This window comes from Lissotriton helveticus, chromosome 9, assembly GCF_964261635.1.
Source record: "Lissotriton helveticus chromosome 9, aLisHel1.1, whole genome shotgun sequence".
Lineage (NCBI taxonomy): Eukaryota > Metazoa > Chordata > Amphibia > Caudata > Salamandridae > Lissotriton > Lissotriton helveticus.
Genome location: NC_136070.1, coordinates 984,842,209 through 985,130,566, shown reverse-complemented (window position 1 = coordinate 985,130,566; position 288,358 = coordinate 984,842,209). Strand labels below are relative to the sequence as shown.

General features: G+C 45.4%; 1 long non-coding RNA gene across 1 annotated transcript; it reads right to left on the bottom strand.

The window, feature by feature from the left end:
- Positions 1 to 65,137: 65,137 nt before the first annotated feature.
- Positions 65,138 to 240,664, bottom strand: LOC144783105 (uncharacterized). Its single transcript, XR_013601404.1, has 3 exons — positions 240,612 to 240,664; positions 93,269 to 93,327; positions 65,138 to 65,274 (listed from the first exon to the last, which is right to left on the bottom strand). It is a non-coding gene; the product is annotated as an uncharacterized LOC144783105 (long non-coding RNA).
- Positions 240,665 to 288,358: the final 47,694 nt, after the last annotated feature.

Below are 288,358 nucleotides of genomic sequence, written 5' to 3'. Positions count from 1 at the left end.
CTTTTAGTTCTACGAAGGCGGATGAAAACAATTTTACAATGAAACCTTTCATGTCTGTCCCCTCGGCCCCCTCCGGAATTCCCAGGACACGTAGATTATTTTGCCTCGATCTGTTCTCCAACGACTCCAGTTTCCATTGAATGTCCGTAATATTTTTTGCCTGACTGTCAACTTTATCAACTGCTTCTGCGGCATCCGCTTCTGTGGATACCACTCTCTCTTCCAAATTGGTCACTCGTTCCCCCAAGTTCACACAGGCCTTAGTAAGTTTCCTCACCACCCCTTGCATCTTTCTAACCGCCGCCTGTGATCTCCGACTTTCTTGCCGTGTCTCCTCCCTATGGGCCAATATTTCCTGATGAATGATCTCCAAGAGTGACATTTGTGCTGAGTCTCCTTCTGGGCTATCTGCTGAGGCATTTAGTTGTATTACATCTTTTCTTTGATTAGAACCTTTAGCTTTCCCCACCATTTTTACTGCTGTGTTGGGAGGACTGTTTTCCTCGAGTTCCAAATCGCTTCCAGTCTCTATGTCACTGGTTTCCTGTCCCGAACTTTCTTCACCGTCCTCCGACCATTCCCCACCTTCAGATACTGAGAAAAATGCCTCACTCAATGCCTCTTTTTTGCTGCAGCTACTCCCCCCAGTATTATCCTCCAAAATTTTTTCTAAGCCAGGTTGACTTGAATCACCTTCCCCCAGCTGGGCTCCCGCTGTCAACTCCAATGGGTCTTCAACTACCCCCATTACTACTGTACTTGGTTGCTCAGCGGGTTCTTCCACTGCAGCCGTAACCAGAGACGCCACCTCATTACCAGCAACCGCAAGGGTATCGGGGGGAGCAGGGGTAATAGGAGTGGCAGGGACAGCCAGTATGTTGTCTTCCCTTTGTTCTTTTAAGTCTTTAGTCTTGGTAAGCTTTTGAAATATATCCGATATTGGAATAGTGCCCACACTATCCAGGTTTCCTTTGTTGGAGCCCTGCTGCACTGCTTTTTTAACTTGTGGGGAGCCCTGTTTCTTCCCCTTACTGCCATCAATATCCAATACATCTGCTTGTTCTGCCGCTGCCGCTGCCTTCCTCCTAGCGGCCGCCTTTGCAACGGCGCTCTGCTTAGGAGCCATTATTGCCCTCCGCCTCTCCTCTGACCCAAATGTCTCCTTACCGGTTGGGAAATCGCCGGTTTCGACAGCAGTCTCTGCCTCCGCCTCAATCTGTACAACTCCGATGTCCTCCAGAGTGCTCCTTGTCCGCCCCTTCTCGCCAGACGATAGATTGAACGCTGTCTTCCTTTGGTTTCCGCGGAGCTTCTTCCTCAGTCGAGTTCGCTGCCTCCAAGCCAAACTCCGTGAAGCTTCCAGGCTGATTACAAACTCCGCGAGCTCTGTGAGCTCCGCGGCCTCCGCTCGTGGTCCAATGACAGCGCCGCCTCTGATCCGCCGTGTCAGCTGTGCAAGCTCCCGGAGCAGCCGCTCCAGCGGCAGACTGCAGGTCAATTTCATCCAGCCGCGCTCACTCCGATAACTCTTCTTTTTCTCTGCCTCCTCTATAAAAACAGCATCGGAGACTCGAACTTTTGGTTGTCACATCCAAATTTCAACTTTGTGGGGAAAGTCAAGGGCCTCAATCCTCCATGGCGCTCCTCCTCACACGAGCTGCTTCTCGAACGTCTCACACGGTCGCCATCTTGCCTCCCAAATCTATATGTATTCCATATTCGCCGACCAGTCAGTCCCCAGCCAACAAGCGGTGGTGCTCTCTCCACGGTAAGGCCACCGTGCGATAAATTGTTCACCAAATGCCAAGGGCTTCGAGAGGCACACTGCAGGACTCTTCCCTCCGGGCTATTCGTGTCAGCACGCCTCTCCGCATTACATTTTCTCAGGTGCCCGACGCGTTTCGGGGGACCTCCCCCCCTCATCAGGGGCTGCTTCCAAATACACTCGTTGAGGCATCACGTGTTTTATGACATTTAGACAAACCCCCTGGTAGGCGTGTGTTAAGTACACCGTCATACCTTGATTTGTGGGATTTGAAGTCCTTTTGATGCAAAAGAAATACACTTTTCAGTAAAGTCGAGCGTTTTGGATCAATTGACACATTACTTTGACCTTTAGTAGGCTGTGTATGTGGTTCAGCACGCCGTGTTTTGACACAGAGTCCTGCGCTCATAGTACTCCCAAACAGTTCAGAAGTCCGAGCCTCATCCTGCCGACCAGACAGTCCCCAGCCAACAAGCGGTGGTGCTCTCTCCACGGCAAGGCCACCGTGCGATAAATTGTTCACCAAATGCCAAGGGCTTCGAGAGGCACACTGCAGGACTCTTCCCTCCTGGCTATTCGTGTCAGCACGCCTCTCCGCATTACATTTTCTCAGAAGCCCGACGCATTTCGGGGGGCCTCCCCCCTCATCAGGGGCTGCTTCCAAATACACTCGTTGAGGCATCACGTGTTTTATGACATTTAGACAAACCCCCTGGTAGGCGTGTGTTAAGTACACCGTCATACCTTGATTTGTGGGATTTGAAGTCCTTGTGATGCAAAAGATATACACTTTTCAGTAAAGTCGAGCGTTTTGGATCAATTGACGCATTACTTTGACCTTTAGTAGGCTGTGTATGTGGTTCAGCGTGCCGTGTTTTGACACAGAGTCCTGCGCTCATAGTACTCCCAAACAGTTCAGAAGTCCGAGCCACATCCTGCCGACCAGTCAGTCCCCAGCCAACAAGCGGTGGTGCTCTCTCCACGGTAAGGCCACCGTGCGATAAATTGTTCACCAAATGCCAAGGGCTTCGAGAGGCACACTGCAGGACTCTTCCCTCCGGGCTATTCGTGTCAGCACGCCTCTCCGCATTACATTTTCTCAGGTGCCCGACGCATTTCGGGGGGCCTCCCCCCTCATCAGGGGCTGCTTCCAAATACACTCGTTGAGGCATCACGTGTTTTATGACATTTAGACAAACCCCCTGGTAGGCGTGTGTTAAGTACACCGTCATACCTTGATTTGTGGGATTTGAAGTCCTTTTGATGCAAAAGAAATACACTTTTCAGTAAAGTCGAGCGTTTTGGATCAATTGACACATTACTTTGACCTTTAGTAGGCTGTGTATGTGGTTCAGCGCGCCGTGTTTTGACACAGAGTCCTGCGCTCATAGTACTCCCAAACAGTTCAGAAGTCCGAGCCTCATCCTGCCGACCAGTCAGTCCCCAGCCAACAAGCGGTGGTGCTCTCTCCACGGTAAGGCCACCGTGCGATTAATTGTTCACCAAATGCCAAGGGCTTCGAGAGGCACACTGCAGGACTCTTCCCTCCGGGCTATTCGTGTCAGCACGCCTCTCCGTAATTACATTTTCTCAGGTGCCCGACGCGTTTCGGGGGGCCTCCCCCCCTCATCAGGGGCTGCTTCCAAATACACTCGTTGAGGCATCACGTGTTTTATGACATTTAGACAAACCCCCTGGTAGGCGTGTGTTAAGTACACCGTCATACCTTGATTTGTGGGATTTGAAGTCCTTGTGATGCAAAAGATATACACTTTTCAGTAAAGTCGAGCGTTTTGGATCAATTGACGCATTACTTTGACCTTTAGTAGGCTGTGTATGTGGTTCAGCGCGCCGTGTTTTGACACAGAGTCCTGCGCTCATAGTACTCCCAAACAGTTCAGAAGTCCGAGCCTCATCCTGCCGACCAGTCAGTCCCCAGCCAACAAGCGGTGGTGCTCTCTCCACGGTAAGGCCACCGTGCGATTAATTGTTCACCAAATGTCAAGGGCTTTGAGAGGCACACTGCAGGACTCTTCCCTCTGGGCTATTCGTGTCAGCACGCCTCTCCGCATTACATTTTCTCAGGTGCCCGAAGCGTTTCGGGGGGCCTCCCCCCTCATCAGGGGCTGCTTCCAAATACACTCGTTGAGGCATCACGTGTTTTATGACATTTAGACAAACCCCCTGGTAGGCGTGTGTTAAGTACACCGTCATACCTTGATTTGTGGGATTTGAAGTCCTTGTGATGCAAAAGATATACACTTTTCAGTAAAGTCGAGCGTTTTGGATCAATTGACGCATTACTTTGACCTTTAGTAGGCTGTGTATGTGGTTCAGCACGCCGTGTTTTGACACAGAGTCCTGCGCTCATAGTACTCCCAAACAGTTCAGAAGTCCGAGCCTCATCCTGCCGACCAGAAAGTCCCCAGCCAACAAGCGGTGGTGCTCTCTCCACGGCAAGGCCACCGTGCGATAAATTGTTCACCAAATGCCAAGGGCTTCGAGAGGCACACTGCAGGACTCTTCCCTCCTGGCTATTCGTGTCAGCACGCCTCTCCGCATTACATTTTCTCAGGAGCCCGACGCATTTCGGGGGGCCTCCCCCCTCATCAGGGGCTGCTTCCAAATACACTCGTTGAGGCATCACGTGTTTTATGACATTTAGACAAACCCCCTGGTAGGCGTGTGTTAAGTACACCGTCATACCTTGATTTGTGGGATTTGAAGTCCTTGTGATGCAAAAGATATACACTTTTCAGTAAAGTCGAGCGTTTTGGATCAATTGACGCATTACTTTGACCTTTAGTAGGCTGTGTATGTGGTTCAGCGTGCCGTGTTTTGACACAGAGTCCTGCGCTCATAGTACTCCCAAACAGTTCAGAAGTCCGAGCCTCATCCTGCCGACCAGTCAGTCCCCAGCCAACAAGCGGTGGTGCTCTCTCCACGGTAAGGCCACCGTGCGATAAATTGTTCACCAAATGCCAAGGGCTTCGAGAGGCACACTGCAGGACTCTTCCCTCCGGGCTATTCGTGTCAGCACGCCTCTCCGCATTACATTTTCTCAGGTGCCCGACGCATTTCGGGGGGCCTCCCCCCCTCATCAGGGGCTGCTTCCAAATACACTCGTTGAGGCATCACGTGTTTTATGACATTTAGACAAACCCCCTGGTAGGCGTGTGTTAAGTACACCGTCATACCTTGATTTGTGGGATTTGAAGTCCTTTTGATGCAAAAGAAATACACTTTTCAGTAAAGTCGAGCGTTTTGGATCAATTGACACATTACTTTGACCTTTAGTAGGCTGTGTATGTGGTTCAGCGCGCCGTGTTTTGACACAGAGTCCTGCGCTCATAGTACTCCCAAACAGTTCAGAAGTCCGAGCCTCATCCTGCCGACCAGTCAGTCCCCAGCCAACAAGCGGTGGTGCTCTCTCCACGGTAAGGCCACCGTGCGATTAATTGTTCACCAAATGCCAAGGGCTTCGAGAGGCACACTGCAGGACTCTTCCCTCCGGGCTATTCGTGTCAGCACGCCTCTCCGCATTACATTTTCTCAGGTGCCCGACGCGTTTCGGGGGGCCTCCCCCCCTCATCAGGGGCTGCTTCCAAATACACTCGTTGAGGCATCACGTGTTTTATGACATTTAGACAAACCCCCTGGTAGGCGTGTGTTAAGTACACCGTCATACCTTGATTTGTGGGATTTGAAGTCCTTGTGATGCAAAAGATATACACTTTTCAGTAAAGTCGAGCGTTTTGGATCAATTGACGCATTACTTTGACCTTTAGTAGGCTGTGTATGTGGTTCAGCGCGCCGTGTTTTGACACAGAGTCCTGCGCTCATAGTACTCCCAAACAGTTCAGAAGTCCGAGCCTCATCCTGCCGACCAGAAAGTCCCCAGCCAACAAGCGGTGGTGCTCTCTCCACGGTAAGGCCACCGTGCGATAAATTGTTCACCAAATGTCAAGGGCTTCGAGAGGCACACTGCAGGACTCTTCCCTCCGGGCTATTCGTGTCAGCACGCCTCTCCGCATTACATTTTCTCAGGTGCCCAAAGCGTTTCGGGGGGACTCCCCCCTCATCAGGGGCTGCTTCCAAATACACTCGTTGAGGCATCACGTGTTTTATGACATTTAGACAAACCCCCTGGTAGGCGTGTGTTAAGTACACCGTCATACCTTGATTTGTGGGATTTGAAGTCCTTGTGATGCAAAAGATATACACTTTTCAGTAAAGTCGAGCGTTTTGGATCAATTGACGCATTACTTTGACCTTTAGTAGGCTGTGTATGTGGTTCAGCGTGCCGTGTTTTGACACAGAGTCCTGCGCTCATAGTACTCCCAAACAGTTCAGAAGTCCGAGCCTCATCCTGCCGACCAGTCAGTCCCCAGCCAACAAGCGGTGGTGCTCTCTCCACGGTAAGGCCACCGTGCGATAAATTGTTCACCAATTGCCAAGGGCTTCGAGAGGCACGCTGCAGGACTCTTCCCTCCGGGCTATTCGTGTCAGCACGCCTCTCCGCATTACATTTTCTCAGGTGCCCGACGCATTTCGGGGGGCCTCCCCCCCTCATCAGGGGCTGCTTCCAAATACACTCGTTGAGGCATCACGTGTTTTATGACATTTAGACAAACCCCCTGGTAGGCGTGTGTTAAGTACACCGTCATACCTTGATTTGTGGGATTTGAAGTCCTTTTGATGCAAAAGAAATACACTTTTCAGTAAAGTCGAGCGTTTTGGATCAATTGACACATTACTTTGACCTTTAGTAGGCTGTGTATGTCGTTCAGCGCGCCGTGTTTTGACACAGAGTCCTGCGCTCATAGTACTCCCAAACAGTTCAGAAGTCCGAGCCTCATCCTGCCGACCAGTCAGTCCCCATCCAACAAGCGGTGGTGCTCTCTCCACGGTAAGGCCACCGTGCGATTAATTGTTCACCAAATGCCAAGGGCTTCGAGAGGCACACTGCAGGACTCTTCCCTCCGGGCTATTCGTGTCAGCACGCCTCTCCGCATTACATTTTCTCAGGTGCCCGACGCGTTTCGGGGGCCTCCCCCCCTCATCAGGGGCTGCTTCCAAATACACTCGTTGAGGCATCACGTGTTTTATGACATTTAGACAAACCCCCTGGTAGGCGTGTGTTAAGTACACCGTCATACCTTGATTTGTGGGATTTGAAGTCCTTGTGATGCAAAAGATATACACTTTTCAGTAAAGTCGAGCGTTTTGGATCAATTGACGCATTACTTTGACCTTTAGTAGGCTGTGTATGTGGTTCAGCGCGCCGTGTTTTGATTTCTGGGATTTGAAGTCCTTGTGATGCAAGGACTTCAAATCCCACAAATCAAGGTATGACGGTGTACTTAACACACGCCTACCAAGGGGTTTGTCTAAATGTCATAAAACACGTGATGCCTCAACGAGTGTATTTGGAAGCAGCTCCTGATGAGGGGGGGAGGCCCCCCGAAACGCGTCGGGCACCTGAGAAAATGTAATGCGGCGAGGCGTGCTGACACGAATAGCCCGGAGGGAAGAGTCCTGCAGTGTGCCTCTCGAAGCCCTTGGCATTTGGTGAACAATTTATCGCACGGTGGCCATACCGTGGAGAGAGCACCACCGCTTGTTGACTGGGGACTGACTGGTCGGCAGGATGAGGCTCGGACTTCTGAACTGTTTGGGAGTACTATAAGCGCAGGACTCTGTGTCAAAACACGGCGCGCTGAACCACATACACAGTCTACTAAAGGTCAAAGTAATGCGTCAATTGATCCAAAACGCTCGACTTTACTGAAAAGTGTATATCTTTTGCATCACAAGGACTTCAAATCCCACAAATCAAGGTATGACGGTGTACTTAACACACGCCTACCAGGGGGTTTGTCTAAAAGTCATAAAACACGTGATGCCTCAACGAGTGTATTTGGAAGCAGCCCCTGATGAGGGGGGAGGCCCCCCGAAACGCGTCGGGCACCTGAGAAAATGTAATGCGGTGAGGCGTGCTGACACGAATAGCCCGGAGGGAAGAGTCCTGCAGTGTGCCTCTCGAAGCACTTGGCATTTGGTGAACAATTAATCGCACGGTGGCCTTACCGTGGAGAGAGCACCACCGCTTGTTGGCTGGGGACTGACTGGTCGGCAGGATGAGGCTCGGACTTCTGAACTGTTTGGGAGTACTATGAGCGCAGGACTCTGTGTCACAACACGGCGCGCTGAACCACATACACAGCCTACTAAAGGTCAAAGTAATGCGTCAATTGATCCAAAACGCTCGACTTTACTGAAAAGTGTATATCTTTTGCATCACAAGGACTTCAAATCCCACAAATCAAGGTATGACGGTGTACTTAACACACGCCTACCAGGGGGTTTGTCTAAATGTCCTAAAACACGTGATGCCTCAACGAGTGTATTTGGAAGCAGCCTCTGATGATGGGGGGAGGCCCCCCGAAACGCATCGGGCACCTGAGAAAATGTAATGCGGTGAGGCGTGCTGACACGAATAGCCCGGAGGGAAGAGTCCTGCAGTGTGCCTCTCGAAGCCCTTGGCATTTGGTGAGCAATTTATCACACGGTGGCCTTACCGTGGAGAGAGCACCACCGCTTGTTGGCTGGGGACTGACTGGTCGGCAGGATGAGGCTCGGACTTCTGAACTGTTTGGGAGTACTATAAGCGCAGGACTCTGTGTCAAAACACGGCGCGCTGAACCGCATACACAGCCTACTAAAGGTCAAAGTAATGCGTCAATTGATCCAAAACGCTCGACTTTACTGAAAAGTGTATATCTTTTGCATCACAAGGAATTCAAATCCCACAAATCAAGCTTTGACGGTGTACTTAACACACGCCTACCAGGGGGTTTGTCTAAATGTCATAAAACATGTGATGCCTCAACGAGTGTATTTGGAAGCAGCCCCTGATGAGGGGGGGAGGCCCCCTGAAACGCGTCGGGCACCTGAGAAAATGTAATGCGGAGAGGCGTGCTGACACGAATAGCCCGGAGGGAAGAGTCCTGCAGTGTGCCTCTCGAAGCCCTTGGCATTTGGTGAACAATTTATCGCACAGTGGCCTTACCGTGGAGAGAGCACCACCGCTTGTTAGGTGGGGACTGACTGGTCGGCAGGATGAGGCTCGGACTTCTGAACTGTTTGGGAGTACTATGAGCGCAGGACTCTGTGTCAAAACACGGCGCGCTGAACCACATACACAGCCTACTAAAGGTCAAAGTAATGCGTCAATTGATCCAAAACGCTCGACTTTACTGAAAAGTGTATATCTTTTGCATCACAAGGACTTCAAATCCCACAAATCAAGGTATGACGGTGTACTTAACACACGCCTACCAGGGGGTTTGTCTAAATGTCATAAAACACGTGATGCCTCAACGAGTGTATTTGGAAGCAGCCCCTGATGAGGGGGGAGGCCCCCCGAAACGCGTCGGGCACCTGAGAAAATGTAATGCAGAGAGGCGTGCTGACACGAATAGCCGGAGGGAAGAGTCCTGCAGTGTGCCTCTCGAAGCCCTTGGCATTTGGTGAACAATATATATATATATATATATATATATATATATAAAGCTCCAATTTCTCAGTTTGAATAAGAAATATCCGCACTCCAAGGCTCAATTAATTCAGATTGCTTTAATGGTACAACAGACAAGACTATATATAGATATATGTTCAGCAAACACATTATTTTGCGGGGGGAGCACCCTCCCGCTGGTGCTCGTGGTGGGGACAGGGGAAACTCTCGCTATCTTATCTATCGGCAAAAATAATCTTTACACAGCACTCTACTTGGCATGATTTTATTTCTTTTGTTCAGATCTCCTTCTCCTCCACCTACACGTTTTGAACCACCGAGGAAGGCGTATGCCGAAACGCGTCTGGTGCACTTGAAAGAGTCAAAATAAAAACTCAGACTCTCCCCCGTGAGTGCTGTGTCTTTTTGGAAGAGAGGAAGACGAGAAGCGTGATGATATATATATATATATTACCTACTGGCGGTCGCCAGTAGGTATATATAGTTAGGATTTTTTCTCTATGGGATTTTTGAAAATTCTATGTCAAATAACTTTGGCGTTTGTGGACGGAATTGGCTGAAATTTTCAGGAAAATGGCACATTTTGTTTCTGAGCAGCCCCTGAAAATTGGGGGGGGTTCGTCCAGGGGGGGTCGAGAAAAAAGGGGGTCCCAAAACGTGTTTTTAACATTGAGTTTTCCATAGGGCGGTTGGCCTCACTTTTAGCCCGAACGGCTGAATGGATTTGCACAAAACTTGGCAAAATTGTAGGGACTGGTAGCCCGATGTGCCTTTTGTAGGTCTCAATATATGTGCTACAGTGGATTTTGAGAAATTAACGTTTAAAAAAAGATATATATCTGTAACAGCGGACCGGGCAGCGCTCCAGTACGCGTACTTTTCGCGCAACGGAGCTTTGTGAAGCGAAGCTGATTGGTTCTCCGGCGTCTGTAAACATTCCAAACAGTCCGTAGCGGCCGCCATCTTGTCTCTCGGTAGGATCGAGAGACAAGAGGAGGCCAAAGCGAAGGGGCAAATGACCATAAGGGGGCATAGTAGATCCTCGCTGACCCCCTAGGTTTAATGTGGAGGTTTTAAAAGGGGCCCGCGGGGCAAAAAAAAAAATAATAATAATAATCGAACGGCTGAATGGATTTGCACGAAACTTGGTAAAATATTAGGGACTGGTAGCCCGATGTGCCTTTGCTAGGTCTCAATATATGTGCTCCAGTGGATTTTGAGAAATTAACGTTCAAAAAAAGATATATATCTGTAACAGCGCTCCGCTTCGCGTAACGGAGGTTTGCGAAGCTGATTAGTCATTCTGTCACTGGGCTATAGTTGGGCTACATCTGGCTGATATTTGGGCTACATTTGTTTTTTTTGTCTCTGGCGGCCATCTTTGGGCTACATTGGGCTTCATTGGGCTTCATTGGGCTACATTGGGCTACATTTGGGCTCCAACATATATATAGGCCAATGTAGCCCAATATATAGTTTTCAAAGTTAATTTTCATAAAAACCACTGGAGCATATATCTTGAGACATAGCAAAGGCACATCGGGCTACCAGTCCCTACAATTTTGCCAAGTTTTGTGGAAATCCATTCAGCCGTTCGAGCTAAAAGTGAGTCCAACCGCCCTATGGAAATGAAGGAAATGAATGGGTAATTTGTAATTAGCAAATAGCTCATCGCAAACTAGGAATGGTAAAGAATCGCTATTTATTCCTTAAAGTTCGCTATTTAGGAAATGCAAAAAACTTTGATGATACATATGGCGGTTCATCTCTAACAAGATAAGAAGCATAGGGATAGATTTATGATGACTGGCGCATCACCAGGGATGTGTTAGTCATTCTGTGCCGCTGTTCCGTCACCTATGGTGTGCTGCATTTACAATGCGGCGCATCATGGGGCAAAAACAGCACAGATGCGTGATGTATCTGTGCCGTAAAGGTGGCGCATTGCTGGAGTTGTATCGCAAGTGTGATGAAGCTCCAGCAAGGGTCGGGGGTGCCCCTGTCGCAGGGTTTCTGTTCTCACACAGAACTGTGGACAGAGGATTGGAACCTCGACGAATTAGGGTGCCCCAAAACTCACCTTAGTAATCAAAAACCCCTTAGCAAGCTAGGTACAGTGTCACATTGGATATAACAAACTCTCAATGTTTAGACAATCCAGAATATGAACTTATAGTACCTCAGGATACGTGGAACTCATGAACAGTCGGTCGTTATATATTTCTTAGAAACCAGAACATGGAGTTAAGAAGAACACATGTGTATTTGAAATGTTTATTTACTAATGCCGTCTTCTCAGGCGTAGTATCTTAGATAATACAAGTACACATATTATCAGTAGCAAAATTACCAGCATAGTTACTAGTACATAAAAAGCGAATGGTGACAGTATGTTAACATGCTGTAAATGAATAAGAGTTAGCAACACTTATAAGCAGCCACGGGCCGTGGAGGGAGTTACGGTGGGGCAGGGAGGCGGGGAGGGGGAGGGGCAGGGTGGAGAGGGCTCCACCGTGCCCCTCCCCCTCCCCGCCTCCCTGCCCCACCGTAACTCCCTCCACGGCCCGCGGCTGCTTATATCCCACCCTCCCTAATACACATATTATATTATTTGCTAAGAAGGTCTCTTTGGGTTGGTTTAGGGCGTGCCCATACTTTAGTGTCTTAGATTTGAAGGAATCACATCAGCATACACCAGCTCTCTCTTCATGTGAACCGCATCAACTGTTGTGTATGTGTGTTCGGCAAAGCAATATAAAACCCGCCTCATGCCCAGAATTGGCAGAAGCTGCACTTATGTTATGAGTATGAAGTCTTGGAGATCTGACCTCATAACAATTCTGTATCGTGTTGTTCTTGAAACTTCAGCACTCGCTGTACAGATATAGTTTAACAAGCAAAGCAGATAGTAGAGCAATAACATATTATTCTCATGTAAACCACGATGAACTACTAGGTTGAAAGCTAAAGCAACAACTAAGTGTCGTGTGCAGAAGTTGCAAAAAAGGAAAAATGGCGTTTAAACCGGTAATGAGCCCATGCTAACTTAACACGGTGTAAAGATATCCAGGACCTAGATGACACCTCCCCATGATCCGGAAACGAACTGAATAAGATAATAGAAGTGCCATCTCATGAGAGCAGATTGCAACTTTATATGTGGACGGTCCGCAAGGTAAAACATTAAAAACTAGGAAAATTTAATGCTAAAGAAAAATAAAACAGCCAAGTACTTTATCGAGTCTTAAGCCAATAGGCAAGCTAAATAATAAAAACTTGACAAATAAGTCAATGAATTGTCAATGAAATGCTAGTACTCAGCATATCAAACATGAAAAAGGTCTATGACATAACTGTGTATGCAAAATAAGCTGCAACAGCCTCCAATAGGAAGTCACCGTCTTCATCCGAAAAGAGTTCAGCCATCCAATTTAAAAGCGGAAAAGAACATACGTGCTCTCCCAGCACCGGATCCTCTATCACCATCAGAGGACAGCTCGGTGGGTTTTCAAGAAAGCTCTGTTCCAAGAAAGACTGTGTTGCCGCCAGTAAATTCCAGGGACCAATTAGTCCATGCATCAATGCCACAGCCATAATCCTTTCGCCAGGACAAACCAACTCATGAGTAATGATAGGAGTCATCAGCTGATTAAAGTCGACGTCAGGAGAAACCGGTCCGCAGAGACACAAATCAATGGCCCAATCGAAATCACAGGTCAGGCAGTGAAATACAGGCTGGACACAGGTGAAGTAGGAGAATCGAAAAGATAATCCATATGCCGTGCTTAATATCGCCAACGGCATTGTGCCATAATATTCAAGCATGCGATTGCGGAACAGCGTCAGCAGCTGCAGGGCAGGAGCTTGCACAGGAGGGACATCCATATTTAAAAATGTAAAAAAGCACAAGAGCGTCCGCTGGTAATGCAAGTAAAAATGGGAATCTACCAAGCACAGTGGAAAAAATAGAATGAAAGAAAGCAGGGATGACTCCAAAGATTTTCTCAAATGAAGTCACGAGACCACTGGTAACAACTTTAAAAAAGTGCGCCAGGGCCTTTGTGGAGGACGCGTTAAAGATAGTCCGAACCATCTTGCTGAAATGGAAAGGCGAATCAGTATTGAAAAGGGTCTGCACCTCTGTACGGGTGTTCGCTATGTGAAGTACGAAAGTTTCACGGGCCGAACTCAAGGCCACCTCTCTCTGAGACAAAAGAGCTCTTATTCTTGCCATGCCGTTGAAATCTGCTCCCAAGGTTGGTATTTGTGGCCAGATTGAAAACTCCCTATGTTCATGTGTGGGAGGAAATAGAACATTTCTGCAGCAAATAACCCGTTCACTTACTGTTACGATAAAAGGAATACTTTTAATTAACCCAGAACAATCTTCATTATTGAGCATCAAATAACTACCATTTTCCAACAACTTGAACGTGGGGATGATAGCAGGAACTGGCGTGCCTTGCAACACGCAAGCCATATTTGGTCGGTGTTTGTTGCATGAACCGTGTAACTGTATGTGCCTACACATTAGTGAATGATCTGGCGTCTCAGTGCATTCCTCTCCATTCAGATAAACTTCTTGATCATCTTTGAAACATCTGTATGTGTATGGAAGCGACCAGACCTCATGAAGAAAAGCACTACCTAAAGGTTCATAACGACCTATTGGTATATATTTCATACAATTTGAAAACTTATATAAAGCAAAAGGCAGCGTTATTAAACTGTGGATAAGGCACGTTGCCAAAAAACCCGCAATCCTCTGCTGATGATGTCACTGAGCATGTCATGAATGATGTAATATGTGACATCATCAGCAGTGGATTACGGGTAATAGTATCTCTAGTTTACTCCCCTATAGCTGTCTTTCTTTTAACATAACTGTCTGTTTCCTTCCCTTATACTTACTGTTTTTTTGGTTCGCTTCCGGTTCGCGTACCGGCGAGCGAACTGGGAAGCGAACTAAGAGAAATAGAGGTTGGCACAGTTCCAAATATTGTACCAATTTTTTAATAACGGGGAGGTAGTTCTGAAAAGAACTTTTTTTTATTGTTTTTGTTGTTTTATATTTTTTAAATTATTTTTCTGAATATTTTTTTACTTTTTTTGAATTTTTCTGAACAGTTTTATATTTTTTTTGGTTTTTTTTCGGAGGGGGCAACGAAAACGATTCATTGTAAAGGGCTCAACAGGAGCAACAAAAAAAGAAAAGAATTTATTATTTGGGGCGTTTCGTACAAACTTGCATATGATTGTCAATAGCTCTGTTGATCAGAGTGATGCTACTTTCTCTGTAGCAAATGAATTGACTGCAATGTACGCAGACTTGTTTTACTTCACCAAATCTCATTTGTATATTTGGCACCATCTCCCTGCCCTCTGGTCCCGTTACTTCCGGTACAACAGATCTTCTGGCCATAATAGGGAGATTATCTAGGTCGTTACGAAACTGTGCAGCACTGTAGTTGTTAGGATGCCACCTAGTCATATGGCGATGCATTGTGTAGTTTCCGAAGCTGTATTTTTTGTCGGTCCCTCTGGACAGTCTATCTTGACATATAAGGCAAGTTACGTATCTTGTATTTACTTTTTTCTGACCTTTGGGAATTTTAAAAAATTGCCAAATGAAGTTTTCTTTCCGGTGAGACGTCCTGGGCTCCTCAGGCAAAAAGTGTCTCTCTTCGTGCTCGTCGTCCTGTTCCTCTTCTTCTTCTTCTTCTTCTTGCTGAATTATAACTTCAGCAGGTGGTCCACTCTTCCTTGGATGTGGTGGAGGTGGTGGGGAAGCACCAGCTGAAGCTACTAAAGAAGCCATTGCTCACTGGTAACAAAGGGTCTTTCTCTCACAATGATGAAAGTCAGAGTGAGGAAAGAAGGAGGGATTTTCATCATTTGGGAAAAACAATAGTTCTCAACCAATGAAAAGTGTTCATTTTAGATTATATGACCTAGTCTTACATCATTAGGAAACCAAAAGTGAAATGAACCAATGAAAAGTGTTATTACCAAGTCACATGACCTGCTGTGTTTACGTTAAGCGCTTTGCAGGGCCTCCCGGTTTGCTTCCAGAAACCTGTGCTTTGCGACTCGGTAAGCGTACCAGTTCGCTAACGTAGCACGTCATATGACGTATCACGCGACAACGCGAAACGTCATGCGGACGGGAGGCGTCACGATGTTGTTTTCTAACGCGGCAGTTGCAGTAAAGAAACGTTTACCGGCTCGCGGTCTATTTCGCGGCATCAAGGTCAGCTAACGGGAAGCTTCCCGATTCGCGAAGCGGAAACGAAGAAAAAAAAATATTTTAAAAAAAAATTATTAATAAACATATAAAATATATTTTGGGATTTAAAGAAGAATACATTTTACAGCTACAGATATTAGCTGTTAAAAAACCAATGAAATTCACTGAAAAAAACATAGGTTATAGACCATATATAGTTAGGAATTAGCATTTACAAAACCTTGAAAATTCACTGAAAAAACCATAGGTTATAGACCATATATAGTTAGGAATTAGCATTTAGAAAACCTTATTTTACTCACACAAAACCATTGAAATTCCATATATAGTTAGTTGCACTAACTATATATCGCGCACCCGCAATCCACTGCTGATGATGTCACATATTACATCATTCATGACATGGTCAGTGACATCACTGATGACATCACTGATGACATCTCAAATGACATCACTGATGACATCTCAAATGACATCACTGATGACATCATGACACACCAATACCAGTTACTACATACGCACTCACTGATTCCTACGTCTATACACACATTCACTCATTCACCCATACAATCACTCATACATACAGTCACTCATTATTACAACACTATCATATGCACTCATACACCTATGCAGACAGTCACACACTGCCACTCATCCATGGAGTTACTCACACACCAAGTCAGTCCTGTAAAGAATCAATCACACTTCCATTTCTTCATCTATACAGTTAAACACAGAACACCATACTTCAGTGACATCACTGATGACATCACTAATGACATCTGAAATGACATCACTGATGACATCTCAAATGACATCACTGATGACATCATGACACACCAATACCAGTTACTACATACGCACTCACTGATTCGTACGTCTACACACACATTCACTCATTCACCCATACAATTACTCATACATACAGTCAGTTATTATTAGAACACTATCATATGCACTCATACACCTAGTCAGTCCTGTGAAGAATCAATCACACTTCGATTTCCTCATCTATAGTTAAACACAGAACACCATACTTTTCACACATATACTAACACATACTTACTCTCTTATACAATCACTGATACAAGTACACATTGATATGCACAGCGTCACACACCTCCCAGCCAGCCACACACACACTCAGTCTTCCATCCATCCAGTCATTCTTCAATATGTAAAACGTATTTAAACTTTACAAAAACACACAGACACTAGATGATGTCATCAGTGATGTCATCAGTGATGTCACTGACCATGTCATGAATGATGTAATATGTGACATCATCAGCAGTGGATTGCGGGTGCGCGATATATAGTTAGTGCAACTAACTATATATGGAATTTCAATGGTTTTGTGTGAGTAAAATAAGGTTTTCTAAATGCTAATTCCTAACTATATATGGTCTATAACCTATGGTTTTTTCAGTGAATTTTCAAGGTTTTGTAAATGCTAATTCCTAACTATATATGGTCTATAACCTATGGTTTTTTCAGTGAATATATATATATATATATATATATATATATATATATATATATATATATATATATATATATATATATATATATATATATATATATATATATATATATATATATTACCTACTGGCGGTCGCCAGTAGGTATATATAGTTAGGATTTTTTCTCTATGGGTATTTTTGAAAATTCTATGTCTAATAACTTTGGCGTTTGTGGACGGAATTGGCTGAAATTTTCAGGAAAATTGAATATTTTATTTCTGAGCAGCCCCTGAAAATTTGGGGGGGATTCGTCAAGGGGGGGCCGAGAAAAAAGGGGGGTCCTAAAACGCGTTTTTCCCATGTTAATTTCCATAGGGCGGTTGGCCTCACTTTTAGCCCGAACGGCTGAATGGATTTGCACGAAACTTGGCAAAATTGTAGGGACTGGTACCCCGATGTGCCTTTGCTAGGTCTCAATATATGTGCTCCAGTGGATTTTGAGAAATTAACGTTCAAAAAAAGATATATATCTGTAACAGCGCTCCGGGCAGCGCTCCGCTTCGCGTACTTTTCGCGTTACGGAGCTTTGCGAAGCGAAGCTGATTGGTTCTCCGGCGTCTGTAAACATTCCAAACAGTCCGTAGCGGCCGCCATCTTGTCTCTCGGTAGGATCGAGAGACAAGAGGAGGCCAAAGCGAAGGGGCAAATGACCATAAGGGGGCATAGTAGATCCTCCCTGACCCCCTAGGTTTGATGTGGAGGTTTTAAAAGGGCCCCGCGGGGCAACAAAAAAAAAAAAAAAAAAAATCGAACGGCTGAATGGATTTGCATGAAACTTGGCAAAATTGTAGGGACCGGTAGCCCGATGTGCCTTTGCTGGGTCTCAATATATGTGCTGCAGTGGATTTTGAGAAATTAACGTTCAAAAAAAGATATATATCTGTGACAGCGTCCCGGGTAGCGCTCCGTTTCGCGTACTTTTCGCGTTACGGAGCTTTGCGAAGCGAAGCTGATTGGCTCTCCGGTGTCTGTAAACATTCCAAACAGTACGGAGCGGCCGCCATCTTGTCTCTCGGTAGGATCGAGAGACAAGAGGAGGCCAAAGCGAAGGGGCAAATGACCATAAGGGGGCATAGTAGATCCTCCCTGACCCCCTAGGTTTGATGTGGAGGCTTTAAAAGGGCTCCGCGGGGCAAAAAAAAAAAAAAAATGTTTTTTTTTGGTGGGGTGCGCCCGGTTCGCGTAACGTGAAGCAGACTGGGGAGCGTACTACAAGGAAACAAGAATGATTGACTTTTAACTTATTGTATGTTTATAGACTTTTTTTTTTCTTTTTTTTCTGCTGAGTGACGTCTCGGCCTATGTCCACGGGATGCAGTCCCTACCATCTCGGCGTTTAAGCCCAGGGGGACCGGTAGTGTGGGAGAGATAACGTCTGTTAACGTTCGATTCGAAGGAAATCAGGAAGTGTTGATAAACATTGTCTGCGCCATCTTGCCATTTTTCAAATGCCACACTTTTGTCGTGCACAGCAGCCATTTTAGATGCCTTGACCAGACCCACTCTCTGCACGCTGTCGATCCTTAGCATGGCTCCCCACCCTCGCAAGCATCTCCCCCAGGCACTGGTCACCCCCGCTCTCTGTCTTATGCATGGGCAATAAACCTCCCCCCATCTGCGCTGCTCTTCCCTGAGAATCACACCCTGTGCCCGCCCGACACCTCCCTTTCGCCCTATTCACTACCGCACCCTCTGACACTCCTCTTCCTCTGTGTCCGATTGTCCAGGCCGGTCCCAGGCTATCAGGTAGCCCTGCAGATGTAGTTTATGGCCCCAGCTGTAAAGAATCACCCCTCTTCAAAGGAGTTACAGTAGATCAAGGCCCCCACCCGATGAGATCCGTCACACCACACGCGTTCCTACTATCTGAAAACCATCCTGTATTGTGATTGGGGAGGGGACCGAGCCTGAAGCGGAAGATTCCAGGGATTCCTCTTTGTACATCAAAGTTTTTACAATTATGTGTCACATTAAAAATATATAGCACTCCAACAAAGTAGTAGGATTATAAAACTTTAATAACTTATAAATATATACAACGCAACAAAAACAGTAAAAACATTTAAAAAATTTTAGGAAAAAAGAAGCAACAATGGTCAGTAGCTGTGTTTTGTGCGAATAGTTCCAAGGCAGCACAACGTGCTGAGTTCTGGATAGCACCCAGGTGATGTTGCCTGGGTGCCGCACTGGTTTTGGGTATCCTACAATGCTGCTCCGAATAATGGCGTGGGGTGTCCCGGGGGGTGGCTCGTCAGTAGCGGTCTGTTGTGCGAATAGTCCCAAGGCAGCAGAACGCGCTGAGATGTGGATGGCACCCAGGTGATGTCAAGTAAGTTGCAGCACTGGTTTTGGTATCCTACAATGCTGCTCCGAATAATGGCGTGGGGCGCCCCGGGGGGGGGGGGTGAGGCGGCGTGAACGGGCCTCCCCAGGTGGAGGCTCGTCTGCTGTAGTGGGGCGCCCCTTTACCGTTTCAGTTGCCATTCCGCCCGCTTTTGGTACACTGTGCCAAAATCCGCCATTCAGCTGAGTTGCGCCCACTCTTGCGGTGCAGCGATAGGCGGCTGCCACAGGACTCTCAAAATGGCGGCAGGCTCTTTCCTTTTTGGGCCTGGTCCACTGAAATGGCCCTGGGACACCTTGGAAATCGGTCGCTTGTCTGCTAGGTCTTGGACCCCATTCTCGAAAGCGTCCCCTCAGCCTTGAGCATTCTACAAAAGTCTTGGGGGCCCCCGACTCCTGCAGGCTTCCGGTGGGGAGCGGCTGCCATGATTGCTCGCGGAATGACCACGACGGAGCCACGAGATGGTGGTGCTTTCATGCTGACGCCAGCTTCAGTCTGAAACATCCAGAAACAAGGTGGGGCTTTCATCGTTTGGGAAAAAAAAAAAGTTTTCATCCAATGAAAAGTGTTATTTTTAGGTCATATGATCAAGCCTTCCATCATTAGGAAACCAAAAGTAAAATGAACCAATGAAAAGATTTATAAACAAGTCACATGACCTGTTATGCGGCATAGGGTATAAAAAGCGTAGAAAATCCGTTGGCACGTGAGGCGGCGTCAGTAGCGGACCGATGTGCGAATAGGCCGAAGGCAGCACAACGCGCCAAGATCCGGATGGCACCGAGGTGGTGTCCACCAAGTTGCCGCACTGGTGTGGCCATCCTACAATGCTGCGCCGAAAGTCGGCGTGGGGTGCCCCGTTGGCCTGTGAGGCGGCGTCAGTAGCGGACCGATGTGCGAATAGGCCGAAGGCAGCAGAACGCGCCAAGATCCGGATGGCACCGAGGTGGTGTCCAGCAAGTTGCCGCACTGGTGTGGCCATCCTACAATGCTGCGCCGAAAGTCGGCGTGGGGCGCCCCGTTGGCCTGTGAGTTCGCGTCAGTAGCGGACCGATGTGCGAATAGGCCGAAGGCAGCACAACGCGCCAAGATCCGGATGGCACCGAGGTGGGGTCCAGCAAGTTGCCGCACTGGTGTGGCCATCCTACAATGCTGCGCCGAAAGTCGGCGTGGGGTGCCCCGTTGGCCTGTGAGGCGGCGTCAGTAGCGGACCGATGTGCGAATAGGCCGAAGGCAGCAGAACGCGCCAAGATCCGGATGGCACCGAGGTGGTGTCCAGCAAGTTGCCGCACTGGTGTGGCCATCCTACAATGCTGCGCCGAAAGTCGGCGTGGGGCGCCCCGTTGGCCTGTGAGTTCGCGTCAGTAGCGGACCGATGTGCGAATAGGCCGAAGGCAGCACAACGCGCCAAGATCCGGATGGCACCGAGGTGGGGTCCAGCAAGTTGCCGCACTGGTGTGGCCATCCTACAATGCTGCGCCGAAAGTCGGTGTGGGGCGCCCCGTTGGCCTGTGAGGTGGCGTCAGTAGCGGACCGATGTGCGAATAGGGCCAAAGGCAGCGCAACGCGCCAAGATCTGGATGGCACCGAGGTGGGGTCCAGCAAGTTGCCGCACTGGTGTGGCCATCCTACAATGCTGCGCCGAAAGTCGGCGTGGGGCGCTCCGTTGGCCTGTGAGTTTGCGTCAGTCAGTGGGGGTTGTTTGAGGATCTGACTGCATTGGAAAGCAATGTGATGCTGTGCGTCGCCCCCAAGATGAAGGTTCCTCGGCTGCAGTGGGGCGCCCCTTGGTGTTTCACTCGCTATGCAGCTGAGTTGCGTGCGCACTTGCGGCGAATAGGCCGAAGGCAGCACAACAATATTTTCGGAATGGAAGACACCACAAGGCGCTGAGATTCGGTAGGCACCGAGGTGGTGTCTAGCAAGTTGCCGCACTGGTGTGGCCATCCTACAATGCTGCTCCGAATAACGGCGTGGGGTGCCCGAAGGGGGGGGGGAGGCGGCGTGAACGGGCCTCCCCAGGTGGAGGCTCGTCTGCTGTAGTGGGGCGCCCCTTTACCGTTTCAGTTGCCATTCAGCTGAGTTTCGGGCGCTCTTGATGCTACAGCGACAGGCGGCTGCAACAGGACTCTCAAAATGGAGGCCTGTTCTTTGGATTTGGGCCTGGTCCACTAAAATGGCCCTGGGACACCTTAGAACTCGGACGCTCGAATTTTTTTTCCTTTCCTCTACATGCAAAAAAGGTAAATGCCCGGTACGTTACCTGCCTCATCTGCCACGATGTACTCTCCAGAGGAACCGAAAAAAAATATAGTTATGGTAACTATACCATGCATCGTCATATGGAGAGGTGGCACCGATTAATTATAGTGCTGCACAAAAGAGAGATTTGGAGGAGAACCCCCGACCTGCCAGTACATTCACCAAAGAAGTGGCACTGACAGCATCAGAGGCAAGGGAAACGGTCCCAAATATTTAGAAGAACTTTGGAAAGATTAAAATGACATGTTTAGATTGTGGCAAATTAATTTCATGTGGACAGATGAGTGTTACTCTAATAAATACAGCATATGAACATCATCATAGTCGATGGTTGGTGGAGACATTTTGACTATATCCTGGACCTGCCCGTCCTCGCCCAAAATAGCTCCGGAATAAATGGGACTCGTAACTCCTTGTTGTGTACTGGTTGCAGAACCTTGATATCACGAGATACGTATGCAGTTTTGAAGCACATGGCGGGCGGGGACGAGAATTGATTGAATATTTCGACATCCCAAATTGATATTAAGTTCTGATGTGTTATTGATTACTGTACTATTGAAAGTTCGAATTAACGTCACCCATGGTACTTGCCCGCAAATGTATATCTAGATAATTTTATTGTAACTGGCCCTGTCGTATTTTAATTATAAAATGTACGTCCACCGATTCCGCAACTGTTAGACACCTTAGTTCTTGCAACCTAATTGCCCGCCCGTTACGTTCCTCTACAGTGTAAATGTCTACTCATCATATACGATTACAGTTTGCTCCGTGGCCGGCCCACGTGGTTATAGGCCCGTATTTGTATACTGACATTTTCACAATAAAGGTTTTTAAAAGAAAACATGGTAGTAGTATTTACATTGGTAACGTTTTTAATAATAGTTACTGTTTTAGAATCAGTAAAAGGCAAGTGAAATAAAGCAGTCCAATTACATGAAGGGTAAAAGGTATAATACGCAGGAACGCAGTAAAGATAAATGGTCAAGGGCTGTTGTGTTTTCTACTCCTGCAACATAAAGTGATCGATAAGAATCTGATATTCAGGCGTATCGGCGACTAAGACAGCAGGCCGAGCCTCTTTTGCTCAACGGCTCCGTCATGGGACGAAGAAACGCCCTTTTTCTCGAAAAAGGAATATATTTTACTTGCAGGACAGTTGTAAATTTTCCGGGAAAGTACATTAGCCTGGAACATTATAACATATGTTTAAGAAAAAATAATGTTCGAAAGTAATAAAAAGCGTAATTTTTAGGTCATATGACCAAGCCTTTCATCATTAGAATAAGAAAAGTAAAATGAACCAGTGAAAAGTTTTATTAACAAGTCACATGACCTGTTATGCTTACGTTACGCGCTGCGCGCCGCGCCCCGGATCGCTTCCGGGAAGCTGCGCTTCGCACACCGGAGCACTTCCGGATGCGCTAACGCGGCGCATCATATGACGCATTACGCGACAACGCAGGTCCAGAATATAGTCAAAATGTCTCCACCAACCAGCGGTCGGAACACAACCCCTTTCAGCAGGCTAAATAGTTCTGTTAAATGACAACAGAAGGGACAGGCAACAAGAACCATCAGTCAAAGAGGGGAGGGCAAGTTCTTCTCTACCGGGTCACGTTGGGGCGCTACCGGAACTGATCGAATTGGTAGTCTACAGTGTTTCTGGATGTTTCAGACTGAAGCTGGCGTCAGCATGAGAGCACCACCATCTCGTAGCTCCGTCGTGGCCATTCCACGAGCAATCATGGCAGCCGCTCCCCAGCAGAAGCCTGCGGGAGTCGGGGGCCCCCAAGACTTTTGTAGAATCTTCAAGGCTGAGGGGACGCTTTCGAGAATGGAGCCCAAGCTCTAGCAGACAAGCGTCCGAGTTCCAAGGTGTCGCAGGGCCATTTTAGTGGACCACGCCCAAATCTGAAGAGCCGGCCGCCATTTTGAGAGTCCTGTGGCAGCCGCCTATCGCTGCACCGCAAGAGCGGGAGCAACTCAAGTACATGGTGAGCGAGACGCTGTAGTCGAAAGAGCGGGCGGTAAACAGCTGAATAGCGGAAGAGGCACAGTGTAGCAAAAGCGGGCGGAATGGCAACTGAAACGGTAAAGGGGCGCCCCACTACAGCGTGTCTTTAGGTGAAACGGATTGTGGGACAAGGTCAAGAATGGAAGAGTCACCAAAAGGCAAAAAGTTCCGCTTGACCCCGGGAGCCGGCCACCTATGTCGGGGGCGATCTCAGGCCACACCAGGGCAACACGACTTGGGGAGGGGGCCGGAGCCAAGCGCCCCCTCCGAGTCCGCGCCATCACACCGTCCCTCGGGGGCCTCCGTCAAGCGGTTCAGGGTGGCACCGCATTACATTGTTTTCAAATGCAGTCACGTCCTCAAACAGCCCCCACTTACATTGAGAATAGTGAAGCTGTAGCAAGTGCAAATAGGCTTCAGACAGTGTTACAAGCACTCCTCAAAACTTTGAACTATCAGAGTGCATGAGTTTCATGCTCGATCGATTGAGCTAGCCGGATCGGGCAACAAAAAGTATAAAATAGTTATGTAAATAGTTATTTAATAAAATGTTTTACCCTGTTACTTTGCTGGTGTGTTGTATATATTTGTAATATTTGCATAGAGTTTATCGTTATTTTGGGCGGGGTGGGTGGCGGAGCCGAGCTGTCTTGCAGCCATCATGGTGTGGAGCTCAGTTCATCTCACTAGTTTCGTATTTCTCATGAGGGGTTGTTCCTAATGTTTCTATTTTAGCGAGGTCAAAAAGAGATCCCATTAGTGGCCTACTGATTTTGCTCGATTCCTTTTGTTTTTTTACACGATTTTTCACTATCTGCAAAGACTAAACAGAGTATTGCGACTCTATGCTTGTTTGTAAATAGAGAATGAACCAAAGAGAACCAATTCTAAAACAGTAAATGCTTGGATAACAATCAATCAAATGGAGAGAGAAGCAGGCACGACGGATTACAACGGGGGCAAAGGCCTGCGTTAACTACCCTTCACTATCTGCAAAGAGAGAGTACTCCTAATAGAAATGAGGGGGAGGGGGGGGCAGCATTCAAAGCAGATCAGTGTGCATAAAAACGAAAATGTTTTTACTTACCATGTACTTGACATTCCACAGCTTATGATATTTGCTATTAAAAAACCATTGAAATTCACTGAAAAAACCATAGGTTAGAGACCATATATAGTTAGGAATTAGCATTTAAAAAACCTTGAAAATTCACTGAAAAAAACATAGGTTATAGACCATATATAGTTAGGAATTAGCATTTAAAAAACCTTATTTTACTCACACAAAACCATTGAAATTCCATATATAGTTAGTTGCACTAACTATATATCGCGCACCCGCAATCCACTGCTGATGATGTCACATATTACATCATTCATGACATGGTCAGTGACATCACTGATGACATCACTGATGACATCTCAAATGACATCACTGATGACATCACTGATGACATCTCATTTGACATCATTCTTGTGCTAATACGATAAACCTCTTCAGACTCTAATATAACCTTAGATACACTCAGTGTATACAGACACTCACACACTGTCACTCATCCATGGAGTTACTCACACACCTAGTCAGTCATGCAAAGAAACAATCTCACCTCCATTCCCTCAACTATACAGATATACACATTACTTATTCAAACATATACTAACACATATTTACTCTCTTATACAATCCCTGATACAAGTTCACAATGATCCATACAGCCACTCACACATTCAGTGGCTCTCATGCACAGTTATTTATATATGCCAACTCTCACATGTACTGTGTTTTACATATGTACTTACTATGACATGTAGCATTGAGATATCCACTCACTCATCAATACACTCATGCACACAGTCAACCGCCCATGTAGCTGTTTCCACATGCACTCTTGAACTCATACACCTAGTGAATCAACTGCTCACACATCTATGCACAGAGTCACACACCTCCCAGCCACCCCCACACAAACTCAATCTCCCATACAAATACTTGGGCAACCAATCAATAACACATATAACCTCTCGTATAGCTAATGATCAACACATGCAGCAGTTTACATCACAACAGACATACTGATGCACATATTCAGACAGTTTAGTCACTAACCCATGCATTTAGTACGACACATTTATTCACTCACTCATACAGTCAGTCACGCACCTACTAAATCCTTCATCCAGACACTTATACATCCACTCATTCTTCAATAAATCAAACATATTTAAACTTTACAGAAACACACAGTCACTGGATGATGTCATCAGTGATGTCATCAGTGATGTCATTTGAGATGTCATCAGTGATGTCATCAGTGATGTCATTTGAGATGTCATCAGTGATGTCATCAGTGATGTCACTGACCATGTCATGAATGATGTAATATGTGACATCATCAGCAGTGGATTGCGGGTGCGCGATATATAGTTAGTGCAACTAACTATATATGGAATTTCAATGGTTTTGTGCGAGTAAAATAAGGTTTTTTAAATGCTAATTCCTAACTATATATGGTCTATAACCTATGGTTTTTTCAGTGAATATATATACACTTAGGATTCCCAGAGATAGGTATCCCTCTAATGTTTGCTTGCTAGGAACTTTGTCACCATGAAACTTTACAACTGTGCAGACCTACTCTTTTCTCTAAATCGGCTTATGCAAAGTTTGTGGTGATTAGTTAAAGAGGTATAAAGAAAAAAGTGAGTTTCCCAAAACACGTTTTCCCACCAATGCATTTTCTTTAAACTCTTTAGACAAACATAGTGACAAAATGGATCAACGGATTTACATGAAATTGATTATAGATTATGGTGTGGAAAGGATCCTCTTTTTTATTTGATCTGAATTGGTTCAGTAGTTAGGAAGTAAAAAGGGACGAATCCTTACTGATATATACTGGGCTGCGGTACACCACGGTACCTTTGAGGGATACCGCTGTACATGGTGATGGCGAAACACAATACTATTGGTTAATGAAAGCCCTTAAAAAATAAAAAGGCAGCCATATTATTTAGACAACACTTTATCTTTGTTCCGGGTTTTAATTTGAAATCTTAATTATTAGTGTTTTTGAAATATATAGGAAGAAATGAACCAGTTTACCAAACTCTGTAGACACGGGAATAATTTTTATCATTTATATATTTTTTTTAATTTCCGATGTACCACTGAAGCTTTATCGAAAGTATCAAGAAATGTTGCACCACTTTTGGAATGTCAATTCTTTTTTTTAGAAAGCGAAATAGAGTGGGACAACACTCTACACCACTCTCCTCTATGCTACTGCACTCTACGACACATCGCTCTGGCACTTCACTCTATACACCCTCACCCTACGCCACTCCACTCTATAATACTCCACTCCTTGCCACTACACTCTATGACATGCCATTCCATTCTACGACCCATCACTCCACTGCATGACACGCCACTCCACTCTATGACATGTGACTACTCTAAACACCACTCCACCCTATGCCCCTCCAGGTTAAGATGCTACAAAACTTCACTCTACTCTATCATATACCACTCTGTGCCACCAATTCCCGATACCCGCTACTACTACCCAGGCTATGACAGAACACTCCACTCTACCACATACGTCTCCATTCTACAACACTCTACTCCACCCTTATTCATGGTATGCCACTTTACTCCACTCTGCGATACATAACTCCACTGCACTCTACAATGCGTCACTCCACTCTATGACCCTCCACTCCACTTCACTCCACTCTATAACACTCCACTCAACTGTAATACACTACACGCCACTCTGATGTATGATACGCAACTCCACTGTACGACATGCCACTACACTCTATGCCACTCCCCTCTATGACCCTCCACTCTAAGACGCTCTACAACATGCCACTCCACTCTACAACACTCCACTGTACTCTGCTCTACAACACACCACGCCACAACATTCCATGCCATTTCACTCTATGTCACTGCACTCTACATCCCTCCACTATAAGAGACTCTATGACACACCACTCCATTCTACAAGATTCCACTCAATTCTACAACATGCCACTGTACTCTATGACATGCCACTCACTGTACAACACGCCACTCCACACTACTCTACAACACATTACTGCACTCTACACCACTCCACAAAACTCAACTCCACTCCACTCTATGGCATGTCACCCCACTCTATGACACGTCGCTCCACTGTATGGCACACCACTATAGCCTAGGACAAGCCACTCCACTCTACTCTATGACACATCACTTCACTGTACGCCACTCCATTCTATCCAACAACATGCCACTCCATTCTACAATATTCTACTTCACTGCATGGCACTCCAAGCCATGCCACTTTAAGCCACTCAACTCCACTCTATGACATGCCACTCCACTGTATGACACTAGGATCCACTCCACTCTACAACAGGCCACTGTATTCTTTGACAAGCCACTCTCCTCTAAGCACCTTCTCTCTAAGACACTCAGTGACACATCTCTATGACATGCCACTCTACTCTACGACACGCCACTTCACAACACTCTACTCTATGCCCCTTCACTCTTCTCCACACTACAACACTGCGCTCCACGATGTGCCATTCCATTCAATGACACGCTCCTGCACTCTGATACTCGACTCCTCTCTACAACACACCACTCCACTCTACACCCCTTCACTCTAAGACATTCTATAACACACCACTCTATAACATGCCACACCCCTCCATGACAGGCCGCTCCATTCTACACCAGTCCACTCCACAACACTCGTCTCCACTCTGTGCCCCTCCACTCTACACCTCTCTATGAAACACCACTCCACTCTATGACATGCTACTTCACTGTATCACATGTCACTCCCTCTACGACACTCCATATCACTCCACTCTATGATATGCCGCTCAACTCCACCCTACGACATGCCACTCCACTGTATGGCATGCCACTATACTCTATGATATGCCGCTACACACTACACCACTCTACTTGCCTCCTCTGTAAGACAATCAAGGACGTGCAACTTTATATCACACCACCCTACTCCACTCTCGACATGCCACTCCAATGTATGTCACTTTATTCTACCCTATAGCATGGCTCTCCATTCCATGGCACGCCACTCCACTCTTCGCCACTACACTCTACTGTATGATACTCTATGCCACTCCACTGTATGACACTCCACTCTACATCATGTCAGTACACTCAACACCACCCCACTCTACGCCCGTCCACTCTAAGACACGCCACTCTATTACAAGTCACTCCACTCTACAACACTCTAGCCACTCTACTTGACTCTATGGCATGGTACTCCACTCAATGCCACCCCACTCTACAACACTGCTTTCCACGGTACAACCATCCACACCACTCCACTCTATGACACGCCAGAGCACTCTACGATATGCCACTCCACTGTCCAACACACCACTCTACTCTACAGCATACCACTACACTCAACGCTACTCCATTCTTTGCCCGTCCACTCTAAGGCACTCTACAACATGCCCCTCTGTGACACACCACTCCACTCTTCACCACTCCACTCTACAACACTCTACTACATGTCAGTCTATGACATGTCACTGCTCTCTTCTCTACGACATGCTATTCCACACTACTACACTCTACAACACGGTACTCCACCCCATGCCCCTCCACTCTACGACACTCTATGATACTCCACTCCACTCTATGACACGCCACTCCACTCCACACTGTATGACACTCCATGCCACTCCAGTCTCTAACACACCACTTCACTTTATGGCACTCCACTCTATGACTTGCCACTCCTCTCTATGACACCCCACTACACTCAAAGCCACTCAACTCTATGCCCCTCCACTCTAAGACACTCTACAACACACCACTCCATGACACATCCCTCCCCTCTACAGGACTCCACTCCACTGTATTAAACTCCATGACCCTCCACTCTACAATGCCACTCAATTGTACGACATGCTAGTACACTCTAGTCGACTTCAATCTGTGCCACTCCACTCTGAGAGACTACAACACGCCACTCTATGACACGTCACTCCACTCATCTGTACGACGGTCCACTCCACTGAACTGTATGACATGACATTTCACTGTACTCCTCTCTACTCTTCAACACATCACTCCACTCAGTGACATGCCATTCCACAACATTGCACTCCACAACACTCAATGTCACCTATTCCACTCTATGAAAGTCTACTCCACTCCACGATATTCCACTGCACTCTACACCACTCCACTTGACATTCTTCCAATTTAAGACACTCTATGACATGCCGTTCCACTCTACGCCACTCCATGCACCTCCACTCTAAGACACTCTACGACACACCAGTCTATGACATACCACTCCACTCCACTCTATACCACTCCACAGCACTCTACTTCATGCCAAACCCCTCCGCTCTACAACACTTTACAACAGTCCACTCCACTCTACTATACCCCACTCCACGCCACTCCACTACTCTATACAATATGCCAATCCAGTCCACAAGACACCATTCCAGTCTACGCCCCTCTGCCCTAAGACACTATGTCACGCCACTCTACTCTATGACATGTCACTTCACTGTACGCAACTCCATTCTACTCTATGACACGCCACTCTATGAGACACCACTCTAAAAAGATTCTACTTCTCTGTATGACATTCCATGCCGCTCCACTCTATGACAAGCCACTACACTCTATGACAGGAAACTCCCCTCTACCACATTCACCCCCTGTGTATGACACTCCCCTCTATGACATGCAACTCCACGCTATGCGCCTCCACTCTAAGACATGCCACTTCCTGACATTTCACCCCACTCCTCTCTACTGTATGACACGCCATTTTATAGCACACCACTCTACGGCATGCCACTCCACTCAGTGCCTCTCCACTGTAAGACACTCTATGACATGCCACTCTACGACACGTCACTCTACTCTACAGCACTTCGCTTTTGCCCCTTCACGCCATTTTTCGACATGCCACTGCATGACTTTTCAGTCTGCTCTATGAAGCATTACTCCACTGTACCACATGCCTCTCAACGACACTACATCAGTCAACTGTACCACATGCTACTCCACTCTATCACATGCCACTACACTGTACCACACGCCACTATATGACCTGCCACTACACTCCCCTCCATTGTGAGAAACTCAACGACACACCTCTCTATTCCACTCTGAAACACACAACTCTACTGTACATTACTCCATTCTACTCTAGGACAAGCCACTCCATTCGATGACATGTCACTATTAAACACTCCACTCCACTTTATGACACTCCATGCCATTCGACTCTACGAAACGCCACTCCATTTTCTGGCAACCTACTCCACTCTGCACCCCTCCATTCTAAGATGCTCTATGACATACCACTCCAATCTATGCCAGTCCATTCTACAACACTTTACTCAACACTTTGCCCCTCCACTGTACGCCACTCTATGACACGACTCTCCATTCCACGACACTCTACTGCATGAAATGCCACTCTGCTGTCCAACACGTTCTCCACTATACGAAACTCCAATCCACTGTACAACCCTCCAAGCCACTCCACTCTGACAGACATGCAACTGTACTACAAGCTACTCCACTCAATGGCATGTCACTCACTCTACGCCACTCCACTCCACTCTACACCTCTCTACTCCAAGACCGACACACCACTGTATGACACACCACTATACTCTACTTTATGACGCACCACTCCCCAACACTCTACTCCACTCTACGCTCCTTCACTCTAGGCCACTCTACAACGTGCCATTCCACTCCACTATATGACATGCCTGTCCACTGTACAACATGAAATTAACTCTGCAACACGCCACTCCACTCTACGGCATGATACTACACTTTATGCCACTCCTTGCCCCTTCACAGTAAGACCCTCAACAACATGCTACTCTATAATACACCACGCCACTCCACTCTATCTATGCCATGCCACTCCACTGTACAGCACTCCACTCTACTGTACGATATGCCACTCCACTCTACAATATGCCATTCCACTCAACGACATGCCCCTCTGTCACAACACTGTAAAGCATGCGACTCTCTGACACATCAGTGATGGTTGGGTTCCTCACCGCTGTCCTCTTGCTCCTAAACTGCTTGGCGGCCCAGTGATACTTCTCGCCTGGACTCAACGCAGCCAGCCTCTCGAGCTTCACTCCGGAAAGGTGTTCCGAACCCTGCTGTTCGGGGCCTCTAGCCCTGCTCTGCTGCTCTGGCCGAGTCTCTCCTTGTAACTGAGCCATCCTGGGATGCAACGGTTCAAGCCTTTTGCTGCTGAGGCCGGATTTGCCATGTGGGTGCTCCTTCTGGTTTTAACTTGAATGTCTCCCCAGACGCTGCCTCCATCGGCCCACCTTTGATTCCCTTTCCTCCTCTCACTGCCTAGGGGAGATGCATATTGAGCACATTAGAAATACATTAGACTAGATATCGACTGCAGTGCAATTGCATTGTCCTTAAGCTCTCACACTCTGACTCAAAAAGCAGCAGAGAAAAATCAAAATCCCTTATGTAACCATCTCTTATGGCATATAACAATAGAATCCAGAGCAACTAAAGAAAGACTAACCCCACTACAGTAGAAATAGGACTGAGACTCTTGCATCTCTCAATGGCAACACTATAACTGACCTCATTTTCTACACTAAAGACCCTGCAAAATGGAGGAAAATCTTCCTCACACACCTTCAAATTGGTGAAACTACCAAAATTACCTATGGTACAAAACTCTCCACTTCCCCCTCCCAAAATGTCTGAGCTGCGACCTGCATACCAATCTTCAGAACGGGGAACATACTCATTCAAGCAGCAGACCATCACCTCTCCATCGTTGACTGACACTCAACTTGAACCAACTCCCCTCACATCACACACCCAGTTTGGGTGCCCAGAACATATCTGCTAACAAGACTCCTCCACCATACTAAACCCCTCCGCCGCTCCCTCCGCCATATCCCTTAATCAAGCCAACTCTAGTCTTAGCACCACTGCACCATCCACAACAAATGACCAAATCAAAGCATAAACCCATATCGCTCACAACGCGTACAAGAACACCATTACCAACTTAAGAATACCTAACACTGAGCCCTACTGAAACAAACCCCAAACTCCCATCACTGAACCCTCCCTGCTCACTCAACCTGTAGACATTTCTACCTGAAGTCACCTCTCTTCCCTCCGTCAGCGATCAGTTGCCTACCTTAGATTAAGAACCTGTCACCTGCCTACCTACTCACGGATTAACTAAACTCACCAACACCCATACCACTTTCATGAGGCGTTTAGAACAGAAACTTGATTCTCTAGCTAAAGACCTCTCTATAGTAAAAAATGACCTAGTCAACCAAATTTATTTAATACACAACTCCGCTCAAAAATTGTAAATTGGACCCCCCATTAAAGTTCTCCAACAATTAGAAATCACACACACCATGCAACCATCCTGCTGAGCTGCCTGTCCTACAGGCCCCACTGAACGCTCAACATCTTATCCTCTATAGAAGCGAAACTACTCTGCGAATCATACAATCCCAAATCCCCCAGAGCAGTCTCAAAGCCAGCATCCAAAATTCCAGTAATCATTGGCAGAAATAGAATCCCTCGACCTAGCTTAACCCCTCGACCTCCCACTCAATACACCACTAAACATACACTACACTCTGCAAAATATAACCCTTGTTCCCTGACCTGTATGCTCATAAACTATAAATCTGCTGCTAGACCTTCCACAGATATTGCTGAGACCTTACTAGCGGAAGAAATCAACATTGCTTTCCATACTGAAACCTTGCTTAATGATCAATCAACCTCAACGCTAGACCTGCTCTGTCCTACTGGATACTCCATCACCAGAAGAGACGAAAAAGGGCAAATAGGGGGTGGACTTGCAGTCATGTGCAAACAGGAAATACAACTTAATCCCCTTGAGACCATGAACTACACCACCTTCGAATACCTTGGATTAGAAATCAAAACTAAGGACAACACTCCGACCAAACTTCACACCATCTATCTCCCACTAGGTGACTGCACACACTACATTGAGGAACTTACTGACCCAATAACATAACTCTCTCTAACTGGCTCCAATAGCGTTCTCCTGGGCGATTTCAATCTACACTGGAAAGACGCAGACAACCCCACAATATCCAACCTGAATAACCTACTGGAAATAAACAAACATCAAGCAACTCTGTAATTAACTGACCCACAAAAAAGGCTTAACCCTGGATGCAATCACTACTAAAGATAAGCTTGTTTTCATTTACTCCATATTGCCGACTGATTGGTCGTACCACCGTCTAATTATTTTCAACCTACACCATACATCCATCCCAGCACCATCCTGCAAACGTTTACACTGGTCTAGGAACATTAAACATGTCCCACAATTGGAAATAGAATTCAGGATCAATGACAAATTGCAGTCCCAACCCCTCCCGCAAACCGTTGATGAACTTACTGCCTACTACAACTCATCGATAAACGATGCTCTTAACCAGGTTGCCAATCAATACCAAGACTGGGTTTGGGCTCAAAACAGTAAGGCCAAGCCTCAATTTAACAAAGAACTATTGCCAGTACTGATGCCTATTCATACTCATTTATTCTAGCAGGTCTGCACGTTTCAAACCCCCTCAGTGCGCATTTGAAACGCGCACCGTACCCCGAGGCCGGAGAAACTGAAGCGGCCCACGGAGGAACTGAGGACTTGTCCCTCAAGTTAGGAGGCGCTGCCCCGAGACTTTTTCAAAAGAAACAAACAGGGACGAGTAGAGATGACACGATCCCATGCTTCCTAAGAATAATCTGCTGGGCACATAAGATCGAAACGAGAGGAATTTCAAGAGAAACATCAATATGTCATTTCTGAGCTTGCTAGACCTGATGATCTAGACCACGTTTGAGCTTTTAGGTCCTGATGAGAACCCCGTGAACTGAGGGGGTTTGAAATGCGTAGACCTGCTTTTTAAGCCATAAGAATTGTGTACAAAGTCGAATTTGTTTGATATAGTGTATATATGTTGTAACTCTTTTTTCTTTGGCATTTTGTTGAACGTTTCTAAGAGAAATCAATCATTTTTTGTATAGGGTGAATGCTGGTGATGTGGCGAATGAGTGATAACAGAGCATGAGTATGTATGGAATGGTATGAAGTGGGAGGAATGTATGAACAGAATGTTTATGAGAATGTGTTTTAACTAGAAGGTTTTTGAGGTGCGACGTATAATGATTTGAAGAATTGTAGATTGTTTGTTATTTATATGCGAGAAACAAATTGAAATAAATAAAAGTATTTATTTCAGACAGAAGAAGTGGTCTGAGGCACATGGTGTTTGACTTTCAATATGTTGCGAAAATAGAAAATCCCTATGCACTCAGAGTATAGAATCTCAAACTAGCAGTCAAACATAACCATGCCACATTATATTTAAAACCACTGTGAAGTCACACCAAAATAGAAAGAACAAAATTATGTATTCATTAATACCAGAGTATATTATTTGCATTTTATTAAGTGCAATACATGTTAAAAATGAGTTGTTGGGCAGTAAAAACAAATTAAAATCAGGACATAAGCAGCATAAACATATTTAGAAAAACATAACAAAGTTCCAATGACAATAGTCATAAACAATTATAGGTCACAGTATTCATACAAGGTAGTTGATCACCAGACTTACAATGTTCATACAGAGAAGTTTGTCGACGCAGCGTTTCGGTATAGTAACAATTCTTACACCTTCTTCAGGACTGTTTCTAAACAATGGAGAACAAGAAATTACTCATATTGCCTAATCACATTGCCTAATCACATTCTTAACAAACAATACATAGAATTTGATTCAACAGTGGTTTTAAGCGGCTGGTTCTACACCTAGTTATTATTGGTGGTTATGACTGTATTTTCACAATAGTCATCTTAACTTACAGATTTTAGTATACATTCTATAGGTCGAGGATACATATCGTTTGTCACTGTATGTAGCCACAATGTGACTTGGAGTACATTAATAATCCTATTGGTTTAACAAAACAAGGAGACAGCGGAGAATAAACAAAATCATGTCGGGAGGTTTATGCACATTATCTCTGCTTTCCTAGGTAATTGGGCTATCATTTATAATGTTGATCATTATCTTCTGTCATTACTGTTTGGATATAGGTATGTTTATGTTACATACCTCAATGAATAAATGGATTGAAAATCTCCTTATCATGGATTCAGAAGGCAGGTTTGATGATATGCACTTCTTTCAATGTATGCTAGTGTCAGCTACTTACATCTGGGCATTCAGATCATGCTAAAATACAAAGTTATACCTCTATTATAATTCTCTGTGATCGAGGTACGTAATACTCGATAACTAGACAGTATAAAAACAGAGCTACCTTAATTTATAGTTATGATTACGATATTCTTCCAGGGGAGCCACCGTTTCTGGATTTGGTAGTTTCAGAATAAAATCTAAAAAATAATAGGGAAAAAGAAACTAGAAATCTAGCTTTTCTGATTTAAAAGGTCGCTAGTGCTATTGACTAAATAAACAGCATGCCCCAAAAATTACTTACCAATTTAAAGTAAAATAGAATCCTAGACCGTCATAGCCTTGATTGTGATGCTACCTATTTTCAACGGTGTTAAGTACTTCTTAATTGTACACTAGGACTGTGTTTGTTATTGGCCAATCTGTAATAAAAAGAAGGTGTATGTTTGCACTTTAAGTCGCCAATTATTAGCAACGAATATTAGTATATAGTCTGAATTGAACAGTTTGAGTAAGGTATTAAAAAAGTATTTGGCGGAGGTACTAAGGGTACTAATAATGTTATTAATGTCAGGGTAGTTAGTATTCAACTATGGCCGTATGCTATTTTATAATTAAGGATCACGGTTAGTATAGCTGTCATATGTCGTACATGCGACTGAGCGGAAGGATAACTATCCGGTAATGCTTACAATGACAAGGCAGTATTAGGGGGGTAGTTGGTTGCGTGTGAGGCGAAAACCCTATCTCGATGTCGAGAATATAATAATTAAATTATCGCGGAGGTAGCATTGCGGCTATGGTTTACTCCGTATGCCTATCCTCGTGCGACCAAATAGGTGCATAGTGAATGCTATTAACGTAGGCTTATATTATTCAGCGAGGCATTCAACAGAAAGCGAGATAATATAAAAATATAAGTTTTTTAATAGTTGATTTTTGTATGTTCATTTCCTATACAACCTTTCTCTTATTTTTCATTGTCATTATTGCCTAGGATTGTTACAAGCAACCAGTTTTTCCCTGTCCTAGGAATTTGCTTATTTCTTAATCAGGGGGCCCTTGTTTTTCCCGCATCCTACACAAAGCCCTCCATACTGCAACTCCCAAATATGTATAGAATCTAAACTATTGCCAGTAGGAAAAAGCCGGACTTTGGGAAGCTCCAACTCACTCCTTCTCATACCCCCAAAACTAAAAATAAAATCATTACAGACACGCTGCTTCTCCGGAAATGCCCCCAAAATCTGAAACTCACTCCCAAAGGACCTATGCTGCAACCCTTCCTTTCTCCTGCTTCAAACAAGACCTCAAATATTATTACTCAACAATTACTTCAGCTAGATCATGCAATTACTTACGCCACCCAAAGACCCAACTCTCTTGGGGAATTCCAGTCAAAATCTTTACCATGCTGACTCAGAGTCTATCCTCTCCCCCACCCCCAAATTACTTTTGATTTATATTACTGTGCTCTCACTGTGTCTACTCTAATCTTCTGTGCTCCTACATTTCTGTATATGACCTCATGTGATTCCTATTTACCTCTCGCCATGTACTTGTGTTAACTTATTCCCTAAACATGTAAAGCACTCTGTTACCTTTGGATCGAGCCAACACTATATAAAACAAAAAAATATGTATACTCTCTAACTTGTCAATCCACTCTGCGCCACTCCACACTACGATGCGCAACTCCACTCTATGAAAATCCTGTTCACGCTACGACACTCCATGCCACTTCACTCTACTACGTCTTTGCTATTTCTATACAAAACCAACTTAAACTACTCAACCTTAGAGATTCAAAAATTATAGTTCTAACTTAAATTTATAATTTTAGCCCCACGCACAACTTATTATAACCTACAGTCCTCTGCAAAGAGTGCTGTTACCTCACTGGCCAAGCTAAATTAACTATACCTCACCCTTCTACTATGTACACTTGTCTCATAACGTATGTAATTTCAGATGGCATGAGTCTTGTTATGAATGCTATCATTTAATGTGCTATAAGTGATGTGATAATGAATGGTATAAACAGTGCATAGGGAAGGGGTGAGTTGTAGTTAATTTATTCTGGCTAGCTACGTAACAGCACTCAGCACCAAGGACTGTGAGTTATAGTAAGTTATGGGTGGGGCCAAAAGCTCTAACCATAACTTTTGGATTGCTAAGGTTTGTGTAGTTTAAGTTAGTTTTAGATAGAAATAATAAAGCAAGTTTTCCTAACTATCCTCAACTTTTGTTTTTTCTTTATATATATATGTGTTACAAATAAATTTGTGTAATTACACCCCTGTGAGTGCTTCCTTCGTCCTGCGGATGATTGCCGCGTTGGGAGGCTGAGCGGTACTGGTTTTGCGAGTGCACCCTCGCAACGGGAGCACCCGCCTGGGAGTGCGACGCTTTGGTGCTTTTAGAGCTTCAATATATATATATATATATATATATATATATATATATATATATTACTGATCCCGGTCACCTTTGCACTCACGGGCAGGAGCTCTAGTCGTGGGGGTGTACCCTCGTTGTCACTAATAGCTCTGTAGTCCAAAAGTCAAGATTCCAAAGAAGAGGCACTCACGGGGGGGAGAGTTCTTAACTTTTATTTCCGAACTTGTGCTGTCGCCTTCCTTAGTATCACCAGGCGCACCAGAAATGGACATCACTTTTCATGTGTACATTCATTGACATAAACAAAGGACTCGTAAGTGTACCTGTTAATTATACATCAGCGCCAACTGAAAGTATTTCCTACTGAGGAGACTGTAGTAAATGAGGAAATTAGGAAACTTCATAACAAATAAGTCTCCCAAGATGGCCGCCAGAGATAAAAGAGCCCAAATGTAGCACAAATATCACCCAGATGTAGCCCAAGTATAGCCCAATGAAAGAATGTCCCAGAGTGTTCTTAAGAGCAACTAGAGCGCTAACAGTCTTGCTTACGACAAAAGTATGGAACACCTGAAGCCATCTTGATTGGAATAAAGTGGTAACACTTAAAAGATTTAGGGGCAAATTTACAAGCCCCTTACGTCAGATTTGCGCCACCGTTGCGTCACTTTTGTGGTGCAGCGGCGGCGCAAAGCCAGCCCCATGCTGCGGGCTATTTACAACATGACGCATCTGGGAGATGCGTCACGTTGTAAAACCCTACACCACATGTGGGCGTTCCTGCGCAGGGCGCGTTCCGGCGCAGGAATGCCTCCTAAAAGTTGCTGAGTGAAATCTACAAGATTTCACTCAGTCACTTTTAAGGCTAAGCTGTACCAAAACCGTGCGCCCGATTGAAGCAGGCGTAAGGATTGACGCAGCATGTTAGGGATAGGTGCACTCTGAGCCTTGCAGGAGCTGCGTTGCGTTTGCGACGCAACTCCAGCAATGCGCCGCCTTTCCCCCGTGGGATGAGACACGCATCTGCCCATCCGTGCGCCACGGTGCGCAGCATTGTAAATGCAGCACATCAGTGGTTGCGCACAGGTGGACAGATGCTTTGCAACTCTTCTGGTGCATCCCTGCTGATTAGCATAGATGCACCAGAAGGAGTAAATCTGCCCCTTAATTTGCAAAGGAACAAAATGAGGGGCCAATGTAGCACAAATATCACCGAGATGTAGCCCAAGTATATCCCAATGACAGAATGTCCCAGATTGTTCTAAAGAACAACTAGAGCGCTAACAGTCTTACTTATGACAAAAGTATGGAACACCTGAAGCCATCTTGATTGTAATAAAGTGGTAACACTTAAAACATTTAATTTGCAAAGGAACAAAATGAGGGGCTTAATTTTGCCATAGAAATTATGATTAGTGCTGCGGAAAGAAAAATTAGGGCACATTTTGACTTCTCAAATACTCTTCTATTTCATTAAAAAATTCTAACATGCAGACTGAAACATGCACTTTGAATACCAGCAGCAGACCTCCGTGGTGAGCAGTAGCTTTACTACAGTGATCTAATGAGCAACTAGAGTGTTAACATTCAGAATTCATCGCAAATGTGTGACATATCTGAATACCTTCTTGATGGAATCAAAGTAAAAAACTGAAAGCATTTCCTACTAAAGAGACTGCAGTAAATGAGGAAATTAGGAATCTTCATAACAAATAAATCTCCCAAGATGGCCACTAGAGACAAAAGAGCCCAAATGTAGCACAAATATCCCCCACATGTAGCCCAAGTATAGCCTAATGACAGAATGTCCCAAAGTGTTCTAAAGAGCAACTAGAGCGCTAACAGTTTTGCTTATGACAAAAGTATGGAACACCTGAAGCCATCTTGATTGGAATGAAGTGGTATCACTTAAAACATTTCATTTGCAAAGGAACAAAATGAGGGGCTTCATTTTGGCATAGAAATTATGATTAGTGCTGCAGAAAGAAACATTAGGGCACATTTTGAGTGACTTCTCAAACGCTCTATTTCATTAAAACAAAATTCTGACATGCAGACTGAAACATGCATTTTGAATATCATCAGCAGACTTTCCGGGTGAGCAGTAGCTTTACTACAGTGATCTAATGAGCAACTAAAGTGCTAACATTCTGAATTCATGGCAAATGTGTGACACATCTGAATGCCTTCTTGATGGAATCGAAGTAAAAAAACTTAAAGTTTTCCCTACTGAGGATTCCGTAGTAAATGAGGAAATTAGGAAACTTCATAACAAATAAGTCTCCCAAGATGGCCACCAGAGACAAAAGAGCCCAAATGTAGCACACATATCACCCAGTTTTAGCCCAAGTATAGCCCAATGACAGAATGTCCCAGAGTGTTCTAAAGAACAACTAGAGCGCTAACATTCTTACTTATGACAAAAGTATGGAACACCTGAAGCCATCTTGATTGGAATAAAGTGGTAACACTTAAAACATTTAATTTGCAAAGGGACAAACTGAGGGGGCTCATTTTGCCATAGAAATTATTATTAGTGCTGCAGAAAGAAAAATTAGGGCACATTTTGACTTCTCAAATCCTCTTCTATTTCATAAAGAAATTCTGACATGCAGACTGAAACATGCAATTGAATACCAGCAGCAGACTTCCCTGGTGAGCATTAGCTTTACTACAATGATCTAATGAGCAACTAGAGTGCTAACATTCTGAATTCATGGCAAATCTGTGACACATCTGAATGCCTTCTTGATCCAATCAAAGTAAACAAATCTGAAAGTATTTCCTATTGAGGATTCTATAGTAAATGAGGAAATTAGGAAATTTCATAACAAATAAGTCTCCCAAGACTTTGTCCGCCCGCCATTCCATCGTTTAGAGTGACCGCCGCCATAAGGGTGGGGGTCCCGTGCCTGCAATTAGGATGCGCCTGCCGCAGTGGCGGGCGCATCCAGCATTCCTGACATTGTGGTGGGCGGTGCACTCAGCACCGCCTGCCACAATGCCAGGAAGGCATGCTGTGCACTTCCATGCACTACATGGCAGGCACCGCGTGGTGCCTGACATGTTGTAGATGGAACTGCTGGGGGGTACCATAAGTACCCCCCATGTGCACCCCCCATCCCCCCCGGAGTTCCTGGGGGCCCGCAACGGGCACCCAAAGCAGACTCTGCATGCCTTTCCGTGGCGGCAAAAGGCATTGGAAAATGTCCATTCTAATATGGCTGGCGGTGTCTGATAGACACCGCCACCATATAGAACCCTTTTCCGCCCGGTCGCAAGGCGACCGGGGCGGGAAAGCGGCAGACGGTCTTTCTGTCCGCCGCGGACCCTCCAGCCATAATAATATGGCGGGGGGGTCATTCCGGCACGGATGGCGGGCGGATCACCCCTGCCAGGCCGGCAGTGGCTACCGCCGGCCTGGAGGGGGCGATCTGCCCGCCATCCTAATGGGGCCCTTAGTTTGATTAAAAAAATATTTTTTGCAATTTTCAGAAAAAATATAGTTATTTAATGAATTAAATATTTATAAATAAACAGTTAAAAAACTGTAGAAAATCAGTACAAAAAAATAGGTATAGCTACTATTACACTTAAAAATTAGCATTTTGAAAAACTTTTGAAATTCACTAAAAAAACATAGGTTTCAGGCACGTTAGAGTTAGAAATTAGCATTTAAAAAATCTTAGAAATTCATTGAAAAAAACATAGGTTTCAGGGGTGTTATGGTCACTCAGTACAGGACTATCATATGCACTCATACACCTATATAAACACTCACACAACACAACTTATCCATAGAGGTACTCACACACCTAGTCAGTCATGCAAATAATTAATCACACTACCATTTACTCACCTATACAGTTATACACACACCAGCTCAATCACTCATACAAATACTAGCACATTCTTACACTCTTATACAATCACTGATACAAGCACACACTCATCCATGCAGCCACTCTCAGAATCACACACTCTCATTTATAGCCATTTATACACTCCAACACACATATATACTGCCTTTCACATATGTAGTTACTCACACATGTACCACTGAGATATACATCCACTCACTAACACACCCATACACACACTCACCCACCCACACAGTCCATCACAGATGCACTCTTGAAACCATGCACCCAGTGAATCACCCACTCACACATCTATGCACAGAGTCACACACACCTCACCAACATAAACACTCTGGCACCCATACAGATACTCAGACAACCAATCAATAACACATATAGATACTCATGTAGCTATTCACAAACCCATGTAGCCAGTTACACACCAACAGACAGACGGATACAGACATTCACACAGTGTAGTTACTAACCCATGCATTCAGTAAGATACGTTTAATCACTCACTTATAGAGTCAGTCACACACCTACTAAATGATCCATTCAGACACTTATACACCCACTCATTCTTCAATACACCTTTCCCTATATATATTAAACATATTTAAACTTTACAGAAACACACAGTCACTGGATGATGTCATCAGTGATGTCATGAGTGATGTCATTTGAGATGTCATCAGTGATGTCACTGACCATGTCATGGGTGATGTAATATGTGACATCATCAGCAGTTCATTGCGGGGGCGCGAGTTATAGTTAGCAGAACTAACTATAACAGAGGATGCAAAATAATGCAAATAAATACTATCAATTGGGTCCTCTTGCTAAATATTTGCCCTTAATGGTCTGCCACAAACCCCAAGCGTCAGGTTGCTGCACATCCAGAGGTGGTAAATGTAGGATACCTCCCTCGCCTTGCCAGCATATATCAAAGTCATTGTACTTCATCTAATTCCTAACTACAACTTACCTGTAACCGTTGTTTTTTTCAGTGAATTTCCATGATTTTTTAAGTAGCAATGGTGTTTGCAGAATAGTGTGGAAAGAGGGCATGGCCTCGGAAGACCTCTTGGTAAATTGACTGTGTGGGACTTGCTGAAGATAACAGGAGGGATAATTGGCCCCCAAATACTCTCAATGACGAAGGGGACTTCATCCCCTAATACTCTACTAGGAGGCGTGTTTACAGAGTGGTGGACAAAGAGCGTCCTTGATGATTGCACAGGTAGTACCTGTATGATTCTATGAATGCCATTGCAAAGGACATACTGTGAATACTGGGTGTAAACACATATATAGACATATTTTACACAAGGTTTCAATGTAGCTATTTAGTAAGATACTAATTTAACCTTCCCCTTTGTATTCATTTGTCGAAATAACAAAATCAGAAATGCATTTTCCTTCTTCACAGCAACACAGGAGGTCGCAATGACATCAGTAGTCACCAATACAAATGACAAAGTGTAAAACAGATATATAGACATATTTTACACAAAGTCTGAGTCTAGCTCTTTAGTAACATATTGGTTTAACTTTATTTTAACAACACATTTATAAAAAAGAACAGTTTAAAAAAATAACGCAACATCTGAACTCACGAATAAAACATAACTACCAACCACCCATCAAACTACCCATTGTTACCCCAACTCATGGGGAATTAAAAACAGCTGCAAAACTAGTGCAATGCACAATCTGAAAACATCATATGACCGGGAAAGTAAGGAATATCATTGGTTAATATACTTTTCAGTAAAATGAATAGAAAGTATACACCTACTCCTCCTTCATGAATCTTCTTTTCCAGAACTTTATTGTGAGCAGGTGGTAGATTTTGGCTGGAAACTCTTTTTGGACTCATGTGAGATGGTGGTCATGTTATATCATTTAAAAACGTATCATAGAAAACATCTCCAACTGCCGATCAAGCAGAGGGAAGCTGGAGGACCATCTACACCAGTAGCAGCAGCAACAATTTCCGGCCAGAAAGTCTCTTCAGTTGTACAGACTACTACAACAGATATGGCTTCAGAGTTTTCAAGAATGGCCACATATTGCACAGGTTGTAGTAATGTTATAAGCGCTGGTGAGTAGTGTGTTACAGCTATTCGCAATACTGCCAAAAATCATACATGCTAATTTATTTTCCCCTTGTATATTTATTCACATTTCTCAGTACACATGTATCGAATTCCTCCAGCCCCAATTGATATTTTTGTTACCATAAAAAAGAACAAAACATTTTGTGAACTTTACAAAACCACAAAAAAGAATTCTGAAACAAAACAGTAAATCATGTCACTGGGGAATAAAGGAATATCATTGGACAATACACTTTTCAACTAAAAGAATAAGATGAACATGGCCATTTATCTATCTAGGACATTCCTTAAGAGGAGTTCATAGTGAGCAGCAAGAAGGCAACTCAAAGCTTCAATACTAGCCACAACAACACCAAAGCAGAGAGTGTATTTAAAAATCCAATTTCAACTTTAATATTTGGCTCCAGTGTTTTCCCCGATGGCATCATACTTCATGAATTGTGGAGTTGTAGTGAGTGCTGAAGCGCAGTCCATAACGGTCCTTCGCAATGCTGCATGGAATAATAATATTGATTTTTGTTTTCTTTTTGGCCCTTCATGGTTTTTCTATATTAGCAGGCATTTTATTATCTTACAAAATGGGCATCTTATATCTATGTGTTGTTCATTTTATTATCTTCTAATTTATTATAACACTACTTAAATATATCTTGCCATATAGACAAGTCAAACTTTCCCTCTGCAAATAAATGCACAACTACATTTTGCCGGTTATCAATATTTACTTTTTAAATATAGGTCAATACTCTATACAACATACAAAAACATACTCTGTTTTTTTAGGCAACACTGTGTTAAATTTTGTAATCTCTTCTTTGAAACTATCAACTGTAATATATGTGTCCTGTTCTGTAACTCCTCCTCTTATCAGCTCTTCATTTTCCCTAGAATCCTGCTCAGGACTAAAGAAATGAAACAGCACATTATCACAAACCTTTTCTACGTCTGCCACACTACCATGCAAAAGTGCTCAGTTCATTTCTCCTAAACACAAAGAAGGCGTTTTCACATAGTGCAGCCTCTTAACTAAAGTTCGCATTGTTGAGTGGTATAACTTATTTTGTGTTTTAAACTTCGCCTTGGAAAGATATGTAGGAATATCCTTAATGTATCAATGGATTGCTGTCTAATAGTACAAACACTACTACAATTCCATTTGTATATGGGACCCGACTACTCCTTCCTTGTACCTCATCTGCAATAACTTCTTCTACATTTCTAGGTACCATCCCCTCTTTTGCTATAGGACTACCATTCTTCATTTCATAACATCGTCCTCTTTCATCAATAGCATGACCTAATCTGTTATCTTGGAGATAGCTTTCTTCACTAAAGAAAGGCTCTGTACTACTAGTATGTATCCATTTTCCACTAAAAACTGTACAAAAGTCACTTCTAATCACTAATCTTATCTTCTGGTTTCGTCTCCTCGTGCACAACACTATGACCTCAGGAGTCTTCATTCTATTTAGAATCAAAATGAAAAGCTTCCTCTTCAAAGCAATGGCCTTATCAACTAATCTCTGAACTTGCTCTTTCTGTTTCACTGCATCTCTCCTTCTACACTTTTTTAATTTCTCACTAAATTTACAACCACTCTACTATGAAACATCCTGGCTCTCATTTCCATAAACTGCTTTGTCTCCTGGTTATGTTGTGTCCATGTCTGTTGCAATCTTTTCTCTTCTTCAAATGTACACTTTGTTCACTCTTGTTGTTTCTCATAGTCCTAATTGTATTTTCTTTATTTTGTAATCTTTGCAAATGTTCACATATATTTTTAAGAAATTACTTTGTCCTCTTACCAGTAGCTCTTTTTTCATTCATCACTTTTTCTGTATTTTGCCCCATTTGTAACTCATTTCTGAGGAGATTCTGTAGTTGCTTTTGCTGCTTTTTCGTCTGAGATTTTGTAGGAATTCTAACTGTGTGTAGTTATGTATATCTTGTTCTGTAAAATAAAAAAAGTATATTTAATTTTTACCCTGGCCAACATACAAACCACTTAACTGCTGACTTACACATAATATAAAAACAATTTTTATGGTATGTTGCAGTTTTAAATCTACAGATGAACCTAGCTACATTACTACATGCACTTACTTCAATTTAGCCAGCCCAAAGCAAAAAACAAAACTTTATTTATTAGTTACCGTTTAACATTTTAGCACCCTGTTCTACAACACAGCTGCACCATATCTCACTTCTAACTTATACATGGTGAAAGACCAGTTTATCACTTCTGTAGTCAATTTTAAAATGAACATCAAGCCAAGGGAGCTTAATTACAAGCTCCATGCATCAATGCGTCACTTTTTTTGACACATCATTGGCATGGTGTGATGCTCCATATCTACAAGGCTGACGGGTGCGGGTGAGTGCGAGGTGTTGCCTTGCTTAACTTGCGCTGCTCAGTGCTGGACGAATTTTATATAACATCACTTAACATTATCACAATAGTTTTAGACTACCGTTTTGGCACTCTGGTATTGCTCATCAACAGTGCGTTGCTTTGAGGAATTAACTGTTTTAAACTTCCCCTCTTTTACCTTACAACTCTGTACTGCACCGCACTTTAGTTTTCTTGCTTCCTGAGCTGGCGTGCTGAATACTGTCGCCGCTGACGCTCATTGGTTCCTCACTGTGTCTCCGGTCCGCCACGGCTTTGCCGATTGATGCGGAGGGACACAGCCCCTCCCCCCACTTTTTGGCGCTTCTGCTCTGCTTGAAATAGTTGTTGCTGAACAGGATGCTTAGCTGACAGGTGCGGGTGATTGTGAGGTCCTGCCTTGCTTAACTCACGCTGCTTAGTGCTGGACGAATTTTATATAACATCACTTAGCATTATCACAACTGTTTTTAGACTACCGTTTTGGCACTCTGGTATTGCTCATCAACAGTGCGGTGCTTTGAGGAATGAACTGTTTTTTAAATTCCCTGTTTTTACCTTTTTAACTCTGTATTGCACCGCACTTTAGTTCTCATGCTTTCTGAGCTGGCGTGTTGCCTACTGTCGCCGCCCACGCTCATTGGTTCCTTGCTGTTTCTCCGGTCCGCCACGGCTTTGCCGATTGATGCGGAGAGACACAGCCCCTCCCCCCACTTTTTGACGCTTCCGCTCTGCTTGAAATAGTTGTTGCAGAACAAGACGTGTAGCTGACAGGTGCGGGTGAGTGTGAGGTCCTGCCTTGCTTAACTCGCGCTGCTTACTGCTGGACAAATTTTATATAACATCACTTAGCATTATCACAATTGTTTTTAGACTACCGTTTTAGCACTCTGGTATTGCTCATCAACAGCGCGTTGCTTTGAGGAATTAACTGTTTTAAAATTACCCGATTTTTCCTTTTCAACTCTGTACCGCACCGCACTTTAGTTCTCTTGCTTTCTGAGATGGCGTGTTGACTACCATCACCGCCGACGCTCATTGGTTCCTCGCTGTGTCTCCGGCCCGCCACGACTTTGCCGATTGATGTAGAGAGACACAGTCACTCCGCCCAATTTTTTGTGCTTCCACTCTGCTTGAAATAGTTGTTGCAGAACCGGATGCGTAGCTGACGGGTGCGGGTGAGTGCGAGGTGCTGCCTTACTTAACTCGCGCTGCTCAGTGCTGGACGAATTTTATATAACATAACTTAGCATTATCACAATTGTTTTTAGACTACCATTTTAGCACTCTGGTATTGCTCATCAACAGCACGTTACTTTGAGGAATTAACTGTTTTAAAATTCCCTGTTTTTACCTTTTTAACCTTTTTGTACCACACCGCAATTTAGTTTTCTTGCTTTCTGAGCTAGCGTGTTGACTACCGTCGCCGCCGACGCTCATTGGTTCCTCGCTGTTTCTCCGGTTCGCCACGGCTTTGCCAATTGATGCGGAGAGACACAGCCCCTCCCCCCACTTTTTGGCGCTTCCGCTTCAGCTCTGCTTGAAATAGGTGATGCAGAACCAGACGCGCAGCGGACGCGCCACTGGCGTGCCAAAGCCGCATGTAAGGCAAGCCCGTCTGCGCCCGTCAGCGTACCGGAGACGGATAAGGCTAGTCACTATGCCCATTTTCCATTACCGTCTCCTGGACCCCTCTGCTACAATCGCTCTGCTCTGCTCTCCCTTCATCCTAAGTCGTGCCATCACGGCAGCAGAGCCGAGCTGCCAGAGCATCTCCCTTACTTCTGTAAACAAAGCTGTTTTGCCCTCAACCCGGACCCGATACTTCCTCGGCTTCTGGGACCCACATTTAATAACAGTGAGAATGGGAGCAAGATTAGAGCAGCTCTTATCAATACCCGTTCATTAGGCAGGCAACAGGAGGGCATATTTGACCTACTGGTAGATAGTCAGGTTGACATACTTTTTATCACCGAGACCTGGCTAAACGATTCCTCCAATCCCATCACTGAGTCGGCCATCCCCGATAACTATAAGATAAAAACGCACTGACTGCATAGGTGGAAGAGGTGGCGGTGTTAGGGTCATTTATAGAAACAAGTGGGAATTCCATTGTGAGGAGTCCCTGCAACTTGGAGAAGGGGAGGTCCTTGACTTTAGCATTACTATTTCCCCGCATGCCCCTCTGGGCGGGACCCTGGTTTATAGGCCCGCTGGGCCAGGTGGCCCTTTTTGAAAAACCTACCTGATGTCATTACTCTATGGGCCTTGCGGTTTACTCATTATTTATTTTTGGCGGACCTCAATATCCATCTAGGTAAAGAAGACACTGGGGAAGCTAGAGAATTTATAGATTCCCTTGCCTTGCTCAACTTACATTATGGATTAGGGCCCCTACGCACCTAGTGGGCCATATCCTTGACCCTATCTGTTCAAATTTCTCCATTTCGGTGGAGGCCCCTTTACCAGTGACATGGTCTGACCATTTCCTGTCTTACTTCTCTTGGACCTTGGGGGCCAATCCTCCTCCTAGTCGACTAGGACAGGGCCCGACCTTTGCAAAAATTTACCTTAGTTCTTTTAGGGAGGCTCTACTTAACGCTAGACCGGCCCCTTCCAATAATCTGATGGGTGAGTTTGACAACTTCACCAATTGGATTAAAACAGCTATTCACCTGGCCGCTCCATCGGCACCCATTAAACTAGTTAGGGACACTCCTTCTAAGCCATGGTTTTCGCCTGAGCTTAAGCTCCAGAAACGGCACTGTAAAAAATGTGAACGCCAATGGCGATTGGCCTACTGTCCGTAGCAAAGCTCAATTTGCGAAAAGCTCAGAATCTCTATTACTCCACCATCACCCAGGCCAAGAGCCTTTATTACACTGACCGCATTGAGTCAGCCAGGAATAACTCGAAATTGTCCAAAACTTTATGGCCTCTAGAGCACAATCCACCTCACTCCCTGTTTCTAAAACATGGAGGGAGGCGCTTGCTAGTTATTTTACTTTCTAAAATCCGGACCATCCAAGACTTTTTTGATCCCGGGAACTCACCGTCAGCTTGTCCTCCTTCTTTAAAGGTGTCTCATGCCGAGTTCTCTCCACTCTCCGCTTTTTCACCTATTGATCCATCAGAGTCTTTGTGGGTTCTTAAGGCCTTGAAATCCAGGTCCCCATCTAACCCCTGCGCCGCTAGACTACTAACTTCAGTTGCTGAATTAGTAAATCCGGAAGTCAACAGACTTATCAACTTGTCTCTACAGGAAGCCTATGTCCCCTCAGCCTGGAAGCAGGCTAAAATACTGCCCCTATTAAAAAAACCTTCACTGGATCCTCTTAACCCAGCCAACTCCCGGCCCATTTCTCTCCTCCCTATTATGGCCAAAACCTGCGAAAAGATAGTCAATAATCAACTCACTGACTATGTGGACTGGGCAGGCCTTCTTCATCCTGCCCAGTCCGGTTTCGGAACTTCATACAGTACAGAGTCGGCGTTAGTTGAAGTGTCTGAAGCCATTCGGGAATGCCTGGATGCAGGCGGCAGAGTGCCCCTCATCCTGCTCGACCTCACGGCGGTTTTTAATACGGTTCCCTATGCGCTGCTGCTTACCCGGCTTGCAGACTTTGGGATCGCTGGTCCCACCTTGAGCTGGCTGAAATCTTTGCTGGGGGGGCGCAGCAAACATGTATGGCTTCCCCCATTCTCCTCTTCTTCTCAGGCGGTCTCCACTGGAGTGCCCCAGGGGTCCTCCTTGAGCCCCCTGCTTTTTAATCTATATTTCACTCCCCTGATATATCTAGCAGAGGAGCTGGGAGCAAAAATTGTTGCGTACGCTGACGATACGCAGCTCCTATTTACATGAGAAAAATCTGAGAATTCTACATCCCAGGCTAGAAAATACCGGTCATCAGTTTTTAAATGGCTTTCCGCAGCACAACTGAAGTGCAATGAAAGTCTGAAAGTCTCCTATATGGAAAATTTCCCGACCAGTTCAGGGAAGCTCTCTGGCCTCCGGAATTCCCTATGCCAAGCTCTTCAGGACAACCTGCAAATAATCTAGATATATGGTTTGAGGAGGATCTCTCCTCCACCCAGATTAAGAAGCTGGCAGGTCACTGCTTTGGTATTCTTAAATCTCTCCGGAAGTTTCTCCCACTTCTCCCCAGAACAGCTAAGGAGACTGTCACTCGAGCGTTATTACTCTCGCGCACCGACTAAGCTAATGCCTTGTATGTCGGTCTGACAAGGTATCTCCTTAACAAATTGCAGGTTGTCCAGTATGCAGCTGTCAGACTCATATTCAACATTTCCACGAGATGCAGTGCCAAGCAGCAGATACGGTCACTCCACTGGCTGCCTGTGGTCGAACGTGTCAAGTTTAAAGCACTGTGCTTTACATGCCAGCGGCCCCATCTATTTACAGAAGTGCTTCAGCTTCTACTCTCCGGTCAGATCTCTCCGATCAGCATCCCAGAGGTTGGCCAGCATTCCCCGCTTCCGGCTCACTAGATCTGGAGGCAAGTCTCTTGCTGTTAAAGCTGCCTCTATGTGGAACCTGCTTCCCCTAGAGCTGCGCAGCATTCAGGACTTTGGCCTATTTAAGAAAAAGCTGAAGACATATCGGTTTGTATAAGCTCTCTCCTCTCCCCCCCGTCGAGCTCGCGCCGGGACACTCCAAGGTGTAGCCGCGCGCGTTACAAGACTCAATAACATAATATACAAGGCCACGTGAAGCCACTCTGCGTGGCTTTTCGTGGCCTTGTAAATATGGCCCCTTTTCACACAGCACTTTGCATGAAAGGAGCGGTACACAGTCTAAGGGGACGATTCCGATTCGGGAAAAACCACTCTGAATAGCCGTACGGAGCGTTTTTCCGGTACGAATCGTACCCTGCAGCCTCCCCCGTACGTACGATGAAGTACGATTCGTACCAGGAGCAGGACTCCGTACGAATCGTACAAAGACCGTACGACTCTAATCTCCGTACGATTCTCCCTCGGAACCCGCTGTACGCAACATCCATACAGTTCGAAGCAGGTTTTCCAGACCTAGCAAGTACGATTCGTGTCGGGTACGCACCGTACGATGCTTTTTTTACGGAAGCCCAAAACGTCCAGAGAAGCAGAGCACGCCTCGAAACAGTTACGGAACGCCCTCCCCGGTACGGTGCGTACATCCCATGTCTGCAGTGGTACGGTTTGTACCCCTGCGATCATGGGGTGTATGCACTGTACCCCACGATCATGGGGTGTACGCACCGTACCCCATGATGGCAGGGTGTCATAGGTTACAGTGCGTACAGCCCATGATCGCAGGGGTACGCACGTACCCCTGTGATCATGGGGTGTACGCACCGTACGGTGTGCATATGATTGTGCGGTTGTCCGTACGAATCGCCCTTAGCTGAGGTGGACCGTACGAATCGCGTCCTCATAACCCAGTCCGGAGCGTACTCGTCGGGTCGTACAGCATGTTTACGAATCGGACAGTTCACTGTGATGGTCCGTGTCGTACGGTTTCAGCCTTGCAATTCGTACGGTTCGTGACGATTCGGACGAATTGACGAGATACGGATCGTACTACGCGATTCGGACAGACGTGTACGATTCGTACGGAGAGGGCTCCGGATACGATTCGGACAGACGATTTTTTTCCCGAATCGAAATCGGCCCCTAAATATCGAGCTTATAATATCGCCCTACAGAAATATTGAGTTTGAAATATCGAAGGTAAAGAATATCGAGGTCAAGAATATCGTTGGGCAGAATATCGACTCTAAGGTAAGTAATATTGAATTGTTTTATATCAATGTAAGTAATATCGAAGTCAGTAATATCGATATCAAATATATCGATGTTACTAATTTTGATGTTACTAATATCGATATTTGTATTATTGTTATGTATTTTATTATGTATTTAATATGTATGTGTTATATGTTTTTTGTGAAGTATTTTACTTGTTTTAAATTATATGTGTACTATTTTTATATATTAATAATGTTATTTTTAAGTCAATTTTATGTTTTAGTATTGGAGCGGGTTGTGGGTTTATAGGGGAATAGGGTGGAAAGTAATTTGAATATATTAAATAAATTATAATTTTTTAGGAATTATAAATTCATTTTAATTAATGTTTGCGTTTAAGTTTTGTAGCGGGTAGTGGGTTTATAGGGGAATTGAGTGGGAAGTATTTTAATTGTAATTAAGTAATGATTTATTTTAATTTATTGGTATTGATAATTAATTCATTTTAAATTAATTATTAATTGGCAATTAATTATTTTAATTGTTAATTTATTTTTTAAATTGGTAATTAATGTTTGTAATTGGTAAATAATTTTTTTAATTGGTAATTAATGTTTGTAATTGGTAATTAATGTTTGTAAGTGGTAATTATTTTTTTTATTTGGTAATCAATGTTTGTATTGGTAATTAATGTTTGTAATTGTTAATTATTTTTTTATTTGGCTATTAGTTTTTTAGATGGTAATTATTTTTTTTAATTGGTAATTAATTTTTTTAATTGGAAATTATTTTTTATAATTGGTAATTAATGTTTTATAAAAAGTATTTTTTGGTATAAAAATAATTTTATTGTTTAAAGTTTTTCAATTGCTAATCAATTTTTAATAATAAATATGTTTTTTGTTATGAAAAATATTTAATTGTTCAATATTTATTATTTGGTAACTAATATTAATTCATTAATATTTATTGGTATTTATTGTTAATTTATTGTTAATTAATTATTCAATTGTAATTATGTTTTTAATAATTATTAATGGGTATTTGTAAATGATGTTGAGTTATTTCAAATTTAAATTATGAATTATTTTACACACAAACATTATTTATAAGTATGTTATATTTAATTTCAATGCTATCCAATGCTTACGCTACTGTTGCACTCTCTGGAGTGGGAATAGTAATTTTCCCCCTACGCTGTCCAACGTTTTCCCTACTGTTTCACTTTCTGGAGTTGGAATAGTAATTTTTACCCACCCGCTATCCATCGCTTTCCCTACTGTTGCACTCACTGGAGTGGAAATAGTAATTTTTACCCCTACGCTATCCAACGCTTTCCCTACTATTGCACTCTCTTGAGTGGGAATAGTAATTTTTACCTTCCCGCTATCCAACGCTTTCCCTACTGTTGCACTCTCTGGAGTGGGAATAGTAATTTTCACCCCTACGTTATTTATTGCTTTACCTACTGTTTCATTTTCTGGAGTGGGAATAGTAATTTTACGTTCTACGCTACCCAATGTTTTCATTACCGTAGTTTTTTTTAACTTTAAATAGTAGTTTTATTTATGTATCTATTTAATATTTTTTGTATTATTTTAGGTAATGTAGTATTTAATTAATTTTAAATATTTTGAAAGTATATTTAATTTTTTTAATGTATTAAAATAATTATTTACTTTTTATTTATGTAAATATTTTATGTGTGTAGATGTATTTGTACATTAAAGTATTTATAAATAATTTATAAGTAATTAAAATAATTATTAAAAGTTATTATTAAGTAAGTATATATTATATATTTTATATATATGTTTAATTAATGTTTTATTATTTCATATTTCATATTTATTAATTTTAAAGATTATTACATATTTTTAACTATGTTTATTTTATTTATTAGTATTATTTACTTTATTTTACACATTTATTTTAAACAGAAAAAACCCCGATATTTTTAATAACGATGTTTTTAACATTGACATTTTGGTTTTGATATTTTTGTAAAACTTACCTTGTTGTAGATAGGATGTCGATATACTTGCCTTCGATATTCCAGCATCGATGTTTCTGTAGGTCGATATTCTGTGAGTAGATATCCTGTCAGTGATTTGAAAGGAGCATACCATGGGTGTTGCTGTTGGTGTTCCTACGCAACACCCATGCATTTTGAATGTGTCAGAATTCTACGGCTCCCCAGGGGAGGTGTAGGGAGGCACAAAAAGGAGATGTATTTTTATTTCTCCTTGTTTTCTTCTCTTTTTATGCATGCTACATTCTGCAGCACACATAGAGAGAGAAAACACCTCTTGTGATTGTTTTTGTGCAGGAAGGTGTGCCTTCCTACACAAAAATTTTCATCCCCGCAAACCAGGCACCCTTGCACTATGGAGCACGGGTGCCTCTATTGGAGCATGACAGCCAGTTGTGGGCCAGCATAGGGTAGAGCACAGGGATCCATCATATTGTTGTAAATATGATGCATCCCTGTGCTTTGAAAGTAATGCAGCATGGCGCAGTCAAATGGCTTGCGGCTCTGCGCTGTATTACCCAAGTGTAGAAGTACATACAGTGTCTCAACACTGTAAATCCAAAAACACACCCTAAGAGATATTTGTGTACCTCTCATTATTTTTCTACTTTAATGTATCAGATTAAAAATGTGGGAAACGCCGCACATAAAAATCTGCACATTTATCTATATCCAACCATATAGTTTACTAATTCTTCTGAGTACTTGCAAAGAATGTGTGACAGGTTGCATATATGATTCCCCACATGGTTCTAAAAGACTACATATTTTTCAGTAAAACTTGTAAATACATGGGTTAGAGGTTGAATACATCAATACTCCCTGGATGATAGAATGAGTGCATAGGGGATGCCTAGGTGATTCCCTGAGGAAACAAGTAGTGCCTAGATGATTCCCTGACTATTTCATAACTCTATGGGTCATTCCATATATGCATACTTACTGCCTGCATGTTTGCATGAGTATGCCACTAGTATCTGGGTGTTTGGATGAGTGCATGAGTAGAGCCTGAATGATTAGACAAGTGTGTGACTAATGCTTTAATAATTCAATACATGCATAAATACTGGTGGGATGATTAAATGAGTGCAACTCTAGTGCCTGGATGATTGAAACAATGTATATATAGTATATAGGTGATTTATAGAGTGCATGGATAGTGCATACATGATTGTTTAAGTCCATGCATAGTACCTAGCTGATTGGATGCGTGCATGAATAGTGTTTCCGCGATTGGATGCTGCCCATTTGCTTTTGGTTGAGTGGACAGGATGTTTAGATAACAACATGGGTAGTGACTGAATAATTGACTAAGTGCATCCGTAGTACCTGGCTAATTAGACGAGAGAATGACTAGTGTCTGAGTGACTGCATGAGTCCATTGTTAAAGCTTGAGAGATTGGATGAAAGTAAGTGTACTGCTGGGGTGATTGTATTAGTGCAAGACTATTGCCTCATTAATTAAATGACTGCATTGGTACTGGATGGGTGATAGGTTTACTACAATGGTATTCTCTAAAGTAATTAGATGAGTGAAAGAGTAGCGCCTCAGTATTTTAATGACTACATGGGTTGTAAGTGAGTGTTTAGATGGCTGCGGTCCCAGAAAGGTGAGTTAATATCTCCTTAAATAGGCTCAGTCCCCCCGTGAATATGCCTTCCTTAAAATCCTTAAGTAGGTTGAGTGGCAGGTTAGCGAGTATGATCACCTTTCTAGGACCGCAATTACCAGCAATCTGTTGGGTATCAGACTGTGCCACGCCCACTTAGGGCGTTTCTTCATCAAATAAAGTGTTGAATGAAGTGAGAGGTGAGTCGTCTTTTCCCCCTGTGCCTGTCCATGAGGAAGGGGCGTGCCAGCCCTGAAACACGTCGGACCATGAATGAAATTGACGAGTGCCAGGAAAGTGAGTGACAGCAGGGCCAGCTTATAGGAGCTGGGGAGAGCGTTGTGTGCTCTCGAAGCTCGAGGGCTTTTGTTGATTTTATATATATATATATATATATATATATATATATATATATATATATATATATATATATATATATATATATATAAATCACCAACACTTATCCGTCAGGAAAGTACGTAACCAACACACCAGGAGTTGCTGTGCTCAGAAGTTTATTTTTTGGCAGCAAAACAAACAACGCGTTTCACCTCACGGCTTGCTCACGTTTGTTGTGAACTCCGATCCCTAGTCCTATTACATTCTCAATATGTAAACATAAACGTAGGACTTTGATATCCACACCCATAAGTGAAAAAATGTAAAGTTAACGGACATTTTGGAACAGGAATCGCCATCGGTATACATAATGTTCATTATATGTGTTTGTGACAGCATTTATACTTCTAATTCAAGTGAAATCGTATGGTCAGAAGAAATATTATACCTAATAATCACAAAAGTAACGAGTGGTCATTGTGGGAAGTATGTGTGCAGTATCGCCCAAGTGGGCATAAAACACGCTATTTACAGATCGGCTTGTCCCTTTATCAGTCATGACAGTTAGTGCACTAACTGGTTGTTTTTTCGAACCATAAAATTATTTAGTTCTTATGTTTAGGCATTGTTCATGTTTTCACAAAGATAGTCATTATGCATTCGATTCCCAGGGGGGCAACTAATAAACATATGTAAATTACATATATAGAAAAACAACCACATAGATTTTTCACATATCAAGCCCAAGTGGGCATAAGGCACCTGTCTCTGTCTGATTAGAGTATATAACCACTTGGTTTATCATATCTTCTCATATTGATGACCCACAGAACATTATTTACAATTGGCCTCATTCTCCTGATCACTTCCCATTCAATAGATTATGTTAAAGTCACAAATAAAGAAAGATTTCTTCCATGTCACACCCAATGGTCTCACTGGCGTCTCTGTATGTATTTGTCCCAAACGTCCATAATTGTAGAAAATAGATTCTGAAAATTAAAAACATATATACACAATTTTAAAAGAAAGACGATAAAGCTGTCCAGCTACTACTGTTTCCAAATATTCTAGCAAATTATCAAATCCATTACAGTTTTAACATTTCATTTCTCCAAATGAACAGAAAGCTCCTCATGGTTATTCAAACCTTGCGGAAATGTGGTTTCGAAGTCAATAATATATTTTGATTCCATTTTGCGAAGGCATGTGGTTCTATTGCGTACATCCCATGTCTGCAGTGGTACGGTTTGTACCCCTGCGATCATGGGGTGTATGCACTGTACCCCACGATCATGGGGTGTACGCACCGTACCCCATGATGGCAGGGTGTCATAGGTTACAGTGCGTACAGCCCATGATCGCAGGGGTACGCACGTACCCCTGTGATCATGGGGTGTACGCACCGTACGGTGTGCATATGATTGTGCGGTTGTCCGTACGAATCGCCCTTAGCTGAGGTGGACCGTACGAATCGCGTCCTCATAACCCAGTCCGGAGCGTACTCGTCGGGTCGTACGGCATGTTTACGAATCGGACAGTTCACTGTGATGGTCCGTGTCGTACGGTTTCAGCCTTGCAATTCGTACGGTTCGTGACGATTCGGACGAATTGACGAGATACGGATCGTACTACGCGATTCGGACAGACGTGTACGATTCGTACGGAGAGGGCTCCGGATACGATTCGGACAGACGATTTTTTTCCCGAATCGAAATCGGCCCCTAAATATCGAGCTTATAATATCGCCCTACAGAAATATTGAGTTTGAAATATCGAAGGTAAAGAATATCGAGGTCAAGAATATCGTTGGGCAGAATATCGACTCTAAGGTAAGTAATATTGAATTGTTTTATATCAATGTAAGTAATATCGAAGTCAGTAATATCGATATCAAATATATCGATGTTACTAATTTTGATGTTACTAATATCGATATTTGTATTATTGTTATGTATTTTATTATGTATTTAATATGTATGTGTTATATGTTTTTGTGAAGTATTTTACTTGTTTTAAATTATATGTGTACTATTTTTATATATTAATAATGTTATTTTTAAGTCAATTTTATGTTTTAGTATTGGAGCGGGTTGTGGGTTTATAGGGGAATAGGGTGGAAAGTAATTTGAATATATTAAATAAATTATAATTTTTTAGGAATTATAAATTCATTTTAATTAATGTTTGCGTTTAAGTTTTGTAGCGGGTAGTGGGTTTATAGGGGAATTGAGTGGGAAGTATTTTAATTGTAATTAAGTAATGATTTATTTTAATTTATTGGTATTGATAATTAATTCATTTTAAATTAATTATTAATTGGCAATTAATTATTTTAATTGTTAATTTATTTTTTAAATTGGTAAATAATGTTTGTAATTGGTAAATAATTTTTTTAATTGGTAATTAATGTTTGTAATTGGTAATTAATGTTTGTAAGTGGTAATTATTTTTTTTATTTGGTAATCAATGTTTGTATTGGTAATTAATGTTTGTAATTGTTAATTATTTTTTTATTTGGCTATTAGTTTTTTAGATGGTAATTATTTTTTTTAATTGGTAATTAATTTTTTTAATTGGAAATTATTTTTTATAATTGGTAATTAATGTTTTATAAAAAGTATTTTTTGGTATAAAAATAATTTTATTGTTTAAAGTTTTTCAATTGCTAATCAATTTTTAATAATAAATATGTTTTTGTTATGAAAAATATTTAATTGTTCAATATTTATTATTTGGTAACTAATATTAATTCATTAATATTTATTGGTATTTATTGTTAATTTATTGTTAATTAATTATTCAATTGTAATTATGTTTTTAATAATTATTAATGGGTATTTGTAAATGATGTTGAGTTATTTCAAATTTAAATTATGAATTTTTACATACAAACATTATTTATAAGTATGTTATATTTAATTTCAATGCTATCCAATGCTTACGCTACTGTTGCACTCTCTGGAGTGGGAATAGTAATTTTCCCCCTACGCTGTCCAACGTTTTCCCTACTGTTTCACTTTCTGGAGTTGGAATAGTAATTTTTACCCACCCGCTATCCATCGCTTTCCCTACTGTTGCACTCACTGGAGTGGAAATAGTAATTTTTACCCCTACGCTATCCAACGCTTTCCCTACTATTGCACTCTCTTGAGTGGGAATAGTAATTTTTACCTTCCCGCTATCCAACGCTTTCCCTACTGTTGCACTCTCTGGAGTGGGAATAGTAATTTTCACCCCTACGTTATTTATTGCTTTACCTACTGTTTCATTTTCTGGAGTGGGAATAGTAATTTTACGTTCTACGCTACCCAATGTTTTCATTACCGTAGTTTTTTTTTAACTTTAAATAGTAGTTTTATTTATGTATCTATTTAATATTTTTTGTATTATTTTAGGTAATGTAGTATTTAATTAATTTTAAATATTTTGAAAGTATATTTAATTTTTTTAATGTATTAAAATAATTATTTACTTTTTATTTATGTAAATATTTTATGTGTGTAGATGTATTTGTACATTAAAGTATTTATAAATAATTTATAAGTAATTAAAATAATTATTAAAAGTTATTATTAAGTAAGTATATATTATATATTTTATATATATGTTTAATTAATGTTTTATTATTTCATATTTCATATTTATTAATTTTAAAGATTATTACATATTTTTAACTATGTTTATTTTATTTATTAGTATTATTTACTTTATTTTACACATTTATTTTAAACAGAAAAAACCCCGATATTTTTAATAACGATGTTTTTAACATTGACATTTTGGTTTTGATATTTTTGTAAAACTTACCTTGTTGTAGATAGGATGTCGATATACTTGCCTTCGATATTCCAGCATCGATGTTTCTGTAGGTCGATATTCTGTGAGTAGATATCCTGTCAGTGATTTGAAAGGAGCATACCATGGGTGTTGCTGTTGGTGTTCCTACGCAACACCCATGCATTTTGAATGTGTCAGAATTCTACGGCTCCCCAGGGGAGGTGTAGGGAGGCACAAAAAGGAGATGTATTTTTATTTCTCCTTGTTTTCTTCTCTTTTTATGCATGCTACATTCTGCAGCACACATAGAGAGAGAAAACACCTCTTGTGATTGTTTTTGTGCAGGAAGGTGTGCCTTCCTACACAAAAATTTTCATCCCCGCAAACCAGGCACCCTTGCACTATGGAGCACGGGTGCCTCTATTGGAGCATGACAGCCAGTTGTGGGCCAGCATAGGGTAGAGCACAGGGATCCATCATATTGTTGTAAATATGATGCATCCCTGTGCTTTGAAAGTAATGCAGCATGGCGCAGTCAAATGGCTTGCGGCTCTGCGCTGTATTACCCAAGTGTAGAAGTACATACAGTGTCTCAACACTGTAAATCCAAAAACACACCCTAAGAGATATTTGTGTACCTCTCATTATTTTTCTACTTTAATGTATCAGATTAAAAATGTGGGAAACGCCGCACATAAAAATCTGCACATTTATCTATATCCAACCATATAGTTTACTAATTCTTCTGAGTACTTGCAAAGAATGTGTGACAGGTTGCATATATGATTCCCCACATGGTTCTAAAAGACTACATATTTTTCAGTAAAACTTGTAAATACATGGGTTAGAGGTTGAATACATCAATACTCCCTGGATGATAGAATGAGTGCATAGGGGATGCCTAGGTGATTCCCTGAGGAAACAAGTAGTGCCTAGATGATTCCCTGACTATTTCATAACTCTATGGGTCATTCCATATATGCATACTTACTGCCTGCATGTTTGCATGAGTATGCCACTAGTATCTGGGTGTTTGGATGAGTGCATGAGTAGAGCCTGAATGATTAGACAAGTGTGTGACTAATGCTTTAATAATTCAATACATGCATAAATACTGGTGGGATGATTAAATGAGTGCAACTCTAGTGCCTGGATGATTGAAACAATGTATATATAGTATATAGGTGATTTATAGAGTGCATGGATAGTGCATACATGATTGTTTAAGTCCATGCATAGTACCTAGCTGATTGGATGCGTGCATGAATAGTGTTTCCGCGATTGGATGCTGCCCATTTGCTTTTGGTTGAGTGGACAGGATGTTTAGATAACAACATGGGTAGTGACTGAATAATTGACTAAGTGCATCCGTAGTACCTGGCTAATTAGACGAGAGAATGACTAGTGTCTGAGTGACTGCATGAGTCCATTGTTAAAGCTTGAGAGATTGGATGAAAGTAAGTGTACTGCTGGGGTGATTGTATTAGTGCAAGACTATTGCCTCATTAATTAAATGACTGCATTGGTACTGGATGGGTGATAGGTTTACTACAATGGTATTCTCTAAAGTAATTAGATGAGTGAAAGAGTAGCGCCTCAGTATTTTAATGACTACATGGGTTGTAAGTGAGTGTTTAGATGGCTGCGGTCCCAGAAAGGTGAGTTAATATCTCCTTAAATAGGCTCAGTCCCCCCGTGAATATGCCTTCCTTAAAATCCTTAAGTAGGTTGAGTGGCAGGTTAGCGAGTATGATCACCTTTCTAGGACCGCAATTACCAGCAATCTGTTGGGTATCAGACTGTGCCACGCCCACTTAGGGCGTTTCTTCATCAAATAAAGTGTTGAATGAAGTGAGAGGTGAGTCGTCTTTTCCCCCTGTGCCTGTCCATGAGGAAGGGGCGTGCCAGCCCTGAAACACGTCGGACCATGAATGAAATTGACGAGTGCCAGGAAAGTGAGTGACAGCAGGGCCAGCTTATAGGAGCTGGGGAGAGCGTTGTGTGCTCTCGAAGCTCGAGGGCTTTTGTTGATTTTATATATATATATATATATATATATATATATATATATATATATATATATTGCGAACACCGGAATCCCTCAATCCTCGGGATACACCAAACGAGAGCACACAGAGCCAGTATCTCGTGGTTAAGCCAAATTTATTCGGATTTCTCTGCAGAAAACAATAAGCTCACAAACGCGTTTCGGCGTTTCCGCCTTCGTCAGTGTGAGCGCGCGTTTGGTAGTTCGCCATTCTTAAACACCACCACAGTGATCATCTATCACGTGTCAATTGATCAACAACACAAAGGAAGGCACACCAGGTTCGCCGGAATTATCACGGCGGCCATCTTATAATGGTAACGCAAAGCAATGTATGCAGCCAAATTATAGAATCATATGACAATCAAATTATTCATATGTTAAATTCCACTTATTTACAAATCAATTCAAAAAATAATTTCAATTCATTCATTCTCTTTGAATACATTTCGACTCATGATATGCATTGTACTATATGTCTCACATAAGTGAATTAAATGCACCTTAGGTGCCTTCTCAACTTATATATAACCATACATCGGTATATTCAGGAAAGGTTCACACACGAGGTTTCTCCATGCGTAACCTGCACCATTGTCCTGCCCTGAATGGGCTACAAATCATAAGAAATTCATTCAAAACAATACATTTCACAGTGTAATGGGGAGAAGTAAACATTCCTCAGTTAACGTGTATCACATCCAGGATCCAAAATTTCAAGAAAACAACACCTAGAGTAGGGTGGGGTGATTAGATGTGTGTCCACATCTCCTCCTCATTATTCATCCCACCCGGGGCCTTGGTCTGAAGCTGAATAATGAATCTTGATTCCAAGGTTCTCAATTTCTTCACCCAATTGCCCCCTCTCTCTGTTCTGACCAGCTGATCCAGTATAAAATATGTCAGTAAATTGCTGTTGCTATTGTGTTTCTGCTCGAAGTGGCGAGCTACAGGATAATTGGGGTCTTTTGTTGTGATGGCCCTCATATGCTCCAAGACCCTCAATTTCGTAGCTTTTATGGTGCTGCCTATGTATTTCAGTCCACAAGGACAGGTCAAGCAGTACACTGTGTAGTCAGAGTTACAGTTAAGTAATTTGGTGATCTTACTCTTAGTTTTCTTGCCTGGTATGTGATATTCCTTCACTTTCTGAGAATTCTTACAGGCCTTACACTTCATACAGGGATAGAAGCCAGAAACAGCACTTTTTTTCTTTCTCTTTTTCTCATAATGGCTATTCACCAAGAAATCTTTAAAGGAATTTCCCTTCCTATAGGTGACAAGGGGATAGTCAGATACCAATTTACCAATTACAGGGTCTGCTTTCAGGATCCTCCAGTTCTTCCTTAGTATGTTAAAAATTTCTGGGGATTTGTCTGAAAAATCCGTGATTAATCGGATCCTAGAGTCTAGAGGTTTGACCGTATCCCTTAGTAGGTCGCTCCTCTCAATTTGGTCGCTTTTCATTTCGGCTCTATCTAAGATCCCTTGCCCATAGCCTCTCTGTTTGAATCTCTCTCGTGTCTGTTCCTTTGCTACTCCGAACTCCTGTGTGGTGGAGCAGTTGCGTTTCAAACGCAAGAACTCCCCCAGGGGAATGTTGTTAATGACACTGCGCGGATGATAGCTCTGTGAGTGTAATATAGAATTACCCGCAGTGGGTTTTCTATATACCGCAGTTTGTATGGATTTGTTCTCCACATAGACCCGAAGGTCCAGGTAGAAAACCTCACTCTTGCTAATATTGCTGGTGAATTGTAAATTCAAACTGTTCTTATTTAAATCAGCAATATATCTCTCAGCTTCCGACTGTGGACCACGCCACACCAAAAAGAGATCATCGATGTAGCGGGTCCACAGAACGATGTTATTCATCCACTTTTCATTTTGCCAGGAAAGTGAGTGACAGCAGGGCCAGCTTATAGGAGCTGGGGAGAGCGTTGTGTGCTCTCGAAGCTCGAGGGCTTTTGTTGATTTTATATATATATATATATATATATATATATATATATATATATATATATATATATATATATATATATATATATATATATATATATATATAAATCACCAACACTTATCCGTCAGGAAAGTACGTAACCAACACACCAGGAGTTGCTGTGCTCAGAAGTTTATTTTTTGGCAGCAAAACAAACAACGCGTTTCACCTCACGGCTTGCTCACGTTTGTTGTGAACTCCGATCCCTAGTCCTATTACATTCTCAATATGTAAACATAAACGTAGGACTTTGATATCCACACCCATAAGTGAAAAAATGTAAAGTTAACGGACATTTTGGAACAGGAATCGCCATCGGTATACATAATGTTCATTATATGTGTTTGTGACAGCATTTATACTTCTAATTCAAGTGAAATCGTATGGTCAGAAGAAATATTATACCTAATAATCACAAAAGTAACGAGTGGTCATTGTGGGAAGTATGTGTGCAGTATCGCCCAAGTGGGCATAAAACACGCTATTTACAGATCGGCTTGTCCCTTTATCAGTCATGACAGTTAGTGCACTAACTGGTTGTTTTTTCGAACCATAAAATTATTTAGTTCTTATGTTTAGGCATTGTTCATGTTTTCACAAAGATAGTCATTATGCATTCGATTCCCAGGGGGGCAACTAATAAACATATGTAAATTACATATATAGAAAAACAACCACATAGATTTTTCACATATCAAGCCCAAGTGGGCATAAGGCACCTGTCTCTGTCTGATTAGAGTATATAACCACTTGGTTTATCATATCTTCTCATATTGATGACCCACAGAACATTATTTACAATTGGCCTCATTCTCCTGATCACTTCCCATTCAATAGATTATGTTAAAGTCACAAATAAAGAAAGATTTCTTCCATGTCACACCCAATGGTCTCACTGGCGTCTCTGTATGTATTTGTCCCAAACGTCCATAATTGTAGAAAATAGATTCTGAAAATTAAAAACATATATACACAATTTTAAAAGAAAGACGATAAAGCTGTCCAGCTACTACTGTTTCCAAATATTCTAGCAAATTATCAAATCCATTACAGTTTTAACATTTCATTTCTCCAAATGAACAGAAAGCTCCTCATGGTTATTCAAACCTTGCGGAAATGTGGTTTCGAAGTCAATAATATATTTTGATTCCATTTTGCGAAGGCATGTGGTTCTATTACCCCCACGTATTCCTAAATCAACTTTATCAAGTACCACCATTCTCAACAGGCTCTCATCCTGAAAATGATATTTAAAGAAGTGTCTGGCCACAGGATATTGGATGTTATGGTTCCTAATGGCCCTAAGGTGTTGCAATACCCTTTCCTTTGCTTTCAAAGTGGTACTCCCTATATACCATTTATCGCATGGACAAATAAGTAGATAAACACAGTACATAGTGTTGCATGTTACTGTTTTCTGTATGGAGAATACTCTTCCTGTTCCTGGTACCGTCACTTCTTTACAGTTGGTACTGTTTTTACAAGCCTTGCATGATCTACAGCATCTGAAGCCTGGAATATCTTTGGGGATCGTGTTACTGGTCACACAATTGGGACTAAGTTCATCTCTCAAGGATTTACTCTTCCTGAACGTAACCTGTGGATTATCGTTCAGGTGGGGTTTCAGGTGTTGATCGGTTAGTAGCACATGCCAATGTTTGTTCAAAATTGTTTTCACTGCCATTGCATATTATATATATAACTCACCAACCCAGTTCCCAGTAAATAAACAGGACCCAAGATGCTCGGGTTCACACCTTCAGTTTATTGTGACTTGCAGTGACGCCTTTCGACCGTCTCCGCCGTCTTTCTTATATACATACATATTCAGTTCCAAAATCTTCCAAGGAAGAGACAGCACTAGCAGAAGAGGGAAATAACTACATTTAATTCCACAAGTAACACGTATGGACGCATTTTGGCTTGCGCCTTTGTCAACGCACAGCTTTGCCTATGCGCTTCCGTGTTTTATAAACACAAATCATTGGTTAAGTTTCCTGTGTCATCATTAATTCATCAACAATGAAAAAGGACAATGTGTCCAGGTTAATCAAAACATACATTTGTGAGCGCCATCTTTTAACATGTTTTCTGTATACCTAATATGTGTATATATCCAATATTGCACTTGATAAAAACCTTCAATTGCCTAATTCATTGCTTATACATAAGTTTTTCAACGTACTCTTCATCACATATTGTGCGTTTTATAATACATTTGTGAATATATATATTCCATGAAAATCATGTTTCTGTGCACAAATTGTCATTGCTTATCTGATGTTCCACAGTCGCCAGTAGGTAGTTATAGTTAGGACCATGTTTCCAGAGGAAAAGCATTTTCCGACTTGCCTATACCTTTAGCACCCTTTGACATATCTTCCCGAAATTTTACAAAAAAAGTGTGCTGGTGATTCTAGTTGTGTCTTGAAAGTTTTGGGGTGATCCGTCAATCGGAAACAGAGAAAAAGGGGGTGTCAAAAAAAGTGTCTTTCACTTATATAATTCCCATAGGAGTTTTGAACAGAACTACACTCCAAACTGCTGAACAAAGTTACACCAAATATGGCAGACAGCAAGCTTTTGATATGCAGATTGTGCTTTTTGTTATTAGGTGTAAATCTGTTACACAGTTTTCAAGAAATTGAAAGAAATTCAAATTTGTATATTTACGATCATGGCTAATTCACGAATAATGACGACTTTGTGCAGGGAAATGCAGGGCTCTGATTGGCTGCTAATACTTCAAACAGGAAGTGTTGACAGCCTTCAGGGGGCTCAGCTGAAGCCGAGTCCCATAAAAAAGAAAAGAAAGGGGGCAGTGTAGAAATACCCTGATCTCCAGGCATTGGTCTTGTCCCAGAGGGACCCCGACAGGGCAAAAGCATCTTTTTTTTTTCAACTTTGCGAATTTGCTGCACATTTTTTAAAACAAGCACAGGCTCCATGCTTGATTTGTAAAGGGCCCCCTGGTGGGTCCGGTCCCGTGGGCAATTTTTAAAAAAAGAAGAGGGGGCACACAGGGCCCCCATCCTGAGGCTCAGGGACCACCACTTCCCTGTGGATTTACTTTTAAAAAGTTGTACGTGGGGCTATGCGGACTCCTTCGGTCACCAGGGACCACACCTCTCCCAGTACTTCCTTGGTTTTGTAAAAAGGAGGGGGCTGTTCTCGACATGGGGACCACCACCTCCCCAGGGTGGCCCATACAAATCAAAAGGAGAAGAGCTGTGCAGCCCCCCCATACCAAGCCCGGGGAACCGCCACCCTAGGGACGGCTCCTGCTAAGTCCCGGGGTGCCCACTCCTGGGACATGGGTGTTTCCTTTTGCTAGGTGGGAGCTTTGACAGCTCACATTAAGCAAAAGCAAACACTTCAGTTTCAGTGGGCAGGAGCTGTCAAAGTGCTCCCACCCACTGGAAGGGGATGTGTCATCTCTTTCCCTTCCTGCAGACATGTGGGCAGAGAAAGAGATAAAATTATTGCTCCTGCATGAAAGGAGCTGCCTTTCCAGCAGCTCCTTCTGTGCAGCAGCAATGCTGGCTCCTACAGGAGGGGGACAGCTCGTGCCTTGGGGCCTTGAGGCTCCCCCCGTGATCCACGGGGAAAAGAGGCAAAATAAGGTGGGAAACGAGCAGAAATAGGCAAGATAAAGGTCAGTAATGAGCAGAAAGAGTCAAAATGAAGGTCAGCAATGAGAAGCTAGAGGCAAAATAAAAGTAGTAGTGAGCAGAATGAGGTAGAATAATGGTCAGAAACATGCAGCAAGAGGCAACATATAGGTGAAAAATGAGCAAAAAGAGGCAAAGTAAAGGTGAGAAATTAGCAGAAAGAGGCAGAATAAAAGTCAGAAGGGAGCAGAAAGAGCCAGAACAAAGGTCAGAAACGAGCAGAAAGAGGCCGAATGAAGATCAGAAACGAGCAGATAGAGGCAAAATAAAGGTCAGCAACGAGCCGAGAGCGGCAAAATAAAGGTCAACAAAAAGCAGAAATAGGGAAAATAAAGGTGAGAAATGAGCAGAGAGAGGCAGAATAGGGGTCCGAAACGAGCAGCAAGAGGCAGAATAAAGGCCAGAAATGAGCAGAAAGACGCAAAATAAAGGTCAAGAACAAGCAGAAAGAGGCAAAATAATGAGCAGAAAGGCAAAATAGAGGTCAGAAACGAGCAGCAAGATTCAAAATAGAGGTCAATAATGAGCAGCAAGAGGCAGAATAAAGGTCGGAAGCGAGCAGAAGGAGGTAAAATAACAGGCAGAAAGCGGCAAAATAGACAGAAGGAGCAAGCGAGCAGAGAAAGGCAGAAAAACTAGCATAAGAGGCACAAAACCAAAGGCAGCAGAGGATAGTGGACTGGAGGCAAGCTGGACAGGAGGATCATCACAGGGGGAGTTGGCAAGAAGTCCTGCTCCTTTGTGCGACCCCACTGTTTTTGAAGCATGCACCCACTGATAGACCCACTAATTTACTCACAAACCCACTCAAGCACCTACTCACAGACCCACACATACCACTCACAGACCCACTCACAGGCTCACACACACTCACAGACCCATTAAGAGACTCACACACCCACTCATGTACCCACTCACAGATCCACTCAGAGACTCATGCACCCACTCACAGATCCACTCAGAGACTCACGCACACACTGACTGACCCACTCAGACACTCACTAACTCACTCACAGGCCCACTCAGAGACTCACATAAGCACTCACAGACCCACTTTGACACTCATGCACCCACTCAATCACACATTCAGAGACTCATCTATCCACTGACAGACCTTGAAAGACACTCATGCACCCACTCACAGACCTAGTCAGAGACTCATGCACCCACTCACAGACCCATCAGACACTCATGCACCAACTTACAGGCACACTCATGCATCCAGTCAAAGACCCACTCAGACACTCATCCACCCACTTACAGACCCATGCAGACACTCATGCACCCACTCAAAGAGCCACTCAGAGACTCATACTCACTCACAGACCCATTCAGAGACTCACACACACTCACGCACCTACTCACTCATAGATTCACAGGCCTACCAGCAGATCCACTCAGACACTCACTCAGCCTCTCATGCATCTATTCACAGACCCACTCAGAGACTCTCAAACACCCTCACAGACCCATTCAGGCACTTATCCACCCACTCACAGACCCACACAGACACTAATTTTCCCATTAACAAACCTACTCAGAGACTCATGCATCCACTCACAGAACCACTCAGAGACACAGGCACCTGCTGACTGACCCACTCAGACACTCACTTGCCCACTCAGAGACTCACACAACCACTCAAAGACCCACTCAGACACTCATGCACCCAATCTCTTGGCCATTCAGAGACTCATCCATCCACTCACAGACCTTCACAGACCTAGTAAGAGACTCATGCACCACCTCACAGACCTATTCAGACACTCATACACCCACTTACAGGCACACTCACACATCCAGCTAAAGACCCACTCAAGCACTCTTGTCCCACTCAAAGACCCACTCAGACAATCATGAACCCACTCAGAGATTCACTCAAACACTCATGCACCCACTCACAGACCCACTCAAACACTCACTTCCCCACTCATAAATCCACACAGGCACTCATCCACCTACTTACACAGCCATGTACACAGCCATACAGTCACTCACACGCCAACTCACAGACCTATACAGCCACTTACACACCCACAAACCCACTCAGAAACCCATACAGCCACTCATAAACTCAGCTACCTATACAGCCACTCGCACACCCACTCTCAAAGGTTAGAGCTAGGAAATTGCATTTAAATAACCATTGAAATTCACTGAAAAGAAGCAAAGGTTATAGAGATGCCATAGTTAGGAACTAGAATTTTGAAAAATGTAGAAATTCAGTGAAACAACCAAAGGATACAGGGACTTTGTAATTAAGTTCAGATTTCACTCCCAAAAAAAACAGGGAAATTAAGCAGTTATAGTTACCTGAGCTACCTATAACATACGCCCTTCAGTGCACTGCTTATGACCTCACATATTACATCACTCATTACATTGTCAGTTACATCACTGATGACATCATTGATGACATATTAAATTACACCACTGATGACATCATCCACAGAACCACTCACACCCCATACAAACTCTGATACACCCACTCACATACGAACACAATCACTCACACACCCATTTACAGACTCATATAACTATGGGCACACTAATTCACTCACACAATCACTAATGTACCCATATAGCCACTCACAAACCCATACAGTCACTCACACACCCACACAACCACTCACATACCTATACAAACACTCACATACCCATTCACACAGTCACTCACACAACTACTCACTCACTCATAAAGCCACTCACACAGCCACTCACCCACCCATAAAGCTACTAACAGAGCTTCTCACCCATACAGCCACTTTCACACCAATTCACTCATCCACAAAACCACTTACATACACATTCACACAGCAATACACTCATGTGCCCACGTTACTAATCTGTGCAGCCACTCACCCAAATACCTACTGTGCAAAACAGCCACTCACACACCCACACACTTACCCATATACCTGGTCAAACAGCCACTCAACCGTACATCCACTTACACACATGGTCACTCACTCATAGAGCCAATCACACATCCACTCAGTCGCCCATTCAGCCACTCATGAGCACACTCATCCACCCATAGAGCTACTCACACAGCTACCAGTCACAGATACAGTCTCTCACGCACACACTTACCCACCAATACAGTCACTCACACAGTCACTCACCTACCCATACAGCTACTCACACACTCACTTATTCACTAATACAGCCACAGACACACCCACTCACACACCCATATAGCTACCCACTACATTGATACAGACAGTCACAGTACCACTCAGATGACGTATATTAGAAACAGTATCACTCATTAGTAGTACAAAAGGAATAGTAATTTAACAAATACAGTAGCTTAGCATAAGTAAAAAGTAAAAAGAATTTACAAAACCCTTACACTCACTGGAAGATGTTGTCAGCGATGGCATTTCAGATGTCATCAATTATGTCTTGAGGAATGTAAAATGTGAAATCATAAGCAGTGCATTGTGGGGGTATAAGTTATAGTTAGGTCAGATAGATATGTATAAGAGGCCCTATGGAATAAAAGTGCCTGAAAATTCAACGTTCCTCATGTGCGTGCTCTCTTCCACGTGGAGCAGGGTTTGTTTGGATAAATATATATATATATATTATATATATATGTATCCCCTTCCCCGCGGGGCTAATTCCCCCGCTGTGCTGGGGGAAAGGGTGGCGCGCACAGCGCCGCGGTGCTCGTGACGAGCTCAGCTCGTCACGCAGTACAGTGGCGCTGTGCTCATGAAAAGCTGAGCTCATCGTGACCACGCCGTTTTCATTGAACGCTCAGCACAGCGGGGGAATTATCCCCGCGTGTGAGCGCCATGCTTGTCATGACGAGCTCAGCTCATCATGAGCACAGCGGCACCATGACTCATGACGAGATGAGCTCGTCATGAGCACGGAAGAGGTTAAATATATATATATATATATATATATATATATACACACACACACACACACACTTATGTATGTATACATATGTATACATAAGTATATAGGGAGAGGAGTGGGGGAGAACAAAGTTGAGAGAGACAGAAGCATAGAAGATAAGGGTATTAGGAGAGAAGAGAGAAATAGTGTATACAAATAGGTAGTTTAATAAAATAATACCATGACACAAACAAATCAGTGTTGTATTTCATTCAGTGTGACCCTCTTTGTATTGGTGGTTCTGTCCTTCTTGCTGGATAAGCCACTTCTGTAGACATTTCTATTTAGTGCTCACTGCCACCTATATTTTCCATTCTTTGTCCATTATTTATAAATGAAGCACACAAATGCACTGAGAATGAAAAGAATGTCATGGCAATGCAGTGTGTGCTTGCTCATCAGACATACTGGATAACATAAATAAATATAACCTTATACATTATAGTGAAAAAAATACAAACCCAAAATGTGTGCACTTTTTTTACTGCAGATGCGTCGCCATTTTTAGCACTTTCACCTTCTAAAATCTCTTGTTGATTTCAAGGTAATGCAGTGGATTGTAAGGTGACTTTTTTCAAATCTGAAGTTTCTAGCCTAGAGAAAAGTATGGACGGCTTTTCTTTCTTAGGCTTTTAAGCAGTTGATGCTGTTGCCAATGATGGAGGCTTTTTGTTTTTTTTCCTGAGACTTGTCAAATGGCTTGTCATAAAGACAAGTCATCTAATGGACGTGGTTTTACGTTCATTGCTACTTGGGCGATCATGCTCCGGAAGAAAGCATTAGCCTGTTTTTGGGCATCCTTTTGAGTTACAGCTGCCGCCAGCCTAATGGTTCTAACACATCTACTGAAAGGTGCAAAATTACAGTAAAATTGAATATACACAGGACACACTGACATTAAGCCACATTGTCTTCAAGGAAATAACACAGGAGACCAATGCCACTAACCATAGTGCTCCACGCTCCGCTCCCCAGCAAGAATGACGATTCCTAAGATACAAAAGTATCTTCACTCTTCCTATTGTAATGTAATGTTCAGGTAAACAACTGCGGAAAGCCCCAGCCACAGTTTCAGAGTAGCATTAAGCAAGCAACCGACATAGCTGAAACCATAGTAATGGATGGAGTGAACATTACATTCCTAACTGAAACCTGGCTAAATGACCATTCCACTCCGATACTTGATCTGCTTGTACCACCTGGCTATTCTATCATTCAACAGGACAGACCAGGACACTCAGGCGGCGGAATAGCAATAATTCTCAAAACTGTCATACAGCTCAGCTCCTTTGAAACCACAAATTGGTCAACATTTGAATACCTAGGAGTCAAACTCATAACCAAAGGTGCAACTCCTATCAAACGTCATACCATGGATCATCCCCCTACGAATCGCTCAACCTACATTGAATAACGACCTGAAAACACATTTATCTCCAACCAACACCAGATGTGTTATTAGGAGATTTCAATCTTCACTGGAATGACAGAAACAACAACAAGGTTTGCAACTTAATTAACTTACTCGAAATCAACGACTACACAACACTCTCCAATGGGAGTCAACGAACGAGGATTTAAAAATCCCTTGGATGACGAACTGTGTACATGGAACTGGCATTGAGAAATGCAAAAAGCCGAAACGTGTCTGCCAGGCACTGTTGAACTGCGCCGTGAAAATCTTTTGCAAGGCCAAGGTGGTGAAATAAAGCTTACCTCAAGTGTACTCCAGCTGTGTCAGAGCCCATTTTTACTTCGGAGTGGGAGTTTGAGTTTATGTATGTCCAGGTGGTCAGCGCCTGTAAACTGACACGCCTCTCGGTCTGGTGCAACAGGGACAAGGCTGACAACAGTGGTAGAATGTATGAAACGACATACCGCGGCACCCCCGGCAGTGATGTTCTCATGGTTGCAAAGGAGAGAGAGAGAACACAGATTCACTGCTGAACTGGCCATTGATAGTGTAAGTTTAACCCACCATAGAGCCTGCCGCAATGGTAGGAATGCAGTCTGACAGCTGATGTGAATCTGGGCATTATTATGTGCATGAGAAATTATTACGTAGCCAATGCTTGCATATTTGGCCTGCACAATACCATTTTGTGGCTGTACATGAGGAGCACTGTGATGTGTTTCCAGGGATAAACGTAAGTGCGCGAGTATGATGTAAGAAGAGGACAGTATTGACAGCGGACTGAGACTGAGTATTCACTGGAATCTGTAGTCCTCTCTTCATGACTATGTGGCACCCTCTAATGGGAGTCCACGAACGAGGATTTAAGATCCCTTGGATGACTTACAGTGTACATGTAACTGGCATTGAGAAAGGCAAATGGCCGAAAAGCGTCTGCCAGGCGCTTTTGAACTGCACCGTGAACTAGAGATGTGTCATTGTCCGTTTTTACTTCAGAGCATGAGTTTGAATATATATCTGTAAATAACTAACCCACATCAGAGATGCTACTCTAGATGAGATAATCACAAGAGGGGAACTCACCACTCTTCAATTCATCGCACCCATCGACTGTTCAGATCACCTTCTCATACACTTCAGACTAGAGGCCAACCACACATGATACCAAAACTCACCCAATAAACAAACACACAGGTCAAAGAACATCCAACAAATTCCCTGATCAACAATGGATTCTAAAACTGATGCACAACTTCACTCACATCCTCATCTACACATGGTAGATGACCTCACCGACCACTATAACTCAACTGCGACAAACCTGCTTGACCAAGTTCCTTCACTCAAACTGAAGAGATCCAGAAAGACCCTGTCTAGATCCTGGTTCAATCTAGATCTAAACACAGATAGGAGGCAACTAAGAATGACTGAAAGACTAATGAGATAGAACACGTCACCAATACACCTTGCTCGCCTCAGATCTAAGTGCCTCACCTACAAGAAACACATCTTTAGGGAAAAATCAGCTTTCTTTCGCACTCAGTTGGACCGGTTGAAGAACAGACTGAGAAATCTATACAACATAATTAAACAACAAACTACCCCCACCGCCCAACAGAAAGTTATAGCTAGGGCTGGGCGTAGTTTGTGAAGTAGTGCTTTGCGAAGCTACGCGAAGTGCACTTCGCACTACACGAGCTGCGCGTAGCACTACGCGAACTGCGTAGTTGCATGTTCGCACTGTGCAAGATGCCGTTTTCAATGATTGCACATTGCGGACAAGCATCCGGCACTGTGCAATCATTGAAAACAGCATCTTGCACAGTGCGAGCTGTAGTTTTCTGCCGCTCGAGGAGATTTTTTACTCGAGCGGCAGCTTTCTCAACGCGGACAGGTAGTTTCTCATCACGAGCGGTCACAAGCATACGCGACCATTCGCAATGAGAAACCAGACCCCCCCGCGTTGAGAATCTCGCAGGGAGGTTTATTTTCCACGCTCGCGATCAGCAACTTGATGTTGCTGATCGCGAACGAGAAAAAAGTCTCGTCAGGATGTCATTTTGCTTGCTCGCGGTCATCAACTTGACGTTGAGGACCGCAAGCAAGCAAAATATGACCGCTGCGCTACGCTAAGCGTGTTCGCACTGTGCTATGTGCATTTCGCGTAGAGCGAAGTTGCGCAAACTTCGCAAACTATGCTGGCGTAGCATAGTGCTTTGCCCAGGCCTAGTTATAGCCACTAATGAACGCTATGAAGAAATAGCAAATTTCTTCTCAGAGATAATACTGAAAATGTAACAATCTCTTACCCATGTCACAAGTTTGACTACTCAGCTCCCCTGCTCTTATGACATACCCTTCTCCATGGTAAGTCTATATACAGGCCCAACCTCGTACCTGAAAAACACACAAATATCTATTATCAAGGAGGAGCTTCACTCACTAAAGAATAGTACCAGTTGATCAAAGTTCAAATTATTGAGAGAAGATGAAGTCCACAAGGTAATTGCAAACTTGAAACCCACATCCCATACCACAGATCCCCTCCAATCCCCCTTAGTACAGAACTTGAATCACATCATCTCACCGTTCGGGACCAAAATCATCAATGCTTCCCTCTTTCCTAGCAAAAGCAAACAAAAATTGCGTCCTGATTCAACTCAACACATTGAGAAATCAACCTACATGACCCCTTCCAATCAGGATTCAGAAAAGGGTGTAGCATGGAAACTGTTATGCTCAATATAGCAGATGACATTCTCTGAACTTTAGATGAAGACAACTCTTGCCTCCTAATCCTACTCGACCTATCAGCGGTGTTTGATACAACCACCAAATTTTACTTGACACCCTCAAAAATCTCACAGGTATCAATGGCACGGTCCTAAGATGGTTTCCATCCTATCTACAACATAACTTGCAACAAATAAAAATTGGCAGTTGTCTCTCTCAACCCACTCCAGTTCCACAAGGAATTTCTCAAAGTTCAATCCTCTACCCAGCCCTTTTCAACCACTTCATGGAACTCCTCACCATTATCCTGAAACAAGCAAGGGTGAAGTATCACCTTTATGTGGACGACACTCAAATTTACTACAAAATATCATCCCACAGCGACATCCGCTATCTGAATACCATACTAAATAAGATACAAAACTGCCTAAACATTGATCATCTAAAACTAAATCTAAATAAACCCAAGCTTTTACTCTTTTCTCCAATTGGCAAGTCATCACCAATCCATAAATGGCTAAAGAGCATGGATGCTCTGAACTCTTTTTTCGCACTCTCCATCTCTGTTAAGACTGTAGGAATCGCCCTAGACCTAAATATGTCAATGAAAAAACACATCAATAATTCAGCCAAAGAGGCGGAGCCAAGTCGGCATCGAAGATGGCCGCCCAGTCCCCCGGCTCCGTGTTTCATCTCCTCCTCAAGACGCCTTCTGCCTGCTGTCCTGAATGACAATGGACGCGAGCGGGCGCAGGAGCAGCTCCGGTTCTTGGTGGCGCGTCCCCGAGGTCTGTACTACCTCCACAAAGGGAGAAGCGGAAGGTGGCGTTTGCGGCCTGTGGCAGCGTGAAGACCGGGGACTCGCCTGAAGGCTGATCCGGCCGCCAGTCGAACAACAACGGCCGCCGGTTGCAGTGGGGGCCGGTCGGCTCCGGATTGAATCGGGTCGGCCGATTTTCGGGTCGCTCGCCCATTTGATGGGGGACATGCCTACGAGACCGACCCTTCCTGGTTTCCCTGGGTCGTTTGTCCCCCCCCCTTCTTATTTTTGGAACTTTGCTCGCCTGCCGCCGGGGACCGTGGCTGGACCTGTCCCGCTAATTGCGGGAGAATCCTGAACTTGAGCCCAGTCGCATTTCATGGCGCGGACTCCCCCGGCGGCGGTGTTTTTGGTCGAGTCTCCGCTGTTTTAGTGCCCTGATCGTTAACCCAGGACGCCTGATGCCCTGCTGCGCATGCCTTGGCCCCGATCTCAGATGGTGCTTCCTCGTAACGTAGTGGAGGGGGCAGAGTGCCACATCCGTGATACTGCTTCCCGGCCTGATTCCTGTCCTATGGAGAAAGGGCGCTTGACAACACAGGGGACATGGAGCAGACCTACATCTTGGCGATTTCCCTGCTGCCACAGCTAATCTCCGTTATATTTTGTCGCAGGATGCCCGTTCACTGGGTGGTATGCTGGAGGGTGTTATCTTTGTTGCGGGACTACTGAGCCCGGATGGTGCGTGGCTTACCTAGGCGCGATAAGATGGCGCCGGTACTGATATCCTGTAACCTGGAACACGGGCTCTCGAGCTATCTCCAGTGGGTGACGTTTGTGATCTGTGTCTATCCGTGGGCCCCTGCCTGGAACCGAACTAGGGACTTTGTTTCCACGCCATGCTGTTGATATCTTTGGTTCTGCTCCACCCTCGCTTTACACTGTGACGCTCTTTTCCCTGATCTGACTTTTTGATTGCGACGTGGCAGTCATGTTGCTGTGTCAGGTTTGGTCCACCACGCTGGCAGGGAGCGGGCGCGGATGTGGTCTGCTCGCAGTGTGGCACTACAGACTTGCTGCTGTTTCGATTTCCTCCGCTATCTTTAATCCTTATGATTGCTGATTTGGGGTGTGACAATTTGGTGGGCCATTGTGGTATGCGCAGGACGGGTCAAAGACAAATGCTGTTTCTTCCGTTTCGATATTTCCTGCCTGCGGGTTTAAGGGGGATGTGTGACGTATTGCTTTATTTCTGTTGCGATGCTGGGCTGCTCCTGTGCCTCGTGCATTGTTCTATTCTGTTGCTTTACTGCGGGGGTGTTTTATGTCCTGTCTACATCCGTTCCTTGCTGAGGGAGAGGCCGGGGGACTGCTAGAGGGCTCCCCTCCATTTTCCATTTCCTTCTTTTCTTCCCTCGCTTGGGTTCCTTCTTTAGTCTAGGTGGGTGGTAGTTTCTTTTCTCTATCTTCTTAATTTCGGGTTTCATGACAGGGGCGACAGGCACTCTGCTGAGGGGGAGGCCGTAGCTGGAGGCAGGGGTGCAGGGTGGGGGGTATTCTCCGTTTTTCTTTCTCTTTTTCAGTTTCTAGGGCCTCTATTTCTTCTTGTTCTACTTGCCTTCTTCTCTTCTTTCTTTCCCTTTTTCTCTATGGGATTCCGAATGGTGTGTGGTTTACCGGATACTCTTATGTCTTCAACCAGTATGGGGGATGTTATAATAACTTCTTTTTGGATCCAGCGGGCGGGTGCTGCGCGGGGGGGGGCGTGCTGTAATGTTTGTTGTTTATCCTGTTTTAATGCGCGTTCTTGCATGCGCCCCGCTTGAAGTGGTCCCGAATGTGCATATCCTGATTTGTGACATCCCCTACCCCTGGTGTTACTACATTGTATGTCATCGGATCCTGTTCTATTTTTGATTCTTTTCAAAGAAAAAATGAAACCTCTCTTATCCTAGTGCCGTTATGGTGCGACAATATCCTGGTTGTTAATCCGGACTTTTCGAGGCGGGATGTATGTGGTTGGAATTATTGATTTGCTCTGCCCGTCTTTGTGATGATAGCCGGCTGTGTTCTTGCTGGCTGGTGATTGTATCTGCCTTATGTTACAATAAAGGTTTTAAAAAAAAAAAAAATAATAATAATTCAGCCAAAGGGGCGCTGTACACCCTAAAACATCTCAAGAAACTCACACCGTTTATCCCACTGGAAGACCTAAAGAGCCTAGAATAATCACTTGGCCTCTCGAAACTTAATTATGGTGATGCTATAATCACTGGAACCCCAAAAAGCCAACTAGCCACTTAGAACAATCAATCAATCAATCAATCAGAGTACTTGTAAAGCGCGCTACTTACCTGTGAGGGTCTCAAGGCACTGAGAAGAGGGGGGTGCCGCTACTGCTCGAAGAGCCAGGTCTTGAGGAGTCTTCTGAAGGCGAGTAGGTCTTGGGTCTGCAGTAGGTGGGTTGGGAGGGTGTTCCAGGTCTTGGCGGCGAGGTAGGAGAAGGATCTGCCACCGGAGGTTGTTCGTTGGATGCATGGGACAGCGGCGAGGGTGAGGCTGGTGGAGGGGAGCTGGCGGGTGGGGGTGTGGAAGCTGAGTCAGCTGCTCAGGTAGGCTGGTCCGGCGTTGTGAAGTGCTTTGTGTGCGTGGGTGAGGGGCTTGAAGGTGATCCACTTATCGACGGGGAGCCAGTGTAGGTCTCTCAGGTGGGGGTGATGTGGCTGTGGCGGGTGACTTTGACGATCAGTCGGGGGGGAGGCATTTTGGATGCGTGGTAGCCGTCGTAGGTCTTTGGCTGGGATTCCTGCGTTGCAGTAGTCCAGTCTGCTGCTGACGAGGGCCTGTGTCACCGTTCTTCTTGTTTCGGTCGGGATCCACTTGTAGATCCTGCTGAGCATGCGGAGGGTGTTGTAGCAGGAGGAGGAGACGGCGTTGACCTGTTTAGATATGGAGAGGGAGGAGTCGAGGATGAATCCTAGGTTGCGTGCATGGTCGGTGGGTGTCGGTGCTGTTCCCAGTGTGGTCGGCCACCAGGAGTCGTCCCAGGCTGAGGGGGTGGATCCGAGGATGAGGACCTCCGTCTTGTCCGAGTTCAGTTTCAGACAGCTGCTCCTCATCCAGTCGGCGACGGCCTTCATTCCCTTGTGGAGGTTGGTTTTGGCGGTGTGTGGGTCCTTCGTGAGGGAGAGGATGAGCTGGGTGTCATCGGCGTAGGAGATGATGTTGAGGGCGTGATGGCGGGCCACTTGTGCGAGGGGGGCCATGTAGACGTTGAACAGCGTCGGGCTGAGGGATGAGCCCTGGGGGATGCCGCAGATGACTTCGGTGGCTTTGGATCAGAAGGGCGGGAGGCGGACGCTCTGGGTTCTGCCGTAGAGGAAGGAAGTGGTCCATTCAAGGGCCTTTTCTTGGATTCTGGCTTCTAGGAGGCGTGTCTTTAGAGTCCGATGGCAGACCGTGTCGAAGGCGGCTGACAGGTCCAGGAGGATGAGGGCTGATGTTTCGCCGTTGTCTAGTTGGCGCCTGATGTCGTCTGTGGTGGCGATGACGGCTGTCTCGGTGCTGTGGTTTCATCTGAACCCGGACTGGGACAGGTCCAAGATGTTGTTGTCTTCCAGTGTCAGGATCACACTCCACAGGATCCGCACGCAGCAACAATGCTCCACCTCCGGACCCTCCGAACACCCTGAAGTATAAACACAGGGTGTTCAGACGATACGGCGAGGGAAAAACCCCAAAAGGGGAAAAACCCAAAAGAATAAAGAGGAGAAGGAAAGGGCAGCAGGGATAAATAAACTGGAAGACAAAAACACAAAGGTTAATACATTCCTTAAGTACTACACTCATTAATGTCTCACTAAAATGTAACCGTAGATTCACCTGAAAAGAAATGCGCCCATACACCTAACTGCTGATCCTCTCCTTCCTTTCACCCTAGAGAACACAAATAAACACATAAGGTATGAACATGAAGCGTGGCCCACCATCTGGCTACAATATGTTAACCCTATCTAGTAACATACCCTATGGCCTAGACAGCAACCTCTAAAGAAAACAGGTTCATGGCAGATGAATGGAAGCACCAACAGAAGAAAAACAGCGTTGTTAGAAAGGTAGAGAGGCTCCCCTTTTAAGTAGATCCATACTCCTATGCTTCCACAAAGGTGAATAAAGTTCCTTTAAACAAAACGTTATTCCTTGTAATATAAACCAAGTACGGTATGATGTAGTTCCTTCACTACCATCATCCGCTTTGGTATTTGCAAAATCCAATATAAACCAATGGTACTCCAAATGTCACTTTTCGTGACGGTAGTGTGGAGGTCCTTCAATTCCCCCCCTACACTCCGCCACTGCCAAACAGATAGGGAAATAAGAATGGCAGAACGTCAGCTGATAGCGGTATCAGCGCGAGACCAAACAAGCCTCTGGCCCCCAACACAGAAAGTAATCCTCGCGGCCGCGAAGCAAACACAAACACGGAGAACTCCGGTAATAATTCAAATGAACGCGCTAGCCAGCGCGTTTAACACAAATACCAGGACGAAAGAGCTTTTCTCCTCCAAACTTGACTCTCAGCTGGGGAATTACTGTAAACGGACCGGAACGAACAGAGGAGCAGCCACGCCTCCGCACACAGAATCACGAGCACTGGGTTCCTGGCTCTACCCCGTGATATCCTGCTCGCCGGGGATTCTGGGTACTGTAGTTCCAGGCCCAGTAAAGCTGGGTCATGTAGTCTATTGCAGGCGCGGTGACCTGCTACCTGACAGTATGCCCTCCTCCCAAGCGCCTCCTAGGCCCAGGCTTCGCAGGAAACCGAGAATGGAATGACCGGATCGCCCTGGGTGCATTAATATTACTCACAGGTTCCCACGAGTCTTCCTCTGGCCCATATCCTTTCCATGAAACCAGATACCACAACTCCCCCCTGCGGACCTTGGAGTCACGGATAGACCGTACCTCATACTCCTGACTCCCATCACCAGCGACGGCAGGAGGAGCAGAGCGACGCGAAGTTAGAGCTTTCTTCAACAGTTGGACATGAAATAGTGGATGGTTTCTCAATGCCGCAGGCAGCTTCAATTTATATGCGACTGGATTGATGCGTCGCACCACTGGGTAGGGCCCTATGAATCTCGGATGAAATATGCTGTTCAGCCTGAAACGTATGTACCTGGTCGACAGCCACACCTTATCCCCTGCTTTGAACTGAGGACCAGGTGCTCGATGTCTGTCCTCCCATCTTTTGTACACTTCCTTGGCCTTAAGCAAGTGTTTTTGCACACCTCTATGCACCTTCCTTAGAATCCGTACATGTTCTTTAACAGAGGGCTGATTACTCAGGTCGTCAGGGATAGTGATCGGCAATGTGCTAGCATCGTAACCAAAGTTGGCTTTGAAAGGAGACATGCCTATGGAACTGTGCCAGGCATTGTTGTATGCCAACTCTGCCATCCACAAGAGATCCACCCAGGATTCGTGTGCTTCCTTGGAGTAGCAGCGCAGATACTTTTTTAGGGTCTGGTTCAGCCGTTCAGTCTGTCCATCAGTCTGAGGATGGAAGCTGGTAGATAGCGCCGACTCAATTCCTAACGCCTTGCACCACATGCACCAAAAACGGGCGATAAATTGAGGCCCCCTATCCGACACGATAACTCTTGGAACGCCATGCAAACGTATAACGTGAGAGGCTAATAACTGAGCTGTCTGGCTAGCAGTGGGAAGGTTCACACATGGTATAAAGTGTCCCATCTTTGTCAGGTTATCTACCACCACCAGCACTGCGGTTTTTCCCTGGTCAGATGACAGACCCGTAATGAAATCTAAACTGATGTTCTGCCATGGCCGATCAGGTGTGGGCATAGGCATCAACAGACCTTTCCTTTTGGTATTTTCCCCTTTTGCTCTTGCGCAGGTATCGCACTTCGCTACCCACTGGTTTACATCCTTAGCCAAGGACTCCCACCAGAAATGTCTCCTAAGCAAACACACAGTCTTGGTCACCCCAGGATGTCCGGCTGCCGGAGCTTCATGACACCACCGGAAGGCTTTCCTTCGAATTTCTTCAGTCGGCAGGAACAAACACTCCCCCTGGAAAGGCAAGCCCTGTCTCATCTTCCGACCTGATTTGGCCGCTGCCCACTGGGCCCAAGAACCCAATGATCTGGAGCCCTTAATGTCATCCAGGAATTGCTCGGCCCTGACCACACACACCACCTTAGTCGAAGGGATAATGGATTGCTCATCTTCCTTCGGTTTCGTGGGACTCTCCTGTCTGGAAAGGGCATCCGCCTTCCTATTTTCCGAGCCAGGGCGGAAAGTAACCACAAAGTTATACTCAGAGAAAAACAACATCCACCTCATTTGTCTTTGTGTCAAATGCCTAGCGGAGGACATATATTGAAGGTTCCTATGATCGGTGTATACCGTCACCGCATGACAAGCCCCCCACAGGTAAGGCCTCCACTCTTGAAAAGCCTTCTTGATGGCCAGGAGTTCCTTTTCTGCGATAGAATAGTTGACCTCCGCCGAGCTCAACTTCTGTGACAGATAGGCGACGGGATAAAGCTGACCCGTGTGTGCGTCCCTCTGGGACAGAACAGCCCCTATGGCCTCATCTGAAGCATCCGCCTCAACTATGAATGGAGGTTCCATCACTGGATGGGCTAACACGGGTGCTGTTATAAACGCCTTTTTTAGTTCTTGAAACGCTTCCTCTGCCTCCCCTGTCCACACAAACGGCTTCCCCTTTCTTAGCAACCTGGTGATGGGAACAGCTGTCAGGGAAAAATGTGAGATAAACCGACGGTAGTAATTGGCGAACCCCAAGAAGCTTTGCACCTCCTTTACACTCCTTGGGGCTGGCAAATCCCTCACCGCCCGGACCTTTCTCTCGGACATCTGTAAGCGATTGGGACTAAGGTTTACTCCCAAGAATTCCACCTCTGGTACCCCAAACTCGCATTTACTCAGTTTTACAAATAAACTGTATTCTCTCAGTTTCTCCAGTACCATGCAAACATGACGTCGATGACAAGAGACGTCTTGGGAGTATATTAAGATGTCATCGATGTACATCACAACAAACTGATCCACGTATTCCTTCATAACATCATTAATAAAAAACTGAAAAGCTGCTGGAGCGTTACAAAGCCCGAAAGGCATCACCAGGTACTCGTATAGACCAAATCGCGTCTTGAATGCCGTCTTCCACTCATCCCCTTCTCTTACTCTGACCAGGTGATACGCCCCACGGAGGTCCAAACGAGTGTAGATGTTAGCCTCCCTCACCTGATCAAGCAATACTGAGATGAGGGGAAGAGGGTAACGATTACGGATGGTGTTCTTGTTCAAGACGCGATAGTCTACACAAGCCCTCAAGTCACCATTAGCCTTAGCTATGAAAAAGAGAGGAGAAGCAGCTGGAGAGCAGGAGGGACGGATGAATCCCAACTTGGAGTAATGCTCTATGTATTCTTTTAAATGTGTGGTTTCGGGCACTGACAATGCATATACTCTACAGGACGGAAGAGTAGCCCCCTCCACCAAATCAATGCGGCAATCGTACTCCCTGTGAGGGGGTAATGTTTCTGCCTTTGCCTCGCTGAACACATCACTATAGGCCAAATACTCGACAGGTAATGTGACGTTCTTCTCCACGCAGTAGCTGCCAAAAAAGGGGTGGCTAACACCGTGACATTGGCAGATACACATGGGGTCAAATGATCTTTACAATGCTCTGGAGAAAACCTAACCGTTTTCGACTGCCAATCCACCGCAGGGTTGTGTTTACGTAGCCAAGGCATACCCAGAATGACTTCGTAGTGCGGGGCAGCAATGATGTTCAACGACAAAACCTCAGAATGCACACAGCCTTGTACCACCTTTTCCCGTAAAGCAGCGGTCTCTGCTTTAGAGGAGGCTAACTCCTGCTGCACCAAGACTAAGGCATGTAACACATCCTCCATAGACGCCATTGTTGCTGCACATGGATCGGGCAGAGTGAAAATCTTGGGCTCGTGATTCTGTCAGGATCACACTCCACAGGATCCGCACGCAGCAACAATGCTCCACCTCCGGACCCTCCGAACACCCTGAAGTATAAACACAGGGTGTTCAGACGATACGGTGAGGGAAAAAACCCCAAAAGGGGAAAAACCCAAAAGAATAAAGAGGAGAAGGAAAGGGCAGCAGGGATAAAGAAATTGGAAGACAAAAACACAAAGGTTAATACATTCCTTAAGTACTACACTCATTAATGTCTCACTAAAATGTAACCGTAGATTCACCTGAAAAGAAATGCGCCCATACACCTAACTGCTGATCCTCTCCTTCCTTTCACCCTAGAGAACACAAATAAACACATAAGGTATGAACATGAAGTGTGGCCCACCATCTGCCTACAATATGTTAACCCTATCTAGTAACATACCCTATGGCCTAGACAGCAACCTCTAAAGAAAACAGGTTCATGGCAGATGAATGGAAGCACCAACAGAAGAAAAACAGCGTTGTTGGAAAGGTAGAGAGGCTCCCCTTTTAAGTAGATCCATACTCCTATGCTTCCACAAAGGTGAATAAAGTTCCTTTAAACAAAACGTTATTCCTTGTAATATAAACCAAATACGGTATGATGTAGTTCCTTCACTACCATCATCCGCTTTGGTATTTGCAAAATCCAATATAAACCAATGGTACTCCAAATGTCACTTTTCGTGACGGTAGTGTGGAGGTCCTTCAATTCCCCCCCTACACTCCGCCACTGCCAAACAGATAGGGAAATAAGAATGGCAGAACGTCAGCTGATAGCGGTATCAGCGCGAGACCAAACAAGCCTCTGGCCCCCAACACAGAAAGTAATCCTCGCAGCCGCGAGGCAAACACAAACACGGAGAACTCCGGTAATAATTCAAATGAACGCACTAGCCAGCGCGTTTAACACAAATACCAGGACGAAAGAGCTTTTCTCCTCCAAACTTGACTCTCAGCTGGGGAATCACTGGAAACGGACTGGAACGAACAGAGGAGCAGCCGCGCCTCCGCACACAGAATCACGAGCACTGGGTTCCTGGCTCTACCCCGTGATATCCTGCTCGCCGGGGATTCTGGGTACTGTAGTTCCAGGCCCAGTAAAGCTGGGTGATGTAGTCTATTGCAGGCGCGGTGACCTGCTACCTGACATCCAGATGGCGGGCCAGTTGCATGTTGACGATTTTCTCGATGACCTTCTCCGGGAACGGGAGCAGGGAGATGAGCCGGAAGTTCTTGAGGTCCTTGGGGTCCGCCTTGGGCTTCTTGAGGAGGGCGTTGATTTCGGCGTGCTTCCAGCTTTCCGGGAATGTCGTTGTTTCGAAGGAGATGTTGATGACCTTCCGTAGTTGGGGTGCGATGGCTGTGTCTGCTTTGTTGAATACGTGGTGTGGGCACGGGTCTGACGGAGATCCTGAGTGGATGGAGTTCATGACCTTGCGTATCTCGTCGTCATTGACGTTGGACCAGGAGGTCAGGCGGTTGGCGCTGGTGGTGTTCACAGGGGAGGTGGAGTCTGGCATAGTCGGGCGGTCGTGGTGTTGAAGCTGTCATGGATGTCAGCGATCTTGCAGTGGAAGAAGATGGCTAGTGAGTCGCATAGTTCTTGTGAGGGCGGGATGTCGTTGGCATTGGCGCTGGGGTTGGAGAGTTCCTTTACGATGCTGAAGAGCTCTTTGCTGTCGTGTGCGTTGGTATCCAGGCGGTCTTTGAAGGAGGATCTCTTGGCTAATCTGATGAGGTGGTGATGTCTGCGGGTGGCGTCCTTGTGGGCTGCGTGGTTGTCTGGTGTGCGTTCATGGAGCCATATCTTCTCCAGTTTACGGCATGCGCGTTTGGAGGTCTGGAGCTCGTCAGTGAACCAGGTGGCTCTCTTGCTGGCGTGGCTGTTGGAGGGTTTCTTGGGTGGGCGAGGGTGTTGGCGCAGTCGTCGATCCACTGTCTGAGGTTGCGGGCTGCGGTGTCTGGGTTGGTGGGGTCGGTGGGTGGGTTCTGGGTGAGGGTGGTGATCAGCTGGTCTTCGGTGACTTTGCTCCAGCAGCGGTGAGGTAGCTGTTGGGTGCAGTGGTGCGTGGTTGGTTTCTTGAAGGTGAAATGGAGCAGCGGTGGTCGTTCCAGTGGAGTTCAGTGGTGTGGTTGAAGGCGACGTGGGTGCCTGTGGAGAAGACTTGCCACCAGCTGTGGCTCTACCCTAGGACTGCACTATTATTAGACTCTGAATTTGGCCCCTGCGGGCGCCTGTGTCCTTTCACAAAATTGTGGTCTTTGAAATCCTGACGGAGGCTGGGATGGCACAGTGAAACCTGGTAACCGTCTATTATCACCTTTTGAATGTGTGATTGTCAGAAACAAGAAATATTCTGCATCAATTTGTGATGCATAGATCTGCATCACAAGTCATATGGGGGAAACAACCGTTACAACACATGCATTACAACGTATGCTTTTACCCTGCATGCCATTACATTGGAAATTGCTTGCTGTAGGGGTATAAGATTTTGGATTTAACACCTTCCCTACTGTTGCACAGACTGGAGTTGGAATAGTAAATTATACTATTCCAAACTCCAGCGCACCCCCGACTGCAAATCGGGGTAAAAAATTGGGTTGTAAAGACATGCAGGATAAAAGCATGCTTTGTAACGTCATACAACTGTCATATGGATATAATTACACTGTTCCGAATATTTCCTCCCTACAAGATCTGTGGGATCTGAAAGGTGTGCGTTGTTATCCAGGCGGTCTTTGAAGGAGGATCTCTTGGCTAATCTGATGAGGTGGTGATGTCTGCGGGTGGCGTCCTTGTGGGCTGCGTGGTTGTCCGGTGTGCGTTCATGGAGCCATATCTTCTCCAGTTTACGGCATGCGCGTTTGGAGGTCTGGAGCTCGTCGGTGAACCAGGTGGCTCTCTTGCTGGCGTGGCTGTTGGAGGGTTTCTTGGGTGGGCGAGGGTGTTGGCGCAGTCGTCGATCCACTGTCTGAGGTTGCGGGCTGCGGTGTCTGGGTTGGTGGGGTCGGTGGGTGGGTTCTGGGTGAGGGTGGTGATCAGCTGGTCTTCGGTGACTTTGCTCCAGCAGCGGTGAGGTAGCTGTTGGGTGCAGTGGTGCGTGGTTGGTTTCTTGAAGGTGAAATGGATGCAGCGGTGATCGTTCCAGTGGAGTTCAGTGGTGTGGTCGAAGGCGACGTGGGTGCCTGTGGAGAAGACGGGGTCCAGCGTGTGGCCAGAGGCATGGGTGGGTATGGTGACGAGCTGTCTGAGGCCGAGGTTGGCGCGGTTGTTGATCAGGGTGGCAGAGTTGGCGTCGTTGTTGTTCTCGAGGTGGAAGTTCGGGTCCCTGAGGAGGATATAGTCCATGGAGCCGAGTGCGTGGGTGCTGGCGAGGTCGGCGATAGAATCGCTGAACTGAGCTCGGGGTCCGGGGGGTCTGTAGATGAGTGTTCCTCTGAGGGTGGTGTTGGGGTCGGTGTGGATCCGGAAGTGCAGGTATTCGGCGGTGTTGAGGGTGTCGTATGCGTGGGTGGCGACCTTGAGGGTAGACTTGTGGACGATGGCTATACCTCCTCCGATTCCGTTGGCACGATCCCTGCGGGCGATCTTGTAGCCGTCCGGGATGGCTATGGTGATGTTGGGCGCCACGGAGTCATTCCACCAGGTCTCGGTCAGGAAGGCCACATCTGGGGCAGAGGTGTCAAGCAGATCCCAGAGCTCGATGGTGTGTTTGCGTGCAGAGCAGGTGTTGAGGAGTATGCAGCTGTCAAAAACCTTGATATGAGCAAAAGTTTGCAAAAAAGACCGGTTGGGTAAGAGTTGCACAAATTAGAAGATGTAGCCTAACGGCTAGAGCAGTTGACCTCAAAGCTGGGAAACCGGGTTTGGTCTCGGCAGGGAACCCCCCCCCGTGTATCCTGTTATTCTGGGCAAATCACTTAGGGGGATATTTACAATAAAATGTCAGAGTGTGGTGTTATGCTAAAATTGGTTGCGCCGCGCTTCGACGTTTTTTAAAGGCAGCGATGCACCGTATTTGCAAAAATACGGCACGCCCCTGCTTATCCCCTAGCACTGGCGCTTAAAAAGCTGCCTAGCGCCAGCACAGGCACCCTTGCGCCCTGTTCCAAGGGTGTCTGTGCTGCAGGAGCGATCGTTTATGTGCAGGAATAGACACCTTCCTGCACATAAACAATCTTTAATGGCGGGTTTGCTGTTTCTATGTGGCAGCACCCATAGAAAGAGCAAAATACGAGGAGAAATTAATAATTTCTCCGCGTATCACCATCCTAACACCAGGTTTTACTTGGCCTTAGTTTTTGGCACTGACCTATCCTTGTAAATATCAGGCAGCGTCAAAAAGTAATGGGTGTTGCGGCGGAACGCCCACTGCAATACCCATTACACGCCAGTTTTCACACTAAGTGAAGTGTGGAAAGGGGCCTTATTTACAAAGCGGCAATAAGCCAGTGGCTTAACACCGCTTTGGAAATAAGGAGAAGGGGATATCGCTGCTTGAACGCCACTAGAAGTGACAATCTGATTGCAATATCCCCTTGTAAATATGCCCCTTAATCTTGCAGTGTCTAACATAGTTAATGTGTCCGTCTGCAACTCAACTGGTGCTCATGTAAAGTGGTCGGATACTTTCGGGTCGAGTTCGCACCATATCACACTCCTCCAAAAAATAGCAAATAAATTAAAAGTCATGCAAAGCTCCAGGTTTGTTAGTCAAAATGTCGAGTTCAATTAGCCTTTTGTCCTTACTACACTAAGGCCAACGTAGCGTTACATTTTGATTTATGTGTTAACTCCTGTTACAATGTTCAAAAGTAGGGAGCGCACAGCTTGGTTAGCACAAAGTTATTAAGAACGTGATGTTCTTCAATGTTATTGAAGGATCGGGTGCTCCCAACAGGTAACGTGTCCGTCCTTAACACGTCAATTTAACAATAAATCATGTGTCACCATGTACCATAGTGACATCCCTGAATGTCGGGCACTCCTTGGGTTCTCATGGAAGTGAGACTCCAAAATTAGTTCAAAAGAAGAATTTTAATCATTCATCTTGAATTCATCAATAAAATTTTCATTCAGTAAATACATCCAAAGAAAGTTATCCCAATGCTCCAATGCATTTCGGGCAAAAACGAGCCCTTCATCGGGGAGCCTCTGCAATTAAACCAGACATAGCAATCAGAATCATGATAGAACAAATGAAAACGGATAGAGTACAGTGGAATGGGTGAGGGTAAAAGAACAGAAAATTACCGTGAATTATATCAACGTGCCGGTGATAGCGTGTTTAACTCCTGTTACCACACATAAAGGAATTATGGGGGATATTCACAACATTCGGCGTAAACTAACACTAACCTCAGTTAGTGCTAGTTTTTTTATCGCTGTGTACATCGGAAATTTAACGCCGTGTTAGCGTGTTCACAACACTCCGCTTACTGGAGATAATTTCCCCTACCGGGTCAAATGTCCGGCAATGAGGTTAGCGTCACAGCGATAAAAGTCATCAAGCTAACGTGAAAAAAGTGTTCATGGGCCAATTATCGACCAGGAACGGCACGCTAATCAGCATCAGCGCACCTTTATTCACGTTCGGCGCGCAAAACCAGTATAAAACACCGGCTATGCAGCCCAAAGACACAAAAAAAAAATGGAAACATATAAGAAGAACCATGGAGGAGCTTGGACCCAGCACAGAGGCCAACAACAACCCCACAAACACCCAGGAGGACCAGCCAGAGACCCAGGGGAAGGCCAAGGAGAAGAGGAAGACGCGGTTCAGTCAGCAGGAAAACCAGGTTCTGATTGTGAAGGTGACAGACACCAACAAGAACTTTTTGTCAGCTCCACAGTGACATTGGCAACCAAAAACGCTATATGGCAGTCCATCGTGGCCAAGGTAAATGCTGTCGGAGAGGTGAGGAGGACAGTGGACGACTGCAGAAGCACTGGCATGATGCCAACCGCAAGACCAAGCAGAAACTTACAGCCAACCGGAAAGCAGCAATGCAGACTGGAGGTGGGAGTCCAGTGCCATAGGAGGAGCTGGATCCGTTGCATGAACAGGTGTCCCAATTCCCAAGTCATCAGTGAGGAGACGGCGGTTGGAGTTCTGGGACAGGATACTGCTCAACACAGCCAGACACAAAAGCAACAGGGTGAGTACCAACCAGGGACTGTGGGGATGGGTGGAGATGGGCCCAATGGCACTCATGCACATGATCATTCACACACAAAGTACATCCACATGTCAAGTATCAGAGAGATTGGGCCCTGTGCAGACGATTTGAAAACGTGTGATGTTGAGGCAAGAGGGCCATGTAGACATCCTGCCACATCTCCAGTAAATGTGTCCCCCTGCATGTCCATGAGATTTAGTCCTGTGGAAACATTGACGGCTCGCAGCGTGAGCGATGTGTGCACGGCATTTGTGCTGGTTGGGGGCAGGATGGGGGGTAGTGGAGTTGGAGATATGACGTGCTGGAGTTAGGTAAGTACAAAATAAATCCAACCAATTACCTTTGCATGGCTAACTCGGCGTAGCAGCAAGTGCAAGTTAAATAGTAGGATTCATTAATTACTTACCTAACTCAAGCACGTCGTGTCTCCAACTCCATTACCCCCAATCCTGCCCCTCACCTGCCCTGCACCAGCATCCCGCACCACCGCCCTGCAGAACTCCCAGTGCGAGCCATCACTGTGTGTACACCAAGTGAGAAACCATCTAGTGAGTCTGCATACCAGAAACACATGCGGGGTCATATTCACAAGGAAGTGGTGGAGAGAGGCATTAGCCATCTTGGCTTAATGCCTCTCTCCGCCACCTAGGAAAAGCAAGGCTACCCCATATCCACGTAATGGTGCAGCCTTGCTTTTCCACCTGCATTGGCGCTAAGTCTCACAACTTAGCGCCAACGAAGGCACCCTTGCAAAAGAGTGTACAGGAAGGTGCCCCATCCTGCATATAAACAAACCTAAAATGTCATTTACTAACTTCCATGTGTGCTGCTTCAAGCAGCACACATGCAAGTTACAAAACGTCATTTAAAAAATAAGGTCTGTTTATGTATAGGAAGCTGTCCCATCCTGTACATACACAAACCATGGCATTTAGCTTTTCCATGTGTGTTGCACAAGGCAGCACACATGGACAATGCAAAAGCAAGGAGAAATTAAGCAGTTCTCCTCTGACTGCCAACTTGAGACAATGGTTTTCTTGGTCTTAAGGATTGTGTTGTCTCCTATTTAGGCTGCCCTTGTGAATAGGGGGCAGCATAAATATCAATGCGTGTTGCGGGGGAACGCCCACCACAACACCCACTGCACGCCCCTTTCAAGTGGCTTAACGCTGCCTTGTGAATAAGGTGAGGCCCCTATCGCCACAACAACGTCACAGAAAATGACATTGTGGTGGTGATAGGGGCCTGTGAATATGCTGCGCAATGTCACAACAAACTGATCATGCAGCCATATGCCTCAAACGTGCATATCCCACAAGGCACCCAAACAGCAGACTTCACTCAAAAGGTGATGTAATACAAAGAGCAGGGTGGCTATCCCTACAACACCACAGGGCGGGGACAATGCATATCAGGAATGCATCAACCAAATATGTACTGCATGACTTGTCTGTGTGCCAGACTCACAGAACTACAATGTGCCTGTACAGAAGTAAGACAACCAAAGCAGGACAACAAGCAAGGATAGCGAAGTAGCAACGAATGAAGACAAGTAGCCAAATGGCACACACCCCCCTTAGGTAGAATTGCACACCTCCACTTCCAAGTGTACCCATATGCCATAAAGAAAACACCATTCCACATCAGTCCTGGTGTCAGTTGCCCATTACACCATTATCTGCATGTAAACCTAGCTGTTTGTTGAGTCAACTGTTGGCATGGTGGTGGTGACAAGGTCCGAGCAACACACTGCCACTTCTGTGAGGCTGGTATGCAGCATACCTATGAAATCACAGTGCAGACCTGTGTCTGAGCTCACACGGCCTGGAAACCACTGCCTCCTTGTGCATGATCGGGCACACTTGCACAGTTATCTCAGTCAAGGATGTACATGCATTCCATGTCTGCAGATACTCATTGACAACACCACTTACATGTTTCCTCTCCTATCAGTGCGCTCTGTAATCCACATGCATGTTCTGCGGTGATGGAACCCTTAGCCCTAATTTGCATGTCTATCACTGACTGGGGATCTGCAAAGTCACAACTGGGAGACAAATGCATTGCTCCACCTTCAATTAAAGAATTGTACACACTTCTGACTTCCACAATACATCATCACACTGTAGTCCTAGTACATGTGATACACACACATACTGCGCACTCCAAATTGATCATTCGACTCTGACATCTATCACACGGCACCGTGGCAATATATGATGTCCAAATTCACCAGTGGCATGTGGGTCCTGGAATCTGTCAATGTCCTCTGTGTGATGATAGGTCGTCCAGCTGTGAGACAACAAAAGGAATTTGTGTTGGTATCATACGTTGAATCACAGGTGTCATATTCATCATACAAATCATCACCATTACTGTAAATGCTACGTAACTGTAGGTTTGCATTACATGTGGGCAACATGATTTGGTCTACTTTGCCTGCCATTCACACAAGACATGTGAATGCTGAGTCTGGCAAAACAAGACAATGATGCTAGCAATCCTGAACACGATAGTTGTGTGATACATTCACAGGGCCAGATTTCGACACACAACATGATGTAATACATGCTCTGTGTACACATTCATCGCTGCAGATTGCACACAGCAGTTTCACAGATGTTGGTGGTGTATGACAATCTGGAGATGTCCTATTTCCTTTGAGCATTTGTTCCTATCTCATACATTGTCACACAGAAACGAAGTACAAGGGCAGCGTAGCTAACGCACCACAATTTATGAGGACAGCATTTCTCCACTCTCCACCATCAAGGGCAGAATTTCTTTTATCAGCCATGGGAAGCCCACCAAAGCCCCCGCAGACATCCTGCCCTCCCTGCCCACACCCACCATCTCCCTGCACACACCTAACCCCACTGCCAAAAATAAAGAATCCCTAGTTAATATCCCCAACAACTACAAATAAATTGAACTACCCCAAGACAAACACCCAACAAGATTGAGGACCGGAGACAAAACACGTAAATACAAGGACACCACCCTTCACAGAGACACAATCGACAGGACACAGCAACACCCTCAAACTCTCAAATCTGCAGCACACACCACCAAACACCTCCAACACTCTCCACAATCACCAGCAATGTGCTCAAAAGAGAAACTGAAAGTGCACAGCACTCCTCCAGGAAACAGGAAGCATGGTGACATCATTTCCTGTGTATATGTGGCCTGTTTTTTCAGTTAGTGATGATAATCTGCATGCAAAAAGGCTTTGGGGTGACATTTCGTATATATCAATATGTTTAGCTATATATTTCCCATCTCTAGTATGAAGAATTCATTGCATTTTTTGAATAGCGTGAAGTTTTGCACGCTAAGTGCAACTTCTTACACAGATGAACCTTATTTAATGAAATGTCATTATTATTTCACCAATTTAATTTTGATTGTACCCCAAATGACACCCTAAATTTCATAATTAACCCCAAATGACACCCTAAATTTCATAATTTACCCAAATGACACCGTTAATTTCATAATTAACCCCAAATCACACCCTAAATTTCATAATTTACCCCACATGACACCCTGATATTCATAGTTGACCTCTATTGACATCCTATATGTGATTAGAATCCCCATATGACACACTGAACAGTAGATTTTCAAAACACATTTGACACCCTAACATGTCTAGTTTAGAACTAATGTCACACTAAACAGCATCTCTGTTCAGAGGTGAAAGATCCACCATCATTTTCTAATTGAGATATTGTGACCACTTAATGTTACACTTACACGTGTCAGTGATGTACTCATGCAGATGAAAAATATGCACACAGGGTATGTGTGTAGTGTTTTTTTATATATACTGGGCTTGGGGTCATTTGAAACAGATGTATGATTGGTAAGGGCAGTCATTATGTGACGTGCTCATGAGAAGAAATTGTCTATGATTCTGCTCCTTTCTGCTGCAGAAGCTGTGGAGTGTGCTCCACCTGCCTCGTCTTCCTCGTCATCCGGAGCATCGCCGGGTGCATCTGGCACTTGGATCCATGGGGCATCGGTGTGTACACATATATTGTGCAATACACAACATGGTCATCTTGCACAATGCTTCTGGGCTGTACAACAGTCTTCCACCTGTGATGTCAAGGCACCGAAAACGTGACTTTAGCACGCCAAATGGTTGCTCCACAATGCCCTTGGTGCATACATGGGCAGAATTATACTGCCTCTGGGCCTGGGTGTTGGTGGCTCGCAGGGGTGTCATCATCCATGGGGTGAGTTCATATCCTTGATCACCTGGAACATGTAATGGAGAGATGTGTCCATCAGTAGTTATGCATGCTGTGTGGGCACTGTTAATAGTTGTGTGGTGTGTGATTAGTGCTACTTTGTGATTAATGTTTGCCATGTGTAGCTTCTGGCCAATTGAGCAGCATCAATGCAAATTACATTGCCTCACAGATGCTCGTACCTCCCCCCAATCATATTCACTTGTGTGTGCTGCGCGGATGCATTACTAGCACTACAACAGTGCACCAATGTCAGGCCTGTCTGCACATGTCCGTAAGCCTGACACCTACATAAGTAGGGTCCCTGGCTCTCATAATGTCGAACTCTGCCACCCATCCGAACTACTTGCAGTCAACGCCAGGAAAACATTTAGGTGCCAATGGGCCACACCAGACATGGCTCACGCTCTGTTCAGCTGCTGCCGCTAGACATTCCCCACCGCCCAACGCCTGCAGTTTCCGGTCCACATAGGGCGGGAACACTTAGCATTTACCATCAACGTCATCACACACCACGTCATCTACTCCATGGGCTACCTACTCAGCCATGATCAGAGGCTCCACCTCACATTAGTATTAGTATTATATGCTCTTATATAGCGCATGGCTACCCGAGGGCATCCCAGTACTGCGGACGTGCGGTAAGAGATAGGTGAGGTTTTATGGGAAGAGCCACGTTTTAAGTTGCTTGCGGAATGAGAGGTGATTGACTTCTTGGTAGATGGAGATAGGCAGGGAATTCCAAAGTTTGGAGGCGTTGTCGGAGAAGAGACGTCCTCCGCTGCAGGATCTCTTAATTCTGGGAACCTCAGCCAGGTGCAGATCTTTGGAGCGGAGGCTTCTAGCTGTTTTATGGGGTTTGATAAGGTTATTGAGGATGGGGGGACCTTTTCCCTGCAGGGTTTTATGGGTGATGCATAGAGCTTTGAAATGAATTCGCTCTTGGATTGGAAGCCAGTGGAGTGCTTCCAGGGCCGGTTTGGCTGAGGAGTGGATGTTAGTACCTGTGAGTAGTCTCGCTCCAGCGTTATGCACCACCTGGAGTTTCTGGATCGCTGAAGGAGCACAAGTACTCCAAATCCATTACCCTCTGGCAGATGCTTGCTAACATCAAACTGAGCCAACTCTTCTCGACACTGATCCACAAGGCAGGGCACACCTTTAACCCTATCTTCACATGTGGAAACTACGTCCACTTCAATAACACCACTCAACGCCCATGGTGTGACCAGCACAGCGTACAGTTCCTCATCATAAAACTCCATGACACACAAACCCACAGCAGGCGATATACAGACTTACAGGAGCTGAGTGAACGAGGATCTGGTACATTCCACCATCAACAGCAACACCCACACCACTTCTGGTAACGGCAACAGTGTAGGCTAGATTTTTCAACCATGTATCTCCAACTGCACATACACACTTACCCCAATTTGCAACTCCAACATACAGCTTGCTATGAATGCCACATCGTTCACATACAACATCAAAGATGACAGATGCATCTGCAGATGACTGGAGTAGAACTTGAGCTACATGAAAGGAAACATTGGACATCACCACCTACAAGGGCACCTAGCTCATACTCCAGACTGGAGTTCCAGGGAGGATTGCAGCAAGTTCTAACATGGATGTCCAACAGCTGGGGATTGCTCTACAAATAGGGGACATCGGTCCTCATCCTCCTGACCACACCATCAGCAAGTGGCAACACCTGGTGGGCCACCGCCTTTGCCAGCCCAGCACACAACAACTCTAGATACCTAGGCATCGTACTCGACTCCTCCCTCTCCATGTACAAACAGGTCTACGCAGTGGCCAGCAGCGGCTTCGACAGGCTCTGCATCCTACACGCTGCCTTCACAGGGTTCCCGCACCCCGTCAGGTAGGACAGTCAACAACATTGTCATTGCCATCAGGCTGGACAACGGAAATGCACTATATGCCCAATTGGACATGTATGTGCTCTGTACAATCAAAACTGTCCAGCACACCACTGCCACACTCGGTCTTGTGCACATTCTTTTTTCGTAGGTCAAGTGCCTACATTGCACATACTTGGTTGCCACCTCTCACCACATTTGCTAATGTGTGCCAGAGAAGCTATGCCTTTGGTGATGGTTTGTCTACATGGCTGACCCCAGTTACCACAGTTACTTGTGTTGTCGTGTCTGGTAGGTTGGCATGTAGAATGGCATTTTGTATGTAAGTTTGTAATGTGTGCATTCTCACAGTTGTGTGTTCCATGAATGTGGAGTTGAGGTGTGTGTTGTGTTCATTTAGTACTTACTAACGAGCAGTGCATTTCCATATGTGCCATCCTCAAAGCGCTGATTGATGATGGACTGGCGGAAAATGTAGGAATCATGCACACTGCCTGGGAACTTGGCCCCGACATTGGTGAACAGGCCCCGGTGAACCACTAATGCCTGCACATTGATGGACTGTGTGTGCCTTTTGTTGTGGTATATGTGCGCAGTGTCGGCAGGAGGCACAAGTAGGACATGTGTGCAGTCAATTGTCCCCAACACATGTGGGACCCAGCTATGGCATCGAACCCTTGCTTGGTCTCCAGCTGTTCCTGTGCAGTATTGGGGAAGTGAAGGTGCTGGGGTAACAAGCTGATGATGCCATCCAAAACTGTTGTGAGGAACTTTGATAGGGCTGGCTGTGAGACTCCTCCGACTCTGGCAGTTGTTGGTTAGAAGGTACCAGAGACCAACAGATGCAGCACAGCCAGCAGCTTTGTTTGCGGAGGGATGTTGGTTATCCACTGTGTTGGTGCCGTCAGCCTGTGGGCTATCTATGTCAGGAGGAGGAGGATGGCTGTCCTTTTGAGTCTGTAGTGAGCAAAGACATCCTCTGGCATTAGGTCTGTGAGGCTGATGCGTTGGCGATGGACCCGCTGTCTTATTCTGTGCAGCCTCGGCGGTGGTCCTGGGGGAGGTGGCAGTGGCGGTGGTTGTTGTTGCCTTTTTAATGTTCCAAGCTGCATAATTAGTACCTCCATGGCATCAGTGGGTGTTCAGATGAGGCTCTGGGCTAGTCTCCCTATATACAGCTATTTTTCACAATTTTTAAGGCCTCCTTTTTTCTGGTCTTAGGTTCCTGCAGCTAACGGCCCTTAGCGTGCGTTTTTGCACAGGAATGCCTACATAGCATATCATTAGTGATAAGTATCGCTAACATGATAGGCGATGTTGTAAGCGGTTGCTAAAGGCAGAAAGCTGTAGCTAATGGCTGTTAGCAACAGCTTGTAAATAGGGCGATAAAAATATCGCCACTTTAGCGGCAGAAAAGTGCCACTAACGCAGCGATATCACCTTGAGAATATGCCCCTATGAGTCTTGCAATAAATATCACAATCCACAGATACATTTCAGCAGGTCAGACTTCGGGGTAAAAAATGCCATGTAAATAATGCTCGAAACAGACCGAAAAACCGAAGCTACTCAAATTTTACTTTATTGATACTGCTTAAGATAGGGAGCTTTACCAAAAACAAGTGTAACACATTGCCTTTTGAATTACGAAAGGGATAGTGTCTGCAAACCGAAATATCCTCCAGCAAAACCTGAGCCTTGATTATAGTCAAGGGGATGAAGCATGTTACCTGATATCGACATTGAGGAGCATCTCTGACTGAAAATAGAAAGAAAGGGAACAAGAAGGAACACTGTTCTTGACTAATTTGTGAGTATATTCTTGCATTCTCAGTGCGGCAGAAAATGTGCTAATGCAAACATCCAACTCACTTAGAGCCGTCAGTTGTCCACATTTTAGGGAAGTAGGCGTAAGTATGGAATTTTACGACTGGCGTATATTTCAAACCGAACTCCTGGGTATTTTTTTAGGAAATATGAATACCATAAAAGTGGGCAATCTTTTGAAATCATTGGAGGGAAACTAAAGATTTCCACCATTGAATGTTTGTGGATAATCCCACAGAATTGTGGGAGAGATACTTCAGTTGATTTCATTATGTAATTACATCAGATATATTTAATGTTGAAAAATACCATATTGTGGAGAAGCTGAGATGATACAAGTTATGATTTCCTACCAACTTACCTTTCTGTTCACAACTCACTCCCCAGGACTTTTCCCCTTACTGCTCTGTTTCCAACCTTGGTGGCACCAGGGACGTTACTGCCCAGTCCTGAGCCAACTACCATTCTCTGACAGTGGTTATTTCCCATTGCTTCTGTACCTCAATGTCCCTTTAACTTCACTTAAATGCTGCATCCATACTTTGGTACTGCTCCTAACCGTGGTCTCCCACTATTAGCATCTCTACAAGCAAGATTGGATCGGAACCAGAAATAGGCCTCAGCACCACTAAAAACATGTGATCCACATTCACGAAATATTGCTTAGTTAGTATCAGGTGGCTCAATTTTGGAGAAAAAAATTAGAATTGTAAAAAAATGAATTTATTTCTTTTGTTTTCATTTTGTTAAACCACTTGACTAGCAAAACCTGAAAGTTATTCAGCGGTGGCTCTTCCTCTAGGCAAAACCCTAATGTGCACTTAAGCTCTCTCCAACCCAGCTGCGTTGCTAGGTTGAAGAGACCAGCAGGCACAGGCTCCCTTTCTCCCTTGGAGCGCAAATCGGATGTATGACATTACAACGCATGCTTTTACCACGCATGCTTTTACATCGCAGTTTTTACAACGCATACCATTGCAACGCATAGCAGTTAGGGGTGCTGGATAGTGATCAGTTTAATTTACTATTCCAACTCCAGTCCCCGTGGATAGTAGGGAAGGTGTTGTATAGTAAATTAAATCTATTCCCTATCCTAGAGCGCCCCCCAGCGCAATGCGTTGTAATGGTTTGCGTTGTAAAAGTTGCGATGTAAAGGCACTGCGTGGTAAAAGTTGCGTTGTAAAAGATGTTTCCCGCGCAAATCATCAGTGCTCAGGCCAATCCTGATGCAGCTTTCATGCAGTGTCAGGATTGGCTCAGGGAATTCTGGGAGCCTATGCCTGCACAGTGACGGATCCAGAGAGGAGCATCAGAGCATTGCATAGGTAAGTTATTTTCTTATTATTTTTGTTGTTGGTCGTCCCGTTCTCCCCCCCCTCTCCTTCCGCCCACCACAAAACCAAGAAACCAGCTACTACTGGAGTAATGTGCTGGATACCCTTATCCCTGCAACCTGTGAGGTTGTTTCAGCCCATGCTGCACTCACAACCACTCCTGCCATCTCCCAGTGGGACTACTCAAGAAGCAGAGACCTCACTGTTATGAGGAGAGAGGCCTGTCCACAACAAGAGCAGTTCAGACAAACTCCATGCTGTGCCTACCCAGGAGGAATCATTTCTGTTCTGTACACAACGAGCCCTCCACAACTGTAGGGGCAGGTTTGGTGGTAATGCTTGCACTTGCGCGTGCGATGAGTGTTGGGTTGGTGTCGGCGCTGGTACATGTTGTAGGGGTGGAGGCTGCACTGCTGCATTTTGTGGAAGCGCAGCATTGTCTGCATTACCAGAAGGGCCTCCTCTCACGTTTTCCTCTGGTAGGTCAGACATTGTAGATACCGATGGTCCCTTTTAGCTTTAGTGTGATGCTTTGCCAATGCTTGTCGGATTGTTCTAATTATTTATTTATTTATTTTTTTTTCACCTAAAATCTGGTTTTGCCAATGCTTGTTGGCACTAAAATGTCCCTGTAGTGTCTCTCTGTTGTGTTATCTTGTCAAGATATAGCTGCCAACTTTGACTGTCTGTGTTTCTTCTTTTTTTTTTTCTTGCGTTGGTTTTACCAATGCTTTATTGTTATTATTTGTTTGTTTAATTTTTCTCTGTTGTGTGCCTTGGGCAGCTGGGCCTTCTTCGCGCTTAAAATCGGCTTCGCCGATGCCTTCCCCTACTTGTTGTTGAAAACGCTGCTCTGCGCTCGTGTTCCTGTCAGTTTCTGTCAGGCTCAGCGTGTGAGGCCTAATCGGGCGCCGGACCCCGCTCCTGCGCATGCGCGTGTTCTGCGCGGCTCCTGAAGCGTTTCTGGGCCTCGACCTCACTTTCTTCCTCCGCCCGGTGCCTGACGCAGCCCTCGCTCACGCTGCTTACCGGGGTGTCTTCTTCCTTTCGTGGGCTGAGGAGCGCCACACAGCCTCGGGTGAGGAACAGCTTCAATGCCCTCAGGGACAACTTCACGGGCCACGCGTCACTCCGGATCCGGACTCGCCACAGCTAGACGTCGCCTGCAGGTAGGGATATGTAGGATCCCGCCCTCGTCGACCAAAATGTAGGGGCAGGTTGTCACTGAGGGGCAATATAAATGAGGGACACTGACACAAGTACTGGGACGGTTGGACAGGAAGTCCCGAGCGACTTCCTCCCGTTTATTTATAGCCTTCCGGCCAAGCCTGGCCTGAAGGTGTTACAAACTGTGCAAGTGGTTCCGGGTCTCAGCCGAGACCCTCGGACCACTAGAACGCTACAACAACGTTTACTGATGCGATAAGTGCCATAAACTGTCTTGACTTTGTGCTGCTCCACCTTCCTCCCCGGTCCACATCTGGCTTCGGCCCTCGTCCTTTCGAATATCACACATATGCTTACACATACACACACATTAACACACACTTTCTCGCATAAGCATGCTCTCATCCGCAAGAACACTCACAACATACATTTAAAAGCGTTTTTTTACTTATCTCCACTGCCAAGGAGGGTCATATTCCAGTTAATTGTACTCCTATTTTTATTACACTAATATTGAATAATGTAATTTTCACTTTTAGTGTAATAAAAATATTGACTAAAACCAGAGAAAATAGTGCCCACACTGGCATCCATAAGGACGAGCTGTCTCAGTGTTCCGAACACTGATTTTGCCACCTCTAAGGCAAGAGGTCACAAAGGCAGTGTCAGGGGTCGCAAGGGGCTAGACAGGGGTTACAGCTGAGACCCCTAAAAGAAGTCCATGGCTGTAAAGCATTGGAGAATATTTCATTTGTTCACTGAAAACGGAGACTTTGTAATTCTATACAGCATCTCGTGGGTTTCTTACAGATTTAGAAGATCCACGGAAAACAACCTGAAATATTTAGAAACTTTTTTTTTTTTTCGAAAATAGGTTAATAATGTTTCCTCTAAAGAAAGTGTTCTGTTTCATGCTGTAGTCTTGAGAGATTGAGTAACATAATTTAACTCCTTTTTTGGGCAGTTTTTCAGAATTGTTAATAGTAGGATTATATATATTTTTGCTTTAGCTTTCCTTTGACAATAATAGGGGCCAAATAAGAAGACATAAATCAACTGTTGCACTTTTTTGTTAATATCATGACATCTAGGTAGTTTTCTTCCACAAGGTTAAAGACACACATAATAATTCTTCAAATTCAGCTTCTAAAATATCATCCTTTTTTAGCTTTTGAAAGGAGCAAAAGGTTGTCTTTTTTGTAAAAGATATGGTAGTTTTTAGGTCACGTCTGGCGTTAGCAGCGCTCATTTGCTGCTCTCGGCATGTCGAGGGCCTTTTGGAATCGATACGGATTCCAAAACGTACTCGCGGAGACACAGAAAAGACAGTAGATGTGCATGCCAGGATTAGATGCTTTACTGGCGGCGTGACACTCTGGGGACTTTATTTTCGCCGCCAGTAAAGCATCCAGTCCCCGCTGTTATAAACATTGCGCATTGTGAGCACGGGCCGCCTGGGTCGCGCTTGTTTATTTTTCTTGCGGGCTTGCTTGGCTCGCGGTTGGGGGGAGGGAGATGTTTAACAATAGCGTGTCACTAGGAAAAATGAGCGGAAACAATAACTCCGGCGTTGCTGCCGCTCTGAGGTTGTAATCTGCGATGCTCTGTTTCCTCCTGAAAGGGAAGCGGGTTGTTATAAACCGTTATGAGACACAATCCTCAGACGACTGAGAACGAGAACCTGGCCTCCCTTTCACTTTTCAAGACACTGAGAGGGAAGAGGGGGTCGTTATCCTATGCGGCAGTCGAGTCGGCCAGGTGTGCCCTCCAGCATTGCTTTCTTCCACAGGAGTTTCCTTTGGACAAAAGTATTTCGGCAGCAGGACTCAGTCCAGAGCTTCTTGTTCTTTCACTGGGCGTGTTTTCTTCCTATTCGATGTCTGCTTGCCAGGACCTGCCTGCTGCCTGCTTGTCTTTCTTTCTGCAGTTCGCTCGTATTCTTTTACCTCGTCGTTCCTCTCGTCGCCTGTTTTCTATTCGTGAGGCATCCCGTTCAGACGCATATTTTTGGTGCTGGCTGGCGGTATGTTATTGACCTTGCGATCACAGTTTACAAACGTAGTTCAATATTGCATTAAGTACTACAAATTTAAGAATATCAAATTTTAGGAAGGAAAGCAAGTTATTTTTTAAAGTGTTTTGAAAAATGTAGTCTATTTTATTAATTAGCTGAAGCACTCTCAAAGTTATTTATTCTCAAAATAATAACAATTTGATTTTTTGCGTTATTATTAAATATCAAGTAAATGTTTTTAACTCTATTATATTAGACGAGGGACAACTTGGAAGTCAAGCGCATTGTACGTTTGGAAGTTTCAGGGGTATTCGTGTGTTCCTAGGCAAAATAGGCACGTCCTGGATTTCGGACTGTCTAAAGGTCTTGATTCTGTAAAGTATTTTTCTACAGTTTCGCATCTTTGAGAGTTTTTTCACCATTTAAAACAATATTGGCGAAGTTTGTGTGTGTGGTTGTGTGAATGGGTGCGCTCAAGAAGAGTCATTGGTTAGATGAATGAATAGGTGAGTGACACATTGATTAATGAATGGGCAAATGTGGGCACCGGTGAATTTTAGGGCATTGATCAATAGTTGTGCATTGCTTAAGTGACAAAGAACGTATGTTGTGTGCGTGGACATGCTTGTGGTTGGGAGCAATGCGGGATGCATGAGGGACAGTGCATGGCGCAAGTGTTTGACATTGATGGTCCAGGGATTGGCGCAGCACACTGCTAGGAACAGGGTAGAGAACAAGTGTCTAACAAAGGATCCACAGAGGTAATGCCCCAATTACTTTTTTTGTTCTGGTGTGGTGCTTAAGCTCACTACGTATCTCTGGTGGCGAGGAAGATTTACGAGGAGGTAATGGGTGTTAAAACAAGATCTAATCACCGGATCAGTGGCACTTTGATTTGTGTATTATTTGTTGAAATGTGCTTTGAGTCCTATTTCTACGGTATTTGAAATGACCCACAGTCCACACCAGAAGTAGGCAAAATTTAGTTTGTTCCTCTACACAGAGACGATAACAGTGTCACCAGGAGGACCAACAATATTCCCACAACTGCCTTAACCTTCCAGTTCTCACATTCTGAAACACTTCTATGTCACTGAGCATTATACAGCATAACTACTTCCCATTGTGATAACAACAAAAAGAAAAGAAAATAAGAATAATTAGGAAAATACGAATAATAAAATAATGATAACATGGTGAATACCAGAACAGCATAATGATTACAAACGGCAGCTCATTAGAGATCATAATCGTTGAACCATGTAGGAATATTTCTGCAAAGCTCTATGTTGTCATTTTTGGTATACTTCATTTACTTCGTGAGTCCATACCAAGATTAGCAGAAGTCTTGAATTCTTATTGCCTAGGACATATTGTTTTGTGTAAAGGACAAGATGCTTTCATGTTTATTTTGTCATTAGGACAAATAGGCCCACCCCCTTGTAGCACAAACCCTCGACTGCCAGTTCATAATACCACGTTATTTATCTACTGTCTGCAGTTAGGGTACGATTTCTGTCCATATAGCCATGCTGTTTGAACTTGTTTTTATGGTTCAATAATGCAGACCCTTTATTTTTAGGGTGGTGAGCTCTAAGGAAGGGCTGCAAGCTTGCACTACTGTGATTCCAGTATAAAAATGTGTACCCATTGCAAAGTTCTAAACTGAAAAAAGGAGTCCCTTCATTGGCCAGATACTTAAATTATGTGCATACATCAATACATATCAGCAACAAGTGACAGAAAAGAGGATAATACTAAACAAAAGTCATTCAAAACATTGTATTTATTATTTCTCTTTTTTTTATAAATATAAATTCATATAAAAATCGTTATAAATCAGACAATTTTATAGAAGACACATCAATTAATTATACAAATTCATAAACAACACAATAGAATCATAAAAATCACCAACAATTCAATCAATAAACCCCATGGTGTCAGACATACAACCAACTTGCTCTCGTGCTACCAATCATACTACACTCAAACATCATACATGGATGAAAAAGGAACTGGTTAACAATTAGCCAGATCACACAGCTAAATTGTTCAAGGGCTCAGAGGAGAAATGGCAGCCCTTGCTACAAGGGCTGCCATTTCTCCTCTGAGCCCTTGAACAATTTAGCTGTGTGATCTGGCTAATTGTTAACCAGTTCCTTTTTCATCCATGTATGATGTTTGAGTGTAGTATGATTGGTAGCACGAGAGCAAGTTGGTTGTATGTCTGACACCATGGGGTTTATTGATTGAATTGTTGGTGATTTTTATGATTCTATTGTGTTGTTTATGAATTTGTATAATTAATTGATGTGTCTTCTATAAAATTGTCTGATTTATAACGATTTTTATATGAATTTATATTTATAAAAAAAAGAGAAATAATAAATACAATGTTTTGAATGACTTTTGTTTAGTATTATCCTCTTTTCTGTCACTTGTTGCTGATATGTATTGATGTATGCACATAATTTAAGTATCTGGCCAATGAAGGGACTCCTTTTTTCAGTTTAGTTGTTTCTTTCCCCTCCGTCCCTTGGCCATATTTGCTCCTTGAGGGGGTCCCATTATACATGTTCCCATTGCAAAGTTCAACATTATGAGGATTCCTATAATGTTCCTAGAATGCTCTCTGATTAGATGCAAATACTTGCAGAAACCTGAAAGCAAAATAAAATAAAATGTAGACAAAACTGCAGCTAACAAAACGTTTTACTAACCTACTGTGTAATTCTTGAATTTTAGGTACTGTTTATTTGAGGCGTCATTTAGTAAAACATTTCTGATACATGCTGGGATTTCCCAAAAATATAAAAAATGGAAACCCAGTTTCCGGAAGATTATGTGAAAAATGAAAATAAACAAGCATTGGCAACGCCAATAGTCTGGCATTAATTGTCAGATTTTTTAATTTGTCAGTGTGTGTTTTGTTTTGACATCGTTTTCATTTATTGTTGTGTAAGCTACTATCACCAATATAATAAAAATATTGGCTACAAGCACACATTTTTTTGGGGTCTCTAAGTGCAGACGATGCTATAGTAGTCCTTGGCACTGAAGGAAAATACTATGCTGATTACGATGCGGCCCGTAACGGCTCCAACCTGCCGTCGGAGCCTTTATGGCCCCATCCTAATGGGCCGCAAGGTTTACTTTCCGACCGCCTTATTATGATAGAGTCGGTTGGAAAGTAAACCAGTCAGTCATTCTGGCTGGCTTCCGAAGGGCTTAGCTAGCCCGTCGGTCAGTCGAAAGCTGGCCAGTAATCTCAAGGGCGGGCTTATCCTCACTTTAGATTACGATGCACAGTTTCCAACATGGTTTCTATGCCGGCCTGTCCGACATGGAAACCATGTCGGAAAGCGTGTCTGGGGGATGGCCTCTGTTTGGAGGCCGATCCCTGCACCTTGTGGCAGCCACCTTGAGGTGCCTGTCACGTGGTGCAGGGTTGAACTGCACCTACCCTTTTCTCAATGGGAGCATGTGTTACGGCCAGTTTACGGCCGTAACACAAGCTCCCATTGAGAAAAGGGAGCAAGTGACCGAACAGTGTTCGGTTGCATTGTTATATTCCGTTCAGGACCGCTGACTGGGTGTCGGTTGGTCCCAGGACTGAGTCGGTGTCAGGCGGGACATCAAAATTAGCCCCTTAGTGTGCCAATGTGGCCCTTGTAAAAGAGCAACATGCACTTTTTACACACTTTATTTGAAGCCGGACAGCTCTTATCCACAGATGATTACATCAAAACCCACATCGGAAGAACCCTTCACTGGTACTTCCCATGCCTTATCACTCTTGTTTAGTAGCACCCCCTTCATCTGCACTGCTCTCTTCTCGCACAAGTCCTACCCCCTTCCCTGATAAGAGGCATTTAATATCATGTGATGTGTCTTCTAGTCGCTTGACAATCTGAATAGGTTTCCTGTGTTTAATCGTTAGACAGCAATTACTGTTCTTGTGCTGTCTTGCTTGCAAATGCATGCACAATTTGCTGTCTTGATTACATTGTGAAAAGACCTGTGTTTGTATGTTGCAGCTAACCCCATCAGTGTCACCATAACATCGTTCACACCTTCAGTAGGTAGATGTTCTCCGCCTAAAATTAAAAGATTTTCACCAACGTAATTTCTTTTTCTCCAGATACTTGTCCAGTTTTCTTATTGTCGTATCATACTCATCCAATATTTCTGCCTCCTCTTTATTGTCCATCATCAGAGGAGGTGGTAAATATTTTAGTATCTCCTTGCCTTCCACACCCAGACAACGATTGAGAAGGGCCAGTTTTCCTTTCAGCTCATACAGCTTCTATATAAGCTTTAAAGCTTTCTTTCCACCTTTCCTGTTCTTTGCATTGGTTGATCTGGTGTTGGAGCGTAACCCCAATAATCTTCTGAGCCTAAATATTTAATCACCCCAATATTCTACCAAAATATTTTGTCTCCAAAGTCCCCAGTTGATTTAGCGGTTAGAGATAGTACCCATCAGGCAGTGCACTTTAGTAGAGTTAAACAGAATAGAAAATGTGGAAACAGATACAAATTAGTTCTTGATAAAAAAAAAAAAAAATCGAAATAAAATTCTTCTTTATTTTCTTTCTTTTTTGTTTCAAAATATTTGTATTGGTTTCAGTGGTAGGCACCAGCATATTTTACAGATCAAGAGGTATAAGAAACTCAAATGACATATTCATCTTATGTACTAGGACTCGACCTGGGATAACTACACACTTTATGTACCTCATCTGGATGCAGGAGAAGTTGTCCAACAAGATACGGATTTTAATTCCCAGCGTGGGTCTAGTTCTCTAGTAGGCACTTGTGACTCCCACCTGAAACCATTTTTCCCTTATAACTCAAACAAGCATTAAAAATGCAATAGTTCTCGCCTTTCATTAAGTTAAAGCCATTTGCTTTGCTATACAATACCATTAGCAAAGCAAATGGCTTTAACTTATTCAAAGGCGAGACCTATTGCATTTTCAAGGCTTGTTCACTTTCCTCCCTCCACCATGAGTACACCCCACCCTCTCTGGTCATCCTGCAGTTTAGCGGGTGGCCTTCTTTCTTTACATGACTCCACAGGGTGGAAGATCAATCTGTATGTAACTCCATAAATCTTTTCATTTTCCCTACAGCTCTCGACTACTATGCTTAGTATGCATACCACAACATCGCTCTCTGAGGAAAAACACTCATCTCCAGGCCGCTACTTAGGTGGCCAGCTCAAATTCAGATTATTCTAAGAACTGGTAAGTGAACCAGTTACCAATGTAACATAACTTATTTTGACTTTGTCTAACCTGCCTGTCTACAGTGTTCTCCAAAATGTTCTGCTAAGATAACCTTCCAAATCCTTGAATAGTAGAGAGCATAAATTGTTAACCATCTGGTTCAACTTTTGGGAGTATCACATGGCTCAGAGAGGATCACCATGCATGTCGTCACTTCAAATAGCCAATGCTGCAGTACCAAGTGCACAATAAAAATAAGTTGTTATTTAACTCTGTGAAGATAGACACCCAAGACTTCAGGTCTTCTTTTACACTAGCGCAAGTTCCAAAAAAAGAAAGCTTCCTAAACAGATATGGTGTGAATCTACGAAGAAGCCTTCTCCAAGAGTAGGTCTATGGGTGCAAAGTTATTTTTATGCTACTACAGTCGGCATGTGTTTAAAGAGGGTTCCTTGGCCATGTCACTCCATATCATTCTCCAATCTTAAGCCGTCTGGAATCACCTACTCGAATGCACAACCTCTCTTGTCTCAGGTGACTTTCTTGTAGATCCACATTTTTGTACAACACTCCATTGCTTTCTAGCTCAGTGTGAGCTGTACAAATCCCATACCATATACATGTCACAATTCATAATTCCTTTACAAAAACACTTTTCCCATCCAGTTGCAGCATCAGCACTTTTACCACTAAAATTAATCCATCCAGGCAAACAACAGCATTGTCAATGTATTTAAAAAAAGTCAATAGTAAAGAAAGCTTGGCATATCAACATAACAACGCTTTAAAAATATCACAACAAGTATGAGTAGAAAACTGAAGATGGGGCTCTCTGAAAACCACTAACTTAAAATAATTCTGGCTACAACTTCATGAATTCTACCTATGCACATACTACTAGTCCTGACGAAAATCCCAAATAACATTACTTTAGAAGGGGTACTAATGCGACCGCAGGTATGTAGGAAGTAATTATGGTAAAAAAAAAAGCGTAACAACCATAATATCAAGAAATAACTGTCAGCCGTCTAACTGCAGTACAAAGACTGGTGAAGATAATTTCGGTTAGCAGTCATCAAAAGGAATCACTGACAGAACCCTCTCCCATAACAAGTTAGGAAGTTTATATGTCTAAAGAGTGTAAGAAAACCAAAAGATTTTTATTGCATTTTTTAAATAAACCGCAAATGTCTCACAAAGGTGGCGGGCTACTGTTTTTTTATACTTTCTGTGTTTCATCTAAATGATGGATGAAAAATTGCTGTAGATATGTTGGTGTTCAGAAAAGCTGAAATGACCTACATTTGTAAATATTGTTACACAAACAGAATAAATAGACATAACGTATATTATAAATGGTTATATGTGACAACAAGCTGAAATGACCTACATTTGTAAATATTGTTACACAAACAGAATAAATAGACATAACGAATATTATAAATGGTTATATGTGACAACTTCTCTGGAAAAAAATAAGAGTCGAATGAATAATGTGCAGAAATTATTCCTTAAAGGCAAAAAAACAGTATCTAATAATGGAATAAAAAAAACGCATAATTTATGACCTCCTGGGGATACTGACATCAGTCAAAACTTAACGTGGCCCAATCCCCCGGGATTAGGAGAGGCAATAACCTGCCCTTATAAAACTCAAAATTATAGCTAGCCGACAAATGAAAGGGTAAAATAAAAAAATAGACCACTGCTATGAGGAAATGGGGTGTATTACATGATGTGGTTATATGACTTCACTGCTTAATACACATACCAACCCCTTTAGGACCTTTAGGTACCCTGACCCTGGGTAGATGTGGTTCTCAGCAGAAAGGCTAACAAAAAGGAACACGTGTAAAGCATTTAAACAGAACCAAAACAATTGAAGAAATTGACAAGACACTAAAGAAATCCAACGCCAATTCATAAAAATAGACTGTATTTCAATACATTTTTAGACACCACAATGAAAAAGATCTACTGGAGGGTTCCCGAGATATAGAATTTACAAGGTATAGTAAATCAAAGCATTTCACTTAACCGTGAAAAAGCATTGGCAAATTCAACAAGATTGATATTTCAAAACCTTTTCAATAAAACGTTTGGGCTAGTTGTGATGCGGTAATTTGAAGTCACTTTAGGTGACCAACTCCAGTAGGGAGCCAGTGATGGTGACTAGCAAGATCATCAGAAACAGTGAACTCAGCAGGTGAAGCAGTCTACAGTCAGTTCCAGGCACTTTTATCCTTTGCAGTCCTTTCCTATGAAAGGGGTCCTGAGGCAAGGGATGTAGGATACTGTAGATGCTCACAGGATGCTGTGGATATGATGCGGTCAATCTCCACAGTCCATGAATGGCGGTGAGGTGATTCTGGCCGATGTCCTTCGAGGTCCTCGTGGTGCTGGGAGAAGTCCAGTTATCGGTCTTCTGTATCGCGTTCACAGGCTAATCGTACTGGGTCGATAACTTGTCCTCTGAGGGGCCCACCTGCACTCAAATGACACTCCCCGGCTCAGCAAACTCAAGTACAACTGTTTACATCCGAACTTGGTCCCTGCTGATGCACGGTGGCAGCGGGTTGGAGACTTTGGGACACAAACCTTCCCAAACAGGCTTCTTCAGCTGTTGTGTCCCTTTGCAGCAAAGAGGAGGCCAGACAGCTAGCCCTTGAAATCTCTTGGCTTTGGATGGGCTCGGGAGACGACTTCTTCTTGAGCAGGACACAGCAGGCACTCCCCACTCTTTTGCTAGCCTGTAGGTGCAGTTCATGACAGTGCAGCCTCTTTTTGTCCATTCTACAGTGCACCAGGCCAGTCCTTCCTCGGTCCATCTTCCAGTCAAGTCAGGATCTTAAGATCAGAAAATGCCCTCAGGACAGGACGCGGTTGGTAGCCAATGGGCAACAAGGTTTCCTCCCACCTGATGACCACTGCCTGCGAAGTGTGGCATGTGGGCATCCCAGGATGCACCATTCTGCCTACTACCAATATGGCTGGGCCCCTCCCCTGGCGTGTGGAGCTCCTTAGCCCAACTCAGGCTTGGCAACCAAGGTCGCTACACTCCCCAGGAAAACCAATTTGGAACTTGTTTCCCCTCCCTGTCTCTAATACCAGCTTGCTTGCCTGAACAATGGAGCAGCCCCTCTCTCAAGTTTTACTCATTTGCCCTTAAAGGGTTGCTTCTTCTTTGAAGCTCACCATGTGGGCAAAAACCTTTGTTGCTTCCTGTAGGAGGGAGGTGATACCTCCTTCTAGAGCAGGCCCCAATTGTTTCCTTTCCTGGGAGTCATTAGCACATCTCCCAAGGAGAGGAGAACGCTGTCTCTGCGACTGGATCACAAGTGAGACCAGTTTGGTCACGGGAACTAAAGGAAACAAAGTGGCAACCTTGCTAAAGTTGCACACTGCAACTGGTTACATTGAATTCAACCTGAGAATCAAGTCGGCGTTAATGTAACAAGTTGTTTGATACCTTGGATTACCATCTTTGTTTGCACCGTTTCAGAGTTAGCACAGCTGAGGGTTCAGCATGTAACTCTGTACTCGCCAATGGCCAACCAAGCTTTTCCATAGTAGAAACAACAGTTTCACAATAATACTGTCAGAACATGTTGAATACGGTGCTGGCCGCTCAATTTCGCCGAGGTGGGAATGGGATAGGGCTGAACATTGATAGATGCCACCACGTCATTTCCTTCTATGCGGACGACCTTTTGATTTCTCTAAATGAACCTGTGACCGGCTTGCCACCTTGAGACTCCTGGCACGATTTGCTTCCCTGTCAGGAATTAATAGGTCGAAGACTTACCTCTGCCAAGACTCCTGACCCTGCCGTATGACCTTAACTGGGCCCAAACCACGTTCATGCATCTAGGTATTCACATTTATCATTCCCTGGATGGTATACAAGAGGGCAATCTAGACAGAGCGCTTAGGTCGCGCATATCCTGCGTAAGATTTTGGAGCTCCTGTAGGCTACCAGTCATGGCACGTATTTCATTAACTAAAACGGTCATACTGCCTCGCCTGCTATATTATTTTGTAAATCTCCCATTGGTGCTACCAAGGAGATGATTTGCCCCACTGGACTCATTGGTGAGGGACCTGATATGGGATGATGGATGCAGAAGGGTATCCCTGGCAACGCTACAATGTTCAGTATGGAAAGGAGGTCTGGAGTACCCAATTTTGAGTTTTATAATGTGGCCTAATTGCAGTGGCTAGCGCAATGGTTGGAAGGAGTCAACACGGAGGGGACAATCCTGGTGAGTGCCCCATCCATTTATTAGCAAAAGTATTGGCCCATACAATGGTGCCCCCTTACAGGACAATATTGTACAGCATTGTAATGCTGGTAAAGAAGCATGTCCAAGCTAGCAGAGTTTCCTAAATATACACCACTGCTGTCACTGGCGGGACTGCCTCATGGAACCATATGACTGATATTCTCGACTGAACAATTAACTGCTTGGACAGAAGTGGGCTTAGAGACAGTAGGTGACTGCAACCAGGAGAAAACATTGATCCATTTTGCAGACCTAGTGGACAAACTCGGGCTCTCTGTAGGCCAATTCACAACGTACAAGGCCCTGATATGTACTTTTGGAACACTGTGGGGGGAAGGTAAGGTGGATCCGGAGACACCCTTTATTACATGCGCTGCTCTTCCTGGGCACAGCTAGCCATCAGATGAAATGGTTCTACATGGCATTATTGGAGGCAACCCTGACGCCACTGCATAAATTCAAAGGCCGCTGGGAGCAAATACTAAATATAGAACCTACAGATAGGGAATGGGGGGAAGTATTGGTGCCACCCAAATCAGTGTCTCGCAACACAAGGCTGAAATACATCCAGTTCAACTACATACACATGACCTTCATGACTACACACAGGCTGTGAATAATACATGGGCGAGGGGTACACAACTGCCCGAGGTGCAACCAACAGGATGCAGATTTTATTCCCATGGTGTGGGGCTGTGAGATACTGCGTCGGATCTGGAATGAAGAAATGACAAGGGCAGGAGCCCTCCTCTAAAGAAAGTTGGACAGTTCCATTGAGGTGTGTCTGCTGGCCCTTTTTCCTCACCCACTGAAACGGAAGGTAGGGAACAAGGTTATAGACCTGGCTCTGGCATTAGCTAGTAGACGAGTGGCAATGGTCTGAAAAGCCACAATCAGACAACAGATAGCTACCTGTAGTGATGATGTTATGAGCTGAGAGAAGGCAGAGGGGCAGCATTGTCCAGAGAAGAAGCAAGGGGCTTACGGAGGCGACCCATAGCAGATCAGTGGAAGGAACTTGTGCGGGCCTGGGAAATTCCAATGGTGGTGAACAGAGGGGATGATGGGAATGTGTAGATAAGGGTACCTAGAAAATTGCCCACAAAGACATAGAGAACAGACAAAACAGCTCCCAAGGCAAAATATCGGGGGGGGGGGGGTTGCACTAAGCGACCATATCCCCACATAGTTGATATTATCAGCTAGAGAAGCTTTCCCCACTTCGACGAAGCTCTGACCACACTTTTGGCCCACTATACATTACTTATAGGAGACACCTACCTGCGGAGATAAGTTTCACACAATCTATAGTGTATTATTATTTTTATGTTTGTTCAGTTTATTGGTAATGTCTGTTCACTAACCCTGCGACACATATGTAAACTTGAAGGAGACACTAGCCGAAACGGTAACACCCAAGGATAAGTTAGCTCAGCCAATTGAGTATGAACCAATTCAACAGAACTGTTTAATGGTACGGGCACAGGCACTGAGGTCTGGTTAGCAGGCCTCCGTGTACACTCAGAGTCGCAAAAACCAGCAGCACTAGCCCAAAAAAGAGTAATTTCCTTACAATCGCAAAAAACGTGTTTTGCAAAAAAGGTATTACTGCATTTCGAAGAAGGTCACAGCTCGTTGTAACAGTTGTATGTGATTTCACAGAAAAACCGATTTCATGGAACACAATTACTGGGAAACCCTTTCACTGAAACTGTTTCATGGAAATTTGAAGGGAAAATAGTTTTTACCATTTTATAGAAAAAATTCAAACAATGTCTTTTTGTTCGAAAACGACTTTGGTGCGCATATTTTTTTAACTTGTAAATGCAATGGTTCAGGTCTTACTTTCAGAAACATTTTTGTTGAAGGTATTTATTTCAGTGCCATACTTCAGGGCACATTACTTCAGATTTATGGCTTTTACATTGTCAATTATTTTGAATGCTTGTAATTTGCTGACTCCTCCCAACCACTAAATACATCCATCTAAGCATGGGTGGATTTTGCGAATCTGGCGTACGCGAACTTGCGTATTTACGGATTCGCAATCCGCAAAATCCGCAAACTCTCGCAAATTTGCAGATTTTTGTGTTTTTTTGTGTTCGCAAGGGTTTCTGCCAGTTCGCGAGGTTTGTTTACCAGTTCGCAATTGCTAACTTACTTTTCGGCTCGCAACGGCCGCGACTATGTTGTTTCTACGTCTGGTTCATCATCACAGGTTCACAGCACCCTCTGTTTCACCACTGCCACCCTCTGGTACACCCATGCCACCCTCTGGTACATCCTCACTGCCACCCTCTGGTTGGTTTATCACTGTAGTTTATGGGGTGAAAAAAAGCAAGCACACCTGCCCTGCTTCAACTGCCATGAATTAATTTGGGGTTGATTAATGTGTCACTGATTTTTAAACTTCCAGTCTGGCTGGCACCTGCTTCCTTCCTTATCTGTAATTTGCTTTCTGTTGCAGTGCAATTTTTTTTCACAGGACCTTTATGGCCTACTTGTAGCTATTCTATGAGCCTGCTGTGAGGGTCAGAGCAGGGTCATAGAATAGTTGCAAATAGGCAAATGAACTCTGGAGGGGCCCCTCAGGAAGCACTAGAGTGAATGGTTACTAATGTTAAGATTGAACTTTTGCACCTGCCGATTGCTTTCAGTTTAGCAAAAATCGTTTTTCTGCAATTTCGCGCGATTTGCGGGGCGCGAATCCGAGCGAGATCGATTTTGGAAGCCGCGAATTCGTGCGAATACACGATTTGTTTTTTGCTGCGTGTTTGTTCGCGTGATTTTTTGCATGTTCGCAAGCTGCTTGTAGCGCAACGTTTGCGAAGTTACCCTAGCGGTCGTACATGGGCGCGGCCATCTTGTTTGCGTGACGTAATTCCGCTTCCGGGCGCTATGTGTAATCTTGCAAAGTGTGCAGCTCGCTCGTACATGTTCGCGTGTGATCGCGAGGAAAATCTCGTGCGAACTTACCCACGCGGTCGTGAACGGGCGCGGCCATCTTGTTTCTCATTCATTGCTATGGTTCTGGGCATGCTCTCTGTATCCTTGCTTAATCTCTGCCATCCTTTGCTTGTTTGAAGTTTTTTTTTTTTCTATTTTACTTATTATCTATCCCTCTATTTTATTTTTCTAGCTCTATATTTTTGTGTTTTCTGCTACTTTTTGTTAATTTTAAACTACTTTTTTAAATGCTTTTCTTTTCTTCTTCCCTGTTCTATTTCTTCTTTCTGATTTTGCTTCCTTTCTGCCCAGACCATGGCAAAGGGAGCCGGGAAGAAGCCCGCAAAGGGGAAGGGTCCGGCACACCGTGCCCGGCTTCCGTGCGGGCGTTTGAGGGGGAGACAGTTGTAGCTCGGGAGATTTTTAGTGCGGAGGAGGTGGCCGGACTAGTCTTTCACGTCCAGCGCCGCCTCCCCAAGACCATCATGGGAGGCGGCAGGATCGCTACCGGCTACGGGATCCGGGAGCGCCGGAAGCGGTGGGAGAAGGTGTGCCGGGCCATGTTTAAACACTCTGGGGTCCGGCGCACCTATAACCAGGCCACCCACCGCTGGACGGATCTCATGGACCGGGAACGTGACTTGCTGGACGTGCTCGGCGTAGAGATCCCCGGGCTTGGTGAGTAGTAGTAGCTATTTCTATCTATTTCATCACTACTCTGTTTTATCCCGCTCTGTGTGTTATTATATTGCAAATTTTTGTTTTTTACCAAGAGCAATAATGCTGCCGATTACATTGTAGGTAAATTATATTTCAAAATCTTCTATGCATTTCAGGTGCACTGCTCTCCTTCTCAGTAGCCTTGCTACTATGCTTATTTGTTTTCTATTTTGTGTTCATTTCATTGGCCTGAGAAATTATGTATGAGTGTAGTGTAAAGAACTGCGTAATGCTAGACACTAAGGGTCAGATTTTCAATTACCGGCGCATCCCTGCAAAGTAGCAGGGATGCGCCAGTAATTGTGCGCCATGCCACCACCACCCATGTTGCGCCGTATGTACAATGTGGCGCACCATGGGCCCAAAACGTCACAGAAGCCTTACGCATCTGTGCCGTAAAGGCGGCGCATTGCTGGAGTTGCGTGCCAACGATGGCGCAGCTCCAGCAATGCTCTGGGGTGCCCTATCTCCCCAATGCTGCATCAAGCCGTACGTCGGCTTCAAGCAGGCGCAGGCTTTGAGTCACGCATCATTGTCCTAAAAGTGACTGATTGACATCTTGTAGATTTCCCTCAGCCACTTTTAGGATTTGTTCCTGCGCAGGAACGCCCTCCCTTGCGCCGGAACGCCCCCTGATGGCGCAGGGCTTTACAACGTGATGCATCTCCCATATGCGTCACTTTGTCAATATACGCCGCACCATGGCGCCTCTTTTGTTCTGCCGCTGCGTCACAAAAGTCACGCAACAATGGAGCAAAAGAGCCGCAAGGGGCTTCGAAATCAGCCCCTACAGACTCAAGTCCAGTCCTTCCTTTAGACACATGGCTATAAGAAGAAATAGTGGTGGTGGTCGGTGGATTGATAGTTTGAGTATTCACTAATCTGCAAGCACGATGGACTTTGTCTGTCACTTTGCGTGCTGCGGACTGCTGCCTGCCAGGCCTAGGCAAACCTTTTTAATAGTTTGTTTACTGAGTTACATAGGAACTTTCCAAGTCAACGGTCCGCAAATCAAGCAATTCTAATAACGTAGTAGACCACATGAGATCGGTCAATATATCCCGTGGAATAGTTGTCCATTTGCTATTTCGCCAAAATATTTTGTTATTGTTCTTTTGAAATGTTTGATTTGGTTGACAAATATCATCCATGTTTTCTGGTCTTTCTTTCTTTCATGTTGTACATCAGCTCCCCCCAGGGGCAAGAGGACACAGGAGGAGGAGGAGGGTGCTGTTCAGGATGCAGGCCAGGATCGGGCAGGCGAGGGCTCCTTTGCTGGCCCCAGTAAGTTTTAATTTTAATATAGAGTACCTATTTTTTCCTAGCGTTCCTCATTCGATTTTTTCTAAATCGTCTTTGATCTTCTTGTAGACTGGATCTAAATTCTTATCCTGCCTCGACTATGACTCCCTGTGGTATTACTAGATTATTCTTATTAGTCTGTCTGTGTAGCTAACTAAGATTGCACATTTGGCAATTCCATTGGACTCCCATTCTAGTCAGCAATAGCTCTATGCACTGAGTGCAGTCCTCTGGGATTGTCCATAATGTCTTTTCAAGTATTCTAAATGTTTATGCTTTGACAATTGCCAACAATAAAAAGGTGAATGACCACCAAGAAAGAATAAGATACTACTTTACTTTGGGTTTGGATAGTAGGACAATCCATTCTACTACTGTTGCAGGGACACATCTGCACAAACAGAACTATGGACACTAAATAATGCATTGCTTAGCTTATCAATTATAATAGGTGCTGTTAGACTTTCCACATACCTCAGTGATAACAGACTTTGTAGTTGAACCCCCAATCTCCTTACTGACTAGATAGTGTGGCAGAGTCATTTAGCTCCCAAAGTCACCGATGATTGATCCCCAATGATGATTAGATTATCCAACGCAAAACAAGAGTACGAAGTCAGAGTCAAGAAGTGTCAGAGGCACGGACTCATGCTTGCAAAAATTCCAAAAACCTTTAGCTCATCCACTCTAGTCTGGAGGACCAAAAACCACAGAGTCTATTTAAGTTTAAAAGCTTTATTAAAAGTAAACACATTTATTAAAATCAACTTTGTCATAAAACTAAACCTTTAACTGAAAATGGAAAAGTGCTTAGTGCTGACGATTAATTGGACACATTTCTTGTGGTCGAGCCGAGCTCTCACCTGGTTTGAACTTGATCCTGCTCGTGTTCTTAGAAGTCAAGCTTCTGTCTGTTAGGAGAAAAAGTGGTGCGTGTTAAAAATAAAAAGCAAGCATTCATCAGTTGTGCCAAAAAGTGCAGCAAGACAACAGCCTTCCCTGGAAAAAGGGACATTTTTACTTTAGAGTAGACAGTCACAAATTATTACATTGTATTCTGTTTTTTTCACATTTTTTTATTCCTCCTAGACCAAATATTATATAGCAGTGAGTGGTGTATTCTAACATTCTTAAATGTACTTTGTAGGTGGAACATCTGGTGGCGGGGCCAGTGCGGAGGTGGTGGTATTGGACGAGGGGACCAACTCTGGGGAGGAGGCGGTGCAAGTGCCGGACGTGCCTGTGAGGGTTCACACGGTGGTGGCGGGCAGAGGTAAGCTATATATTCCTTACTTATTGAGACTGAAGACTGCATAGTGTGCTTTCTGCACAGGTGTATTATAAATCAACCAGGTAGTAGCCTCCTCTAAATGTACTTCGACTTAGGTGTGAAGTTTTTGGCGAGAAGAATCCCAATAAGATCTGAGATGAACTTGATGGATGGGATGAACGAAAAGCGAAAGAAGGGTGTAAGTAAGTGTGGAAGGACGAGAAATTTAATGATGACTGTCAAAGAAGAAAGAATATGGTATGGTGCATGGCTGGGTGAATGATGAAGCAAGGATGGGTGGAATGAGAACAGCCTGGGTGGAGGAAACAGAAACTGTATGTGTGCATATACTTTGAATGGATGGATGCCTGGATCATGGTATCATCTGACTCTTAGATAGCATATGTGTATCTAGAGAGAGTAGACGGTCACTGGATGAACTAAGTGTTACTTTGAAGAGCATGTAACACCGCACCCGCACGTCCGTTCCAGTGTAGGAAAGGCAAGGAAAAGAAGTTGTAATTTTGTCCAAATACTACCATGAATAGTAGCAGTATATTGTATTGCAACTGCAAGCACAGCATATATCCGGTTATTAGTGTGGACACTCCCTACCTCTCTTAATAACTTTAGTTTAGTAGTAGTACGTCATTCATGTGTGGGTGTATCACTGTTCACTCAATAATAAGCAAAGCACCTAAAGTCATCCCATATGTCATCAAATACATCCCATGTGAAGTGATAGATAATCAGATTATTTAGCTTCTTCATTTTCCTTTTCTAGTACTCATTTGCACTGTAGGGTGAAAGCTAAATTAATTAAGCAGTAGCCCTTTTAACAGAGTATTCTCAGTGCCACCCGTAATAGAAAAGTAAGAGCTTCACCACCTGCATGTACTGGACCGGTACAGTAACGCAAGTCTGTCTCACTCATCATGGTGTGCGTCTGTTTTAATCTGGTGCAAGTTCACTGCGCTGGCATTATGCCGGCTTGCATAAGATAACGTACCAATTTTCCTAAACAAGAGAGAAGAAGAATAAGACTGGTGTACTGTCATAGTCGACTGTAATGGAAGTCCATAGTGCTCGTAGAATTTGTTCCTTAAACTCCCACTAATGTTAGAGCAAGGATGAAGAAGTGGGAGGTTAGATCGATACTGTCCTCAATAGTTATGTACTGTGCTTTCAATTTACTACTTGTACTGTGACACAACTTTCTGCTCAATCATTTTGTGTTAATCTTAAGGAGCATTGGTTACAGACTATGTCTTTCTTTCTTCATATAGTTGCTCCTTCCAAATCAAACAGACCATCAAGGAGGGAGCTGGCTCAAATGGCCCGGCAACGGAGGCTGGATGCCACTGTCGCCGAATATCGGCGGCTGGTGGCCCTGGAGGAGGAGGACACGCAGTCTACCGGTACAACAACAACATCCACTGGGACAGCTGCATCCTCCTCCGTGCCCCCACGGGCTGCCAGCCATCGCAGTGCTCCAGCGGTACGGAGCCGGGCTACCAAAGCCAACCGCCACCGCCGAGCAGCAAAGACATCAGCTGCCCCCCACAGGAGTTGCAAGGCACGCCAGCGCCGCTTATCCCTCAGAGTGTCCTACCTGGAGCAGGAGGTCTTAACCTATAAGAACTTGGTGGAGGGCCTCCGCTTCGACCATGCCACCCTCCGCAAGGAGTATGATGCCCTGGCCGCTACAGTGAACAGCATCCTGCCGTAGTGTCCCTTGCCCCTTTTTTAGAGACTTTTGGGGGGTGGGATTTGGGAGTTGGGTTCTTTTTGGGACTTTTGAAAGACAATCGTTGGGGTTAGGGAGGGTCTTGAGGGAGATTATTTTGTTAGGGCTACAAAAATATACTTTTTGAAACGTTATCTGACCATACCTGTTTTTTACTGCTTTTGAGTCTGGTGGGTGGGGGTTTAACAGTAAGTTTGTTTTCCTGAAGAGTCCTAGGACTTTAGTAGTACTACCGTCAATCTCTTGTCTAGTCCTAATACTCCATTATACTACCTCCCACCAAACGCTTATCTTACCTGTAATTTGTGTTTGAAAGTAGGGCTAGGCCCAGGGCTGGCTCCACGGGAAATGGCGATTAAGGTTGGCAATCCTGGGCGGAGGAAATGTCCTCATTGCGGTGGTACTAGTGGTGTGACACAGTGGCAGTTGCATGCCTATGGAAAAAAAGAAAATGAAACCTGGTTTGTCCTTACTGTAGCATTACACCGGTATGATAGAGAATATAGCAGGTGACAGTACACTAGAACAGTGCCACACAGAGCCTAACAAATGGTAAAGTATTGAAAGTATAACTAGTACTTGCGTTGAATTTCTTTGACAGTGGCTACTACTACAAGAAATAGTACTGAAGCTGAGTAAGTCTAGAATATATCCTCGGATTCCTTCACCAGCCTGTTGCTATGACCTTATCCTCCCCAGCAAGTGTGTGGAATTATTGATGTCATTTAGTCACACAACAAGCAAAACCACACTGCCCGGGGGAAGAGGGTTAGGGTTTGGAAAATAGATGGGAATGGGGGTTTCTTTTTGGGTAGGTTTTGTTGAGAGAAAAAAAAAAACACAGCATGGACAAACAATAGTTGAAGATAAAGAAATCTTTGGGTACAAAGCTAACCATAAATATTTTAAGTGACATAAAGGAAGTGCATGCCCTACTGCATGCATTGTTACTGAAAAGTAAGTAGTACTAGAATGCGACAGTACAGGGCTGCAGCATTTTCACTTGCCTATCTCTGCACTCAGAGAAACACTTCTTACATTAAATTAGGTTTAAAAATTAGCGGAAGTAAAACCTATAGAATGGCTGTAGGGATCAATTTAGAAGCAGAGAGAGATCCAAGAAATGCAGTCACACTCATCGAAGAAAACAATGGATGCTGTATCTGTATGTTGTTGTAGTTGTCCTGTTGAATTTGGTAAGTAAGTTGCATGCAGCAAACAATTCCTCTTATTAGCGGCACTCCTCCATTCCAGCTGACGCTTCATCCCTCAATGTTGGTGACCAGAAGACACCCTGACACTGCCTGCCTGGTGGATGCTGAATTGCGGCTCGCTAATGTGAAGCCTGACTGCATCCTTTTTTTCCCCTTGCACAGACTGAAACCCGGCCTGTAATTATTGAACGAAAAACAGGAAGTGCTATTACAACACCACTGATAAATAAATATAAGGTATGTACGCTGTGTAGTGCAAAAAGTCACACTTTGATTTTCCTAATAGACAGTACAATATTTTTGAAAGTGCGTACTCTGTCTGAGTCACCTTTTGAAGGATAAATAAGTATGGGCAAATTAATTTAGCGGATCTTTCCCCTCAAGCTAGGTGTACTGTAAACTGTGTTTTAGAACAAAATTAGACCTTCCCAGCAGTGCTCCCACCCAGACCCTTACTAAAGCCAGTCGCAAAAATGTAGAAGGCCCCCAATCAGATCTCAAAAAACGAGGCCTAGCAGAAAACTGGTGACAAAACGTACTTTGAAAGTAAAAGTAGGCCCAAATACCCCCTTACCCACCGTGGATTGTATTCAAACCACTTGCAAGCAAGCAAAAGTATCCATAGCCAGCATCGCTCCAAGACTCGAAACCCCCCCCACCCAAACACATGCAATAGAAATACTGCTAACCCTAACGAGCCCTAAGTTAAGAATAGTGGCAAAGGCTTTCTTTAACTATGCCAAATCCCCCCTTTCCCACCATACTACTGCTTTTGAGTCTGGTGGGTGGTGCTTTAACAGTAAGTTTGTTTTCCTGAAACTTAAGTCTGTGTCATTTTCTTCCTTTAAGTCTACATGGCGAAATGTTTTCAGCACTAAGTGCCTCTCACAGAGTAAGTGATCCCCCCTTTCCCACCATGGATTTTCTTCAAATCACTTGCAACAAAAATTACACATTCCCACGAGTGCTCTAAAACCCCAGAACTCAGTTGCAAAAATCAAGAACACCCCGAAACACATGCAATCCTGCTGCTAGGGCTAACCCTAACAAATAAGTTACAAAAAGTGCCAAAACCTTTTTCCTCATGGATGTTGTTTAAACCAGTTTTATCCGGTATTAGACCTTCCCAGCAATGGCCCCAGAGCCGTCAACCCAGGCGAAAACAAGTAGAAGACCCCCAAACAGCCAAAAAGCAAAAGTACAAAAATGTGGACTTAGTCACATTTCTGAAAATTTCCAAAATCACTCAGCGCGCGCTCTGCAGCTAGGCCCTAACTCCCCTCTGCCTCCATGGATTTACTTCAAACCTCTTGCTATCTAAACTATCCATACCCAGTAGTGCTCCCAGACCCCGAAACCCACCCACAAACACCAGGAAGCCCCCCAAACAGGCCCCCGAAAACGCTACATTGAGCGAAAAGTCCGAAAAGCCAAAACCTTTTTCCTCATGGATGTTGTTTAAACCAGTTTTATCCGGTATTAGACCTTCCCAGCAATGGCTCCAGAGCCGTCAACCCAGGTGAAAACAAGTAGAAGGCCCCCAAACAGCCAAAAAGCAAAAGTACCAAAATGTTGACTTAGTCACATTTCTGAAAATTTCCAAAATCACTCAGCGCGCGCTCTGCAGCTAGGCCCCAACTCCCCTCTGCCTCCATGGATTTCCTTCAAACCTCTTGCTATCTAAACTATCCATACCCAGTAGTGGTCCCAGACCCCGAAACCCACCCACAAACACCAGGAAGGCCCCCAAACAGGCCCCCGAAAACGCTACATTGAGCGAAATGTCAGAAAATGCAAAACCTTTTTCATCATGGATGTTGTTAAAACCAGTTTTATCCGGTATTAGACCTTCCCAGCAATGGCCCCAGAGCCGTCAACCCAGGCGAAAACAAGTAGAAGGCCCCCAAACAGCCAAAAAGCAAAAGTACCAAAATATGGACTTAGTCACATTTCTGAAAATTTCCAAAATCACTCAGCGCGCGCTCTGCAGCTAGGCCCTAACTCCCCTCTGCCTCCATGGATTTACTTCAAACCTCTTGCTATCTAAACTATCCATACCCAGTAGTGCTCCCAGACCCCGAAACCCACCCACAAACACCAGGAAGGCCCCCAAACAGGCCCCCGAAAACGCTACATTGAGCGAAATGTCAGAAAATGCAAAACCTTTTTCATCATGGATGTTGTTAAAACCAGTTTTATCCGGTATTAGACCTTCCCAGCAATGGCCCCAGAGCCGTCAACCCAGGCGAAAACAAGTAGAAGGCCCCCAAACAGCCAAAAAGCAAAAGTACCAAAATGTGGACAGTCACATTTCTGAAAATTTCCAAAATCACTCAGCGCGCGCTCTGCAGCTAGGCCCTAACTCCCCTCTGCCTCCATGGATTTCCTTCAAACCTCTTGCTATCTAAACTATCCATACCCAGTAGTGGTCCCAGACCCCGAAACCCACCCACAAACACCAGAAAGGCCCCCAAACAGGCCCCCGAAAACGCTACATTGAGCGAAATGTCAGAAAATGCAAAACCTTTTTCATCATGGATGTTGTTAAAACCAGTTTTATCCGGTATTAGACCTTCCCAGCAATGGCCCCAGAGCCGTCAACCCAGGCGAAAACAAGTAGAAGGCCCCCAAACAGCCAAAAAGCAAAAGTACCAAAATGTGGTAAAAGTTTTAATTATATTAACTTGTGCAAAACAAAGAAAGACAGAAACACAGGAATAAAAGTGAATAAGTACGAAAAAGAAAATTTCTGAATTTATTGGCTCATTTTCAGGCCTCGGTGTCAGGGAAGAAGAGTTCGTCCTCATACTCTGCGAATTCAGGCAGGAGTAGGTCAGTGTCACCTAACACAGAAGAAATTCCCTCATCTAAGTTGCTGTCCTCCTCGCCTTCTTCAGTCGTGCGATCTGGTACTTTGAAATCTGGTGGTATGAGGTGCTCATTCATCTTGATCATTGCCAATATCTCCACATTTTTGGGCGAGAGGCGGGTCCGTTTGCAAGTTACAATGCCACCAACAGCCCTGAAAACCCGTTCAGAAGACACACTTGCGAGTGGGCAAGACAAGTAATGTATAGCCAGGCGGGTGATCTCTGGCCACAATTCTTTTTTTCCATGCCAATACGCCAATGGGTCAGCATTAACATAGACCTCTGTTGAGTCATTCAGATAGTCCTGCACCATCGACTGAAGGTTCTCCGCGGTTCCTCCACTTTGCTGAATTTTTGCTCTGACCTTTTGAGAACCATAACCAATCTCAGCTAGCCAATCCTCTTCTTCACCCGATATTTCTGTTGTGTCTGGTGCAGATGATGCGGTTACCGGTGTGTTTAACGGCTGAGAGGTCACTTCTGCCACAGCCACAGGTGCAGAAGTGGAGTCTTTTGACTGGGGATGGCCTGCTGATGCTGATGTACTGCCTTTTCCTTCAATTTCCTTCCGTTCTCTTTCAAACCTGATGGCTGACCAGGCTATCCAACGTTTGTACTTTTTAACATCTTCATCACCAAAAGGAAATAATGCACAGCCTGCCAGCGCCTTTTTGTAGCGTGGATGCAGAATAGTAGCACAAATGTAATGCTGTTCTGAGTGGATCTTTTGAAGACGTTCATCGCCAAGTAGAAGCTCTAATAATTTCTTCTCCAAAACAAAAGCTTCTTGCTTTTCTTCGTTGTTTTGAAACTTTGAAGACACCGCCTTCAGTTTGTGCTCCAGCATGCGCAACAATGGGATAGCTTTTCCCACGCGTGAAGACCTCAAAAGGACGAAGCATGTCTGTCAGGCTTTTAACTAGCTCCCATTGCGCCGCATTTAACCTCAGGTCCTCCTTCACAGCTGTACCCATTGTTAAGAAATACTGATCGAGTACCGTAAACTGCTCATACAGACGCTCAAGCATGTAGAAGGTTGAGTTCCAACGTGTTTGCACCTCCTGGGTGAGTGCTTTCACTGGCATTCAACGTTCATGTAGCAGGCTCCTCAGATGCTTCCGGGCCTTAAAAGAATGGCTGAAATGGTTGCACATTTTTCGGCAGGTGACCACTAACTGGCATGCTGGACTCTCTTTTTCCAAGAATTTTTTCACAACCAGGTTTATACAGTGCGCCAAACACGGCACTCTGAAATAGTCACCCAGTTCCATGGCCTTAACTACATTGGTGCCATTATCCGTGGAAACATAACCAATCCCGCGTTTTTTTGGAGACAGCCAGTGAATGACCTTTGTGTTGAACTCATTCAAAATGTTTTCTGCTGTATGACGTAGCTCCAAGCCAAACATGGCTAGTGTTGAATGTTTCCGAGCAGCTTTAAAAACTTGGTCCAGGTCAGCACCTGCGTTTAGCTTTGCTTTAACCCCTGAAAAAGAGACCCAGTGTGCAGTGAGGCACATGTAATCAGTGCCTGCGCCACTGGTCCACATGTCTGTTGTCAGATGTATAGTGTGAACAGCACTCTTCTGCAAAGCTGCCCCAATCACCTCCAGCACATCTTCATGTAGTGCTGGAACCGCAACTCGGGCAAAATAGTACCGGCTAGGAACCTTCCATTTAGGGCAGAGCACTGCCACTAATTCGAGAAAACCAACCCCTTCTACAAAAGAAAAAGGGAGAAGATCCAGCGCTAGCATTTTAGCCAGCTTAGTGTTATACAGACGCACCATTGGGTGGTTGCGGTCATATGGCGCGTCTGAAAATAACATTGTTCTAATGTTGCCCTGGACCATTTTACGGGATGATGATGATGACTTCTTCGACCCAGTTACGCTCGCTGATGAACTTTTTCGCATTGGTGTCTCACTCTGTCCCACACTCTTAGTGTGGCTCCCAGGGGAACTGGGTGTAAGTGAAGTGTGTGACACTTCTTCCTCCTCGTCATCATCAGATGGAACATCAACGTTTTCTCGACTTGCAATTCGGGCTTTCTTGATCTCCTCTAGGTGCGCCAACCATTGGACAGTGTGCTTTCTGTCAAGATGACCTCTCTGACCTCCAGTCCCATAGTTGCTACCCAGCTTACCACGACTAACTGCAAGCTTACAAATGCTACAAATGGCTATGTTTTCCCTTCTTGGTGAAACAGTAAAGAAGTCCAAAACTGCGGACTTGTAATGTCTGTGGGGCCCGGAGGAGGCGATAATGGTGGTGGTCGTGCTGCTAATGCCAGATGAAGTGGAGGATGTGTATTGCTGAACTTTACTACGTTGTGCACTTTCACCACCACTAATTGAGGTCGAGGTGGATGGAGGTCCCTTCTGGCGAGTAAGAAATATGGAAGCGGTAGGTTGTGGTGTACTAGTTAACATCAATGATTGTGGTGTTCCCATTGCCTCATCGTCAACTTCATCATCACGCTCAGCAGCTTGTCGGGCTAGGGTCAAAATGTCTGTTTGCTGCATGCCCGCTGGGGCTTCAGTGACGTTAGTGCTGATGACTGCGTCGTCGTCGTGAGAGTCTTCAGCAGCAGGAGTATACGCCACTTCTTGTTGAGCGTCATCACACTCCATAACTTTGAGAGTTTCGACGACCTTCCTTTTACGCTTAGCTACCTTTGTCAGATCATGGTGTGCCTCCTCAACCTCACTCGCAGACGGCAGTGGTGCTGGTTCCCAAGTAAGATCCATATCATCAGAAGGAGGTGGGCTTGAAGAAGATGTAGACACCAACACCCTTGATCTTTTCCTTGCTCGGGATGTGGAAGACAATGAATGATCATCAGGAGGAGTGGCTTCCCCGAATGATACCTCGGCTTGATTGTCGATTTCCAGATGTGCCCCTACTTCTGGAGGAACAACTATTGTGGCCACTTGTTGTGCCCCTCCATGCACCTCTGCTTGCTCCTCTCCTTGTGCCGCCTCTCCTTCCACATGTACTTGGGCTTGTACTTGCACATGTGATTGTTGTTGCGGCTGTGGTTGTTCAACACTCGTCAGATGAGCTACAACAACCTGTGTTGATTGAGGGACATTGCTGCTGCTTTCTTGCGATGAGCCAACATCACTGGTCGATGGTGATTGAACAACTATACTGGCTGCCTCTGCAGCACTCAAGGGCTTGGACCTAAGTTGGCGTGGTGGTGGTGGCACTGAGCCCAATGGAGCGGAGGTGCTGCTCCCAGCTTGGTCCCCAGCAGATCCCGCTGCTGCTGCAGGCGTACTTTTTTTTATCCCAAAAAATGTGGCGGTCGTCATCACACCAGTCTCCTTGGTAAGTGGCGCCACTTCGTTCTTCTGCTCCTTACTGGCAACTTTCTTGCTAGAGGAGCTACGGGCAACTTTTTTTGGGGCCATCTTCTTCAGATGTCACTCTGAACAGCAGGCCGCAGTTGCACAAGTTGCAGAGTTGTCTGTGGCCACACGTGACGTTGTGCTGCACACACCGCAGCAGGACTTCTTCCTGGCACTGGTGGTTCTCTTGTGCACCTACAAGCAATGGAAGACAGAGGAACATCAGTTATACACCCCAAAAAGTCAAAAAACACTCAAAAATCAGCACAATCCCAGCCCATCCATAGCCTCAATGGTGTTCAAATTCAAGAAGACACCCCACAGAAAGACTGGGCCCATGCAACACTCACCACCCCTGGGCAAAGGGCCCCACCAGCAGCCCCCAAAAAACGACAAAAACCACAAAATTCAGCACAATCCCAGCCCATCCATGGCCTCAATGGTGTTTAAATTCAAGAAAACACCCCACAGAAAGACTAGGCCCGTGCAACACTCACCACCCCTGGGCAAAGGGCCCCACCAGCAGCCCTAAAAAAACGACAAAAACCACAAAATTCAGCACAATCCCAGCCCATCCATGGCCTCAATGGTGTTTAAATTCAAGAAGACACCCCACAGAAAGACTAGGCCCATGCACCACTCACTACCCCTGGGCAAAAGGCCCCACCAGCAGCCCCCAAAAAACGACAAAAATGACAAAATTCAGCCCAATCCCAGCCCATCCATGGCCTCAATGGTGTTTAAATTCAAGAAGACACCCCACAGAAAGACTAGGCCCATGCACCACTCACTACCCCTGGGCATAATGGATGAAAAGTAGGCAAAATAAGTGCAGGCCTCAGACACTGCCTCTCTTCAAAATGGCCCCTTGCACCCCAAGCACATGTTGCCTGTACCAGCACTCAAGATGGCCACCACCACCAACCACATGGCCAGTCCACATCAACAGTACACCCCAAAAAAAAACGAAAAACACACAAAAATCACCACAATCCAATGTCATCCAGGATGTTTACATTAAAGAGAGTGAGACCCCACAGGCAGACTCAGTCCATGCACCACCACCCCTGGGCAAAGGGCCCCACCAGCAGCCCCAAAAAAACGACAAAAACCACAAAATTCAGCACAATCCCAGCCCATCCATGGCCTCAATGGTGTTTAAATTCAAGTAGACACCCCACAGAAAGACTAGGCCCATGCAACACTCACTACCCCTGGGCATAATGGATGAAAAGTAGGCAAAATAAGTGCAGGCCTCAGACACTGCCTCTCTTCAAAATGGCCCCTTGCACCCCAAGCACATGTTGCCTGTACCAGCACTCAAGATGGCCACCACCACCAACCACATGGCCAGTCCACATCAACAGTACACCCCAAAAAAAAACGAAAAACACACAAAAATCACCACAATCCAATGCCATCCAGGATGTTTACATTAAAGAGAGTGAGACCCCACAGGCAGACTCAGTCCATGCACCACCACCCCTGGGCAAAGGGCCCCACCAGCAGCCCCAAAAAAATGACAAAAACCACAAAATTCAGCACAATCCCAGCCCATCCATGGCCTCAATGGTGTTTAAATTCAAGAAAACACCCCACAGAAAGACTAGGCCCGTGCAACACTCACCACCCCTGGGCAAAGGGCCCCACCAGCAGCCCTAAAAAAACGACAAAAACCACAAAATTCAGCACAATCCCAGCCCATCCATGGCCTCAATGGTGTTTAAATTCAAGAAGACACCCCACAGAAAGACTAGGCCCATGCACCACTCACTACCCCTGGGCAAAAGGCCCCACCAGCAGCCCCCAAAAAACGACAAAAACTACAAAATTCAGCCCAATCCCAGCCCATCCATGGCCTCAATGGTGTTTAAATTCAAGAAGACACCCCACAGAAAGACTAGGCCCATGCACCACTCACTACCCCTGGGCATAATGGATGAAAAGTAGGCAAAATAAGTGCAGGCCTCAGACACTGCCTCTCTTCAAAATGGCCCCTTGCACCCCAAGCACATGTTGCCTGTACCAGCACTCAAGATGGCCACCACCACCAACCACATGGCCAGTCCACATCAACAGTACACCCCAAAAAAAAACGAAAAACACACAAAAATCACCACCATCCAATGTCATCCAGGATGTTTACATTAAAGAGAGTGAGACCCCACAGGCAGACTCAGTCCATGCACCACCACCCCTGGGCAAAGGGCCCCACCAGCAGTCCCAAAAAAACGACAAAAACCACAAAATTCAGCACAATCCCAGCCCATCCATGGCCTCAATGGTGTTTAAATATAAGTAGACACCCCACAGAAAGATTAGGCCCATGCAACACTCACTACCCCTGGGCATAATGGATGAAAAGTAGGCAAAATAAGTGCAGGCCTCAGACACTGCCTCTCTTCAAAATGGCCCCTTGCACCCCAAGCACATGTTGCCTGTACCAGCACTCAAGATGGCCACCACCACCAACCACATGGCCAGTCCACATCAACAGTACACCCCAAAAAAAACGAAAAACACACAAAAATCACCACAATCCAATGCCATCCAGGATGTTTACATTAAAGAGAGTGAGACCCCACAGGCAGACTCAGTCCATGCACCACCACCCCTGGGCAAAGGGCCCCACCAGCAGCCCCCAAAAAATGACAAAAACCACAAAATTCAGCACATTCCCAGCCCATCCATGGCCTCAATGGTGTTTAAATTCAAGAAGAGACCCCACAGAAAGACTAGGCCCATGCACCACTCACTACCCCTGGGCAAAAGGCCCCACCAGCAGCCCCAAAAAAACGACAAAAACTACAAAATTCAGCACAATCCCAGCCCATCCATGGCCTCAATGGTGTTTAAATTCAAGAAGACACCCCACAGAAAGACTAGGCCCATGCACCACTCACTACCCCTGGGCATAATGGATGAAAAGTAGGCAAAATAAGTGCAGGCCTCAGACACTGCCTCTCTTCAAAATGGCCCCTTGCACCCCAAGCACATGTTGCCTGTACCAGCACTCAAGATGGCCACCACCACCAACCACATGGCCAGTCCACATCAACAGTACACCCCCAAAAAAAACGAAAAACACACAAAAATCACCACATTCCAATGCCATCCAAGATGTTTACATTAAAGAGAGTGAGACCCCACAGGCAGACTCAGTCCATGCACCACCACCCCTGGGCAAAGGGCCCCACCAGCAGCCCCCAAAAAACGACAAAAAACACAAAATTCAGCACAATCCCAGCCCATCCATGGCCTCAATGGTGTTTAAATTCAAGAAGACACCCCACAGAAAGACTAGGCCCATGCAACACTCACCACCCCTGGGCAAAGGGCCCCACCAGCAGCCCCCAAAAAATGACAAAAACCACAAAATTCAGCACATTCCCAGCCCATCCATGGCCTCAATGGTGTTTAAATTCAAGAAGACACCCCACAGAAAGACTAGGCCCATGCACCACTCACTACCCCTGGGCATAATGGATGAAAAGTAGGCAAAATAAGTGCAGGCCTCAGACACTGCCTCTCTTCAAAATGGCCCCTTGCACCCCAAGCACATGTTGCCTGTACCAGCACTCATAATGGCCACCACCACCAACCACATGGCCAGTCCACATCAACAGTACACCCCAAAAAAAAACGAAAAACACAAAAAAATCACCACAATCCAATGCCATCCAGGATGTTTACATTAAAAAGACCCCACAGGCAGACTCAGTCCATGCACCACTCACTACCCCTGGGCAAAAGGCCCCGACAGCAGCCCCAAAAAATCGACAAAAAACACAAAATTAAGCACAATCCCAGCCCATCCATGGCCTCAATGATGTTTAAATTCAACAAAACAGTTGTATCATGCACCCATAACCAACCCTGGTCCTACTGGATACTGTGGCTAACCACAATATATTTTATTTAATGCTCTGAAAAAGTTCCAAAATTGTAGTTGCAGCAACTGTAATGCCCCAAACAAACTTACTTGTGAAAGTTGATTTCTAATCCAAAAGTGATCCAAAGAAAGTCAAAAAGGCCTCAAATCCAAATATCCAGCAGCACCCACAAAAAGTAATCCTTCCAGGTCAAGGTCCAAATGAAAGTGACCAGCACATGAAGAAAGCACTGGGAGGAGCCTGCTGGACAGGAACAGGAAGTTGGAGACTGTGGGGCACTTCCTTCCTCCCCCCCCCCCCAAAATGGACTCCTTGCAAAAAAAAGGTGCAGGCAAATGTCAACCTGAGGAGTGATTCTGATAAAAATCATCATTTTCTGAAGGTTTATGCTGTTTGCTGGTGGATTTCTTGTGCAGAATTGCAAAATCTCTATTTTGCGAGTGCGAGATTGTTCCTGCCCGCCGCACCTACGTGTTCGCAATTGCGAACTCTCGCGATGCAAGGTAAGGTGGCAAGCCGCGATTACGTATTCGCGGGCGCCAACTCCCACGGGATCCCGCAGCAAGATCTAAAATGGCGCAGCACTCGCAAAATATCGAGAAAAACAACTCGGCAAACGCTGAATGACGGAAAGTGAACGCCTTGCGCCACGCCGCGCGCCACAATATTGTATCACCAAGCAAAAAAATCCGCCGCGTGCGAATTGACGGATTTTCGACAAATTCGGTAGAGTTCGCGGATTGCGAATTTACCGAAAATCCGCAAATTCCGCGAGCGGAACGGATTTTACGCCCATGCTTACATCCATCCAAAACCCTCTCACACCATCCATCTCTGGCCTCTAAAAACCACTCACCACACCTAAACTCCACCCATCCCTGACCCTAAAAGCCCTTTCTATCCTAAATTCCACCCATCCCTGATCACTAAACTCTGCTGATTCCTGAACCCTAAAATCCTTTTCTACCCCATAACGTCACACATTCATGAACTCTAAAACCTCTTTTCTATGCCTAAGCCCCACTCATCCCTGGCCCCTTAAAATCCCCACAGTTTCTAAATTCTACACCTTTCTGAACTCTAAAACTCTTTCTGGCCATAAACACCATCCATTCCTGACCTCTTAATCCCCTCATAACATCTAATCTCCACTTCATCGTCAACCCTAAAAAAACCTCTACACCCTACACTCAACCCACCCCTGATCTCTAGATCTCTAGAAAACCCTCCCCACCCCTAAACAACACTCATCCGTGAACTCTAAAAACCCCTAACCACCCCAACTCCAACTTTTCCTGACCCCTCAAAAGCCCTCTCCTTCCCTAAACTCGACCCATCCTTAAACCCTTAAACCCTAAAAAACTCTAAAAAAGAAATCATTGAACTCCAATAATCCCTGACACCTACAAATTCCTCATCACACCTAAACATCACCCTTCTATGAACCCAAAAATCCCTCACCACCCCTAAACTCTGCAAGTGTTGATATGTTTTATTTTTCCTTATAATTATACTTTCACTGTGGTTTCTCTGTTTTTTGTTTTTCTATGAATTCACATATATCACATTGTAACAGTTTGACCATTTTTTTCAGTGTTAAATCCATGTGGGAACTGGTTACTTGGAACAATGACCCAAGAAAGATTGCATTTTATGTCTAATTCAGTCTCTCTAGAGTTATTTTCTCACTTACAATCTTTTCAATCTAGGTAACAAGTGATTTTTTGCCATGATAATGTGACAAGTGATTTACTATGGGAGACTGTATTTCCATTTCAGATTTCAGATACAATTTTCTTGTGCGTTTCAGCGGTGGGAGGATTACAGTGGGGTATTGTTGTCCACAGGGCCTCGTAAGAACATCAACATAGTCTTAGGACCATCTAGATAATGGGGAATTCTACTTCAGCTCAATTGTGAAATTATTTGACCCTTCTACGGCCTCTTTACAAGCAAAATAAATCTTGCAAGCAGTCAAGCAATTATCAGTAAATCCACAGATCAGACCATACACTTCATTTGAAGAGAAATAGTTTATGACTGTTTTGCCTTGCACACTCATGCTGTGTCCGAAACAACATTATTGCTTTCTTAAAGGATAATTTTACTCTTTCCAACTGATATTAGAAGCTGCCATTCCGTCGGAAAGGCAGTTTATTTGTAAACATCAGTTACAGAACATATATCCTTGGTAAGCCCTTTTTAGGTTTCGCCTCGTCGACAGCTGCTGCGCAGCTTTTCGGCACAGGTGAAAACCTAATGAGAATAATAGTGGCTTGGGAATCCGCCCCTCTGTTCCATTGGCTAGCTCCATAAATGGAGGCTAGCCATTGGAACAGAGATCTGTCCGTCATGGCCGGACCAGATTCGTGGGCGTTCCCGCGATTCTTCCCTCCGCAACGTCATGCGGCCGTGGGCGGGGTTTATCTACAAACGCCGCCATTCGCACCACCAACGACATGGCACTAGAGTGCTCTAGTCTGCTGTGATTTCATCATAATATTTGTGGGAGGTGGTCGAGAAGTTTGTGCTCCGAGGCAAGTCGCTGCTTAGACCGAATGACCTGTGAATAAAACCGACCCTCTGCTACAAGCAGCCATAGGCGACTGCTGCTGCGGACGCTGTTTCAGCTGCTCCAGCGCCTCCTCCCGGGGCCCACCCACTTCCGCAGAACTGGCATTTCCAGCTCTTGCTCTGTTGCTTAGCCGAGGCCAGCTACAGAATCGACACAACCCCGAGCCCCCGCGGACCTGACAGCGCTCCTTCCTCAGCTGCAGACATGGTGAAAGTGTCCTTCAACTTGGCTCTCGGCCAGAAAGACCCGCCAAAGGAGGAGAATAGCGAGGTGCTCATCATTCCCGAGCCCAAGGTGAGCCCCGGGAGGCAGGGGAGCTGCAGGGCGACGGAGGCAGCTGGCGGGAGGGGCAGCCTGCACTGTCACCGGATTACAAATGTGGGGGCAGGGAGGGTGTTTGAGGCCCTCAGCTATTTTTGGTTAATCCCAGAACAAGGACACATCTACAAAATGACTGTTTTCGTTTTACCATGGCAGAGACCTGCAACGCGCTTTTCCGTCTAATTAAATCTCTGTGCGTCTTCGCAGAAATGTACCTGGCCTCATATTCCTGAGAATGGTGTGTGTTCGAGCAGAGGATAGTGTTTACATCCGGCAATAGGGCCAGGGGCCACGGGAATACCAAACCCTGTGCTTAAAATGGCTGATGCGCAGGCTCGCTTTCACTTCCGGTTTCAGTAAAAGCCAGGAGGTACTGGGGACTAGCTTCAGAGTCCAGACTGCCGACTCGCTACATCCCGTTTGCCACGGCAGCGTTACTCAGAAATAAACAAACTGTCCACGTGCTAGTATCCTCACTGGCAAAAACGTAAACTATTAAATCACGGGTGTCCCAGACTATTCTATTTGCTTCAGTTTTCAGTCTAATGGCCGAGTATTACTTCGTTGACTCAATGTCCAGTAATGAAATTAATCTGTAAGGTCAGCGACGTCCAGGATGGGCTCGAGCGAGGCAGGCAGGCAGGCAGGCAGCTGTCTCCCAACACTCCAGCCGTCATAACCCCTTTCCTCCACTACACGACATGCCCCCCGACCTCCCCTGTCTCTGACAACGCAACCGAAAATAGTACATTTTGCTGCTGCAAAACCCAGATCGCAGGCCGCTCCGCCAATGCACCTCACTTCACTGCGTATTACTATAGTTATACCAATATTTCTCACACGGAGCGTGGCTCTCTCGTGCAATGTCCACTGGTGTTTTCTACTACTTATATAATGTGTAACGTAACTGGTGCTCATGTAAAGTGCTCCATAACCTTCGGGTCGAGTTCGCGCTATATAAAAACTCTTTTTTTTTTTTAGAGTGGTCATTCTAACACTGCTTTGTCAATGCACGTCACATAAATAATGCCTCATTTCACTATAAGCATCACGTAGGGCATAAAAAGGTCTCCTGAGGTGCTTCACTTCAGTAACATCCTTTATACGTATAATCAGTTCCCTCAGAGCTTTCCCAAAGCACCTCAGTTTATAACCTAAAAATTCTACTGTATAGAAAACACTCAGCTCCGCAACTGCGCCTCACTGCAATGCCTTCTGCTGTTAATATACTGTGCCCACACACTGGTCATAGAAAGTACTTTGTGTTAGTGCGTACACTCTACTTCTATGCTCTGCACGGTCTGGGATTTCCCTTCTGGCTCCGGATAATCTATACTGCACTCTTCATAAGGATTGTGTCTTTTGTTGTTTATTGGTTGATGATATGTGCATGATTTATTTGTGTGTAACGGGTTCACATCTTCGTCCGATTACTATGACGCTATGACACTGCTGTTGATCTCTGGGTTGCTCCACCTGTAGCATTTGGCTGGGGATGGCAGCAGCAGGGAGTTGCTCCAGCAGCAGCAGTCCTTTAGACTGGAGGTAGTAACGACTGGTGGCGGTTGATGCAACAGGTTGCTCTAGGATCCTCTGACGTGTTTTGAGCCACTGCCATTGGTTAATTAGTGCCAGTGTTTGCCAATGATCGGCACCGTTGCTTGTTTCTAAACACCGACAATTATTTAGAACAGTAAACCACAAGGCGACGCTGTCTCTCTATTTTTTAGCAAACCAATGCTATGTACTATAAAAACATAAATAGAAATAGCACTTTGGGGCCTTTCCTAAAGCTCGGCGCGACCTGGAATTGCGCAAAATGTCAGCTTCTGTAAGTAATGCTGCCACAGTAATACAGACACTGGCATTTGGAGGAGCTGTGGTTAATGCCAGCTGCAGTGGCAGACCTCTGGCCCTAGGACTTTTATTTGTACAAATGAAACTGGGGTCTCTGCAATATTTGTGATGCAAATTCAAGGCTTCAAAGTATGATGTTCACAATAACCAACACCCTCACATAAGAACATGCTTAAAGCGATCCCTACAAATGAAGTGATTGTAAGATAACTGATTTAGAATATGCTTTTTGGGCATAATTCCAGCCAGAGTAACACAGTGTGTGGTGAAAGAGTGGTAATTGCACTGCTTTTAGCAAAATTGAAACATCACCATTTTCCCATTTTATGCAAACTGCAAGGACTTCCCGTCCATGCTGGCCCTGGAGGGTGCATCCCAACGGGGGGGGGGGCTGTGTGTGTCTGTGGCTCTGTGTATGTGTGTGTGTGTGGCTCTGTGTGTGTGGCTCTGCGTGTGGCTCTGCAGGTATGTATATGTGTGGGACTCTGTGGGTCTGTGTGTTTGTGTGTGGCATTTGCGAGAGATTAAGCTATTGGCATTGAAAATGACAGTGCCATTTATTTATCTGTTTTGAAAACCAACACATAAATAAAAATTTTGTCATTTACAATGGCAATAGCTCTAACTTTTTCAAAGGCGAACCCGTTGCATTGTAAATGCTTGTTTCTTTTGTTAAAATTAGTGTGTTCAGGCAGGTTACTCGCGCTATTTTGTATATGCTAAAAATTATATTTTTGACGACGTTTCTTGAACGTTTATATGAAATAGTGTATAGAAATCAACAAACTGATACACCATAGTTACTTTTAGTGATCTTTGCTGATGAAGTCTGATTATTTGAGAATAATTTTGCTCGATCAAGTCTGCTCATTAAGTTTGAGCTAATGTTGATTTAATAAGATATGACTAATAGTGTGGTCTTTTCACAACAGAGGACAGTTTTCGAAATGCAACGTAAAAGCACGCAGAAGTGGCACAACACATTTAAAGTTCTAAAACTGCATCGTAAAAGCATGCAGAGGGTTTACAAACTGGAGTAATGAGAAGTCATTTATGTCATGAGAGAGAAACTTACTAAATGTACTAAGAAAACTAGGGGCACATGCATCCAGCTATTTACCGGTCGCAAAGGGGATGCATCAACCCCAAAAGGCATTTGCAAAATAGGTAATCGCATTTTTTGGTATGCGACGTTTACAATGCAACCGTTACAACGCCGTTCCATTACGACGCGGTCATAACAACTATAGTTGTTACAACGAATTGCGCTGGGGGGGGCGCTCAAGGATAGTAAATCATTTAATTACTATCCCAACACCTTCCCTACTATCCACGGGGACTGGTGTTGGAATAGTAAATGAAAAATGTTTAATTTGCGCCCCCCCCAACGCAAGTCGTTGTAACGACTTGCGTTGTTACAACCGCGTTGTAATGGAACGCGTTGTAAAAGTGTGCGTCGTAATGACGTACATCCGCATTTTTTGCGATTACCTATTTTGCGAATGCTGTTAGGGAATCACAATTTGCAATTCCCTAAATAAAATGCAAGAAGCATTCTCAGAATGCAAATTTGCATTAAGGAATCACAAATTACCATCAACTTCAAGTTGATGGTAATTTGCAATTCCTTAGAAAAATGCACAAAATTGAATTTTTCTAAGTGCCATGTGGCACATATACATGCCCTTAGGGCATGTGTATGCACCACATGAGCAAAAATACAATTTTGGGGGGTGCATAAGGGTGGCCTTTTGGTCCCCTTGCACCCTTGAATTGCATTCGCAATTTGTGATTACCTATTTGGTAATCGCAAATTGCAAATGCTTTCCCATTCATTCCTATGGGCCTCGAGGCCCATAGGAATGAATAGGAAAGCATTCCCAAATAGTGAATCGCAGAATGTGTAGGAATCACTATTTTTTCTGCCAAACCTACATACATAAGGAATTGTGATTCCTTAATAATCGCTATTAAGAACTTTCAATTCCTTTGCTTGATGCATGTGCTCCATAGTATAAAAGTAAATTGCAAGTAGTAATATAGAAATATGATTATGAAAATGCTATAAAGTAAAATGATTCTTGCTTATGTTTTTTTCTGAACATGAAAATCTAAATAGAAAAACAGTGATTGCTTATACTTTTTGAAAATCGTAATCAGACTATGCTTATAAGTTAAATTGAAATGATGCTTTTTTTATATAGTTTATTATGCATTCTCTATTTTATCGTACGTTTTTTATAATAATGTTTTATTCATTAGAAAATGATGATTTTGTGGTTTTCCATGTAGACCTCAAAGCCTGTTAGTTTGTTATTTCTTTTCTAACATAGGCTTCAGAAAAATGTGTTGTGTCCTTCATTATTTCTAAAATGCTGATCTATTTGCTTCTGTTATGAATGATTATCACTAGAGTTTCCTTCCTACAGTTATAGTATTCTTTCTATGAATAATTGTATCGACTTTGTGCAAGCAAATATGGAAGCGAGCTCACAGATGTGAAAAGATTCAATGTGCTTCCTATTTCCGAGATGATTCAATTATGTACAAATGAACAAAAGAATTACGTTTGAGTACCGGATGAATTTGGACTAGAGAATGATCATACCATAATCACACCATGAATCCTAACCAATGGAATCATATAAAACTGTGAAGAAGATACATTTGGGGGCTGGAATTGTGAACATTTTGAGGTATAACTACTCTGTGGGTAAAAGGTTCTGTGCTTCTTCTTCTAATCCTGCTTCTCTTGTAGTGGCTGGCTATTTTTCCTTGCAATTCTTGGGCGTGACATGCTGTCAGTCTGAACTCTGACCTTCCCTGAACTGAACTTTCCTGAATTTCCCTTGCACTTCATCGGCTGGTGATGTTGCACAAGCTATACCTTTTCGGCTGAAGGGTTGGCTATTCAGACTATTGCACGCTGTGCATTAGCTCATTGATCTTAGGTTTGTATGAAACCTTGAATTGCATACTGAAATTACAATGTGTTTTCCTTTTCTCTCTCTCTTTCCTCACACCAGTTATTGATTTATGAAGTATTTTTGCTCCGAACTGTGATTTATTGTGATATTACCTCTTCTACATTTGAATTAATGAAAGAACTGATAAATACAATGTGTTTTGTGTCTTGACCATTCATTTTGAAGTTTAGATAAAAGTATCTTGATAAATGTTCTTAGTTTGTCTTTATTGACAAGAACAAGAAATATTTGCCATAATATGATTGTTGACTATTGGCGTTAGTCAGGCATTTTCTTCATTATAGGGCCTCAGGAAGAAAATAGCATCCGTCTCTAATTATCTGAGTCCCAATCAGCTCTTACAAAGATCTATCGGAGTACCTCATGATTTGTTAGTGGTTGTAGAGTTTCTATGGGCCGAAAGTCTTGCTTTAGTAAATGATTATATAGTTTGGTTCAGGGTATATTGAATATTTGGAATGATTATAACATTTATACTGCTTCCGATGGATCATTGGAATCTGTGTTTATTCGCACCTTGGGTATGCCAACTCTATGTACATTGGTCTTCCTGTCAAAATGGCAGAAACGCAACATATGCCGAATGTTGCCATGGGACTGACCAACAAAGTAAGGAAATTCTGTTGCATCTCAGCAGGAGGCAAGTCACTGAATAGGCTACTTCTGATAGAGATAATTGATTTCAAAAGACAATGTATTGTCTATAAGGCAGAGTATAAGACTGAGCCAGTCTTTCTGACAGATAATTTGGTGTCCCAGGTGCCTCCTGAAGCTACGAAGGTCTGGAAAGCAATGCCTTCTCAATCCCCCTGTGCTTTATGTTTCAGTCCCGTGCTCTCCATGCCACTGAAACAAGCTATCCTGGCTGATGAGGGCTGAAAACCCGAAAACGGTCCTAGGATGCTTTTTTCCAGTCCAGGGAGGACCTGGCTTGGCAGTTCGGGCTGGACTGTTCCCATTGGGCACAGGGTCAAGACTGATTTGCATATGGCTAGGTTCAAACTGAAATGGCATGGTGAGCAAAAAAACGATGGAGTTGGGCCCAGATCTCTGTATTGGGGAGAATGTATGACATTGTTCTGCATTCTGTCCATCAACTGTTGTTTTTGCATTTGTCACCCCGAGAGGAACGGGTATGCTCAGACGCGAGTCCCCTACTCTCCATGCCACTGGAATCAAGCTATCCTGGCTGATAAGGGCTGGAAGCCCGAACCCGATCCTAGGATGCTTGTTTCCAGTCCAGGGAGGATCTGGCTTGGCAGTTCGGGCTGGACTGTTCCCATGGGGCACAGGGTCAACACTGATTTGCATATGGCTGGGTTCAAACTGGAATGGCGAGCAAGAAAACGATGGATTTGGGCACAGATCTCTGTACTGGGGTGAATGTAGGACATTGTTCTGCATTCTGTCCATCAACTGTTTTTTTTGCTCATGTTTCAGTAGAGAGAGACTTTCTGGTTTTAGGATCCTGTACTTTGGAACCCTTCCTCCGTTGTGGCTCACTCTTAATAAGAATAACCTGACATTTAGAAGAGGAAGGTGAATCTTATCTGTTCTGTTAGTATTGTCCAGTAGTTGACTCTCGGGACCCACTGCTAGGATGCCTTCTGAAGAAGTTCTCTACAAATAAATAAAAAGGAATCACTACACTCGCACAGTACAATAATTGAAGATACACCACAGACCATTATACTCCAGGTTATGGGTCTTATTTAGAGTTTGGTGGATAGCCTGGCATCCGTATTACAGTTTCCATAGGTTATATTGTATTAGCAATATCTGCCACGTTGTGACAGAGTACACTGTCCACCAAACTTTTCAAAAAGGCCCTATACCTCCTGACATACATCATACACGGGTGAAATATGTAATTAGATGGCTATTAATGTACCCAACAGCACTTGTTTCTACCATCTGCTTACTACAGCTGTACAACTGCCAGGCAAAACTTACAACATTACAGAGGATATATTAACCTGAAACCATTTACATTCAATCTACTGAACACACATCTCGACAAACCAAATTAGACTAACTTATGAATGTGGTGCTGCTTAGAAAACATCATCGGACTACAGGAACAAACTGCAGTTCATGTGTAGGCCTAAGTAATTGGTGGTGTTTCTAGAACAAAGAAGAGAAGAGTGAAGTAATATCAAAATGGACATAAGCGCAATAGCCTTGGGCAAAGAGAGTGGCTGAAGGAGATGTTAAGGCTTGACAATTGGTTGGCCATTATACACATAGGGATTAACTCAGGTAACAGCAAAATGGGACAAATTCAACATGCTTAGCATGTGCACCGTAAAGTGCACTTCACTGCAATGATAATCACGCGAATATGACTCTTCAAATAAGTAGGTAATCAGGAGCAAGTGATCTCATGAAGACCCTAGAGGCCCACAAGAAAATGACTTTCTCAAGCATCCAGTCAAAATGGCAATCCTGCTGGGGTGGAATATCTGCTGCATGGTAAACAGCATGCATTCCAGACCGGAGTGTCCGACTACATGTGAAACTGGTATCCTAACATTTACTTTGGCCCTAGCATCACATTAATAGGGCTAGGCTGTCCAGAGGTCCCTTGTAATGCACAGTTAAGAACCTGTACTGTGACCTAGATTGGTGCAAAAAGCATAACTTCATAGTGGGCATTGAACTATTGCTTCTGCACCACATAGAACAGTCTATTGATACCTCTTGTGTAAAGTTCTGCTGTATGAGAAACTCGAAAACGTGCGCTGAAATCCCATGCATATGTTGAGCACCTGTATGTGCGGTGAGTGTGAAGCACATGTATGGTAGTAGGGCTTTCTGTGTTGTGTGAGTCTGAGTACTCTGTGAAGTGGGATCCATGTTGGCTACCCGTGGTTTAGCAAGGCACAAGATGGAGGATGCAGCCAGTTTCCCCAGACAGTGGAAGAATTCTGCCTGCATTCCCGGGGCGGAAGGCTTGAGATACAGACAGTGAAGTGAAGGAGAATGAAGTCAGAGCATCCCATAGGAATTCTATGACTGCCTTGTTAGTGAAGGGCTGCTGATTAGTTCCTTCTGAACATTGTCATTTGGTAGTTGGTTGCAGGTCAGGCGTGGGTCAACAGTTTCTGCTGTTCAAGGTGAGGAACTTTCGAGACAGGGTCTGTCCTGTTGCCTGTCTCTGATCATGGCGTCAGGAAAGCTGAGGATAACTAGGTCCAGAGTCTCTGTCACTGCCAGTTCTACAAGGTTTGCTGGCTGCTAGGGGACCTACCCACGAGGAACTCTGGTAGGCACAAGTGAGTGCTCTTCACTTGTGGGACCTCAGAAGAAAGCCCAGAAGCATGTCAGCAAAGGAGTGGTTGGGTGGCGTTATGTGACTGGGTGGAAGGGCTGCTATATAGTGAGCCTAAGAATCCCGAGTCAGAAGTTAGAAAAAGTTAGCGGTTCCCCTACTGCATAGGAATTTCCTGTAGTCATTAGCCCACAAGGCACCCTTAGCAGGACACTTGGGCATAAAAATACCCAGGATAGGTTGAACTCTTTGTTCTGCGGACCATGGATGCATAAAGAGAGAGAGAGAGATTCTTTGGAACCTGTCCTACATGCTAATTGAGTGACAAGTCAGAAAGTACGAACAAGACACTATTATTGCCACTTACGGTAGTAGGTGGTCCCTTAGAATGGGAAAGCGTTGACATAGTTGTTCTGTTTGACCCCCTGGCAACAAATATATCAGGGTAGAAGTGGATCATGCAACCAGGTATCCAGAGGTAGCATTCCCAAGGGGCCTGACTGTGAAGGTTAGTTAGGGCACTCCTAGGCATCATTTCAGAGGTTGGGTTCCTAAGATAGTGAGATCCAACCAGGTAACAAGTTTGATACTCACTTATATGAGAGAGATGTGGGAGTAAGCTTGTGTGATGTACCATTTTCCCACAGCATGTCACCCTCAAAGCAACTGGTTGGTGGAAAGGTTCAAAAAGACCCCTAAAAACATGATCATAACTCTGCCAGAGAACTTCAGGAGAAAGTAGGATCTTTTCCTGACAGGGCTTTTATTCTCCTACAGAGCTGTTCCACAGATATGAGTGTGGTTTATTTCAAACTTCTGTTTGAGCGTACGGTGTCTCGCCCACATCAGAAAACGGTGGACAGGAACTTTAGAATCACCACAGAAGGATTGGAGGACTATGCGACTGGCCGCAGGAAGGTGATTGTGCAATACATGAGTTAGGCAAAGAAAGCCTTCAGACAAGCCAACAGCTGAGGAAGGCATGGCATGACCAGAAAGCAACACTGGCTGAGTACCAAAAATGTCAGGAGGTGTTGATGCTGAAGCTCATTTGTCCAACAGCTTTGAAATGTAAGTGGTGTGGGACATAAGGGATGTGGACCATAGAGCGTAGTACAGAAGTTGTCTGAGGTAAGTAAACGGCTTTGTGGACACATGCTGTAAGAGTCCCAAATATGGTGTTCTCTGGTGACAGGACTAAGCCATACCTCCCCCAGATTTTACAGTAAGCATCATGACAATGACAGAGGAGGTGGAGGAACATTGTAAATCACTTCCTGACCTACTGCCCAGTGAACTGAAGATGGTTTTGTGGATGGGGTACAACTTGCCTCTCAATTGATGTCTGAGAATCAAAGAGACTGTAAAGAGGTGCTGGGACTATTTTCCCACCTGTTTTTGCAAACGCCAGGATTGGGCATCTATGTATGGGCATGACACAGATACAGGTGTTAACTTACTATTGAAGAGCAAGCTTTATGGCATGTCTGACGGGATCCAGGAGCCCAACAAGGCAAAGGTTGCTAGGTTGTTGGACTTTGGTGTAATAAATCATTCCCATTGTCTTTGGGTGCCCAAGCAAGGATCCATGAACTTGCACTTTTGTGTTGACTACAAGGCCCTCAAATGAGGTGACCAAGACAGATACACACCTAATTCCCAGAGCTGATGGGCTATTAGACCAGTTTTGTGCTGCTGATTTCTGGTCTATTTTTATCTGTGCACTTCACATTGTCATAAGCCTTTCAAGGACCAGCAATGTGTAATACTCCTGTGTTGAATGCTCCTAGCTAAGGTCAGCCCTTCACTGTATCAACTGATACATCGGAAAAGGGAGTTCTGCAAACCAGGGTCAGCTTGATGACAAGAGAAGCGAGTGGCCACTGGCCTTTATCAACTGCATACTGCTTACTAGCGAACGGAACTGGGCGACCATAGAAAGAATGCTTTGCAATAGTGCTAGCCGTGAATAGGTCACAGCATTTCTTGTTTGGTTCAAGGCTTGTGGTCCAGAGAGATCACAACTCACTCAAACAGTTAAAGGCAATGAAGGATGAGAATTCCAAGTTGTTGAACGGGTCTATGTCGCTACAAGACCTGGATTTCATTTAAGGAGCACAAAGCTGGAAAGAATCATGGGAGGGCTAATGGGCTTCCTCGGCTGTTTTGCCAATTTTACAACCAAACTTCTCAAATGGTGGAGTAAGGTTGCAGGTAGTCTGATGTGAGAGGCATAATTTTGGACGAGAATGCTTCCTGCATGGCAAATGGGTATGTTTTCATGCCCTGCGTGCCCGGCTGTATGTGAAACTGGTATCCTGAATTTTTGTTTGGACCTAGCATTGCCCTAATCTAGTGTGTGCACAAAGGCATAAGCCTGTCATTGGTAATGCGAGGTTCAGAACCTGTTGGGTAACTTAAAAAGGTGCACAAAGCGTGCCTTCATAATGGGCATAGGAGTATTGGCCATACCCTAGGTAAGTCACCTAACACAGCAGTGGCTGTGTACCACATTATTGTGAATCTTTGGTGTAACCAAACAATATTCTGTGTCAAGGAAAGTTACTGAACCCTCTTTTGTAAAGTTTTGTTACTAAATAAACCCCAGTTCCTTGTACTGATATTCAGTGTCCATGTAGAATGAATGTACGTCTAGTGAGTTTGTGTTACATTTATGGTAGTCGGTTTCTCTGTTTGGTGAGAGTATGAGGACTGAGAGCAGTGAGATCCCTTTTGGAGGGCCCTTGTTTAGCGTGGAACAAGATATAGGATGGGGACACCTTACCCTGACAGAGGATGTTCATTGACTGAATTCCTCATGTTGGAGGTGGAGACGCATACACTGGATGGAGCCGGGACTACCCTTAGAAATTAAATGAGGCCTTTGTTAGCAAAGGGATACTAATTAGTTCTTTTTGAGCATTGCCATATGGGTGATTAAAGTGGTGAATGGGGGAGTGCGGTTTCTGTTATAAAAAGTGTGGAATCTTCCAGGCATGGCCTGGACTTTTGTCTATCCTTGATTACTGTTTCAGGAAGGCTGATGACAACCAGAAGCAAAGATATTACACTTCACTATGCCCTTGTTTTGGATAATCCTGCTTGGAACTAGCTCCACTACAACCTGCTGTGAGCACCGCTACTTTGCACAATGGCTGTGTCCGAGGAACAGCTTGAAATTTACATTTACAAGACAACCAACCTGTCTGGAAAACGTGTTTACAAGTGGAATCCAAACCACCTCACTTTGTTCCAGTCCCAAGTTCTTCTTGTTCACAGAGGGGAGAGCTCAACAGAGCACTCAAAGAACAGTTGTGCAACCACTGCTGGAATCTAGCTAACTGTGAGTCTTCCAGAGGTGAGTGGACTTCCCCTGGAGTCAGTGCTTTCTGCTGGAGGAAATTAGTGTTTGCCTGAAGGGCCTAGAAGCCTGCCTGTCTGCTGAGAAGGGGAAGGCAAATAAAATAAAAAATAAAATGTGCCTGGCCCTGCAAGAAAAGAGATTGGAGAAGAATCTCTTTGTTTTCCTGGTGTGAGAAGCACCCAGATAAAGCTGAATATCACAGGAGTGACCCAAGCCATTAGTGCCTGTCTCCCGGTCTTTCTGAGCACTTCCTGTGTGACATTGAATTGAGTTGCACAAGTCACCAGCGAGAGTATGTGAGTGAAAGAGAATGAAAAGGTCCAGGAATCCCTAGACTGGATATGAATCCCAGAGAGAGTATGTGACGTCATCTGCACTCGTGCCGAATTGATACCTGTAGCTTGTTGGGGACTGTAGTCAAGGGATACCAACCATAGTGGGAGGAGAGAATACTTGGCAAGGGGCTGGGTTTCAACATCTCAATGATAAATGCAACTCAGATGACAGCTCTGTATTGCATTCTAATTGAATTGAAAGACAAGAACTTTCTTTAACATAAAAGATAAAGACTGTGCTAGACAATACCTTATTGTGTTTGTTGGTTGACTGTTGAGTTCTGAGCTCTTGTCCCCCCACCGCCTCTCTGAGAAGCATGTGACTGCTCACCCTCTCTACCATGCCAGTCAAGTGTGGAAAGAGTTGTACTTGGCCCAGTTTGCATATATATAGGTGAATAGACCCCAGATCGCCTGTGACAAATGATCTCAATCCCGACCCTAACTGCTTGTGGCTCCTCAAATGTTGTCTGACAAGGCTGGAGTAGCAATGGAGTGATCTTGATGTACAGTGTCTTGGAAAGGGGAAGTGGGAGTTGATTGATCTCAACCATAATGCTACCCTCTGCATTATGCTCCTCCAAAGATATCCGCTCCTAAACAGGGCGATTGGAGTGGGCAGCAGCAGGTTAGCGTTGTGGGTATCCAAGAGGCCCACAACAGAAAATGAACACACTTGTGTGCGCGTCAGAAAGCAGGGCTCTGTTCAAGATGGTGTTTAGAGCAGGAATCGAGTGAACTTGTTGTATGGAGAAGGGGAATTGTACGCTATATCATGGAAGCAGAGGGAGCAGTCGACAATCCGCTCTCAAACAGCATCTGCGATTGAGTCAACTTCGGCACGTATATTTGCTACATGGCTTGGTTTGTGTTTTAGGTATTGGGAAAAAATATGTCCTGGTATTTTCTCACAAAGCAGGATGTCCCTTAGCAAGTTTATTACATCTTTGACAAACATTGTATTAAGTTAACTAGGTAAGCACACCTGCTGCTAAAAAACACACAAGTTCTACATTTGAGTTATCCATACAAGTAAGCCTGCAACCCAACCAATCTGCAGCAATATTCCCTGGCACTTACTTCCACCTACTCACAGAAATCCAGCTGACATTGCAGAGCTCCTCATCCAATGTGAGGTTAAGATACTTTTTAATCACTGAGCTCACATTAACATCATCCCCCTATAGCAGATGAAATAATCATAAATAGATATATTTGATGGCTTTACACGTCATAAAATCATATTACAAAGTAATTAACAATACGAAACAACTGATAACTACTAAAAGTTCTAAAAGAATACGAAAATGTATTGTAGTACAAAGGAACAAATTATTTATCTTTGGTAATGCAAGCAACTGCTCCTGCGCATAGCATGACCTTAAATATGTAAGGATCCACCTGGACAGGGTTTGCATCTGAACCGCCTTCCCTTTCATAGCACTGGCAAAGCCCACGAAAGCCCATCGTCAGCCCGGTACTCCTATTGTATGCTAAAAATAAAATCTGTGATATGTTTTTGGATCTAGCCGGTGAAGCCTCACCTCCTTTTTAGAGGAATGTGGCAGAGAGAAAAAGGTGGGAAGGGTGATACAATGACATTTTTGGAAGGGAATACAATTTTCAGATGAATTACGCCTGAGGTCTTTTCGAAGAATAAGGAGGATCAAGGGATAGATGCTGAGGCTCAGTCCAAGTCATTTTGCTCTGTCAGAGATTAGTGGTCTCTGGTTCTCCACTTCTCCCAGGTAACTGCCCCAACCCAGAGAGGATGCATTTATCACTACTGTGAGCTCTGGTTGGGGATAGGGAGAGCGGCTTGCCTCACGATAGGTTGGTGTCCTCTTACCCCCACCGAAGGTCCTGGGCTGTTTTCTGCAGGATACAGAAGTTGCCCAACAGATTGCCTTTGATTTTGAACCAATTGAAAATAAAAGTTCTGATGCATTGCCCACATGTGCAAACGAGCACGAGGTACCAGGATGATGCATGAGGCCAGGAGCGCAAGACGCCTCTGAACCCAGGATTGATCCCAACACACTATGATAATATTTTTATTGCCCCAGACTATTTAAGGGGGTGGAAATCCCTAAACACTACCCTGTCACGAATGGCCCAAATGAAGGGAATCCTCTGTCCCAGTGTAAGATGGGACTTCAGTTCTCTGATCGAAAACCCCAGTGATGAAAACAGGGGGCAGTTGCCCTATGTGGTTTGCAACTGATTGTGATTGGCTTGCCTTCAGCAGCCAGTGGTTGATGTACTGGAATACATGAATCCTTGACCAGCGAAGATGGGCTGCAAACACAACCATGACTTTGTAAACACCCTAGGTGAGGCCAAAGTGTATGATGGCAAATTGGAAATGTTCCAACCCCATCCCGAACCAAATGTAGTGCCTGTAGGACTGCAGGATGGACACAAGCAAGCATACCTTCTGCAACCAAGGGAATCGTCTAATCTCCCAAATCCAGGGCAGAAAACCTGGTCCATATTGAGCATCTTTAATTGGTCATTTGCTAGAAAGGTGTCCAGGGAATGAAAATCTAAAATTAGCCCGAGCCCTGCTTCTTGCTTTAGGTCCAAGAAATAGGTGTAACACCCCCCAGCATGCTCCACCTCCAGGACTTTCTGCCTGTCTCCTTTGGCCAAAATTGATGCCAACGGATGGAGGCATGATCAGTTGACGGTTGAATAAAAAGAGGTGGGATGCAAGGAGGGGTACATATGAACAGAAGGGAGAAACCTATCTGAGCAATTTGCATCACATCACCCACTGATCCAAAATTATAGCTCTCTAGCCACATGGAAAAAATAAATGCGACCCTGTCCCTGCTGGCTGAGTATGCTCATCGAAGGTGAAATCAGAGTGGCTTGGAAGCCATTGTGGAAGAAGAGGAGAAGTTGAACATTGTTGTCTTGGCTGGTGTCTGCAGCCCCAGCTACCAACACATCCTTTGAAGCAGCGTAAGTATGGGTTTGCTGCTGCACTGTTTGTGGTGACTTCTGCTGCTGATAAGCCTGGTATCACGAGTACCCTCTGGATTGTCTGTATTGTTTGTGAAACTGACAGGCAGGAGCAGGTAAGCTTAGAGAGCAGACCTTAACATACCTGTCTTTAAACCACTCTAAAGCTGAGTCAGCCTTTACACGCAACAGTCTGGAACTATCAAAAGACATGTCCATCGGGGCTGTCAGTATGTCGCTTGAGAAACCTGTGGCCCGTATCCAGGCATCAGGACTGATCATTAAACTGGTGTCCATGGTACGACCTACACCTTCTTTTGTGGGAAGGCCTGCCCACAGAACAAATTTTGCAGCATCTTGTAAGACCTGAATTATTTTGGCATGGGCGCTTTGAATTAGTCAGGGATGGCCAGCAAGCTCTCACTGGCCATGTGCCAAAGGCTATGTGTAAATCAGGCCAAGAAACAGAATTTAGAGACCGAAGATCCAAGCTGGCAGAATACTCTTTTATCAAATGTGTCCATGTGCTTTGACTCTCTTGCTGGTGGCGAAGAAGATAATGCTCATGTAAGCTCGGACCACTAAACTTTCAAGAGTTGAATGCTGAGTAAGAAAGGCCAGGTCTTGAGGAACTGGCCTGTGCCACTTAGCTATCAGGCAACTAAATGGGGGGCAAAACCACATCTATGTCAATGATGCCATCAAAGGTGTCAGTTAATGCCTCATTAATTGGTAATAAGTTCTCCGACAATCAGGCCCAGGTTGCAAAATTTCTGTAAATAAGTTGGCTTTTGTCTCAACATTTGGGAGTTGAAGATCCAGTATGTCTGCCGCTCTGTGGACAACCACAGAAAATGAGGCACTTTCCTAAGTCGGGGTCCTGGTGGCAATTCAAATTCAGTCTCAGACAAATTGTCAAGGATGAATATGCCTCATTTTCCGCATTGCTTTTTTCCCGCATGCCATTACAATGCGGTCATTACAACAACCGCGTTGTAACAACGCATGCCATTACTCCACAAGTCAGAACAACAACTTTCTCTAGGGGAGGGTGATGGATGTTGGAATAGTATAATTTACTGTTCCTACTCCAGTCTGCGCAACAGTAAGGACGGTGTTGGATTTTAAATCCAACACCTTCTGACCCCTAGAGCAAGTTGTTGTTCTGACTTGCGGAGTAATGGCATGCGTTGTAACAATGCGGTCATTGTAACAACTGCATTGTAATGGCATGCGGGGTTCCGGTTTCGGGGTAAACAATGTTTACCGTCAAGGGAAATGCCTCGTTTTAAAAGCATTTTGTAAACCCATCATCACTACAGTTAAGTGGGAGCAAGTGATCCACCTCCTCTTCATTGTCTTCGTCATATGAAACTTTTGAAGCCTTTGATTTGACTGAATCTGAGCAGAACAGGGCCTAAGCCTCCAATAATACCTGTGTCGAGGAAAACTAAGGGGATCATCTAAAGTTGGGAGCTGTGTTTGATTATCTTGGAGCAAGACATGGGCCTATTGTGGGCCGACGTCAGCTCTGAAAAAGAGGTACGAACTGGAAACAGAGCCAGCTCTGCTGGAGTCCGAATAGGGCCGATGTAATCAGAACTCGAATGGCCTGAAGCACTGGAGTAGGGGCTTGGGCAGGTGTTGACAAGGACTTAAAAGGGGGCTGATTAGGGTCAGTCTATGCCAGGGAAGGTCCCACAAGCAAACATATGATGGTGCCCCCTGCAGTTCCTTGGGGCCCAAAGGCATTCCAAAGGGAGGTGGTATTACCTTGAAAATTAGTAGCATGGGCTCTTTGAAGGTGCCACCCACCCGTTTATTCACTTCCACCCATTTTGTTTCTGCATCCTTATAAAGGTTGAAGACACAGAGGGCAGTGTCAAACAACAATAACTACAAGCAATATACTCAGTCTCAGGAGAGGAGATGGAAGTTTGGAATACATGTGCATGAGCCCTCACATCACCAGAGAAAACATTACCAAATGGAACTAACTTGCTCTTCTAAGGTTTACCCGCTCCAGCAGATCAATTACATTTACAAAGTATTTATCAAAGAATGACATTGCAGTAACATAAGTTACTGTATAATAAGCCCTGCCAAACTGGGACCACACCACATCTTCTCTATCTATAGTACTTCAAGGAAGAATGGAGAAAGAAACAAAACTTTCTTGCAACAGTATTTTTCAGTGAATGCAATTGTCAAATGTATTATGCTTGCTTCCTATGAAAACTATGAAGAGATTGTCACCCACCTGAAAACTCTGTTCTGTAGATTTAGCCGCTTAAATGAGGTTGATAAAAAAAAGGAAGGCAATGAAATCACTTGAGATTCTGAAACACTATTCAATAGACCCAATGGTTGCACCGTTACCGTGGCCTTCTTTTTGAAAATATATTGTATGCAGCTGAAGCTAAAAGGGCTTACATTTCACCTACCTTATTGATGCAGATTATGGGCGGCAGCATTACTGCCTTCGAAGTAAGAAAGGCTTGTATGACGTGTGCATGGACTAGAAGGAAGGACCCATTGAAAGCATCATCTTAAAAATCTGTTTTAAGCAGGGGTCCCCGATTCAGTGACTGGACTTACATAGAAGTAGCTGCAAGTTACCTGTCAACAATACCCATGTTAAAGCATTTTTCTGCCTGGCTTATTTCTGGGTGCTAGGGTTTCTCTGGCGTGTGTATATGGCCCAAATGTGGACACCCCTGAGTTTTTCGTCTCACTTTGGAGCCGGATTGTGGCCTCTGTGATTTGAGGAGGAGATTTCAATGTGGCACTGGATCCGTATTTTACCCTTGCGCAGCTCAAAATCTTAGGTACCTCCTCACAGGCCATTGCTTGGTTGACCTCTGGTGCACCATACATCCACTTGCCCTTGATGGCACTTGTGGGACTGCCTCCTGTGGCCTGTGGTCCCGCTTTGACTACCAGTTAGTCACCAGAAATATCTAAAGTTGCACCAAAAGTGTAGAGCATTTTTTGCATATGCTCTCCTAACCACGCACCAGTGGCCCACTCGCTGATGCAACTGAGCCTTCACATTGCGGTTGCCTCCAGATGTGCTGTAAGACCCTCTCTTTAGGGCCGAGCTACATGGCGCCAAGCTACGTGGCACAATAGTCGAATTCTTTACACACAACACGGTGACAGTGGACTCTCCTGGCCTCCTTTGGGAGGCGCTCAAAGCCTTCATTCAGAGTAAAAGTATATAGAAACAATTGGGGGTCCTCTGTGACCTGTGCACGTGATTGCATATGGTGGAGCAGGAGATTCTGGATCTGGAGCTTCTCTTCTTTGAGGTGTCAGACATGCATTATCTGGCACAGATATGGAACAACATGTCCAAATATGAGGATACTACGGATAGTGAAGCCAGACTCCTGCATAAGGAGGCTTCTGCTCCCCGGTTTGGTGAGGGAGATGGAGCGAGCCTGCTGAAAAAGGGTTGGAGCAGTTCCTATATAATGGAATTGCTTAATGCCCATAGAGATCCATGCTGTGCCTTGGCGTATGTTACCCAGTTAATGCTGTGATGTTACTTACACTGCCCTCTACGCCTTTGCCCATTATGTTTCACTGGACGGCTTAATGCCTACCTGGACGCGTCGCTAACCAATTGCTCTGGCTGGAGAGTGGACATAGACAATACCTATATGTGCCATTTCTGGAAGAAGATGTCATTATACCATACTCGGTATGACCGGAGATAAAGCTGGACATGTTGCCTGCCCATTCTATAAATAATATGCTGAACTTTTGGCCCGCACTTGTTAGCTATTACAAAAAGCCAGACCCTTGGGCCAAGTGCCGCCCTCAGTTTGTAGGCACGGATTATCATGATCCTGAAGCCTGGCTAACCACCCAACCTCTGGAACACTTACTGATCATTATCTATGAATAATATAGACAACAAAATCCTAGCAGTCATGATTGCAGCACAACGGTTGCCTCTACTTCCTACCATAGTCCGCCCTGACCAGTTGGGCTTCATTTTAGAGTGCTCCACTTCATCCAATCTCTGCACCCTCTTTTCCCTGCAGCATTTCATTGACCCCCAGCTGCCTGAGGTGGTGGTCTTCCAAGACACCACAAAAGCTTTCTACTCACTGGAGTGACCCTTGTTCTTTGCGCTGCTCCGGCGCCTAGGCTTCAGTCCCAAGATTCTTGAGTGGATCACCCAACTCTACCCCTTGCCAACAGCTTGGCTGCGGGGTAAAGGCGTCACTTCAGATCCAATAATGATTTGTAGGGGTAAGCGACGGGAGTGCCCGCTCTACCTGACTATGTGTGGTTGCCATGGAACCCCTTGCCGCACAACTGGAACAGTCTCACTCTATTCGTGGCCTCATTTACTTGGCACGAAGACTGGTGGTGTCAATGTATGCTGATGACATCACTGTCTATGCCAGGAACCCAGCACAGAATCTCATCCCTATTCTCCAAGAGTTTATACTCTTTGGGGTATTATCTGGAATCTTAGTTAATTGGACCGAGTCTGTAATTTTCCCCCTGACTGACGCAGTGCAATGGTTCCACATGGACCTTCCCCTGGAGTGTGCTGTTGAGACTGTTAGATACCTGGGGATCCAACTCAGCAGGGACATGACACTTCTACGGCAGGAGAACTACGGTGTGCTAAATTTGACAAGAGGCAGACTATTGCTACATGGCTGTCATTCACAGCATAGTACTTTTACAAGGTATAGTTCCTGCCCTCACATAATGTGCAGATACGCCCCGGCTGTACCTTGTTAGACATATTTTTATATTTCTATGTGGGGTGGGCGGAGCAGCCCAACTCACATTACCTCGGGAGCCTGAGACTTCACATAGTCTAGAGGATGTCATAAATCCCCCCACAAGAGATTGATAACTAGGGTATACAGGACCATGCAAGTAAAGGCCCCTGTGGTCTGCCCTGGGCCTATGAGCGGTGGGGGGGGGGGAGACAAAGGTGAGGACCTCACTGAGGAGAAATATAAACATTGCTGCAATGCTACATGCACTCTTTCCCCAAATTATTGCCTCCTGTGTGTTAAATATCTAAATCGGACCTACTTCAGCCCAGTTGGGAGGCACAGGATGGGCCTTAGTGGTGTGGTTTTGAAAATATTGATTTATTGCACCTGGCTTGGAATTGCCCTGTGGTGATGAGATTTTGGACTTCTGCATATGCCTGTCTGGGAGAAATCATTGATCACCTTGTGCCTCAGATCCACTTGGTTGCCCTTCTTAGCTACGTCAAAAGCATCATGGTTGGTGGGCACTGACTGATGGACATGTTGTTCTTATTTGCCAGGTGGAGGATAGCCATGCACTGAGGGTGCACTACCTGCCCAACACTTAAAGCCTGGCTGGCAGATGTAGCCTTTTGTCAGTAATGCCTTGAGTAATATTGGGAAACTAATGCCTGAAAAAATTAATTGTTTCAAGGACATATGGGCTCCCTTTGTGGCCTATGCCACACCATGAGCAACATGAACTGTTGCATGGCGGGAGGAACACAAACCTGCTCGGAAGTGCTTACCCCTGTCCCTAGCCAGTAGGCTGACGATCGCCAAAATGATGATCCTTCCCAAGTTCCTCTACCTATTTGCCAACATTTCCATGCCTCTCACCAGAGCCTTTTTCGTTTGCATACACACTCCCTTATGATTCAATTAGCATTGGCAGACAGGCAGGCAGCCAAGACTTTCCTAGGAAAACCTCACTCTCCCTCGTCAGCAGGGAGGACTAAGTGCCCCAACATAGAATTGTAAAATTATTGTGCTCCGGCCCAATACGTCTGTTATCCGGCGGCAGGTTAGCCCAGCACCATGTGACTCTGGGCAATAGCTCGCTTAATCTTCCCGACGGCCCCCAGCGCCTAGAGACCCTTACGGGTGATTGTGCGCTTTACAAATGTGGATTATTATTATTATTATTGGTTCCACCCAACCCTATAATTATCTCACATTGCATTGGTAGCGGAGAATATCCACCCATGTCATTTATCCACGGTAGTTTGTGCTACACTGACCGTACCCACCACTGCTGTTGATACAGTTGGATGCACGACATGGACGTAGAACTGAATGAGGTGCAAAGCGCAACTCACTTGTCTGTAATCAGCTGGCCTAACCCTTGCAAATAACCTTGCCCTTCACCGCCCTCCATTTGGGAGAGGCTGGCACAGCAGCAATTACAACACTTGGGATTGAGGACACAGGGAGATCTGAACTCTTTGGGTGTGTTCCTACCCTTACATGATGTGCAGACGAGCCCCGGCTTTACATAGTTAGACACAGTTCTATATTACACAGGCTGCGCAGCACCTGTAGAGCAGCCCACCCCACATTCACTCTGGCGCCCGAGATTCTACCTACTGTAGAGGATGGCCCAAGCACCTCTCCAATAGACTGATAACTAGGCTTTGCATGACCATGAAAGAGAAGGCTCCTGTGGTCAAGCCCTGGGTCTATGAGCAGTGGCAGGAGGACAAAGGTGAGGACCTCACTGAGGAGAAATGGAAATATTGCTGCAACGCCATGCACATGCTCTCTCCTAATTATAGCCTCCACCTCTTGCATGTTTAAATACCTGCATCGGACCTACTGCAGCTAAGTTCAGATGGATAATGTCTTTTTAAGGTCCTACTCATTCGGGGTTTAGTATTTGCACGAGTGGGCTCACAGTCCATTGTCACATCAAGGACACAGTTAAAGTTTCCAGTTAAGACTATCGCTACACCAAATAAGGGGCTGCTGATGCTATGACGGTAGGAAAAATGGCAGGGCAATCCATATTAGGGGCATATATATATATTAATGAGACATATTCCCATCCTCTCCAGTTTGCCCCGTCGAGGGCACCAGACTGGTCCCCGGCCCTCATTAGAGTCCAGCCAATGACTTGCTTCCACCGCAGAAAATAAAATAGGGTTTTTCAATCAGTCTCAACTTGTAACTTAGCCGGTAAAAGAAGGCTTTTATTTCATGTTGAGATACTGCAGATGGCACCTAACTGCAAGGAATGTCTTCCTCTGGTCCTTGACTCATTGAATGTAATCAGGATAAATTGATATGGGGAGGCCATCAAATAGTAATGGTCCCTTGGTCCGTGTGGCCTGCAGGATCGCGTCTCTGTCCCCATAATTAAAAAAACGGGCGATGATGGCTCTTGGCAGTGACCCATGTCAAGGCGGAGGGACCAACGCCCTATGTGCTCTTTCAACATTTAAAAACTTTGAGTCTGTTAGGGGCCAGGACCTTGACAAGCCAGTCCTCCAAAAATAGTTTGGTAAAGGGCCCCTCTGCCCTCTCAGGAAATCCCACAAACCGCAGGTTGTTCCTTCGGGCCCTTCCTTCAGAGTCCTCCACCCGATCATCATGTGTGACAACCCGCTTCTGGAGTTTAATGACTGTGTCTCTAAGGGGGCAGACCTCCGTCTGTAACGTGCCCATATTCTGCTCAGTGGTAGTCACCCTTTGAGACACCTTGCGCAAGTCACAGCGCAGCAGGTTACCATCAATGCCACTGAATCGATTCTATGTACCATATTGTCCTGGGTGGACTGGATCACCGCCAATACGTTCGCCAGGGAAGGGGCCTTCCCCGCACCCTGCAACATCTCCTCACCGCAACCCGTCATATTTGGTTCCCGTGTTCTGGGGCATCCAGTCTGTAACATAGGACTCCCTCTGCCCCCCACAAATGGCCCACTCAGAGTCATCCACTCGCAGGGTCTCGCCTGTAGGCCCCTCACTCCAGTGATATTACTATCCAGTAACGGGGGTTTTCACTGTATTTCATCCGTCCTGTATATTCAGGACATGTACTCATTTTATGAGGGCCGCAATGCCTGTTCTCGGAGCCGCTCCCCTTGAAGGCCCCTCAAAGCATCACGTCTGCCTTACCACCTGTGCCATTCCGGCAACGTCATCACAGGCTCGGCGGTCGGAATTCCCCAGGTGCTCCGGGACCCAGGCAGCCACCCCGGAGGGCTCGCCGGCCATCCCCCACCCACAGCTATGCCCGTCCTCACAGCAGGCCTCCAGCCGCAGCCCCTTGGCACCACAAGGCTTCCACTCAGCCTCTCTAGTTCAGCCCGCTCCCATGGAACCCACGTCCAAGGATGCCTCTGCCGCCCCCTCTTCAATAAAAAACTCTGCCTCCCGGCCTACCATACAGGCAGCATGGCACAACTCGGAGGCTGTCGTCCAAGAGCCAGAGTGGCTACCACACATCGTCAGGCTCGCCCAGGCTAGATTCCCCGCTCCGCAACTGCCCCCAGGGTATGGAAGGTGCTCATGACCCCCGAAGGTAATGTCATCTCCGAAGGCTGCACCATCGCCTCTTGCAGGTACGCAGGCCGCAACAACACCGCCAGCAACACTTTTTCAGCCAGCCGTGGGCCGCCGAGGTTCCCTGGATCAGAGGCCTGAAGATGCATACTTCACAGCTATGCTTACTGCCATTACCCGCTCACTCTCCACTGTGGCTCTAGTCTGGCATCGACCTTGTTAGATCTGGGGGTCTCTAGTTGGCAGTCGTTATCACCTTTGTCCAAAAGGGACCCTTACTTCTAAGTCAGGATAAGGGGATTACACTCCTTAATAACCCCTGCTCACCCCCTTGGTAGCTTGGCACGAGCAGACAGGCTTATCTCAGAGGCAGTGTGTTAAGCATTTGTGAATAAACACAGTAATACAGTGAAAATACTACAGATGGACACAACACAGGTTTTATAAAAATAAGTATTCTTTATATAGACTTAAACACAAGACCACAAACGACAAAAATCCACAATACTACACTTAAGATTACTTAAAAGATTATTAAAAGTCTCTTAGTTCAAGTTGTTGGTAAATGCGACAAAGTTCTCAACAAAGTACCTGGATGCTTAACGCAAAGTGAACAAAAGGCTCGCAAAAGGGGAGATGCGTCAGTTCCGTGACGCGGGGGAACGGTTGCGTCCTTCCTCAATGCTTGCGCAGAGTAGGGGACTCGTCGTGATCCTTATTGGTGCGGAGGTGATGCGTAGATTCTTGGCTTGCGGGCTCGTTGCAGTGCGCAAGATGGCGCCTTGATGCGATGATCCGGTTGCGATGCGAGAAGATGGCGCCCTTGATGCGGTGATGCAATGACGATGCGGTGACGCCCTGGCAGCCTTGCGACGACTCTGTACTTTGAAGCCGCAACAGGCTCTGTGACACGCTTCCCTGGTGATGCGATGGCGACTCTCTCGATGTTGTCACGCTTCTCCGGTGATGCGACAGCAGGCTGCTTCGATGAACACACGCTTCCAGGGAGATGCGGCGAAGGCTCGCTTCTCCGGCGTTGCGATGATTTCAGCTGCGACGGCGACACGCTTCTTCTCGATGCATCGCGCTTCCAGCTCCCAGCGGCACGCATGTGACTGGAGTCAGAATTCCCAGCAAGGAAATTTAGGAGGGAGCTGGAGGTGAAGTCTTTTGGCCCTGAGACTTCAGCAGGAGGCAAGCACAGTTCAAGCCCTTGGAGAATATTCTGTAAATGAAAGTCCTTACAAAGTCCTTCTCCTTTCCCTTGGCAATGAAGCAACCCCTGCAGGCCAACCCCTCAAACAGCACACTGGCAGAGGGGCAGTACAACTCCTACAGCTTCCTTGGTTCTTCTCCTTGGCAGAAAGGTTTCTTGTTCCAGAAGTGATCTAATTTCTTGGGATCAGGGTCCCAATATTTATACGCCAAAATCCTTTGTTCTCTGAAGGCAGAGAGGCCTCTGCCTACTTCAAACCACTTTGTTTACATGACTCTCTTCTTCATTTCACTGTGCAGGGCAGAGACATCAGACGCCCCACAGGAGGTGGAGCCAGCTCAGGGGAGGGAAGACACAGCTCTGGAGCACTCTGTTGACATGATTCATTCTATCCTTTCACAGTGCAGGGCAGATACATCAGAAACGCCACAGGATGTGGAGCCAGCATTGTAGAGGGCAGGCCCAGCCCTATTCAGGTCCCAGGTGCAACTCCTCCCTCCCATCTAGATTCAGATCTCTCTATTCACCCATGTGCTCCCTCAGCCTGTCTCCTGGAATGCCCCAGCCCTGTCACTCACAAACCCAGACAAAGAATACACAACCCAGCAGAGGCAGGCTCAAATGGTTAGGCAAGCAAATACCTGCTTTCTAAAAGTGGTATTTGCAAACCCAGAATATTAAAATAAACTGTACTAAAAGATGTACTAAATTCGAATTTCTACCATGTTCCCTGAGTCAATTACGATTATAAGCATGTAATAATCTAACTGCTCAGTCTGGCCTATGAGAACAGGTAGCCTTCAATAGTGAAAAACGAAAATGGCTGTAATTCACTACTAGAAAATGCTACACATATCAGAGCATGTCCTACCCTGTACTTACAATGCACCCTGCCCTTGGGCCTACCATAGGGGTCTCTAATATGAAGCCAAGGGAAGGTTTAGAGACTGGCAAGTGGGTGCACTTGGCCAAGTTGACATGGCAGTGCTCGACTGCACACAGGCCTTGCAATGGGAGGACTGAGACACACTTTAAAAGCTGCTTCTGTGGGTGGCACAACCAGTGCTGCAAGCCCACCAGCAGCATTTGATTTACAAGCCCTGGGCACACATGGTGCACTCTACTAGGGGCTGACAGATAAATCACATAACCCAATCATGGACTAACCAATCAGTACATTAATGTAACATAGGGAGCACTTGCACTGTGGCACTGATTAGCAGTGGCACCGTGCCCAAAACACAAATCCAGCAAAAACATATCAAACTGAGGAGGCAATCCGTCAAAATGGAAGGGAGACTCACACCAATGATGCCAGGTCTAACAGACCTCCTATTTCCAGGGATGTGCAAGATCACTCTCCCAAGAGACCATCACCTCTAAACCACCACACAGCAAAGAAGATGACTCTGTCAACCTGATAGGCCGGCGCCTCTCGGGCCCAGTACGCCCTCCCGGTGGTCATTCTCAGTGCTCAGACACTGTCAGGAAAGAGCCAGAAGTCCTTAACAAGAATTCGTGTGGGCAGAACAGGTAGAATAACGGAGGATGTTGCCAGATTTCACTGCCATCAACAGGAGCACCGGAAGAAACATCTATTCAGCCATTTTAGCAGGCCACCCCCCAGCATGTCCTGAATGATATAATAGGTGAGGTCATAAGCAGTGAGTGGTGGGGTTCAAGTAAACTTTAGCTGGTGAATTTTCTGTTTTTTTAAATATTATTACAAGGGCTGATATATATATAAATATATATATATATATATATATATATATATATATATATATATATATATATTTTAACACTTGTGGCACAATCTTAATGATTGCCTGTTGTAGACTGCCCCACCACTTTTATCTGTGGCCCCTTTTTGTGCCCCCATAAAAATAACTTCTAGGGTCCTCACTGCTACTGCGCTCAGGATGGTCACCCTGTCATGGATCTTCTGAGATCCTTCTATTTAATGAGAGATCTTGTGAATATTTCTTTTACTGGAATAGCTAAGGGCCAGAAAGGTATGAGTGGGCATTAGAGCTAAGCAAAAACAACAACAGAAAATAGTTGACCTTTTTACGGTATAGGGCCATTTTTTAATGTAATGGCTGCAGCGCTGGGAACGTGATAAATAGAGGCAGGGAAGACAACAGGACTAAGGACACCACTGAGTGGAAGAGGAGGCCGAAGGAGGATGGGATCACTGGGGGTACAAACGTGTGGGCAGCTGGAACCAGAAGGTAACATACTGGGGCACCGAATGGGCAATCATGTGCTTCTGCACGTTGGTGAGACATCAACACCATTAAAGCACTATTGGTTGATTTGAAGTTGTATGCTTCATTAAAAGGTGCTATAACAGAAATAGAACAGATTACTCAAGCCTTCGGGCAGCTACCGGGATATTCCCTAAACAGGGATAAAACGATGGTCATCTGTACCAATAATGTCTACTTTATCGATCCTAGAAGGGTAGAATCCGCTGTATATCTGGGAGTTCGAATATCTGCCAAAATAGACGAGATTGTTAAAATTAATTATGAACCGTTGCTTCAAAAAGTAAAGAAAGATCTTAAAAGGATCGACGGACTACATCTCTCAATCATTGGAAGAGGGAACTTCCTCAAAATGAATATTCTACCCCGGGTCTTATACCTGTTTCGTGCGATTCCTCTACTAGTGGACGATAAAATTTGAAAGGGCTTAGAATCCCATATGAGTAAATTTGTGTGGGGATACGGAAAGATAAGGAGATCTACCCGGAAGCTCTCACTAACCATTACCAGAGGCGGACTGGCAATTCCTGATTTGGGATTTTACTTATGGGCTGCTCTTCTTCAACAGATGATGTCACTATTTCATGTTAAACCGCTGGAAAATGAGATAGGGGCTAATTACATACCTTCAATATTTGAGTTGTCCATTGGAGACAGGGCTAATGGTTTGTTATTAAAGCAGGTCGAACCCTCATACTTTAAGAAAGTAAAGTTTAAGGTTATATCAAGCGCCTGGGTAACGTGGAGGAAGATTACGAGGTATATGAAAATTTCTAAATACAATAGATATATTTCATTATTGCATTCATCAATATTACCATCACAAATATATGACGTTATTTCTAGATGCTGGGAAACATTAGGAGTACTAACAATAGGAGATTTTTTACTTCCCACTTATGGCCATAGATTCCAACAACTTCAATCCAAATTTGCCATCCCAAATAATAGTGTATTTAAATTTATACAAATTAATACAATTTTAAATCTAAAAGTTGCTGATATCTCTCTGGATAATATCCCTTTAATCGATTGTATGTCTAGACCCACAACTAGGATTGGTACTATTTACGACATCTTAATTGAAAACCAACAAGATGATTTAGAACCTACTGAAGTGGGTTGGTCGAGGAAATTAAATAACCCTAATGTGGATATTGACATGTCTTTGATCCTATCGACACAGTTGTTTATGTCTTCTAATTTGAAAGCTCAACTCTATAAAACTATCTATGATTTATATTTTACTCCTGCCAAACTCTACTCTTGGGGAAAAGGTCTACTTCAGAGTGTCCAAGGTGTGGTAAAACTACGGCAAATTTATTACATATGCTCTACGAATGCGACAAACTACTAGTACTGAGAACAATGATTGCTGGGTTCTGGCAGGAAGTGTTCGGGCATCCAGTAGCCGAATCTCCCACCCTTTATATTTTGGGTTACGATAACACTCTGAGTCATACCAGGGCAGAAGAAGTATCTCTCTTCTTGGGTACAGCAGTGTATAGAATAATATTAACAGCCTGTTGGAAGGATGCCGATCCCTCTAACTTTCAGATTTGGCTCTCCCGGCTGTTAGGTATGTACAACCAAGAGAAGGCTATTTTTGCCTGTAGAGGAACAAAGTCGAGAGCACTTGGTATTGAGATCTGGAAACCAATTGATAATTGGAAAAATGACATTAGAGATTGTGTATAAATGAGTGCAATCAGGATAAATTTGTTATAGTTTTTTTTCTTCTCCTCATTCTGCTACGTCCTTAGCATTCCTGCTTTATTTAAGCTAATTTATCTGCTTATTTTGACTGTTTGTTATATTTACTGAATTCTTTTTTTTCTCATTGTTTTTTCTTTTTCTGTATCTGCAATCGTTGGAAATGGCCGCCTAGCTCGTTCGCTGCAGCACAGGAGAGCGGACTTTCAGCCCTAAGGGACAAAATACCAACCCTACGGTCATATGAGTAGAAGACTTTTCCTCCAGACCGGCTGAGGCATTCTCGGTGCGATTTTGGGCACCTAAAACCCAGAGGAAACACCTTTTCTGGGACCCGATATTACACGAACAGCAATGGACAGCGGAACAGCGCGCTAACGGGACACTCACCGCATGGCGTATGTCGGAAACCGCCAGACCCACAGCAGAAGCGCACACGGCAGGAAGGTGAGCCTCGATGTATGCGCACAGCAGCGGCTGACTGTCCGAAGCATTTTTAACCCCACAGAGTGAATGCTTCTAATCTTAAATCCTGGAGCCCGGCTGCTCGCCTGACCTAAAGATGGCCGCCCGATATCTGACTCGCGCCTAGCGCGCTAGCAAATCTAACGCTCCACTGACATTAAAAAGCGTTTTGCCTCACCAAAACAACGAGGCTGCCCTACACCTTCACAGTAAAGACCCACAGGAAAAGGGATATCTTCCCCCTCAGCGATTGTCCTGCAAATTGTGTGTGCCTACTACCACTAGCGCCTGACCTCAAAATGGTGACTGAGTGAACACATATTGTCGTTTTTTTTTTCTTTTTTGGCGCGAAATTAAGGAATATAGGAAAATGTGCAAGTCTGATGGAAAAATATCAATCCTAAATCCTAAATCTGTGATCTACTAAAATCAGCCACATACACCCGTATTGTCCTACCTTTACCTAACATTGCTATGTCTACAATGATACATGTGAAAGCAGTCATAATCAGAGCAAGCCTTGTGTAAAAACTCTAATAACGATTCTGTGCCAATCTGTGCCAATCTGGGATGTATTAGCCTACCATACATCGCAATAGGAAGCCAAAGTCCCAACGCAAGGGATTGGGCCCTCATCTGGAATTCACCGACAACACCAGCCAGCACCCCACTATCCCACAGACCAGCCTGCCCTTCTTGAAGTACGTACACGAAACTCCTCAACATGGCGGCCAGAGACGAGAAGAAGAACACAAAAAAGGTAAAACCGGCACCCTCACTGTCAGATTCTCCTATCAAAGCGAAGGCAGACGTTAATAGTACCCTAGAAGTGATCCTGATAAAACTGGCAGAAGTACACGATCTAGCAAAATCAACCAAATCCAATACTGACGCCATGCAGTTGGAACTCACTGCAATTAGAGCGGACATGAGCTCTGTTCACAAAAGCATAGATGAAGCAGAGCAAAGGATTAGCGACTTGGAAGACAAGACCAATAATGCCTCCGCATCCATGCGGCAACTCCAGGGATCAACAGACCAGCTCAGATGCCAGGTATCGGAGTTGGAGGACAGAAACAGGAGGGGAAACGTGCGCATTTTTGGAATCCCGGAAAATGCAGAGAAAGACGCGAATTCCTGTGTGGACTTTTTAGAAGCTTGGATTCCGAAAATAACAGGGATTTCCTTCCACCACGAATTTGAACTCGACAAAGCCCATAGGGTGCCAAGCTACATCCCTCACGGCTACAGAGGACCGCGTCCACTGATATGCAAACCATTGAGACACCAGCATACAGAAGCTATACTGCAGTTCGCGCGTCGAAACCACAAAATCACTTGGGAGGGCCACACTATAACTTTCACCCAGGACTTCTCGAAAGATACACTCGAAATCCGGAAGGGCTTCCTGGCCCTAAGAGAAAGACTAAGATCGAAAGGAATTCAATACTCCTTCGCTGGTCCGGCGAAATTCAAAATCACCATACAAGGCAAACCGAAATTCTTCACGAGCCCAAATGCATTGGCGCAATTCATCGGAGACTCCACATCACAAAGCATGGACTTGTCAAACAACCCCTCAAATAAGCGAAAGACGAACTCGCTAGAAAATGTGAACTCGGACTCTGGTCAAGGCTGATCCTATCGTAATATTCATATACCTCAATTTTGTTGTCTTAATGATCCAGCATCCATGTTCTACCCCTGGAGTTAGAAAGTCAAACTAATACTTAACTTTTGGTAAAGTCAACTCCTTGTAGCCACTTCCGTCTCAGTTTTAGTTAATGTTGTGATCTGATGTGTTTGTCGTCGTCAGGTAAGACCACTCAGTGTACGGATCCTTGACCAATCAAGGTCACCTGACGTATTCATTGATATCCCTATCACGGTACATAGCTCATAGCTCATAGCTCATTTTACGTGGTATGTTCTGTAAATCGTTAAAGGAACAAGTGATCTGCGACATGATCCCTATCATTACCTCAACAGACTTTTAGAGGTCTTTCAGGGAATATGTCATTGTCTGCAGAAACTCCTCTCATGTTATCTTATTTCTGAGCACGCACGTTTTTCACAAGCTAAGCCTATACAGTATATACAACTGAACAAGACATGATGTTGTATCCTTTTAACTTCTACTTCTAACCGATACGTTTATAAGATATACTGCCTTATGCAGTTTTAAGATCTCCCTAAGGATCACTGTATCACAACTTTCTGTGTACATGCTTATTATGTTCAGCTGAGCCTGACTGTTACTTAGCATAGCGCCTTAAGCGCATTAAAAGCTAGATGTTGTACCCTGTTATATCTACCATACTAAAACCTTCCTGCGTTGCAGATGGACGGCAATGCCGTCGCAGCTCCTAAGTTCTTTTGAGCGGGGAGGGGGGAGGGATGGGAAGGGTATATTGGAGGGAGGGAGGGGAGGGAGGGAAGGGGGGAAATGGGGGGAAGAAAAGTCTGGATTGTTTCAGCATGTGTTAAGTGTTTATGGTGGATGCTTTCTCTCACCTATTTATCTGTAGAGGTAACGCTATCTGATATTTCAATAGGACCCTTAAAAGGCACTCAGAGCGCTCTACCTTTCCACTCTATCGACCTATTTCTTATAACAAACCACAGTAGCACATCAAACACGAATTCAAGACACGGTAACCTTACAAAAGCCACTATAGTAGCAGATCAAGCGAGACAGAACCATGCCAACGTAACGACTCGATCACTCATACTCGACATCCACTTGATATCCTATGGCTTACTATTCGCGGCTCTACCACCTGATCAAGAGCGACAAACTAATAATCAATGACCCACAATTCCTCTATCACGGAGGGCCTTAACATTGTTTCCTTCAACGTTAAAGGCCTCAACCACCCGGTCAAGAGGAGAAAAGTCCTGGAATATCTGTCAAAATCCAAGGGCGACATCCTCCTCCTGCAGGAGACTAAATTATCGAAGGATGACGCTGAATTGATAAGTCAACATTGGATCTCGCACACTCTTTGTTCTCCGGCAATTAGCAAAAAGCGTGGAGTTCTCACCCTAATAGCTAAAAAATCAAACATCTCTGTAGTATCGCACACTCACGATGATGATGGCCGCTTCATCATGGCTCACCTACAGAGAAACGAAGATCATATCCACGTCATGAACATATACGGTCCCAATGCTGACGACCCAGAATTCTGGGACTCATTGGCCCCAACCCTAGAATGTGTACCACAGGGAGAATTACTGATAGTGGGAGGCGACTTTAATCTGCCCCTAGATCCTATAACGGACCGCCACTCTAACTGTTCCTACCACCCAACCCGCTCACATACTAGTCTACACCGCATATGCTCCAGATTCAATTTACACGACTCGTGGAGACTCCAACACCCTGACGGCCGCGATTACACCTTTTACTCGCCTCCTCACAATTAGGATAGATTATATCCTCATCAATAGCCCCTTCACACACCTCATAGAGGAAACCAATATTGCCCCCAAGTTGATTTCTGACCACTCAAGCGTTCAGACCAAGCTAGTGGGTTCCAGGTCCATTCTCCCACCTAAAAGATGGAGGTTCAATGACGAAATATTCTCTGAACCAGAAAACAAGCAAAAGATCGAGACTGCCATCCTAGACTACCTCACCCTAAATGACACCCATGATTCGGACATTGCAACTGTATGGGAGGCGCTAAAGGCCACCCTGAGGGGTGTAATTATAGGAATTCGAGCTCATGCTAACAAAAAATTAAACAAAGAATTAACCACTCTAGAAGTTAACATTAAAAACCTAGAAACCACTCATATAGCAGATCTCCAAAATTCTATGATTTTAAACGAACTCACTAAGCTAAAATATGAATACAACTCGATACTCAGTAAGAGAGCGGGGGTCTGGGTTAACAAGTTCAAGGCTCTAAGGACATGCGAAGGTAACAGAGCTGGAAAGGTCTTGGCGTCATACTTAAAACACAAAAAAAAAACAATTCAATATCGCCTCAGTTAAAGATAGTAATAATATCGTCCAAACAAAACAGGACCTAATTCTCCATACCTTTAAATCATTCTATCAAGACCTGTATAAAAATAATTTGGCCTTTGACTCGGAAGAGTGTAATAGGTACCTAAACTGATTAGGCCTCCCTAAACTGAACGACACTGACAAAGCCACACTGAATTCTCCACTCACCCTACAAGAGGTAACAACATCTATTAAAACCCTTAAATGCAACAAGGCACCGGGCCCTGACGGTTTCTCAGCCAGCTTCTACAAAGAACTCACAAACTCGCTGAGCCCGACTCTTTTAAAACTGTTTAAGTCCTTTAATGTAACGAAAAGTATAACAAAATCGATGAGTGAAGCTACCATCATAGTCATACCTAAAGAAGGCAAAGACCCACTGTTAACCAAAAATTACAGGCCAATTTCCCTAATCAACTTAGACTGCAAGATATATGCAAAGATCCTCGCCACACGACTTAACTCGCAACTACCAAAGCTAATTAGTACGTCACAAGTAGGCTTCATGAAACAGCGCATGTCTAACGATAATACTAGGTTACTCTGCCACGTCATTGAAAAGGCCAGACTACTCGCAGACCCCGCAGTAGCTATTACTCTTGACGCAGAGAAGGCGTTCGACAGAGTGTCCTGGCTTTTCCTTAAGAGCTGTATGTCAGTCTTTAATCTTGGGGACACATTCACTGACTTGGTAATGGCCCTATATCTCTCACCTACCGCACGCATTGCTATAAATGGTTCATTATCTGACCCTTTTTCCCTGGAGCAAGGGACGAGGCAGGGGTGCCCCCTTTCCCCTTCGCTCTTCCTGTTAGCAATGGAACCCCTAATAGCTAATATAAAAAACAACGAATCCATTAAAGGGGTGAAATTTGGAAATAAATGTGTCAAACTGGCCGCCTATGCGGACGATATCCTGATTGTGACAGAATCACCAGACACCTCCATCCCTGCACTAATGACCACCATTGACAGGTACTCCACATACTCGGGATACAAACTCAATCGGGATAAATCAGAGGTCAAGCCACTCAATATTTTAACAGCCAAAGAGGTACTGGGGAACTCAGGGCTCTGCTGGCAATCAGAATTTGTGAAGTACCTTGGTATTGAATTCGGTGACTCCCTTATGGAGACCCTCCAACGGAGTGAAAAGTTAACCTTAAACAAAATCTAAACCCACTTGGAGGGTTGGTTCCCTCGCTTCATTACTTGGTGGGGAAGAGTGGAGACCATCAAGATGATGATATCGCCACTAGTTAATTACCTCATATCTATGCTCCCCCTTACTCTTACGCCTGACTTCTACCACAAACTAGACATGACTATATCAAACTTCCTTTGGAAGGGGAAAAGAGCCAGAATCAGCATAAAAAAGCTCCGCTTAGACAAAACCACTGGCGGGGTCAACCTACCAGATTTCAAAAGATATGAAACCGCCTTTCTCGCCAAGCAGGGAGCCCACTGGCTCTCACCTTCACTTGACTATACTCCAGTATGGCTAGAAATCGAGAACGAGATTCTAGAGGGTATTTCCCCTAGCGTGGCTCTCTCATCTAACCTAAACAAGCTAACCCACTCCAAATCAATATTCCATAACACAAAATCTGCTCTTCTGAAGTTTGACAGAATCCTAGAAAACAGCATTCGGGGCTCACGTTGGGAATCCTTATGGGACAACCGTAACATTTTGTATAAAGGTAAACCCCTACACATAACATCATGGATCAAAAAAGGCATACTGTTTCCATATCAGCTTTTTGCGGGATCATACCCTATCCCATTCAGTGACCTACAAATCAAATACGACCTCGAACCAATTGAATTTTATAACTTCCTTAACGTAAAAACTGCACTGTCCAAAGCCAAACTCTCCCGAACAACACCCTCCCTTCCATCATACCTAGCCAGAGTGAACAGGCTGGGACACCAGGTTTCCGTCCTCTATAGACTCAGTCGCCCTCAACGTTCTAGCCTCACTACCCCAATTACACAATTCTGGAACAATCTTGCGTCCAAGCCAATTACAGAGGTAGATTGGACCAATACATGGGTATCCTGTATGAGACACAAAATCAGCCCCACACTTTCTCAGACAAAATACTGGCTCTTACACAAGGCCTTCTGGACACCGGCGCGATTATTTGCACACAACATCACCTCAGACGCCTTCTGCTGGAACTGCAAACGCGCGGAGGGTGACCTATCTCACATTATCCTAGAATGCGACTGTGTAACACATTTTTGGGAGAAGATATTCGAATTTATATCAAAACTATTCCACATTACACCAATTAAAGAGCTCCCTTATTTAGTTTTCCGATTCACCCAAGACCCTTCCCTTGAAGTAGACGATAAGGCCTTACTTGACCTTCTCACGGCGGCGATCAAGACAGTCCTTAGTAACTGGAAAGATACCAATAAGGCCAACTTCACAGGGTGGTTGAATTGGATAATCAGTCTACGCGGTGCAGATAATATCGCACTTCAGCAGACACCGTGGCGCCCCCCCTCGAGAAAACTGTGGTCAACCCTTGATAATTACTTTACGACACATAAGCCACCTTAATATGGTCCACCACTGTTTACGCCACATGCACTAGTACTTGCAGTCTTCCATTACTGTACTACTTTTCATGGTACCCTTTTCCTTGATGCTAGTGGTACACAATATCTGTTACTAAATGCTTGCTGAGTGTGCGATACATGTTCTGCTACCTCCGGCGAGATATTGGATATTGTACTCTTGAATTTGTCATCGACTATTGTTGTAACGTACTGTACAGCACTTTTAAACCGTGAACTTCTGAACATAACTGTACTACTGGATCTAATCACTGTTTGTTACTGCTGAAACAACCAAAAAAACTTATTGAACACAAAAAAAAGAAACAAAAAAAAGGTGCTTTTATCGACAACACTACATTAATCGATCAAACAGCCAAAGGCAAGTATATAACTTTACACAGAGAGAGCATTTTAATATTTACATATTATTATTTGAATGACCCTGAAATAGGTTTAAAGTTTTTGGTTGCTCTTAAAAGGTTTATTTGTCATAATATTCACGTATATAGTCATCACAATTTATAGATACATTTCTAGAACAGGGTTATACGTATTGGAAGTCAAATAGTAATGACAAAAGCGTTTGGGGAACTAAATTGTGGAACGTTCAGGAAACTGACACCTTGTTTACAGCATGTATGTACCCCAGGGAAATAATATTTTTAAATGAATGTATGCAGCAAACTACTTGCCAGAGTTCTGCTTCTCTTTTAAACTTGACTAATTAATTTGACACATTTTACAGGTTGGAAACTGAAAGAAAATATTACTGATAATGATTTGAATTACAGGGTCCAGAATGGCACTTACAATTTGACATTGTTTGGTTCACATGAGATAACCGGATTGCAATAGGTGCCAATGTGAGTATGTAGAGGTTTCCTCCTAAAACTTTAGTTCCACTAGCAAATAGACCAGATCAAAAGAATAATACATATTTTCCTGTGGCAGTGAGTACCTGCAGCTTAGGCAAACTTTGATTGAGGCGATTATCACAATTTAGTGTGAATGCTGTAAAAAAAATGCATATTAATGGTAAGTGAAGATATTGATTTTAGTCATTTTTTGGGGATTATATTCTGGGAAAAGTTAAACGTTCATGACTATGATAATCTATGCCGCTCTAAAATAAGAACACACATTTTTACCGCACACTGGACTTCCGGAAACTTCAACCTCCTCATGCTTGAACTGTTTTCAGACTGTCATCCTAAACAATCCTCTGGAACAATAACATGTGCTTCCTGTTGTTTGTTGGCAATGGCTTAGACTGATGAGAGAGCACCAGGCATTTTTTCAATGAAGTGCAAATGCTCATTGTGAGAGCTGCTTCCTTTGAGTCATCCCTTGTGCTGACACATTTCTTGCAACCTGTGCGTGTGGGACTGCCAATGCCACCTTCTCAGATATATCCAGTAGCACTTCGCAAATGTATTAAATTCAAATTCAATTCAAATTGTCTTTATTCGATCTTCCAAAGGCAGATCATAAAAGATACACACGACTACATAGTAAACACACATGTTGTGAAATAACGACCACATATTTAAAAATGTGCATTGTGCAAGTTTACGGGTAAAAGACATGTTAATTACAACCGACCACGTTTTTGCAAGAAATACTCATTATGTTAATTTGCACTGACTAAAGTGACAGTGCAAAAGTTCTGGTTCCAGGGGCATCATAGCTAATAAAACAAGGTGCTAAATGAATAAAAACTCGATACAAATGTATTTAAAAGTGGCAGGTACACCTTTGACTCTCCCCTTTGATGCCATTCTCGCTTCAGACTTGTGCATCTTCAATCCTTAGTCGCTTTCATCACCATCATCTACAATGGGCGAGGACCAGTATCACAGCAACTAATTTCAACGTCTTCAGATTTCCTGATGCAAGTATGGCTTGTTAAATATATTTCACCTATATATTCTCTTATCAGCGGAGCAGATTTGAAAGTTTGTATTGAAATGTTTGTTAGGAGCTGCGGCTGTTTTTCTGTACAGCTGTCCTAAGCAGAGGTGTGTGTAATTCGCATAATTACCTTGCATGTAATTACCCGAAATTTCCACAAAATTATGCAAAAGGCATATCTGTCATTTAGCTCTATATTTTAGTACAAAATGTCTCTCGCATCAATTTTTGATACGAGAACACATTTTTTGCTAAAAAAAATGTACAAAAAACAAAAGCACAACGAACACCGCATAACCTGTGTTAATCCTGTGAGTTTGCTGTACGTTTTTACTGTGAATAGTGCACTTACTGTAAACTTTTACCGCAAATGCGCATAAATACATGAAGTGGCATGATGGCATAATTTCAGAAATTTCCCATAACAAGCATAATGCAAAATTGCCGAAAATACGTTAATTACAACAACACAATTTAAATTTCTCCCAGGCCTAGTCTTAAACCAGCTTTTTTGCTTTATATTCCCTTTTTTTAATTTTTGGTCTTGTTCCATGCTGTATAGTTGAACAAGGCACAGGGTGGTTTATCGATATATACATATAGTCACTAGAATTGGAATCAATCCCGGGGTGACGCAGGCTTTGCATTTTTTGATTGTGTGACCCCACTGCATTTCATTTATTCATAGAGCTTAGTACATATTTCACATCTATAAACATATGCTTGATTTCGTATTACTGCACATGTCTATCATATTACGATCGATGTAATATTGGTTGACGGCACCAATTTCTCAGATATGTATTAACCCCTTCGCTGCTAGGCCTTTTCCCCTCCTGTGCTGAGGCTTTTTTTGGCGTTTTGGAGTAGTGCGCGCTTAGGCCCTTGTAACTTTTTGACCACATAAGGTATCCACGCCAAATTTGCGTCCTTTTCTTCCAACATCATGTGGATTCTAAAGGCGCCCAGGGTTTGTGGATTCCCTTGCAGGGGTCCCATAAATTAACCAAAATATAGTGATTTTTTTGTTTTTTTCAGAAAAATGGGAAAAACGGGCTGCAAATGAAAGCCTCTGGGTTTTTCCCTGAAAATGGTATCACAAAAGGGTTTGTGGGGCTGAAATCTCCATTTTCTCAGCTTTCAGGGAATGACAGACTTTTGTCAGAGAACCGAAATTTTTCACTCAGTTTTGCCATTTTTCTGGGACATAGCCTATTTTTGCTATTTTTAAAGCTTTCCAACTCCTTCCAGTTAATGGTAGAAATGAGTTTGAAAGCAATAATGGATCCTGGAAAGCTTTACATTTTCGAAAAGTAGACAAAATTCTGAATTCAGAAAGGGGTCATTTGTCTAAATCCATGAAGGTTTCGTTATAGAAACGAACAGTTAGATATTGGAATATTTGAAATTTTGTTGAAAAAACAGCCTTTTGTCTCAACGTTTTCACCTATAACTTTTTCTAATTTTGACAGCTCTTGGAAAGCAATATACCGTTACATTCGTTAGACCTTCCTGGTTGTGGGGATATATAGGACTTGTAGTTTCACCAAGAACCCGACGAACCCAGATCCAAAAACTGAGCAGCAACTTGCAATGGTATTTTTTCATTTACTGGGTATAGTGCACTTTGTCTTGGAAAATGTATACATGGAATAATCTGTATGAAAGACACCTATGTATTTCTGAATTGGGTACAAATTATAGACTTCAGAAACAGTATATAATTGCACATTTTCAAAGTTGGGAATACTCATACTAGCATGAGAATTATTGGTCATTTTTCATAAAGATTTTTTTTTTACACAATGTCTTTCATTCAAAGGGAGAAATGCATGGAAGCTCAATTGGTAATAACAGTTGATTTACAAATCTGAATTACCCCAAGTGTCCCGATAAAAACGGTACCTCACTTGTGTGGGTCGGCCTTGTGCCTGCGACAGGAAACGGCGCAAAATGCAACGTGGTCACACCTAAATTTAGCAGTTACAAATTGACCCTTTTTTGGCAAAGTGCCTACCTGTAGTTTTTGCACCCTAGTGTTGAAAGTTGGGCTGAAACCGTCAACATTATCGGCGCCCTCTTGCTCTCCTTAAACCTTAGTAGCGCGTAAAACAGCCGCCATTTTGGGCACCATGGCTTCCCTGCTCTCGCCGAGAGCCAGCGCGTCTCTCTCTCCCTCCTAGCTTCGCTGGCAACCCCCTGCTTGCACCTGCCTTGAGTCATAAACCCCTCGTCGGCGCTGCTCTGCCCCAGGCCCTCATCCTGTTCCCAGCGCGACACCTCCCTGCTTCCCTCTCGTGATCTCCGGCCCTTTGATGCAAACCCCTTTTCCCTGTGTGCCCGTTTGTCTTCCCCGTTCCCAGGCCGACACCAAGCTCTGCCGATACCAATCCCTTGCCCCTCCCCGTACAATAGAAAGCTTCCCTCCTCAAAGGACCCCCGAGATGATCAAAGCCCCCCCCCCCCCCACGAGATCCGATCGAACCCCACACACTCCGTGAATCGGCGGAATATCCAGCTGCGCGATGATCATCACCTGTTGTGAACGGGGCGGGGACTTCCACTGTAACCTTGCGTGGGAACGGGCTGGGAAAGGGGGGATTCTGAGGATGTCTTTCCGTACATCAAAGTATCAACGAGAATGTGTTACATGCAATAAACAGATAAACATGTGTATAAGAGGCCAGGCCTCAGGGATGCAGTTAGAGCACCTCAGAACGATACCTTCTGTCCGTTTCGTTGTGTTCTCCTCCGGAGAGAATAAAAACCTTGTTTCCTGCCTTCCTGTCTCCAGCGCCTGCCTCTTCAATAGTTTAACTTCTTTGTGGGTTCAAGAGGCGACACCGCCGGGCAATACTTAAGGATCTTATATTCTGGTTGGTAGTGCCCCCCAATTATATTTTTCTACAATTGGCGTCCCAAGCGTGGGGCCCATCAGCGACCCATGGATCCAGTGGGAGAGGTCCTGACGACAAAGTGAACGACTGCAACGATCGGGAACGCGTCTGTCCGATAGACCCTCGTCTGACAGCCGATCATCCGAACTTCACTGGTTCCGAACAGACCTCTCTCGAGTGATCTACGGTCCTGACTGGGAACCATCAGGAGTGCCGCGAGGATAACGAAGAAGAGAGGACGATCGGGCGCTGGATTCGGAAGACAGGAAACTGTCCATGCGGTCCGGGTAAGGTCGTGTCACCACGACAAGTTGCGAAAAAATTGCTTGATTGCTTGTTTGTTAAAAAAATACTAGTATTGCTCTTTTTATTTATTTGGAGATTCACTGTCTGCAAACGGAGAAACAACAGGCTCTCTCTTTGCAAGCAGTGGAGGATAGGTAGGGCGGCAGCCGTGCTTATTTTTCTCCCCCACGCAATAATCACTTGAAACTGAACTGTTGTTCCCAAAACTATTGTTTCCTGGAGATTCCCTGTCTGCAAACAGGGAAGAGACCACCCTTTTTGCAGATAGTGAAAAGGGTAGGTAACGCAGATCTTTGCGGACCTACTCATTCTCCCCATTGTTATTTATTGGTCTTTTTGTTATTTTGATCTATGAGGGATTCACTGTCTGCAAACGGAGAAACAACGGGCTCTCTCTTTGCAAGCAGTGGAGGATAGGTAGGGCAGCAGCCGTGCTTATTTTTTCTCCCTCACTCAATAATCACTTGAAACTGAACTGTTGTTCGCAAAACTATTGTTTCCTGGAGATTCCCTGTCTGCAAACAGGGAAGAGACCACCCTTTTTGCAGATAGTGAAAAGGGTAGGTAACGCAGATCTTTGCGGACCTACTCATTCTCCCCATTGTTATTTATTGGTCTTTTTGTTATTTTGATCTATGAGGGATTCACTGTCTGCAAACGGAGAAACAACGGGCTCTCTCTTTGCAAGCAGTGGAGGATAGGTAGGGCAGCAGCCGTGCTTATTTTTTCTCCCTCACTCAATAATCACTTGAAACTGAACTGTTGTTCGCAAAACTATTGTTTCCTGGAGATTCCCTGTCTGCAAACAGGGAAGAGACCACCCTTTTTGCAGATAGTGAAAAAGGTAGGTAACGCAGATCTTTGCGGACCTACTCATTCTCCCCATTGTTATTTATTGGTCTTTTGTTATCTTGATCCATGAGGTATTCACTGCCTGCAAACAACGTAGAATAGAAATATTCTGTCCAGTCTTTGCACCTAGTGATAAGATAGGCAGTGCTGACTTTTTAGTCCCTCGTTACGAGCCGTCATGTCTGTCTTCTCCCCACTGATTAGTAGCCTGTTTAGCCCGGACCGCCTATTAGAGATGGACCATCCAGCCCCACTGGAAGGCACCCCTAATAAGGACATGTTTATGAAGCATGGATTGACCGCTATAGCCTATAGTAAACTATGGCATAAATATACAAAAAAGGGTCAAGAAAGTCAATGGCCCCTGATAGGATCCTTCGATGATGATAAAATAAAAACGCTAGAAACTGCCCTGGGTAAAAACAAGACAACACCTACTATGCTTGACAGCTTCGGCATGTGGCGAAAAGAAACTGAACAACGTAAAAAGAAAACTGAGAGTAGGTTGGAAAAAGAGCTGCAAAAAGCAGCCCACCTAGCTGCTCAGAGACTAAAAAAGGAGATAAAAGAAAGAGAGAAAGCTAAACAGAAACTAGAAATGGAAACGCCAAGCCAGTGTCCGGTTAGAACCCCCTCCATGCTCTACCCTGATTTACCCTCGAAACGACAAGCCAATGAGGACCTGCTGTTAGGTCCTCCTATCATCTACATGCCCCCTCCATATGCCCCTTCTCAACCCTTGGCGCAGCACGCGCCACCCCCAGGTACAAACGAAGGTACCGCCACAGCGTCGGCCCCAATGGCCTCTGTGCCAGCCGAACCCCTTGTATTAAAACCCGCACCAACAACAACGTTAGACGACCATGAGACTCGAGGAGCTGGCCCTGCAAGAACAAACAGGCTAGACAAAGATGAGCGAGCGGGGATCGACAAAATAGCAAGGACACTGGTAGAAAGGAAGGATGATGAAGAGTACATCACAGATATGTTCAGCTCGTATATAGGGAGTCACAGACGACATTTTACCGTACGACTGTGTTATCATGTCTTGAATGCATACGAGGACCGATATCGAGACAAAGGTCCCGAGAGTCTAAGGACTCTGTACCGGAAGGTCGATATCGGGGATGAGGGCGAGTGTGATGTGTCGGACCTCCTTACACGTACGCTTGAGGTTTTCCGCCACCTCACTGAACGAAAACCGGGAGCTAAATCCGCAGCCCCCGTAGTGACCGAACCACCAACCGAGCAATCTAACACCATGATGCCGATACGTGAGGCTGCCCCTTACTGGGTTCCTCCTCGGGGTACAGGGACTCACGATGATGCAAACAACCAAGATGCGAAGGGAAGGGTAGTGTACAACTGGGTCTACCAGCCATGGGACCGGCAAGAGATACTGACATTCCGGAAATCTCTACCCGACCTACGTAAAAACCCCACTGCCTTCTATACTGAATTGGGTACAGCCCTGGGTTCAACGATCATGACCCTGGCTGACATCGACTTGTTCTTCGGGTTATGCCTACCAGCTGATGTGTGGAAGCAAATCCGGAAAGTCGACCACCTTGAGCTGTTTGGACATACCTGGTCACAACTCGATGACCTGGACAAACAACGGGGACCAGGACAAAAGCCGTTGAAATCCATTCTAGACCTCCCAGATAAAATCGTAGAGAAATTAAAAACCCTAATCCCAGAAAAGAAAGTGGACTGGTCGATAGTAACAGCCTGTCGCCAAAAACCCCAGGAGGATGTATCGGAATACTTCTCCCGGTTTGAAACGGTGTTCTCCGATTACAGCGGCCAGGACATGACCACTGCAACCGGACACCATCTGTTTGTCCAGAATTATGTTAAGGGCCTATCATCGGAAATCTCCCAGAAACTACAGGCCAGCGAGAGTAGTTGGGCAGCCTCCAAACCTACAGCGATTCTCCAAATGGCCCAATATTATGAGCATCATAAAAATGAAAACGATAGGGCGACAGAGAAAAAGAAGAAGGACTTAAAAGAGAGGGTGATGATTGCCAAACTGCAAGGGGTGACTATAGGACGAGACCAATACCGGGGAAACTACCAGACAAACGTCCCTAAGACTACATTCCCCCAGGACCGCACTCTGACTTCCTACAGTGGACGCACAGACCTTAGAGAAGACCAGTGCGCTTTCTGCAAAGGGACTGGCCATTGGAAATCCCAGTGCCCAGTTCTCCTGGAAATGATCAGAAACAGAGACCCCAGGGATGTAGCAAACGGACCGAGACCTAGGGGACAACAACGAGGGCCCCCAAATGACGCGACTAATGACAGATCAAGCAGACCAAATACGTTCGATCGACCCAGGCAAAACCAATATCAACAATCTGACTATGACGACACTCACACCTTCGCATAGGACAGCCAAGGGCGAGGGAGGGATCCAGTCGAGCTCTATGTTGACCAGCAGGGCCCTTATGTCACTGCTAAGGTCCTGGGTACCAAGTCTCCATTTCTGGTAGACACTGGCGCAACACGTAGTGCGTTATCTAAACGACTGATTCCAAGGGCACCCTTGTCTGGCTCACTCATAACATCGACAGGTTTCGATGGAACGCCCTCCACCAACCCTTTGTCTGCCCCGATTCTCTTTGACGTAGAAAACAACACCACCGACACCACGTTCTTGCTTTCCTCCAATAGCCCTGACGCCATTATGGGACTTGACTTACTGAAACACTTCCGAGCGACGATTAGGTGTTCTCAAGATGGAGTTCGAGTGTTTCTTTACGACAACCCCGTTCTGCTTAGACATTGTTCCCCCCGACACATGTTTTCCATCACCGACGTTGACGCGTCCCTGCTTGACACTCTACCTCCGTATCTGTGGGCCAAAGCGGATTCGGACGTAGGGCGTATGTTAATTGACCCAGTGCACATTACTGTCCGACCAGACGCAACACTCCCAAAACTCCCACAATATCGGATATCGCCAGAAGGCGAGAAGGCATTGGTAATGATTATCCAGTCACTGATAGACGCAGGAGTGGTAGAGGAAGTGGTTAGCAACGTTTGTAACAGCCCTATCTTGCCCATTATCAAGAAGCAGGGAGAGGGAGATGAGAAAGCATACCGTTTCATCATCGACCTCCGAGAGATCAACAAAGTGGTGGTACCCCAGTACCCTGTGGTCTCAGACATCACCACCATCCTGACCTTGATTCCATCCACTGCCACCACCTTTTCCGTCATCGACCTCAAGAACGCATTCTTCTCCATCCCCATCCACCCAGACAGCCGATATCTCTTCGGCTTTACCCTAAAAGCCCGCTCATATAGGTTTTGCCGAGCGCCTCAAGGCTACACGGAAAGCCCTAGCATCTACAGCCAGGCCCTCAAAAGACAACTAGACCAAGTCCAGTTACCCGACGGGGTGGTGTTGGTACAATATGTCGATGACATCCTTTTGGCAGCCGACACCACCCCTCTAGCGGTTACCGCCACCATTCAACTCTTGCACTTCCTTGCGGAAAATGGCCACAAGGTCTCCAAGAAGAAGTTGCAATTCTGCCTACCCCAGGTCACTTACCTAGGCCACCTTTTGTCCAAAGATGGAAGAAAACTCACCCCTGATCGAATCCAAACCATTCTAGATACCCCTGTCCCTAAAACCCAGAAGCAGGTTCGCTCCTTATTAGGCCTCACCTCCTTCTGCCGACAATGGTTACCAAACTTCAGCCTCGTTGTAAAACCACTGCTTTCTCTGCTAAACAAAGACGTCCCTTTCCCACTCCCTTGGACTCCTGAGTGTCAAACTTCCTTCACAGGACTACGAGATGCCCTTTGCTCAGCCCCTGTCCTGGGTACCCCTGATTACAGGAAGCCCTTCTCCCTTTACACTCACGAAAGGGAGGGGTGCGCTTTATCTGTCCTGACCCAGGCCATCGGCCCTAAGCAACGACCGTGCGCTTACTTCTCTGCCACTCTTGACCCTGTCGCCAGAGCCTTGCCTGCCTGCCTTCGAGCTGTAGCTGCTGCTGCAGTCTCTATCCGACAGAGTGAGGGGATTGTACTCACGAATTCCCTCACGGTACTGGTACCCCATGCAGTCGACACCCTCCTGAACCAAACCAAGACGCAACATCTGACGAGTGCACGACTGACTGGATACGAACTGACCTTGCTTGCCCCCCATATCACCCTGAAAAGATGCACCACACTGAACCCAGCAACTCTGTTACCCTTGCCAGAGAACGATCCCAATGTGCACCCCGTACATGACTGCGTGACTCTTACGGACGAACAGACCAGGAGTAGGGTCGATCTCAGAGACACAGCTTTCCCTGACCCCGACGGGGAGTTGTGGGTGGACGGTTCTTGCATCAAACTCCCCGATGGTACCACTTCCGCTGCCTATGCAGTCACCACGGCTCGAACTGTAGTAGAAACAGCCCGCATCACCCAGCGATCTGCCCAGGCAGCGGAACTGATTGCTTTGACACGAGCCTGCATCCTGGCAACAGGAACCACAGCGAACATTTACACCGACAGCCAGTATGCCTTCGGGGTGGTTCACCATTTTGGGCTCCTCTGGAGGGAGAGAGGATACTTGACCTCACACGGCACACCCATTTTGCACGGGGATTTAGTCTCCGCCTTAATCGAAGCTGTCCTCCTCCCCAACAAACTTGCCGTTATCAAATGCCAGGCACACAAGAAAGTGACAGACATTATCGGACAGGGAAATGCACTAGCCGACATCACCGCCCGAACGACAGCTGAAAATAGAACGACAACACATATGTACGTGACCAGGTCACAAGCAGAAAACTGGACTGACGCCAAGGACACAATTAGAGACATACAAACGACTAGCACACAACACGAATTAACTGAATGGACACGGGTGGGATTGAAAGACGATGAAGGCTGCTGGCGGACAAAAGACACCAACAGATGGTTGCTACCTGATTCGTACTTGATTCCCATATTAACCATGGCACACTCCCCTGCCCACATAGGATCAGCCCCCATGATCGAACTTGTCTCCAGGGTTTGGCACAATGACAAGATCCCAGATTCCGCCAAACGCCTGGTCCAACAATGCTTAATATGCCTGCAACACAACCCCGGGAAAGGAACTGTAGTACCCCGGGGGGGATTTGGGGTCCCAAACCACCCATTTGAAGTCCTGCAGATGGACTACATCCAGCTAGACAGATGCCAAGGCCTGAAATATGTACTCGTCGTGGTGTGCGCATTTAGCAAGTGGGTGGAAGCATATCCAACCCGTGACAACACCGCTATGGCCACTGCAAAGGTTCTGTTAAAGGAGTTTTTCCCCCGTTATGGCCTCTGTCGTGTTTTATGGAGTGATAATGGCCCCCACTTTGTAGCCCAAGTTATCCAGCTCATCTTAAATGGGCTGGGTATCAAACAGAAATTCCACGCAGTCTTCCACCCTCAATCTGCTGGGCTTGTCGAACGACACAATGCCACACTAAAGCTTAAACTGGCCAAAATAGTGGCTACGACGGGCTTGAAATGGCCAGACGCCCTCCCATTGGCATTGCTATCGATGCGCTCTACCCCCACCCGACATCACTTAACCCCTTATGAAGTTGTTTTCGGTCGACCCATGAGCGTCTGGTCTGCCCCGAAACCAACTTCCATTCATGACGTTCCGGATGTCCTAATGTCTGATTATCTGTACAAATTGACTGAAACTTTGTCTGTCCTTCATCAGCAGGTGCAGCAGGCCATCCCCGATGCTTCCAGGGGTCCGGGTCACGCCATCCAGCCGGGGGACTTCGTGCTGATCCGAAATTTTCAGCGATCAAAGAGTTTGGAACCCCGGTGGACGGGCCCCTGGCAAGTGCTGATCACCACTCGGACCGCACTTCGAGTGGGGGGGAAGAAACACTGGCTGCACGCTCACCACTGCAAAAAGGTCTCTCCAGCCCTGGCCACGACGGACACCGTCAACACCCAAGAAGAGCTCCTGAACCAGGACCGACCATCGTTGAACTGCTACCCTGATACTGAGACACTTGAACTTTCAAAACATCCTGACCCCACTGTGCCATCTCGAGAAGGGTATTTCCTGCGTCGAAAGGAGGGAGCTTCGGCTAAGTAGGCCACGGACTAGGTTAAAGGATCTCAGAACGGTGACCCAAACTACCAAGGGTTACCTGGAGAGAAGCTAAAACTAAGTCTGTGGTCCTGCCCACTACCGAGCACCTTGAAGACGAAGATGATGGAAGCGCCAGATAAGAAGATGATGGAAGCGCCAAATAAGAAGCCGACGGAGACAGCAGGAAATACCCACTACAGAAATCCGAGAATAGACAGACTCCATAGCTCAAAGACAATTGCACTCTTCATCGTAATCCTCCTCTGTTTTCTCCTCATGACTACGCTCTGGATTATGGAAGAACATGCACCTGCTCACGAAACATTCCTAACCACCGCTCAGCCTACCACCATGAAGGAACATTATCTAATTTCGCTCTCTCCTCAACTAAGAGAGAGGCGAAAGGAGTTTTGGAACAACTCTTTCGTGCAGCTACTTCACCAGCACAATCTTGCCACCAATACCACCAACTGCTGGATCTGTGGGTTGCTACCCCATGCCACTGGACATTCAATACCATTCATCCCTTCACCCTTCTCTGTCCACGGCTCCTGCCTTGCTTGGCTGATCCTCCTGCAAGAAAGCTATACGGGCAATGCCACCTCCAGCAGAACTGCAGCACATTCTTCTCACGGGGCCGGGCGAAACAAGACAAAGACACACTTCTGCCCGCTGACCCCCAGCGACTCGAACCAAATGGACATTCCGACTAAAGAACGAATCGAAATGCAGGTGTTCAACAATCCAACCAGACCCACCTTCTCCTATCTACGGAAACGAACGGCTGCCACTCTGACTGTGGCCCTGACGGTCATCAACGTCACAGGCCACATGTGTGTAGAAGGACTTGGGACACAGCTGGTGGGTCGCAGCGCTTGCCGCTTTACCAGAACTTTGGACTCCACGGATCCACCTTCCTTTGTGTCATCCCCAAACATGTACTTCATCTGCGGCACGAAGGCCTACACCTGGCTCCCCAAAGGCTGGGGGGGCACTTGCTACATCTCCTTCGTCCTTCCTCCGACTTATGTAGCCCCAGCGAATCACCACCGGCAAAAACGAGCCAAAGACATTGAACAAGCCGACTCAACAGGGGCGCAGTTCCTCGATGCTATGAAAGGACTCGTCCCCCTCTGGGGCCCGATGGCAAACAGCCGTGCCATCCGACATTTGACTCAGGCGGTCGAGACAACCATGAACATCACAGCGGGCATCTTTGCCAACAACACTGCCGAGCTCCAAGCGGTCCGTTTGGTGGCTCTGCAGAACCGCCTCGTTCTAGATGTGGTTCTAGCGGACCGTGGAGGAGCTTGCCGCATTATTGGGTCCAGCTGTTGTACATACATACCGGACAACTCACCCTCAGTGTACAAAGCCATCGAACATCTTCACAGACTCTCTTCGGAAGTTCACCAAGAGCAAGAAGAATGGTCGCTTGGTGGTTGGTTCTGGGACACCGTCAAAAGCTGGGGCTGGAGACTGCTCACCATTATCCTGATTCCCGTAGTTGTAATATGTGGCCTATGCTTAGGAATTCAATGTTTGCCACCTATGTGTTCTTTATGTGCGAGTTGTATTTTTCCCAAAACTGTGGACATTGGAAGCGAACATATGAGAGCATTGTATGATACCGAAGTTAGGAATTTGATGAAAATTGACATTGAGTAAAGCAAGGTGGCTAGATATGTTGAAAAGGGAGGACTGTTGAAAGTTGGGCTGAAACCGTCAACATTATCGGCGCCCTCTTGCTCTCCTTAAACCTTAGTAGCGCGTAAAACAGCCGCCATTTTGGGCACCATGGCTTCCCTGCTCTCGCCGAGAGCCAGCGCGTCTCTCTCTCCCTCCTAGCTTCGCTGGCAACCCCCTGCTTGCACCTGCCTTGAGTCATAAACCCCTCGTCGGCGCTGCTCTGCCCCAGGCCCTCATCCTGTTCCCAGCGCGACACCTCCCTGCTTCCCTCTCGTGATCTCCGGCCCTTTGATGCAAACCCCTTTTCCCTGTGTGCCCGTTTGTCTTCCCCGTTCCCAGGCCGACACCAAGCTCTGCCGATACCAATCCCTTGCCCCTCCCCGTACAATAGAAAGCTTCCCTCCTCAAAGGACCCCCGAGATGATCAAAGTCCCCCCCCCCACGAGATCCGATCGAACCCCACACACTCCGTGAATCGGCGGAATATCCAGCTGCGCGATGATCATCACCTGTTGTGAACGGGGCGGGGACTTCCACTGTAACCTTGCGTGGGAACGGGCTGGGAAAGGGGGGATTCTGAGGATGTCTTTCCGTACATCAAAGTATCAACGAGAATGTGTTACATGCAATAAACAGATAAACATGTGTATAAGAGGCCAGGCCTCAGGGATGCAGTTAGAGCACCTCAGAACGATACCTTCTGTCCGTTTCGTTGTGTTCTCCTCCGGAGAGAATAAAAACCTTGTTTCCTGCCTTCCTGTCTCCAGCGCCTGCCTCTTCAATAGTTTAACTTCTTTGTGGGTTCAAGAGGCGACACCGCCGGGCAATACTTAAGGATCTTATATTCTGGTTGGTAGTGCCCCCCAATTATATTTTTCTACACTAGCTCTGCCGGCACCTAGGGAAACCTAGCAAACCTATACATTTTTGAAAAGTAGACACCCAGGGGAATTCAGGATGGGGTGACTCGACTGCCTACCACCAGGTTTTTTTACCCAGAATCCCTTGCAAAGCTAAGATTTTGACAAAATAAACAAATTTTCCTCACATTTCTGTGGTGGAAAGTTCTGGAATCTGCGTGGATCAACAAATTTCCACCCACCCAGCGTTCCCCCAGGTCTCCCGATAAAAACAGTACCTCACTTGTGTGGGTCGGCCTTGTGCCTACGACAGGAAACGGCACAAAATGCAACGTGGTCGCACCTCAATTTCCCAGTGAAATTTTACGTTCTTTGGAAAAAGAGACTACCTTTTGTTTTTGAGCCGTAGCTCTGCCAGCACCTAGGGAAACCTAGGAAACCTATACATTTTTGAAAACTAGACACCCAGGGGAATTCAGGATGGGGTGACTCGTCTGCCTACCCCCAGGTTTTGTTACCCAGAATCCCTTGCAAATCTAAAAATTTGATCAAAAAAACACATTTTCCTCACATTTCTGTGGTATAAAGTTCTGGAATCTGCGTGGATCAACAAATTTCCACCCACCCAGCGTGCCCCCAGGTCTCCCGAAAAAAATGGTACCTCACTTGCGTGGGTAGGCATAGTGGCTGCGACATGAAACAGCGCAAAACGCAGAATGGTCGCACCTCAATTTCCCAGTGAAATTTAGCACGATTCGGACAAAAAGACTACCTTTTGTATTTGCGCCGTAGCTCTGCTAGCACCTAGGGAAACCTAGGAAACCTATAAATTTTTGAAAACTAGATACCCAGGGCAATTCAGGATGGGGTGACTCGTCTGCCTACCCCCAGGTTTTGTTACCCAGAATCCCTTGCAAACATAAAAATTTGACCAAAAAAACACATTTTCCTCACATTTCTGTGGTAGAAAGTTCTGGAATCTGCGTGGATCAACAAATTTCTACCCACCCAGCGTGCCCCCAGGTCTCTCGAAAAAAATGGTACCTCACTTGCGTGGGTAGGCATAGTGGCTGCGACATGAAACAGCGCAAAACGCAGCATGGTCGCACCTCAATTTCCCAGTGAAATTTAGCACGATTCGGACAAAAAGACTACCTTTTGTTTTTGCGCCGTAGCTCTGCCAGCACCTAGGGAAACCTAGCAAACCTATACATTTCTGAAAACTAGACACCCAGGGCAATTCAGGATGGGGTGACTCGTCTGCCTACCCCCAGGTTTTGTTACCCAGAATCCCTTGCAAACATAAAAATTTGACCAAAAAAACACATTTTCCTCACAATTCTGTGGTAGAAAGTTCTGGAATCTGCGTGGATCAACAAATTTACACCCACCCAGCGTGCCCCCAGGTCTCCCGAAAAAAATGGTACCTCACTTGCGTGGGTAGGCATAGTGGCTGCGACATGAAACAGCGAAAAACGCAGCATGGTCGCACCTCAATTTCCCAGTGAAATTTAGCACGATTCGGACAAAAAAAACTACCTTTTGTTTTTGCGCCGTAGCTCTGCCAGCACCTAGGGAAACCTAGCAAAACTATAAATTTTTGAAAACTAGACACCCAGGGCAATTCAGGATGGGGTGACTCGTCTGCCTACCCCCAGGTTTTGTCACCCAGAATCCCTTGCAAACATAAAAATTTGACCAAAAAAAACACATTTTCCTCACATTTCTGTGGTGGAAAGTTCTGGAATCTGCGTGGATCAACAAATTTCCACTCACCCAGCGTTCCCCCAGGTCTCCCGAAAAAAATGGTACCTCACTTGCGTGGGTAGGCATAGTGGCTGCGACATGAAACAGCGCAAAACGCAGCATGGTCGCACCTCAATTTCCCAGTGAAATTTAGCACGATTCGGACAAAAAGACTTTCTTTTGTTTTTGCGCCGTAGCTCTGCCAGCACCTAGGGAAACCTAGCAAACCTATACATTTTTGAAAACTAGACACCCAGGGCAATTCAGGATGGGGTGACTCGTCTGCCTACCCCCAGGTTTTGTTACCCAGAATCCCTTGCAAATCTAAAAATTTGATCAAAAAAACACATTTTCCTCACATTTCTGTGGTATAAAGTTCTGGAATCTGCGTGGATCAACAAATTTCCACCCACCCAGCGTGCCCCCAGGTCTCCCGAAAAAAATGGTACCTCACTTGCGTGGGTAGGCATAGTGGCTGCGACATGAAACAGCGCAAAACGCAGAATGGTCGCACCTCAATTTCCCAGTGAAATTTAGCACGATTCGGACAAAAAGACTACCTTTTGTTTTTGCGCCGTAGCTCTGCTAGCACCTAGGGAAACCTAGGAAACCTATACATTTCTGAAAACTAGATACGCAGGGCAATTCAGGATGGGGTGACTCGTCTGCCTACCCCCAGGTTTTGTTACCCAGAATCCCTTGCAAACATAAAAATTTGACCAAAAAAACACATTTTCCTCACATTTCTGTGGTAGAAAGTTCTGGAATCTGCGTGGATCAACAAATTTCTACCCACCCAGCGTGCCCCCAGGTCTCTCGAAAAAAATGGTACCTCACTTGCGTGGGTAGGCATAGTGGCTGCGACATGAAACAGCGCAAAACGCAGCATGGTCGCACCTCAATTTCCCAGTGAAATTTAGCACGATTCGGACAAAAAGACTACCTTTTGTTTTTGCGCCGTAGCTCTGCCAGCACCTAGGGAAACCTAGCAAACCTATACATTTTTGAAAACTAGACACCCAGGGCAATTCAGGATGGGGTGACTCGTCTGCCTACCCCCAGGTTTTGTTACCCAGAATCCCTTGCAAACATAAAAATTTGACCAAAAAAACAAATTTTCCTCACATTTCTGTGGTAGAAAGTTCTGGAATCTGCGTGGATCAACAAATTTCCACCCACCCAGCGTGCCCCCAGGTCTCCTGAAAAAAATGGTACCTCACTTGCGTGGGTAGGCATAGTGGCTGCGACATGAAACAGCGAAAAACGCAGCATGGTCGCACCTCAATTTCCCAGTGAAATTTAGCACGATTCGGACAAAAAAACTACCTTTTGTTTTTGCGCCGTAGCTCTGCCAGCACCTAGGGAAACCTAGCAAACCTATACATTTTTGAAAACTAGATACCCAGGGCAATTCAGGATGGGGTGACTCGTCTGCCTACCCCCAGGTTTTGTCACCCAGAATCCCTTGCAAACATAAAAATTTGACCAAAAAAACACATTTTCCTCACATTTCTGTGGTGGGAAGTTCTGGAATCTGCGTGGATCAACAAATTTCCACTCACCCAGCGTTCCCCCAGGTCTCCCGAAAACAATGGTACCTCACTTGCGTGGGTAGGCATAGTGGCTGCGACATGAAACAGCGCAAAACGCAGCATGGTCGCACCTCAATTTCCCAGTGAAATTTAGCACGATTCGGACAAAAAGACTTTCTTTTGTTTTTGCGCCGTAGCTCTGCCAGCACCTAGGGAAACCTAGCAAACCTATACATTTTTGAAAACTAGACACCCAGGGCAATTCAGGATGGGGTGACTCGTCTGCCTACCCCAGGTTTTGTCACCCAGAATCCCTTGCAAACATAAACATTTGACCAAAAAAACACATTTTCCTCACATTTCTGTGGTAGAAAGTTCTGGAATCTGCGTGGATCAACAAATTTCTACCCACCCAGCATGCCCCCAGGTCTCTCGAAAAAAATGGTACCTCACTTGCGTGGGTAGGCATAGTGGCTGCGACATGAAACAGCGCAAAACGCAGCATGGTCGCACCTCAATTTCCCAGTGAAATTTAGCACGATTCGGACAAAAAGACTACCTTTTGTTTTTGCGCCGTAGCTCTGCCAGCACCTAGGGAAACCTAGCAAACCTATATATTTTTGAAAACTAGACACCCAGGGCAATTCAGGATGGGGTGACTCGTCTGCCTACCCCCAGGTTTTGTTACCCAGAATCCCTTGCAAACATAAAAATTTGACCAAAAAAACACATTTTCCTCACATTTCTGTGGTAGAAAGTTCTGGAATCTGCGTGGATCAACAAATTTCCACCCACCCAGCGTGCCCCCAGGTCTCCCGAAAAAAATGGTACCTCACTTGCGTGGGTAGGCATAGTGGCTGCGACATGAAACAGCGCAAAACGCAGCATGGTCGCACCTCAATTTCCCAGTGAAATTTAGCACGATTCGGACAAAAAGACTACCTTTTGTTTTTGCGCCGTAGCTCTGCCAGCACCTAGGGAAACCTAGCAAACCTATACATTTTTGAAAACTAGACACCCAGGGCAATTCAGGATTGGGTGACTCGTCTGCCTACCCCCAGGTTTTGTCACCCAGAATCCCTTGCAAACATAAAAATTTGACCAAAAAAACACATTTTCCTCACATTTCTGTGGTGGAAAGTTCTGGAATCTGCGTGGATCAACAAATTTCCACTCACCCAGCGTGCCCCGAGGTCTCCCGAAAACAATGGTACCTCACTTGCGTGGGTAGGCATAGTGGCTGCGACATGAAACAGCGCAAAACGCAGCATGGTCGCACCTCAATTTCCCAGTGAAATTTAGCACGATTCGGACAAAAAGACTACCTTTTGTTTTTGCGCCGTAGCTCTGGCAGCACCTAGGGAAACCTAGCAAACCTATACATTTTTGAAAACTAGACACCCAGGGCAATTCAGGATGGGGTGACTCGTCTGCCTACCCCCAGGTTTTGTCACCCAGAATCCCTTGAAAACATAAAAATTTGACCAAAAAAACACATTTTCCTCACATTTCTGTGGTGGAAAGTTCTGGAATCTGCGTGGATCAACAAATTTCCACTCACCCAGCGTGCCCCCAGGTCTCCCGAAAACAATGGTACCTCACTTGCGTGGGTAGGCATAGTGGCTGCGACATGAAACAGCGCAAAACGCAGCATGGTCGCACCTCAATTTCCCAGTGAAATTTAGCACGATTCGGACAAAAAGACTACCTTTTGTTTTTGCGCCGTAGCTCTGCCAGCACCTAGGGAAACCTAGCAAACCTATACATTTTTGAAAACTAGACACCCAGGGCAATTCAGGATTGGGTGACTCGTCTGCCTACCCCCAGGTTTTGTCACCCAGAATCCCTTGCAAACATAAAAATTTGACCAAAAAACACATTTTCCTCACATTTCTGTGGTGGAAAGTTCTGGAATCTGCGTGGATCAACAAATTTCCACTCACCCAGCGTGCCCCGAGGTCTCCCAAAAACAATGGTACCTCACTTGCGTGGGTAGGCATAGTGGCTGCGACATGAAACAGCGCAAAACGCAGCATGGTCGCACCTCAATTTACCAGTGAAATTTAGCACGATTCGGACAAAAAGACTACCTTTTGTTTTTGCGCCGTAGCTCTGCCAGCACCTAGGGAAACCTAGCAAACCTATACATTTTTGAAAACTAGACACCCAGGGCAATTCAGGATGGGGTGATTCGTCTGCCTACCCCCAGGTTTTGTTACCCAGAATCCCTTGCAAACATATAAATTTGACCAAAAAAACACATTTTCCTCACATTTCTGTGGTGGAAAGTTCTGGAATCTGCGTGGATCAACAAATTTCCACCCACCCAGCGTGCCCCCAGGTCTCCCGAAAAAAATGGTACCTCACTTGCGTGGGTAGGCATAGTGGCTGCGACATGAAACAGCGCAAAACGCAGCATGGTCGCACCTCAATTTCCCACTGAAATTTAGCACGATTCGGACAAAAAGACTACCTTTTGTTTTTGCGCCGTAGCTCTGCCAGCACCTAGGGAAACCTAGCAAACCTATACATTTTTGAAAACTAGACACCCAGGGCAATTCAGGATGGGGTGACTCGTCTGCCTACCCCCAGGTTTTGTCACCCAGAATCCCTTGAAAACATAAAATTTTGACCAAAAAAACACATTTTCCTCACATTTCTGTGGTGGAAAGTTCTGGAATCTGCGTGGATCAACAAATTTCCACTCACCCAGCGTGCCCCCAGGTCTCCCAAAAAAAATGGTACCTCACTTGCGTGGATAGACATAGTGGCTGCAACAGGAAACGGTTCAAATCGTACGGTGGTGAATTTACATTACCTCATTGCAAAACTACCTTGATTTTGGGGGGGGCATCTGAGTTTGTGGCCCGGGGCTCGGTGGTATTCTTTGCAAAGTAGCAAACCCAAACAGTTCTGAAAACTAGACACCCGGGAGAGTCCAGGGAGGTATGGCATGTGTGGGTCCCCCAATGTTTTCCTACCCAGAACTCTTTGCAAACCTTAGAAATAGGTAAACACACATTTCTGAAAAGTAGACACCCGGGGGCTTCCAAGGAGGCATGGCTTGCGTGGACCCTCCAACGTTCCTTTACCCAGAATCCCTTGCAAACCTCAATTTTAGCAGAAAAAAATCAATTTTTTCACACGTTGTAGTCTGGGAAAGCGTGGCATCACTGGTCTCACACAAATTACCTCCCACCCAGCGTTCCCCCAGGTCTCCCAAAAAAACGGTACCTCACTTGCGTGGATAGCCATAGTGGCTGCAACAGGAAACGGTCCAAATCTAACAGTGGTGAATATAAAATACCCTGAAGCAATATAACTTTGATTTTGGGGGGGGGGGGCACCTGAGTTTTTGGCCCGGGGCTGGGGTGGTATTCTTTGGAAAGTAGCAAACCCAAACAGTTCTGAAAACTAGACACCCGGGAGAGTCCAGGGAGGTATGGCATGTGTGGGTCCCCCAATGTTTTCCTACCCAGAAATCTTTGCAAACCTTAAAAATAGGTAAAAATAGCACTTTTCCAAACATTTTGGCGTGGGATCGCCGTGCCGGCAAAAAAATCCTACTACCCTGCGTTCCCCTTGTTCTCCCGAGTAAAAGGATACCACACCTTAACAGAGTTACTCAAAAGTCAAACATTCAAGCACAGCTATCTATTCCTCAAAGACACACACATACAGGTTGGATTTGGCACGAGGGCGAGTGATGGTTCAGTACATAAAATTTTATTAACAAGATATTTCAAAAAAATTAAATGCTCTGTCAATAAATAAATGCATAAAAACTGAACCAGTGACTCGCAACTCGTGAGCTGTAAAGCCACGACAAGGCACCAACCGTTTTACAGGCCATTCACGCACCTTTCATACCTGATACAAAACAGACCATTGACACCATCCGAATGGAAAAGCAACACATAACAACAATCACAATAAGGGGCAAGGTACACCCTACTGCAGAAAGAGAAAAAAACAATTATTACTGCACACCCATCTAATCCGCAAGCACACACACATACTGGTTGGATTTGGCACGAGGGTGAGTGATGATTCAGTACATACAATTGGATACGCAAGTAATTTCATCAAAAATGAAATACACTGCGTATAATTGAAAGTATGATAAACTGAACCACTGACTCACAGCTCGTGAGCTGTAAAGCCACGTCAAGGCACCAACCTCTTTACAGGCCATTCATACACCTTTCGTACGCGTGACACATACAAAACATTCACACCGCCAGCCGCGGACCCATCACATTTCAACACTCACACCAGCAAACAGCGCCATTCAAGGGCCCATCACTTTCACACGCCCACATTTCTGACACTGCAACTACACAAAATGATGGACTGTGTGGAGTGTCACTCAACTAGCAGTGTGTGTATTGACCAACAGAAAGTAACTACTCACACACCGTCTGCCGAGCGCCAGTCCACCCACACCACCATCCAAGCACCAGACCATGCACACTGCCAGCCAAACACCACTCAGCGCACACCGACAGCCAACTACCACTCCACACACACCACCAGCCAAGCATCACTCCACGCACACCACCAGCCAAGCGCCACTCCACAAACACAACACCATCCAAGCACCACTCCACACACGCCGCCAGCCAAGCACCACTCCACACACACCGCCAGCCAAGCACCACTCCACTCACACCGCCAGCCAAGCACCTAACCATACACTCCGCCAGCCAAGCAAAAATCCACGCACCCCCCCAGCACAACTCCAATCCATGCACTATGCCAGCCAAGCACCAGACCACGCACACCACCAGCCAAGCGCCATCCACTCACACCACCAGCCAAGCACCTAACCATGCACTCCGCCAGCCAAGCAAAAATCCACTCACCGCCCCAGCACAACTCCAATCCATGCACTATGCCAGCCAAGCACCAGACCACGCACACCACCAGCCAAGCGCCATCCACTCACACCACAAGCCAAGCACCTAACCATGCACTCCGCCAGCCAAGCAAAAATCCACTCACCCCCCCCAGCACAACTCCAATCCATGCACTATGCCAGCCAAGCACCAGACCACGCACACCACCAGCCAAGCGCCAGTCCACGCACACCAACAATCCAAGCACAATCCTGCACACACCACCATCGAAATTAGAATTTTTTAAAGAAATACCACAAATCAAATGTAGAAACCTACAAATCTGCTAACACAAATTCAAAAACTAAATGCTTTGCACTAATGCAAACCTAAAAGCAAACTAAAAAATATTACAAAAAACAGACCAGACAGTACACTTACAAGCTCAATGAAACTCCCAAAACTTCTTTTGTGTGTGGTACGATTTAAAACAAGCTGGCACACACAATCCAGGATTTGAAGGACAGTCAGGACAGTGCATACGAGACTCCCTCCGCACTTCTCTTCGCCAACAGACTCTACATCTTTTAGTGGGATTGTCTTTTGCAGTTGTGGGAGGAATGTATTCTGGAAAGTGGCGATCTTTCAGTCTAGCCACTTCCTCCACCACTCCAAATCTTGGCACACTTGCCTGTTCCACTAGTACAAGGCTGCCTATTATAGTCTCCTGAAACTTAACAAAAGGCATCTTTGACTCAGGACAAGATTTCTGGAAAACAACAAAAGCATTAAAGGATGCCAAGTGGAAAAGATGGATAGCCAACTTCTTGTACCAAACGTAAGCCTTTCGAAGAGCAGCATAAGGTTCCAACCTCTGATCTACTCTGTCAACACCACCCATGTGCCTATTATAGTCTAAAATGCACACAGGTTTACGCACTTCAGCAGTCTCACCCCGAACTGGCAGAGCTTCAGTGCTTTCGTCATGGATAGTAGTCAGCATGTAAACATCTCTCCTGTCTGAAAACTTCACAGCTAGAAGCTTCCCACATCGCAATGCAGTAGACTGTCCCCGCACAAGCCTTTTGCAAACAAGTTCTATTGGGAAACCTTTCCGGTTACTGCGCATCGTGCCACATGCAACAGTGCCCACTTTGGCCAACTCCTTGAACAAACGCACACTAGTGTAGAAGTTATCTACATATAAATGGTGGCCTTTGTTAAATAATCGTCTACCTAGTTCCCACACAATTTTCTCAGTCACTCCAAAAGTGGACGGACAAGCAGAAGTGTTAATGCTGGAATCCTTACCGGTGTACACCCTGAAATTATAAACATATCCAGTCTCACTGTCACACAGCATATACAGTTTGATGCCATAGCGTGCCCTCTTACTAGGAATGTATTGCCTAAAAACCAAGCGGCCCTTGAACAATACCAAAGACTCGTCCACAGCTATTTCTCTTCCAGGTGCAAACATCTCAGGAAAACGATCAACAAAGTGATCAAGGACAGGCCGAATCTTAAAAAGACGGTCACAATCAGGGTGATCGCGTGGCAACGCTAAATCATTATCAACAAAATGCATCATGCGAAGAAGAAGCATATATCGATCACGAGTCATAACTGCTGGAAATATAGATGTTGCCATCAAGGGACTAGTGGACCAATAAGAAGACATTGATGGCTTCCTTAGCAAGCCCATCAAAAAAGTTAATCCCAAAAACTTCTTCATCTCTTCAACATATGTGGGAGACCAATGGGTAGCTCTAGAATGGGGCTTAAGGCTGGCACTGTGGTCCCTCAAATACTGCTCTGCATACAAATTAGTTTGCTCCACAATCTCCTGCAAAAACTCATCGTCAAAAAACAACTGAAAAAATTGAATTGGCAAAAAATTGTCAGTATTCACTCTACACCCTGGAACACCAGTGAAGTCTGGCAATTCCGGCTGCACCATGCCAGGGGCAACCCAGACGTCATCACTAACATGAGGAGAAGAAGCCACCCTAGCCTGCAGGCCAGATGCCTCTTGCTGCACTACATCAACGGGAACACTAGCATCCCCAGATGCCTCTTGCATCACTACACCAACAGGAATACTAGCATCCCCAGATACATTTTGCATCTCTTCACCAACAGGAGAACTCACATCCCCAGCTGCCTCTTGCATCTCAACATCAACAGAAGAACTCGCATCCCCAGATGCCACTTGCTGCTCAACAACAACAGAAAGACTAGCAGCACCAGATGCCTCATGCTGCTCTACAACAGGAAGACTAGCAGCACCAGATAACCTTTGGCGCACCACAGCAATGTGAAACCTTTTGGGCGCAGCCTTTACCACACTTGCCTGTTCCCGACGAGAAAAAAAAGGGAAACCTTGAGGACCTAGGCTGCCGCTCACATGGCTCTTGCCTCTCTACCGGCACATCAATGTCCCTCTCTACCACAGGCACTTCATCAGCACTAGAAGAAGAATCATCATCCGATGATACCATGCGAAGAGAAAACTCACTGCCTGAATCTTCTGCACCTACCTCATGCTCCGAATCGGAGTCAGTGTCTGGACCATGGTCAGAGGAAGACTCAAAAAGCAAACTAACAACCTGCTTAGCAGTAATCCTGCGAGCAGCCATTATCCTTACTTAAATCAAGAAGACTACACACACAAGTGAACAACAACCTACACTGTGCAAAGTAAGAAGTAAACAAGGTAGAGTCTTCACACAAAAATCAATACACTCAAAAACAATTCAAATCTAACCAAATATAAGAAGACTCACCAGCACCTACTCTGCTGAAACACAGCAAAAAGAAAGGAAATCCCACTGGAAAGAAAAAAAAAGTATAGATTAGACAAAGTACACATCAAGCAGCAATACAAAAAAAAGTTAACAATCAAGAAACACAAAGCCACAGAAACAGCAATAACTTCACTTTTCATAAAAACACATTTATCTAGGAAAAATAGTACAAAAAACATTTACTTACCAAGCACATGCAACTACACAAGCTGCAAAACCAGCATTAACCGAACCACAACCTACACCAATACAAACAGCAAAAGCCTGGATCAAAAACAAAGAAGAAAAAAAATAATTTAATACTACATTTCACAAACGACATAACAAATGAATAAACAATACACAAATTTACCCCCAAAATCACATCCACACAGATGGGCCATCAAAAAGGGCAAAACGGACAAAAGTACGGGTTGATTTGCCCACCGGGGGGGGAGGCCAGAAAATCTAAATTTAAAATCCGACCCACCTGAAAGCGTCCCTTGCCCAATGGGTCACTTCCTACAATCTAAAATAAAATCCCTGGTGCTAGTGGGGGCATTTCCACCGCACAATCGCAATGCTGTGCGCGACCGTGAGCCAGAAATGCCCTGCAAAGAGACATCAGAAGAGAGGAAATTCACTTACCTCTCCCCTGATGCCTCTTTGCAAACCCCCCCAAATATCTCAAAGCCAACCTAACACCTCCAGGCGCAGGAAGCAAATGGCTTCCCGACCGCCTGGGAATCCCTGAAGATGTTGGCGCGTGCTGTGCGTGCTGACGTCATCAGGGATTCTCATGGGGAGGGGGACAACAGAATTACTGTGGTTAACTGCGATGCTGGACAGAGGCACTTGCATCCTTGATTTTCACAAGCGCAATCCTAAAACAGTTCCTATGACCAGGAGCTTCTTTCTCCCCATCTGCTGCTCTCATCAGTCTCTGACCATTTATACACATAAGAGGCATGTGAACTCACACAGAAGATCCCCGTTTGGCAACGCCCACCAACTAGCGGAGTGCACCATCTTTGCTAAATTTACCCACTATGATGGACAGCTCACTCAAGGGACCTGTGCACACATTGGTGCGATGGCATAGTAACACACACGGACACTGGAGACAAAGCAAGCGCTCGAGTTGCAGCACAAATTCAGGAAAACAATCATCAGCCCAAAAACATTTCTGAGCTTCCCACTACGATGGACAGCTCACACAAGGGACCCCTGCGCACATCTGTGTGATTGCATAGTAAAGCACACTTGGACACTGCAGACAAAATTGGCGCTCGAGTTGCAGCACAAATTCAGGAAAACAATCATCAGCCCAAAAACATTTGTGAGCTTCCCACTACGATGGACAGCTCACTCAAGGGACCCCTGCGCACATCGGTGCAATGGCATAATAACACACACAAAGGTCACTAGTGACAAAGCAGGTGATCGAGTTGCAGCACAAAATCAGAAACACATTCATCAGCCCAAAAACAATTTTGACCTTTCCACTATGATGGACAGATTACACAAGGGACCCCTGCGCACATCTGTGCAATTGCATAGTAACGCACACATGGTCACTGGAGACAAAGATGGCGCTCGAGTTGCAGCACAAACTCAGGAAAACAATCATCAGCCCAAAAACATTTGTAAACTTCCCACTATGATGGACAGCTCACTCAAGGGACCCCTTCGCACATTGCAGCGATGGCATAGTAACACACACATGGTCACTGGAGGCAAAGCATGTGTTCGAATTGCAGCACAAACACAAATAAACATTCATGAGCCCAAAAACACTAGTGAGCTTTGCCTACGCAGGACAGGTGTGTTTTTTAGCCACTTCAGAAACACACATCAGTATAAGTAATGAAGGACAGAGGCACTTGCATCCTTCATTACAATGAGCACTATCATTTTACTTTATAAATGACCCCCATCAGCATTTTTGTACAAAAAACGGCCTTTCAACAACATTGCAGCCAAGAGAAGACTTCAGAGATAATGTTCCCCCAACAAGGGGAGCGACCCTTCCCCAAGGGGCCGCTCCCCGAACTACGAAATTGATCAATAAACAAAAAAAAAAATCCCTAACATTCCTGCTGCACGATCGCACGATCGTGCAGCAGGAAACCTCTAAAGTGCCATCGAGGGAAAGGAAAAGCCTTTCCTTTCCCTCGTTAGAAGTTTAAACGCAATCTCCCCCGCCCCAGCCACAAAACGAACCTGTTTCAAACACGACGCGCGGGAAGCAAATGGCTTCCCTGCGCGTCGGTAAACAAAAGGAACCTCCGGTGACGTCAGCGCGCCTCGCGCGCTGACGTCATTGATGACGCGGGCGGGGAGGGCGGGGGGAGGCAGGGGAAGGTCTTCCCCTGCCATCCCCGCAGAAACGAACACAATCGGGCAGACTCGGGGGGAGCGCTGGCGCTTCCCCAGAGGGTGGGGCTCATGACGAGCTGGGCTCGTCATCAGCGTGCGAGGAGGCTACGCCATGACGAGCCCAGCTCGTCATCAGCCCCGAAGGGGTTAATATGAAGTACGAGATGTACCAAATTGTAATGAATGTGCAACAGAGTTCCTAAGCTAATTCTTGCATTCTACATCATTAATCGTGAGGTCAAGCCTTTTTTTTTTATAATAACAAGAAAATGGTATTTAAGTCTGATGCAGACAAATCTTCAGCTCATTTCTCCACGGGAGTTTCAGCCCTCCTTGGCAGATTCATTCGAGTTGTGTATTACAAACATCTTAGCTGAACACCGCATGCTTTCAGAGCCAAGTTTTATCTGCATTGTTATCAGCACAGCACGCCACAATAGAAACAGACTGTGACCTTCCAGAAGAACAATAGCTGATTGAAAACAACTTTGTTAGCCAGCCAATGTATGTATGTCAGAGGCTACCTAAGAAACACAGGTGGCTACTTTGGTGCTAATAAGGTTTAGCTTGGGACTGAAAAGGACAAGGTCTTATCTTAGACCAGATTGCATCATTCAATGCTTTGTTTTAAACCTAAAATGCTTTCAATAACAAATGTTGCATTCAATTTAATACATTTTTTAATAGCCTGTTTTATTGCCACTAAGTTTCTTAATATAGCAACTTCTATTCATATAACCTACGTTTGATTAGAGCATTACTTTTCAACAAAGTCTTTCAAATTTGTAGTTTGGATTTCTTGTGTATTCCTGTATGGGGGAAATGGCTTAGAATTCACAAAACATATAATCCTTTAATTTGATAGGACTGATCATTACCATATAGGCACCATCCTTAAGTAATGAGTAGTAGGTTTGAGGGTTAGAGGATGCTTGATTTCCACAACCAGGGTACGAATTTGGCTAAGCCTGCGTTTTCCAGATTGTTTGGTTTGCAAAAACCGGGTCGTTTTTGCAGGTAAGCCTGCCACAATGCACCACTTTGCCAGTACTCATGTTTATCAAAAGGTATGGTGTGGAATACCTCCCTACATTAAGCCTCCTCCACCAGTCTCTGCGCTTCCGTCCTTGATTGTTGTGAAATGGGCTTTGTTTTAGGCACAGGCTCAAGAGCCAGCGCCAGTGTTAGCATCAATGGAAGTGCAGATTCAGATGTACCCCTAAGACTTGTGCCGAAACAGTGGTAGGTGTAAAAAACTCTATATTGGCTGGAGGTTGTGTCGGCACTGGAATTAGCATTGGGTCCTCCATAGACCCTACTACCGGAGCAAATGAGGTCCTCTAACTCTGGCTCCAAAGAAATGAATCCACTGGTGGAGGGTAACGGCACAGTGACCTATACAAGAAAAGAAGCTGGTACAGCACACCCATTACCAACCCAAGAACAATGTTGGACAAGCACTAAACACAGTCTGGAATACAATATATTCCTAAGCACATGTGGATAGGTAAATTTGACAAGGTATATGTAGAGCATTTAAATTAGTCCAGAAGCGTCAACAGTTGATAATTCCTTTTCTTTTTATTGATTTCTTAACCGCATGCGTGCGGGCGGAATTCCGCTCGTACGCTGAGTTTTGCGAAACCGCATGTTACGTGACGAGCTGGGCTCGTCATCAGCGTAGCAGGAGGCTACCTCACGACGAGCCCAGCTCGTCATCAGCGTGCAAGGGGTTAAAGATTCCCAGCACACGACTTAGCCGGCACATGTTTCGTCTGTACTCCGACTTTTGCAAGGCTGGAAAAAATAAATATGTAACGTACAATCAATGTGTTAAAAACACCTAATACAAAAGAATGAAAAACCTCACAACCTACGATTAGTCATAACCATTCCAAAATAGAAAAAGATAGCACCTTACATAACATTCAAAATTGTTTGTGATCCCATTGAAGAATATATTAAAATTCTACTGATCTTAATTGTAGGAAGAAGAGATTAAAAGGCCACCTGTGTTTGAGTCCTCAAAAAAATGAGGGAAGAGAAAAGAAGAAAAAAGTGCAACAAGGACCATAGTATTGTGTACATGGCTAAAGTCAATAAAAAATGATTCAGCGAAAATAGCATTAATTAAATACAAGCATGTATTGTTTCTCTTAGAAAATATTGATCAGCGTTATTCCTCTAAAATTATGCATTTGATTTGTTAGCCATAATGTGGATTAACACGATCACAACAAGCGCAGTTATTACTTTGAAGCCATTGTATCAAAGCTTTAAATTATAAGTGCCAGGATGTCTTGTAACAATTGTTAGACAGGTCTGACAGGAATTTACATATTTTTTGTCACTGGATTTTCTATTTAGATTAATTTGCAATGTATCCAATTGCATGTGACTGTCTCCAAGATATACAGTCTGACATGTTTTTTATCTTATATAACTAGACCATTAGGTACTTCATATGAACAATTTGGGCTTCGGAATACGCTATCGGACATACGATTTTGACAGCGCTACATTGGATTATTTTGCTTCATTATTCCTATATTGGTGGGTCTCTTTCTTGAGTATTTAAAAACAAGGACTTATTCATTCGGGTGTCTGGTGTTTGGGTATGTAAACCGAATCATTGTTAGATTTGGAAACTTTCTCTCTCTATAAGTCCATTGCTATAGTCCATGTTACTATCTTCTTTACCATCTTTGCATGTACACAATACTATGGTCCTAGTTGCACTTCTTTCTTGGTTTCTCTTCCCTCGTTTTTTTGAGGACTCAAACACGGGTGGTCTTTTGATCTCTTCTTCCTCCAATTAAGATCAGTAGAATTTTAATATATTCTTCATTGAGATCACAAACAATTTTGAATGTTATGTAAGGTGCTATCTTTTTCTATTTTGGAATGGTTAAGACTAATCGTAGGTTGTGAAGTTTTTAAATCTTTCGTAATAAGGGTTTTTAAACTATAATATATTTTTGTATGTATATAGCACATTGATTGTACGTTATATATTTATTTTTCCAGCCTTGAAAATGTCAGAGTACAGACGAAACACATGTCGCCTAAGTCGTGTGCTGAGAATCTTTAAGAAATCAATAAAAAGAAAAGGAATTATCAACTGTTGACACTTCTGGACGTATTTAAATGCTCTACATATAACTTGTTGAATTTAACTATCCACATGCGCTTAGGAATATATTGGTTTCTAGACTGTGTTTAGTATTTGTCCAACATTGTTCTTGGATTGGTATACATAGTAATGGGTGTGCTGTACCTGCTTCTTTTCTTATATATCGATATGTATGTTATTTCATAACATGCTGACAACACCTTTAGGTAGTAGGTGTACAAGGCTACTTTAGCACCCCACTGTTATTACAGCAACACAAACTATTCACGCTCAGTATTGTCAGTCACAGACACGTTGTCCTTATTGATGTGCAGTTCTTTCCCTCATAGGGAACACTACTACCGACCTGTTCTTCTGGCAAGGAGACCTATGCCTGTAGTGGGACCAAGGTCTTGGTGTGGAGTCCTCCCATCTAAGTTGGCTTCTTGTGCTTCTTCTTTGCTTTTGAAGGCTTGGAGGAGGAAGATTACCATAATCTAGAGCTGGGCCTGGGATGCGATTGATGCCGGGTCCAGTGTTAATCAACCATGCCATGAAGAGTTCGTCCCCTGCTCTGTTATTGCCCTAAGAAGAATTTATGCCATACTGCTCACTAAGCATAGGCGGATTTTGCGGATCCACGATCCGCGGATTTGCGGATCGTGGATCCGCAAAATGGCGGATTTTGCGGATTTGCGGATCCGCGGATTTGGGGCGGGGCTTCCATGCGAGTGCACATGCCTCTTGTGTGTTTAAAAGGTCTGGGACCGAACATAGCAGTAGATGAAGAGACAGAAGTTCCTGGTCACAGGAACAGCAAAGGGATTGCGCTCGTGAAAGTCAAGGATGCAAAGGCCTCTATCCAGCATCACAGCTGATTTTCGACGGTAGATTTGGGAAGGAGGCACACCTGCCCAGCCTCGATGACGAGCACGATTGTTTTTGGGCTGATGAATGAGTCACTGCATTTGAGCTTCAACTAGTTCCAGCGACCATGTGTGTGTTACTATGCAATCGCCCCGAAGGGCGCAGGGGTCCCTTGGGTGAGCTGTCCATCATAGTGGGTCAATGGCGGGAAGACGGTGCACACCGCGAGTGTGTGGACGGGGCTTCCATGCGAGTGCACATGCCTCTTGTGTGAATAAAAGGTCAGAGAAAGATAAAGAAGCTCCTGGTCACAGGAACAGCACGAGGATTGCGCTCGTGAAAGTCAAGGATGCAAAGGCCTCTATCCAGCATCACAGCTGATTTTCGACGGTAGATTTGGGAAGAAGGCCCACCTGCCCAGCCTCGATGACGAGCACGATTGTTTTGGGGCTGATGAATGAGTCACTGCATTTGAGCTTCAACTAGTTCCAGCGACCATGTGTGTGTTACTATGCAATCGCCCCGAAGGGCGCAGGGGTCCCTTGGGTGAGCTGTCCATCATAGTGGGTCAATGGCGGGAAGACGGTGCACACCGCGAGTGTGTGGGCGGGGCTTCCATGCGAGTGCACATGCCTCTTGTGTGTGTAAAAGCTCTGAGACCGATCAGAGCAGTAGATGAAGAGACAGACCCTCCTGGTCACAGGAACAGCAAAGGGATTGCGCTCGTGAAAGTCAAGGATGCAAAGGCCTCTATCTAGCATCACAGCTGATTTTCGACAGTAGATTTGGGAAAAGAAAGCACACCAGCCTGGCCTGTTGTAACTATTTTACGATGGTGCGGGCAAGCTGCCAGCGCCATCCTAAAATAGTTACTAAATTAGCTTCAACAGGAAGCTCTAATAGATAAAATCGAGCACCTGCTTTATTGTATCTATTAGAGCTTCCTGTTGAAGCTAACTTAGTAACTATTTTAGGATGGCGCTGGCAGCTTGCCGGCGCCATCGTAAAATAGTTACAACAGGCCAGGCTTCAACTTTTGCCCCCGGATCCACCGCTCGCGGATTTGCGAATTCTCTGTAAATTGGCGGGAGTTCGCGGATCGCGAATTTACCGAAAATTCGCAAAATCCGCGAGCGGTACGGATTTTGCGCCCATGCTTACTGCTCACACAACATGGAGCGGTGTTTGGGTCCCAGGCACCTCAGGCAGATTTTGTGAGGGTAGGGAGTGGACATTTGTCAATGGCAAGAGTGGCACGCATTGGACCCTGACAATTTAGCTGGAAACATACTGCCTACACTGCAAAAGAGTAGAATTTTTGACTGTATCAAACCATGTTCCACATATAGCAGTTTAAGATTTGCGACAAAGGGCATAGAGAAAAGGGAAAAGACGGAAAGGTGCTGAGTGGCACTTTGACTCCAGTGATGTTATAACCAAGCCAAAACCATCGACTGGCGCAGCAGGGTTATAGGAAAAGTTTGGATACAGGCTAGTGCTTTAGGGATATTCAAAAGTTGAGAAATCTGCAGATAGAAGTATCCTTCAGAAATTATCTTTAAGGATTGAGAAAGTCCTAAATCAACGCTGCTTCAGAAACGGTTAGAAAAGGAAATACCATCTATTATGGGAAAGCTGCATGGCACACTTCTTCCTACTATGGTGAAGTGAGGGGCTAGTTACAACCACCATTAAGGAGACAAAGGTGAAACCATCTTTTTGAAGTCAGGAAAGCATCTCATGCTCCTCTTCTCATATTGTTACCTCGTTTTTCTTTACTTAGATTCCCTAAACTTCTGACAATGGGGTTGGAACATATGATCCTCCTAGAGGGGGATGAAGATCAGGCAAGCATTTGCCAGCAACAGATTATTAACATATACAATCCATGAATCAAAAAAGTTAAAACTTCCCATCCTATTAATTTTTATTGCTGCCAAAAAGGCATTAGAGTGAAGTGGTGATTCGTTGTCCTGGTGTTAGAAAGAAAAGGGCAAGAGGAGGTGTATGAGTGCATAGAATATTGGTAAAGGGTCAATTTTTCTATAACATATTTTTGGAAATGGGCTGGGGCGGAGAGACAAGGCAACAATGTCCCCACTCTACACTGTTTGCACTAGTGATAAAGTCCCTAGAGTTAAGCATGAGAAGCATCACAGAGAAGGATGCCTCAAGGTTGAAGGGAAGGACCATAACAGTAGCTTATTATGGACTACATGCATTTGTCAACAGGACATCCCAGGTCAGCACTATCTTCAAAGCTACAACAATAGTCAAATTATATAAAGGTTTCCGGGTCTTAAATATCTCTCCCTTCAATTGATAGGAGATCATAGGACTATCGCAGTTAGCGACACAAAAGAAGAACTTAAGCTACTCAGGAGTATTGATCACGAGGGTGCTGATGGGGGTGGAAGACTGTGAATACCAACAAACAGGGATTTAAAAAAGGACAAGAAATTGGACACAACTCTTTACCACAGCTGGCTAGCCCCACAATCATTAAAATGATCATGTTACAAAGGGTGCTATGCTTTTTCAGGACCTTTGTAATTCAGGTGTCCAAAGCAGACATTCTTCATTTAAAGCAGAGTTTCATACTCCTAGAAACTTTCCAAGTTGCTCGCCAAAGCAGCTAAACAGACCATGATTAAAACAAGCTCCCGACCCACATTAAGGAAGGCAGGATATTTGCAACTACTGGGAGAAAGTAGTAGAGTTGGACTAAATAGTTACAGTAAGTAATATAAGCATTATCTCCTCATCCCATCCTTGTTGTGGTCCTTACTTCACAAGTATCTACCAAAGCAGGCACAAACAAAATCAGTCTCCAAACAATTTAGCCAGGTCACATGGATAAGTTGAGAAACAAAGGAGAAACAAATTACCCATAAGCCCCCCACCCAAAAAGCAGGATGCCACAAAAAAAGAACCCTTATAATGCAAAAGGAGAATGAGGAAAGATAAAGACAGTCGCCTGTCAGGAGCCCGCAGCCAGTGGCATGGGAAAAGAAAGTCAAGGGGTCGATGCCAGAAACAGAGCAGGGAGAAAAGGTCAGGCTCCCAACAACCCCGACGCTAAACATAAGAGGAGGGATGGCAGGAAGAGCCGCTGGGTGTCATATGAATCAAAGTGCCTGTCTTCTAAACACACAGAGAAGATTGCCGCCACCGATGACATCCGCATGTTACGCGCCCAGAGACACGCTGCGGCCCTCATCCTACTAGACCTCTCCGTGGCTTTCGACACCGTCTCACACCACATGCTTGCAGCCAGACTACATGACGCTGGGATACAAGGAACAGGTCTCAACTGGATCTGATCCTTCCTCTCCGGCAGGACCCAGAGGATCAGACTCCCTCCCTTCCTCTCCGAACCCACAGAGATCAACTGCGGCGTACCCCAAGGATCGTCACTCGGTCCCACGCTTTTCAACATCTACATGGCCCCCCTCGCCACCGTCCGTCGTCAGACAGCATGGGCTCAGCATAGTCTCAAATGCTGACGACACCCAGCTCATCCTCTCCCTCACGAAGAACCCTGAAGACACCAGATTCTGCTTCCAGGAAGGAATGAAAAACGTTGCGGCCTGGATGAAAGTGAGCTGCCTGAAGCTCAACTCGGAGAAGACTGAGGTCCTCATCCTAGGACCTTCCAACTCTGCATGGGACAGCACCTGGTTGCCCGCCATTCTCGGGAGTCCAACTACCCCTACAGACCATGCAAGGAACCTCAGCATCATCCTGGACTCCTCCCTCACCATGACCAGCCAGATCAACTCCGTAGCCTCGACCAGCTTCAACTGCCTTCGCATCCTCCGAAAGACCTTCAAATTGATACCCCCGAATGCAGAAAGGCCGTCACCCACGCACTCACAACTAGCAGACTGGACTACGGCAACGCCCTCTACACAGGAACCAACAGAACTCTGCTACACAAACTCCAAACCATCCAGAACGCCGCAGCCAGACTCATACTCGGGACACCATGACACGAGCATGTGACCCAACACCTACGTGACCTCCACTGGCTCCCCGTCGAGAAGAGAGTGACCTTCAAACTTCTTACCCATGCCTACCAATCCCTCCACAACATCGGATCCAAATACCTCAACGAGAGAGTCTCCTTCCACGTACCCAAAAGAAACCTCCGCTCCGCCGACTTCGCCCTAGCAGAGACCCCCACATCCGCAGAAACAGAGCTGGCGGATGAGCTTTCTCCTACATAGCAGCCAAGACCTGGAACGGACTCCCAGCAAAGATCAGACGCTCCCCAAACCTGCACACCTTCAGGAAGAACCACAAGACCTGGCTCTTCAACTGAAATGGAGCTGCCCCCCCCCCCCGCACCTTGAGACCCTCAAGGGTGAGTAGCACGCTTTATAAATCCCCCGATTGATTGATTGCGCAGGACTAAGGCAGCTTCAATTTCAACAGGTAAACAAAAAAAAAATAAAAGAGAGGGGCTGGTATTATCAACAAAGAGCAGCGCTCATGGCACTAAGTAAACAAGGTACATGGGGGAGGGACAGCTCATTACAATCCGCACACAAGACGAAAGGTGTCAAAGTTTTTTTTAAAAACATAAGTCGAGGCAGGGAGACAAAGAACCCAATTCCATAAACCCCAAATTTCTCAGCAATATAGATAAGCAGGCGAGATCAAGTCCGACAGACACAAAGGGCAGTCCGTCCCAAATTCAGATGCACCATGAACAAAAAAAAAAGGGGAAAGCCAGACAACCTTGCCGGTCAGAGACTGATTCAGAACACATATTCTAGGACCACCATGAGCACAAGCCCAACCTCCTGCACAACGACCATCATAAGGCCAGGCCAGAAATTAGAACTGGTGGGATACAAAGCTTCTGGAAGGGGACCACAAACTCCAGCAGCCACCATGCTAAGGAGGGGTGGAGGAGGCAAGACTCACATACACCAGGCACTATAAAGTGCAAGAGCAGGGCCCCTGCAGCCCCCGCGGTGCGGGGGACCCTCACCCTCCAGGGGGCCCAATCAGCAATGCACTTCTGCTCGGGAGCTCTACATTGAGTCTGGAGGGGACCCCTTCCCGTACCCTGCAGGGGGGCCCCCCTCAAGGTTCGTTACGCCACTGTGCAAGAGTTTTCCCCCTCTGCGTGGGCCACACCCAGGCAAAACTTGGGCCAAGGGCGGGCTCTTCTTCACCCGTAATCAGTCAGAAGAGGCTGGACTGGACCACCCTACAGGCCTGTGATATTCGGTGCAAGGAGCAAGCATCAACAACAAGGTAGTACTCTGTTTTTTTTTCCTTTTTCTGCCCCATTCCGTATTTAAGATTGGTGCAAGCTAACGAATCAGTTTATGCACTTTAGTGGGCAATATAATAAATTTGATTAATTGGCTTGGTTCTAAATAGTCACATTGTACCAACCTTGCATCAGTTGTACTATGTGCAAAAAGGAAGGCTCCCGATGGCCCGCTGGGACCAGTAATGCCAAAAAAGCTGAGACAAAGCATCATTAAAAAATTGTACCTTAAGAGAGATTGACAAACTAATCAAAGAAGTGGATACAATTTTAAATCCTGCTGTGAGTACTGACCCTCCTTTTACAAATAAGCCTATAGCTAAATTATTTGCTAGTAAAAACCATGCAAGACGCCAAACCCCCTGATAAGCCTGTCACTTAATTCAACCAGGTCTGTTATCTCTGAGCTCCCTCAACCAGGGGCAGAGCAAAAGCATACTAGCCTCTGGCTATGTACACAACAACCGTGACATGTAAAAACTGTTTTTGGTTTTTAGCAACTGCTGATTATGACACCCTAACAAGATCGGATACAAACGAGGCAATAGATTTGAGCACAAACTCTTCTCCCAATGCTCCCCACGCCTGAGACTCTCAAAGTGCAGATTTCAGAACTAAGAGAGCTAGTAAAGGTACTTACCTCCAATTTTACATATATTATTCCAGCTGTCCAAGATCAAGTAGCCAGTAAGAACTAGATACGGCTACTCCATGGTCAATGGTTTGCATAGCTGATGGCAACTACCGCCGCCCGATATCCAGGGAAGGGAGATACACTGAGACATCCTTACGGCATGGAGGAGTCCAACCAGGCCATGTTTAAGATGAGGGAGGAATTGAGTACCATAAATAGAAGGGATAAATCGAGAAATACTCCCACAGGATGGTCAAAGCAACAGGCAAATGTTGAATGGGAAAACGGTTTTTCTTTTCCTGTATCTCATTCCCTATGAATGAATGTACTAAAAGGGGACCTTGCAAACGATCGCATTTAGGTGGAATGCGCCTAGTTACCCATGACAAAGAGCGACAGATTACTCCAAAGGGGGTCATATACATGCAGAAAGTAGCCAAACTTCCCCAGGGCTCAAGGGAAGATGACATGTCTTTGAAAAACAAAGTAATTTTCTGAATTTGGAATACGTGGAAAAGTTAGTAATAACTTTCCAAGTATTGGTCCATGGTCTGATAGCTTTGGAGATATTGCCCGCATCTCCTACACCTTCGCAGATTAGTTTAAAGTACAAGCAGACCAAGGATTGCAAGTGCTTCCTGCTCGAGCCCATTGGAACAGCCAACATCTGGATTAGAGAGAGTGGACTGACTCTCTATACTAAACAAATCGTCATTGTTTTCTGGGGCCCTGAATTAAAGCACAGCTGGCTGGGATGTACTGTCATGAAACACTGCTAATTTAAAAATTCAAATCGCACGACGCCAGCTGGGTTACTTTTATTGTTACCTATGACTTATGTTTATCTCAAGAAACTGGGACTGAGGGCCAAGTGAATAGATCTGGTTTCCCTAATTTTTATGTTGAATCCATGTTTCAGGGCAGAGGGCGCCCATCTGGTGGCCTAGGGATTCGGGTAGAAACGTCATTGGACTGTACAATTAAGATGCCTAAAAAAACTCCCATGATATTTTGGGTCTAGAAATCAGCTCGCGTCAGAGCAGCAAATTATGTATTTATAGCATTTACAACAGAAACATTGGTCAGAAGGTGGGTTCAGAAACAACATCCCTGCTAGAGTCATGGGTAGAAAACATGCCTGGTAAGGGACGCACAATTGTCGCATGTGATTTCAATGTCACTTTTGAACCCCTTAACTTTTCTGTATCTTTCACCATCGAGGAAGAAGATTCCAAATGACGAATTCCACAATTGGAACTACCACCAGTGAAAAGATGGACGGCCCTCGCTGCCCAACTATTGGGTAAAACTGTAAACCTAGCTTTAAGAGCATGTAATGGTCGTTCCCTAACGGATTTAAATGGCAAGCCAACTTTTAAGAGATTAAACTAGCCAAGCCGGATATATTATATTCTGTTAGATATCCAACTTTGAGCATCCATGAAGGACATGGAAGTCCTTAAAAGGGCAGACTGTGACCATAACGCTCTTCACTTGACAATAAAAGGGTATTTGTCAACCAGTTGATCCACCCCCTAAGTACTCTGAGGAATTGTGTTTGTCAAAAAATAAGTGTGCATTGAAATGGTGTTATGTGCAAGCACAATCACACTTATTGTCTTAAATGTACAATAAAGTCACACATACTTTAGAACAAATGGTAACTGGGGAACATTTAGTTGAGGGCTCTACAGGAATCTTGAAGGACAGTGAGGACACTTTCGACTATATAAAAAGAATATTTTCGAGCAAATGCAAGTCCGTATCCAAACAGGGAAAGAAACACTCCTCGCTTAATAAACTAAGCAAAGGCAGCCTTCATAACTGCTATTAAGTCTAAAGAGCAAGAGGATCTAAAAACGGACAGGGAAAATTATTTGAGAATTGAATTTGAAGGTAGGGCTGACTGATAAAATGAGGTGTCGTGCGATCTGGCTGAAGCAGCCAAAGCTGGGGATAATAAACTATTTTAGCATATAGTTGTCCATGGAAATCACCATTCTAGATCTAAGGTTGACTTCCATATTTGACCTCAGGCCTGAGTCGATCACTTTGAAGCCCTTTATTCTGCCTCCGGCGATGGGTGCAATGAGGCTAGAGACACACTAACATACAGGAGTCGAAAGCCACAATAAGCTCCTTAGAGATTACATTAGAGGAATCCTATGATGCCATTAAGGGGTTTATCTGTCGGAAGGCTGGGGGCCAGATCGAATCCCAGAAGATCTTTATGTCTCAGAACCTCAAGTTGGGGCCCCAGGCTGTAACTGGCTTATTAAATCCCTTTTGAAGGGAGGCGATCTACCAGGTATTGGTGCGATGCAGAGATTGTACCAATATAAAAGTAGGATAGCCGTGAGGATCCTCACAATTATAGGTTTACTCATTTAATCGACAGCCTTCAAAAACTATTCTGCTGTAATATACTGGGCAAATTTGTAGAAGGGGCCAATGAAAACAGGATACTGACTAATCTACAAGCTGGGTTCAGTCCCAAGGTTAGTACCACAAATCAAAGTTTTTGATTATGTACAATACATTGGGAAACTGTACTGCTGGATAAGGGCCATTTATATGTGGCATTCATAGAACTTCAGTCTGCTTTTGATTTGGTCCCCCATAATAACCTTTGGGAAGTCCTGGGTGGCATGGGTCTTCCCGAAAATATATTATTTATATAAATAAGACTTCATGAGACCAACTATGCATGGGTAAGATGGCGCAATGGGGGCAAAGTGATTAATGGAATTAGGATTGGTAAGGGAGTTCAACAGGGATGTGTCTTTGCTCAGACTCTCTTCTCTTTATATATAAATGAGTGTAATAGATTATCTTGACTTCCCAGCCAACAATGCACCAAAAATAGGAGATAAAAATATCCTGGCACTATTGTTTGTCAATGATACGTTTTTAATTTCAAAAACTCCCTCTGGGCTTCAGGCATTGGCCTCAATGTACAACAGCATACTTGCCTCCGGGAGCATAGCAAAAAGCTGGCAAGGTTCAATTAATCATCCCATCTTTGAAGGTGGGATATCTTTTGCCCCAAGCAGCTATCGTTTGATAGCACTGCTAGATGTGGACCTCAAATATTTATCAACCCTGTTGCTAAAAGATGTATATGAGTGGGCTTTAGAGGGTGGAAGACTGCCCATGAACCAGACAGGGATCACAAAGAACCAAGGGACCCCCATCTGATCTAATGGCCAGGGCCTGATCATGAGAAGAGCAAGTGATACCCGTACACTGCTGTTCATGTGCTTTGTGGACTTCAAGGCGGCTTTCAATGGCATCCCCTGTGACAAACTGTGAGAAAAGCTACAGCACTGTGAGATCCCGCAAAAGCTTCTGAGGGCAATATGGCTATTTTATATAAAAATATGGGTTAGGATTAAGATCAGGGATGGAGTCATCTGTCAAGAGACGTGTGTACATCATTAGGTCTGATACAGGGGTGTTGCTAGCGCTTCTCCTGTTTAACCTGTTCATTTCTTATCTTTCACCCTTCACTGACAAACTGGCATCTCACATCTGGAGTCTTTGTGTCCAGCCCTTGTCTGACATCTATTAGAGGTAAAGCAAATGTGTTAAACGTTACCTTTTCTACTTTATCAAAAAAATCCCTGTAGTCATAATCTTAAAGCTCTCCTTAACGTGATAAAGTCAAAATTGGTCCCAACCTTAAAGTATGGAGGTGGGATAATGCTCAGTGAAGATGTAAACTTAGCTCACTAAACAAACCTATACATTAGTCTTTCAATTGCCGAGGTCAGCTGCACCAGTGCAAGTCAGACTTGAATACTCTCTGGTCACGCAATCTTTACCCAAACAAGGGGCCTTCCTAAGATGCTGTCATAAAATGAGGAATGCTCCTAATGACTCAATGGTGCATATGTCTGGACTGAAATTAACCTACAAAGAGGGAAAGGATGCTTCAGTAAGTATTTTCAGGACAGCATTGTTAACATCGGCCTCAGCAAACTATGGCAACTGGACACAAGTGAAAAAGTATTCAAGAAAGCACTTAAAAAAATGTATCCGGCTGAAAAGTTGGTTGAAGGACAAAGTGACACTTGCCCAACGAGCTCATGGGTGGATGATACTAAACTCCTATGAAGCCAAAGAAGAACAGCCCTATTTCGAAGCTGCATATTCTGTGTATTATGGTAATGAGATTTGGATTGCACCCTTCCAAGGAGTTTATTCCCAAAGTGGCAGGAGGAGGGTCGTTTGGAGGATAAGAGGTGTTGTTTATGTCACCTGACTAAGAGGACCTTCTTGCACACCCCTTGCTTGACCCAGCTTACTGGGGCATTGGCGGGCTCTGCTACACAAAGAATGTTTAGTCCTAGGTATAGGAACTTGTGCATACTTTGCCTCCGTCCTGGCTTACCGGGGTATCAGCGGGCTCTGGTACACAAAGAATGTTTAGCCCTAGGTATAAGAACTTGCAGGTCAGCAGCCGTGGAGTCCTTAAAACCCTGAAACATCAAGTTGAACATTAGGCTGGTGCAGTTTTGTTACATTTTTAAAGATCTGACCAGGGCAAAGGACCACTCCAAATAGGGTCCCAGCATGCCTTAATCTAGGAAGGGCACCAACAGCCTTGTGCAGTTGGATACAGTAGGCTCCAGAATGATGGGCTGCTGGGGGGACGAGAGAGCCTGATGAGGGAGAGGAACTCCACCCCCTATCCTGTCAGTGGGGGTCCAAAGATTCACTATGGTGCACTAATACCCTTTATGCTGGCTGTGTTTTATATCCATGGTCCTTAACAAGAACAGTATGGTCATCAGTATAAATATAGACTCCAATCAGTGCTATATTAAGAGTGTCCAGCCGGACATTCAATTTAATCATTCAAAAATTTCAAAACCAAAAGTATAAATACATCAATACAGTGGGGCACAATCCTGCATCCTACATAAACACATAACAAGTACACTTTAGGAAAGGAACATATCAGGCAAGAAAGGGTAGCTTGTGGAATATTGAACACAATTTCTAACAAGCTTGAGGAAACAGTAAATACACTTTATCAGGTTCGATTAATGTGCAAACTGTTTCCATTAGTCGACTGTGAAAATAACAAGTTCCAAAGCAGCAAATGGCGATGCACGTTATGTTGTTTGATCCAAGGCTATATGAGCGCAGAATAAGAGTATTGCAGGCTATGAGGACTGTCAGGGGGCAGGAGCAGAGTAAGGACAGGAAGATTTGGTCTGCTCTACACGTAAGGACTATATTGAGAGATCTATATGGAAAGTGAGTGCTAAGTCAGGGACATGGGCAAGGAGATAGTGAGGGGTAGGACAATAATGGAACCAACAGCTATGAGCTAGCAGCAGAGTGAAGGGATGCAGTGAAGTGAAGCTGTAAAGCAGAACTGCAGGAAGGACAAATGGACTGACTTATCAGTAGAGTAAACCTTCAGTAGAGTTAAGAAGTACAGCCAGTATGAGTCGGTAGGCGCTGAGTGACGCAGTAGGGCACGAGAGGGTAGGCTTAGAGTAGTGCTTGCAATGAGAGGTTAGGCCCAGGATGAGGTGTTAGGGCACAATGAGAGGCTAGGTAGTTTGATAGGGTATAAGGAGAGTGAGAGAAATAATGCTGAATAAAATAGACAAGTTTGGCCCCAATAAGGTGTGACCAGATAGGGGTAGAGTGTGATGGAAGGAGAGCAGGAGCAGCATGAAAAAGTCAAGGTGTGGTGAGAGTGAATGCAGGTTAAGACGTTGGGGCCAGAGTAGGGGTAAAATGACAGGCTGTGAGCATAGTGAAATAGAAGGGCCAGGAAATTAGTCTAAGCAGAGTGAAGAGGGGTGGAATAATGAGGTTGGAGGGTCAGACAGAGGAAGCAAAGAGGTACTGGGAGCAGATTGATATTATAGTAATAGAAAGCAGGGGTTGGGGCAGTGAAGGGCATTTATGAGATAAGGAAAGAACCAAGGGTCGGGGGAGAGGTATAATGAGTGGTATACATTGAGGGTAAAACAATAGGAGAAGAGTAAAGTTGTGACAGAGTGCCAGGATGTGGGACGGGTCAGGAAAAAGGTGAATTATTATGGCCAAAGTGGTGGGTAGAGGTAGGATGAGGGGGTAAAGTAGAGGAATATGGCAAGAATTAAACAGTCATATGGTAGGGTCCGAGTTAGAGCGCGGGGTCATAGTTAATGCGTATAATCACAGTGGACTCCAGGGGCAGTCATTGAGTGTAGGGCTCAGGAGTGGACCCTAGGAGCAGAGTCATTGAGTGTAGGGCTCAGAAGCGGACCCTAGGTGCAGAGTCATTGAGTGTAGGGCTCAGGGAAGATTAGTAGTAGAAGTGCTGCCTGATACATGCATTATTATGAAATAGCATGCACCTACCTCAGATGATAGTCATTTTAGGCATGCCAATACAATACCTCTGCTGCATTGTTGGGCAAGCTCATTGACTATGAGAAGGCAGCGTGAAAAGTCACCAGGTCTCTTGCCCATCATGGCAGTCATTGTGCCATTGTAAATGTGCATTACAGCTTGAGTACATGAATGCATGTATTGTGTGGGCCCATGCATACACATGTATGCATGTACTGTCTAGGTCCATTAAGAATATGGCAGCCTGCTGTCACAGATGCTTGTATTGCCTGGGGTAAGTTTCATGAGCTTAGGTGTGCAAAGCGGGTGGACAGAGGGCAGGAAACCTACCTCTGTAAATGCACTTTGCATGTACGCTTCTGAGTTTTGCTAGATGATCTTGGGGCTTGGTACTGTAAACTCTCATCAGGGCAATTAAGGGTTGTTCGGAGTGACTTTAAGAGGCATAGGGGTATGAGTTGTGTCTTCTGAGAGACAAATAAAGGGTGTGTCCAAGTGTCTGAGCAACTGAGAGCCTAAACGCAGGGTACTGGGTGCTTGTCAAAACAAGGTAAAGATGGAAAACTGTGGTCAGGAACACAGATCCCAGTAAAAAAAAAATATTGACAGTATTTATTCGGGGTACATACATACATATAAAAAACAAAGGTGGTGATGGACGGAGCGTTGACAATACAAACACTCACCCCCAGTCAACTGATCTGGGTTTAATCCATCACCGTTCTTTAGCTCACTCGGCCACCCCAGTTCAGACATGGCCATATGCAAATCAGTCTGACCCTGTGCCTCATGGGAACAGTCCAGCCCGAACTGCCAAGCCAATTCTCCCCTGGATCGGAATCAAGCTTCCCAGGAGCGGTTTCTGGCATTACAGCCGTCTTCAGCCAGGCTTGCTTGACTCCAGTGGCAAAGTGAGCAAGGGACTCACGTCTGAGCATACCCTGCCAACTTAGGGCGAACAAAGAAAAACCAAAGGTGGTGATGGACGGAGCGTTGACAATACAAACACTCACCCCCAATCAACTGATCTGGGTTTAATCCATCACCGTTCTTTAGCTCACTCCGCCACCCCAGTTCAGACATGGCCATATGCAAATCAGTCTGACCCTGCGCCTCATGGGAACAGTCCAGCCCGAACTGCTAAGCCATGTCTTCCCTGGACCGGAATCAAGCTTCCCAGGACCGGTTTCTGGCACTACAGCTGTCTTCAGCCGGGCTTGCTTGACTCCAGTGGCAAAGTGAGCAAGGGACTCACGTCTGAGCATACCCTGCCAACTTAGGGCGAACAAAGAAAAACCAAAGGTGGTGATGGACGGAGCGTTGACAATACAAACACTCACCCCCAGTCAACTGATCTGGGTTTAATCCATCACCGTTCTTTAGCTCACTCCGCCACCCCAGTTCAGACATGGCCATATGCAAATCAGTCTGACCCTGTGCCTCATGGGAACAGTCCAGCCCAAACTGCCAAGCCATGTCTTCCCTGGACCGGAATCAAGCTTCCCAGGATCGGTTTCTGGCATCACAGCCGTCTTCAGCCGGGCTTGCTTGACTCCAGTGGCAAAGTGAGCAAGGGACTCACGTCTGAGCATACCCTGCCAACTTAGGGCGAACAAAGAAAAACCAAAGGTGGTGATGGACGGAGCGTTGACAGTACAAACACTCACCACCAGGCTGGACTGTTCCCATGAGGCACAGGGTCAGACTGATTTGCATATGGCCATGTCTGAATTGGGGTGGCAGAGTGGGCTAAAGAATGGTGATGGATTAAACCCAGATCAGTTGACTGGGGGTGAGTGGTTGTATTGTCAACGCTCCGTCCATCATTTCCTTTGGTTTTGCTTTGTTCGCTATAAGTTGGCAGGGTATGCTCAGACGTGAGTCCCTTGCTCACTTTACCACTGGATTCAAGCAAGCCCGGCTGAAGACGGCTGCAATGCCAGAAACCGGTCCTGGGAAGCTTGTTTCCGGTCCAGGGAAGGCATGGCTTGGCAGTTCGGGCTGGACTGTTCCCATGAGGCACAGGGTCAGACTGATTTGCATATGGCCATGTCTGAACTGGGGTGGCAGAGTGGGCTAAAGAATGGTGATGGATTAAACCCAGATCAGTTGACTGGGGGTGGGTGCTTGTATTGTCAACGCTCCGTCCATCATTTAATTTGGTTTTAAATACATACATATATCACATTTCGAATGTCTAGTAATGTTTGAAAAGGGGTGATTTTTTTACCCTGCCCCCACTGACCCCTCCCCTCCCAGTGACCCCGCCCCGATCGCTCAGGCCCATATGTGCAGCCCTCGGCCACAAGCCAGACCGCAATTTTGGCCCCAGAGTAAAAGGTTGCGAGTACCTATGGTGTAGGCTAGGCCTGGGGTGGCTCATCCGTTAAGGCGTAGGAGCATCGCCCCACTAATCAAATTGCCCCAGAGATGAAAAATAAAATGATAATAACGTTGATTTATTATCATTTTATTTTTAAAATCCCATCCAGAGCAGAGCGTCAGGACAGGGAGCTGGGCTTTCTGCTGCTGCCAGTCAGGCAGTAGCAGTATGCAGTGATGGGGCAGGGCTCTTTTAAGTTTAAAGTGTGCATGTATCTTTGGCCAGCTGTCTTGTGACGGCCAGCCAGACATGCGCCTTTTAAATCTCTCTAACCCAGCTGTCTTAGACATCTGGGTTAGGGAAAGCATAGGGCTCCAGTGTCTTCAAGAGCACCAAAGGAGTCCACTCCCTCCAATCCTGGCACCGCTTTCATGCTGCTTAAGAACAGCACCACGATGGTTAGTGCAGGTTCCTGGGTCCTGCGTTGGAGCCTGCCTGCCTGGGGAAGACTGGAGACATCGCGCAAGTAAGGTAAGTGTAGTTATTTTTTTACTTTTTTTAAATGTACTTTTATTTTCCACCCGCTCACCACCCTCCGTACATGCCAGCTGCCACTGCTGTCTGCCAAAAAGTGTATGATACTAGGGCACATTTTAACCCTTTCACTGCAGCAGCTATTCCGCCGCAGTGCTAACGGGCGGGGGGGGCGCGGCGCTCCCGCGCTTGTGACGGAACCGCTCCGTCATGGCCCTCGGGTGAGCTGTGCTTGTGACGGAACGGTTCCGTCACGGTCCCGCCCGCTCTTTAGAACGTCAGCGCAGGCGCGGTATTCGCGCCGCGCAGGCGCGGAATTCGCGCCATGCAGGCGCGGCGAGCGGGGTGTGACGGAACCGTTCCATCACCAGCACAGCCCACCCGAGGGCCGTGACAGAATGGTTCCGTCACAAGCGTGGGAGGGGTTAAACTGATTTTTGTTCATTTGTATGATCTGACTTGACGGCACATGTGCTAATCACCAGGAGAGGGGCGTTGGCTCTGCCACATGTTGGGAGCCAGGAATACATGTTTTGATTGGGCAGCAGTTGTGTGCTTCCACAAAAACGTGCTTGCCCTCAACACACCTGTGATCATTTTGTTTATTTATTCAGCTGCCAGAGCTTGAACATTCTGGGGCATACCGGCCATGGTAATGCTATTAAAGTGTCTTAAATAACTAGATTATTTATTATGTTTTTCTCTGGCAGCAGCACAGTTGGGAAGAAGGAAGTCATTAACCTACATGGATTATTAGGTCTGGCTAATCAGTGCAACTGTCGCATTACCTTTATAACCTACACCACTATTATTCTAAAGTTCTGTGCTTCAACACAAATACATATCTATTTCCATGCTATCCACTTATAATGCTTCACGTTACCATACAAAATTCCTTTAAAGGAATACTTATTGGCATTGCCAATACTTGTTGATAGTTCACCGCAAACAAAATTTGCCTACAACAGGTTCTTTGTACACTTACAATTGTAATTTGGTAATCAACACTACAACTTAGCGTTCGTTGAGGGAAAGCGATGAGGCCTGGCTCAAAATATTTTGCAAGTAAATCATGCCACAATTGTGCTTCAAAAATATGAATATCTTCAAAATCCAAAAAAAGGGACATAACCTGTAAAAGCGTTTCAGTATACTGTACTAGATTATGTCACTGTCTTATATGCCATTTACTAGAAGTTAGGTCATAAACATAAACATAAACTTAAAAACATTCATGAACAGAGTTCCCATGCTACCCGGACAAGGAGGCCATTAGTGAACCAAGAGGCAAGTCCGTTTATCAATTGCCAAATGCCCTGTAGATATGTCCTACTTTGTTAATCTACATTATAGTTAGGCTGTGGGGTTTTAGGTTTAAACCTATAATAACTGATAAAACCCCACTGAAAGATAAATATCCCTCACCGGTGAAAACATATAAACACTGAAAAAACACCTGCACAACCACAAACTAAATGCCATTCAAAGAAAGGAAAAAAGATAGTGAAAGAGTATTTTTTTTCTTCCTGAAGGTGTCAATACAATGTAACTTTGTTATACAAGCTATAGCAGTAAGGAAGACTGGCTAACATTATTCTGCTTGAGTTTTTTTGTTTAGGGATGCCACTAAAATGTTGTTTCTTCTTCCTTTTACTTTTTTCAGTTTTGTGGCCTTTGGTATAAAGATGCAGGGTTTAGTTTAATGTTTCATGTTTTAGGTTTAGTTTAATTATTGTATAAACTATAGAGAATCAGAAAATATCAAACTCATATTTGATATTTTGGCTGCATTTTATTCTTTCACTGATAGGTCAAATGGCTGGTTTAAAAAAAATCTTTCCTAATATGTGTCATCACATTTACCCACAGAGAATGGGTAAAAACCCTTAATACATCAGACCATAGTTTCTAGTGGGTCAGTATTGATAGTCGGTGAATTGCCAACACCGTAGGCTTTAAACATTCAATGCAAGGTATAGTGACAAGTATATATATATATCACCAAGCATCTGGGATAGTGGTGAAAACATGACACCAGACTTTTGGAAAGCATTGAACTCCGTGTCACTTGTAATGCTCTGCAAAAAAGGTTCTTTCCAAGTTCAACAATGTTTGGAGTGATATTGTTTGTATTTGCAGTGATTCAGCTACGTATATAAAAAAGTTGTGTGATGACCTGTCAAAAATGATACCCGAGCTGAAGTTATTTCCTGTAGGAGATCCTTGCCACTTGTTAGATGGTATGCTGAAAGCATCTTTACCATCTTCAGAGTTAATGAGGGATGCTATTGACTTTTTAGTCCATTCTGGTGCACTGTTTTCTTATGCACAGAAACTAAAATGCAAATATTTATCATTTCGTGCTTTGTGGCATCAAAGAAAGAGTCATACCAACTGTGTCCCTTAGCTGATGGTTCTCAGCCCAAGGGGCTATGAATGCTGAGAGGGGCTTTTCACAGAAGAAAGAAGGAAAGAGCGAGCGCACATGACCCAAAGACTCACTGAATAAGTATTGTATGGTGTACTTCAATAAGATGAATTTGCAAAAATCTATTTGGAACTCATATACACTATAAGTACACTGTCTATATACCATGTTCTTTCAGTGCCGAAAGCAAGCAATAATAAAAGCTAAATGTTCCATAAACACCGGAAAAACACATTTTCTCTTGTTTTTAGTGGCGCGAAAATGTGTAACCACTGATAACAACTGTTTTTTAAGATATTGAAAACACTGCAAAAACCCCACCAGAATTTACCAAAAATAGAAACTGAAAACAGGAAAGCCTAATTATAGTCTAGTAAAGAAAACGCAAAAAAAAAATGATATATTATCCATCATAAACTGAATAATTTGATGGTGCCCGCAAATGTGATCATCTTGGGAAATGAGGCACACTGAAGCAAATTAAATGACTAGAATAACACAATTTGGATGAAAGGGGGGTAGCACAGATCACATAATCGCTCTTTTGTTTATTAACTGAAGACAGGTGCACATCGTAGCAATAAACCTAGGAAACCTTACTATACAATTAGTTACCTACGTTCACTTACCCCCACCCCTAACATTCCCACCCCTTACATCCTTTCCTTGCAACTGTGCAACTCCTACTCTGCATTTAACTGTTGCCCTTTTAACTATATACCTACCACCTGCGGAGTTCCTCAGGGCTCTTCATTGTCACCTTTGCTTTTCAATTTATATTTACGCCCCCTTCTGTACTCTCTCAGGAAAGCGAAAGTTACCATCTTCAACTATGCAGATGATTTGCAGCTCATCTTCCCTCTAAACACCAAGGACTCAGTGGAAGATTTTCAAAATACCATGTCTCATATCCTGAGTTGGATGAGCTGCAATCATTTGAAACTTAACCCAGGCAAGACTGAACTGGTCTTGCCTGGGCAGAGTGTACTTAGTTGGAACCCTAGCTTTTGGCCATCTAGCATGGGAGCCCCTCCGTCCAAGTCATCTTCAGTTAAGAGCTTGGGAATTTTTATCAGCGAGGATCTCTCCTTGAAAAGACAGGTAGGCGCAGTTGTGTCATCCTGCTTCTTTCAACTGAAGAAAATTAAGAAAATTGCCTGTTTTTTTTCTCCGGCTGCCCTTACTCAGATCGTCATTTCCCTGGTCCTGTCTAGATTAGACTTCTCCAACAGCCTTTACCTTGGGCTCCAAGCTGGAGAGTTAAAACGCCTCCAGCTGGCTCAAAACCAGGCAGCCAGACTTATTCTGAATCTATCTAAAAGGCAGTCTGTCAGATTAGGGTTGAAACAGCTTCACTGGCCGCCTGTTGAGCAGCGAGTAGCTTTCAAGACTGGGTGTATTTTATTTAAGTCCCTACATGACTCTGGCCCTCAGTTTATCAGAGCTCTATTTAACAGATATGACCCTTCCCGCAATCTCAGGTCTACTCACAAATCCTTTCTGATCGTCCCCTCTTTTACGAGGAAGCGTCTCGGAGGTTGCTGTTTTGACCATCTTGCAGCCACCTTCTGGAACTCTCTTCCTCTTCAACTAAAACTGAGCGACAACATCTTGAGTTTCAGACATTCCCTTAAAACCTGGCTTTTCTCCCAGGCATATTGCTGAGCGGCCTAATTTCTACTTCTAACTGGTGCGTTTTGTTCCTTCCTATAGCGCCATGAAGCCCCCGGGCGTACGAGCGCTTAATAAATTCATATTAACATTAACATTAACATTAACTCCCGTAACCTTTTACCTGCATCTATTACCATTTAACTATCTAAGTATCCTACATCTTAACTTGTGTTGCCTCCTTCTGGTGTAACTTCCCTGCAGTCCCCCCTCCCTGTCCTGATTCATCTCTGTTCACACTCCTTTTCTTACCCTTTAACCAAGTCAAAAGTAACTGCCACCACCCGGAACCAAGTGACAGTCATATTCAAAAGTTCCTGCTTGCGCACCTGTACTCAAGCAAACGATCTGGACTTCACCTTACCTGATCGAAACCTATATTCTAGGGTGGGAGGGAGGGGAAAAACATTATTGCTGCCACAAAGACCGGTCACCATGTCACCTTCCCAAATGGTGACAGGGTGCGCGAAATCGGCGGTTCTATATTTGGGCTACAGGCCCAAAGGGTTATAGCCCAAACGAGTCCATATAGGGCCCAGGCTGATCCATTGGCTCAATACCCAAGGGGGGCACACCTCCCTGCGGTCGGCTGTCCCCTCCAACGATGATGGATTCAACACTGATCTGTGACTGGAGGTGTCTGAAAAGTTTTAGCACTCCGTCCATCATCTCCTTGTATTTGCTTTGTTTGCCCTAAATTGGCAGGGTATGCCCAGACGTGGGTCCCTTGCTCACTTTGCCACTAGATTCAAGCTAGCCTGGCTGAGGAGGGGTGTTACACCAAAACCGGTCCCAGGATGCTCGTTTACGGACCTGGAAAGACCTGGCATGGCAGCTCAGGCTAGACTGTTCCCATGAGGCACAGGGTCAAGACTGATTTGCATATGGCTGGGTCTTAGCTGGACTGGCAAAGTGAGCTAAAGAACGATGATGGATTCAACCTAGATCTGTGACTGGGGGTGAGTGTATGAAAAGTTTCAGCACTACATCCATCATCTCCTTGTCTTTGCTTTGTTCGCCCTAAGTTGGCAAGGTATGCCCAGACGTGGGTCCTTGCTCACTTTGCCACTGGATTCAAGCTAGCCTGGCTGATGAGGGTGGTTACCCCGAAACAGGTCCCAGGATGCTTGTTTCTGGTCCAGGGAAGACCTGGCTTGACAGTTCAGGCTGGACTGTTCTCATGAGGTACAGGGTCAAGACTGATTTGCATATGGCTGAGTATGGACTGGGGTGGCGAAGTGAGCTAAAGAATAATGATGGATTCAGCCCAGATATGTGATTGGGGGTGTGTGGCTGAAAAGGTTCAGCGCTCTGTCCATCATCTTGTGTTTGTCATAAACCCCAGGGGGTACACCTCCCTGTGGTCAGCTGTCCCCTTAAAGCCCAATTGGGCCAAAGGGGAGCAGCACAGACCACATACTTGCTCCTTTGTGAGGAAAAGGTCCCTTTTTAGAAGAATGGTGCACAACACAACAATAAACCTAGGCCAATGCCTAACAAAACTAAACCTCGCTATACAATTAGTCCCCTACATTCACTCCCACCCCCAACGTTCCCGTCCCCTTACATCCTTTCCTTGTAAGCCATGAAACCACTTGGTGTAAGCGCGCTTTACAAATAATTTTAACATAACAACATAACTACTCTGTATTTAACTGTTGACCTTTTAACTCCCTTAACATTTTACCTACATCTGTTAACATCTAATATCTAAGGGCCTGATTACCCATGGTGGAGGTGCAGGGGTGGTCGCACACAATCACACCAGTGGTCCGACCTCAGTATTACAAGTACGACAATCAGACCGTTTTAAGACTGCCGCAATGGCCAGGGAACCACGTTCCCTGGTGGTGGCAATGCAGTCTGGGGCAGCAATATGTTTGGCGGTGCCGTTGTGGCACCACCAAGGATATTCTGAGTCTCTCCACTGCCAGCCTTTTCTTTTTTTTAATATTCTTTATTACATTTTTTCTTACCACACATAAACCCCAGCCCCCCCCTCCCCACCCGGGCCCGATGTCCTCCAAAAAACATATATCAAATAGACAGACCAAATCGGAACTTTAATGGGGCCATTAGTTACATAACATTTCAAGACCGTACCCAAAATATCATGATACAAAAGCTCTAATAGTCATAAAAGATCTAAAAACCCTGAGTTCATAATACATATTATAGCTAAAACAAATTTAAAGTGCATTGTGCTACCGAACAAGAGTGATGGCAGAGTCAAAACCACAGAACAAGTTCTCACTAGATTCAAAGGGGAACAACCTTTACAACGCACTACCATTACAACAAAACTTTTACATCGCAACATCCATTACATCGCATGCCATTACAACGTAACTATTACAACGCATGACACTACAACGCATACCACTATAACGCATGTCATTACAACGCATACCATTACAACGCATAACATTACAACACATAGGGGCCAGATGTAGGTAGCCTAATACCGGTCGGTAACGGCCGAAAATCGGTGTTTTCGGCCGTTACCGACCGGTATTCGGAAAATGAGATGTAGGTCGCCGAAAACCGGTAAAAATACTGAATCGGTAGATTACCGGCTCGGTAAAGAACCCGAGTCGGTAAAAGTTCCGACTCGGTAAAATTACCGAGTCGGAACAAATACCGAGTCGGTAAAAGTTCTGACTCGGTAAAATTACCGTGTCGGAACAAATACCGAGTCGGTAAAAGTTCCGACTCGGTAAAATTACCGAGTCGGAAGAAATACCGTGTCGGTAAAAGTTCCGACTCGGTAAAATTACCGAGTCGGAATATACGAAATGGAAAATACCACGCCATGGAGAAGTAGGAGAGCCTTAAAATACCGAATTGTTCCAAAATTCGGTAATTAAGAGTCGGTAATTAACATGGATTGCAAGCAGGTGGTAATCAGGTGCAGCCTATAAAAAAGGACCCCAAAATGCAACACAGGAAACAGAATGGCGGCATTTTACGTCATAGCAAGACGGCTAAGGCTACAGGCAGCAGGTGAGAGGGAATGGAGAAGGGAGGAACAGGTATATAGGCTAAGGATTACACTCATCCAATTGACAGAGCCAGAGATACTGCAGAGATACAGACTGCACCCTTAAACCATCATGGACCTGATCAGGGACCTGCATCCACTCCCTGACCACCCAAGACCAAGGGACCATGCCATCCCACCCCATGTCCAGGTGCTCTGTAGCATACACCTCCTAGCATCCGGGAGCTACCAGAGTATAGTTGCAGCGGCAGGTGGGGTGTCCCAGAGCTGCCTGTCGCGTTTTTTTCAAAAAGTTCCTGGATGCCATGATGCAAAGAATGGATCAGTACATCCACTTCCCAGACACTGATGCGGACTTGCTCAGGACCAAGACTGACTTTTACCTCATGGCAAACTTCCCACACGTGATTGGCTGCATTGATGGGACCCACATCCCCATTTGCCCCCCTGCTGCCACAGAGCACATATACAGGAACAGGAAGTCAACACACACGATTAATGTTCAAGCAATCTGTGATGCCAAGTTCTTCATCACAGACATAGTGGCCAGATACCCAGGAAGTACCCACGATTCATTTATCTTCCAGAACAGTGGGATCTATACTCGCCTGACAGCGGGTGAATTCGGGGAAGGATACCTGCTAGGTAAAGATATGGGTGACACTCGCTTGATAGATGAAGCAGACGTATGTCAATGTGTGCATCTGAGTAATGTATATTTTGTCTTCCACTTTAGGGGATAGTGCATATGCACTCCGTTCCTTCGTCCTGACACCCTACCTCAACCCAACAACCCCCAGCCAGAGACGTTACAATGTGGCACATAAATCCACCCGCAACATCATTGAGCGCACCTTTGGCCTCTTGAAGAGCCGGTTCCGCTGCCTCCACAAAAGTGGGGGGGCACGCCAGTACTCACCTGTAACGTGCTGTAAGATTATTGCTACGTGTGCGATGTTGCACAACCTCGCTACTAAGAGGGGCACAGAGGTGGAATTGGAGGACTATGAAGACCATGATGATGAGCAGGCACTACCATCAGCCAACCCAGTAGGAGGACCAACACCCACAGACGGTAGACAGACGGTAGACAGAGACGGGCAGAAATCACACACAACTACTTCTGAGTAAGTATAGAGACAAAGCACGTATTGTATTTCAAAGCACGTAGTTTAATTTAGCACTACGTCGAAATGACATGAGACACACAATACACATACTAGTGTGCCCAGCACTACTGTGTGGACGGGGGTTACGTCACCCTCACATGTCCATGAGCAAAAGTCTGACTCACTGCTTGCGTCCAAGAACACCCAGGCGTGCTGCCTGATGTTGATTAGGTTCAGAGTCTGCTGTGCCTGCGCCGGCACTCTGGCGTCTGCTGCTCCTCCTTACTTCAGGGGCTGGGGTGCTGCTCCTGCTACTAGGGGTATCTGTGTCCCCAACTGCTTCTAGTCCTGTGGTGGCTGACTGGTTAGTCAGCAGCACTTTAAGTGCTGTAGTGACTCTCCCCATCCCCCGGGATAGATCCGTACAGCAGTGCACCAGGCCCTCCTGCATTGCAACTGAACGGCGACACATGAGTGAAGTCGCAGTTGCTAGTTGGCGCATTCCCCTTGTCTCATGATGTGTGCGATGGCTCTCCCTGCGCCTTTGTGCATGGTCCTCTCTCAGTTCCTCACACAGTGTCGCCACAGACTGAGACATTTCCCTGACTCCCTCTGCCATTTCCCTCATGCTGTCTGCCATTGATGTGATTCCATTGTTAAAGTCTGTGAATTTGCTGGAGAAGTGTGGCTCAATGGTTAGAGCGGCAGACCCTGATGCAGAGGTCTGGCCCGGGACCAGGGTTCAATTCCTGCCTCGGCTGGCCTCGGTGGATCTTGGGCTCATAATTCCCCGGACCTGATTTCTCGCCTCGGTGCCTAATCTAAGCATGGGTCCCACGCTGCAACTCTGGGCAATAGCTTGCTTAGTCTCCACAACGGCCCCCTACAGCGCTGGGGATGCCTGGTTGCACCCTGGGGATGCCCAGGAGTGGACATTTCACGGGGAAAAACCAGGAAGGGTTCCCTAGCGGTATGAGTACAGCGCCAGGACACTCCGTAGTATCAGTGCGCTTTACAAATACGTCTACATTTACATTTACATCTGCCTGTGTACTGCACTTATCCCTCTTGCCTGCAGGCGCTGGACCTTCACCATTGTGGTCTCGAGGCCTTGGAACACACTCACAACGGCCACTGCCGCATGACTCCCGGACCCTGCGACGTCTTGTTCCTTCTGATGGCCTGACAGGAGTGGATGTGTGCCCTGGTGCATTCCCTGCCATAGACTGCATTGCCTCATCATCTTCCCCTTCCTCATCCGAGGATGTTTGTAGGATCCTATGAGGGGGTCCCTCATGCCTCACAGGCCTGAGGATTTCAGACACCTCGGAGTCAGCTGGTGTGTGTGACTGTATTTCCGCAGGTAGTGGTGAGCCAATGAGCACAGGAGATGCTTCCAGTTGCATTGTGTCATCTGCCTCTGGTATGTCTGCTGCTTGTGCGCATGGCGCTGTGAGTCTTGCACTGCTGGGCCCAGCATCCCTGCCTTCTTCCGCAGTGCTATCCTTTTGGGGATGTGTCTTCTCCCTCAACTGCTGGGACTTGCGTGATGTCTCTCCTGTGGACAGACATGGACAGTATCTTAGTGGTGCTTTCACCTTGTTTATCAACATTAAATTACACTTTCACATCACTATTTTCTGCTCCTCCCATGTGTCTGCTTGTATTGTGTGGCATGCCTGACGACATTTAATGGTGACTGTTCATATGGGTATTCTAATGACTACCACTCCCATAATGTATTGCAGGTGAGTACTAAAGTCAGGACTGGATTTCCTTATTACATAGACACATTGGGGGAGGTACACAGGCAGGGGGTGTGGGATGATGGACATGTCCCTTACCTTTCTTAGCTGCAGCTCGGGCTGAGCTGTCTGCATCACCAATCTCCAGGACGCAATCTGGCTCCAGTGTGGACTCCGCTAGCTCTTCAAGGTCTGTGAGTGTAGGTGCCTTGTTCTTCCCACCACCTGTTAAATTGGATTCCTTCCTTCTTGCAGCCAGTTTTTTCTTTGTGACGATCCTTAGATCGTACCATCGTTTTTTTAGGTCGTCCACTTCCCTGTTGGTGACTCCAATGGCGTTGATTTTAGTCTGGATCCCCAGCCAGGTGCTCCTCTTCACAGCCTCTGGTACCTGCAGGGAATGTTTTCCAAATATTCTTGGGTAGTGCTTCACTACCTCCTCCACCAGCACCTGCAGTTCTCCAGTGCTAAACTTCATCTTCCTCTTCCTCTCAGGTCCATCCCTCTGTGAGTCTTGTTGCTCCATTTGGTTAACCTGCAGGGATCTGCTTCACAACTGGCTGTCTCTGTGAGTCTGCTCCCCTGTGTGATCAGTTACACGGCACCTGCATGGGTGTGGCCACTTCCTGGTTGTGGGGTGGGGTCGATGCACAGGATTGGTCTATTTCTCTGTTGGTTGGCTGAGGGGCGGGATGGAGACACCTGATTGGTTGATACTTCAACTGCCTGATATTTGTATCCCCGACTCGGTATTTACCGACTCGGTATTTACCGGTCGGTAAATACCGAGTCGGTAGTTTCAATGCATTCCTATGGGCATCCGGGCCCATAGGATTGCATGTGACTTACCGACTCGGTATTTGCAGTATCGGTAAATACCGATTCGGTGAATACCGTGCATGGGTTACTGATTTTTACCGAATCGGTATTTTTTACCGGATTTTGACCTACATCTCGTTTCACTTTTCTTAAATACCGATTCGGTAAAAATCGGTATTTTAGAGTCGGTAAAAATGTGTTACCTACATCTGGCCCATAGTACCCTACACTTTTCAACACTTACCCTACTGTTGCACCCCCTGGAGTTAGAATAGTAATTTTTACCCCTACACTATCCAATACTTACCCTACTGTTGCACCCCCCTGGAGTTAGAATAGTAATTTTTACCCCTACACTATCCAACACTTACCCTACTGTTGCACCCCCCTGGAGTTTTTCCCCTACTCTATCCTATACTTACCATACATGCAATGTAATGTTATGCGTTGTAATGGTATGCGTTATAAAGGTGGTATGCGTTGTAATGGAATGCGTTGTAAAGGTAGTTTTTAAAAATTCGTTGTAATGGCATGCGTTGTAATGGATGTTGCGTTGTAAAAAATGCGTTGTAAAGGTATGCGTTGTTAAAGTATGCCTTGTAACGTCATACATCCGATTCAAAGTATATCAAATTGGGTAAGTTGTGTTCGTATTAATGGAGCCAATAATTAAATGAGATTTCATGGCAATCCCTCAATTTCATAATACAAAGATTCTACCAACCATACAGATTTTCAAAACTCTGAGTTCAAAACCTATATTATAGCTAAAACTAATTTAAGGTGCATTGTGCTACAGACAAGGGGTATGGGTAGAATGATGCCCACAAAAAAAGTTCCATCAAATTTCACAGAGTATCAAGTTGGTTGCATTGTGCTAGTTGAACCAAGGCTTTGACACATATATCAGCAGAAATTATGATGAAAACAAAAGGTTCTTGGGCTGCCACACCAGCTACAGTACATTTATAATAGATTAGTTCAGACATCTACCCATGGGTGCCCAAATAGCCCGTCCTTTTTTCCTGGCTTCGTGGCTCTTCTTGGCATATACCGCTTTCTCTAAATTGAAAACCGATATCAGTCTGGTCAACCAATGCTGGAAAGGGGGAGGTTCCTGGTTAAGACAATCAGTGGCCATTAATAATCTAAATATAGCCATTGCGACCTTCATAAAGTATTCAATAACTTGCCTTCGTTCATCATCAAATATCCCTAAAATGATCGATTTTGGGGTCAATATTACTTCAATTTTAAATTTATTATATAAAAAAATCTTGAATTTTGTTCTTAATAAGATTTAGGGAGGTGCAAGTGGCAAACGTGTGAACTATATCGGCAGATGGAGTGACACAGCGCAGGCACTTGGATCCCTGACTCGAGCTCCACTTAGCAATTCTGGCTGGTGTATAGTACAACATAAAATACGTTTTGAAGAATTGCACCTTTAGATTGGCCAGCATTAAGACTGTTTGAGAAAGTCTGAGCGCTTTCTTAAAATCAGATTCGGAAATCTCAAGTTTCTTTTGCCATTTTTATGTACTTTGTTGAGATCATCTTTTTCTTCTTTCACTAACAAATTGTATATTGCCCCTACATGGACGTGATTCTGAGCTATTATAATTTCCATCAGTTCCTTTTTCTCAAAGCCAATGGGCCCACCTCTGTTACACTGCAAGTAATCTCAAATGTGCAAATATTTGAAAAACTCCTTATTTTTAAGAACATATTCTGACTTCAAATCATCAAAGGACGCCAATCCAGATGATGAGAAGAAGGAACTGAGCCTGACTACCCCTGCGAGAAGCCAATATTGGATGTACCCATCATTGAATAAAATTGGGAGAAGCGGGTTATTCTGGATAGAGGCATAAAAATTCAAGCGACTAAGGCCCAGGGATTTCTGGAGGGCTGACCATATTTTGAAAGCTCCCAAAAGACACTTAAAACTCACTTTTTAAAATAATATCCTAGTTCGATTTGTCTCTAGTCAGTCCAAGGCCTCCCTTCCAATCAGCAATTCAAATTCAGTAGGGGTGATTTGTGGAAAATCACTCAGACATGCTTCCCTAAATAAAATACGACTGTATTGAAGCATAGTGGCCCAATAATATAATTTGAGATTGGGGAGGGCCCAACCTCCCATCTCTTGCGGAATAGAAATATATCTAAGAGCTATTCTGGGTTTAGAATATGCCCACAAAAAACATGTAAACAACCTGTCAAAAGCTTTTATTATTTTTGTTAGAGAACTCTAAAGGGATAGATCTAAAAAATATATAATATTTTGGGGAATATTTTTTTTTTAATCAAATTGCATCGACCAATCATTGTGAGATGACGTTTATTCAACCTTAATATTCATTACTAGTCTTTGATAGCAAAGGATCTAGGTTTTGCTTTACAATCTTATCCAGATCAGAGGAAATGGAAACGCCCAGATATGTTGCTTTATCAACTACACGATTATCTATAAAATATATCATTGATGATAATTCGTTTTTTTCCTTATTTAATTTGCTACAAAAGCAGATCCTGGATTTGTGTTCCCGACTGCAAGGTCATCTGCAGAAGCTAATGTCTTGCTTTCAAAGCCCTGCAAAATAATTGGAGGGATTGCATTATTTTGGAGCAATTTGCGAATAAGCGGGTCGATATACATTGCAAATACGAGTGGAGAACATGGGCACCCCTGTCGAGTTCCGCGAGTAATCGAGACCTGCCCAGACAGCACCCCTGCGACACAAGTATTAGCTATAGGTTTGTAATAGAGAGCTTTAATTCCCTGAATACATCTTGGGCCCATACCCCTTGCTTGCATTAACTGCCAGAGAAAGTGCCAGGAGAACCTATCAAAGGCTTTTTCTGCATCTAATAATATCAGGGCCATAGTGTCTCCTGACACTTGTACCGCATCAAACAAGGCAATAACTTTTCTGATGTGATCAGTATTATCCCGGCCCTCGATAAACCCATGTTGTTGCCTTAATACCAATTTGAGATTATTCGGTCAAGTCGTACAGCCAATACTTTAGAGTAGATTTTAAAATTCCTGTTTATTAGGGTTATTGGGCGATAGGATCATAGTTCCGCTGGAGGCTTATTCTTTTTTAGGAATACAACGATTTTTGCTAAGGACCATGAGCCCGCAGGGGAAGCTCCGTAAAAAATTTGGTTAAACAACACGGTCAATGGGCCTCGCAATTGTGGTGAAAACATTTTATAGAACTCTAAGGTAATTATATTCACTCCTGCCGCCTTCCCAGAGGGAAGATTAGCAATTGCGAGGTAAATCTCATCCCACAATAGATCTCCCTCTAGGGAATCTCGCTCATCAGTAAGTAATGAATTTGCAATTGTTGATTTGAGAAACTCCACGACCTGCGTTGGATTTTCATTTATATCCTCGGTATATAAAATCTGGTAATATTTTTTAAATGCTTCCCTGTGAAATGGATCCCTGACCTAATTACTCATACTCTGTTGTCTTGCTCCAACTGCAAGGTGATGCCCAGCTTGCTCACTGCATTCATATGTGTTCTTTTACCAGACTGCATATTTTTCTGCTGACCTTTTTGTAAAAATTGCATCAATTGCTGCCCTGCTGTGATAACCCCAAGTTACATCCCCTCCTTGCTGCAGAACTATTATCCGATTTTCTTCAGCTGCTGCTAAGTTTTTCCGTTCAGCTAAGATGGTATGCCTCTCATTTTTACCCCTGTTTAGCGAGAACCTAAGCGTCTCTTCCCACAAGCAGGCCTTAAAGGCTTCCCAGACCATTTTTATTGAGGCACTACCAACGTTTTCGCTAAAAAACATTGGGATCCACTCAATAATATGTCTGCGATATTCATCATTGACAAGCAGTGCTCACTCAAAGATCCACACACTACGGGTTTTACCCCATACCTCAAATTTCTAATAACAATGGATTATGATCTGATGAATACTGTGCGGTTCGTTCAATTTTACAAGCTGATATACAACTATTTGGGACAAAGAAGTAATCCAAGCAGGCTTGTGTAGAATGAGAAGCCGAAAAGTAAGTATAGCCATAGTCCTGTGGATTCACCCTACCGTAAACATCAGTTAGCCCATGATCTTTACACATCCCTACTAATGTTTGATAAACTTTGGGTTTTCTACCAAGGTATTTTTGTTGGCCTCCGAGGTCGCAGTCACCCGGGAGATTAATATTAAAATCCCGGCAAAGCACTATAGGCAATGGTCTATGGGTCAATTCCTGGGATATCGGATTGAATACCGCATGGTCATCGTGAGTACTACCATATATTGTACATAACGTGAATTTATCCCCACAGGGAGTGTGGTAAACAACAATACCTCAGCGACCCTGAGTGTTTAACCCTATTTGCGAGAATTTTACCCAGTTACCTCATACCAAAACCGCAACACTCTTTGTACGTGCACCTTGTGAGGTCTCACCTATAAGCCTATAGCCTAATGTGACTAATAGGTTTCTCTGTGATGCTTCGATATGAGTCTCTTGCAGACACACAATATCTGCATTCAGGACCTGTAAACCTAATGAGAATCTAGATCTTTTTTTACATCGCTAAGCCCACAGATATTAATGTAGACAATACGTATCCTCCGATTACCCCTCATTATCCTGAATTAAGAAAAGTTCTCAATTTTAATCAAGTTCCTCATTCTTAGAAGTGCACTTTGGTGCGGGAGGAGAACCCTGTTCCCCCCGTGACCCAGCTCCAGCCCCCCCACCCACTTTTCTCCGAGCCCCACCCCCATGCCCTTTACCAAACCAACGGGCAAACAGGCCAGGCCTGCATGATGGCATCTGGGAATAGAGACTCCTACCCCAGCCCGCCTCCCCTTCCTCCCTGAACCCATCACACCATATTCTAACTACTGTCGGATACACAACCATACGTGAGAGAAGAAAAATGGACAAAGCAGAATTAATTTTAGTGCCCCCCTTTTTTCCTTTTTGTTTTCTTTTTCCCCCTTTATAAACCAGTTTATTTTTTTCCTTTCTTTTCTGCTTCTTTTTTTAGATTTACAGATCCCCTTTTTTCCCCATCCTTCTTTCAAGTGCAGTTCTCCCCAATCAGACGTGACACATTCCCTAAAAGTACTGATTATTGCCTTAGATTATAGCTAGTACTTCAAGTCCCGCCCTGGATCTCATCTAAATACTCCTGGGCCTGGATCTCTGAAAAAAAACTTTGAGTGCAGCCTTTAAACACTACTTTCAATTTGGCAGGATTCAGGAGATACAATTCAGCAGCAGGCTCCTGAAACGGAGAGCGCAGTTGTTTCAGTCTCCATCTCCTCTCAATTGTCGAGTGGGCGAAATCGACCCGAGCAAAGGAAGAGACTCCATCGAACTCTCTCTTTGAGTTAGGGCGGATCGTAAATACTCTGCCTTAGCAGAAAATTCCCAAAGAAGACTAAAACCACCCGTGGATAAACAGTATTACCCGGCTGTTATTTTTTAGGGGTTAAGGGGAATCAATGTGCCCTCTGGATTTCTTTCTCCCACTCCCAACCGACAAGATCGAGAAATGCGCCCTCAGTACTTTAACATATAGCCTCTAGTATCCGATCCCTCAACGCCTTTGGGGATTCCCGAAATTCTCAAGTTGTTTCTCCTTGGCCTATTCTCATGTTCCTTGAGCTTCCATGCACGCCGCTTTCAGTTCTGCGACCTCGGACTCGAGGGTTTCCGTGTGCGCATCCACCATTGCCATTCTCTCCGATATCTCGGAGCAGGTTTTGTTGATCTTTCTGACGGGACCCTGCAGCTTCTTCGAAGCTTGGCGAGCCCATCAGTTATCATTCTGGACTCCCTCCTGCATCTACTTTATGGTGGCCAGAATGATCGATGTGAGGGTTCACTCGAACTAGTAGATGCAGGGCCTTCTGTTAAATAGGATGGTGTCCGATTATTTGGGCCTTCTATTCCCCCTCCTTGATGTTCTGACAGTTGTATGGATGAGTAATCCCATCTCAGCCTGGGTGCATCTGTGGGGGGGGGGGGGGGGGGGGGGGGGATATCCGTGGCGTGAGCTCACTCTCTTGCTACTCGTTGACTGCTTCTTAAGCAGGCTCTGCGATTTTTTCTTCGTCAGCCCTCCCCCAGACAGACTTTTTTGTCCATTAGACAATACAAATTTGTTTAAAGAACTACTTCTTGTTGAGCAGGACAGGGTGAGAGATGCCGATTCTAATTTAGGAATCGAGGAATCTGAGTCATCAGTTAATGAGAAAAATTTCTCCCACCACCTAGGGGCTCGGGGGAGGGAATTGAGTTTAACGCCAGAAGAGGGTAGCGGCATGACGGGGTGGTAATCGCTTTAACTTGGTCTGGCAATCCTGAATCTGACTTCTCACCACTTGCTTTTTTATCAGCCAATTGCTCAAACGGTATAAAATCCCCTGGTGGCGACTTCGAGCTTGAAGCAGGATCATTCTCACCATTAGCCCTCTAGACCCCACTTACTTTTTTCTCTTCTATAGGACGTAACTCCGTGGCTACGGAAGTAATCTCTTGGGCGGGAGTAGTTACAGCCTCTGCTGGCGGAGTAACAGTACTTTTCCTCTGGGTGAGTGGAAATAGCTCAGAAATCGCTGGTTGTCTCTCAGCAGGAGTAAGTGAACTGTTTCTTCGAGCAGGACGCTGAGCGGGTCTAGCTTCTAAGCCGTTTGGGTCTTCTGCACTATTCTTGCCCCTCCCCTCAGCGCTGATCACCGGGGAGGCCCGGCATGTGCAGTCATCTTAGAGCCTGCATTTGGAAGTGAGCCTGCCGCTGTTGCTGCCGTGGGCTTTGATTACGGACCCTTTGAGCCTCTACCCGTCATCTGAGCGAGCAATCCTCTAGAAACAAAACGACCAGCAATCTGCCCGTACTTGTTCAGCGGGGTCAGGAGCACTTTGGTGATAATAACTACGCCGAGCATCCTGAAGTTACTGCGCCCTCTTCCTCAATGGCGACGGTGATCAATTTTGCTAGCGGGTCACAAAGTTTCTGCAGCATTCCAGCATCTGATAAGTACCACAATCCAGGGTGTATGAGGCCCTCAGCTCTTCTTTCGGCCGTACAGTCGAGGAGGTAAGGTGAGACATGGCATGGGAGGACCTAGTCAGACGCCATCTTGCCCCACTCAACAGCCAGCCTTTTCATGGTGGTGAGCGCACCATGAAAAGGCTGGTGGTGGGGACACAGAGTTGGCTCTAGAGGGCCCCCTATACACTGGTATGCATGCAGAGGGGCAAATGGTGGCCCCACTTTGTGCATGCATGCCCAGTTCCTGTAAGGCATGGACTAAACAGTCCATGACATGCAGAAACTTGCTTTGGCATTCCAATTGTGGTGTCTTTTTCAAAGGCACCCCCTTGGGAGCACCAAACGACCGGCCTCCAGGCCTGAAGAATACTACTAATCTGGTGGGCGGTCGGCCGTCGACTTTTATCCTACATCTAAACTTGGCATTTGTTGCTTCCTCATGTTGTACTTTCCTGTCAACCCCCCTTGCCCTCATTCACCTCTGTTCACAACCCTGATCTTAACCTGTATCCATGTCAAAAGTAACTGTCAACTGCTACTCAGAAAAGGCTCACCCCCTTTTCCCTGGACTTTTCTGAACCCCCTACCCAGGAACCACTATCGTACCTTCTAATGTTTAATGTCCTATCCAGCACTTCCCTCAATATCATCAAATAAAGCTCCATCCCGTAGCAAGACAAGTGAACACCATCTCCTCTAAAGAAATATATTGCTTCGTACTTCAACTCCGGGTGTTCCATCCAACCAAAACCTTCGTCCCTCCAAAAAACCTGAAACACTCAATCACGCGTTTGTTAAGCGCTACTACTCACCTGTAAGGGTCTCAAGGCGCAGGCAGAGGGGGGTTGCAGGTTCCAGTCCATCAAGGAGGTGGTCTGTCAAAGAACCAGGTTTTGAGGTTTCTTGTGAAGATGGGGAGAGGTGTTATCTGTCTGAGGTGGAGCGGGAGGGCATACCAGGCTCTGGCTGTGAGGAAGGAGAAGTAGCGGCTGCCTGATAACTTGGTCTTTCTGGTGCGGTGGACCACGGCGTAGGAGAGCTGGGCTAATTGTAGGGTCCTTTGGGTTGCATGGAATTTGAGTCGGCTGTTCAGGTATGCTGGTCTGGTGTCGTGGAGGGCCTTGTGAGCGTGGGTGAGAATCTTGAAGGTGACTCTAGCGTCGATGGGGAGCCAGTGGAGTGTGCGCAGGTGCTGGGAGATGTGGCAGTGTCTTGACAGGTTGAGGACCAGTCTTGCGGTGGCGCTCTGAATGTTCTGTAGCTTGCGTGTGAGGTTTTTGTTTATTCTGGCGTAGAGTGCGTTGCCGTAGTCGAGTGTGCTGGTGACCAGGGTGTGAGTGACGGTCTTTCTGTGTTCGGTGGGGATCCATTTGAAGGTCTTACGTAGGAGGCGGAGGGTGTGGAACCAGGAGTATGAGACGGCGTTGATCTGGCGGTCCATTTTGAGTTCAGAGCCCAGGATGATTCCTTGGTTGCGTGCATGGTCCGTGAGGGTGGGCGGACTTCCGAGAGTGGGGTCCACCAGGTGTTGTTCCAGGTGTCTGGTGTGGGCCCATGATGAGTACTTCTGTTTTGTTGGTGTTTAGTTGGAGGCAGCTTTTTTTCATCCATTTGGCAACAGCTTCCATGCCTTCTCGAGAGTTATTTCTGGCGGTGTTGGGTTCGTTGGATAGGGAGAGGATGAGTTGGGTGTTGTCTGTGTATGACACAATGTTGAGTCCGTAGGTTCTGATGAAGGGGGCGAGCGGAGCCATGTAGATGCTGAAGAGCGTAGGGCTGATCCCTGGGGGACTCAGCAAGTGGCTGGTGTAGGGTCCGAGAGGAAAGAGGGGAGTCTGACCCTCTGCGTTCTGCCGGAGAGGATGGAGCGGATCCAGTCGAGGGCCTTGTCTTGAATTCCTGCGTCGTGGGGTCTGCGTATTAGGGTATGGTGAGAGACTGTGTCGAACACCGCTCAGAGGTCGAGGAGGATGAGGGCTGCTGTTTCTCCTTTGTCCAGTAGGGTTGGGATGTCGTCTGTTGCGGAGAGGAGGTATGTTTCTGTGTTGTGGTTTTTTCTGAAGCCAGATTGGGAGGAGTCGAAGATGTTGTGCTCTTTGATGAATGTGGCGAGATGGCTGTTGATGGCTTTCTCAATAACTTTGGCAGGGAAGGGGAGCAGGGAGATGGGTCTGTAGTTTTTGAGGTCGGTTGGGTCCGCCGAGGGTTTCTTGAGGAGGGGGTTGATCTCAGTGTGTTTCCAGTCATCGGGGAACGATGCAGTTGTATGGGAGCAGTTGATGGTGTGGCGGAGCATGGGTGCGATGGTGTCGCTGCTCTGTTGAAAATGTGGTGGGGGCAGCGGGGGACCCGGAGCGGATTGAGTTTATTGTCTTCAGTGTGTCTTTGGTGATGAGGGCTGTCCAGTTGTCGATTGCAGGCTTCGTGGTGTCGGGGGTGGTTGGTGAGGGTTCAGTGTGTTGCTTGTCTTCGTCAAAGTTGTCGTAGATGCTCTTGATTTTGTGGTGGAAAAAGGTTCTGATTTTGTCGCAGAGGTCTTGTGAGGGGAGATGCCGGTGGACTCGCTGGTAGGTTGGGCAAACTCCTTGATGATGTTGAAGAGTTCTTTGCTGTTGTACGCGTGGGTGGAGATTCTGTCTTTGATTGCTTTTTCCTCGTTTTTCTGATGTGTTGGTGGTGGATTTTGGTGGCAGCTCTGAAGTTGTTGTGGGCTTCTGTGGATTTGGCGCTCCTCCAGTCCTTTTTGAGGTGGCAGCAAGTGCGTCTGGACTCTCGAACTTCGGTGGTAAACCATCTAGCTTTCTTGGCGTGGGTGTTGTTGTTTTTCTTGAAGGGGGCTAAGGTGTTGTTGCTGTCGGTGATCCATCTGTGCAGGGTTCGGGCTGCGGCGTTGGGGTCGTCGTTTTCCATGATGGTAGGGTTGCTGAGTGATGAGGTTAGCTGGTTGTCGGTGATTCTGGTCCAGTTTCTTCGTGGGCGTAGGTGCTAGTCTCTGTGGATGGTGGGTGTTCTGAAGGTGGAGAGGACGCATCGATGGTCGGCCCATGGGAGTTCGGTGGTGTGGCTGAAGGTGATGGAGTTTCCTGTTGTAAAGAGGGGGCCGAGGGTGTGTCTTGCTGAGTGCGTGGGTTCGGTGACGATCTGGCGGAGTCCAATGTTGTGGAGGTTGTCCAGGAGGGATGTGGTGCTGGGGTCTAGTTGGCTGTTGAGGTGGAAGTTGAGGTCTCCCAGCAGGGTGTAGTAGGTGGATGTGATGGCCTGCGGGGAGATGATGTCCGTGATGGATTCGCCAAAAGGTCCGCGGGGTCCAGGGGGTCGGTAGATGAGGGTTCCTCAGAGGGTGGTGGTGTGGCTGGCCAGTATCTTAAAGTGAAGGTGTTCCATCAGGTCTGTGGGCTTGTCGGGGAGTGTGCTCAGGCAGATGGTGGATTTGTGGATGATGGCGATTACTCTTCACGGGCGGGTGTGGCGGCCCTTCCTGGGGATCTTGTATCCTTTGGGGATGGGGATGGCGATGTCCGGGCCCGATGTTTCGGTGGGGAATGCTACATCCGGGGTGGTGCTGTCGAGGAGGTCCCAGATTTCGGTGGCATGTTTGTGGAGTGATCAGACGTTAGGAAGGATGCATTGCAGGGTTTTCAGTTTGGCTGTGTTCTGGCGGGTGGGTTGCGCTGGGTCTGTGGTCTTGGTGGTGCTGCAGGTGTGCCAGCAGCGGTGACAGCTGATAGGTCTGTGGGTGTCGGCCGGTGACGCTAGCTTGCTGTTGTTGTTGTGGTCTGGGTTGAATGCGTGGAGTGCCGCCGGGTTGTATCGTTGGCGGTGTGGAGATCCAGGGTTCCTAGTGCTGGTCACCGTCGGGTCGCGGACGGGCTTGACTTTGGCGTGCCAGTGTTGCAGCCGCACAGCGGCCCCCATTAAGTAGGGGTCGGTAAGGGCTGGACAGCTGGGAGGCGGGAGCGGGGAGGGGAGCAGGATTGGTCGCACTGATCGTGTTGGGGGGAGGGGCCGCACGGGCAGCAGCTGCGGGGAGAAACGGGCAGGAATGGAGGAATAAGGGGAAAAAAGGAGAAAAAGAGTGAAATAAGGCAGAAAGCAGAAAAGGCATAGAAAGCAGGAAAGTGCAGAACCGATATATAAAAAGGGTGAAAAACGAGTGAAAACCGGAGCGGACAGCGGAGTGAGACAAAGGAGAACAGAGGTCCACTGGACCACCAGGGAGGCTAAGGAAATAAGTGAAAAAATGAGAAAAGGCAGAAAAAGTGCAAAACAGAAAAGACAGAGGGAGAAGCAAAAAACTATTGAGAAAAAAACAGAGAGCAGAGCGAGGCAAAGGAGAACAAGGGTCCACTGGACCACCAGGGATGAGGCGCAGGTGATCCTGCAGGTGGAGGAGGGCCTGGAAGGAACACCAGCAACACTCAAGAGTGCCGGGGCTCGGGGAGGGCCTCACTCAATGGTGGAGCTGCGAGGGTGGGAGAGCAATTAGACTGACAATTCGTCAGCGGTCTTGCACGCCTGTCACCGCAGCAGCCGCCATTAAGTAGGGGTCGGGGAGGGCTGGACAGCTGGGAGGCGGGAGCAGGGAGGGGAGCAGGATTGGTTGCGCTGGTCTGCTGGGGGGCCGAGGGGGCAGCAGTGGCGGGGAGAAATGGGCAGGAAAGGAGGAATAAGTGGGGGGAAAGGAGAAAAAGAGTGAAATAAGACAGAAAGCAGGAAAAGCACAGAAAGAAGGAAAGTTCAGAACGAATCTAAAAAAGGCTGAAAAACAAGTGAAAAACGGAGCGGACAGCGCAGCGAGACAAAGGAGAATAGAGGTCCACTGGCCCACCAGGGAGGCTAAGGAAATAAGTGAAAAAATGAGAGGCAGAAGAAGTGAAGAACAGAAAAGAGAGGCAGAAGCAAAAAACTGATGAAAAAAAATATCTCTGTTACATTTCTGCCTGGCCTTGGCAGAGGACATCGATGCCCCCTCCACTGCCTCCTTAGGATACATTCTGTGCACAGGACAAAGCATCCAGACCACTGCTGTCTGATTTCCAGCATGTCTCTCTTCCTTTTTTTTTTAAACGCTAATCCTTTACATACCACCAAATAATTTTTCCCCAAGTGTAAAACTAACATATCCAGGTACTTATGTTGTTTCAACAATTTGTTTAAATATTGCAACAACTCTTGTCATCTCAAATCACCTTTGCCGTGCCATATATGGTCGTCGAGTTCAAGATTCACATCTTGACCTTCCTGGATTTCATGCTTTTCTGCCCATTTTACGAATGAGTGTCCTATGATCCAAATCGATAATTGGGCCGCTTACGGTCCAGCAACTGCACCTGAAAAGAACAACATATGTCAGAAAAAACATTATGACATCCTCATCAACACCCTTATTTCCCTAACCGCACATACCAGCGGAATCACTCAGATACCACCGCCCCACCTGCATCATCATGTCCCTATCCAAACTCCGTCAGGCTGCCTCTGTGACCTCCCTAATTCTGAAAGAGTGGGTCCCGTAATCCCCTAGGGGTTTCCCAAGTTGGGTCAGTGCCTTTTGCATTACCCACAGTAATTGAAAAGAGGTCACCTTTTCTCGATTATTGTGACAAAAAAAAAACGCACCATGCTCGGCACCACTAATCATCTTCAGCTTAGCTCTCCACTGAGCTGGGTACAGGCTTGCATATGAAAAAGTCTGTAACAACACTGTCTTTCCCTTGGATAGTTGATCTGTCTTAGATTGACAAAGGCACAGTTCTAAGCTGTTCCACTCCCCGCTCGTACCCCCCACATCTGCCCAGTCCAACTCTGGCACTCATTTCCTCCCCAATAGCTCAGACACCCTAAACACCCCAAAGAACACCCATGACATCAATATTGAAAACAAAACGGTCTCCTCTCTCTCTTGCATATCACTGGCAACACCCCTAATATTTTGCCAAAAAGGTCCTAAAACAGTAGCCTCCTGATCCACGACCGACTACCTGTTTCCCTCGCCCATCCTTTTAGCATATACATCACCCCAGTTCCCATCGAAGGTGCATTGCCCCAAAAAAGCTTGCCCATGAAGGCAATCCCCGCCAGTTTCCTTTTGTTTGTAATCTGAGATAATCCCTTATCGATCAACACTAGGATAAACTGAACAGCATCTTCTTTTCTGGCCCAAACTTCCAACATCTGTCTGGCCCCACTGAATAGAAACCCCTGCCAAGTCTGCATATACGATTTTCTGGTGGATTCCACCAGAGATCCTACTACCAACTGGAGCATCCTTTCTCACCTATGGTCCACATGCCAGCTGGCACAGTGTCTTGACCATGTCCGCCTAAGTGTCTTGACCATGTCCGCCTAAGTGGCCAGCCCATGGAGCCTCTCTCACTGTGAACGAAACAAAGCATCTGCAGCGTCATTGTCCACCCTTGGCACATGTCTCACCTTAAACGCTATATCAGGTCTCAAACAGGCCATTACGAACACATGCAGCAGCTTAAGCATTCACCTGCACCACCTGTTTATGTGACTGTGCTGACCTTAAATTGTCTGCCCACTTACCGGACCTCAGACCATTGTACCCCAACCTGAATCCCTCCTGAAAACCACCACTTAACACTTTTGCATCCTCTCTGTTGGGGTAGTGAGCCGACCATTTATCCAAGCAGTGTATGTTGATTGGCGTATGAGCCTCTGCCCATATTCTCATGTGCCCCAAGTCCTCTCATACCACCTGCTGAAGATTCCTGTGGTGCCCGCCATACGCACTGTGGTCGTGGTTTCATTGCCCTGTCTGTTGCCCCTGTCTACAGGCCCCAGATCCGAAGCTTTGCACAAGGGGGTGTCTGCCAGCGCACTTAGAGCACCTGTGCCAGAATCAGCAGTATTCTCTTGTCCAGTTCCCTCTGTTAAAATCCCAGCATGTCCACTGCTCTCCTCCCTGGTTCCTCTGTCCCTGCCCCCTCAGGGAAGGAGCAGGTTTCAAAGGGCTGGTACACTAAGGGAAGTCCAGTTGCTATAAATGTGGTACTCCCTCACTTAATAGAACACATCGTTTGTTGATATGTCTGTATCAATCTCTCCCATTTTACCTCGGGGTCCCATGCTAAGCGCACACGAAATTCATCATAATGTGATCAAGCAAAACCCCATATGTGATCTGCACACTTCTGCTAACATGCATATATTTGAATAATGATGCACCTCTCTGGGTATTTTTTGAAGTATACATTAGCAAAAATTAAGAAAGCTGCCATCCAATTCTCTATTGTCCTTGTGCATCCTAGGCCATTTCGACAGTTCAGATTCTTCCTCCTTTGAACCTTCTTTCGCCTGTAGCAATTGTAACATCTCGACATACTTCCCAACTTTAAGGGTGCTCCCAAGGGTTTTGTCACGCCCATATACGGCTATTTTTCAATTTTAAGTTGCTTACTTTCTTTTGCTCTGTCAACTTGTGCTCCTGTCTGGTCCTGTCTTTCTAACCTTTCACTTCTTGCTGAGTCTTGTCCCCTTTTGCTCCAGTGTCCGAAACTTCTACCTGCAGTGTCCATCCCCCTACTCCCTCTGTCTGTAACTGACCAATCTCCATCTCCTTGATGGCCGCCAGTGTCTCCGTACCCATCCCTGCATCTTTTACATACAAACTTTTCCTTAGTCATATTTTTCCATGGCCCCTTCTCCCCCCACGTTCACCATCACTGATACAGTTTGTGTGTCACTTTCCTGCACCCCGTACACCTAGTGCTCTTACCTAGCATCAAGGTCAGCCTCCTCTCTGGATCCAGCCGCCTAACCGGCTGTGAAAAAGCTCCGACCACAGCTACCTGGTAACAAGATCCCTCACCTTTCCGGCAATCCTGCAACATACTAGGTACAAGCTTATTATTGCCCCCCGCCTGCACTGCTTTTCCACCCCCTGTATTCCCCTTCCACAGGCCCCATCATCATCCACTATGTCACCTTCTTCCATGCTCCATTTGTCGCAATCTAGCTGTGTATGCTCAGCCAGCACAACCCTGAGGGTACCACAACCCGTGCCTCCGCACTGCTTTCTCCATATTGTATAAACTTTTCCGTACCTTCTGTGTGGTGCCAGTGGGCTGTAGTACGCCCTCCTGGCCGTGACCATCCCCTGTCGCTCAGTCACAATTTCAACCATCCTGAAGGCCGTCTTGAGCCATCCAGGTTGATGCACTGCCGATGCCACCCAAGGCCTTCGTGTGGCAGCGTTTTACTGTCCCACGTCAGCATCTGGCTGGCCGCACTAGACCCTGCCATCTCTTCCTCTCGGGTTTGTGAGATGCGTATGACTCTCCTGATGTTGCATGCCCGCAGTTTTGATGATCCTGTAATAGGGAAGTCCAGCAAGCCAGGTTTAGTATTGCTGCCAGCCTGCTCTTTTTTCTTCCTTAGGAACCCAGTGCCAGCTCCCTCCACTGGCCTGGTCTGTCTTTCCTGCTCTCATATCTTCCCGCTCTCCTTCCGGCTGCCCCGCTGCATGGAGTTCTACCACCTCAGTCCTTCCTGCTCCCACCGAATACCCCTCCCTGCCTTCTGGCCTGTGGAGCATATATCTGGTGGGTTGGCCGAATTTCCACTCCTTTTTGCACTCCACCCCCCTTACCACACCTTCCTCATCCTAATCCCTCCACTCTAGCATAGCCACCAATAATGTCATCGCAGGGCCCACCATTTTGCCCTTGGGGGTGGCCGCAGTCACCCTGATGCACTCCTCCCTGTCATGCATGCGGCTGCCTCCTCTTCCCACCCTCCGCCACTGACCAGCATATCTACCCCTTCATCTCCAGCGAGACTGGTAGCCACCGCTAGGACACTGAAGTCTTCCAATCCACCCCTTCTGCTCTTCCCATTATTCTTCCTGGTTCTAGCTTAGTTCCCCAAACTTGCCCCCATCTCACTCTGCTGCCCCTGTCCCGAATGATCGGTGTCCCTTGAGACCTTCTTCTCCACATTGGGGCCCCCTTGCACAGCCTGCATGCCACCCAAGGTGCTCTCCATGCCCTCCTCATTCACCCCCACCACTGTTGGAACCTCCTGCCCTTTGTTGGAGGGGGCCAGGGCCCAATGGCCCCCAGCTTTTCTCCTGCTCTGTTTCCCAGCACGTGACCTGCTGGCCCCCCTTTTCCCTGCCCTCCTTTTCGTGTGCCTTTTCTTCCTGATCGGAGACCGCTGCCGTTGCGGCCTCCTCATCAATATTTATATGGCCTGCTATGCCATCCTCCTTCCCACTATAAGCTGAAGCGGGGGATGCCACGCGGTGACCTGTGCCTTCCTCTCTTTGACCCAGGGGTCACTCTCCTGCCTCTCTAGCGGCCCCTGTTGCCTACCTTGGTTGGATTCTGCACCACCAGAGGCCACGGAGGGGAGCACACCCACACTGCAGAGGCCACTCCGCTCGCTGTTTGCCCGCCCGTCGTGCCACCATATGTGTGCCTGGCTTGAGCAGGTCCATCCTTCCTGCACTCTCTGATCTTCCATACTAATCTAAAAAACGTTACTGTTGGCAAAAAGACCAGGCACCATGTCGCCTTCCCAAAATGGTGATACAGTGTGCAAAATAGCCAGTTATATATTGGGGCTACAAGCCCAAACGGTTATAGCCCACAGTAGCCCATATCAGGGCAGATACATTGGCCCAACAACCCCAGCGGGGAACACCTGCCTGCAATTGGCTGCCCCTCAAAAGTACCATTGGTCAAGTGAGAAGTGGGATGGAACTTCAGTCTTCGGTCTGATTGTATGGTGTGCAATTAAGCCAGTGAAAGGTTTCCTCAGTTCAAGACCAAAGGACAGTGCTTTGTGTTTCTATAAAATTGTTGAACCGCTAAATCAGCACTGTGTTAAATGAATACAGTTGTTGAACCCTAAATCAAGCTGACACATGAAATCCTTCTTGAATTTAGATTAAAATTCAGTTAAGGCACTTTATTCTTATTCTGACATCCATGTATGGAAAATAATGTGCCTCAGATCCCCGAGTTACAGGTTCTCACTGAGGCAAAAGTGAAATATAGAAGTAACTGCAGCCAGATTTCAATAAATGCTCACATGTAGCTTTTAAAAAAAAATGTGGTGGGGTGTAGCGGGTTTGGTCGGCAGGTCAGTGACCATGTACGGATTGTTCATACCTTAGAGTGCTGTGAAAGTACCCAGAGAGGGACTTAATGTGGTTTAACAAATAATTCACTAGCCTAACGTCCCTCTCCTATCACATTCACATCACTCCATAAAATCTATACAACCAGGTTGTCTAAATTCCTCCTCTCCTCTTTTCTTTATGGACAGTCTGGGGCAGAAACAACATTAAAGCTAAACTCGCGGGCCCAAAAGTACTTTAAACTGAACCAGACATGCATCTGGGGCGCCAGTTGCAAGCATTCAGTGGCTTGCCTGCGTCTAGTTTTACAAACAGAAGATGTTAGGGGGGAAAATCGGCAGAGATTGATTGGTAAAGATGCAGGTAGGCTGGGATAGCTTGATATGGTGAACAGAACATGGAGAGGAAGTCCTGATTAACACAAATGAGTGGGAGGCTTCCCAAGCACTAACAGGAAGTGTGGTGAACCTACAATTTTAAGTCGGGTTCCTTTCTTTGCTTTCAGAGTTTAAGTCAGAACTGATCGTAAGGAGCTAGGCTGATCCAGGAAGTTAGGATCATTGGGGATTTCTGTGAGTTGCCTTTTGCTTCCCATCCCCCTCCAATGGGGTTCTCTGAATTTAATGTCACTGTATATCCAGATACACTGGCTATTCTCCAGAGAGGAGGTAAGGAGATGACAGCAGAGTAATTGCTGACAGAGGGATTTGCTTAAGACTTTCGGACCTCAGGAGACATGGGTAAGTCAACAAAGCAATTGCTGCCTCAGGTACAAGAACTGACACGCCCCAAAAGTGACAGCGCAGTGCAGCATTAAAGCTCCACCCCGCCATGCTGATGTCAGTTCATGATCTTCTTTTTCAGTGTCCTCAGACACGGAACATGAGCAGTTGTTGGTAAGAGTGTAGTTATGTGTGTAACAAATTGTATTATTATTTTGGATGGGAAAGAGGATTACATACAACTGTTGTCGAAGTAAACCTTCAAAATACCTAAATAAACCTGGGGTCACCCCCGATAGCTCTTGCATAGAGCAGACTTGCTTAACTTATTTGTGTAGTACCAAAAAAGTAATAAAGCCAAAATGCAAAGCAATAAACCGAATTAGAAAAACAGGGTACAATGTGATAAAAAAAATGATACCAAAACAACAAAAGTCCAATAGGTGGAACCAGAGAAATTAATTGAATTTTTAAAGTTTTAACAAGAAAAAGTACCAACAATTACACAGTGCAAATACTAGTCGATGATCGAAGAAGGCCAGCTGTGACAGAAAATATTTACCTTCTTAGTCTTAAGTTACAAACCACCACATGAGTACACTTCTAAAGCCCCCAACCACAGTCCTCAAAGACTGTCACTTAGAAACAAACAGGGTGTTCGACAGAGGCCAACATCAGTCCTTTCCAGGTCTAGCTGTCACTGGTCAGCTATTTTTACTTCCAGGAAAAGGCCTATTGCAGTTTGCATTCTCCCTGTAGCCACACAGGTCAGCCACCTGACACACTGGAGTAAAATTCTTTGTAGTGGGTACAAGAAGGAGCAGGACCAGATCTTCAGAGCTTCTCTCAGTTTACAGCAGAGGTTTAGTCCTCTTCTGATCTTCTGCAAGTTCAAAAAGTGTTGTGAAGATGGTGCCTTTCACTAGCTAGTTGGGGAGCGCAACTCCTTGCCCCTTGCTACCCAATGGGGTAAACGTTCTAGGCTACTTTTGCTGTAGCTCCTGTGTGCATTACTGCAAACCAGCCCAAAAAGCATTGCATCAGCATAAATCGAAGATGGCTACACTCAACTTGGGTTCTGACAGCTGGGGGGATGTGGGGTGTGTACTATGGTAATCCTAGTGTCCCCCAACATTTAACACAGTATCCAGATTGCTGCAGGCACTGTACCCACACCAAACCCTGAAACAGGTGTCTGGTAGGACAAAAGTAGGGTCAGTCAACAACAACAAACAAGGGGATCCACAAGAACTGTCTTGACATCCTGTTCTCTCCCTTTCAGTTTGCCCCAAGTGTTACATGTGGCTCAGCTGACCTATCATTCAGGATTGAACAATGCAGCGTCTAAAAGGTTGCCCAAAGCCTCCACCCTGCTTATTCTGTGAAGTTCTGAGTGGTCATCTCTGGCCATTTAGGTCACCATACTGCTTGTTCCTGGGAGTCATTTCACACCTATTCACAACTGAGGCTGGCTGAAGCTTATGCTAATTATTCTTTTGAGAGTTCAGGCCGGTAAAGGCAAATGTTACTTTTACAGAACATGTATTAAAAATCTGACTTCACCATTTACTTGGATTTTTTTATAACTAGAAATAATAGTAGCTTAATAATTTTTCTAACTGGTCCCATTCTCAAGATACAGTGTTGGTATTTTAATCCCTACTCTGGTGTTCTACATAAGTCAAGTGGGCCTGGCACAGTAAAACATAGCTTTTCGGGCCTTGTCACTGTAAAGACAATGTAATATAATATGCATTTTGTACATCTCCCACTTATTAATACAAGCACCCTACTTTGTGAGCTACAAGATTTACATAGAGGTCCTAACTATTATTTAGAAGAGAGGCTTCTACATGTCAAAAAGGGTTATTTTACCAGGTTGCACTACAAAAGGTGGGCCTGAAGCCATGTTTGCTTTGTCACACTAGCAGATGGCACACTGTTTACACCATATGCTAGGGACTTACAGGCAAGTGAAATATACCATTTAGGAATAGACCGATTCACTAATGTTTAAAGGAGGATCACAAGCACTTTACTATTGGCTAGCAGGGGTAAAGTTCCCAGAGTTGTACAGTCAACAATAATACAATAATAAGCAAAACCAATAAGCAAAAAGTTCAGGATGAACATGCAGAAAGGGCAGATTTATGCATGTTCTGAGAATACATACTAATTTGAACCTTTTTAGATGTTATAAAGAGGCCATTCCACCGAACAGGGAGAAATCTATAGTCCACCAGGAAGAGTGTTACCGAAGCTAATATAAAGTTTTTCTGCTGGATGCTAACTGTAGATTCCTCACTTTAGAATAAATACGAAAGCAGTACCACTCCAAGGTGGAGGGTTTGTGGAGTGGGCTCAGACTAAAGAGTCTTATAGAATGGAGTGCGTGAAGTGACCTTTACACTGTACCTGGCAGTCAAGACAGTAGTGCTTCATGAACATATGCACGGACACCCATGTCACAGCCTGGCAGATGTCGAGGAAAGGCACTCCTTGCACCAACATAGCAATAGCATGGTGCAATGTGCTCTCAAATCTTCCAGAGCCTGTTTCTTGCCCTGTGCACAGCAGATTGTAAGGAAGCTGACTATCCACCTCTGCAAGGCCCTCATCTGCAGAGCCTACACTGTTTGTTCCAGAGACCCCACAGTATGTTCATCATCCACTTGATAGATCTTGGTGCAATCTATGTAAAATCTCAAATCCATTTGCGATCGAACCGAAGGAGTCCCTCCTTTTTCGAGGGTGAGGGGGTTCAAAGAACGCTTGTAGAGTGAAGTAATGCCCTACGTGGAAAGGAGTCTCGATTTTGGGTAACATTGTTGCCTGGGTCCTCAGCACCAACATGGCCAGGGGAAAAATATAGTGTAGTGCAGTTGCACTGAAGTTCATTCACACATCAAGCTGGCATAATCACAATGAGGAAACCAGTCTTGAAAGTCAAAAGACACAGCGAGCATCTATGCACAGGCTCCAAAAGTATACACAACATGTTATGATCAAATTAGGGTGCTGTTGTCAGGATCATGTCTTCCAGCATAGATATCCATTTTTCATTTCAGTTTGAAGACTTGTTATTGAACTTGGAACAAGTGAAGAATTGGTATCTCATCAAATGCACTTTTCTGATGTGCTTTTATTCTGTAAACGTATAATGAATTTGTCTGATAAGCAAGACCAATCATAAACACATTTAGTGATAATTTTGGGACTATTTAGATTAGAAATTATTCCAGGAATGTCATAAAACTTATGACTGTTTCCCTCTAGAATTCTTTCATTTTAATCACTTGGGGTTAGGATTTTTTTGTTTTAGGGTCTGAAACACAAAGGTCAAGTTTCATTTTAACTATAGATTCCATTGTAGTTTGACTGCCCCCTTGGCCCCAAATCCATCCTAGGTAATGGAGGCTGCCATCTTAGACAATCAAGGCTGCCATTTTTCCTAAAATTGTGCAGAATCATCAACACGTCTGCCTTTGACGCAGATGTTGTCTATATCGATATTTCCAAGAACTGTGAAAGTGCCAAGCCATTCAGATATAGACAGCAACAAAACCCCCAGTGTGACATCAGTCGGGTACAGGTGCCTTTTTCAAGGTCATAGAACATCCATAGCCAAAATAGCGTAGACTGAATCAACATCCTCCTACCTTATATGTGCATAAGGAAACGTCTAGGATGCGCACCATCTATGCCAGGCAATCCTCATCTTATGTCAGAAATGTCACCATTTCAGTGGGTGGAGGTCGAACAAGACATCCTAGGAGGACTCATGCCAATAGCACTCCTAACAGCGAACCGGCACCCACTGAAAACAAGCGCCATACTAAAGTACACCAGAGAGGCCCTGCTGAAAGTGGACAAGCTCATGGAGCAGAAGCTGAAAGGCACGGCTTGGGAATCCATCTGGTTTAACTCTAGAGTGACCTACCAAGGGACGATACTGCACAATGACACGTGGATTGGCAAAGGCATCAGCACACCCAGCCAATTGGAAACAAAGAAGAAACCGCTGACGTTCCAGAACGTGCAGCAGCTACATGACCTCCCGAACCAAGAGTTCTACAACTTCTTAAAAATTAAGACTGCGATAACAAAGGCTAACCTGTGCGGAGGAGAGCCGGGGATCATCAAGTATATGCAGCTCATTGACTCAGCAGGTCATCAAACGGCAAAAATCTACAAACTACTCAGCCCATCTAAGTTAACGCAGAACAAAAAAGCAACCAACGCTTGGGAGATGCGCCTGGGCAGGCAATTAAATGAAAAGGAACGAGCAATAATGTGGAGTTCAGCGACAACGAACAAAGTCACCCCACAACTTGCGCAAACAAAATACTGGCTGCTCCACAACGCATACTGGACACCATCCAGACTCCACAAGGTCGGCATAGCAGACTCAGACAAATGCTGGAACTGTCTGAAAGAGGAAGGAACCCTCGAACACCTTGTCTTCACCTGCGTGAAAGTTAAGAAGTTCTGGGCACAGATCAACGCCTTCCTGAATGATATGCTCAAAACAAAACTGGAGATCAGCTTCGTTAGCCTGGCGACTGAGCACCTAACAGCGGACCTAAAAAGTAAAGAAGAAAGAGAACTCTTAGACCTACTCCTCACGGCAGCCCTCAAAATGATCCTAACGAACTGGAAAAACACAGCCAAAGCAAATTTCAAAACATGGATCAACTGGATTACCTTCCTGAGGGGGGCCGACAACATCACAGGAACGTTCTCGAAAGAACACAAGGCCAAGCTGCACATGTGGGACCCGCTTGATGAGCTCCTGAGGACGACCCAATAAAGGACAATCAAACCCCCCCCCCCTCTCTCTTCTTCTCTCTTCCTCTTCTTCTTCTCCAGTGGAGGGAGACCAACGGACAATGGACATATATGATCGACGCCTGTGTACCTCTACCTGTACTGTATATATATATTTTTGTACACCAATAAAAATTTCTAATAAAAAAAAAAAAAAAAAAAAAAAAAAAAAAAAAGAAATGTCACCATTTGATAGGTTTTAGTATAGAAGGAGTCACTTGACCACTTCGATAGGAGAGAACCTTCCACCAGGTTGCAGATCCAGATGAGCAGGGCATCAAATTCAATCGCAACCAATAAAGTTTCCAGTAAGACTTCCTGAGGCCCTGCGAAACATTCCATTCTGCCTTTACAAGCTGATATCATGATTGTGTTCTCTCGTAGACACAATCTCCTAGCTCTTGGCTTTTGCTCAAAATAGCTAAGCTATTCCAAAAAGACAACAAACTTTGTTGTCCAGGTATGCCCACCACCTCCAAAAATAAGGCATATTATTTATTCATTAGCTATAACTAACATAGCACTTAGAGGTAGCATAGTGAGGGTGTAAGGGCTATACATTGTGATGTTATGTTTTTTCCATGATTCCACGGTTATTGAAAAGCTTAGCTGTTTTTTATCTTCTGTGATGTTACCAATATTATGTGCATTAGATCCTGGTATTTAAAAAAAGCAATTATAAAATAAATATATTGAAATACATATTCTGTTTCTAGTGATCTTGAGTGTGTGTGTCAATAATGAATTATTATTTGGATTATCACTGCTCCCTGTAAGTAACCTAAAAGCATTGTCACTACCTCATTTATATATTGGCTGGGGTTCTGAGGGACTACAATAACCTGTTTTTCACATTCAGCACTGGTGCATTAAACTAAGTTCACTCATCTCACGCATGGGTGTGAAACCAAACCTTGTCGAGCTGAGCCAGAAACTCAGGTTACGCGACAGTACCACTGTGGTATCACAAATAGTTTGGGAGGGAACATGTGTCAAATATGTAATAAACCATATAACAATTGGTGATTTAAACGAGGATGGCTGGTTCTCCCGAACAACCTTTTACAGCACGAAAGACCATGCTGGGCTACAGACAAAAGAAACAAAAGGACATCCAACAGCTTTTGACAAAAGGGACAGTGTCCTGGACACAACATAGGTTTTCAAACTTGTCCCATGATTGATTTCCATAGTGGAAGGGAGTCAGCAGAGCGAGGATGACATTTACCACCTCAGGCGACAGTGCGATGGCAGTTAATTGTCACAGCTCAGTCTCCACTCCTAGAAGTATAATTTGTACAGATTTGGTGGAGGATTCTGCCCTGCTTCTGGGACAGGCGATCCTCTGCAGAGGTAGCCAAATCGGAGGATAGATGCTCATGCTCAGGACCTACGGGTACCATACACACCTGGCCTAATCCGGAGTCACCAGGATGACTAGGGTCTAGTCATTCTTTTTTGTCAGTATTTTTATTTTGTTTTTAGTGAAAGATAAGAGGGGGTACTGGTGGGTACTCCCATTAAACAGAACATGGTGATAGCCCTACAATACAATTAAACGCTAGCATTGTTAAACAATATGTAAAGTTATTTGGGTAGCTGGTAATAGGTCACATCTTCCCTACCACCACAGCAGTAATGTTGATGTGGGCGTTTGGTACTCGGTCTAAAAACCCCAGTCATTGATGGCTTTTAGGTGGGATGCCAAATATTAGACCCAGAGGTCTGAGAGACCTATATCCCCGTTGTAGTGGTGGCGTTGTTGTTTGCGATGGCCTATCCTAGGGTGGCCATCATTTCAGAGTAGTTTCCTAAGTTCACCCTCAATTCGAGTGAAGATATCATCAGGGATAAGTGGTTCTAGGACATATAAAATTTAGGGAGGGAGATCATCTTAAATAAGGACGCTCTTCCCAGGAGTGTTCGAGGAAGCCTCTTCCAGCAGTTGGCATCTGCTTGAAAGTCAGTTAATATTGTCTTAACATTTTGGGCTACACCTCGCTCAGGGTCCTTCGTGACATAGGTCCCCAGGTATTGGAATCCCTCTCTAGTTACTTTGAGTTGTTGTGGGAGGCCTGCCGGGTTGAAGTACCCCGTAACAGGAAAAGTACTGATTCCCCCAAATTTATTATGTATCAAGAATAGGTCCAGGAGTGTTCAAATGCACGTAAAATTGTTGTAATCGAATCTTAGGAGTGGGAGAGATAAAGCAGGATGTCGTCTGCATTCATCACGAATGGGAGAACCCTCTCTGTGGATACCTTGACCTTAGGGTGAGCTCGAATCAAGCATGCTAGTGGCTCCAAGTTCAGTGCAAAAGAGGAGTGGTGAAAAGGGGCAGCCGTGACAAGTTCCCCTCCTAATAAGGAACTCAGGAGACCCTCACAGCGGCCGGTTTACCCACTCTCTGAATCAGGGGTCCGAATCCCAGTCTCAGCAGGGTCTGGGTCAAGAAGGGCCAAAGCATAAAAGGCTTTCTCAGTGTCAAGTGATACAAAGAGATGAGGATCTTGTCTGCTTCGGACCATTGCCATCCAATTATGGAGTCTGCATAGGTTCCCCCTGGTGGAGCGCTTCTGGGCCCATACATTCATGATCTTCATATAAACCCAGGTCAAGAGAGGCGGCTGAGGCAGCAGCAGGACGGCGTACAGGAGTTCCTTGTTCAGTTCCAGTAGGAATGTAGCTCTTAAGGAGAGCTTCTGCAGAAAAGCCAATGGACAAAACATTTGACACTGCACATTCTAGATTGTGGCGAAAAGTTCCAGCTAGGACTACCCTACCAGCTAACTCAGGGCACAGATTTCCCTTTGTGATTTGCCAGAAACTCTGCTTCGGCATTCAGGGACCCTGGCCTGCTAGTGCTCTAGCCACTTTCAGAGGTGCAAAGCCTAACACAGGACCCCGACCCAAATAAACTACTCTAGCCTATAGCTCCAGTACACGGATGTGATACCAGTCATCTACTAGAAACTAGAGCCCTCCCGTGCCTAGCAGCAGCGCATTCACCACCATTGTTAGATGTGGGGGAAGGGAGAGTAGCCAGCCACTGGACAAAGTGCAGTTGGTCAGCCTCTACTACAGATCTTGAGCAGTTCCCTACAAGACATAAGAGATGTCAGAAAAGGGCCCATCATGCTGGGCCCAATGTAATTTGGGTTTAACTGCAGGGCTTGCATGTGGCACCTGGCACAGTTGATAAGGTTGATGCACAAATGTAAAAGACCTAGATGCCTAAGAGCTATCCTCACCTGGATTCAAGACTGAGACTGAAACATCAATATCATAGTCCGAATGTTCTGGACTTGTTGCTATGGCTGAAAGGTCTTGAACTTCAGGGATGAACGCCTCTGCAAGGAAAGAAGGTGGGTCTTTGGCTCAAAAATGTTAACACTGAATTATGTCAAAAGTTCTGGGACATCTGGAGATGGTACAGGACTGTCTGTGACAAGCCCACCTTCAGCAGACAGTAGTCAAGGTATGGGAATAAAGGAACTCCCTATCTCTACAGAGGGTAGAGACTACTGCTATCACTTTCATAAACACCTAAGGGGTGCTGGTGAGGCTGAAGGGGAGCATGGCAAACAAACAAAAATGCTACTAGCCAGCCTTGGACCACAGGTAATGCCTGTGAGACTGCAGAATGGGTAAACGGAAATTTGCATCCTGCAAGTCCATAGGTTCAGCGCAGACAGGATCTGAGCCAATGTGAGCACTTTGAGTTTGTCGTTCCACAAGAAGGTATTCAGAGGTTGGACATTGAAGATATACCTGAGGCCGCCATCCTTTTTGGGGAGCAAGTACTTAGCGGGAATTACAACCCTTGTCCCTCTGAGAATCCAATATTCTCTCTGCAGCACCCTTAGTGAGCAACAGTCCTGCTTCCTGTAGCAGCATCCACCAGTGTTCTGCTGAGAATCGTTCCAGTGTGGGAGAAATATTGAAGGAGGGGGCCGAAGAGGCAAGGCGTTGACTGCTAGTACCATTTGTAAGACCCATCATTTGGACGTGATGGATCGCCAACCTGGGAGGACGTGCCAGATTCTGCTCCTCACAGGGTGTGGACATGCACCACTAAAACGGTTTCATGGCTGATGTAACAGTGAAACTTAGAGGACTGATGCCCCCCCAGCTGGCCTGCATGTTTTCTGGTGATTCTGTCCCCGCAACCCCAAATGGACTGGGTTGTCTGCTGCATCGAAGGCTGTCGCCATCTACATGCCAGCCCTGTTAAATAATCCCTTAATTTCCTGAACCGGTACAGAAATTGTTTAGCAGGGGCACACAGCCCCAAGGCACATGCGGTAGCTATGCTGCCTTTAAAGTGTTCCAATGTGGAGTGTGCCTTCCCTCCAAAAAAGCAAGACCCATCAGAGGGCATCTCCATTAACAAAATAAAAATCTCTCTATCAAGTCTGGTGACTGGGGTGGGAAATATGTTGTTGAAAGTATAATTCAGAATATACTGCAACATACATTTTCAAAGTTCTGCACTTTCTCATCTACACAGAGTATATAAGGACAGGCTGAGGAAACTACTTCACTAAGCCTGCTGGACTCCCCTAGCAGGAATGGGAAAATGTTTTCTCCGATTGGGATGCCCTCAGACAGCATTCATATCCCATTTGACAAAGTATTGGCAACTAACTTTGCTGACAAAATAGCTCTTGCAGTTACACGGTGTAGATTCTGGCGAGAACACTGTGCATTTTGGACTCTTCCAGACTACAATAATTAGGTTTGCTGGACTCTGATCTATGTTAGAGCTGTAAACGCACGCAAGGTATCCGGAGGGGACACATGCTGTTAGAGCAGAAATACATCAAGTTATTTTTGGGGGGGTACCAGTCAATTAATTAAGAAGCTAGTAAACATTACCAGTATCCCCGATCTCCCTTACATCACTATTGAAGTCTTCCAATCCCACTTTTAAACATCTCTCTGCAAGAACAATATTGCTTTGCTGGACCTTGACTGCAAAAAAAAAAAAAAACAACAATCAATATCATTAGAATGGAAGGATTTCAACCAATTGAAATTCCACACTTGATGGGCTTGGATAGATTTACCAGGAGGGCAGACGATTCCTTAAATAGATACCTAAAGAAACAATCCACAGACCTAATAGCATGGAACAAACTAGACAAGTATGTCAACGTCCATCCCCAAACCCCCATAAGCTATCCTAGACTGACTCCACTTGATTAAAGTTACACAAAATAAATGATTTTCTAAGTAGTGTATAATAAACACGTCCAGCACAGCCCCCTTACGCGATATCTTCCTCGACCCCACTGTCCATCTAATATCTCTCAATCTGCTCTTTTTCTCTAACCCACTTCTTTTTTGGCTCCGTCAATAGGATCACTAGGGGCATCTTGTGATGGTAGGAAAAACAAGCATCGGACACAACCAGATGAGGGGATACAATATCGTTTAACCCATTAACCGCAGCGGCAATTCCGCCGCAGTGCGGCGGTTTAGCGGAGTGGGCGGGCCGCATCAGCCAACGGATGTGGGCAGCACTACGGAGGAAGTGCTCACAATGGCCATTGGCAGACAGCAGCATCGAAGGGGTTAATTAACGATAGTCTCATTTAGAACATCAATGCTTAAATATGCCAACGCACTAGACAATTAAGGATATCCGGTAAAGAAAATCTTGTTTTTCTTTTCCAAAAGCCCTGTACAATCACATTATTCCTTTATAAACAAATATAAATGATCTGAAGTCCAAAGAAAACTGCAGATTTCAGCTGCAGAACAGGAGTAGCATGTCTCAAAAATACACTGTAAACAATTAAAATATGAAGTTCACTTGACAAGAAAGGGACTGAGAAGAATAAGCCAACAGAAGTAATTGACTGAGCATATAGGGCCCATTAAGGCTTATTGTGGTAAGCTATGTAGTGCGGGTATAGCAGCTTGCGAGATGGGAGATTGTTCAATAACATTTGCATTTTGTTAATCTATTGGACTCTGGAACAGTCTGCCTATAAATATCAAAGCAGCCTACTGAAATTTAGGAAACTGGTAAAAACTTGGCTTTTCAATGCCTATTCCTCTCTTGCCTTTCCTGCCATACTCAATTAGCGCCTAGTCACCCATGGGTATACGTGTGCTTTAGAAATTAACGAACATAACATATTGGGTTTGAAGTATATTAGCTGGAATCCTTAGGCGCAATAGTTGTGCTTTACAAAAGCCTATACACATGTGAAATAGTAAGCAACAGATAAAGTTCAATAGACTATGGGATTGTTTTTCAAGTCTGGCTGTGGTGTGTGTTACGCTAAAATAAATGGGTTATTAGCGTAGGGAGAGTTCTGAAGGGGGCGCTCAGGTGTGAGGGTCAGTGTTACCCTTGTTTCTAATTGTTATGTTGGGGTGCAGTTCATTGTGAATGTGACAGAGGAATGAATGCAAGGATCTGGAATTTGAAAAGACGTTTGCCCAAGGAAAAGGACTGTTTTCCAAGAATTAAATAGTTCTTCCCGAATTTATCATTTAATTTTATATGGTGTACTTAATCTTGTGTGTAGCAGAACGCTTCACTTACAACATTACATAGAACTAGCTACTACAGACCGGATCAGTCCAGAAACTATGAAAATCAAGCTACACTTGGAATCGGAGTAAAGTTGGAACATATAGCAAAGAATAAGGCCATAAATTTGCCACTACTGTCAAAGTGAGAGAGAACCAGAGATTGCGCAATCATTCTAAAATGTGCTGGAGGGATGGGGGATTGATCTTCCTGGGGCGGTGGTGTTTTGGCCAGTTCAGATATGTGGGGTGGCATATATAATTACTGGCCTATGGTTAATGCAAGTGATTTTGCTGAAGAGACCAATGTGGGGGAAATCATTAGAGGGGAGAGTATTAGCAGCCAATACTCACAAGTGTGAGGGAGTCTAAATGTACAGTCTACTCCTTTACTGAACTTAAAGTGTGGGAGTGTTCTAAATAAAGATACCCTCTTGGTAAGCCGCAGTCAGGTAGCCAGTGCATGTAGAATAACAAGTTGCAGGTTTATTGAAGAGGTTACATAGTAAAGTACCCCAACAGGAGCAGCATCCTCTCTGCTTAGCCCACCCTGACAACCAATTTCCAGTCGGTACCAATATTCCATGACAGCACACACTTGGCTGAACAGCAGGGAACAGAGAATCTGTCTAGAGAATGCATTACAACTAATAGCAGGTTATAACAGGGATATTTTCATGTAAAGTAGAGAATCCTCAGCATACGTATGAATGTTTATACCCTATTATTTGACAATAATAGAAGTTCTAGGCGACCTTCAAGTACCATTCAGATGGATAGGATGTTGATAGGTATTTCATCGTTTTTAATATCTAATGCTGATCAAATGTGTATTATAAGTAGAAGAGACCTGTTCCCCTCCAGTCCCAGTACATCAGAGTATGAGGTGCAACGTTTTCTGTGCTGCATTTTGGAGGGAAACCAGATTGGTAGATTCAAGAGAATATTAGGAACGTCTGTGTGTTAAAAGTTGTACTTCACCAACTTGTTCAATTATTTTTCCTAAGAAGGGAACCTCGGATACTGGTCTCAAATGTTCCATCCAGATACACAAACCAGTCTAGAAAAGTCCATGCTGTTTGGAATGCATTGGTTGGAGGAGGAGGGGGGGTGAAGAAGCGGAAGAGGTGGTGGTGGTGGGTACGTGTACACACACACACTCACACATTAAAAGAGAGAAAGAGAACTACTTCAGCATGCCCTCCTTTCCAACAAATATTTTTACTAGGTGCTCATGTGGAAAATGCCAAAAGACTCCTCGTGTGTTAATTCCTACCGGTGTTAGTCCGGAGGTCATCCACCTCTTATAGTGGATGCTTCATCATCAGTGGCCAATTCACCCCAGGTGGTAAATACCGTTCTGGCAGAATCAACCAACGTGCAAGCTCTTGGATAAATTGTTTCTGGACAAAAGGAGTCCAGATGAAATATCAAAATATCTGGGTCTATATTTTGTGGGTCCTATGGTTAAAATGTGATTTGGGGAGATCTGATGAGGTACAAAGGTTCATCTATTGATAAAGTCCTGCCAACATGTTCCAAACAATGATTTAAGCCCATACAGTTTAATGGTCTTATTAAGAGCTTTAAACCCCCTGCCCATGTGCAACATCCATTTCATCCATACTAATGAGGTATAAATCTTTTATGGAAGTGTCCTGGATTTGTTTTGTACCCTAATTACTGTCTTTTTACCTAATGTTCCCCATGTGCTGTATTGCTGCACCGGTACACAGCTAAAATGATCATGATGATCTCATCAAAATTAGATTTCCTTGGCAATGTATCGCAGCCATATTGAAGCGGTTACCAACTCAAATGATCACAGTAGTTGGCGTGTGAAAATAATGCAAATTAACTGGTTTGTTTCTGCTGTTTGGAAACCAAGTGAGTTGGGATGCAAAGCCTCCTACTGATAGGTGAGAATTGGATTGTTTCACATGCCCCCACCAAAGGATTGACAATGCTCCAGGTAAAGGCATGCCCCAGGTTAAGAGAGGCTATCATGCAACTGACAAAGCATTTGTGTAGATTATGGCCATAAACCCTAGGGTTTATAAACTCCCAACTCACATACAAAGCCTGCTCTATAACAATTATTGGCTGGTCTCACATGAGCTTTCCACAACTAGCATCAGTCAGGGATACAGATCAAGCATTTAATCAGAGCACTAAATGCGCTCTTTGGAGATGAAGGACTGACTGCAGAGATGGAAATCTCAGTGGTGTATGGTGTATGTTTGGCCTTTCCACCTGCTAGATCAAGAGTTTGTGTTTATGCCACTCAAAGCATGGGATTTTTGGACAGGGTATACTGATACTGCTGCAGTATGAGAGGCAACTTCCACCTACTCGATGACTGCCAATCTGGTTTCCGACCTGGACACAGCACTGAAACCACCATGCTCCACATCGTCTATGATGCCCTACAAGCCCTTGACCAAGACTAAACATGTCTCCTAATCCGCCTAGATCTATCCTCGGCCTTCGACAAGGACAACCACGTGAAGCTACTTGAACGCCTCAAACTTAGGATGGGATTAGATGGCCCTGTCCTTGACTGGTTTAGATCCTTCCTCCAAAACCGGTCTCGGAGATTCCTAAACAATGGTAACCTGTACGCTCCCTCCTTGGTCACGGTGGGAGTCCCTCAAGGATCAACGTTATCCCCCTGAATGGATTAGGTTTCTCAAATGCCATGACATTAGCAATTTACAGGAAAACGGGTAAAGAGGCAAGATGGCGTCGGTGTGAGAGGTCGCAGTAAGCCTCGCTCCGTGGGCCTTGGTCAAAGCAGGAATAGGCTGTGACTATGCAGATAACCGGATAACCAGATAATCAGTGCGTAGTGGCATGCACCGCAGGAAGAGAAGTGCTATTTGCTATTCGCCTCCTCAAAAGGTGTAGCTATGTGCAGGAAAAGGCTGCAAGATGTCAGCTGGATGCAGGAAGCCAGGAAGATGCCAGCGGGTCTAAGCGGACTAATGGACTAGCGGACTAACGGTCTAAACGGAACTGTAACGCTCAAGGAGGGCTTAAAAGCCCCATGTAATTCCTGAGCTAGGTGAGAGCTAAGAGCCGTGGTGGTACAGAAGGAGAAGGGATCGGAAAGCCATAGTCGAAGCAGGAGCTGAGAATTTGAGAAACCCGATATATCTAAAATCTCTACAATTGCTGCCTGCACACCTGCGATAGGGGGATTGTGACTGTGGTTGGATCCCTTGGAGTTAGTGCTGGTGCGGTGCGGTGCGTTGCAGTGCTGGTGCTGGGGGCTCTGTTGCCTTGCTCGTGGAGAGACTAGTGGGGGTCCCCTGCATTTGCGGGCCACGCTGTTTTGGAGCCTCAGCTGCTGCCATGCAACCGTGAGTATCGTCATGAGTATACGCGTATGGACTTGGTAACGTAGAAACGACAGACGTCTTAAAAAGCCAAGTTTGAGAGTCAAGACCTGTATGCCTTGCCTATGTCTTGTTTATGCTTGTGCTTGTGCTTTGCTCATTACAATGAATCAAGCGTCAAATGTGTCAAGGCGTCAAGGACTTACATTTAGCACTCTGCAGAGCCGTGATTGAGCCGTGGTTCTGTATCGGGTGTTTTGCCTGTGTTTTGGCTGGGTTGTGTCCGGCAGGGATACCCCACACCCAATTCAGCCAACTCAGAGGATCTCACGGGTTTCATCAATTTGATTGATTCTCACCTCCCTGGGAGTTCCCTACCTACGGCAGCAGCCTCGTCTGCCGCCATTGCCGCTGCTCTCACCTTCAGCTTCTTCTGCTGTTACATTTCATCCAGTCTTCCCCACTCGCCTCACCGGCCTGCCAGCCTGCCTGTCATTCCATTGGCGAACACCGTTGGGTGTGCTTAAGGAGGCCCACGTTGTCAAGGGGACGGTGACTGACAGACCAAGTACGGAAAATGTACTGCTGACTCTGTTCTAAGATTAGCAAACTGAATTACACAGAGGCAGACAGAGACAGTTCAGCCTCAGCAGGGGGTCGGCTTAGACGGAACCAGAACCGGAAAGGAACTTTAAATCGGGGTTTGGCGAAAGGAGGGAAAAGGAGGCGAAAAGGCAGAAGCCAGGAGGTAGTAGGCAGAGGTTTGAAAGGGTCGATAGGCAGTAAAGATAACGAAGATACGGTGCGAAAAGTGCAGAGCAAACAGACAACTTAACTGGCGCGGGCACAGATCGGCTATGCGTGAGGCAGAAGGGGTAAGGAATCAGAAAGATGCGAGAAGCTTGCAAGCTTGTAAGGCAACACAAAGGGAACGTAAAGAAGCTGGAAACAAAGAGAACAAAGGGAAGCGAAGAATCGTAAAAAGAAGCCCGGAACAAAGACGCAAGAGTAAAGCAAGGAGCAAAGAGCAAAGGGCAAAAAAGGCAAAATAAGGCAAAAATAAGCAATAAGCATAAAAAGGCAAGACTGGGGAAAGCTGGAGGCTGGGGACAGCATATTAAAATACGCGTATGAGCTGCTTGATCAAAACTCATGCAGGCTATTCTGCTTCTCGCCCAGCACGCTCCAAGTGCACGAGAGAAAGAGGATTATTAACCGAGAGAGCAGGTGTAAGAGCCAAGGCCGCCACAAGTCTTTGCTCCAAGACTGTCAAAGGGCCCGGAAAGGGGGTTCGAACTATTGTAAAAATAGCCATTAAAGCCGTAATAGAAACTACAAATGCACTAGGAAAATCAATCTCAGCTGTGACTACCAGGACGAAAATAAATAAAGTGAAGAAAAGAGCACCACACCTGCGGGAGTTAAGGCACTCAACACCACGGCCACTGATATTGAAACAAGCACTAGCTTTGGTACAAGCACGGGCACAAGCAACTGATATGGCAGGTTATGTGGGGCCAGATGGATGCGGAGCAGGGGACCAGACAAATGACTCAATCATTTTGAAATCTACCAATGGAATGGCGGCACAAGACCCACCGGCCCCACTAGTAACCCCACAGATACCACAAGAGACCCAGACTCAGACCGAGGCCTTGGAGAGTCTGGAAAGGATGAACCAGGGAAATATTAAAAGCATGGAAAACATACAGTGCCCACAGAAGGCAAAGGACACGCAGAGACGACCGGAAACTAGAGGGTCTAAGGCAAAGGAAAATAACGAGGGAAAACAAGATGGCAACGTGAGAATTAAAAAACAAGACGGAAAAAGCAAAAACACTGAAATAGAAAGGAACGCAGACAAATAAAGTGAGAAGGGGAAAAAGAAAGGGCAGGAGAAGGAGAAAGAGAAGGATAAGGGAAAGGATTCAGAAGACATTGAGAATTTGGAGTTAATGGCAAAAAAAGCAAGAAGATTACAAACAATCAAAAGCTTGAAAGCAGCGGCCAAAGCTTCCGGACAGTCGAGCGCTGCTCAGCCTAAGATCTCCAATATTTTCAGCCCACTCACGAAGGACGGGCATCACATTAGCTCTAATGATGAGAAACTACAGAGCACCATGCGTGAACAAGGTAATCATGAGGGGGTTGCAAGTGGTGTTAACTCTGCCCCGCGTTCAGATCATGTTAATATGGAGGAAAAGACTATGATGAGCCCTAAATCGGACTTAATTCCTGACTCATGCTCCAGCGCAGAAGGGTCTAATACTTTCACAACTAAAGGCGAGCTAGCTGAGCAAGCCGAGATTTGCCTTAAGTACAATACAGCGGTACAAAATGGGGTGGTGATGGAAGGTGCATCTGAACCAATCAAACACTCACACCCAGTCAAAAGATCTGGGTTTGATCCATCACTGTTCTTTAGCCCACTCTGCCACCCCAGTTCAGACATGGCTATATGCAAATCAGTCTGACCCTGTGCCTCATGGGAACAGTCCAGCCTGAACTGCCAAGCCATGCCTTCCCTGGACCGGAAACAAGCTTCCGAGGACCAGTTTCTGGCATTACAGCCGTCTTCAGCCCGGCTTGCTTGAATCCAGTGGCAAAGTGAGCAAGGGACTCACGTCTGAGCATACCCTGCCACACTTATGGCGGCCAAAAGTGGTACAAAAGGGGGTGGTGATGGACGGAGCATCTGAACCAATCAATCACTCACACCCAGTCAAAAGTTCTGGGTTTGATCCATCACCGTTCTTTAGCCCACTCTGCCACCCCAGTTCAGACATGGCTATATGCAAATCAGTCTGACCCTGTGTGCCTCATGGGAACAGTCCAGCCCGAACTGCCAAGCCATGCCTTCCCTGGACCGGAAACAAGCTTCCGAGGACCGGTTTCTGGCATTACAGCAGTCTTCAGCCCGGCTTGCTTGAATCCAGAGGCAAAGTGAGCATCACACTTTGGCCGCCATAAGTGTGGCAGGGTATGCTCAGACATGAGTCCCTTGCTCACTTTGCCACTGGATTCAAGCAAGCCGGGCTGAAGACGGCTGTAATGCCAGAAACCGGTCCTCGGAAGCTTGTTTCCGGTCCAGGGAAGGCATGGCTTGGCAGTTCGGGCTGGACTGTTCCCATGAGGCACAGGGTCAGGGCAAAGATCAAGTGGTTGAGAGACACGAAAAAACTTTTGGAGGATATTGGGCTAGGGGACTGCTGGTCATTAAGAACGGCTCCAGCAAAAGATGTTTTGAAAAGTCTCTACTGGAAATGGGTTGCGGACCAGCTAGTGACAAATTCTAGACATTGTAAATCTACAGCTGCCTTTTTAACAATTAAAGATGCTGTAGTCTACGAACCATATCTGGCCTTAATTACCCTGGCAGCTGATTGAGCACTGTATTTTAAATTCAGAGTGAGCTCTCTTCCAGTTGGTGCCCTGGTGTCAAAGTGGAAATCGGGTGTCCACACGTCCCCCTTTTGCGCCCGTTGCACCACGAGGACAGAGTCTATATCGCACATATTGTTTGAATGCCCGGACTATGCTAAACCCAGGGGCTTTTGGCTCAAACCCCTTTGTCGCAATATGGGCACGCGTAGTCATCTGGTAGCTCTTCGCATCCTTAGGACGGACACTTCCCCTCCTATTGTTTGTGGTGTAGCCAAATTTTTAAAACATTTTTGGTTGATTCGCTGCAAGAGATTGCCAATAGCGGTTTAATTCGTTTTTTAGTTAATTTATTCTGACATCACATGTCTTTTTATCTTTTTTAAATTGTACATTCAATACTGCTCTTAAAATGTCTTTTTCCAGTTTTTTTTAAATGCTGTATTTGTGTACGCTTTCAAGATATCTTGCATATCGAATAAAAGCTTCAACCAACAGGGTCAGACTGATTTGCAAATAGCCATGTCTGAACTGGGGTGGCAGAGTGGGCTAAAGAACGGTGATGGATCAAACCCAGATCTTTTGACTGGGTGTGAGTGTTTGATTGGTTCAGATGCTCCATCCATCACCACCCTCTTTTGTACCGTTAAGTATAATACAGGCATGGAGAACCAGGACCACCCTCGTCCTAAAATGCTAATATCCTCCGCGGTGGAATTGTCTCGACCGCTGAACGACTCACTATCTGAAGGTTCCGATTCAGATCTATATGAGACAAGTGTTTCCATCTCCAGCGCATCTAGCGAGGAGAGCGAAGCAATCGAAGCCCCTTAGACTAGACGGACCAACCCCTGAGGTATCTGATTTCACTGATCATAGAAATATAAGAGAATCAAGACAAGAAACTACGCCTAGAAAACAGTTGAAGAAAAAAAAAAAAAAAAAGAGAACAAGAGACAATCTAAATCATCCTATGAAGAAACTACAGACCCGGGGAGTAACACGGAGCATACCTCAGGAAGAATTAAATTAACACGAAAAAGCTCCCACTCAAAATTAAATGCGGAACTGGAACGCAACCAGAGTTTTTTGGACGAACATGAAGAGGGGGGCAAAGGAAAAACAGAAATAGAAGTGACAGGGGATTGTCTATAGAGCCTTCATTGAGGGAAGCTCTCAGCTCTAATAAAATCTTCCACCAAGATGTAAAAAAGGACAGTCAACGGAACCATGTGGCTATTCAAAAACTTGAAGGAGCTATTAATAAAGTGGGTAATACCTGTCTGGAGATTTCTGACAGAATGGCTTCTGTAGAAGTACGTACAGAGAATTTAGAGTCTGATGTAGGCAAGCTTCAAACTCAGGCAAAAGAACAAGATGGCATTATTAAAGACTTAATGTCTAAAGTTGAAGACCAGGAAAACCGAGCCAGATTCTGAAGGAACAGAAGGAAGTGATCCAAGGGGCTTTATGTCCGACCTTCTAAAATCCTCATTCCCGGAACTCAAATCTTGGGAAATTGACAGGGAAATTCATCGGGCCCATCGTTTTCCTTTGACTTTACTGAAACGCTCTGACAAACCATCCCAATATCCTAGGGCTATGCTGGTCCACTGAGGAAACTTCTTACTTCGTGAAGCTATTTATGACCTGGCTAGGCCTACGACAAAAAGAGAACACAAGGGATTTATGTTCTTTGCCAGGCCGGGTTTTTTCCCACGCAACTGTTGAACGCAGATGGCGTATGCGACAACTTTTCAATCCCTTCGAAAAACTTGGAGCAATAGTGTTCTTACAAAATCCAGCGCGTCTAAAAATTAGTTTCAGAGGAACTACGAGAAGTTTCACAAGTGAAATCCAGGCAGAGAGTTACCTAAAGGAAATCTCGGAGTCCGTGAAACAAAATAATGGCAAATAGAAAATAATGGAAAAATAAAAGAGAAAGGGAAAAAAGAAACCCATGTAAATCGAAATGGGAAGGAAAGACCTAAAGACTTTGACACTGCAATGCATATAAGCGAACTGTCCAGCACCAAGAAACTTGCTAAATACTATGGGTCACAACCTGTTGAATAGAATGGGGGGGAATCGGATACTGCTTGTTAATCAATTATGATATGAATTTTTTGGGACTTGTCAAAAAATGTCTAGCAAAATGGCTGAGTAGAGACAAAAGAGTATCCACCGCCCTCCAGTCGATATGTCTAGGGTATATATGACCAGCACACGGGGCTTGCTGAACCGTACTGACTATACGGACATCCATACCTGGGTACCCAGGGACCCAGTACGCCTCCAATGGTGGTAAGAGGGGGGGGGTTAAGGGGGAGGAAGGGAGGGAAGGGGGGAGAGACCAAGGGAAGACGCTCACTAAAGAGATTAGCTGTAGGGTCCTGGAAAGAACAATTTCACAAAAAGGATTTAAAAAGCAGATACACACTCAAGAAAATAGTTGCACGATCTGGAAGAAGTCTAATATATTATTTAGATATAATTTTCAAGGGCCAAAAGAGGTACATAAAATAATAATAGAAATAATATTAATGTGGAGTATAATTCAAAGAATGACTTATAAGAGGGATGGCTAGATTAAGAATTGTATCACTAAACATTTGTGGACTTAATGATTTAAAAAAGAGGCAAACGGTAGCTGAAGGATTGCACGCTATGGAGGCCAATATAGTCTGCTTACAGGAGACACATATAGAGGGGGGACAACAACATTTGTTAAAATCCTTAGGGTTCCAACTGGTAACCGCTTCCACTCAGGGAACTCGCACAAAGGGAGTGGCCATTCTTACAAAGGGAGACTGGTTACAATTCAATCGATCGCTGGCAGACAAATTTGGGAGATGGGCTATTACAGAGTGCAGCTACAATAATGGGCAAAACACGGTGATCTTATGTACAGTTTATGGGAATGTGGGGGATGACCCAAATACTTTACTGAGCATTTCTAATGAACTGGTACATTGGCACTTCGTTGTTTGTGGTGACCTCAACATCCTGGACTTCGGGCCCTGAATACCAATATCAAGGGAGGAAACCTAAAGTCTTTAGAGCATTCAAAGATCTGTGTAAACAACATGGCCTGACAGATGGATGGCAATTGGGACACGCCGGGTACCATGGATACACTTTATTCTCCCACCCTCACTCCCGTCATGCCCGGTTGGATTATATACTTTTATCAAATTCAATCGGGGACACTTGCACTATAAAGAAGCTCCCAGGGTACTATCAGACCACAACCCATTAGAACTTAATATAGCATGTAGTAGGGTCACTCGCACTAGAAGTTCTTGGACCTTTGAAAGAGCATTTTTAAGAAATGAGGAATACTGCAGGCATATGTGAGAGTGGCTACCATCCTTTTTAGAAATAAATTTGGGTAGCGCTCCGATTGAGATAGTATGGGATACTTTGAAGGTTGATATTAGAGGGGAAACACTGCAATTTTCGGTCGGTACAAACAGAAAAGGTAAACTAGAACTAGCCTCTCTACATCAGAACTTGAATAAAGCAGAGGCAGACTTGATCATAGCTGTTCAAACTGGTCAGGGTACGGAGGGATTAGCACAAGTTGCCATCGCTAGAAACAGGATATCTGAGATCTTTATGGAAAAAGCCATCACTAAAGCTACGATCTACAAGGAAAAAACTTACGAACTTAGTGAACAAGTGGGACACCAGTTAGCAGTATGTACAAGGGAGGAGATGACTGGTGTTGGACAGGCCACATGAAGGGCTCGCTCCCTCCCCGCAGGACAGGGCCCGGGCCACCGTCAGCACCATTGCCCGGCCCAGCCGCCATCTTGGACACGGCACCACGCGGCCGTGCGGCCTCAGCCCGACCCCAACCCTGGGCCTGGCCAGGCCCCGACATCCCGGCACCACCCTCCACCCAGGAGGTGAACGGCCCACTTGGCAGGTCAATGGGAGTACGAAGTGTCGCTGGCTCTCCCCCACCAGGTGCCGAGCACCCCCAGCCTCCTCGGGCGCTGGCTCCACCCCCCTGCTGGGTGTCTGGACTCCCTCATCCCAGACCTCCCGACCTCCAAGAGCGAGGGTCCGGACATCAAAGGACGCCAGACCTATAACTGAGGCAGCCCCAGGACAGGAAGGCAGTTGTATCCTGGAGTCGAGAGACACCGCGACGAATTCATCCTTGACGGACTGCTGGCGCTGCCACAGCCCTGCCTTGTGAACTATTGTCCTGCCTGCTGGCGCTGCCGCGGCCCTCTGCAACCTTCATCCTCGTCGGGACCTGCTGGCGCTGCCGCGGCCCGTTGTAACCTTCATCCTCGTGGGACCTGCTGGCGCTGCCGCGGCCCGTTGTAACCTTCATCCTCGTTGGGACCTGCTGGCGCTGCCGCGGCCCGTTGCAACCTGCATTCTCGTGGGACCTGCTGGCGCTGCCGCGGCCCGTTGTAACCTTCATCCTCGTTGGGACCTGCTGGCGCTGCCGCGGCCCGTTGCCACCTACGATCTCTTCGGGACCTGCCGGCGCTGCCGCGGTCTGACCCCTCCGAACACCGAGCTCGAGGATTGTGAGCCATCACCGTTACACCCCCGTACCCGTGGGTACCCAGACTGTCCCGCTACCCTCTTCCCCTACTAGAGACTAGAATTGAGAGGATCATCGTGTCCTGATTGCCTTGTATCGTACCACTCTACTCCCAGAAGTGCCTATAAAAGGTGTTACCCTGAACTTTGTGTGGTGTCCATCTGTGGGGGGGAAGTTACCTGTCTGTGCGATCACTGTGCTCGGCCGACCCTCCAGGTCCCCGTCTAACATTGGTGGCTAGCGGCGCGATCCGAACCAACGCGTACCGTACAGACAGTAACTCACCCTACGACTAAAACCACAATGACGACCAAAGAGAGCGGATCGGCGGAGAAGTTCCAGATGGAAAAGCTGGAAGAATACAACCACCGAGAGCTCAAACAATTTTGCCTGGACTTAGGCATTGCTACCACCGGGCTAAGCACAAAAGAAGACTTCAAAAACGCCCTAGAGGCCTGGACAGAGACAAATACCGCAACCCCCCGGGACCCCGCAGCCCCGGAAGTCAACACCACCCGGACGGAGGAACGGAGAACAGGCCCCTCCCATGAAGAGATCCAAGAGCGGGAAAAAAATAGATTACACGAGTTAGACTTGGCACGACTCAGATTAGACGGAGAATTGAAACTGGCGGAACAAAAAATAAACTTAGAACACTTACGGCTCAGAGAAGAGCGAGAGGAAAAACAGAGACAGAGAGACCTCGAAGAAAAAAGACTGGCATACGAGCACGAGTGCAAACTAGCGGAGATAGAAATGCGCAAACTGAACAAAAACCTAGGGGTGCCCGAGCAACCGCACTCCCCGGGTCCTACCGAGCAGAAGGTCCACATCCCCAAGGATGTGGTCCGAGAATATCACCGGAACGACGACATACAGCAGTGGTTCAAGGCCTATGAGATTGCCATGACCGCCCACCGGGTCGCTCGAAGTGACTGGGGAGCCGGTCTATGGGGGAGATTCGTCAACGAGGGTCGTGATGCCCTGCTGCAGCTTCCGGACCATCAAATGACGTCCTATGACCACATGAAGGCCGCCCTCCTCAGTCGATATGGACTTACACCCGAAATGTACCGCCAGAGGTTCCGCAACTGCACCAGGATCCCAGGTACGACGTGGTTGGAATACGTGAACTATTTCAGCCGAGCCTTCGAGGGGTGGATCAAGGGTAACAACGTAACCACTTATGAACAGCTCTTCAATCTCATTGTGTGGGAGCACCTCTCCAACAACTGCTTTGTCGAGCTCAGGCAGCACCTCCTCGACAGTAAATTGACTGAACCCCGGCAGCTCGCCACCGAGGCTGACCGGTGGGAGAGCACCCGAGTGGCCCGGAGTGGGCCGAACGAGCAGAACAGAACCAACCAAGGTCACCATCGTCCCCGAGGAGGAGGAGGAGGCCCGGGCCGGGGCAGAGACGCCGCCCCGGCCGCACCCACTAACGCCACCCCGGCCCCAGCAGGCCGGGGAAACCCCCCGATGCGCCCGGGGTTCCGAGCTAACGTGACGTGTCATCGATGCCAGCGAGTCGGCCACTATGCCAGTGACCCGACCTGCCCGAAGAACCAGGCCCCCGGGCCCCGCCAGATGGCGGCCGCCGCCCTGGGAGAAGAACAAGTCTCCGAAGACACGGAGACCTATGAGTCGGAGCAGTTCGAGTGGGAACCCGCCGCCATGACCCTGGCATGCCTAGGAGGAAGAGACATGGTCCCGCGGACTCCCCTGCCCGACATGGTCCCGCGGACTCCCCTGCCCGCCAACACTCGGAAGTACAGCCAATGGGTGAGCATCAATGGGCGCAAGGCCGAGGCCCTGCGTGACACCGGGGCCAGTGTGACGGCCGTCCGCTGTCACCTGGTGACCCCAGAACAAATCCTACCAAACGTACTTTGCCCCGTCCGATCGGCAGATAACTCGGAGAGCCTGTGTCGGATGGCCTGCGTCCCCTTCGAATGGGGAGGAGTGTCCGGCATGCTGAAAGTAACTGTCCGTGACGATGCCCCCGTAGACTGCCTCCTGGGGAACGATCTCGAGAGCTCCCCGTGGGCCGCTGTGGAAAGAAGAGAGCATCTGGGGATGTTGGGTCTCCCGGACTGGGCGTGCGTAACCACCCGGTCCATGGCCACCCGCACCATCCCTAGACCAGAAGAACCAGAATGGGCAGCACCTCCGCCCTCGATCACTCCAGAAGAAGACTTCCTCCAGACCGACCACCCGGCCCCCACCCCAGAGGGGTCCACACAGCCCCCCGAGCTTCCCGACCTGGCTCAGTGCGTCAAGAAGGGGGGCCCACCCAGGAACAATTCCGGCAGGAGCAAAAGACCTGCCCCTCCCTCGAGGGATTGCGACAGCAAGCGCTCGCCCAGAGCCAAGGAGACACCACCGGGGCCCACTGGGTTTATTGGGACAATGATCTCCTGTACAGCGAACAGAAAATAGCAGAACTGGGGGCCGGGCGAGTGCTGGTGGTGCCCCTCCACTTCAGAGACTTCCTGTTGAACCTAGCCCATGATGTCCCCCTGGCCGGGCACCTGGGCCAAGACAAGACCTACCACCGCCTGGTGACTCACTTTTTTTTGGCCCAAAATGAGAAATGACGTATCCAACCATTGCCGGTCCTGCCCGACCTGCCAGGCCAGTGGGAAGAGCGGCCGCAAACTCAAGGCACCCCTACAACCATTCCCCGTGGTGACCACCCCGTTCGAAAGGGTGGGAATAGACATTGTGGGGCCCCTGGACCCCCGAACAGCACAGGGACATCGCTTCATCCTGGTCCTGGTGGATCACGCTACCCGCTATCCTGAGGCGGTCCCCCTTCGTACGATAACAGCCCCAGTAGTGGGTCGAGCCTTGATGGGGATCTTCTCTCGAGTGGGCTTCCCCCGGGAAGTCGTCAGCGACAGGGGTACGAACTTTATCTCAAAATACATGAAGTCCCTCTGGCAACAGTGTGGGGTCACCTACCGATTCACGACCCCCTATCACCCTCAAGGGAACGGACTGGTTGAGCGGTTCAACCGCACGCTCAAAGGGATGATTGGGGGGTTGGAAGAGCCCCTCCGTCGCCAGTGGGATGTGCTACTACCGTGCCTTCTCTTTGCCTACCGAGAAGTCCCCCAGAAGTCCCTCGGCTTCAGCCCTTTCGAACTCTTGTATGGACACCCGGTGCGAGGCCCGCTCAGCCTAGTCAAAGAAGGCTGGGAAATGCCCCCTCTAAAGAACACTCCAGATGTTTTCAAGTACCTCCTAACCCTCCGCAACCAGACCAGAAGGTTCAGAGAGATGGCAAAAGCAAACCTGGAGGCCAGTCAGGAGGACATGAAAAGGTGGTACGATCAAAATGCATCCTCCATCGAATTTGAACCCGGCCAACAAGTGTGGGTAATGTCTCCCACCGAACCATGCGCCCTGCAAGACAAATGGACGGGGCCCTTCAAAGTAATCGAGCGCAAGAGCCCTGTCACCTATCTCATCGATATGGAATCTTCCCGAAACCCTCTCCGGGTCCTCCACGCTAATAGACTGAAACCCCACTTTGTACGCTCCGAACTCAGTCTCCTGATGGCAACCGACAATGGAACCGAGGAGGACTCCGAACCCCTTCCTGACCTCCTACGGTCACGGGAGAAGGACGGCTCCGTGGACGGGGTCCGACTCTCGGAGGCCCTCACCCTGGAACAGCGCCAAGACTGCCGAGTCCTCCTGCCCCAGTTCTCCACCCTGTTCTCCCTCACCCCAGGGGTCACCCCCTGGTGCTTACACGACGTGGACACTGGAGACAGTCCCCCTATCCGCCATCGGGCCTACCGCGTACCAGATCGGGTACGGGCCTGCATCCAAGAGGAGGTGGCCAAGATGCTCACACTCGGGATCATCGAGCCCTCAGACAGCCCCAGGGCCAGCCCAGTGGTACTGGTCCCCAAAGCGGCCGCCCCCGGCGCCACGCCGGAGCTCCGGTTCTGCGTCGACTACCGGGGCTTGAATGCGGTCACCCGAACAGACGCACACCCCATCCCCCGAGCAGATGAACTAATCGACCGCATGGGAGCTGCCCGCTACCTCAGCATCTTCGACCTGACAGCGGGCTACTGGCAGATCGGTCTCACACCCCGGGCCCAAGAACGATCGGCATTCTCTACCCCTGATGGCCACTATCACTTCAAGGTCATGCCATTCGGCATGAAGAATGCGCCAGCAACATTTCAGCGGCTAGTAAACCAGGTCCTGGCAGGACTCGAAGGATTCAGCACCGCCTACCTGGACGATATCGCTGTGTACAGCCACCACTGGTCCGACCACCTCCACCACCTCCGAGAGGTGCTACAGGCCCTCCAACGAGCTGGCCTCACGATCAAAGCCAGCAAATGCCAAATTGGCCAGGGGTCCGTGACCTATCTCGGGCACCAGGTGGGAAGCGGTCTGGTGGCCCCTCTGCAACTCAAGATCGCTGCCATCCAGTCGTGGCAGTCCCCCATCACCCAGACCGAGGTCCGCGCCTTCTTGGGACTCACAGGCTACTACCGACGGTTCGTGAGGGACTATGGCAGCATCGTAGGGCCCCTCACGGAACTCACCTCCAAAAACCAACCAAAGAAGGTCAACTGGACCCCAGACTGTCAAGCGGCCTTCGAGAAGCTGAAGGCCGCCATGTGCTCCGCCCCGGTGCTCCAGGCCCCCGACTACAGCCGGGAATTTATCGTCCAAACAGATGCCTCCGACCATGGCGTTGGGGCAGTCCTTTCCCAGCTGAACCCCGAAGGACTTGACCAGCCAGTGGCTTTCATCAGCAGACGGCTCCTGGCCCGAGAACGACGCTGGAGCACCATCGAGAGGGAGGCCTTCGCCGTGGTGTGGGCCCTCAAAAAGCTCCGGCCTTATCTCTTCGGCACCCACTTCCGGGTCCAGACCGATCATCGACCCCTGCAATGGCTCATGCAGATGCGGGGGGAAAACCCGAAACTACTACGTTGGTCCATCTCCCTGCAGGGGATGGACTTCACTGTGGAACATCGACCCGGCCAAGACCACGCCAACGCGGATGGCCTGTCCCGCTTTTTCCGCCTCGACGAGGAAAGTCCCCAAGAAGATGGGTGACTCTCCCCGCCTTCAGCTGGGGGGGACGCATGTTGGACAGGCCACATGAAGGGCTCGCTCCCTCCCCGCAGGACAGGGCCCGGGCCACCGTCATTGATTAAGAATTGTATCACTAAACATTTGTGGACTTAATGATTTAAAAAAGAGGCAAAAAGCCATCACTAAAGCTACGATCTACAAGGAAAAAACTTACGAACTTAGTGAACAAGTGGGACACCAGTTAGCAGTATGTACAAGGGAGGAGATGACTGGTAATATGATTAAATCTATTATTGATAGCGATGGCGTGCTGAGATCGGAAGAGCCCGAAATAAGAGCTGCCTTTCAAAGGTTTTATTTAGATCTGTATAAGGAACCGCTAAGAGATCAAGAGGATCTGGGGGATTATTTTACGCAAATCTTGAGCGGGTGCTTGGAACAAGAGGATCGGGATGGATTGGATTCTCACCTTAACTGGGATGAAATATTAGTACCCATGAAATCACTGACTGTTGGTAAAGCGGCAGGGGTAGATGGAATCCCTACAGAGTTTTTTGTTGAATTCGCATAACAACTGAAAACAATCATGCTACAGCTTTGTTACTTCCATACTCCAGGGGGGGAACCCTCCTCCGTCCTGGTCCTTAGCAAAAATTATGATCTTCATGAAGAAAAAGAAAAATCCATTGGAGATGGGCTCGTACCGACCTATAACTTTGATTAATGGCGATTCAAAGATTTTCTCCAAACTCCTAGCTGGGCGGCTGGCACCGATAATTCATAAGATGGTGTCACCTCGACAACATGGGTTTATCCCCGGTATATCAACGACTGATCACATACAGAGAGTGATAACCCTATTTGACTATGTAGAGACTACAGGAGACCCTATGACCCTCATCTTACTGGATGCAGAAAAGGCGTTCAATAGGGTCTCCTGGAAGTTTTTATGGGCAGCTATGTTAAACTGTGGAATAACGAATAGATTTGTTAAAGCCATACAAGGACTCTATGTCAACCCGAGCACTAGCGTCATGATAAATGGAAGCATGTCAGAGTGTTATGATCACGAGGGGAACTAGACAAAGGTGCCCCTGCTCGCCTCTCTTATTTGCGGTATATATTGATCAATGTATCCGCAAACTGGAAAGCATCCGCGTGTGGCACCTATTATGATTAATAATTATGATACAAAAGTTTTAGCGTACGCGGACGATATAGCTCTAGTTACCTCTAACCCGAACGGAGCTATCAAAATTGTCGAAGAAGAGGCGATATGATTCGGCGAAACGTCCGGATATAGATTGAATACAGGGAAAAACTCAGATTATTATCAATGAAAAAGTAGAGATGAGGGACATTAGAGTAGTGGAGCAGGCTGTATATCTCGGCGTCAGTATACGCGCCAAGGTAGACAAAATTGTACAGACAAATCTCGACCCATTAATAGAAAAGATCTGATCAGATTGGATAATCTACATGACTATTGGCGGCAGGTGCAATGTGATTACAATTTTGGTATTACCCAGATTTTTATATTTCTTTAGAACAATTTGCCTTGAATTTCCTCCGCACTATTTTAAAAATATTGAATCCCTGTTTTCCAGATTAATTTGTGGATTTAAGAAACCTCGAAGGGCACTTAAATGGATTATGCTACCGAAAGAAAGAGAGGGGGGTTAGCTATGCCTAACTTTGGGATTTACTATTGGGCTACAGTGGCCAAATATTGCGTGAATATGATAGCTATTGACTCTAGCAACCTTCTAATCCCTACCCCACAGGAAATGGCTCTAGGGGATAGAAGTAAAGGGTGCTTATGGCGCCATGTCAATGACAATTTTTTTTAAGAAAACTAGACTCAAGACTATCTCGAGCATCTGGAAAGTCTGGATTAATATCCGCAGACTGTTAGGGCTGGGACGCTTCTGTTGCTATACTCCAGTTAACGGTAACACCGACCTCCCAGGGATTTTTCAGGATGGCTGTATGTCTAGATGGTTAAGGGCAGGGATTACCCAACTGGGCTGCTTTTTTACCGCAAATCGGGTGAAAAGTTTCTCAGAACTTCGAAATGACTATAACATCAGCAATAGGGATTTTTTTTAATACCTGCAGATTAGGGATTTCTTGGCAAGAAAACCGGGGGGGCGAGGCAAATTTAAAAATATTGTAGCCATAGATAATCTGTGCATGGAAACAACCCCTAAAATTGGGGAGATCTACAAGGAGTTTAATAGCACTTTACCGGACGATTTAGATAAGCACTTTGCTAGGTGGCAGACCGATTTAGCGGTGCAGCTAACAACCCCAGTTTGTGCGTTAGAGCTAGCTCAAACATGGCTAATGTCTATTAAACTGCAAGCGCAATTTTATAAAACATTCTTCGCCCTATATTACACCCCGTATAAAATGTCCAAATGGGCGAGCGGTCAGGGAACTACTTGTCCTCGCTGCGCATTGATTGCAGCTGACAACATTCATATGTTCGCCTCGTGTCCGGCACTTACAAATCTTAGGATAGAGTTATCTAACTTCCTATCAGATATATTTCATGTAAGAATCACCATCCTCACTGAGGAAATACTGCTAGGAGTGGCTGGAAATGAGCGGCCAACAAACCAACAGGGGCTGATTTTCGTAGCTATGGCGGCTCTGAGACGGTGTATAGCCTCCTCATGGCTGGATCCTCAATCAACCTCCTTCACGCAATGGAGGGCTAGACTACTTGCAAACTCCAGTGTAGAGGTGGCCATATATAAAAATAAAGGGATAAAAAACAAACAAAGAGGTATGCAAATCTGGGAACCCTTGTTACAGTGGATACAAGCTCACGCTTAAGGGCAATATGTTGAATGGGATACACCTAAGGCGATAGAAGAATTAGTCTAGTTATTAGTGCCTCCTACAGGATTATGATGGGGTATGTTCTCACAGTCTTTTTTTTGTTTCAGGCTTCACACTTCAATGTTTTGTTATGATGTATTTTGGTCTGGAAACTTGCTTTTCTCTTTTTTTTCTTCAGTGTGTCTATTTTATGTGATTTAAACAAATTTGCTTTATGAACTTGGTCTTCGGGGGAGGGGGGGAGGGGGAGGATTGTATTAATTGTCAAAATGCAAATCATTTTTTATTTTTATTTTTAAAAAGAACCCCTTACCGAAGTCCTTTGCACCGCAAATAACTCCTACCATATGTACGCCGACGACACTCAGATCTACATAAAAATCTCATCTCTCAAGGAGATTCTCTACCTGAATGAGACCCTGAAGCTGACCGTCCAATGGCTCTCCTCCAACCAACTTAAACTCAATGCCAAGAAAACGGAGTTCCTTCTAATCTCCCCGCCAAACAGCAACTCTGAGGTCCAGACATGGATCAAAGCCATGACAGCCTTAAATTGTCCCCCGACCATTGTGGACTCGGCCAAATCTCTGGGAATAACCTTAGATTACAACCTAAACGTGCAAGACCACATCAACTCAATGGCCAAATCTGCCAGCTTCCATCTGAGCTACCTATGGAAACTGAAACCCTTTCTTGTCATCTCTAGGCTGGAATATGGCTGCTCCACCCTCTCTGGTCTACCCAAGATCTCCCTAGCACCCTTGAAAGCCTGCCTCAATGCAGCCGCCAGGCTACTCATCAGCACTAGGACATTTGATCACATCACTTCTCATCTGAAAGCGTTGAACTGGCTTCCTCCCGAGGCCAGAATTCAACTCAAGCTGGCATGCATCACGCACAAGGCCCCACAGTCAAACTCCCTGGCGTATCTTACACAGAAACTTGTGATTTCCGGAGGTAGCAGAAACTCACGATCGGCCAATGCCCTCCTTCTCCAGCCTGCACGCTTTTGTAAAAAAAAAAAAAAAACTATAATCTGGCTTTCACTGGGGCTGCACCAAGACTATGGAACTCCTTCCCACCCGCCATCAGAAGAATCCCCTCTCTGGCACGCTTCAAAAAGGAAGCTAAATCCTTCCTCATGGGTAAATTCCTCGGCTAACCCCGTCCAATAACCACCTCAGAGATTATTGCCATCCTCCTTCGACCTCCCCCCACCAAGAAACCGGAGGCCTGTCCTCAGCAACTGAAATATTGACTATCCTTGTATACTCCCATGCCTCTTGTAATCAGCACCCCCCCCCCCCGGCCTAATGTACAGTATACTCTTGTTTTATCATGCCTCTTGTATGACTCTTTGACTCAGTAAAGCGCTCTGATACCCTAACGGTTCAAATTGCGCTCTATAAAACACTACAATAAATAAATAAGTAAAATCATAAAAATAGTGAACTAAAAGGACTAGTGGAAGTTGTATGATTACTGCTGAAAAAGTAACTAGGAAAAAACAGTTTCTGGGGTTAATTTCAGAACAAAAGAGCCAGGCCCATTAAATGTATGGACAAGCTCAGGAAAGGGCCGAACAGTATCCATTAAGGATGCATGACCTTAGCAAGGTGAATGGTAAGATACAGTCATTGCAAGCAAAGGCCGAAGGCAATAAACCAGCAAATACGCCAGGTTAAGAAGGCTCCACGAGATGAGAACAATTATAGCCAGAGCATTTGGAGAGTTCTTTGAAAGAATCTATTCTGAGACTGTAGAATTTGGTTTGGTAGCTTCTGAGCAGTTTATCAAATCTATTGAGTGCCCAAGCTTAACTTATGAGAGGTCAGTCAGAAGCAGAGATGGCACAACTTTCGGAGGCAGTACAGGGGGGTTAAAATGGAAAAGCCTCAGGCCCATTTTCCTAGTGGACTATAAAATATTGGCTACAACCAAATTTAAGGCCCCCCTGGTAGAGGTTGTTGGGAAAATTTTATTGAGAAATTATTTAAACTACTGTATCTTCCTAGAGAGTCTTAACTCAACAGACTAAAACTTTGCTAACTGATCTAGTTACAACATGCCATTATTAAATCCTGATAATAAAATCTATACTAAAATGTAAGCATCATGTCTACAAGGTGGTGATACAAGGTCATATTCACCAAATGATCACATTACAAAAGGAAGAACAAGAAAACACGTCAGATTTCCACCTCATCTGTGGGCTATTTAACATAACAGAGAACATACAACAAGGCATACAAATGATAACATGCAGTGTTTTTTATGACAATAACTACATAAGGTGAAAAATCAGTAGCTCTGTGTTTAAAAGTGGGCCATATACTGCATGACAAAAACAACTCAGGAGCTGGCACCTCATTTGTGTAGCCAATTCATAAGGAATCAGCAATTTAATCATTGGTAAGGATAAGTTCTAGGGGCATCCTCATCAAGGTCATAAGCACTGAATATTCCCGCCCATGTGCGGGGACTTCAGAGTACACTACTATATATTTCTATCCTTTTTGCCACAAGAACGGCAAGGCTCTAACGGAGAAGGCATCTTTTGACAGAAAAGAAGGCAAAATTCTGTCAGAAAATGGTAACTCCTCACTCCAACAGGTGTAAGACGTCGAGTGCAAAAGGAACTAGCAAGGTTGTAAGAAAAAGATTTTGACAAAAAAGTAAGAACTGAAACTCCAAGGTCTTGACTGAAGGAGCCGGAGAGAACTGACCTTACTATCTCCCCCGAGGCATGATGGGAGGCTAGGGATCATGGCTGACTCAAAGGTATGGTGCCATTTCTTTAATTTTATATGCTGTGGGTTTTTCCAATGCAGCCTGTGGGCTAACAATGCCTGAAATTTTACAATGCAGCATGTGCACTTCAATGGAGTATGACGGCCTCTTTGCTTTCCTGTTTTTTCTTCCTATAAGTGTATGTAAGAGAACTAAAACCCAAAGTAATATTTGTTTGTTAATGCAAATGCAAGTAATGAAAGCATTTTCTAGCCATGTTGTCATTTTGGCTGGAGTGTCTTATTTTGAGGAAAAAAATTATATATATATATTATTTTTTTGTGATGTACTCCAGGGTCCCCGCATATGAGCGGGAATATTCAGTGCTTACGACTATTGATGAGGATCCCCTGAAAGAGAACTTGATTGGACAGAGGTGTGCGAGGAGAGAGGAAACCTGAGAAGCTATCCCTACTCGTGGCTCCTCATGTTATTCCTATTTAAGGTGAGGGACCGGAAGCTCTGCCTCCTACTCATTCAGCTGACTGCATCCATTACTTAATAAACAGATACAGCCTAACTCCACATGGTGTAAGTCCAGCCAGCAGGACTTAAACCATCGGAGACCAATCTCAGACTGAGCCGGTGGTTGGTGTATGTACCTGTGGCTAAATAGCCCCGGACAGAAGCGGTAACTTTTTCTACCTAAATAGGTCCCAACTGTGAATCCACTGTTCACCAGAATCTCTGGTTCAGTATATAACACCTTTGTTCTATAATAATTCTGTTTCAATTTCACCTTTACACTTGTCGCAGTAGCAGTTTTTCTGATCCCGCTGAAGGCCATGATACTTTGAGAGGTCACCAAAAGCCGAAAGCGGTCTCTAATGACGACAGTCTCTTTACTCAGCTTATTGTTTTTAATCCTGTCACAGGGTAGCTGAATAAAGGTTAGTGATAGCTACCTCTGTAGGCAGTTTTGATTCACATCCACTTCCACGTTCGCACTGCACATCACATTTATTCACACACCACGCTCACATATGGTTTTTAGGACAACTAATTTGCTCAAATTAAGAAAACATCCCTGAGCTCCTCCCTCGCAGAGAGGGGGGGGGGGTTGTAGCCCGCACCAAGACTAGGTTCTTGATGGGAGAAGGCACCCCTATGATGAAGCATGACACCTCTGATGTGTGAGGGAGACCGTCCTTAAAAAGGGGATACCTTCCCTGTTTTCTTTATTGTTTGGTTTATGTACTCCACATATCTACTAGATTTATACTTTGGACCAGTGGGCTCGTTGTGTGTTCATCTTTTATAGATTCACAAACTTGAATCTTCCCCATCGTCATAGTGGGAGTCCCACGGTAACAGTAAAATAGCAGTATAAAAGCTTAAAGGATAATCAATCTCCTTTGAAAATCAATTGCATTTAGTAACCAGATAACCTCATTGATGATCATCCAAACTCAGCCAAGCACATCACAGAACCCAGAGTATCCATCCCCTGCTGGGCCACCATACCTTAGATTTCGAGCACAAGTGCAGCTAGTAAAATAATAGAGTTATGGAAGGTTCACCTTTAAAGGGAGGAGGGAGGGCTGCATGTGAATCTATAAAATATATCAATACTGGAGAACCACAGTGTACAGGTAAGTAACTTGGTTTTTTCCAGTATTGTATATTTTTTATTGATTCACATGCTTGAAGAGACTAGATAGCAGTAAAGAATGGATAAAGGGAGTGAGAAAAACAAGTGAACCGTCCCACCATACGACCATCGTATTATAACCAGAATTGCAAACAAATAACATAACCTTTGCATATATAAAATATATATATAACATTTGTCAAAACCCCAAGAGAAGAACAAACTCAGAATAGTGGTATAGGCAAGAAGTAATAATAAAGAAAATAAAAACTCTAAATAAACCTCAATAAAATGAGGCCTACCTTAAGCGAACAGGCAACACAGGGCAGCTTGACCGACAGCAAAATCCGTCTTCCGAAAGGTAACCAGGCAGTATTGCCTTGTGAAAGTATTGACGCTCGTCCATGTTGCCGCCCTGCAGATGTCTGGCAAGGACACTCCGGAAAACAGGGCCCAGGACGTTGCCATATGCCTGGTGGAATGGGCAGTTACATTAAATGTTAGCGGGCGTCCGGCTCTTTCATGACAGAACACTATAGTAGAAGAAACCCAATGTGAAATACAAGCTTGAGTCAAAGACTGACCCTTCCTAGGGGCAGAGAAGGCAATAAGGAGTTGGGTAGATTTACGAAAAGGTTATGCCCTTTCAAGCTAAAACTTCAAGCATTGTTTGATGTCCAAAGAATGGGGAGCTCTCTCTGCATGTGTAGACGGAGCAGGAAAAAATGAAGACAGGACTACAGGTTCATTCAGGTGGAACGTGGGAGGTACCTTAGGGATGAATGAAGTATTAGTGCAGAGCACCACTCTGTCCTGCTGGAATTTCGCCAATACGTCTAGCAGACATGATGGCTAAGAGAAAAGCCACCTTCCAAGAGAGTTATTTCAAATCACACTTGTGAATTGGTTCTAAAGGCGATTTCATGAGATGAGACAAAATGTTCAATTGCCAGAGCACTGGAGGAGGTCGAACTGGCGAGTAGGCTTTAAAAAGACCTTTCATAAATTCTATCACTAGACTGCAGGACCATAGGGACAACTGATCTGAAATTCTCCTATACCTCGAAATTGCTGCCAAATGAACTTCAGTCAGAGTGGGAAAGGCCAGCCTTGGCCAGAGATAATATATACAGCAACACGTCCTCCCGAGTAGAGAGTGGATGGCAAGAGTGTTATGCACACAAGGAGCAGTATGTTTTCCATTTGGCGGAGTAACACCTGACAGTGGAGGGAGCACGGGCCTTGTCAAGTATGTAACGGCACTCCTCAGAGATAGTTGAGTCACCAAACTCCGCGTGATGTGGAGCCAGGCAAACAAGTGAAGAGAGTGAATCTGTGGATGAACTACTTGGCCTTTGTCCATGGAAAGAAGACGTTACAAAGGATAAAGACGTTTTGGAGAAGCTTCTGATAGGCAAAACAACTCTATAAACCAGAATTGCCTTGCCCTCACTGGTGCAATAAGAATTAAGCGGCAAGGCTCCCATTTCATCTTCTGTAGAACTTTTGGTATTATTGGGAACAGAGGGAACGTGTAAGCAAACGCCCCTTCCCAGGAAAAGTGGAAGTCTTTCCCCAGAGAACCTGGCTGAGGAAATCTGCTGGCAATAGATTCACATGTTTTGTTGAGTGATGTAACAAACAGATGCAGGGTTGGAAATGCCCAACACTGAAATATTTTTCCCAGCTGAATGGCATCCAATTCCCATTCATGACACTGCTTGGTGTCTCTGCTGAGCGGATCAGCCCATTAGTTGAACACCCCTGGAACGTGCTGGACTTGTAACAAAATATTGTGGTGAATCAGCCAATTCCAAATCGCTGCGCCAGACTTGAGAGCTGGAGATCTCTCCCCCTTGTTTCTGCAGATAGAACATGTTGGTAGTGTTGTCCGTGCGAACAAGAATGGACAAACCCTTTATCCTTGGTAGGAAGAAACAGAGCCCTAAGAACACTGCTTCCAGCTCCAACAGGTTTATGTGGCATAAAGTATCCGTGTCTGACCACCTCCCTTGGACCTGAAGTTCCTGGAGGTGAGTTCCCCATCCTTCCACGGAAACATCCGTTGTCATTATCATCTAAGGTTTCACTGGGATGAAGGATAGGTCTTGTGAGATTGCTTCTTAATGTCCACCAGGACATCGCCCTGATCATTTCGGGCGTGATTGACACATTGTCAAAGGAGCCTCGAGTTTGGATCCACTGGGAGTCGAGCTGCTCCTGGAGAGGTATCATCTGTAATAGACAGTGAGGAATCAACGGGATGCAAGAGGACATCTCCAACATTGATTTTAAATCCTCACAGAAATGCACCTTTGTGAGGAAAGGGACTGAACCATCCTTTTGAAGGTGAGAAAATATTTTCTCTGTGGGAAAAGCCATTCCAAAAATACCAAAGACTTGGAGGGGAAGGAGCAAAGTCTTTTCTCTGATGAAATTGAGACCCAGAGAGTGAAAAAGGCAAAGCCAGGAGCTTGTGTTCTCCCTTGCACCCTGAAAGGTTGGGGCATTGATCAACCAGTCGTCCAGGTAGGAAAAAAACTGGTGGCCGGAACGCCAAAGATAGGGCGCCACTGGCGCCTAACACTTGGTGAAAACCCTGGGCACTGACTTTAGCCCGAAAGGTAGCACCTTGAACTGGTAGTGGCACCCTGCCACCTGAGGAAACGACAGTGCTTTGGATGAATGAGAATATGGAAGTACACGTCCAGAAGATCCAGGGAAGTCATATAATCTCCTGTATCCAAGAGAAGGAGAATCTCCTGGAGCGACAACATACTGAACGGCTGACTTTTGATGAACTTGTTCAACAACCCGTGGTACATAGCCTGCCTCCATTTTCCAGCCTTTTTCTTTATCTTTTAGTGAGAGTAGAAGCTTAGTTTGCGCTGACAGCGTGGCACTACTTTGAGTGCCTGTTTGTCGAGAAGGAGCTTGACTACCCTCACAATCCTTGAGCGTTTTTGAAGCAAAAAGTCTGGCAGTGCTTAGTCTCTAGGCTTGTGAGCTGGATAAAGGCAGTATAAACACTCATCATGAGGATCTTCAGAGAAGAGCCTTGAATTTCCACAAGTCTTGCAGGGCCTAAACAGCCCTTTTTTAGACTCTGACATTCTGCAGCAAATAGAGAAAGAACAGGATAAACTCACTTTCTAGCAGCACCTCAGCTGAAGAGGTTGGGGAAAAGGAACTGCTAGCTCAAGATGGAAAAGTTCAAGGTAGAAACACTGACTGAGCAGAGCTCAGGGAGACTCCCTAACACACGACACGGCAAGAAATCTGAGGTATGGCGGCTCTGCAGGGGATGGATTCTCGGAGTCTGTGATGTGATTGGCTGGAGTTTAGATGTTCTTTAATGAGGTTAACTGGTTACTAAATGCTATTGATTTTCAAGAGAGATTATCCTTTAAGCTTTTATACTGCTATTTTACTGTGAGACTCCCACCATGACGAAAGCGAAGATTCAAGCATGTGACCCTATAAAAGATACAATATTGGAGTACTTCTTCTAACTATGGCATATTTTTTAAAGCAATATACCGTTACGTTTGCTGGGCCCTTCTGGTTGTGGCGATCTATATAGGACTTGTAGGTTCACATTAACACGAGGTACCCAGAGCCAATAACTGAGCTGCGCCTTGCAATGGGTTTTCATTGTGTACTGGGTATTTAGCAATTCATTTGGTAACATAAAAAGAGTGAAAAATAGGTATCAAGGACACCTAAGTACTACCGAAATTAGAACAAAATATAGAGTTTAGAAGCAGTAGTTATTTGCACATCTTCAAAATTGTAGGTACCCAAACTAGCATGTGCATTATAGGAAATTTTTCAAAGTTTCTTTTTTTTACACATTGTCTTACATTTGGAAGGCAGAAATGCATAGAAAGTCAATAACAGTTCTACAATTCTGTGTTCCCCCAAGTCTCCTGATAACAATGGTACCTCACTTGTGTGTGTAGGCTAGTGCCCACGACAGGAAACCCCCCAAAACTCAACATGGACACATCACATTTTTCCACTGAAAACGGACGCTTTTTTGGCAATGTGCCTAGCTGTGGATTTTGAACCCTAGCTCAGCCGGCACCTAGGGAAACCTAGCAAACCTATACATTGTTTAAAACTAGACACCCAGTGAAATCCAGGATGAGGTGACTTGTGTAGCTCTCACCAGGTTCTGTTACCCAGAATCCCTTGCAAACCTCAAACTTTGTCAAAAAATGACACATTTTCCTCACATTTCTGTGATGAAAAGTTCTGGAATCTGTGTGGATCCGCAAACTTCCACGAATCCTGCATTTCCCAGTCTACCGATGAAAATGAAACCGCTCTTGTGTGGGTGCGCCAAGCGCCCGCAGCAGGGAAGGGTTCAAAACGTATTGTGGAGACATCAAAATTACCTATCATGAAACTACTAGGTTTTGCAAGGAGGGTCATCTGGGTTTTTGGTCCCGGGCACAGCAGCCATCTAGGGAAACCTACCAAACCCAGTCATTTCTGGCTTGAATGGATTCCCCAACGTTTCCCTACCCTGAATACCCGGCAAACCTCAAATTTAGCTGAACAAAAAAAACACAAATTTTCCTCACATTTCTGTGATGGAAAGTTCTGGCATCTGCATGGATCCACAAACGTCCACCCACACAGCCAGCATTCCCCAAAGTTTCCTGATAAAAATGGTACCTCACTTGTGTGGGTGGGCTAAGCGCTCGCGGCAGGGAAGGGCCCAAAACATATTGTGGAAACATCAAAATTACCGATCACAAAAAAACCTGGTTTTGCAAGATGGGGTCACCTGGGTTTTTGGCCCCAGACTCAGCGGCCATCATTTTCCTCTAATATCTGTGTGAGAAAGTTGTAGGATCATTGCACGGCACACATTTCCTACCACTCACCGTTCCCGTCTGTCTACCGATAAAAATGATACCTTGCTTGAGTGGATGGGCCAAGTGCCTATGACATGGAATGGCCAAAAAAGTATAGAGACAGAGGGGGCCCAAAGCGGGTCCAAAAGGGAAGTTTGTTTATACGTTTTTAGGCTGGCGCTACTTTAGGCACCCACGCAAGTGAGGTATCATTTTTCTCAGTAGACCAAGGGGAATGCTGGGTGGTAGGAAACCTGTGCCTGTGCGGTGATCCTACAGCTTAAACACACTTTGTAGGTAAATTTGAGGTTTGCAGGGGATTCTGGGTAAGAAAAAGCTGGGGATCCATGCAAGCCACCCCGCTGAGTCCGTACACGCACACCACCAGCCAAGCGCCATCCACGCACACCACCAGCCAAGCGCCATCCACGCACACCGCCACCCAAGCGCCAGTCACACACACCACCAGCCAAGCGCCAGTCACACACACACCACCAGCCAAGCGCCAACAACGTACACCGCCCGCCAAGCGCCACTCCACTCACACCACCAGGCAAGCATCAATCCACACACACAGTCATCAAGCACGAGTCAACCCACATCATTAGCCAAGTACAGGTCGACACATGGCTAGCAAAATGCCAGCCAAAGGTCATCCATGCAGACCGTTCACCAAACTCCAGTTTACACACACCCAAACTCTCCCTGGTTTCTAGTGGTTTTCTGCCCCCGCTTGGGTGCAGATGAGACTAGAAATATCACTGAAACAGCCAAAATGTGTGCCAAAAAAAACAAGCATTTACAATGCAATGGTTTCGCCTTTGGAAAAGTTTGAGTTATTGGCATTGTATATGCCTAAATTTTGTTTATCTGTTTTTGTTTTTAAAACAGATAAGTAAATGGCATTGTCATTTACATTGCCATTATTTTTTTTTGCAGTCACTCTGCACTCCCTATGCACTCTTTATGCAGTCTGCATTCCCTATGCACTCTGCACTTACTATGCACTCCCTATGCACTCTGCACTCCCTATGCACTCTGTACTCCCTATGCAGCACTCTGTATGCACTCTGCACTTCCTATGCACTCATCATGCACTTCCTATGCACTCTGCACTCCCTATGCAGCACTTTGTACTTTATGCACTCTGCACTCTCTGTGCACTGTCTATGCACTCCTTATGCACTCTGCACTTCCTATGCACTTTCTATGTTTTCTGTATTTCGCACTCTCTGCACTCCCTATGCACTCTGCACTTTGTATGCATTCTGCATTATCTATGCACTCTGCACTCTATGCACTTTTTTTGCAGTCACTATGCACTCTGCACTCCCTATGCACTCTCTATGCAGTCTGCACTCCCTATGCACTCTGCTTTTCCTATGCACTCTGTACTCCCTATGCAGCACTCTGTACTCTCTATGTACTCTGCACTTTCCACTTCTTATGCACTCCCTATGCACTGTGCACTCCCTATGCAGCACTCTGTATGCACTCTGCACTTCCTATGCATTCTGCACTCATCATGCACTCTCTATGCACTGTGCACTTCCTATGCACTCCCTATGTCCCTATGCAGCACTTTGTACTCTCTATGCACTCTGCACTGTCTATGCACTGTTTATGCACTCCTTATGCACTCTATGTACTTTTTTTTCTGTACTCCGCACTCCCTATGCACTCTGCACTCCCTATGCACTGTGCACTCTCTCTGCATTCCCTATGCACTCTGTAATCCCTATGCACTTTGCACTCTCTCTGCACTCCCTATGCACTCTGCACTTTGTATGCATTCTGCATTACCTATGCACTTGCTATGCACTTTATTTTTAGTCACTCTGTACTCTCTATGCACTCTGCACTCCCTATGCACTCTCTATGCAGTCTGTATTCCCTATGCACTTCCTATGCACTCTGCATTTCCTATGCACTCTGTACTCCCTCTGCAGCACTCTGTACTCTGCACTTTCCACTTCCTATGCATTCCCTATGCAGCACTCTGTATGCACTCTGCACTTCCTATGCACTCTGCACTCCTTATGCACTCATCATGCACTCCCTATGCACTCTGCACTTCCTATGCACTCCCTATGCAGCACTTTGTACTCTGTATGCACTCTGCACTGTCTATGCCCTGTTTTCTGTACTCCGCACTCCCTATGCACTCTGCACTTATTATGCACTCTGCACTCCCTATGCACTTTGCACTCTCTCTTCCCTCCCTATGTACTTTGCACTTTGTATGCATTCTGCATTAGCTATGCACTCTGCACTCTCTATG